Source organism: Pararge aegeria, chromosome 27, assembly GCF_905163445.1.
Source record: "Pararge aegeria chromosome 27, ilParAegt1.1, whole genome shotgun sequence".
Lineage (NCBI taxonomy): Eukaryota > Metazoa > Arthropoda > Insecta > Lepidoptera > Nymphalidae > Pararge > Pararge aegeria.
In genome coordinates this window covers 6,388,210-6,667,386 of record NC_053206.1, presented here as the reverse complement: position 1 = coordinate 6,667,386, position 279,177 = coordinate 6,388,210, and the positions used below count along the sequence as shown (strand labels likewise).

General features: G+C 36.9%; 8 protein-coding genes and 1 non-coding gene across 14 annotated transcripts; 3 read left to right on the top strand and 6 right to left on the bottom strand.

Moving 5' to 3' along the window:
• Nucleotides 1–9,726: 9,726 nt before the first annotated feature.
• Nucleotides 9,727–35,307, bottom strand: LOC120635749 (heart- and neural crest derivatives-expressed protein 2). Of its 2 annotated transcripts, XM_039906888.1 has the most exons (8): nucleotides 35,058–35,307; nucleotides 27,740–27,827; nucleotides 27,100–27,210; nucleotides 25,972–26,058; nucleotides 23,068–23,252; nucleotides 21,506–21,598; nucleotides 20,109–20,246; nucleotides 9,727–10,236 (listed from the first exon to the last, which is right to left on the bottom strand). In XM_039906888.1, the coding sequence occupies exons 2-8, from the start codon at nucleotides 27,822–27,824 to the stop codon at nucleotides 10,141–10,143; spliced, it is 795 nt and encodes a 264-aa protein (XP_039762822.1). In that variant the 5' UTR covers nucleotides 27,825–27,827; nucleotides 35,058–35,307; the 3' UTR covers nucleotides 9,727–10,140. The 2 variants fall into 2 exon arrangements, with proteins under 2 accessions (XP_039762822.1, XP_039762823.1); XM_039906889.1 differs by lacking the exon at nucleotides 21,506–21,598.
• Nucleotides 35,308–41,122: 5,815 nt separating this feature from the next.
• LOC120635668 lies at nucleotides 41,123–48,268 on the bottom strand. The gene is made up of 3 exons (XM_039906755.1): nucleotides 48,169–48,268; nucleotides 43,673–46,342; nucleotides 41,123–41,266 (listed from the first exon to the last, which is right to left on the bottom strand). Exon 2 carries the CDS (start codon nucleotides 45,960–45,962, stop codon nucleotides 43,674–43,676), a length of 2,289 nt encoding a protein of 762 aa, XP_039762689.1. The 5' UTR covers nucleotides 45,963–46,342; nucleotides 48,169–48,268; the 3' UTR covers nucleotides 41,123–41,266; nucleotide 43,673.
• Nucleotides 48,269–52,074: 3,806 nt separating this feature from the next.
• Nucleotides 52,075–55,301, top strand: LOC120635697 (protein suppressor of hairy wing-like). The gene has a single exon (XM_039906810.1). The coding sequence runs from the start codon at nucleotides 52,278–52,280 to the stop codon at nucleotides 55,131–55,133; it is 2,856 nt and encodes a 951-aa protein (XP_039762744.1). The 5' UTR covers nucleotides 52,075–52,277; the 3' UTR covers nucleotides 55,134–55,301.
• Nucleotides 55,302–57,874: 2,573 nt separating this feature from the next.
• LOC120635599 (nuclear pore complex protein Nup98-Nup96) lies at nucleotides 57,875–130,012 on the bottom strand. Its single transcript, XM_039906611.1, has 48 exons — nucleotides 129,880–130,012; nucleotides 127,596–127,713; nucleotides 122,974–123,102; nucleotides 115,533–115,721; nucleotides 113,410–113,544; nucleotides 112,087–112,220; nucleotides 111,195–111,327; nucleotides 110,041–110,121; nucleotides 108,956–109,051; nucleotides 107,857–107,948; nucleotides 106,770–106,917; nucleotides 105,282–105,401; nucleotides 104,389–104,511; nucleotides 102,855–102,963; nucleotides 101,483–101,595; nucleotides 100,813–100,961; nucleotides 98,773–98,915; nucleotides 97,879–98,027; nucleotides 96,955–96,988; nucleotides 95,752–95,831; nucleotides 94,597–94,639; nucleotides 93,013–93,134; nucleotides 90,777–90,884; nucleotides 90,108–90,227; nucleotides 88,778–88,928; nucleotides 88,311–88,413; nucleotides 86,868–86,982; nucleotides 85,039–85,245; nucleotides 84,637–84,699; nucleotides 84,007–84,105; nucleotides 83,258–83,413; nucleotides 81,621–81,710; nucleotides 80,649–80,777; nucleotides 79,987–80,099; nucleotides 78,756–78,932; nucleotides 78,176–78,254; nucleotides 75,991–76,119; nucleotides 75,165–75,287; nucleotides 74,334–74,508; nucleotides 73,318–73,480; nucleotides 72,703–72,824; nucleotides 72,105–72,233; nucleotides 71,248–71,398; nucleotides 69,054–69,156; nucleotides 68,287–68,408; nucleotides 63,247–63,374; nucleotides 61,264–61,411; nucleotides 57,875–59,572 (listed from the first exon to the last, which is right to left on the bottom strand). Exons 2-48 carry the CDS (start codon nucleotides 127,636–127,638, stop codon nucleotides 59,474–59,476), a joined length of 5,667 nt encoding a protein of 1,888 aa, XP_039762545.1. The 5' UTR covers nucleotides 127,639–127,713; nucleotides 129,880–130,012; the 3' UTR covers nucleotides 57,875–59,473.
• A 1,955-nt stretch (nucleotides 130,013–131,967) lies between these two features.
• Nucleotides 131,968–143,649, bottom strand: LOC120635653 (uncharacterized threonine-rich GPI-anchored glycoprotein PJ4664.02-like). Of its 4 annotated transcripts, none has more exons than XM_039906706.1 (6): nucleotides 143,457–143,649; nucleotides 139,682–139,774; nucleotides 138,487–138,605; nucleotides 137,274–137,400; nucleotides 136,527–137,063; nucleotides 131,968–136,075 (listed from the first exon to the last, which is right to left on the bottom strand). In XM_039906706.1, the coding sequence occupies exons 2-6, from the start codon at nucleotides 139,707–139,709 to the stop codon at nucleotides 132,996–132,998; spliced, it is 3,891 nt and encodes a 1,296-aa protein (XP_039762640.1). In that variant the 5' UTR covers nucleotides 139,710–139,774; nucleotides 143,457–143,649; the 3' UTR covers nucleotides 131,968–132,995. The 4 variants fall into 4 exon arrangements, with proteins under 4 accessions (XP_039762640.1, XP_039762643.1, XP_039762641.1 ...); XM_039906709.1 differs by having other exon boundaries at nucleotides 138,487–138,599; XM_039906707.1 differs by having other exon boundaries at nucleotides 139,682–139,765.
• A 3,027-nt stretch (nucleotides 143,650–146,676) lies between these two features.
• LOC120635762 lies at nucleotides 146,677–170,044 on the top strand. 2 transcript variants are annotated; one of them, XM_039906904.1, is made up of 12 exons: nucleotides 146,677–146,918; nucleotides 149,796–149,948; nucleotides 150,560–150,709; nucleotides 151,832–151,864; nucleotides 154,207–154,374; nucleotides 155,690–155,755; nucleotides 156,624–156,697; nucleotides 159,062–159,220; nucleotides 160,648–160,778; nucleotides 164,724–164,807; nucleotides 166,442–166,557; nucleotides 167,626–170,044. In XM_039906904.1, the coding sequence occupies exons 1-12, from the start codon at nucleotides 146,742–146,744 to the stop codon at nucleotides 168,721–168,723; spliced, it is 2,409 nt and encodes an 802-aa protein (XP_039762838.1). In that variant the 5' UTR covers nucleotides 146,677–146,741; the 3' UTR covers nucleotides 168,724–170,044. The 2 variants fall into 2 exon arrangements, with proteins under 2 accessions (XP_039762838.1, XP_039762837.1); XM_039906903.1 differs by having other exon boundaries at nucleotides 151,829–151,864.
• Nucleotides 152,639–152,720, top strand: Trnas-aga. The gene has a single exon. It is a non-coding gene; the product is annotated as a tRNA-Ser (tRNA).
• A 10,128-nt stretch (nucleotides 170,045–180,172) lies between the features above and the next one.
• On the bottom strand, nucleotides 180,173–200,702 carry LOC120635723. Its single transcript, XM_039906849.1, has 9 exons — nucleotides 200,541–200,702; nucleotides 190,447–190,594; nucleotides 189,603–189,740; nucleotides 187,532–188,446; nucleotides 184,980–185,101; nucleotides 183,371–183,502; nucleotides 181,867–182,130; nucleotides 181,617–181,730; nucleotides 180,173–180,587 (listed from the first exon to the last, which is right to left on the bottom strand). Exons 2-9 carry the CDS (start codon nucleotides 190,585–190,587, stop codon nucleotides 180,500–180,502), a joined length of 1,914 nt encoding a protein of 637 aa, XP_039762783.1. The 5' UTR covers nucleotides 190,588–190,594; nucleotides 200,541–200,702; the 3' UTR covers nucleotides 180,173–180,499.
• A 4,903-nt stretch (nucleotides 200,703–205,605) lies between these two features.
• Nucleotides 205,606–241,402, bottom strand: LOC120635818. Its single transcript, XM_039906982.1, has 27 exons — nucleotides 241,318–241,402; nucleotides 240,306–240,395; nucleotides 236,203–236,241; nucleotides 233,544–233,724; nucleotides 232,485–232,652; nucleotides 231,507–231,661; nucleotides 230,123–230,249; nucleotides 226,732–226,740; nucleotides 223,917–224,047; nucleotides 222,277–222,303; nucleotides 221,673–221,847; nucleotides 219,962–220,142; nucleotides 218,994–219,005; nucleotides 218,392–218,510; nucleotides 217,892–217,897; nucleotides 217,010–217,015; nucleotides 215,398–215,403; nucleotides 215,000–215,005; nucleotides 213,536–213,716; nucleotides 211,744–211,829; nucleotides 211,302–211,307; nucleotides 210,562–210,567; nucleotides 210,140–210,240; nucleotides 208,727–208,798; nucleotides 207,231–207,349; nucleotides 206,427–206,470; nucleotides 205,606–205,690 (listed from the first exon to the last, which is right to left on the bottom strand). Exons 1-27 carry the CDS (start codon nucleotides 241,378–241,380, stop codon nucleotides 205,623–205,625), a joined length of 2,184 nt encoding a protein of 727 aa, XP_039762916.1. The 5' UTR covers nucleotides 241,381–241,402; the 3' UTR covers nucleotides 205,606–205,622.
• Between the last annotated feature and the right edge of the window lie 37,775 nt (nucleotides 241,403–279,177).

The window sequence follows — 279,177 nt, the reverse complement described above, 5'->3', positions numbered from 1 at the left end:
AGATCCGCTTCAGGCATTCCTGCCGGAATCAACAGAAATAGCAACCCAAGCAACTTCGTTTTTGACGTCCAAAGCAATAGTAACTCAAACAGCTGCGCTTCTAACTTAAATGGTCGAAGCGTTGCTGGAATCCACAAATATAATAATCTAAGCAGATCCGCTTCAGGCATTCCTACCGGAATCAACAGAAATAGCAACGCAATCAACTTCGTTTTCGACGTCCAAAGCCACAGCAATAGTAACTCGAACAGCTTCGCTTCTAATTTAAACGGTCGAAGCATTGCTGGAATCAAAAGAAATAGTCATTTAAGCAGACCCGCTTCAAGCATTTTTACTGGAATCAACAGAAATAGTAACGCAATCAACTTCGTTTCCGACGTCCAAAGCCACAGCAATAGTAATTAGTAACTCGAACAGCTGCGCTTCTAACTTAAATGGTCGAAGCGTTGCTGGAATCTACAGATATAATAATCTAAGCAGATCCGCTTCAGGCATTCCTACCGGAATCAACAGAAATAGCAACGCAATCAACTTCGTTTCCGACGTCCAAAGCCACAGCAATAGTAATTAGTAACTCGAACAGCGTCGCTTCTAACTTAAACGGTCGAAGCATTGCTGGAATCAGAAATAGTCATTTAAAAAGATCCGCTTCGGGTTATTGAAGGGTATCTACATAAGTATATTTCATTAAATCAAAAGAAGCATATGTATTTATTTTTCCATACAAACTAATTCAAAACATTCTCAGTGTTTACTTATTACAAACCTATTGAAGATAAAAGACCGACACGCGCATAGTATTAGGTACGCGTCGGTTAATTTTGCATGTGGTTTTTGGGCTGTATCTGATTTCTTTCAGTAAAAACTTTTGCAGTTGTTTACTCAAAAACTATTAGCGTTTTGGTTTCACAGATAAGTCTCAGAGACATTAAAAAATGTACCTTTGAAGTAATATTTCGGTTTTCATTTACACGTTTAGTTGTACATAAATAAATGACTGAAGAGATAGGATAGCTTAGATCTTTAATTATAGTCGCAATTTTATTTTATTGCAAATTATTTGTCTATAATTAATTGACAGTCACATGTTATATACATACTACTATACTCATTTAAGGCTTAGCGATACTGAATATTTTAAATACAATATCAAACGCAGACGAAGCCGCGGGCAACAGCTAGTGCAATATAAAATTCAACGTCGAGGTATTTCGGCCCGGTAACTTTTTTAAGGAGTTTTACTGTGTTTACACTGAACAATTGTATGTTTAGTAGCTTTTTTTTTTTTATAAAATCCACCTATTTTTAGTGCGCAGGTTGTTAGTTTATCGCCAGTTTCCGCTGTAGGGCCATGTGTTTTAGAACGTGCGCTCGCTGAGGTAACCATAAAGTTGGATGAGTGAAGGACAGTCTATTTATTAGTTTTCGTATTTAATTGATATGATAAATAATTCACGCGCCTTGGCAGTACAATCTTCCTGTATGACGTCACGGGAGAAGACATGACGCTCTGTTACGCCGTCATATACCATCTACGCCACTTGAACATTATGTAGAACTCTCAGGCATGCAGGTTTCCTCACGATGTTTTCCTTCACCATTGGGACGTGTTCCTTGCAAGCCCTGCGAAGTGTTCCTGGTACTCTACTTATCGTTCGTCAATTATTAATAATCTATGAAATTCTGCACTACAGAGCACGGGTCTCCTCCCACTATGAGAAGGGGTTAAGGCCGTAGTCCACCACGCTGGCCTAGTGCGGATCGGTCGACTCCACATACTTTTGATAACATTATGTAGAACTCTCAGGCATGCGGGTTTCCTAACGATGTCTTCCTTCACCGTTGAAGCAAGTGATATTTTAATTACTTTAAACGTACTTGCGTGCTGGGATTCGAACTCGAAAGTGAAGTCGAGCTCATGCCCAATGCGCTATCACCATTTTTATGTAGTGTGCAATAATAGTGTATCCATTCGTTAATTCATTCACCAATATACTTATAACAGTACAGTGCTGGAATATAGGGCTAAAGGCTCATAACCAGCGGCGTGCATAGAGGGTATGCACAGGGTAAGCAGATGATATAAAATGAAGAAAATCGCAAATACGAGTTATAAATACTTAAGGGTAGGCTTTTTATAGCTCTTACAATGCCTATCCTTAAGTTTTTTACAACTCGTACTGGAGATTTTCTACAGTTTATATCATCTGCATACCCTGTGCATACACTCTATGCACGCCACTGCTCATAACCAATACACTGGGCTGGCAGGTGGGTAATCGCAGTAGTGGCTCAGAGAACGCTACTGCCAGTTAACCGTTATACTCCCTTAGTCACCTCGTACGACAGTCGTGGAAATTGTATGGGTGGTGACAACTGTACTCCGATCTAACGACACCACACACTTATCTTAATTTATATTATACTAGCTACAACCCGCAGTGAGCTCAAAGTCACTCACCGGGCGATTAAAAGAGCTATGCTAGGAGTATTTCTACGTGATCAAATCAGAAATGAGGAGATCCGTAGAAGAACTAGAGTTACCGACATAGCTCAGCGAGTCGCGAAGTTGAAGTGGCAATGGGCAGGGACTCGTAGAACCGATGGACGTTGGGGTCTTAAGGTGCTGGAATGGCGACCCCGCACCGGTATACGCAGCGTAGGTCGGCGCCCAACGAGGTGGACAGATGACCTCGGGCGAGTTGCTGGGAGCCACTGGAGGCAAGCGGCCCAGGACCGTGTAATGTGGAACTCCCTACAAAAGATCTATGTCCAGCAGTGGACGTCATTTGGTTAAAATGATGACGATGGTAATGATGACCCCGCGGTGTAATTAAGTCATTAGTTTGCTTTTTAGAACGATATTTGGTTTGAAAAAACGATTGTCCCTGCAAACCACTCTTCAAAATTTACTTTTTCCAAGACCAAAAGTAGCCAATATTACTCCCCGTCTTTTCAAATTACTCTATTCCAAAAATCAAGACGATCAGTTGCTTATCTAGGTCGTGAAAGAAGGGCAAACGACCAAAAAAACTTTTGCATTTATAATACTAGTAAGGATTATATGCGCTATAATGCCTAAGCATGACAAGTATGACAGTTAAAAGTTTATCCTTACTAATATTAGAAATGTGAAATAAGTTTGTTTGTCCTTCTTTTACGCCCCAACAAAGCAACTAATTAACTTGATTTTTGACATAAAGTTGTAAGAATGGAGAGTAACATAGGATATTTTTAATCCCAGGGAAACAAATGGTTCCCACGGGATTTATAAAAAACCGTAAACCGTAGCGAAAAAAACGGGCAACAGCTGGTTTTTAGTAAAAAGGAATTTCAAGTTTGAATTACACAACTATTTAAACATAAAATGCGCTGTATCTATGGGACAGATCGCTTTACGCTAAAGCCATGGTCGCCGTAGTCAGTGTAAAAATACCAGCGTAATTTGTTTTATAGGCCAATTTCAGAGACGATACACCCACCTTTGATGTTTACAGACAATCAATACATAATCAGCATTTAGATACACTGATTTATTTACTTTTTTAAATTCCCTAAGGGAGCATAGTGGGTCATGCTTCGGCTTCCCTTCTGGCGGGACCGAGTTTGATCCCTAACTATTAATAAGAGCAACTGCTTGACACGGTACAATCTGCCTTTCGAACCGTTGGTAGAGTCACAACAAATAGACAGAATTTATTTATTTATTGTTATTAGGTAATAACTAAAGGTAGATCTAAAGTCAAATGACAAGGTTGCTTGGAAGCATCCGGCTCCGCTTTCATCTCTCACAAGATAGAAAAATGAATTTTGAAATGTAAAATGTAAATTGTTAATGTTGGAAAAGAGCAAATGCTGAGTTTCTTGCCGGCTTCTTCTCGGTAGAATCTGCCTTCCGAACCGGTGGTAGAGTTAATACACACAGACAGACTTGACGTTTCAAAAGTGCTTATATTAGGCCTACTTGAAATAAATGAATTTTGAATTTTGAAAGTCAATGATCTATGAGTCAATCGAGAAGCTAGAATAGATTTGATGCTAACATAATAATCATCGTGACTAGCTTGTATACTGAGTTAGTAAGCTGTCATTATATTAGTTGATACATACATACATACATCCATCTTCACAAACTTTCTCATTTTTATTATTAGTAGGACGGTATGAATGCATTCATCGTTTTCCCACATGCCTTGCGATTTGCCAACTAAAACGATTTTATGCAGACGAAGTTGCGCGGGTCAGCTGGTTACACATATATTAATTGGATATTATGTAGACCCGTGCGCCAATGCTCGGAGAGTTTATAAGTGTGGGAGAAGACATAATTTTCTTCTGCGTCCTTTCTTCTGGGTGACCTGCCCTTGCTAGCTCTGCAGTTTACCTATTTTAGTGGAAGAGATTTTAGTGGAAGGGATTTTAGTGGTACCCTTTCAAAGCCGACAAAAACTACCTAAAAGAAACCTACTATCAGTAATTGAGAAGAAATTTCAGAAGTCGTAGACAGACTGGCTGAGTAAGATTCTTCAATAAACTACCAGTTGATATCTTGTAGATGTCTCTGAAGAAGTTCAAAGTTTGTGTGAAACGTAAGCTTATAGAAAAGTCCTATATAGTATTAAACCACAAAGATTCTTCTGCTTTTTGCTGCGTTGCGTTGTCCTTTAAGTCCGTAGATTTTATAGGCGTCTGTTGATATGTTTATAGGCGAAGGTTCTCCACATACCATCAGCTTGAATACAATTGAATTTTATTGTTTACTGTTTACACTTAGAAAGGCAGTTGGATAGTATGAAAATTAAGCTTAATTTGCTATACTTTGCGAACAGCAGGAGAATCTGTATGGTGTAATTTATAATTACTTCAATCCGTATACTCCAAACCAAACAGATCCTCGGCAATGTACCCTCTACGCACGTTTCGCTCCGAAACCGGAGCATCCTCAGGAGATGTTGACTTTACAATGATTTTAAGTTATTCATAAGCATTATTCATTAGTATAGCAAATTCGTAGGCCAACCTGTTGAGAAGCTCTGCTGAGGCCATCGAGCATTGTATTTAGGTCTCCCAGAGTCTCTGCCATTATGACTACATCGTCGGCAAACCGAAGTTGAGTGATGTACTCGCCGTTAATGTTGATGCCAAGTCCGTTCCATTCCAGAAGCTTAAAGACGTCCTCCAACGCAGCGGTAAATAGTTTCGGGGAGATAACATCTCCCTGTCGCACGCCTCGCTGCAATTGGATTGGTCTCGTAGTCTGATCCTGTATACGAACTGACATAGTGGCGTTTTTGTACAAACACTGCAACACTTGGATATACCGGTAGTCAATTCGGCATCTCTGCAGTGACCTAAACACAGCCCAAGTTTCCACCGAATCAAAGGCTTTTTCATAGTCCACAAACGCTAAGCAAAGTGGCCGGTTATACTCTTCAGTCTTCTGTATAACCTGCCGCAGCGTATGAATGTGGTCTATGGTACTAAAGCCCTTACGGAAACCGGCTTGTTCGGGAGGCTGGAAGTCATCAAACCTACGAGCGAGACGATTCGTAATGACTCTCGAAAACAGCTTGTAGATATGACTCAGCAGCGAGATGGGTCTGTAATTCTTCAACAAGGTATTATCACCTTTTTTGAAGAACAGAACCACCACACTCCTGTGCCATGCCTCTGGCGTTGTGCCTTGGTGAATAACGGAATCAAACAATCGCTGAAGGACTTTCAGCATCGGTTTTCCACCTGCCTTCAGGAGTTCTGCCGTTATTCCGTCATCACCCGGCGCCTTGCCATTTTTAAGCTGCTTGAGAGCCACACTAATCTCGTATAGGCTGACGTCTGGGATATCTTCGGTATAGTGTCGAGTTAATTTGGCTCTAGGATCCTTAGCCAAGTCTTCAACAGGCGTCTGTACTGTGGTGTACAACTGTCCATAAAAGTTCTCAACCTCACCCAAGATCTCAGGTTTGGAAGAGACAAGACTACCATTATTGGTCTTTCAGTCGCATCAACTGGCTCTGACCGATAGACAGATCTCTAGCGAACACTTTAGAGCCTCTGTTTTGCTCGATGGCATTTTTAATACGCTCTGTATTGAAGTGCCGCATATCACGAGTCTGTGATTTAGAGATCTGCCTATTAATCCGCCGGTAAGCGGACGCGTCTGCTATAGACTGTAGTCTCATCTCTTGCCTCTCCGTCATAAGCTTGAGTGTATTGGTTGAGAACCTATTGGCCTTGTTTCTACGGTGGGCCTTGTAGAATTTGGACCCGACTGTTTGGACAGTTTCCACCAGCCTGTTGTTCAAATCGTCCACAGTGTCGCAATCTGCTAGGCAACCGAACCGGTTCTGTAGTTCTAGTTGAAAGCTCTCGGGGTTTTGAATATGGGCACGAGTAGGCCGGAGTGTAGACTTCACCAGTCTGACTCTTTCAAGTTGAACGTTTATACTCAATGTGCCTCTTACCATACGGTGATCACTTCCGGTTTTAACCCTGTTGATCACAGAGACATCATTGAATACATGCCGTTTGGTCGACATGATGAAGTCGATCTCGTTTCTCGTGGAACCATCGGGGCTTATCCAGGTCCATTTCCTGTGTGGCCGCTTCTTGAAGAAGGAGTTCATCATATAAAGGCCCTCCTTCTCCATGAAGTCAGCCAACATTTGACCCCTGTGGTTCCGTTGCCCATACCCAAATTGCCCCACCCTCAACTCTGAACCAGTTCGCTCGCCAAGCTTCGCGTTGAAATCCCCCATCACAATATTGTAGTAGGTGTTCGAGGCATGTATGGCTTTTGAAATGTCCTCATACAAAACCTCTACATCCTCGTCTGGGTGTGCCGAAGTCGGCGCGTATACCTGTATGACCTTCAACGAATACCGTTTGGTAATTCTGAGTATAAGGTATGCTACCCTGCTCGACACACTTTCGACTTTTACAACATTGTTGACGAGAGACTTGTGGACGATAAACCCGACACCACCCTGTGACTGTTGGTCACCCTCCCGGTAGTAAAACAAGTTGCCGGATTCCAAGATTATCGAGTCCTCCCCCTCTCGCCGGACTTCAGACAATCCTATAATATCCCAGCGCAACTTGCTCACCACTTCTTCCAGCTCAATCACCTTTCCATCGGTCCTCAACGTGCGTACGTTGTATGTTGCCAGGTCAAGTCGTCGGGGTTGGCAGCGGAATCTCTGCCGGAGATTCTTAACACCCCTTGCCCCGCCGTTACCATAACCGCTGCCAGAGCCAGGAATAGCGGGGCCGCCAGGAACTAGGGGCTGTGGTTTTTTTCTCCTTCCCATTAAAGATATGCCCGATAATGACCACGCTGGGCAGGCGGGTTGGTCATCGCAGGGCTAGACTGATCGCCCCGGCGTCGCTGCTGCCCGACACCGGTCTGTGCCATTTGTTCAGCCTAGCCAATTCGAAGTGGTTATACCGCCACTTGTCGGTCGCCAGAGCCTCGTCGGTTAAACGGCAGGGTGCACCACGTGCAGGTGAGGTTGGCAATTTGGGAGGCTGACTGGTACTAGCCACACCCACTTACACCCCGACGATGACGATGAGCAAGACGAAGATTATGTCTAATGCTCATGTTCCGCTTCAACCAGTAATCGTTGAGAACACTGCACTCGAAATTGTTGACGAATACGTATACCTAGGACACACGATCCAGTTAGGTAGGTCCAATTTCGAGAAGGAGGTGAACCGCCGAATCCAACTCGGATGGGCAGCGTTCGGGAAACTCCGTGCCATCTTTTCGTCAGAAATCCCTCAGTGCCTGAAGACGAAAGTCTTCGAACAGTGCGTGTTGCCAGTGATGACCTATGGCTCTGAAACATGGTCGTTAACTATGGGCCTCATAAGAAGGCTTAGAGTCACTCAGCGGGCGATGGAGAGAGCTATGCTCGGAGTATCTCTACGCGATCGAATCAGAAATGTGGAGATTCGTAGAAGAACCAAAGTTACCGACATAGCTCAACGAGTCGCGAAGCTTAAGTGGCAATGGGCCGGGCACATAGTTCGGAGAAAGGATGGACGTTGGGGTCCCAAGGTGCTGGAATGGCAGCCCCGTACTGGTAAGCGCAGCGTTGGTCGACCCCCAACGAGGTGGACAGACGACATTAAGCGCGTCGCAGGTAGCCGTTGGATCCAAGCGGCTCAGAATCGTGGAACTTGGAACTCCCTACAAAAGACCTATGTCCAGCAGTGGACGTCTATCGGTTGATGTGATGATGATGATGATGATGATAGCAAATTAAGCTTAATTTTCATAATATATATGTGTAATAATAAACGGGTGTAAACTTCTCCTATTCCATGTTTCGTGCTTCAGCAGGTGGACACCTTAATTATATTCCTTGATATAATCGGGGGATATAATTTTTGTCTCCTGCCCGTTCTGGCTCTACAGGGGATATAATTTTTATCTCTTGCCTAAGCTACCCGTACTGGGGATTCAAAGATTAGTCCAACTTTTGAAATCTACTGTCAGATTAATATTTTTTTAATAAGTAGGTAAAAAAAAAACACTCTTCACGTTCAATCGTTTTATTCTTTGGCATAGATTTTTTGGCATTCGTTTAATTATATTTACATTTATATAATGATAATGATAATATCCTTATTCTTAACTACTTAATATAGTACAAAATTTCATATTTTTATTCAAGTGTTTCTACTTAGACTAGGATGAAAATCAAATTTGTAATTTAAAATGCATACAAAAATATCGGAACTGGCAGGATTAGAATCTGCGACTCTCCGGCAATCGCGGCCTGAGCGGTTTGCCATCTAAGCTACGGTTTTTTATCAGTCTTATTGCAGTCCCTGTATCAGTCTTGTAGTGACTAAGAGCATTCGCTACAGTCGATATTATCGGGACTAAAAAAAGGCATACTAAATTCATTTAGGCATCGGTGGTGTGGGAACCGTAGCTTAGTTAGCAAAGCGCTCAGGATGCAATAGCCAGAGAGATTCTGCTTTTAATCCTGACAGTTCCGAAATATATGCATTTTAAATTTATACATTTGATATTACAAAATATATTTTAATTTACCCAGTTAATCAATGATGTTACAAATCATATGATTATAGTTAGCAAGCGTTACTTTGCGGAATTCCATGATTTATGATGAAGTCTACAAATCCGCACGTGGTCAGCGTGGTAGCGTTGCAAGAATGTTAATTTTGTACCATTTTACATTACTTTGGACTCTTTCGTGTTAACTCCATGTTACACGTCACAGAATATTATTTAATAGGAAAATTGTTATGAAACGGACACTACTTATGCCCGTCTTCACTAACGTCCTATAAAGCAATGCCTTAGTAGGTTAAGTGAAAACGGGCATTGATCCCTGTGATTTACTACTACTGTTACTTTTTGAGCTGTCATATGTTTTATTTGATTATTTGCCACTGGCGACACTGCAGCGTGGTGCACTACGGCCTATGGCAATGGATGATGATGATGACTTCAAGGCCATGATAGCAAGTGATGATGCAATCTAAGATAGCCACGGGCTAACCTATATAAGGATAATAAACCCCTATTACAAATAATAAATATACTACGACAATACACACATCCCCATCTAGCCCCAAAGTAAGCGTAGCTTGTGTTTCGGGTACTAAGCTGACTGATGAATAATATGTTATGAATTATATACATAAATACTTATAATATACAGATAAACACCCAATCACTGAAGAACATTCATGTTCATCACACAAACATTTTCCAGTTGTGATAATCTAACCCACACTTAGAAAGAAGGGTAGCTGCCCACTACGTCAGTCGATCGTCAAAGTATTTACTTTACTTTCGGCACTCACCTGCAACTTTTCTAAGCTATTAGCGGTTTAAGAATTAAATATCACTTGCTTTAAGGAAAGTATCGTGGGGAAACCTGCCTACGAATTCTCAATAACGTTCTCACAGTCGCGTGATATCCACCAAACTTTTCTCACAAGAGACCAATGCCCTGTAGTGAACCGGTTATGGGTTAATGGTGATGATGATAGATATTATATTAAACCCAAACAGAACGGGTCGTATCTAGACACGGCTGAAGTCTTCTAGACCATCAATGAATCACTTAAGTTTATGTCCACATGGTATAATACAAGTTAAGTCTGTAGGTTTTGCTCGCTCTTGAGTTCTAAAGCCCAGACGTGTTGCGGCCAGCCTGTTCGACCTTTGCCCTTCTTCTCGGACGCGTTGTTCTGTAAAAAAAAAATGCCCGTTATCACTTTACCTAGGAAACGCTTATATCGGATGCCTAATGGTGATGAGTAAGGAAAACAAAGTTTCACAAGCTCTTAGATGCTGATACTTACACTAGGATTCAAATTTGTAATTTAAAATGCATATAATATCGGACGTGTGTTATCGTCCGAGAGTTTCTCAACAGGTGGGCCTTCGTATGAACATGAGCAAGACGAAAATTATGTCTGACGCTCATGTTCCACTCCACCCAATAATTGTTGGGAGCTCTGCACTAGAAATTGTAGAAGAGTACATATATCTAGGACACACGATCCAGTTAGGTAGGTCCGATTTCGAGAAAGAGGTGAACCGCCGAATCCAACTCGGATCATCGGCAGCGTTCGGGAAACTTCGTGAAATCTTCTCGTCTAAAATCCCCCAGCGCCTGAAGACTAAAGTCTTCGAACAGTGCGTGTTGCCAGTGATGACTTACGGATCACTTGATATGGTCGCTAACTATGGGCCTCATAAGAAATCACTCAGTGCGCGATTGAGATAGCTATGTTAGGTTAGGTTAGGTTAGTTCTCTACGTGATCAAATCAGAAATGAGGAGATCCATAGAAGAGCTAGAGTTACCGACATAGCTCAGCGAGTCGCGAAGCTGGAGTGGCCGCTGGAGGCAAGCGGCCCAGGACCGTGTATTGTGGAACTCCCTACAAAAGACCTTTGCCCAGCAGTGGACGTCGATTGGTTGAGGTGATGATGATGATGATGATAATATCGGAAATGGCAGGATTTGAAGCTGCGACTCTCCGACAATCGCGGCCTGAGCGGTTTGCCATCTGAGCTACGGTTCTCATACTAACGACGTTAGGCGCCACCTACAGATACGACACCGATTCGGCGGTGCGTAATATTAAGGGAACTCGTAAACTGACACTCACGAGTAACAGATGAAAATGAAAATAAATTCAGTTTTTTTAATAGCTAAATTAGGTGTTTACTGGGATACAGAATCGGCCTGCCTAATTTACACAAGCGACCCGCCCCGGCTCCGCACGGTTACAATATACTACGAATATATACTACGACAATACACACACCGCCATCTAGTCCCAAAGTAAGCGTAGCTTGTGTTATGGGTACTAAGATAACTGATGAATATTTTACAATGTTACAAATTGGGTTAACTTGCTATACTCGACGAAAAGCAGGAGAATCTGTTTAGTGTAATTTATAATTTCTACAATCCTTGTACCCCACACCAAACAGATCTTCGGCAATGCACGCACTCTCTCCCTCTACGCACGTTTCGCTCCGAAACCGGAGCATCCTCAGGGGATGTTGTCTCTACAATGAATAATAGTTAAGTCCTACTTCGTTAGGCAACATCTCCTGAGGATGCTAACTACTTTAAGTAAAAACTATGGCAATGGTTTACTCAAAAACTATTAGCGATTCGGTTTCACAGATAAGTCTCAGAGACAGTAACTAATGTACCTCTAAAGCCTCTGAACTATTATTTCGGATTTAATTTACACGTTGTATATATATGACGGCCGATTGGCGCAGTTTGCAGCGACCCTGCTTTCTGAGTCCAAGGTTGTGGGTTCGATTCCCACAACTGGAAAGTATTTATGTATATTATTTATAAAAATATTCATCAGTCATCTTAGTACCCATAACACAAGCTACGCTTACTTTGGCTAGATGGCGATGTGTGCGTAAAAAAAAAATATATATGTTTATTTTTATATATCTTTATATACATATTTCAGTATGTCACTGAACTCCTCCTAAACGGCTGGATCGATTTGAATAATTTTTTTGGTATGCGTTTGGGTGGTACCCTGGATGGTTCAGATTCACTAATCAGCCCTACAGATGGCGCTGGGGTCCGCTAGTATATATACATACGCATATATATGTGCGCATCCAGGGTACCACCCAAATATATGCATATACCCAAACCATATATAATTTCTGATTCATTAATATCCGTTGCGTAGTTTAAAACATATAAATGTAGGTACCAAGGGTGGGAGGGACTTTGTTATATATGCATTATGTACTATGTAAAGTAGTATAAATTCTCAGTTCATAAAATTGTAAGCAAACCTACGTCGCTAAACTAGCTTCAATAAACGGTTCACAAAAAACTTGTAACAATTTTACAACCACAGAATGCAGCAAAAAGTTTCAAAAAAAAAGCATTTTTTGTGTCAATTTCACGTATCGTTTACAAACGCGATTGGGAACAGATGAAGCGAGACGGTTTGAAAAAAAAGTTTAAAAAAAACGGCTTCTGTCTTCTTTATGAATAGACGTATTGATGTCCATTAAAACACCATTCTATTTTTAAACTATAGCTTTTTCCATGACGGAATTTCGGAATACTCATAATTAATATTTAATACATTTTGGTGTATTTAAACAACTTAATTCAATTCGAAATTCATTTATTTCAAGTAGGCCTAATTTAAGCACTTTTGAAACGTCAAGTCTCTATGTTTGTAGTGACTCTAACACCGGTTCGGAAGGCAGATTCTACCGAGAAGAAGCCGGCAAGAAACTCAGCAGTTGCTCTTTTCCAAAATCAACAATTTACATTTTAACATTAATTTTTCAATTGTGAGAGATAAAACCTTGTCATTAAGAAATTCATCCTAATAAAAGTGTTTAAATAACCTCGCTGTAATAAATGTGTTATAACATATTTAAACTTACGCATTGGTAGGTCCATAATGAAATTCAATTCAATTTTATTTATTTGCTGATACAGGTAAATAATATGTAGGTCTTATCTGTACCACGCCATATTGGCATGGAAATTGTTGCCATGGTAGTATTTAAATTTTAATTGATGTTACTACTAGGTACAATTAAGATATTGGCAATTATATACAATACTTTTAATTACAATTATGAAATATGTTTTTTTTTATATATTATTGCGATAAAAATACCTGACGAAATGAAGTCACTAATAAGTGACATAAAATGTTTAAAAGATAAGTTATTTCAATATTTAAATAGACATTATTTTTTATACTATTGATGGATATTTAAAATGAGATTCTTTAGTAATTATTAATTTATTTGTATTATTTATTTATTAATTTATTTATTAGCTTTTCAAGGGAAACAAACAGTATAATTATTCATAAAAGTAATGCCGTATTTTGTATCACATAAACCAATGAAGTTTCCACAACTTGGTTATACATATAACACGATAACATTAACCACAATTGCTTAGGAGTAAGTACCTAGCAAGCAATTATTATACAAAAAAAAGAAAAAATAATAATAATGTAATTAAAACAAAAATGAAAAACAAAAACTTTAAAGCTATAGTACTTATTTTGTCATAATAAATTTTCTAAACGTGCCAATTTTGACATGAAAAATGTCCGTCTCACAAAATTTGTTGTTAAAAGCATTGCACGCACGAGATAAAAAGTTATTTGCCAAATACCTTGTCTTCCATCTAGCCCACGCAAAGGGAGGTTTACGCCTTGCATTTAACCTACGACATGCAAAATCGATATTACTTAGAAGAAGTGGGGAGTCAACTAAATTATGTATTATTTTATATATTCTTTGACATGTGCCCATATAAACTTAATTGTATTTTATTTTTTACAATACAATTAAAAAAATAATAAATTACAAATATCTTGGATAGAAGCAGGCGTTACTTTGCCGTAATTTCATGATATATATTTATTTATGTATTTATACTCTTTATTTTTACACCACTCAGAAAAACAAGAAAAAAAAGAACAAACACATAAAGAATGAAGCAAGATACAAAAGGCGGCCTTATCGCTAAGTTGCGATCTCTGCCAGGCAACCTTAGGATTAGGAAAACTAAAAAGAAAAACGAATAGGTCGAGTACACTATTTAAACATACATACGAATATCTACATACTAATACATAAACCAACTACACAAATACATATACTAATACATATTTTAACATACCATAAATACTTAAATGTGAGTTTGAGTAGATAAATAAATAATAATAGTCGTCTTTACTGAGCGAGATAATGAGCCTTAACAGCATTTTCAAATATGCCCAGTTACTTCGACTGTCTTACGTTTAATTCGACTGCCGATTGGCGCAGTTTGCAGAGACCCTGCTTTCTAAGTCTAAGGCCGTGGGTTCGATTCCCACTACTGGAAAATGTGTGTGTGATGTTTTTCAGTGTCTGGGTGTTCACATTTATATTCTAAGTATTTATGTATATTATTCATATAAATATTCATCAGTCATCTTAGTACCCATAACACAAGCTACGCTTACTTTGGGGCTAGATGGCGATGTGTGTATTGTCGTTGTAAATTTATATTTAAAAAAAAAATGCGAGTGCATTCCACAATTCAGTAGCTTTGACAGTGAAAAAATGCTTATAAAACTTCGTTTTGTGGAACGGCATGCTCAAAGTCAGCGCACGACTCGATCTAAGTTCGGACTGCACTCAGAAATATAAAAACTAATATTATGAAAACTAAGCTTAATTTTCTATACTACGCGAAAAGCAGGAGAATCTGTATGGTGTACATTGGCATATATGAGTGCCAAAGATCTGTTTGGTGTGGAGTATAAAGATTGAAGAAATTATAAATTACACCGTAATATAGATATATAGATATACCGTACTCTCGTGCTTTTCGCGGAGTATGGCAATAGAGCAATAATTCACACCCGAGATTTTTTTATCCCCAATTAATAAACCCCATTCCGACAACCAAAAAAAACAGCAAATCCGTCTATAAATGACGGAGAATATATAAAAAAAACAACCGAATCGTAAATCTATTTCAAGGAATTCCGTTCAAAATAAACGGTTTCTGCAATTTAACGATAACCCCAGAAGGAAGCGTTTGTTTACATGCGTTTTAAACTGAGATAATTTTTTACCTGCCTGCTTACGTTTTGTATCTGCAATCGTTCAACAGTCTTGCAGTTTATAGTACGAGTCTGGTTTTACTTTTTCTAAATTTATCACGATTTTTGAAGTGAAAACTCCTTTACTTGAGAGAGAGTTGAGAACTTTTTGGTGGAACAAATATATCGGAACACACATTGAATTATTTAGTCAAAATAAATAAATAATAAATAAATATACTACGACAATACACACATCGCCATCTAGCCCCAAAGTAAGCGTAGCTTGTGTTATGGGTACTAAGATAGCAGATGAATATTTTTTTTTATGAATAAATACACATAAATACTTTTAATATACAGATAAACACCCAGACACTGAAAAACATTCATGTTCATCACACAAACACTCTCAGGCAGGCAGTGCTTTTGTGCATTTATGAAGTGCACGCCACCGCCCGTGCCCTGCATTGGGCCGGTAATCATCGTCATCACCAGCTTGTTATGATGATGGTGACTAAACAACCAGTATAAAAAACAATAAAAGCAGTGTTATTTATAGTTGTGTTTGGATAATAAAAGCAGTTAACTTTTATCTTACCACAAACCAGATGCTCAGATAATCTTTTCTTAGTGCTAATTTAATAACGGTGAAACACATGGCCGGTATAAAATGGCGGCGGTGTTTGTTAGAGCGGAAAACTTCGGGAGAAATGGTTTTACATTTCCGAGAGGGTGAGGTTTATATACCTGCTTTATACGTCTAGTGGTTACCATGTTAAACTAAAGAACGTTCGTGATTGTGTATTTGATGTGAAACATCTACACAATTCAAAATTAATTTATTTCAAGTTGGCCTAATATAACCACTGTACTACTTAATAATGAGGAACTGAAACTGGAGGATACGACAGTTTTTCTAGGAATAACGTTAGATTCTAAACTTCAATGGGGCCCTCATGTAAATAATTTATCGAACAGGCTTAGTTCTGCTGCCTATGCGGTAAAGAAGATACGCCATATGACCGACGTAGAAACTGCGAGACTGGTATATTTTAGTTACTTTCACAGCATTATGTCATATGGAATTTTACTTTGGGGTAATGCTGCTGATATTAGCACTATTTTCGTGCTGCAGAAGAGGGCTGTTCGTTCTATCTACAAAATGGGTCCGAGAGAGTCATTGAGAGATAAATTTAAAGATTTTAAAATAATGACAGTGTATAGTCAGTACATATTTGAAAATTTAATGTACGTTCATAAAAACATTTCTAAATTTAAGAAAAAATGTGACTGCAATAATTTAAACATTAGAAGTAAGAATAAACTTACAGTGCAATATACTAGGTTACATAAAATTCATAATTCGTTTAAAGGAAATTGCATACAATTCTACAATAAACTACCAATTGTCATCTTGGAGATGTCTCTTAAAAAGTTCAAAGTTTGTATTAAACGTAAGCTTATAGAAAAGTCCTATTATAGTATAAAGGACTACGTAAACGATAAAAAAGCTTGGGTGTAAATTATTGCTCTAACCAGGTTGCTCTTCTAATAATTTAAAATGACATTGTGAGATGGTGATAACAAAAAAAAAAAAACACCCGGCTAAGTTTGTTGTGGGCTTCTTCTTAGACCAGGACGCGTTTGGAACCCTCGTAGCTTTAGTTTTAAGTTTACGAATGTGGTTATCGCCATCATCTCACTACCGTGTGGTTCTTATGTACGCATCAAAAGTGCCACCTGTGGGCCTACTTGAATAAAGATATTTTTGACTTTGACTTTGACTTTGCACTTTTGAAACGTCAAGTCTGTCTGTCTGTAGTGCCTCTACTACCGGTTCGGAAGGCAGATTCTACCGAGAAGAAGTCGGCAAGAAACTCAGCAGTTGCTCTTTTACAATTTACATTTTAACATTCATTTTTCTATCTTGTGAGAGATGAAAGCGGAGACGGATGCTTCCAAGAAACCTTGGCATTAATAAATTCATCATTTGTACAGTAACCTCGCTGTAATAAATGTGTTTTAACATATTCTTTAAACTTATGCATTGGTATGTCCAAAAGCGTATACTTAATCCCACAAATGACTTCTGTTCCTTTCGCATACTATATGCAGATGTCACTAATTCATGACCGTTTCTTGTAAGTCCACAGTTTATGTCCTCTTTTTGTTTATATAGACTAATATGTTGTCTTATTAATACTATATTATTATAAATATATTATGAAGCTACAGCCTACACGCTAGCATGGGCAGGTGACAATTTTATCCCCGGGAAAGGATAAAAAATTATCTTCCCCCACAGCTTTATCAACTCTCAGCAGAGCTCAGCAGAGAATCGGCGCACAAGTGGAAATAATATCCGAATAATATATGTGTTATAATAAACGGGGGTAAACTTCTCCTATTCCAAGTTGAAGCGGGCTAACCTGTTAGGGAGTATGGTAGTCATACCCCTAATTTTTTTCTACGCGACATCGCACCGGAACACTTAGCTTAGCGGCACGTCATTGTGGTAACTAGCCACGGCCAAAGCCTCCAATCAGACCAGATCAGAGAAACTTCAGAAAATATAAATTCCCAAGCCGTTTATTACTTAAAACGCACATTACTTAGGAAAGTTAGAGGTTCGTGCTGGGATTCGAACTCGGCCAACGGAAAGTGAAGACGAGCTCCCTCCCACTGGGCTATCGCCGCATCGTCGATAAACTAGTATATCTACAGTAGTTACTTCACTGGCGCCACGAAATAACTTGACGACTTTCCCTTGAGAACATCTCAAGTGGCATGCATGGATACAGACATACTGTGTCTGTGAACTGAAGTGCTGTGAATGGGGATTACGCGTTTCATTGGAATATGATTCCACGTTTTACGGCCGATTGGCGCAGTAGGCTGTGACCCTGATACTGAGACCAATGCCGTAGGTTCGATTCCCAAAACTGGGAACGACAGATCTACTGTGCATGTGAACTGAGGTGCTGTGAATGGGGAATACGCGTTTCATTGGAATATGATTCAAATTTTTTACGGCCGATTGGCGCAGTAGGCTGTGACCCTGATACTGAGACCAAGGCCGTAGGTTCGATTCCCACAACTGGGAAAGATAGAAATACTGTGTCTGTGAACTGAAGTGCAGTGAAAGGGGAATACGCGATTTAAATTTACGACGGCTGATTGGTGCAGTGGGCAGCAAACGTGGTACTGAGACCAAGGCCGTGGGTTCGATTCCCACAACTGGGAAATGTTTGTGTGATGACATTAATTTTTTTCAGTGTCACATAATTATGAGTATTTATATACATCATTTTACTGGTGGGAGGCTTTGGCCGTGACTAGTTACCATCCTACTGGCAAAGACGTGCCGCTAAGCGATTTAGTGTTCCGGTGCGATGTCGCGTAGAAACCGATTAGGGTTATGACTACCTTACTCCCTAACAGATTAGCCCGCTACCATCTACCCAGGTGAGATGAATTTATTCGATCAATTCAATTGCATTCGATTCAAATTTTTGAAGATCGATTGGCGCAGTGAGCAGCGACCCTGCTACTGAGTCCAAGGCCGTGGGTTCGATTCCCACAACTGGAAAATGTTTGTGTGATGACCATGAATGTTTTTCAGTGTCTGGGTGTTTATATGTATATTGCTTTTATTTATGTATATTATTTATCAAAATATTCATCAGTCATCTTAGTACCCATAACACAAGCTACGCTTACTTTGGGGCTAGATGGCGATGTGTGTATTGTCGTAGTAAATTTATTTATTTATTTAAATTTTTTATCTAAGTACTTATTTTTATTCTACATTTAACTATAAATTTTTGTTAAGTACTTAAGTTAAGATCATTAGTTAGTTTAGTTTAGCATAAATGTAATTTTAGAATTTCGCGTGTTGTATTCACGACCAATGATTGTCGAGGGCGCAGGGTGTAACGGTAAAACTCTTAAGAGTTTATGTTTTCCACCTTTTAAATGTAATAATTTTTTTTCGTATTTTTCGATGAAATAAATAAATAAATAAAAATAATTGTCTTAAAACGCAAATAACTTAGAAAATCGCTTCCATCTCTCACAAGATAGAAAAACGAATAGAATAGAATAGAATAGAATAGAAAAACTTTATTGCAACACAACACAATAGGAAAAATACAAGGAAAACAGTAATAGTACTTAGTGCTAGGGTGCAAAGGCGAAGAGGCAAATGAATTATAAAATGTAAAATGTAAATTGTTGATATTGGAAAAGAACAACTGCTGAGTTTCTTGCCGGCTTCTTCTCGGTAGAATCTGCCTTCTGAACCGGTGGTAGAGTCACTACAGACAGACAGACTTGACGTTTCAAAAGTGCTTATATTAGGCCTACTTGAAATAAATGAATTTTGAAATTTTTTGAAAAGTCTGTAGTACTGGAATTCGAATTCGGTCCCCCGAAAGTGAAGTCGAGCTCCTACGCATTGGGCTATCACGGCTTCTCCGCAGTAATGTAGGTACTATTTTTGACGTACAGTAAAAGAAGAAAATGAAAGGTGTAAGACATAAACTCCTAAGAGTACATATTATAAATGCAATATTTTTTTTTGTATTTTTCGATGAAATAAAATAAATAAATAAAAATCATTTGCTTAAAACGCACATAACTTGGAAAAGTCAGAGGTGCCGGGAATCGAATTCGGTCCCCCGAAAGTGAAGTCGGTAATGTAGGTACTATTTTTAACGTACCTACACCTTACGGCAAGGTAGAAGGCACTAGAGCACGCGGTAGGTCACCCATGCGATGGACCGATCAAATCAAATCTTCATTGGGAGGTCCCTTGCATGAGTGTACCAGACTATCTGCAAACAGGGAGAAGTGGCGATTGATCGTGAGGCGAGTAACAACTGCCACAAACAATGTCCCACCGTGATGACCACGACCGTGATGGCAAGAGTGTTACGACAAAGAAGAGAAACACCTTGCGGTCGTAGTACTTAATATGCCGACGTACCTGCGATTGGTCAGCGTTGCGTCTTCTGGGGGGAGTGTGGTGTAGTTCAGCTCGGAACCCCCCAGCGGGTTCACCATCTGTCTCCAGCACCTTCAGCAGGTATGATATGTAGGAGGTCGCGAGACGCAAGGTTTTAATCTGAGGACAAGGTGATTTCTTTCAGTATTAACTTTGACTTTAGGATATAATAGGTCTTTATTTGCGTAATACACGCGTTTACATAAATTCCATTCAAATATTTAATGTAAAGTCAAAGTTGCTTTGAAAAGTTAGAAGTTCGTGCTGGAATTCGAACTTGTGGCCACGAAAGCGAAGTCAAGCTCCTACCAACTGGGGTATCAAGACTTGGTACTAAGATCAATGATTTGTGTTAATAATATACATAAATACTTATAATATACAGATAAACACCCAGACACTGATATACATTCATGTTCTTCACAAAAACATTTTGCAGTTGTGGGATTCATAATATATTGGAATAAAACATGAAATTGTTCAATACTTGAACAATAAAACATTTAAGTATCGTTCCAGTTACTGATAACATATTTGTTCATAGTCAAAGTTGGTGTAAAGGTCTAAGGCGTTTTATCAGTTTTACTTATTTTGTTTTGTCTATGTTTTTGCTCTCTTGTCTACGGCATTAAAAAAGTAATGTAGCAAAAATGGTGTTTGTTGTGACAATTAAAATTTGGCTGTATAAGTTATTTCAATATATCCACAGCCTAACAAAATATTTAAAGAAATATATATTTTTTTCAATTAAATACATGATGGCTCACGTTAGGTTTTTTTATGTAGAAAAGGATATACTTAGTTGATAAACCTACCACGCCATTTTGACGCGGGTTGACGGACTCGACGAAGTCACATAGTTAACGATTAGTTTTATCACAGTAAGTTTCAACCGTATCTGGCTTAACGTGATCTACGAGGCAAGCACGAAAGTTAAAAGCGATTTGCCGAATTCCAAACTTGCCCACACAGGCAGGAAACAACAATTATATCCCCCGATTAAATCCCCTGACAGGGGAACATGGAATGGATTTTTACCCCCGTTTATTAATACACATATTATTATTTAGATACTATTTCCACTTGTGCACTAGTGCTCTGAGAGTTGATAAAGCTGTGGGATAAGATAATTTTTTATCCTTTCCCCAGGGATATAATTGTCTCCTATCCATGCTAGCCTTGCTGATCATATAAGAAGGTCCACAACAATTAACAAACTCAGTTGAGTAAGTTAAAAGCAACTGAAAATAGAATTTCATGGTAGAGCAAGTATTATTAATTGTATGCAAAATAAACTCTTGTTTTAAGCAACTATAAATTATAAAACAATGAAACTAATATCAAACTACCAGTCATTTAAATAAATGAAAAAATCTAACCTTTGTCATCTTAGTGTCGGGCAGAACGCTTGGTATGCGATCTCTGAGTTTAGAGAACGCGATATTGATGCTCTGCGATCTCGCTCGCACCATCTGACAAGCGTATAAGTTAGAATGAGACAGGTATAGCAAAAAATGTGTTCACGCCGGAGTAAGTGACTTGAGTTGCTTAAAACAAGGGCATTCCATATTACTTGGTTATCTCACACGCAACATTTTATAAGTGCATAATTAAGATTTACAAGTATAAGTATTTTGTTCATATTAAAGCAAGTTGTAAATTAAGGTTATTTCATCATCATCATCATTACATCAACCAATTACCAGCCCACTACAGAGCACGGGTCTCCTCCCACAATGAGAAGGGGTTAAGGCCGTAGTCCACCACGCTGGCCCAGTGCGGATTGGTGGACTCCACACACCTTTGAGAACATTTTTAGGACTCTCAGGCATGCAGGTTTCCTCACGATGTTTTCCTTCACCGTTGAAGCAAGTGATATTTTAATTACTTAAAACGCACGTAACGTAGACAAGTTAGAAGTGCGTGCTAAGATTCGAACTCGGCCCCGCGAAAGGGAAGTCGAGCGTCTGCCCAATGCGCTATCACCGCTTTCAGTAATCAATAATTTCAAACTCATATATTAATATAATAAAAGGACAAACATGGCGGCCGACCAAAAAACTCAAAAAACGACACTTCAAAAATACTCTTAATTTTGTCGTCAAAGATCTCGCCATATAATAACAACAACAAACTCGCCTAGGACCTAAAAGCCTTATCGCTACTAAGCGATAAGGCTGCCCTTTGTATTTTACTTCTATTTTTATGTTTCTTTTTTTTCTTGTATAATTCTTCATTTGGTGTACAAATAAAGAGTTATTATAATAAATGCTTTATCATCGCTTCAAACAAGGTTTACCATTGTTTTAGGTTACTTAAAACAATTAAATTTTTGAGTATTGTTCGCGCCATCTGACAAACGAATATCTTTGTTTCTGCTAGAGTAATTGGAAGACCTCAGTTGCTTAAAACACTAGCTTGGTGATTCCACTCGCACCATGCTTATACCTACTAGACTGGGATAAGTATTAGAATGGGATAGCAAAACATTTTGGTACATACTAGAGTAAGTAATTAATTTCAGTTGTTCATTACAAGTTTATATTTTGTAAAAGACCTAATTCTCAAGTGTCAAATACTTGCTCTATGGTGAAATAATCTTATTAACACATGCTCTGTTTTGGGAAATTATAATAATATAATTACCAGTAACTTAACTAATTCTTAAGGGTAAAACACTTGCTCTATGGTGAAAAAAATCTTATTAACACGTGCTCTGTTTTGGCAAATTATAAGACTATAATTACCAGTAACTTAACTAATTCTTCAGTGTAAAATACTAGCTCAATGGTGAAAAAAATCTTATTTACACGTGCTCCTTCTTGGGAAAATATAACGAGTGCGAAAAATCCATCTTTCCGCACGATATATAGCTATAGAAATGACTACTTTTTGAACATTTCAGTTGATTTGATTGCATAACCAAGTTTAAATGATTTACCTTAGACAGTTTAGTGTCGGGGGGCACGTTCGGTATACACTCTCGCAAGTCGGTGAAGGCGGTATTTATACTCTGCGTTCTTCTTCTCTCTTTCTTATTCGCAGTTGTCCTTCTCTTGACAACGCGCACGAACGACTGGGGCGGTCGGTCGAAACGCGGCAGCGTCTGCATGTCACAGTCCAGACCTGGTGAGGAAGTTCAGTCTTAAGCCGAGTGCTAAATGGGTTTTAATGAAGTTGAACTAATAAAAATCTATGTAATTTTGTTTATAATATTTTTGGTATTGATATTTCCTACAAGCAGTGGCGTGCACTTCATACAAGTACAAAAGCACTGCCTAATCTGAAATTTTTGTACGAAGAGTTTTACTTTCCTTATGCATACCGTGGACCCACCCTGTGCACGCCACTACCTACAAGTGTAGATCAAATCACTTTAATAATCTTTATAAAATATATATATACATATATATTTCTTGTGTGCGTGCCTAGACGGCTAGACCGATATGAATGAATTTGTCGGTATGCGTTTGGGTGGCACCCTCGATGGTTTAGATTCACAAATTAGCCCGACAGATGGCGCTGGGGTCAACTAGTAATTATATAAAAGCAAGGCCACACGTTTTTTTTAATAATTTTATATCTTGTTTCAAAAGTATCGCATCATCTGTAACATGGGTGGGTACATTTGAAAAGTATACGGAGACTGCAATGTTTCCTACTAGATGGCGCTACAGTCGCTATAAGAATGCTAAAAGTTACCACCCTACCGACAAAGACGTGCCGCTAAGCGATTTAGTGTTCTGGTGCGATGTCGCGTAGAAACCGATTAGGGGTATGACTACCATACTCCCTGACAGGTTAGCCCGTTAATATATTAGACGGCATCATCAATAACCACCAGGTTAGATTGCAGTGAAGTGTTAACGTGTAGTGGAATTTAAAAAAATACAAATTTCGGTGTGAGAGTCGTAGCTCAGTGTTGAAGCGCTCAGGCCGCTTATGCCAGAGTCACAAGTTCAAGTCCTATCGCTTCCGAAACTAATTTCAGCATTTTTAAATTAAAAAAAAAACTGTTTCCTCCATGTATAGGTAAGAACACTTTAATGAAATTCATAAAACTATATTGCTGAGTATAATTTAATAACGATAACTAAAAATTGTAACTAAAACTTGTAGCATTTTGAAATGTGCAAAAAGCAATTATTTTTTGACGAGTCGTCGGATCCTGTATATTGTATACAGGATCAAACAGTACAGTAACAATATCAATTAGTGATAAAAAAAAACAACAAGCAAAATACTGAGTAAAATGTCTTATTACTTATATATATATATATATATATAAGTAATAAGACATTTTATATATATATATATATATGTTTATATAGTATTTTATTCCATCCCAGATAGATAGCTAACAAAAACGTAGGTATTTAAATTTCCGTTTTTTTTTCTGTAGAAAACATTCTCAATTCAATTCTTGTTTATGGCTTTTGTCTGTGCCAACTGGGCACAAGGTACTTCACCAATCTCTTGTAGATGAAGAAGGCACGAAGGAGATTGATCGGCGAAACTAATGAAAGAGAACATTTTAAGGAATCCTGTAATGAAGATATTCATTGTGTCAAATATGGTCAAGAATAAAAAAAAAACTTTTTTTATCTGTGAAAAACTACACAGATTATATTAATAGTGAGAGTTCTTTGAAACTCTTTTCGAACTTAGCTTAATTTGATAATTACGGACGAATCGCAATTCTTTAACATGTTAAGATTATAAGAAACTCTGTAAATTATTAGTTCAAAATAATAAATTACCCCATAATTCCCTAAATTGTAATAATATAGTATTTATTTGAATATCAATACAGGTAATAGTAGATATCAAACACGTGTACTATTTTTAAATTATTAAAATATATTTGAATGGTTATGTAAAAGTGATTTTCAATAGATAAGATTAATGAAATGATTTATGAACAGTTATTATTTACACAATAACGACATACTTTTGATGATTTGAAATTTAATTCAAAAATATGAAAAAGGAATACTTACTTAAGTTTAAAAAAAATATAGTTCTATATTTATAATATAATGTTTATTTTTTGACAATCTCCTTTGTGGATCTTCCTAGTATACGTGACATTGGCGATATACAACGTGCTGAGGCACACCTAAAAACCAAAAGAAGCAAAAGAAGAAGAAAAAAAAAAAGGCGGAGCTCGAAAATAAGGGGATTACTGTATTTTGAATTTTGGAGTAAACTAAACGTCTACTGTTAGCGTATTTATTCTCTTGTTTTCCTGACCAAATAATAAGATTATAACGATGATGTTCATTTCTTGGTGCTATCTCAATTCTTTCACTTACTCTCCGTTCTGAGTGACAATAAGCTGGAAGTGCCAATCAGCCGTACGCACTGTTACAATGAGTCATTTACTATCAAGGCAGCTAAATTGTGGAATGATCTTCCACGTGACATTCGTTACGCTAAATCACACAGTATTTTTAAGACTCGTCTAAAGAATTATTATTTAACACTGTAAGTTTGATTATTATATTCCACATTTACTTTCTGTCCCGATAACATTATTATATATAGTTTTAATATTGGTTATTTTACCATATAGTATTTTATTTTATTTTATATATGTACTGTTTTTGTAATTTTTGTAATTATTAATATGTATGTATATTCTTAGAGTTTTGCGCATCGCTATAAGGATTCATATGTGAGCCAATTCCTCATAACGGTTGCCTGGGAGAAATCACTATAAGTGATAAGGCCGCCCTTGTTACACAAATTTAATTGTACCTTTGTTGTTTTTGTCTCTTTTATTTATTTATTTTTCTTGTGTGCACTAAAGTATTTTTGATTGATTGATTGATGTTATATATACCTGCGGTATTCTGTGTGTATGTGTGGTGAATCATGCTGCTGTAGGCTTCGTAGGGATCGTTGCACGATATCTGCATCTCTTCGTAACCTGAACAAAAAATAATACACGTGATTTGAGCCACAATTTTTTTTGACATGTTTTTTGAAGTTATACTTCTTTAGCGCCATTAGGAAAAAATCAATAGAGTGAATTTATATGATGTAACGAAATGCGCGCGTACATGGTTACACGATTTCAACAGGATGAAGGTAGTTGCGAAACCGAGTGAGAGGGGAATACATCGTCCGCCTGCTCACTTTTTACACGCGCGCACACAACGTCACTAAAAACCGGCAACCTGAAGTCAGCTATAAGGTTTGACAGTGTACACTTTCAATTGTCAGTCTGCGGGCTCATTCCGGTGTTTTAATTGATTCAATTGTACAAAAATCTCAAATTTTAATGTTCAGTGAAACTTGGTGGTCCGATAATGCGTTATAATAAAACTTTTCAATGTATTAAATACATTTTTTCTATTGCTAGTGTCGTTTTCTCTACAAACGTAGAAAAAGGTGTATGATAAATTTTTTATCTTGTTACGCCAAAGAAGTATAACTTCTAAGCGTGTATAAGTACGTGTGAATAAGTGGCGCCAAAGCCAATGAATAGTTGTTAATAATTCTTAACAATTATTCATTGTAAAGTCAACATCTCCTGAGGATGCTCCGGTTTCGGAGCGAAACGTGCGTAGAGGGTACATTGCCGAGGAACTGTTTGGTGTGGAGTATACGGATTGAAGAAATTATAAATAACACCATACAGATTCTCCTGCTGTTCGCGGAGTATAGCAAATTAAGCTTAATTTTCATAATATATTATGGACTTCCGCAAAGTAACGCCTGCTTCTATCCAATAGGAGACGTGATGACAACTGTATTCTGAACTGCCGTCACTGCACCGAAAATTCAGGTCAACTATTAGATGCCACTTTTTATCCGCTTATTTCCGCCAGCATTGCTGTGTTCCGGTGTGAAGGACGAGGCTGCTGGTGTCATTCAAATTCAAATTCAAAAAATTACTAATACGTGGCTCATTTGGTAGGTCAAGAAGGTATAACTATTAAAAAAAAAAAAAGTAGTGTATACTCACCATAATTCCGTCCTATGTAATTGCTGGTGTCGTGATAGATGTCCTGGGCATCGAACTCGTGCCCCTCCCCACTCACAGCCGGCCAGTAAACCCCGCCGTCCATTGGGCTACCTGGTACAATGAAATAATACAATAAAAACCTCCTGCTTACTCATACGACCCTGGTATCAACGAGAAGTATTGACGACCGCCCTAGTGCAGTGGTGAGCATTGTGCTCCCGGGTTCAATTCCCGGCAGGGGGGATTTGGGAATGTCTGAAGGGAGGCTTCTTGTTCAGACATAAATATGTATATCTTTATATATATATTTCTTGTGTGCGTGTGTATGTCACTGAACTCCTCCTAAACGGCTGGACCGATTTGAATGAATTTTTTTGTATGCGTTTGGGTGGCACCCTGGGTGGTTTAGATTGACAAATCAGCCCGACAGATGGCGCTGGGGTCCGCTAGTAAATACATATATAAAATAATAGCGGTCCCTCGCGACTTCGTCAGCGCATAAGTCTACCAGTAGTTCCTGAGATTATAACATTTAAGTAAATAAACAAACTTTGCTCGTTTAAAAGTACAGATTGCAACCAAGGGCAAACTTATAGCGTAATAAAAAATAAATTATGACAGCTAAATAATTATGACATACCCTGATGTGACGGTTGGCAGTAGAACGGCAGTTCGTATCTGTCAAAACCCTCGTCTGAAGGCGACGTGCTCCCGTAACTTGACATTGCCTGTAACAAATGGAAAAACATTAAAACACCTGACGTTAAAGCCGTGATTTTTTTTTATATATACAACGTGTAACAGAATCACGAAATAATATTGAAGCATGCATAAGTATATTTCATAAGAAATCACCCTGTAAAAATATTAAATCAAAATAGCATGTTTATTTTTCCATATAAACTAATTCAAAATATTCTAAGTGTTTACTTATGACAACCCTAACGAAGATAAAAGACCGACCCGCGCACAGTACCTACGCTACGCGTACCAAGTAAAAAGAAGGTCCATGATTTTAATATTGCATGCGATGTTAGGAATGTATCAGATTTCTTTCAGTAAAAACTATTGCAGTGGTTTACTCAAAAACTATTAGGTTTTCGGTTTCACAGATAAGTCTCAGAGACAGTACATAATGTACCTGCTACAGCCTGTAAAGCATTATTTCGGTTTTCAGTTACACGTCGTATACTTAGTCTACATTCAGATAACTACATACGAATACATGAACAAAAATTACACAAATAAAAAAAACGTGTGAGCCGTCACGGGACGCCTGGCCGATGTGAAACAATGAAGTTGTTTTCCAGAAGTTATTGCAGATATTACATAATGGAAAGATATACATTACAAATTTGTTCCACAAATGAAAAACAATGCAGCCAAATGGATAACCACTCCTTTTTGTAAGACGGTTAATAATGACTGTTTTATTACTAAATTAATATTCATTTTTATTGTTACATACGAAATACAAAAATTCAATCAATCATACGCCACGCCAAAATCTGGTTTACCCTCCGCCTATAGATGTTTCACACAAAAAATCAAGCTGTGTCACGTAATTTACGCGGGCGAAGCCGCGGGGCACATCTAGTAAAAATTATAAAATGACATCCCTACTAATATTATAAATGTGAATGTATGATTTGTTTGTTACGATTTCACGCAAAAACTGCTTAACCGATCCTCATGAAACTTTGTACACATATTCTTGGAAGTGCTAGAAGTAATATAGGATACTTGTTATCCCGACACTAGGCTCGGTTCCTTTGGGAGAGGGGATGAAAGTTTGATGATTTTACACCGTAACTAGTGTTGCCCAAATTCAGTCTTGGTCTTGCAGTCTTGGTCTTGTTCTTGCGTTTTTGCAAGACCAAGACCAAGAACAAGACCGCGTATTTTTAGCAAGACCAAGACCAAGACTGACCGTGCAAGACTTGAGCAAGAACAAGACATAGCCTGCAAGACTCTTGCGTCTTGCAGCTAGGACTTAGCGCTATTTCACGGAGTAGTTAGGTGTAACAGTTCGGTGTATAGGTAGGTAGGTACGCTTAGGAATTCTATGAGACGCAAAAAACTATATCAAAGAATATGAAAAACTGGACCTATGCGCATTACGACTAATACCATAAACATAGCGAATAAAAAAATATCTATTAAAATCAAACTGAGTGCATGCATAGTTATGTTTTAACCATCGGCACTTTGATAATGCGGCATCAAAGGTTTTGTACTTACTTCTCAAAGAAATTTGCCGCTTTTCGGAAGTACATGGTTATGATACACGCGCCGGCGGCTTCTTTTGAAATCTAAAACAATCGTTGCCGCCGCGCCGAAATCATAACATTTGACACTATTCATGCAAAATAATTTCGAATTTTAAGAGTACCTACAGGTGTTCCAAAGAATAAATAAGTTTCAGATTGGTGATTTTAGATTGGTGGAGGACGCATGAGACAGAGTATCCGATTTTATCGAAAATGGCCCGTGATTTTCTCTCAATACCTGCAACTTCAGTACCTGCTGAGAGGTTATTTTCTAAAGCATCATTAGTAATTAGAAAACATAGAAATAGGTTAAGTGATGAGTCAGCCAGATGGTTATTTTGTATTAATTCTTGGTCAAAAGAATTGATATAAAGTATCATAACCTAATGATAAAGCTGTTGATTTGTGTTGTATTTTATTTTTTATTCAAATAAATGATAAATCGTAAAACTCTTTTATTAAATTTCTTATAAGTTGAGGGTTCAATCTCTTTCTAGACAGATAAGTATTGTTCTTTAAAATACAGTCAAGTTATTGTAATTAATTTGTTTTTTTACATGTTTTAGCAAATGTAAGCTTATAAATCATAAATGTTTATTAAGAAACAGTTACTTCCATGGAAAACGACATTATTACATTTCTTATCAAATCTTCAGTTATTTATTAATCTGCTTGATCTTTACTATGGCTATGTTAATTCAAGCTCACAATGTTCCAATTCTAATACGTTTTTCTAAGATTTAAAGTAAACTTTAATAAATAGTAATAGACTAATAGGTAATTGCAAGACTTGCAAGACTCTTGCTGCAAGACCAAGACCAAGACCAAGACTGGGAGCGCAAGACCAAGACCAAGACCAAGACCAGGTGTATTGGCGCAAGACCAAGACCAAGACTGGCTAAGTCTCGTCTTGTTCTTGCATTTGGGCAACACTAACCGTAACTCCGAAAAATTATAACCGATTTAAATAATTATGTTTTTAATATAGATATATTTAGACATATGTGTTTAATTTTGCCCAAACTGTGGTTGGAGATAGAGGACAGAACTCCACAGCGGACAGCAGCAAATCACTTATTTAAGGCTTAGCGATGCTGAATGCTTAAATTTTTTTTAGAACTACAACTAAATTTAATGTCACATCAAAAAACAAACGCAGACGAAGTCGCGGGCAACAGCTAGTAATACATATAGGTAAGGGCTTGTTAAAAAATCCAGCCAATCTGGCATCAGTGCACTCAGGTACTTGACTCGCTGTATCTTGTGGTTATTTCGAGCCAATGAATTAGCCTTTATCTCGTCCACTCGAGTCTCAATTGCTTGCTCATGCGCATGAGCAACTGATTTCATTTTATTTTAGTTCAAAGCTTCGGAAGTGAGCATACTGATTTTGGTGTACCTACCTTCTTTTGATCGCAGGCAAATTCAGATAACGAAAATACATTTTAGTGGTTCAGACGGATTCTATTTTGAGAATGAGCGTGCTTAAACAGTTTAATAATTACAAATATGTTAATTCTATTGATAATAACTAATAATAATATTGTCTGTTAATTAAAAAGATTTATGACTTAGGTACTATATTCTTAATGACAAGTTTGCTTGGAAGCATCCGGCTCCGCTTTCATCTCTCACAAGATAGAAAAATTAATGTTAATAAACTCTTACCAGGTATTAAAAAAAAAGCTTACTGCTTACCTATCGGGGAGCTTTCCCTTAAGATAGATATTACATACAGAACACCTATTCCTTCCTATTTTTATGATTATTTTTGCTGTGTTTACATGTCATTATTATTTTTTGTGAATGTCACGGTCACTTGTTACCGATGTAAATATAAGTGAATGTGTAGAATATTGTACAAGTTTATTACTGTATATTGTAAATATGTATATTGTTAGTGTCCTTAATAAATAAAAAAATGTTAAATTGTAAAATGTAAATTGTTGATGTTGGAAAAGAGCAACTGCTGAGTTTTTGCCGGCTTCTTCTCGGTAGAATCTGCCTTCCGAACCGGTGGTAGAGTCACAAACAGACAGACTTGACGTTTGAAAAGTGCTTATTTGAGGCCTACTTGAAATAAATGAATTTTGAATTTTGAAAAAAAACGTTTTACGAACACTTAATGTCAAAGTCAAACTTAACGATAAAACTTACAACTGTGTTAACGAATTTTTAAATGACAATTTGATCTTAAATTTTAACTTGAAATATTTTCATTTTTTCTTGATTCATTTCTTTTTTATTTTTCAAATCAAGTTTATTTGCTTAATTTGGTACAGTTTAGGTGTTCGTTCATTTTAAGATGCTCTCATTTTGCCATAGGAATATAGCGTGCAAATATTTATAATAATATTTATTACAATTTAATTAAATTAAAAGAAAAATAAAAAACTATTAAAAATTTATAAAAAAATAAAAAGAAAACCACTTCTCCGCTTGCGGGGCTTTTGAGTACCCAAGCAACCGGCCTTCAGGGCTCCAGAGTGAGGAACCTCCTCACAATACGCGCCGTTTCAAGGACTACTGCCTTCTGTATCTGAACCCTTGATCCAACAACCAAGCGAAAGCTTCTTGAGTTGTTGGTCGAAGCTTTTCGCGAGAAGAACATTGACTGAAACGACTATCGGAACAATAACGGTCGACTCAACACTCAACATGGCGGTAATCTCGTGAGCAAGGTCCAAGTATTTAGATACTTTTTCCTTTTCAGCTTTCACCAGATTTTCGTCATGTGGAATAGTAATATCAACAATTATTGCACGGCGAACTGATCGATCGACTAGCACTATATCAGGTCTATTAGCTGTAATATACCTGTCAGTGATAATTGTTCGATCCCAGTAGAGCAATGCACTGCTATTTATTTTCTATTTGCTATTGTACTATCATTATTAAAAATATCTTTATTCAAGTAGGCCCATGGCACTTTTGATGCGTACATTACATGAGAATTACACGGTAGTGAAATGATGGCGATAACCATAATAAACGCCTGGTCTAAGAAGAAGCCCACAACAAACTTAGCCGGGTTCTTTATTGTTATCACCATACCAAAGTGTTATTTAAAATTATTAGAAGAGCAACCTGGTTACAGCAGTATTTAATACCCAAACTTTTTTTATCGATTACGTAGTCCTTTATACTATGTGTAGTCTAACGAAGTTAGGCGCCGTCTAAAGTTACGACACCGATTCGTCGGAACGTTAAGTTTGGGGGGCTCGTAAACTAACACTTAAAAGGGGAAAAATGTAAATTCCGTTTTTTTTTAAATAAGATTATTCATTGTAAAATCACATCTCCTGAGGACGCTCCGGTTTCGGAGCGAAACGTGGTTAGAGGGTACATTGCCGAAGATCTGTTTGGTGTGGAGTATAAGGATTGCAGAAATTATAAATAACACCGTACAGACTCTCCTGCTTTTCGCTGAGTACCTCCGAGTATAGCAAATTAAGCTTAATTTTCATAATATATTATGGCATAGAGTTTTTTGAAAGGAAATTGAAAAGTATAGGCATTCTTTTTATCCCAGGGAAAAACGCAAACGCACACAGCCTCTGAGAATACCTACATATATCTACTTACAAGTTTTAAGCTTCGACTTGAGACAGTGTGTACACATACATGTTTTGTTATACTTTTCTTCTTTTATGGACTTTTTGTGGGGTGCAATAAAAGTATATTCACTCATTCATTCATTCATTGACGGCCGATTGGCGCAGTGGGCAGCGACCCTGCTTTCTGTGTCTAAAGCCGTGGGTTCGATTCCAACAACTGGAAAATGTTTCTGTGATGAACATGAGTGTTATTCGTTGCCCGGGTGTCTATATGTATATTATAAGTATTTATGTATTTTATTTATAAAAATATTCATCAGTCTTCTTAGTACCCATAACACAAGCTACGCTACAGTGTATTGTCGTAGTATATTTATTTATTTTATTTATTCATTAATTCAATTACGCCTTTGTCTTATCTGCGACTGAAACATTATTTAAATATATCCGAGAATACAGTATGTACACATACAGGTTTTTACACGCTTTATTTTGTTTCAAACTTCGACGCCCACTAGCTGTCAATTACGCTTATCAGTCACATGTAAATCGTTCAAAATGTCCACACATGGGTGCCACGTTCATCCAAACTCGTGATTTGTTTATATTACAAACGACGGAAGATAAAACAGTGGATATTTTGAATTTGTTACACAATCAAATAATCTTTGTTATTTCGGGGAATTAAAGTGTTATTTTGCAAAAATATTTTTAGTAGTACTATAAGGAATCATCATAACATCAACCCTAACAGGGCACGGGTCTCCCACAACTGGAAAATGTATTTTCGATGAACATGAATGTTTTTCAGTGCCTGGGTGTTTATATGTATTTTATAAGTATTTATGTAGATCTCTCAGGCATGCAGGTATCCTTAATGAATGAATGAATGAATACACTTTTATTGTACACAAAAGAAAAAAATGTAGTTACAGAGACATAAATACATATAAAGAGAGTACAATTTGGTGGCCTTATCGCTACATAGCGATTTCTTCCAGGCAACCAATGGCGTAAAAGGAAAAAACATAGAAAAGATGCGTGGTGGTGCGATAAATAATATTTAAAATTATTCAAATATATAAATAAAATATATATATTATATATATATATATATCTATATAAATAAAACTATATAATACTTAATATGTTTTCTTTAAAAGGAAAAGGGTCGTTATTTCATGACTCCAACAATGAGAAGGGGTTAAGGCCGTAGTCCACCACGCTGGCCCAGCGCGGATTGGTGGACTCCACACACCTTTGAGAACATTATGTAGATCTCTCAGACATGCAGGTTTCCTAACGATGTTTGCCTTCACCGTTGAAGCAAGTGATATTTAAATTTCTAAAATTAAAAACGCACATAACTCCGAAAAGTCAGTGGTGCGAGCCGGGGCTCAAACTCGGTCTCCAGGACAGGAAAGCCGAAGCCTTACGCACTAGGCTATCGCCGCTTCAGGTCTAGTGTTAAGCATCGTCTGAAATTTCAGTAGGTACACCCCCGAGTTAGAAAATTGGCAGTGGCAACCCCCGGACAGCAAGTTAAACAATCGGTCTCGGTTTTTCTCATTACTTGTGACGGCCGACTGGCGCAGTGGGAAGCTAACCTGCTTTCTTAGTCGTGGACGTGGTTTTGATTCCCACAACAGGAAAATGTTTGTGTATAAGTATCTACTTATGTATATTATGCATATGAATTATTCATCAGTCAGTACTTAGTACTACACAAGCTACGCTTACTTTGGGGCTACGTGGCGATGTGTGTAATGTCGTAGTATATTTATTTATTTAATAGTCCTTAAGCCCACCAAGCCGCATTGTAGCAGCGTGGTGGGTTTGTTTTCAAACCGTCCATATGAAAGAGGAGGCCTTTGCCATGCATTGCGGCATTAAAGCTGCGTATGATCTGATAACAGTGTTCGTTGCGTTTATAAATCTTATTGTATCTGAGAATTTACCAACGCTATAAAAACTTCATTAAAAAAGATTCAGTTTTCAGTTTTAAGATGTTAAAAGGCAACTTTATTTTCAAGGGCATGTAAGTACAAAACAAATAACGACAAGTTAAAAACGCTAGAACAGCAAAATTAAAGATTAAAAAAAAAGAAATCAGTCTTTAAAGACAACTTACCCAAATTTGGAAAATGCAAATGTGACAGAACTTAATAGGTTGATATGCACCTATTTGACGCACTTCACTCTTAATTGAATAATATCACGAAATATTCATTTTCCTACGTTATTTTATCACAAGAACTTAAATTGTTTCACAAGAAAAAAAAACTTATTCACTGCCACCCGAAGCACAAACGAAACCACTTAAGATAAAATCAAAACGTCAGTTTTACATTTATTCTTTTTTTTAAATAAAGGCGCGAACGCGTCGCTTTAGTTCGGTAACAAATTAAACACTGTCGAAAGTGCCAAGAGCGATCGTCCCTGTTGGGTCTTTGGGAATAAGCCACACCTTTTTCAGGAAGGGGCGGTTCTTAGAGATATATGCTAATGTCTATAGACCGGCAATTGATGGAAAAGATGGAAAAGATATTGCATCTTTCTTTCCTTCGTCCTTTCTTGGGAACCTAAAGGACCAACCAACATATTATGTTATTATATAACTGCCATACCCTTAAAATGTAAGCCCGGGCCCATCTAAGACTGCATCATCACTTACCACAAAGTGAGATTGCAGTCAAGAGCTAACATGTATTTGAATAAAAAAATATTTAGAAAAACTTACGGGAAAGGTCTGTGTGTGAGGTATCCTTTTGGAAAATATAACATTAAAATATTGTTTTATATATATTATATATTCCTATCCCTATTATTATATATGACAATGTAAGTTTGTTTGTTACGCTTTCACGCAAAAATTACTAAACCGATCCTTATGAAACTTTGTACACATATTCTTGGAAGTGTTAGAAGTAATATAGGATACTTTTTATCCCGACATTAAGCTCGGTTCCTTTGGGAGAGGGGATGAAAGTGTTTGACGATTTTACACCATAACTTCGACAAATTATAACCGATTCGAATAATTATTTTTGTATTATAGAGGTTGTAATATGTGTTTAATATTGCCCAATCTTTGTGTAGATTTGATGAATGCGGTTGGAGATAGAGGACAGAACTCCTCAGCGTACAGCAGCAAACCCTTCATTTAAGGATACTGAATAATTTTTTTTTTTAGAACTACAACTAAATTTAATGCCACATAAAAAAACAAAATCAAACGCTGACGAAGGTGCGGGCAATAGCTATTTATATATATTTACTTAAGTAATGAAATATTTATTTTAAGGCTATATGTATATATGCACCACCAAACTATTTTCTGTATTTGTTTTCTTCGCCATTGGTTGCGTGGAAGGAATCGCTGTGAAGCGAGTATTCTGCTAATTTGTATACGTTGTTTTGTTATAAGTACTTTCTTTTTTTATGTACCTTTTGTGGTGAGCAATAAAAGTATTTTCATTCATTCATTCAACATTAGGTTACGCCTTTCTCCTATCTGCGACTAAAATTTTATTTAAATATATCCGAGACGGTACTTAGGTGGCGGAGTTTAGCGGGGACACCCCACCCATAATCTCATTAAGATAACAGACCGCAGAGTAATGACACATTTATGTAATTATCGTGATGAAATTTGACAATCGAGTTATTATATCTTATCGCGGGGGGCGAATTTAATGGTGTTGTGACACATTAACTGTATTGTTATCCGCGGATTACGGTTCATCAAACCTAATTATGCTAAAAGTATAGACAGCGAAAGAAAGATGGAGAGAGAAATAAATGCCACAGTTGGCAGATTATTTATCTCTCCATGACATGACATAGCATATATATACATGTAGTTTCCAAGTTTACAATAAATTATTGCTCTAACCAGGTTGCTCTTCTAATAATTTAAAATGACATTGTGAGATGGTGATAACAAAAAAAAAACCCCGGCTAAGTTTGTTGTGGGCTACTTCTTAGACCAGGACGCGTTTGGAACCCTCGTAGCTTTAGTTTTAAGTTTACGAATGTGGTTATCGCCATCATCTCACTACCGTGTAATTCTTATGTACCTACGCATCAAAAGTGCCACCTATGGGCCTACTTGAATAAAGTTCTTTGACTTTGACTTTACATTATATTAGGTTGGGGAAAAAGTTTCTTCGCATTTTTTAAGAAAATTCAAAACATTTTTTTATATAGTTTATTTACATTTAGTAGTGAAAACGCTTAAACCAAATTTGTGCTACTCTCACAGACGCTGCACTAATATATAATGCAACTAAATAAAGTAATCAAGTAGGTATAACCAATTACAAGTTTTCCCAGATAGAGTTAGTTTTTATTATTACATACAAAATTATAAACATAACCTAAAATAAACTATTTAAAAACTAAATAAAATCTAAAACGTCCTCGAAACCACCGCAGTGAGGCACAGTTCCCAAGAGCTGGCAGCATTGCCCCTTTGGATGGCCAAACTAATTCGTTGGCCAAGGTAACTGCCCGCTCTAGGATCACCGGTAGACTCGATAACCCTTCAAGATAGAGTTCATTCCAGTTTAACCCCTTCTCATTGTGGGAGGGGTGGGAAATGGGTTGATATGACGATGACAAATCTTTAACACAGGCGAAACTACATAGTCTCCAGCACCGACGCAATGTTGCCTGTTTATTGACGGCCGATTGGCGCAGTTTGCAGCGACCCTGCTTTCTGAGTCCAAGGCCGTGGGTTCGTTTCCCACAACTGGAAAATGTTTGTGTGATGAGCATGAATGTTTTTCAGTGTCTGGGTGTTTATATGAATATTTAGTCATCTTAGTACCCATAACACAAGCTACGCTTACTTTGGGGCTGGATGGCGATGTGTGTATCGTCGTAGTGTATTTATTTATTTATTTATTTTTTATTTATCGGTTTTTTACACTTCTGTGAGTGTGCTCAGGAACTTCACAATCTTGTTCCTCCTTCCCCGTTCTACCACAGAACAGCGAGATACCGTGAGCGGTGGCATCCTTATGTGGTTGATATTCCATCAACACGCGCGAAACGTTCTTTATCCACGTTTCTGATACGTGCCGCTAAGATGTGGAACGCCCTCCCGGCAACTGTGTTTCCTGCCACGTATAATTTGAGTACCTTCAAGGCTAGAGTGAATAGGCTATTTCTAGGCCATCGTGCTCCAGCCTAGACTTCATCATTGCTTTCTAACGGGCATGATTGTCGTCAAGCGCTGGCCTATCGTTAATAAAAAAAAAAAAAAAGATAAGTCGTCACACGTCTTCCTTTGATTACGACATGTCGAATGTCTAAAGAAAGCATAACCGAGTTGGAATTTTCTCTTGTCAGGTCTGGTGGGAGGCTTTGGCCGTTGCTAGTTACCGACCTACCAGCAAAGACGTGCCGCTAAGCGATTTAGTGTTCCGGTGCGATGTCGCGTAGAAATTTCTGAGAGATTTATAACTATACTAGCTGTTGCCCGCGACTTCGTCTGCGTTTGATTTTGTTTTTAAAGTATTCAGTATCGCTAAGCCTTAAATGAGTATAGTAGTATATATATAACATGTGACTGTCAATTAATTATAGACAAAAAGTTTGCAATAAAATAAAATTGCGACTTTACTTAAAGATCTAAGCTATCCTATCTCTTAAGTTGGACCAGACTGCTCACGGTGTGCCAATTTAATTTAAAATCGGTTCAGTAGTTTAGGAGTCCATCGCGGACAAACATCGTGACAGGAGATTTATATATATTAAGATATTTAGGTACCATACCTACGCCCTAACAAAAAAACGAATGTAAGTAAAAATAACTGTTTGGTACGTACTTAGTACCTACTTGCACACTCGATAAGTCAATTATTTACTGACGTAAACGTAGTACGTCGTTCCGGAAGTTGCTGCTTTTGGTTGAATCCCTCGACCAATCAGCGCGCGACATTCAGTGGGCGGAGTCTATCGCGAACCTTCCTCGCGATAATGCATTCCTATTTGACTGTACGATGACATACCTTTGCCTTTAAGAATAAAGAAAATAAAAGATTACTAACGCCTTATAGAGTTATATATGCTGTAGGTATTTATTATTTCTGCTTGGATCTCGTAGAGATACTTCAAGTATGAAAACAACTTTAGTAACGAAAATATAATTTAAACAGCCTATTTTTCTTACATGCCTTATAATGTAACTACACAATATTTTCCTTACTTTCAGTGCCCAAAGTTCATTTTAATATTATCAAGAAAATAAGAAAAGCAAACCTAGGTACTCACAAGAAAATTTTATTAATATTTTTTTTGGTTTTATTTATTTTATCGCACTATGTAAGTATTTCTATTTTTTTAAACCATCCAATACGATATTAAAGCTGTAACTGATCCTACGGAAAATTCAGTATTTCACAAATCCGTCATAAACCTGTGTTAATCCAGGGTAGATTTATTTCATTTTATTTATTAGCTTTTCAAGGGAATCAAACAGTACTTACTATTACACATAAAAGTAATGCCTTTACAAACAGTCAATTTGGTTGACTAGTGTCGGCGTGAAGGAGTTACAAACATACAGACTTTAGAATTCTTAATATTAGAATGACAGACAAAAATATTTTCTGTCTGTTCTGTCCCTGCTGTTTTCATTAGCAATGTTACTAAACTGCAGAATTGCAGTACCGGTTGAGTAAGGCGGCAGATTGGCGCAGTGGGCGATTCCTACAACTGGAAATGTTTGTGTGATGAACATTAATGTTTTTCATTATCCAGGTGTTTATATATATATTATAAGTATTCATCAGTTATCATAGTACCCACAAAACAAGATACGCTTACTTTTGGGCTAAATGGCGATGAGTGTACAGTCGTAATACATTTATTTATTATATTTTAGTATCGGTATAGCCTTCAGTAAGCCAAGATAACCCTCATTTACATCCCAATGCTCGACTGGTGTCATCTTATACTAAAGAGTTTTTAGTCAGTTGACCCACTACACAGCTCCAATGTAATATGGTGAGTTTTAATGTCTATTATCTCATTTATTTCTTTATTTTACTCTTCGTGCTTTAAACTAAGTATATGCCAAAAAGCAGGTTGCTTAGTTAATAATAATAAAAAATAAAATCTTCTATTTGGGAAAAAAAACAACGCAGCAATTAACATATAAAGTACGAGTTACACAAAAAAACTTGTCATTGACAACTTAAACTAAATATAAAAAAAAAGAAAGGATTAGGAAAAAAAAAAAAAGGATTAATACAAACAAACACACATTCGCATTTATAATTCGTAAGGATTGACGTACTAAGCAGACGGCCCACCTGAATCGCCTATAAAGAAAACACACAACTACGCAGGGCATGTAGGAAACTTCCTGCTAAATGCCGCCCTCTGTCCAGTGCAGGCGTGCACTTCATACATGCACAAAAGCATTGCATACCCTAAAATTGAAATATAGCCCGTATTAGAGGAGCGATTCCATTCTATGCGATTTTCCTGCTGTATGCATACCCTGGTAAGAAGACCAGTGCACGCCATCTGGCTCTGTCCATCAATCTAGAGTCGTAGGTGTTAAGCATCATGTACCCGTAGGGATCCGGACGAAGATTCATCGGTCCTGAACCATGTATAGCGCTTGCACCATGTGTGGTGAACATGGCGCTATCAACATATGCCAAGAAAAATCTGCGGCAAAGTGGGACAAATTAGAAGGTCTAAGGCACTCCAAGAAATTCTTGGGCGCAATTGGAGCTTGTTTTCCAAACAAGATCAGACTGACTAGGAGACAGGCAAAATACGCCATAGCGGCCATAACAGGACACTCTGGCACAGGGTCCATGCTGCTCAAAATGGGCATAATTGATGACCCTACATGTAGGGCCTGCAACGAGGACGTCGAGTCCATGGAGCATTTTCTTTGTGAATGCGACGGATTGACTGGAAAGCGGTTGGACCTCTTGGGAGTGGCCTATCCACAACCAGAGGATTACTTGGCCTCCAACCTAAAAGTTTCAATCAAACTCTTAGAGTGGATATTTGAAGCTATTTAGGGTGACGAGCTGACACAAGAAGTTCTGCTACTAATCGTCAATCACCTCAGTATCTCTTTCAAGAAATCAGGTACACTTTTTAAGATTCACCTGTCACTGTAACGTCAACACAGAAAAGGGTATGGGTTAAAATAAAACGAGTATAAAATTAAAAAATTACTTATTTCATTTAATAAAACTTTACTCATATTTTGTAAAACGTTCGGCCAACACTTATACATAGTTATATGGAAAGGCAACGATATAGCACGCGGGCGCAGCCGCCTCGATGGCCAACTTGCATTCATAACTGGAAATAAAGAAATGAACAATTGTTAAAAATTTGATGAAAAATTAGGCATTATGGCGTAGCGACCTTTGCCTTTGTGGCCGGTTTAAAAATTAGACATAGACTATAGAGTTCTTCCCGCCAATTTATAAAACGTCTTAAAATGCAATCGTCCTCTGTGTGTAGTTTTCGCGCCAATTTATAAAAATGTTTTAAAACTGCACTGATGGTAATAGCCTCTGTGCCTATTTAAAAAAGTGGACAAAGACTGAGTCTTCGCGTCAATTATTAATTATTGTTTTATCTACAGGAAAGGGACATAATTTTAGCCTTGTCCCACAATTTTACCAACATTTTTCCGAGCATGCAACTCGTACAAAGCGTTTTGCTTCCTCGTTCCTAATACACACCGCAAAGGTCTGGAATACCCTACCTGCTTCCGTCTATCCAGATACCTATAGGCTAGATGCTAGGCCGCATCATCACTTTTTTTCGGGTGTGATTACGGTCAAGCGCGAGTCTAATGATTAAAAAAAAAATGGGTGCAAGTAAGTCCAAAGAGTATCCAAACAATATAAGAGTAATATTAAACTGAGATAAACTCCTCCTTTTTCCTGGTAATGTGCTTTGGCCAGTGAATAAGTAAATTGTATGCCTAGTCAGTCTAAAATAGCCTTTATCGAGAATTGGGTAATTAAATGAAATGAATAACATGAATCAGACTCAACTACCAGCTATAAGCGCGTTCAAAAAAAAAAACGGGCATTTTATTACATTCATAACTACTGGTTCTTTAACCTGGGACTTCAGAGGCACTAAAATCAAGCAATTAAATATCACTTGCTCCATTAAGAAAACATTGTGAGGAAACCTACAATCACAAGTTCTCCATAACGTTATCAAAGGGAGCGTGAACCCTTCTCATTGTAGAAGGAGACCCAAGCCCTGTAGTGATCCCTGATAATGATGATTATGTTTGGAAGGTTTTGAAGGTTGTAAGTACCTTTAATATAAAATGATTACCCATTAATTGTTTTGTTAATCATTATTGACCAACCAAGCAGATTCCACATTCATGTTCTCTACCGTTAATATTATTTATTAGTTTATTTCACAGTAGCGAAATATGTATTCGTTTATTTATTTTATATTATATATACTATTTTTGTAATTATTAATGTCTATGTATATTTTTAGTACTTTGCACACTGCCAAAACAAGTCATATGAGTCAATTCATCCCAATGGTTGCATGGAAGAATTCACTATAAATGATGAGGCCACCTTTGTTGCACAAATCATAATAACTTGTACCTTTATTATTGTTTGTTTATTTCGATTTTGTTCTTGTATGCAATGAAGTATTTTTGATTGATTTATTGATTCATAATCTACCGCACTTGGCCAGTCAGGTGGACTTATGGCCCAAAACCTTTTTCGTTCTAAGAGGAGACCTATACCCCATGATCCATGTAGATAAAGGTATAGTCGTAAAAAAGTAATAGGCCCGTTTTGACATTTGTCATCGCGACGTAACTAGTTATGGAACCATAAGACTCGGTACTCGATACTCACGATAAATCAATTCAAGTTTGTCAAATCAGTACTTGATTGATATGATTATGTATTGTAAAGTGTTCGTTCGTTCAAAGTATTCCTTTAACTTCACAACCAATTCGCGTGACTGACTGATTATACCTCCACTTTTCAACATGTTGAAACAGAGTTCGTAGTATATAATAACAAACACAAAATCGAGTAAAATTACTATGTTTAAATCAATGTCCAAAGTAGAAGAGCCAAAGTTAACGTAATAGTAAACAATATATATCAAACTTAAACGAGCGCACAGTCAACTTTACAAGATGGGGAACTAAAAAAACTACGCAGTGCGCGCGGGGACGCTTCAGTCATGTGCCACTTGGTCAGATACATCAACTCAGACTCATTATTTAGAACCCAGTGTCGTCAATTCAAAATTTTATTTGCGGCTTTGCAGTAAAGATTACTTACTACACAATATTTAATTTCGATATTCAGTAAAAAAAATGGTTACAACTCTAGAATATAAAAAAAAGACTGAGAACGTAACTGTTTTTGAAACGTTTCGCAACAATTATAAATTGCATGCTATTATAAAGTAAGAGCAAAAAGAATACTCGCGATATATTCTTTCATATTATTTAACGTCCCAAAAAAATTTACGTATTTTTTAAAACACTGTATGTAATTTATTTTTAGTTTATTGTTTCTTTCAGTTTTGTTCCAAGTTACATTCTATGGTCTTGCACAAATGTCAAAACGGGCCTATTAAATTTTGACGACTATAGTTTAAACGCTAAGTTTAAATATAAATAAAAATGAAAATAAATAAAATTGATAATAAATAAAAATTTTAAATAAATAAAAATATAGTAAAAACTCTCACCTCACTCAACAGCAGATGCATCCAGACTAACATTAACATAACTGGCCCCCATGTTTTCCCTGTGGCGCGCGGAAACCACGTGACGCTTAGCATTCTCCCCCTCTTCTAGATCAGCATCACAAACCCCGCATTTCAACACTCCGAACTGGTAATAATCATATTTATTCCTCGCCAACATATTAACATTGTGCTTCATCTCTAAGTAAAACCTGAACACGTTCTCAGCGGAAGGTTTGTAGTCGAAATGCTCCGCGTAAACCAAGTGGGCGAGCAAAGCTCTTATGGAATTAAAAACACTATCGCAAGGAACACATTTGAATGTAGCACCATCGTTGTGAAGCACGTAATTCCCTTTCATATAAACGCTTATCACATCACCTTTGTTAGCCTTCGTTTTGCTTTCGACAATCGAATTCTGATGGTTTATATTTGTGAGAACATGTTTGACAGCTTCGGCGATTTCCGGGAATGATTCCTCGCATATTACGCATTTTATCTCATCGGAAATCGTAATCTTGCTGGATTCCAAAAGCTTGGTATCTGTGTCCGGGTATAAAGCAGTGCGGATCAGTTTGGACACGCTCTCAATGTGCTGTGGACTGTCGAAGTGATCAACGATCGCCGCGAAAGATGGCAAAGCGATGTAGCTGGGGCACAAAGAGCACACGTAGAAGTTTCCGAAGCTGGCGAAGTATTCGGCTGGGCGACAGTAGTTTTTGTATAGAAGAGACAGTTTGTGAGGTGCAGCGTTCCTCAAATGCTTCTTCTGGCGTATGTGGTTGAACAAAACTTGTCTGGGGCCCTTCAAGGTCATATCGCAACACGAGCAGTAATTCGCTATCTTACTGGAAGGACGAACGAAGTTTTCTATGACAACGTGATCGCGACTATTTAAAGGCTTGCCAACGCTTGCTAAAAACCTGGCCCAATCTAAGCTTTTGGGACCCCATTCATCAGGTACTAGGCCATCAGGATTGTTAGCCTTCATTTTACGGTACAGTTTATCGGATAACCGCCCGAGATGGTTTTCGTCAAGTATATGCATAATTATATTGTCGCTTGACTCGATAAAGCTCTTGCATAAATTGCAGTCTATCCCATTTCTCTCAGTTATACCATGGTTTAGTAGGAATTTATGGTTCATTTCCTTAATTTTCTGCATTGGAGATGCCTCTTCGGTGAAGGGAATGTGCTTATCCGATTGCAGGATACAGGAGAGGTTGTGTATATGCGATTCGCTGAACACGTGATTCAGAACACTGTCATAACGAAATCTCAAGGTGTAGTATTCACAAGACATGCAGAAAAACGCCAGTTTCCCAGTACGATCGTCAACTAAGGTAAGTAGCTTGTGATTGGTCAGCAATTTAACAATCAAATTCTCAATCGGTCCATAATATCTAAATTTCTTCACTTGGCTTTTAATAGGTCTGTCCACAGATTGCTCGCTTTCGTCGTTTTCGAAATTCTTGTTGGCGTCAACCGAAAAGTTTTGGTTCACGTTGTCTTTTATGCTCATTATTATTGGTGCGACAGAGCTGGTTAAAGCAGAGAAATCAACTGCGGAAATCTCTTGGCATAGCTTATGGTAAGACTGCTGGTAGAAGCGTATCGCTGCGTCAATGCTCGCCTCGGAGTTATCAGGCAAATGCTTTATCAAACACGTTTCTAGTTTCCCAATGAACATTTTATCAAGCTTCTCCATAGGTCTCACGAGCTGGATGATTTGGTCCAGATTTCCGGCGCTCTCGCCACTTTCCATTGCCGAGAGGCGTCTGGACATCTTCGGGAGAACCACGGGCTCCGCTACATCAATACTAACGCGTTTTAACTTGGGCATATGCACTTCTAAGCTGAAATGTTTCTGCAGAGACTCCATTAGTGGTTCCTCGTCATTCAACTCGATTTCGACGTTACAATCCGTGCAGATGTGCACTTGTTTTGCATTCTCGGAAGTAAGTAACTCACTCTTCAGAAGCTCGGGCACTTCGCTCACTGGCAGACTGTTGAAGCGTTGTCTTTGAAGGTTGGATTTCTTCTCCGTTGTAAAAATGAACTCCACTTCGACAAGCTCGCGTTGCTGCAGGAAAATCTTCCGGTGGGTATCGTCTAAATTCTTCATGTAGCGCAGAACGACTTTGTTCTGCTGCGTTATGGGGTGGTTCATCACATAGCGGAAATGGTTAGCTAGCCGCTTAACTTCGTCCAGCTTTCTGAACGACAAAACCGACAGTTCAGCAACCCCTCGACATATTTCCTCCATACCATCTGATTCCTTTGTTTCAGACATTATTGGAGATTTTGTTTAAAAATAAAATGTATAAAATAATATTTATATACAGTGATTCTTGTAGTCTTATTTCAAAGAAAGGACCTATCTCGGTGGTTTGACCGAGAATAACAGTCGCCTCACGACACAACTTCAGTATGTGACGTAGAATTTATGACGTCACAACTACAGTATGTGTGACGTTGAATTTATGACGTTGCACAACTAGTTTATGACTTGTTGATGTGGATGTCTAAAAATTTATGATGGATGGATGCCCGTACGGTGGTTTCCAAAAATGTGCGTTTTCAAAACTTGTCCGGAAGAGGTTGAATTTTCGAAAAAAATTTTAGGAGCTAAAAATTACTTTTGATCTGAAGACTATCACCGCATGTCAAGATCTGAAATCAAAGAAAAATTTTACATTAGTGGATAGTTTTATTTATGTACTGTCGCTTTGGTCTGCAAATGCCTATTTTGGTCCAGTGATGATCAAGTTCAACGGCAAATCGGAATCAAAAAGGCTGGTTTTAATTATCGGGGTGGGGAAAAACTTTATTGGATTCTGTAAAAAAAACTCTAAGTACCAGCTTCGATGCAGGAGGCACAGGGATGGAAACAGCCACTGTCCCTGTCAATAACATAAAAGGTTGTACTTGGAGCATTGTTGCGGGTTCATGCTTAAAAGTGTCTCGATTGGAGAAAGGAGACTTTTGCCCAGAAGTGGTCAATAATAAACTGAGGATATTATAAGAAAGTTTCAACTTGCTACCTTTTAAAGCTGAAACTGTTTATCCCTGATAGTACAGACAAACAGATCTACAGCTTAAAAATAGGTAAGGTTTAACATCATGTGAGTTGGGAACCCTAAAAAAGATAAACCAAGATACTAATTATAATCCTGACTTTAATTAATTACGCAAATATCATTATAGGTTAATGACCTATGATAATGAATAACAAGTAATGAAAATACATAACAACATTACAACGTTACATTTGCTTAAGTTTCCTTGTTCAACATCAATGGGAAGTGAAAGAGTGGTGAGCACTTTTTCTGATCTCCCATCGTTACATAGTAATAGCATATTGATTTAAATTGTTAAACTTTAGTTAATTTATATGACATAGCAATCCCTGTTCCTGTAGAAAGGAATGAAAAGTATATAAAACAAAATTTAAAGAAATGCAGTATTGCAGTGGCTAGTACCGTACCATAGACATGATTAATATAATTGTTGAAAAAGAAGAAGAAAAAAATAGACTGTATTTTGCGGGACAAATAAAACAAGAAGCTGGGCTCTGGACTCCCATAAAGGTAAAAAGAAAGGGTCATAGATAAAGATGGTTGGGAAAAGCAAGACTCTTAAGTAAAAGAAGAATGAGTATTGCATAATATTAAAGATAAAAAATTAAATCTAGTTCCAGAATGAGATGAAAGTAATGTATCTTGCGACTCTTAACCAAATAAATATTCATTTACACCAAGGTGCATATTCAATGACTTTCCAGCACAGCGGGGAACGGTGTGATCTAATATAAGTGGGACAAATTGCCCATTACAACTTAGGTATTTATAAATTCAGAATTTTCTGTTGCAAGTCTTTGGCTGTGGCTAGTTACACGTAAACCAACAAAAACGTGCCGCCAAACGTAGTTTTAATTTAAAAAACTCGGACTAGCTCACTAACATCTTAGAGTATATCTTCACTTACGTACATATATACATATTCAGTCAAGGACTTACTTGTAAAAGAATAAAAGAAACAATATATCAATATCATTCAGAAATACATCCAAAAATTTAAGGATCAATTATTAAAGAAACTTTTCTTCACTTCATATTTGTGTTTAATAAATTTATAAATCGTTCATTACAACCTTGATAACAATTCGAATCATCTAGTACGAAAACCGAGTAAACAAGTCATATATATTTTATTAGGTATATGATAACCATCTAATGTATTAACTAAAAGTAAGAAAGTTTTCTCCTGTACGGATATTAAATGAAGGTATCGTAAATATTTCAATAGCTTCATCGTGAAATATGTATAATTAATAACGCAATTTAAAAAAAAATACGTGGTATTTATTGAGTTTGATGACAAAAGAATACATTGAAAAGTTAGGTTATAATGATGATGCACTTTAATAAATAAATGATGTATCATGTTATTTTTGTACCAAGATTGTTGGTAACTTAATTTATATGGATAATTATTACCTGTAGATCCTGATTTTGTGCATGGCAGGTAAAAACCGCCTATATATTTTGTACGGGCCCTCGGTGACAGTCCTGTGATGACATGATAGAAGATGCTATAGATTATAGAGCGTAACAAAAACAACAAACTAAAGGCAAAAAAAATATATCTTTGTATAATTGAAAGGATATAAAATGTATATTCTTTTTTGCACTATGTATATTTAAATAAATAAGCATTAAAAAAATTTATATAACTACAATTGTGAAATTATAATATGGTGTAGCGTATTTGTCTTATTAAGTTAATATCAAATAAAAATTAAACAAAGCACTAAACCACTCACCTCGTTTTCCATCAACTATACATCACACAAATGGAATGTCGCTGTACTAAATATACGTAAGTAAGCATGCAATAGAAATCAACATTTATTTAAATAGTGCCACCTTGAGTCAGTTTATTTAATCAGTTTGCCTTTCGCATGTATAATGTATTGTTTACTCATCTTTTCCACGCTTCAGTCAACGTGTAATAATATATTTCAAAATATGTCATTGTAAATGCCAGGTGCAAGAAATTGGTACAAGAACAAAACCATAAAATTCAATTGCGCTTGGGTTGCACTACGCAGGATCTTTGCGATCGTCATTATGGGATTCGATTTTATGCAATGAACATAAGTAAATATTTTGATGCAACGATACAATTTGCAATAATTTATTCAGTCATTGGGCTCAGAATCAAAGTAAAGTGCTTTTAATCTCAATTTAGACTCAGTACCTTAAACAACACAAGTTGGCAACATAGCAAGTAACAAACTCGCATTAGTGAATTTATCATAATTTGAAATAACGTAAAATTTCATAAACAGATTGTTTCAGAAAAATTTATTTGTAATTACTTTAAATCCTATTACACGTGCACGTGTGTGCGTAGACTAGGATTTAAAGTGCGTGCGTGAATTATTGTTTGCATATCATTAAACCAGAGTCCTCTTTCTCAGTTGATTTTAAATATACAAAAGAAGCTATAGCTGCCACGGCTTAATTTTTTATGACCAGTTTGTACAGTTATGTCTCTAAAAGTAATGATGTCATGAAAAAGATGTAGAAATCCATTGTTAAAATACTGTATTAATGAGAGTTATTCATTAATGTAAGGTTTCTGCTTCACCGTTCTTAAGAGAAAGATAGAAATGGCGGATATTGTGTGTCGATTAGTTCTTATTTTGGATAAAAGATAGATAAGTGTAAATATCTAATATTTTAATTAAAAAAATATCTATATCTCATATATATCTTTTTTAAGCTATTCTATGTATAAATCCAGATTTTCTTGCTTTTGTGCTTTCTTATATCGATATACGATATTATCGATACGGTTCCACCCCTAGTTCCTCCATTATTATTTGTTCCCAATGTTTACACGTAAAATGTTTGCGTAAATAATTAGTTTGCAAATAGTTTTTAATATTATTATAAATTGCCAACTAATATCATTGCGAACACAAAGAGTTTATTAAGAACATTTTGTTTTCTGTATGCCGTAGCATGATTCACTTTAAATATGGAGAGTTTTGTACTGTGGACGTTTTGCAATAACTATGCAAGAATGGCGAAAAATATTGTTCAAAAGTAGTTTACAGTGAGCTTACAAAGATAGTGACATTTTAAAATTAAAGATTTAATTGGCCCTACGTTAATACAAGCAAATCCAAAGAGAATATAAACTCTGATCAAGAAGGATCAACACTACAAAACCAATGAAGAAAAAAAAAGTGTGAGCCATCGAAGTTTTGTGTATAATTGTTATATGCATAATAACAGATTACGATAGGAATCAGATATGGCATAATGAAAAGACAAAGCATTACAAATTTGTTCCATAAGATAATGACTATTTATTTCATTAATATGCCTTTTTATTAAATACATAAATCTAAATTTAAAAAATTATTTGAAATCGCGATAACTTAACTACGTTTAGTACAAACATTCCATCATATATCGTGGCATTTCTCCGATGTTTCCCCCGCCCCCGCCAAGTCGAGCGCGAAGCAAACACTGCCGTACCATCCTTTACTGGACCCATTTCGCCGCATTTTCAGGGTCCTATTTGAGAACCTCTGGAAAACGAAAAACGAGAACGCAGAAATTTTCGTCATCCAGTAAGCTATAACCACATGCTTAAAAGCCAAAATGTTAAGTCTGTAGGTCGTTCAGTTCCGAAGTTAAGCGAAGGTAAAGTTTCGCTTTTATGACACTCACTCACTCATTCATGATCATCAAAATAGAACTAGTACTTCCCATATAAACTAAGAGAGCTGAAATATGGTACCGAGTTAGGATTTAATGACCACACAAAGGGAAAACTATAAAAACTAGGATAATCTAGAGTAGGTACCTGGTGACCCTGATTAGAAAACACAAAATCCCAACCAAACTATTAGAAATCGACATACCGCTTACACAAAAAATATTCAACTCGGCAGGCCGCTTTATTTGATGTCAAAAATCGAAGGTCTGAAGTATCTGATGAAGAACCCTCCGCTGGTCTCAGCTAGACTTACTTAGAGATATAGTAGGTAATGTACAAAAATCCAGCGTAGTTCCCACTACGCTGGATTTTTGTAGAAGATCACATCACATCTTCTAATCTAATTTAATCTAGCCTATAGCGTCCCATTGCTGGGAGAATGCCTCCTCTTCTGTTTTTAATACGCATATAAATAAAATGAAAGGAAATCTCTGGATAAGAATAAACTGGCTTTTATACTTACACTTACAAGTTTACAAGAAGAAATAGTTGAACGATTAACTTTATTCTATTCGAATATTAGTTCCCACTACGCTGGATTTTTGTAGAAGATCACATCACATCTTCTAATCTAATTTAATCTAGCCTATAGCGTCCCCTTGCTGGGAGAATGCCTCCTCTTCTGTTTTTAATACGCATATAAATAAAATGAAAGGAAATCTCTGGATAAGAATAAACTGGCTTTTATACTTACACTTACAAGTTTACAAGAAGAAATAGTTGAACGATTAAATTTATTCTATTCGAACATTACACAAATTAAATGAAAAAAATACACTAAAATATTAATTTCACTCAAAATTGGGTCAAAATATAACGTATTGGACTAAGAGTGGCGATGATACCCGCACACGTCGCTAGATAGCGCTAATAAATCAATATGCCCACGTTTCTACAAAAATAAATGAAATCCCACCAAAAACTTTCTGTAAAAAACTAGCCAAGTCTTGATGGAGCTGCTTGTTTATCTCTAAAAAGTAATGAAATCTAGACAAAGTCGTGCCAAGTTCAAGTTTAAATGTTGTGTGACTTGGCCTTTGACCATTCTTCATACGTTAGAGGCTTAGAGGGTACAAGTCAATTTTGTGTGAGCTAACAAAATTCCGCGAGTGTGAAGTCACGTCACGAAGAATTACGTGCGCAGGGCGTTTTACTGTTTTTCGACACAATACACTGCATTCAATGATGACTGAACGAAGTTTCTCTATGTTCTTTATTCTGTGCTCATTGCATAGCGATATTATGTGGTCAACGCTTAGCAATAAAATATATAGGAAAAATTATTCTCCTTCTTCTTTTGCTTTTTTGGCTTATAGCTGTGTAAAATAAACACATAGTATTTCGGCAATGTCACGTATACTTGGAAGATCCACAAAGGTGATTGTCAAAAAATAAACATTAAATAAATTAGAAAAAAACCTACTGCTTAATTTAAATGCATGGATTATGGCTGTCTATATTTATTTATTTACTGGTATGTGATTTAGACATTTTTTTTTTAATTTGAAAATCAGTAAACAATCTCCCTTTAACTTGCCAATACTAATTACTACAGAGTTTTAGGAAGAAACACTGTTTTAGTCTTTGGTACCTAACTATACTAGGGAGCAGTGATCTGGGATGGTACCTGCCATAGCCCATAGATAGCTTCGCTTTGTTTTGACTTATACTAGGTGTTCGAAATCAAATAAGTGGAAAATGGAAATTAGTGCTACGATGCATGTTGCCTGCCTGGAGAGTTCTATTTCTGAAACCTTATTAGTGTCGTAAAGATTCGCAGCGAATCACAACACCCTGTATATTTACCAACATGGATATTGAGATGGGATCAATAGATTTGCTTGATGATGAGTTATTGTGCACGATTTGCTATGCCGAATTCCTCGATAAGGAAGACTTGGACATCCATGTGAACCAATTACACCTGACTGAAGCCCGCAAGAATCGGTTTTGTAGTATATGCACAGTAATTTTTCCCGATATCAATGAATACGCTTTGCACCTAAGAAACCATCACATCCTTAGCTTAAAATGCTGTAAGTACTGTTTTAGGTTGTTTAAAACAGCCATAGAACTGCAAGAGCACGAAAATAAACATAACTCAACGGTTTTGTACCCGAAAATATCATGTTCGCATTGCAAATTCATTTTTGATACGAAGAAAGACTTAAGGAATCATGAGTTAAAAGAGCATGTGAATTCTGATGATGGATTCATCTTAAAAAACTGTTTGCCCCTACTGTCTTTGGGACTGTGTATGAACGCCAATGATTTTCTCGCTGCAGCATACTGTAACCTGCCCTATGTATGCGGGGTGTGTAATTTAACAACAATGGACATAAATATATATTTACAGCACTTGTTTGATAATAAATGTCAAGGTAGGGTATGCAATGAATGCAGTAATGTATATAAAAATAAATCTGTACTTATAGGTCATATGCAGGAACATTTTTATAAAGACAGTTTAAAGCAATTGGAAGTGTCCAAGCAGTGTCCAAAATGCAAGCAGCCCTTTAATACCAATTCACTTAAGTCACACTTAAAAAACTGTGCAGGATTGACTTGTGTGCTTTGTGACTTACCTTTTAGTTCAGTAAATGATTTCACAACTCATAGACTTGCTGAGCATGGATCCTGGACGCTGTCGTTAAAAGTCTGTATTTATTGCCGACGAACAATGGCGGGTGCAAAAGCCATGGAGAAACATATAGAAAGAGTTCATAAAAATGACAAACACTTATATAAATATCACTGTACGGACTGTAATAGATTGTTTAAGCATCCTAAATTGTTGTTTGCCCATTTCTACTCTAAACATAAGGATTTGAATCCATACACTTGTAAGATTTGTGATCAAAAATTTAGATTACGAAAGAACTTCACATTGCATATCAAATTGACCCACAAAAGTGTAGGCTTTGTTGAATTTGATGAAAATTTCCAAGTATTTTTCACGGATAAGAAATCTGATAAGCAATCTAATAACAGTCATAAAGTACTTGAGAAGTCTGTGGATGAAAATAATGAAGAAGATGAAACAGATTATGAAATCAACCAAAAATGTGAAGACTCAGATAGTTTATGTGAAGATAGATGTAAAATTGAAATTGAAAATTTAAATAACAAGTGTAATGAATATACAGCAGAAAAACCAAAAGAAGAATCATGTGTACTTTCAGTTGAGGTTAAGACAGAACATTTGGATGATGAAAAAACAAAGAACAAACAATTTAGAATTGTAGAAGTTAATGTTAATGAGACAGATAATGTAGCGAATGATAATTTTACCAAAGAAGAAACTGGTGATTTTACAACTGATTGTGAAGGAATAGAAAAACCTATAGAGAATCCAGTAAAGAAACCAGTGCTAAAACGTAAAAGAAAGGCCTCTGTAAAAGCTAAAATTCAATATGCAAATGATGATGTATCATCTGATGATTCTGATATACCATTAAAATTAATACGTGCAAAAACATTGCAAAAGACTAAAAAGAGAAAGTTTAGTAGAATGCCTTTAAATAAGCCTTCCAAAACCAAAAATTTCATCTGCAATACGTGCAACCGAAATTGCTTTACATTTCAGAATTATCACAGGCATATAGCATTTCACATTAAAAGGGGGACAAAAACCTGCATCAAATGTTACGCTAAATTTGATTCAATAAAGAAACTTAATGAACACATAAAAAAAGAACATTCCACATCAAAACTAACCGAGACATTAAAGAAATTGTTAGAAAAACGTAAAACTACTGATGCAAATACAAAAGAAACATTGGACGAAGAAGCTACTCTCTCATCAGCTCAAAAATTTCGTAATACAATCAAAAAGGTTAAGGTTGAAAGAAGTACAAGTAAAGTTACAATGACACTTGTGGATAAAGACAAAATATCTGTGAAAAAGTACTTAGAAAACTTTACACCGGATAGTAATGAAGTTAAAATAAATATGCTGAATAATATTCCTTCAGATAAAACTAGTGTAAGAAGATTAAGACAATTGATAAAACTAACTAAATTCACTCCAGAACCAACCACCAATAAATCAGAAGTTGTGTCTTTAAAAATGCCAGTAAAATTTACTGATGATTTGAACGAAAAATGTCAAGTGAGCATTAAACTAGTATCAGATTATGTCGCTCCAACTATGAGATTTGATAATCAAATTGAGTGTTTAACAGGTGACAATTACATAAATGCTTACGACAATTGTGATACATATGACAGCTTTGAAGCTGAAACTGGAGCCGAGAATAAGGAAGTAATTCCAGAGATGGCTCAAGAAGTTATGCTGGTTGGCACCGAAGAGCTTAATAATGTGCATACTATGGATTTGCAGAACCTACCTGCATGGCATGATGTGAGAATTGCACATCTAGCACCCGAGGCGCCGTACTTCAAGATAACAAATGTTAATACTCTTGGACCCAAAACAGAGGAAGATATTGCACCTCCAGATAATATAACTTTACCGAACGGTAAAAAGTTAGTCAGTGTCAATCCATTTGCTCATTTACTTGACAAAAACAAGATAGATGAGCTCAAAAAAGGTAAGAAAAAGAAATGCGGATACAAACCTAAATTAAAAAATGTGGCTGAAGCAATCACAAAGGCAATGGAGAAACTAGATAAAACACCTGTAAGAGACAAGAAGAGATTTTAAAGAAGTTTTTAATGTCGTGTAGTGCCAAAATATTGTAACTCATTGCTGGCTTGATGTGAGCATTTTGTAAGCTAAGTCTAAAATTTAAAGTGTACACTAACTTGTGTGTGGTTGATAAATATATTACTGCTTAATATGAGTGTGAAAATAAACTTAACTTTAGACATCTCATCTTGTAAGTTTATTCTCAAGATGATAAGGAGGCAAATGCTGAAGGAGGCCTTTGTCGTCCGTTCCAATCTTCTCTATTTATTACTCGTCTTGTTAGAGTTCTTTCTGCCATAGCCGCCATTTCATCTTCCTATCTTTTGAAATGCCGTACTCTTTCCCTCTCTGTCTTTCCCTCTCTGTGGTGCCACATACTATATTTGCTCTATTTTTGCTCACCCCTAATCAGCACATCACGTTACATATCTGTGGCAAATGTAAAAAAAGATCTTATTATCGTTGTTATAACAATCCTAACCGAGAAGGAAAATCTATTATTTAATAATGATAAATTTATTAATATGTAAATAAATATACAAATTAAATATTTTTGTGTTTTTTTTTTATAACTAGATGACTATTGAAGGTCAGCTGTTCTTTGGGGCATTCCAAATTTTCTTTTTTTTTTAAACCAGTATTTTTAATATCGTTTATATTATTCTACAAGACCTTTCATTTGATACCCATATTGAATTGTGAAAAAATAGTCCGCCATTTTTTGGCGCAGGCCATCTTGGACAGACTTTCATCAAACATAGCTATAAACACTCCAGCCTAATCCACATTTTAAAGTCAAAATCGGTTCATCCGTTCGGGAGCTACGATGGCAGACACACAAACAAGTCAAACTTGTAACACACCATCGTTTTTTAATCGGGTGAATTCGATTACAAGTGTCTTTCGATTTAGTAGTATGTATTTTTGTTCATGTTTTAAAATTTATATATATATATATTTCTTGTGTGCGCGTAAATGTCACTGAACTCCTCCTAAACGGCTGGAGCGATTTGAATGAATTTTTTGGTATGCGTTTGGGTGGCACCCCAGGTGGTTTCAATCAGACCAACAGATGGCGCTGGGATCCGCTAGTATTAGTATAGAATTTTATTTTAAAGATGAGAAGTGATTAAATAAAACAGAAAACACTTAAACTTAAAAATTATATTTTGGGGATCACATTAGTTTATTAAAAATAAATTTTACAATTATTATTACAATATAAACTTCATCAACTGGATTTTATTGAACGAGTGCTAATAGAAATTTTCAAATTTCTAAACTTACAATAGGTACTTATTATCCAAGACAATGCAATAAACCATTGAGGCGCGTTAAGACGAGTTCTTCTTAATATTTAAGTTGCTCCTTAAATTTTCCATTGTTCAATTCCAGATAAGAGTGCCAAACAGTTTATCCGTTATAGTCTTTAGAACATGAGAGGTAAAATAGTTACTTTTAAATATAGTCACTACAAACAGACTTGACGCTTCAAAAGTGTTTATACTAAAATAGTTGGGCCTACTTGAAATAAATTAATTTTGAAATATAAATATACAGTTTCTGTACGTTTTGAATTCTTTCAAGTAAAGCCTTGATTAAAGCAGTGTATTAATTGAAATCACACTAGCAAAATATACTATGACTATCTCGAAAATAATAACGTAAAACCTTTTGGCAAAACCTGGAAACCGAAGCCTGGACTTTATGATCCTTGATAGAGTCTGAACTACATCACATTATAAAACTACAAATACATTTGAACAATAATATCACTATAAAAATTTACGACATAAAACAAGCCCAAAGGAGTTTGTATCCTCACAGGTATAAACAGGTTGCTTGTGATAACGTCTTAACAGCTCGTGTGAACGCGCCTTTACAATTAAAAAAAAATACAGTTATATTTACATAAATAGAAAGGAAAACTGCCCTGAGTTAATAAACCATCGCGTAGAGCAGTTTTATTTTAATTAATTATTAATTGACTTTGAGATGGTGATAACAAAAAGAATGCTTCATAAGTGCCCGCATAGGCCTTCCTTCATGCATAAAGAACTTTTGAATTTTAATTTATGTTTGTCTTTGCTTCAGAAATATAATCCTAATTTTAAGAGACGTAAAGGTTAACACCTATTAAGACTTATTAAATGAAATAATAATCATTTAAGCGATTGTATTCTCGACTCCTTGAGTAGGAGACATTTTGTCCACAGGGGATAAGACAAACTTTTTATCTTATACTTATAATGTCTGTTGCCCTGCTTTGGCAGGTTTAAATTTACATTTTATCACTTGTGAGTGGATATCACCGGGGATAAAAAAAATGTCTCCTGCCTATGCTGTACTAAAGTTTATTTTTTTTTTCTTAACAGGGTTCAATAAAAAATACTGTATTTTTTACATTAAAACGAACAATTTTTGTTTTTTGGACTTTTTTTTTAAAATTTAATAACTCGTGAAATACTCTTCATAGCTCAACATTAACTGGACTGTGAGATGGTGATAACAAAAAAAATCTGGCTAAGTTTGTTGTGGGCCCTTAAGACTTAGACCAGGGCGCGTTTGGAAGTCTCCTTGCTTTGAATGCAGTTATTATCACCATCACTAACATTAGTGTAACATGTTAAATGTATGAACGCTTCATAAGTGCCTGTGATAAGGTCTAAATGAATAAAACATTTTTGAATTTGAATTTCGAATTATACTTACAGAAATAACATGATTTGAATTTTTAAAAGTTGAATAACAAAAGTTGTTAGTTATAATGATTGGAACTACAAGGCCGAGAGCTTTCCAGTATTGTTTTTTATTTAACTAATAGATATTTAATGAACATTCCTAATTTACTAATTAATTCTATACACAAGATTTTCAAGAGCCCATGTCACGTGATCTCAAACGCTATTGATTGGTTGAATCTCTGTTTACAGTCTTTTGACGTCACGAGACCAACACCACGATTCTAGGAACGTTCTTCAAACACTTTTAGAACATTCCTTATACATTCAAAAATAAATTTTTAAACCATGCTTTTTCCTCAATAAACTCTGAAAACTAGATTTTAACGAGCGACACCGCAGATTAATATCAGTTTTTACATTATTATAGACTTGTGAAGCCATTGCAGTCACGTTGATATCTAACCGAGGTAATTTCTTTACACAATTTTATTTAAAATGTCGAAAAGTATTAAAATTTTTGGTTCGAATACTTAAGAGGAATAAGGAAGTGAAATTATTAAATGACACATTAGATTAACAGGGATTCACAAAAAGTTGTTTTTTAAATCATTTAACTCTAAACTAAACTAAGATCCAGAGCTTGGAAATAATTTAATTGTCTAATAGTAACATAACAATTCGGTTTCTTCTTCATAGTTTGTAAAGTATGTTTTACAAAAAAAAAAGAAACAAAGGAGATATTTTTGCAGTGCAAACTTATTTGGCCACGCAGAGCGATTTTCGGTAGAGTAAATTCTCCGCGTCACCGTGGTATTGCGACAGACTAGCGACGTGTATGTGAACATGCGCATATAGTAACTAATACATTGTATATACACGAGTGAGTCTGACTGCATCTGTATGCATGTTTAACTCTTTTGGATGGGTAAAAAACAATTAATTTGTATTATATGTTCGTGATTTATTCTTTGATTTGATTAATTTTTAAATCATAACAGTGAGGTCTTAATACTCTTATATGTATATGTAGAAAAATAAAATATCAAGTACTATCGAAACGCAGTTATTTAATAGTTTCGAGTTTCAATTTCTGTCAGCATTCACGAATGCCTGTGTTTATAAGTATTTATTTAAACATGTTTAAAAAAAATGGTTTACCATATTTTCACATTATTTTTTATGAAATGTCTCGATTTTTAAGCTCATATAAATAACATAACCTACATAAACAAATTTTCATCCGGTTAGGGAAAGGAAAATATATATTATAATTATTTAGGAAAACTATTAAGCACTAAACACACGGAAATCGTTGCAGGAAATGTTATTTTTTTTGTTGTATGTTTATTTGCATTGGCCACCTTGTCGATGTTAAAAATTAATTAATTTATACTTTATTTTCTAGTCTAGTGAAATGAAATAATATTGAAAAATCTTTAAGCTACAAGCTACACAAAACAAGATGTATGTTTATTACAGTCAAATAACCTATTTCAATTTCAAAAATATGATTGGTTTTAAAAAATGACTTGGTCTGCTCTCTTCCCGACTTCAGTGTGCTTATGCCATTAGTCTATTTTTTTAAATTCATAATTGAATATTAAAATACTTCGCAGAGCATTTTGCATGTGAATTTTGCAGTGAAATGTACGGAAATATTGCGTTCTCTTTTTAACTTCGGATTGCTGGCCTATGGTGCGAGGAGAGAGGGGAACTCTGCGTTGAATCGATACATAGTTCCGATGCCTTTTCTGCTAAGTCTGTTGTTATCTGAAAATAATGAATAAATTTAACATATGCGACTCTTTTATATATAAACATCTTTTATATATGCGCATCTTTTATATATGCGACTCTTTTATATATGCGCCTCTTTTATATATGCGACTCTTGCGGAAGCGTTGATTGCCTAGTGGGTAGGGTTTCAAATTCACTTTCGGGGAGCCGAGTTCGAATCCCAGCACGTACCTCAAATGTGCGTTTTTGAGCAATTAAAATATCACTTGCTTGAACGGTGAAGGAAAACATTGTGAGAAAACCTGCAAACCTGCATGGCTGAGAGTTCCATATAATGTTCTCAGAGGCATGTGGAGTCCACCAATCCGCACTGGGCCAGCGTGGTGGACTACGGCATTAACCCCTTCTCATTGTGGGAGGAGACCCGTGCCCTGTAGTGGGCCTATAATGGGTTTATATGATGATGCGACTCTTAATTGCCGTGAAATGGCCGAATCCGATGTTAGTATGCGACCTAAGTATATTTTTGCACCGCTTGCGCAGCGCAATCGGGCGGTAGGCGCAGGTGTCGCATCGGGTTACAGTGGAGGTGTACCAAACGCTTGCGCGAGTTGTACCAATCCTAGCTTTACACACAGACCATTTACAACGACACCACGTTAGTGCGACCGTACCTTGTGCACCGCTTGCGCAGCGCAATCGGGCGGTAGGCGCAGGTGTCGCAGCAGGTTACAGTGGAAGTGTACATTTACAACGTCACCACGTTAGTGCGACCGTACCTTGTGCACCGCTTGCGCAGCGCAGTCGGGCGGTAGGCGCAGGTGTCGCAGCAGGTTACAGTGGAAGTGTACATTTACAACGTCACCACGTTAGTGCGACCGTACCTTGTGCACCGCTTGCGCAGCGCAGTCGGGCGGTAGGCGCAGGTGTCGCAGCAGGTTACAGTGGAAGTGTACATTTACAACGTCACCACGTTACTGCGACCGTACCTTGTGCACCGCTTGCGCAGCGCAGTCGGGCGGTAGGCGCAGGTGTCGCAGCAGGTTACAGTGGAAGTGTACATTTACAACGTCACCACGTTAGTGCGACCGTACCTTGTGCACCGCTTGCGCAGCGCAATCGGGCGGTAGGCGCAGGTGTCGCAGCAGGTTACAGTGGAAATGTACATTTACAACGTCACCACGTTAGTGCGACCGTACCTTGTGCACCGCTTGCGCAGCGCAATCGGGCGGTAGGCGCAGGTGTCGCAGCAGGTTACAGTGGAAATGTACATTTACAACGTCACCACGTTAGTGCGACCGTACCTTGTGCACCGCTTGCGCAGCGCAGTCGGGCGGTAGGCGCAGGTGTCGCAGCAGGTTACAGTGGAAGTGTACATTTACAACGTCACCACGTTAGTGCGACCGTACCTTGTGCACCGCTTGCGCAGCGCAGTCGGGCGGTAGGCGCAGGTGTCGCAGCAGGTTACAGTGGAAATGTACATTTACAACGTCACCACGTTAGTGCGACCGTACCTTGTGCACCGCTTGCGCAGCGCAGTCGGGCGGTAGGCGCAGGTGTCGCAGCAGGTTACAGTGGAAATGTACATTTACAACGTCACCACGTTAGTGCGACCGTACCTTGTGCACCGCTTGCGCAGCGCAGTCGGGCGGTAGGCGCAGGTGTCGCAGCAGGTTACAGTGGAAGTGTACATTTACAACGTCACCACGTTAGTGCGACGGTACCTTGTGCACCGCTTGCGCAGCGGAGTCGGGCGGCAGGCGTAACTGTTGCAGTAGGGCTGCTAGGTGCGGCGGGGGCTCGCCGGCCGCCAGCGCGAGTTGCACCAACCGGGCGCCCATCTCCGCACGGGCCGCCGCGTGTCGCGCAGTCCTGAAAAATATAAGACATGTTATAGTGATGCTATCAGTGAATATGATGAATTTATTTATACACTTTTTGACGTGACACTTCAAGAAACTGCGTTACGCTCCGCTCACGTTATGCGCTCACAATGAGAGCGAGTGAGAGGCACGCGCCCGCCTAAGAGCGAGAGAGACAGACATAAAAAGTGAAAGGCACGCGTCCCTTTGTAGTAAACGCTGTTTCATTGTACGCAAATGTATTGCAAGTTATTGTATGTATATTTGTATATAAATACGTATGTATGTGTAAAGGTAAAAATAAAATTTTGTTAATATGAAATTCAGTGCGAGATTCTTTGAATAAATTAATGTTTTAAATATAATTCTTTGTATAAATAAATGTTTTAAATTGTTACTATTATTTCATCCTTCTTCCTACTATACGAATGAATATTCACATTAAAATTATTTTACCACTCAAAGTCGTTGTCACGTAAAACTTTCGCCCGTATACCGACTTTACAGGCAACCAATTTTTTTTTTTTTTTTTTAATTCTTTATTTATTCGGGACTTTTCTTAACAATAAGAATGTCAGCCCCATCGTTCCCTTTACAAAAATTGATACTTCCTTTCTCTTATGTTAACTTAAAATCTAAAAGCATTCTGGCTACCTCTGAATAAGGTGCCGGGATACTTTGCCAAATCCCCACATCATGAAGATTTATTTTAAATTTACATATTAATTGGTCCCTCATTGGCCTATTCCGAACACACTCCCCCAACAAATGCAAGACATCTTCGTCTATATTACAAATTTCACACTTAGGTGAACTGACCCTTTTCATAAGATATCAAAATTTGTTTAGAGGAACATGTCCAGCACGCAGTCTCAATGCCATCGCAACTTGTTGGCGCTTCAATCTTACCTCGTAGAACCACGGGACACGAGGTGGCTTTATACACTTTATTTGTACATCACAAATAGGAAAAAAAAACAATGGACACAACAAAAATAAACTTACAAAGTAGGATACAAAGGCGGCCTTATCGCTTAGTAGCGATCTCATCCAGGCAACCTTAGGATTAGGAAACCAAGGGAAACCGATAGGTGGGCTGTATTATTATTATATACATACTTACGAACAATTACACACTAATACTTATCAAGATTACACACATAAAATACTTATATAATAATAAATTTAAAAATAATAAACTAATATATACTATGACATACAATACATACTTAAATGTGAGTAAGAGTTAATCACTGTTGTCTTTATTGCTCAAGATAATGGGCTTTAACAGCACGTTTGAATATGTTTAGTGACCTGAATGATTATAAAAAAACTAATAATAATAATAATATATATATTTCGAAAAAAAACGGGTTTCATAACTCAAATTGTCAAAAAAAAAATTTTTTTATTTAACATAACAAATTTGCAAAAGCTTATATTCTTATCTATTTTTATATTTATTGTTTTCTTTTTGTTTATATTTTGAATCGAGGAATAGTAAAAGGTTTTTTATTTTTATTTTTTATTTTATTTATTTTATATTTCGAAAAAAAAAACCATCATCAACATCATGATTTTGAAGGCCGATTGGCGCAGTGGACAGTGACCCTGCTTTCTGAGTCCTAGGCCGTGGGTTCGAGTCCCACAACTGGAAAATGTTTCTGTGATTAACATATATGTTTTTCAGTGTCTGGGTGTTTATCTGTATATTATAAGTGTTTCTGTATATTGTTCATAAAAATATTCATCAGTCATCTTAGTACCCATAACACAAGCTACGCTTACTTTTGCGCTAGATGGCGCTGTGTGTATTGCTTTGTAACTTAGGGCTTATATACTCACTTAGGGCTGAGCCCTTTGAGCGCTCGGCATGCAGCGGCCAACGCTGGGCGAAGCGCCTCAAGGCGAGCCGTGACCCCCCCACTGGCGGAAGGGGGGCTGGCCTCCACCGCGTTGACCAAACCGCGGATCTGTAAAATATGTTAACTATTATGATGGTGGTGATATGAAGAATACGCTATACTGACTGACTGAGCGGACGTTTTGTACGACCATTGGACAACTTAATAATGAGGAGTTGGATTTGGTTTGGAATCTTTTTAGGAATAACTTTAGATGCTAAGCTTCAATGGGGCCCACATATAAATAATTTAGCGAACAGACTTAGTTCTGCAGTATACGCGGTAAAAAAGATTCGTCATATGACAAACATAGAAACTGCTAGGCTTGTTTATTTTAGTTATGGGGTACTGCTGCTGATATAGATTCTATTTTCGTCCTGCAGAAAACGGCTGTTCGTGCGATATATACAATGGGCCCAAGAGAGTCATTAAGGGATAAATTTAAAGAAGTTAAAATAATGACGGTTTATAGTCAGTACATATATGAAAATTTAATTTATGTCCATAAAAATATATCAAAATATAAAAAGAAAATGCACTGTAACATAAATATTAGAAGCAAAAATAAACTCGTTGTGCAGTTTACTAGGCTACACAAAATTACAAATTCATTCAAGGGCAATTGTATATTATTTTATAACAAATTACCAAATGAAATCTTTGAGATGTCTCTCTATAAGTTCAAAGTTTATATAAAAAGTAAGCTTACAGAAACATCCTATTATAATATTAAGGATTATTTAAACGATAAAAAAGCTTGGGTGTGAATTGCTCTAGCTTCATAGCTTAATTTAAATTTACTGGAAGATGGTGATAACAAAAAATTAAATTTACCCGGCTAAGTCTGTTGTGGGCTCTTCTTAGACCAGGGCGCGTTTGGAACCCTCGTAGCTTTAGATTTAAGTTGGCGAACGAAGTTATCACCATCCCGTTACAATTATGTAAACAAATATGTATGAACGCTTCATAAGTGCCTGTGATAGGCCTACATGAATAAAGAAATTTTGAATTTGAATTTGAATTTGAATTTTGTATTTTGTAATTCAAAATTCATTTATTTCAAGTAGGCCTAGGTAGTAGGTTATAAGCACTTTTGAAACGTCAAGTCTGTCTGTTTGTAGTGACTCTACCACCGGTTCGGAAGGCAGATTCTACCGAGAAGAAGCCGGCTAGAAACTCAGCAGTTGCTCTTTTCCAATATCAACAATTTACATTTTACCATTCATTTTTCTATCTTGTGAGAGATGAAAGCGGAGCCGAATGCTTCCAAGCAACCTTGTCATTAAAAAAACCAAAACTGTTGATGTCATTTTTTAAGATTAGCATGTTGCATGTATCCCTTTTGATCATTGTTTTTTTTTTTACCTTATTATATTTTAATTAATCATCATATATATCAGGATCAAATTATATATATATATAAGTTGAAATTAATATTTTTGAATGTATTTAGATTTCTTGATAAATATCCAGTGAACAGTGGTAAATTTTAAGTTTTGGAGGGGGGCGTGATCACTGTTACGCGATTTCATACTTTTACAGTGAGCATCGTTTGCGTACACAAATAAATAAATAAAAAAAATCTTCACAAATAAATAAATAAAAAAAATCTTCCTAATTTTTTTTTTATTTTAACTTTCAATTTACTTGGAAGTATATATTGTTTTCTCTTTCAACTTTGTGTATGTAAAAAAATAGGGCTTAGCATTGGTATTCAATTTCTTATTAGAGTCGTGGCCTACCATAATAATGGCCGATACGAGGTAATTATTAATACTATGAATCCGAACACCCATATTCAGAAGAGAAGATAATGGTGCGTGCTGGGACTCGAACACGGTCCCCCGAAAGTGAAGTCGAGCTCCCACCCAATGCGCTATTAACGTTTATTATTAATATAGAAAAAAAAAAAGTTGTAGAAACAACCCTCAAAAGTAGCCGAGAAAAAGGCGATCTCATTGAAACTTATAAAATATTAAATAAGTATTACAACATTCCAAATTTTGAGGAAATATTTTCAAAAAAGAGTAATCCCAGATTAAGGGGCTATGGTCTCAAACTTGGCTTGTTACAGCTCCCTTGGGCACTTCTGGGCACTTCTGATCACTGTTTGGTTAGGTCAGTGTCAAACTATCACCCCCTGGACTCCGGTTCTACTGGAATCAGACGGGTGTGGCTGACTTGTCAGCAGATTGGGACGAGATGCGGCATTTTTTTGCATCGTTTCCTTGGCGGCAAGTATGCTTCTCGTCTAATGATCCGTCGAGCAGTGAAAAAGCTTTATCGGAGGTCATAATGCAAGCCATGGAATACTTTATTCCATTCGGTGACGTATCCCTCGATGGCAGGGTTCCACGGTGGTATAACGCTGAGTGTGCCCAAGCCGAGGCGCATAAAGATACAGCGTTTGCAGCGTGGGCTGAAGCCCGTTCAAAAAAAGCTCCGGATATCACCGCCAAGAAGAGAGCTTTTAACTTAGCCGCCAAGTCCTACAAGAAGGTACTAAAAAGAGCTCGTTTTAGTCGCACCATACGTATCGGGGCAAAATTAGCTGCTTATCCACGTGGTAGTAAAGCTTTTTGGTCCCTTTCGAAGGTCCATCGAAACGAATTTTTGCCGTCCTTCGCTGCCACCCCTTTTGAAACCTGACGGGTCTCTGGCTTTTACTGCAACAGATAAAGCTAACCTCTTAGGATCTCTGTTTGCAGCTAATTCACAGCTAGATTCAGGAAGTGCCTCACCACCAACCATACCTTTTTGTGACTCTGTCATGCCAGAGATACGCATTCGACAGTGTGAGGTTTTAAAAGTGCTCCGCAATCTGGATGTGAATAAAGCCAGTGGTCCAGACGGAATTCCAGCAGTGGTTCTTAAAACCTGTGCTCCCGAATTGTCTCCTATTCTAACACGTTTATACCGCCTCTCCCTTAAAACCACTCAGGTCCCGAAAGCTTGGAAGATTGCCAACGTGCAACCTGTTCCAAAAAAGGGTAGCCGTGCCGACCCATCTAACTACAGACCAATTGCTATCACCTCTTTATTATGTAAAAGTCTGGAGCGTGTACTTAATAACAGACTTCTGGCATACCTAGAAAACAACGAACTCCTGTCAGACCGTCAGTACGGTTTTCGACGAAATCGGTCAACAGGGGATCTTTTAGTGTATGCCACGCACATCTGGGGTGAAGCCATGGATAAGCACGGTGGAGCGCTCGCCGTTTCACTCGATGTATCGAAAGCTTTTGACCGTGTCTGGCATGAAAGTCTTCTGCACAAGCTTCCAGCCTACGGGTTACCCATTAGTTTTTGCAACTGGATTGCTGATTTCTTGAGTGGACGATTTTTTCGGGTTGTCGTCGATGGGTCCTCGTCTGACCTAATGGCCATCAACGCTGGTGTCCCTCAGGGATCGGTTCTTTCCGCTACGCTCTTCCTGCTGCATATAAATGATCTGTTAAAACCCGGCATCTTTGGGTATGCAGATGACAGCACTGTGACGGTTAGATACATGTCCAGTCCACGAGCTAGTGGAGACGAAACTCTTGTTCTCAGAGAGGCCTTGGTGGAACGCGTTAATCTGGCCTTAAGCGAGGTGCCCGATTGGGGTGACACTAATCTGGTACAGTTTAATGCTTCCAAAACCCAAGCGTGTTTGTTTTCCGCCAAACGGAGTCCGTTCCCCCTAACTCCGACTTTCCGAAATGTATCTGTGCCAATCACGAATAGTATTGAGCTCCTAGGTATCAGCATTTCGTCCAATCTAAGCTTTGGACAATGCATCGAGTCCAAAGCTAAAACTGCTGGCAAAAAACTTGGCATCCTCAACAAAGTTAAGCGCTACTTCACGCCAGAACAGCTTCTAACCCTGTACCAAGCTCAGGTTCGGTCGTGCATGGAGTACTGCAGCCATTTATGGGATGGCTCTGCCAAGTACCAGCTCGATGCTTTGGATTCGGTGGATCGTCGTGCTAGGAGACTCATTGGCAACGACCTTGTAGTCAGTAGATTTCAAAGCCTTGAACACCGGCTCAAGGTTGCTTGTCTGGCTGTTTTCTACAAGATACATTTCGGAGAGTGTGCTCAGGAGCTATTCGATTTGGTCAAACCATCTCCTTTCTACCATCGAACTGCGAGGCACCGAAAGAATCTGCACCGTTACGTGGTTGAAATACCATCAACACGTACGAAGCGTTTTGCTTCTTCCTTTCTGATCCGCACCGCAAAGGCCTGGAATGCCCTCCCATCTTCCGTCTTCCATGATACCTATAATCTGGGTACCTTCAAATCAAGAATGAATAGGCATCTTCTAGGCAAGCGCGCTTCATCTTAGGCTGCATCAATCAGGTGTGATTGCAGTCAAGCACTTGTCTATATACTTATAAAAAAAAAAAAAAAATCAGCAGGCATCATCTAATCCTTCCAAGCACTTTATCAGAAATAGAGTTATACAAATGTGGTATGCCTTGCCTGAAGATGTAGTGACTGCAGAGTCACTGAATCAGTTTAAGAATAGACTGGAATCTGGATAAACATCAAAAAGACAAATAGCATAAGAAATGATATAGACGCATTAGCGAAAGCTGCATAATGGAATGTGGAAATGAGCGCCATGAAATGTTACGCCATGTGGAATGTTGAGTCGACCGTTGTTGTTCCGATCGTCGTTTCAGTCAATGGTCTTCTCGCGTAAAGCTTCGACCAACATCTTAAGAAGCTTTCGCTTGTTTGTTGGATCAAGGATGTCGGATTCAGAAGGCAGTAGTCCTTGAAACGGGGCGTTTTGTGAGGAGGTTCCTCACTCAGGTGCCCTGACCGCCGGTTGCTTGGGCATTCAAAAGCCCCGAAAGCGGAGGGTGGATGTTTTTTCTTTTAAATTTTTAATAGTGTTTTATATTTCTTTTAAGCAATGTTAAGAATTTGAAGAAAAAAAAAAAGGAAAATCAATAAATTAATACAATAATAATAATAAACTTATACGCACCTCCTCACAAACTTTGAGGTAGTGATACAATGCCTGACCGCCGGTCTCCCATCCGCTCACCTCGTGTCTCGCGGCAGCTGCGCTCATCTTCTCCAGTAAAACCTTGATGCTTTGGAGGTTATCTGTGGATTTTATATACATTAATATAAATTCAAATTCAAATATTTCAAGTAGGCCTACTTTATAAGCACTTTTGAAACGTCACGTATGTATGTTTGTAGAGACGCTACCACCGGTTCGGAAGGCAGATTCTACCGAGAAGAAGTCGGCAAGAAACTCAGTAGTTGCTCTTTTCCAACATCAACATTTACAATCATTTTTCTATCTTGCGGAAGATGAGAGCGAGGCTGGCTGCTTCCAATCTACCTTGTCATTGAGGAATTCATCAAATGTATAGTAACCTGGCTGTATTAGATGTGTAGTGTTGTTTTAAACCATTTGTTGTTTTCTCTTTACAATAACAATCCAACGCGTTTATGAAAGAAACCCACATTTTGAAAAATCTCAAGTGAGATTGGGGGTTGGGGGAGGGAGTTGAATAAAATCTCACGACATCTTACCTGGGGGGGAGAGAGCCACAGAAAATTTATAAAAACACCTCACGTAATTTATGGACGCCCCCTAACCACTTGTTCGCCAGTGCTCTCAGAGGTGATACAGCTATTGGATAAGTTAAATTTTTATCCTTTCCCCGGGAGATGATCGTCTCCTGCCGATGCTGCCCGTGCAGTAGTGGACTGTTATAGGCTATCGATTGATAGACTCACCGGCCAGCACGGCTTCCGGCAGCAATTCCTCCAGCAACAGCCGGTGTGCGGAATGCCACTCCTCCGCACCCACGAGGCACTCCACCTCTAAAGACGGCTTGCGCTGAAAAAAAAAACTGTCAAGTAAACATGCACGCTCACGATGACGGCCGCGGCTATTTCACCAGCGCCCCATAGTTGGGTTACCTTGTATGAACGTTGACCGGGTTGAATGACCGCTCGTGTTCGATCTACACAGTTCGACTCCTGCATGAATGTTTTTTTAGGGACCTGTGTTACGTTCTTACACATTATTGATGGTCATTAGTCATAACTACATTCGTAAAATTTAAAACTAAAGCAACGAGCGTTCCAAACGCTACTTGGCCTAAGAAAACGACGAAAATAATCTTAAGTTAGATATATTTTCTTTATAATCATCACACGAATCCCATTTCTGACAACTCGGAAATATACACCGAGGATAGTTCTCTCCATCGCCCGATGAGTGACCCATGAGCTTCAATGTAGCTTTAATTCGACCCTTACAAATGTGTACGCATCTGTACGTTAAAACTGTTGCTGTAGCAAAGGAAAACTACGGAGAAACTTCTTGTTCCTTTATTAAGGTACCGCTACCGCTCGCCGTTGGGTACTGACCCGTCTTACAATCGGGTGCGGTATTTATTTCAAATTCGTCACAAATGTTGGTGCCCTCTGATTGGTTCTATTCTCTCAGCTCTGATTGGCTGCGTTAGTAGGGCGTTATTTCGACTAATCACATAGATGTTACAATTTAGGTAATTATTTCTAAATATATCTCTAAGTGCTATAACAAATACTTAATGCTATTACAACTGTTAAACAAATCTATTTTCTTATTAATACTATTTTATTTATTTATTTATACACTTTATTTGTAAACCACAAATAGTAAAAAAAAAAAAAAAAACAATGGACACAACAAAAATAAACTTAAAAAGTAGGATACAAAGGGCGGCCTTATCGCTTAGTAGCGATCTCTTCCAGGCAACCTTAGGATTAGGAAAACCAAGGGAAACCGATTGGTGGGGTGTATTATTATTATATACATACTTACGAACAATTACACACTAATACTTATCAAGATTACACACATAAAATACTAATAATAATAAATATAAAAAATAATAAACTAATATATACTAAAACATACTTAAATATGAGTAAGAGTTAATCACTGTCGTCTTTATTGTTCAAGATAATGGGCTTTAACAGAATTTTTGAATATGTCCAGTGCCCTTGACTGTCGTATGCTTATTGGGAGTGCAATCCACAGTTCAGTAGCTTGAACAATGAATGAATGCTTATAAAACTTAGTTTTATGAAACGGCATGCTCAAAGTCAGCGTACGACAAGAACGTATATCTGACTGCACTCCAAGAAAATTAAATTTCTCCTTTAGTTAAGAGGGAGTTTTAGGGTTAAATAACACACAGTACAGAAGCGACAGAACATGAAGATCCCGGCGACGACGAATAGGGAGCCACTTAAGCTTTAGTCTAAATTCAGATACATGATCATATTTGCGTAAGCCAAATATGAACCGAATAGCGAGATTTTGAAGACGCTCAAGTTTGTTAAGTTGGTCCTCGGTCAGGTTAAGATAGCTTGCGTCCGCATAATCAAGAATAAAGAGAATAAGAGAATGTGCCAACATAACTTTGGTCGGAATTGGAAGAACAGAACGCAGGCGACGCAATGACCTAATAGTCGCAAACAACTACTCAATACGTTGACATGCACAGACCATGATAGTTGTTTATCAAGATGTAAGCCTAGATCTTTAACAGTGTCACAGTAGGGAATAGTGACACCGTTGTATACAACAGGAGGGAGATTCTGCCAATCAACTCTAACACCCAATCCCGGGCTGCCAATAATGATAGCCTGAGATTTTACAGGGTCAACCTTAAGTCCATACTGCCTGCTCTACTCAGAAATGTTAGATAAATCACTATTAACTGCAGAAACAGTAGGACCAAGATTTCCAAGGGTAGAGTGACCTCAATTTAAACACACGAAAATACTTTTCTTATAATTATACTTTTTTTTATAATTTGTTAAAGAAACAAATCACTCTGTGGGCGGCGTCCTGTCTCTTTCCAACCCACGCGCCGCTCAATACCTTTGTCCTGCTTACGCCTTTATCGTCCCGCACAAAATGTTTTCTCACCTCATATTTCGCTCTATAAGCCTGAGCCAGCAGCAGCCATTTCTCCGGGACCCCTAGCTTCTTTATCAGCTCCAAACGACTCTTCAGTTCCGGGGTGTCAGCCTTGGATGGTGCGTGGCGTGATATTACACCTCGTATGAGATAACTGCGCCTGTGAGAGGAAAAGATTTCAACTATCAAAACTATGACGAGAAAGGATTTAATGATTATCTGTTTTTTTTTTGTTCCACTATAAGTTAGCCCTTGACTGCAATCTCACCTGGTGGTAAGTGATAATGCAGTCTAAGCTGGTAGCGGGCTTACCTGTTAGGGAGTACTGTAGTCATACCCCTAATCGGTTTGTACGCGACATCGCACCGGAACGCTAAATCACTTAGCGGCACTTCTTTGTCGGTAGGGTGGTAACTAGCCACGGCCATACCACCCCGACCAGACCAGAGAATATTCAGAAATCAAAAATACCCAAATTCAGTGGCGTGCATTCCATACATGCACAAAAGCGCTGCATACCCAAATTATTTTATATAAGTCGTATTGGAGGGGAATTTTTCCATTTTATGCCATGCACCGGTTTTATGCATATCCTGGTCAAAAAACCTGTGCACGCCACTGCCACTGAGTGCGACAAGTTTACTTGTCGCACGCAAATTATTCTTGGCACACGCAAATTTAGATAAAGTTGCTAAAATAAAAAAAAATAATAACAAAAAAAAAAACACAATCGACATATTAAAACTGAATTGTGGTTGACGCGTCTGACAGTTTAATTTAATAATATACTATTGTGGTATTAGCCTGTAAGTTCTTTCATTGAGAGAGAAAAATGTTTTTTTCCGAAATTAGTGTAGTGTACTCACGCGACATCGTCTGGATGGTAAGCCAAGACCTGCACCGCGAGATGCCAGTAACCCTGGACCTCCAGCTGTTCCGCCGCGCCAGCGATGGTGACCACTGACGGGCTGCCGAACCAGGCGCCCAGGAGAAAACTGGCGAAAAAAAAAATTTTTTTTATTCCATACAAGTTAGTATTCCCTTCCGCTAGACGTCTCCAGTGCTTCGTTAACTAGCCACGGCCGTAGTCTCACACCTGAAAAGACCAATCGAGACAATTCAGAAATTAAAACTCCGAAATTGCCTCTCGAAATCACTCAAAGAATATTCGACGGATATTTAAATCATATCTTAAAAAAGATTTATTCATACACAGGTCCATCATTAGTTAACTCGAAGAAAGAAGTCTGTAAACGAGAGAGGATGTCCGTAAAAAAAAATCTGACCGTTTAAAGTGGGTCAAAATAGCATCCAAAGTAGTCGGTTACAAACGTACAAACATACATACAAACATACAAGTGAAGCTAATATAAAGCGTGTAAAATAGAGGCTACAAATAGGTAAACAGAAAGGGACGAAGTCCGTAAAAATTTAAAAGATGGAGAAAAGTAAAGAAGCCGTTACCTCAGACTGTAGTCAAAGGGATCAGGTGTGTATGTGGCGGTGCTCAGTTTGGGGCGGACGTTGAAGGCGCGCGCACGTATCAACTCGTAGCGGAGGTCGAGAACGCGTCGAGTGCTGCCGTTCTGTAAATTATTAGTAACAATGGCTTAATTATTAATAACAAAGTATTATAATGTTAAATAACGCATTAAACATTATTTTGTCCATCATGCTTGAAAATTTGAGCATTATTTTGTCGACCTTCTTCCAAATTAAATCTAAATTGTTATACTGGACATATAAGTGAGACAAGCGGCCGGCAAAAGTTGTATGAAAATCGATTTCGTGGTTTAGCGGCCGGATAGATTACACAGTAAACTCGCATCTGTCGGGTAATTTAAATACAGAACGACCTCTAACTCCGAACATGGCAACCGAGGAGGTAACATTGCGGGGAAAACTTGCATGGAAGAGATTTCTCCAATCCGCATTGGGCCAGCGTGGTGGACTGCAGCTTTAACCCCTTCTCATTGTTGGAGGAGACCCGTTGCCTGTTTCGGGCCGGTTATAGGTTGATATGATGATGAGGATGATAAACATTACCGAAGCAGTCGGGTTCAATAATGAAGCACTCACACTCGTAGTTAGGGTATACACATCGTCGTACGGAGGCGTCGGGAAACTCATGCCCATTTCATCCTCCGGCAGGCTGCTCAGGTCAACGTCCTCGGAACTGCTGAAGTAGCTCTCGTATGTGCGCACTATCTGCTCCAGAGTCGGGATTTGGGGGCAGAGGTACCTGAAATGAATCACCCGTTTATTATGACTGTTAAGACCGTAATAAGCGCGGACGAAGAACGCGGGCAACAAATAGTTTACATACACACAAAAAAACACCCCCACCCACTCATACACACACACGACACATACACGCACGCACGCACTCACGCACGCACTATCTTTAGTTTTTCATTCCTTTAGAAGTTAGCCCTTGACTGCAATCTCACCTGGTAGGTAGTGTTTTTTTTTTATTTTTTATTTTCCGTTACAATTGCTACAGTAAGATATTTTGCAAAAATTTGGTCAAACTGTAGGAACAGTGTGTTGACGGCATCGGCTCTCTCATAATAAATGGAAAACTAAATCGCTTAGCGGCACGTCTTTGTCGGTAGGGTGGTAACTTGCGACGGCCAAAGCCACCCAAAAGACAAGACCGGAGAAAATTCAGAAATTATAAATCCCCGAATTGACCCGCCGCACAGCGATCACCGTTGCGCCAGGGAGGTCGTCAAAATAAGCACAAACAAGCACACACACACAAACAGAGAGACGTCAACTTATAGCAATCTGCTAGCGAGCTGAGTTTCTTGCCGGCTTCTTCTCGGTAGAATCTGCCTTCCGAACCGGTGGTAGAATCACTACAAACAGACAGACTTGACGTTTCAAAAGTGCTTATATTAGGCCTACTTGAAATAAATGAATTTTGAATTTTGAATTTGAATCGTTTTAGCAGCGGGGGTGTAATATTAAAACTGAATCTACGTACATATACACAAGTATACATTTAGCACATGGGAAGCGTGCGGTGATGACTACACCAGTTCTATTATTTAACTTGCTGGCATCTGCAGCTTGTAGTACTATGTCCTCACCGAGCAGTGGCCCTCAAGGCGCGTATCCAGTCCAAGGTCTCCAGGTGACTCGAAGGGCGGAGCCCTGCGACAAGGTGCAGCGTGGCGCGGCGACTGTCGGCGATCAGGGTGTCCGCCCCGCACTCCTGCCAAGTGTTCAGCTGGCGCGCTATCAGCGACTTGAAGGCTGGATCTCCTGTACGAAGACAAGAAGTCAAAGTCAAATATTTCATTACTGTGCTTTGTCTTAGAGGTAATTGCTGGGAATCGAACTTGGCCCCCGAACGTGCAAAAGCCATTACCACTAGGATATCACCGCTTCATAATAATTTAAAACCCACTTATTCATTGTTAGAACATTTCTATAATAACATTTAAATTTCCATGTCTACGCAAATCAGCAAATTTTTATTAGTGTCTTTACCTACACTTGGGAGGAATTATCAATTTTATATATTTAATATGCATATAAAAAAAAATCGGAACCGACAGGATTTGAACCTGTGACTCTGGCAATCGCGGCCTGAGCGCTTTTTCCAATTAAGCTACGGCTATCGTACCATCGATGCCGAAAATTAGTATATGCCTTTTACATCAGTCTTATAGCGACTGTAGCGTCATCTAGTACGAAACGTTAAAGATTCGATCTACTTTTTTATATGCATATTAAATTTATAAAAATCAGCAAATGTTTAGAAAGTAAGATCTATTTGTACACTGCGTGAGAGTATTTTTGACCTGTAGCTTGAGCAACGAGATACCCGAGCGCCACCATTCAAGTTTCAGATTTACCCGAATCTACATATGTTTAGAAAGTAAGACCTCATTATTTGTACAGAATAACGTTTTCACCTGTAGCCTGAGCGATGAGTGTCGCCATGTTGAGATCTCCACAGTCCTTTGATAGTTTGCAGGCCTCCAACACCCTCCCACCTAGAAGTAGGGTCCATACTCTCGCGCTGTGACCGTCCAACTCTGGAACAAGAAGTATTATCAAAACGAAGACTAAAACGTAATAATTGACAGACCAACTAAACACCATCGCCAAATAAAAAAAAAAAATCTTGATTTAAAATTTAATTGATATAGAAGTAAAGATGCGGGGCCGCGGGGCATGACGACACAAGAGGGCGGCATGCCGTTTGCCGTGACGGCACACGCTAGTAAATGTCGCACATAGAAAACTTAATTACGAATTCCCACGATAAGAACATCAGTATGCAGAACCGCAGGGGGGGCATGACGACCCAAGAGGGCGTCATGCCGTTTACCGTGACGGCACACGCTAGTAGATGTCGCACATAGAAAACTTAATTACGAATTCCCACGATAAGTACATCAATATGCAGAACCGCAAGGCGTCATGCCTGTGTCCGTGACGGCATACGCTTACAGATGTTGAACATCGAATAAAATATAAAATCCTTTGATACGGACGTTTATATGCGGGGCCACAGAGGCATCAGAGGATGTCATGCCGTCCGTCCACCGTGACAGCCCACGGATCAATTACAATAGCGCGCAAATAGATGTTCAACATAAAAAACATAGGTATAAGAGGCCGCAGGGGCATGACGGCATAAGAAGGCGTCATATGTCCGTGACGGCACACTAAAAATTTTTAAGTTTCCGTTTAATATGAAGCAACGCACGGCTTTGTCCCGGAGAGTGAACTCACCGTCTTCCGGTTCCCCTTGTCTGGTCTCGCTGAGTTCTTTATCCGTGACGTCAGCGACAGCTTCCTTCAGCCACTGCAGCAGGCATTTATGCCGGTGCACTTTCGACTGGATGTCCGTACCGGGAACACCTAAACCATTGATGGGTCAGTTAAGTATGGTCAGAGTACCGGATTTCTTTGAGATCATGAGATCGCGAATCGCAACATTTTGGAGTCGTTTGCGAGCCTCCGATAATGAAATCCTAAGCACGTTGGTAGAGGGTCTGGACTTGCCGATTTTCAAGCACTGGCTTTCGGTGCACCATGAGGCGAATAGAAAATAAACTGTAGTGATTTTGTAAAGGTTAGGCATAAGATAACCCATAAACTATGACGAACTATGTAATTATGATGGACGTGAGTTTGCAATATTTTTATATTTCAATACTGTTACTTATGTTTATTATATTGTTTTTTAATTTATCTTTTAATAACTGGGTTTATACCTTTCAATAAAGATTATTATTATTAAATACTGTATTGCTTTTTAATGGTTAAAATATGATATTGCATTATATATCTAAACTTATTAGATTTTAGAGGAATGTGCAGTCCAAATAAACTCATGCGAGTTTCAGGATACGAGGAATACTAATTGTAATAGTTTGTGTAATAAAAAATAAATCAATAAATATATATATGACGTAGTAGATACGTAATATCTCTTATCTCTCCACAAGCTATTCTTGTATAGAACGTGTAAATGAAAACCGATATAACACATTATATTATTAACTAATAGTTTTTGAGTAAACCACTGCCATAGTTTGTACTGAAAGAAATCAGATATAGCCCTAGCACCACATTATGGAGGGTAGAGGTAAGGAGAGTCATCTTATATGGGAGAAAAGTTGAAAAAGTGTCCAGTTGTTGCGCTAAATAACAGTTCAAAAATCCTCCACAATGGCGCTGGTGGATGCACAGGGTATGGTATGAATGTAGCAATCGTAGATGAATTGAAGTATGCCGAGTTAAAAAATTTAATGTCATTATCGACTAAAGTAGTTAATTATTGAGAATTTCAACAACTTACGTTGTACAAAATATTGTGGTAAATATAACCTTACTTCCTTGTATCTCCATACTTCCTTGTTTATTTTTCAAGCCTACTCTAACAATATTTATATTTGGCGCTTCTTTTAAGAGTTACCCTGATGCAAATGTGGCGCCATCCTAATTTAATACATTTTGACGACACTTTTTCATATACACAGATGGCTCTCCTTACCTCTACCCTCCATACACCACATGCAAAATGAAAATCATGTGACTCCTGTCACTTAATTAGGTACGCGTCGCGTAGCGTAGGTACTATGCGCGTTGCGGTCTTTTATCTTCAATAGGGTTGACACAAGTAAAAACTTGTTGTATGTATGGAAAAATAAATAGGAAATATACTTATGCATCCTTCAATATTATTTGGTAATTACGTTACACGTTGTATGTATGTACCTATACAGTGTTAAATAAAAAATAGCTCTCGGCCTGGCATTGCTGTGGATATAATAGAGTATTTGACTGTATTAAAAAAAAAGAAAAAAAAAAAGAAAAAAAAAGGGCACGAAGGTCCTCTCAGAATGAGAAGGGTGTAGAGGTATTTGTCTGTGATTGATATCTGTCACCCCGAAGAGAGGCCAAAGCGGTATACACTAGGCTTCCACAGTTTTCAAACTTCGCTTTCTTGAACCACATTGCTTAAAATCTTGTGACGTCACAAGATGGTAAACAGAGTCAACCAATAGCGTTTGTGAAGTTAAGAGGTATTTGTCTGTGATTGATATCGGTCCCCCGAAAGATAGGCCGAATTCGTATGCACTAGGCTACCACCATTTTCTAACTTCGCTTTCTTAAACCACATTGTGACGTCACAAGATGGTAAACAGAGTCGACCAATGTCGTTTGTGAAGTTAGGAGGTATTGGTCTGAGATTGATATTGGTCCCCCCGAAGAAAGGCCAAAACGGTATACACTAGGCTACTACCGTTTTCTAACTTCGCTTTCTTAAACCATATTGTGACGTCACAAGATGGTAAACAGACTCAACCAATGCCTTTTTTAAAGTTAAGAGGTGCACGTGTCTGTGATCAAACGCGGTCCTCATAAATAAGAGTTAGAAGCCACTACCGACATTTCTCATAAAACGCACCATCGTTATCCAAGTCAGCGCCCCAAAGAGCTTCGCACAGCTTCCACACTTGCAGACAGTAATTTCTTGATACGCCGAACTGAAAATCAATAGAAAAACTGTTTTTCAACTTTCCCTCATTATTTAGTACCATAACTTTGATAGGGTTTGGGCATTGTATCGTGGGAGTCTTCGGCCTTCGCAAGTTACTAACCTGGCGACTAAAACGTGTCTTCAAGCGACTTTACTACACACATCGCCATCTAGCCCCAAAGTAAGCGTAGCTTGTGTTATGGGTACATACTGAATTAAGATTTATGAATATTATAAATAAATACTTATAATAATGAAAAATATTACGACAATACACACATCGCCACCTAGCCCCAAAGTAAGCGTAGCTTGTGCTTTGGGTACACACTGAATTTAGTTTTATGAATAATATAAATAAATACTTATAATATACAGATAAACACCCAGACACTGAAAAACACTCATGTTCATCACACAAAGATTTCACAGTCGTGGGAATCAAACTCATGACCTTGAGCTCAGAAAGCAAGGTCGCTGCCCACTGCGACAATCGGTCTTATATACTTACATTAGAACTGTATTCCCTGGCCTTGCTCGCGTCATTGAGGAGTCTCTTCAGCAGCTCGCGTCTGTCTTGAGGCGATTGCCGTACGACTAGTCGTGGACACACGTTCGGTCGGTTCGGATCCGCGTCGGACACTGTCGACAGCTCTAACAGACTCGCCAGTTGACGTGACAGCGTTTCCTGCGATGAGAAATGTTTAACAATAATATTTAAAGTAGTTTACGGTGATGAAATAAATAAAAGAAAAATAATCATTTTATTTCAGCTTGGGGAAACCATATAAAAATGAATCTCAAAATAAAGAGATCAAAAATAATAATAAATGTAACTAAGCTCGTACAAAATAAATCAAATAATTTTTTTTTAAATTACAATTAAAAAGATATCTATTTTATATTATGTTAGGTACGGAATCTGTTGCACACTTAGGCAGTGTTTGAAATAACATCCCTACTATATAATAAATGTCAACGTAAGTTTGTTCGTAACGCTTTCACGCAAAAACTACTTAACCGATCCTCATGAAACTTCGTACACATATTCTTGGAAGTGTTAGAAGTAATATAGTATACTTTTTATCCCGACATTAGACAGCAGCAAACCCCTCATTTAAGACTCAGCGATACTGAATACTTTAATTTATTTTTAGAGACAACTAAATTTACCCAATGCCACAACAAAAAACAAACTTAAACGCAGACGAAGTCGCGGGCAACAGCTAGTGCTGCATAAAGGATAACAGATTATTTTGGCTTAAGCAAAAAAAAAATATTTTTTATTTTTTATTCTACTACAAGTTAGCCCTTGAATGTAATCTCTGGTGGGTAGTGATGATGCAGTCTAAGATGGTAGCGGGCCAACCTTTTAGGGAGTATGGTAGTCATACCCATACATGTTTCTACGGGACATCGCACCGGAACACTAAATCGCTTCGCGGGACGTCTTTGTCGGTAGGGTGGTAACTAGCCACGGCCAAAGCCTCCCACCAGAGCGGACCAGAGAAAATTCAGAAATAGTAAATTCCCAAATTGCCCCTGGCGGGAATCGAACCGGGGACCTCCTACTTAAATTCATAGCGTTCACCGTAGCGCCAAGGAGGTCGCCAGATAAATGTAAAAGTGCACAATATTAGGTCGGATTTCAGTTTTCAATTACACGTCAAAATCAGCGCATTAGTAATACTGGTTACCCCATTTCAAATGACATTACATAATATTTTCAAATTTATACTAACCGCAACAACTTCGGATTGTGCCCGCCCCACGGCCAATCTCGCGACGGTGGGCTCGCTCCAATCATCTACGCCGCGCCCCGTCACATAGTTGCCGATATCACTGAGTTCTGCACCTACAGGCAAAAACAAAATGAAGGAATTATAATAAAATGGGAGAATACAGCAGAGTTTGTTTGGCGTTTCTTAAAGAGCATTTGGGAAATTAGCAGCTTTTTTTTTTAATTTCTTATTCCACCACAGATTAGCCCTCGACTACAATATCACCTGGTACAAAGTGATGATGTTACATGTTAGGGGTGAAAAATAAATAAATAAATAACACGGCCGACAGGCACAGTGGGCAGCGACCCTGCTCTTCGAGTCCAAGGCAGTGAACATGAATGTATTTCAGTGGTTGGATGTTTATCTGTATATAACAAGTATTTATGTGTAGTATATTCTTTAAAAAAATATTCATCAGCTAACTTAGTACCCATAACACATAAATACTTGTTATATACAGATAAACATCCAGCCACTGAAAAACATTCATGTTCATCACACAATCATTTTTTTCCAGTTGTGGGAATCGAACCCACGGCCTTGGACGCAGAAAGCGGGGTCGCTGCCAACTGCGCCAAACGGCTGTCCTAACTATGAAAATTATTTGACACGTAACTTACTTTTGGGCAAGTCGTTGAGAGTATCGTACGAGGACACGTAAGCGAGGGTGCCGGCTGGACCGAAACCGATGCGACTGTGGCGGGAGCGGCACACGGACATGTCCGCGAAGTATGCAGCGTCCACGCGACCTGGAACATGTTTGTGAAAAAAATATTAATTTTTTATTTTTATTCTACTACAAGTTAGCCCTTGACTGCAATCTCACCTGGTGGTGGGTAAAGATGCAGTCTAAGATGATAGCGGGCTATCCTGTTAGGGAGTATAACAGTCATAACCGTAATCGGTTTCCACGCGACATGCACCGGTACACTAAATCACTTAGCGGCACGTCTTTGTCGGTAGGGTGGTAACTAGCCACGGCCAAACCTTACCGTGTATTATTTAGGGAATCGAACCTGGGACCTCCTACATGAATTCATGGCGCTCATCGTTGCGCCAGGAAGGTCATCAAAAGGTGGTTTGGTAATAAGCAAAAATAAATCTAACAACGGCACCCTTCAAATAACATCTTTACATATTATGAAACAAAGTCACCTGCCGCATCCTTCTGTCTGTCTTGGCGCATATAACTGTAAAACTACTGAACGACTTTTCATACGGTTTTCACTAATGAACAGAGTGACAAGACACACTTCAAAATTATTCATTGTAAAGTCAACATCTCCTGAGGATGCTCCGGTTTCGGAGCGAAACGTGCGTAGAGGGTATGTCGAAGATCTGTTTGGTGTGGATTATACGGATTAAATAAATTATAAATTACACCATACAGATTCTCCTGCTTTTCGCGTAGTATAGCAAATTAAAGCTCAATTACCATGAACAGAGTGACTCATTCTATTTCAGTTGCCTATTTAAACACAATCGTTTTTTTTCCTTTTATTGAAACAAAATGGTCACTTGGAAAGAGGTCATCAAATAAAGAATGGGTTGATATAATAACATATTTTATAAAAAATAGAGTATATACAAACCCGCGATTGTTTGCTTGAAAGGCGGCACTTTCCTGTGGTAGTTGAGAACGATAGTGTGCGGATGTACTAAAAGCGGGCGCATTATTATATCTGCAACAATTATCAGGCAAATATATATATATATATAATATAGTAGCTATTTATGCAACTATTACGTAATGAGTGATAGCGTTAGTTTGCGTAAAAAATATCTTCGACTAGAAAACATTTTAATATAATAGTTAACCTACGGGTGTAAGTGAATATGAATATTTGCATCACAGAATTAATACAATACAGAAACCGTGTACACGACTAATATTAAAAAAATAAAAAAGCAAATATACTACGACAATACACACATCGCCATCTAGCCCCAAAGTAAGCGTAGCTTGTGTTATGGGTACTAAGATGACTGATGAATATTTTAATGAATAATATACATAAAATACTTATAATATACAGATAAACACACAGACAGTGAAAAATATGCATGTTCAATACACAAACATTTTCCAGTCGTGGGAATCGACACACGGCCTTTGACTCATAAAGCAGGGTAGATGCAAACTGCGCCAATGGGCCGCAAAATATTGTAGCATCAAAAACCACTCGACTTTAGTAGTGTTTCTCGAACAGGCGAGAAACTTGGTATCCTTAACAAGGTTAAGCGGTGTTTCACGCCGAGACAACTTCTCACACTTCACCAGGCTTAAATCCGAACCAGCATGGAATACTGTAGTCACCTTAGACTCGGTGGGTCATCGGCAACGCATCCCTTACTCAACCATTGCCCGGCGGATTTTTACAGGATATCCTTTGGCGAGTGTGCCAAATAATTTAAAATTACATTGTGAGATGGTGATAACAAAAAAAAACACCCGGCTAAGTTTGTTGTGGGCTTCTTCTTAGACCAGGACGCGTTTGGAACCCTCGTAGCTTTAGTTTTAAGTTTACGAATGTGGTTATCGCCATCATCTCACTACCGTGTAATTCTTATGTACGCATCAAAAGAGCCATCTATGACATTGACATAATCTTGTTCCTACGGCACCATTCTTCCACAGGCCAGCGAGACGCCGTGAATGGTGGCATCCTTATGTGGTTGACATACAGGCAACACGCACGTTTCTGATACGGGCCGCTAAAGTTTGGAACGCTCTTCCGGCTTCGGTGTCTCCTGATACATTTGTATGTATTGTTGAATGCCTTCAAGGCAACAGTGAATAGGCATTTGCTAGGCAAGTGAGTCAATTCATACAATTTTCCAGTTGACAGTAATTATTCCACTCTAATGTTCTGAACGTTTTACCATAAAAAAAAAGTTTGTGAGCTAGCAACATTCCGCGGGTGTGAAATGAGTCGTGTGCGGACCGTTTTTACTGTTTTTGACACAATGCGCTCCATGCAATTATGGCCGAATGAGGGTTCCGTACGTTCTTAATTCTGTTGTTTTTTTTTACCAAAATTTAAAATTATTTATTAAATTACATATTATACAGTTTCCATGGTAACTAAAACAAATGTGTAATACATTAATGTGTTTGTTTCCTTATCGTGAAACATTCTCGTTTTATCGAGTTCTACATCACAACGATTTAAAAAAAAAATCCTCTTTATAATATTTGTATTGAGTAAGCAGGATTACTCGTTCTTACCTTCACTCTGTGGAAGTAAAGTGGGGGAAACGTCCTCATAGCTTTTCTCGTGTACTATGGTGGGCGCGGATTGTTTTATTGTCGACCTTATGTCGCTGGTCCTAGAGTGCGGAACCAATTGCTCGCCCGTCGATACGGACGTGTCGTCCTCCATTTCTGTGGAACAGAAAATAGATATTTATGCAACTATTACGTTACCAGTGATTACGTTAATTTGCGTAAAGTATGCTGAAAATTGCTGGGATTCCAACTCCAACCCCTGGAAGCATCATAATTATAAAAAAAGTGTAAGCCGGCCGTCACTGGACGCCTGGCACATGTGAAACATCATTTCTGTAAGTTATTGCAGATATTGCATAATGAAATTCAAAATTCATTTATTTCAAGTAGGCCTAATACAAGCACTTTTGAAACGTCAAGTCTGTCAGTGTGTAGTGACTCTACCGAAAAGCGAAAAGACAAAGCATTAGCAAATTTGTTCCACAAATAAAAAAAAACAACACAGCCAGATGGATAACCATCCTTTTTTGTACGACGGTTAATAATGACTGTTTTATTACAAAATTAATATTCATTTTTATTATTACATACGAAATGCAAAAATTCAATCATACAGCGTGGCGATGCGTCGCCACGCCGACACATTATCATGAAACATCTATAGGCGGAGATCGCAGGTTTACCGAGTTTACCCTCCGCCTATAGATGTTTCACATCAATAACCGATAAATAAGAAAGCTTGTTTGTACCCGTATCCGCGTACAGCGACGCCTTCATCAGTTGCACGTGGTGACTCTGCCGGTGTTCCAAGCGCGCGAGCTCTGTCGTGGGACTTTTTACACCGAACGCTGGAACGTAAACAGTTTTCGTATATAGCAAGATCACCATGTATATGTTTTCTTTTTCAAAATTCAAAATTCATTTATTTCAAGTAGGCCTAATATGAGCAATTTTGAAAACGTCCAGTCTGTATGTTTGTAGTGACTCTAACACACGTTCGGAAGGCGAGATTCCACCGAGAAGAAACTCAGCAGTTGCTCTTTTCCAATATCAACAATTAAATAAATAAAATAAATAAATATACTACGACAATACACATGTCGCCATCTAGCCCCAAAGTAAGCGTAGCTTGTGTTATGGGTACTAAGATTTCTGATGAATATTTTTAATGAATAATATAAATAAATACTTATAATATACAGATAAACACCCAGACACTGAAAAACATTCATGTTCATCACACAAACATTTGTGGGAATCGAACACACGGCCATGGACTCAGGGGGTCACTGCCCAATGCGCAACTCAGCCGTCAATTATTTTTTTACTGAAATTGTGTTTTAATCAAGGATCCACAGCCAGTGGGAGTGTACACTTACCTCTATTGTCATCGTAAAGACTTTGCGCCTCATTGTTGTCTTCAACCGCCTCAACGTCGAAAGCTGTAAGAAATATTTTAGATCGTCAACAAATCAAAGTATTACTCGCTCGAGCAAAAAAACTAAACTTTATAATGATGTTGGAAAAGAGCAATCTGCTGAGTTTCTAAACGAGGCACGAACCTATAATATCGTTGACACAAACTTAATACACTGTCGTGGCGGGTGAGTAGCTACATAATTTAGCCCGTGAAGTAGTTGGCTTACCTGAGCTTTTGAAAGAAATCATCAACTATTGATTTTTTTTAACTTAAAATGTTATTAGTTAATAACATTTTAAGTTAAAAAAAATCCAAAACACCGGTTTACCTGGTCACCTGGTATATATTAAGAACTGGTTACCTTTCGAAGTGCCGTCCATCAGATTGAGGGAAGTTTGCTGCATCGCGAAGAATTCATCAGACGGTGCGAGCCCGCTCGCGCCGTTAAGCGCGCCCAGATTAGCGAGACCCCCGAAACCACCTATGCCCCCTAAATCGCCGATACCCCCCAAACCACCGAGACCAACGTTGGGGGCCCCTGTGGAGGTCGCGACTGGTGGTTTTGGAGCTGCAACAGAATAATTTTATTTAAAACTATGGTATAGACTATTAAGACAAGTAGGCCTATTATAAGCACTTTTGAAACTACAATTATGACATGAGTTATATAACGTTTAACGGCCGACTGGCGCAGTGGGCAGCGACCCTGCATTCTGAGTCCAAGGCCGTGGGTTCGATTCCCACAACTGGAAAATACTTGTGGGATGAGATTAATGTATAAGTATTTATGTTCATTTAGCAAGTATTTATGTTTTTATACAATTGATGAATTTCTTAATGACAAGGTTGCTTGGAAGCATCCGCTTTCATCTCTCATAAGATAGAAAAATGAATGTTAAAATGTAAAATGTTGATGTTGGAAAAGAGCAACTGCTGAGTTTCTTGCCGGCTTCTTCTCAGTAGAATCTGCCTTCCGAACCGGTGGTAGAGTCACTACACACAGACAGACTTGACGTTTCAAAAGTGCATATATTAGGCCTACTTGAAATAAACACATTTTGAATTTTGATTTTTATTATTAATAAAAATATTCATCAGTCATCTTAGTACCCATAACACAAGCTACGCTTACTTTGGGGCTAGATGGCGATGTGTGTATTGTCTTACTATAGTATATATTTATTTATTTACTTTATCGTCCGTAAACCGACTTCACAGACCATTTTTTTAGTAGAAGTTGAGTTTTTTGTGACAGCTTGTCCGGGAGAGTACTAACGCCATCATTATATCAGCCGCAAAACATTGCTCTGTTCCGGTCTAAAGGACGTGATTGCCGTTGTCCCCAAAGTAGGCGTAGCTTGTGTTATGGGTACTAAGATGACTGATAAATATTTTTATGAATAACTAGCGGTTGCCCGCGACTTTGTCTGCGTTTGATTTTGTTTCTAAAGTATTCAGTATATATATATAGATATATATTCATTTAAGGCTTTGCGACTTACTTATAATGTGACTGTCAATTAATTATAGACAAAAAGTTTGCAATAAAATAAAATACTATAATTAAAGATCTAAGCTATCCTGTCTCTTAAGTTTGACCAGACTGCTCACAGTGTGCCAATTTAATTTAAAACCGGTTAAGTAGTTTAGGAGTCCATCGCGGACAAACATCGTGACAGGAGATATAAACATACATTTTGATTGATTGATTTATAGATTTATATAGACGTTAAAAAAAAAAAAATCATGTTCAATGCCCGTTGTGCTAATCGGCCGTCAAAATATACTTCACTAGCCGAACGCTTTCTCATCTACCGCAAGATAGAAAAATGATTGTAAATGTTGAAGTTCGAAAAGAGCAACTGCTGAGTTTCTTGCCGGCTCTTCTCGGTAGAATCTGCTTTCCGTACCGGTGGTAGAGTCACTACAAACATACATACTTCACGTTTCAAAAGTGCTTATAACGTAGGCCTACTTGAAATAAATGAATTTGAATTTGCTTTCGCCGATCGTGCCTCTCTGTCGCTCGTCCCGCGCTCTCGCTCGCTCGGCTCGGGCGGAACGTGACAATGAGTCATGCTTTTTCTTGCGTGCAGTGGGCGTTCATCGACTTATAAGACATTATTATAGAAAATTTTGACTTTGGCTTTGACTTTCAACGGCCATAGGTGACAAGTGCGGTCTACTCACCGGGCGCGGCGGACTTCTGCAAGCTCTGGTTGACGATTTGACGCTTCAGCACATCTGGTGTTATGTCGTCTTCTTCATCGGAGTCGGTGAGGCCGTATTTGCTGAAATGCTCGACCTGCAATAGTGCATTAACATTGAAACATTGTTTATTTTTCGATACTAAAGGTGACAATTGTTTTCGTATGGGGAATAGGCCCACCAAAAATTGTAACGTATATTAATAAAACAAATATACTACGACAATACACACATTAATGAATAGCATTTTGATTTTTCCTTATGATTACATCACAATGGTATGATTACCCTTACCTCGTCTTCAAACCAGGTATCTTACCAGGGTATGCACACGGCAGAAGATTGGCATAAAATGGCAAAAATCCTCCTTCTATGCGAGTTATATATCAATTGTACGGTAGGCAGTGCTTTTGTGCATGTATGAAGTGCCCACCACTCCTCGTCTTAACAGAGTACTGAGAAATCAACACGAAACAATGTGAACCTAAAAACATCCCTGGCTTGAAGACTGAGTACAATTTCAAAACAAACATGCAGTGACAGGAAAGTGGATTTACGACATTCCGTTTCACGATTAATTTAATCTTTGTCATTATATTAAATTTTAATAAATAAAGATTAAAAAACAATCTTGTATATTTTATGGCATCCCCTTCTACATATTATATTATATATATATATATATTTCTTGTGTGCGTGTGTATGTCAATGAACTCCTCCCAGACGGCAGGACCGATTTTAATGAATTTTTCGGTATGCGTTGGGTGGCACCCTGGATGGTTTAGATTAACAAATCAGCCCGACGGATGGCGCTGGGTTCAGCGATTTGAATTTTAAATTTTATTTATTTATTTTTTCAACTACACGTCCATTACAATGTCATATTACATAATTATTTTATTTTCAAAAAAGAATGTCAATCTAATGTTTACATTTGTTTGGTGGGTGCTTTTTAAAATATTTTGTTAAATTTGATTTTTTCATAAGTAAATGTAAGTTGCTTATGTATTATGTGTATATAAAAGAGAAAGTGTGTGGGTATGTTCCGTATAGGCTCCGAAACGGCAGGACCGATTTCAAATAAACTTTCAGGGAATCTCCGGATTGACCTGGCGAGTAATCTTGTGAAGTTTGGTGATGATCGGAGCACTCCTATTTTTGAACTGTCAAACTGTCAAATACAGCTTTTATTTACTATGATGATATTCTATTGTTGGGTGTACATGGGTGTAGATAATGATCTTCACCCGCTCTAGAAGAGAACAGAAGAGAATGAATACGGAGAGAAATAAATTATTTAATATATTATGAGACTTAAATTAAAAATTTAATGATGTAAGTTTATTGTTCCAATAAAATAAAGCAAAATCTAGCCCGGCGAAGCGGGCTGGATTACCTATACGTGTTGTAAGGATATCCACTCACCCTGAACACCCAGCTGCCGGTTTGTGGGCGATATTCAACGAATTTAGTGTCATGCTTGTCGCACACGCGGCGGAGTTTGCCCTCGTAGTCCATCTTCCATAACCTAGAGGAACAGTCATAGTTATTTATGCAACTGTTACGTAATGAGGGTAATTTACTTCCTGACTTTACAATGAATAATTGTTCTGTGGATGCTTCGGTTTCCGGAGCAAAACGTGCGTAGAGGGTCAATTGCCGAGGATCTGTTTGGTGTGGAGTATACGGATTGAAGAAATTATAAATTACGCCATACAGATTCTCCTGCTGTTCGCGGAAGCTTAATTTTCATAATATATTATGGATTTCCGCAAAGTAACGCCTGCTTCTATCCAATATAGGGAATAGGGTGAAATAGTCCTTACAGAGGACTGGCAAATGCCAGTTGCCTCCTTACTAAATATATATAACCTAAAAACCACATGTCCAACCTGTCGGGTTCGGTGATGGGTCGCTTCTCAGTCTTGTCCCGCGGCCACACGCGCTCTAGAGTCACGATGGCGCGGCGGTTCAGACCCTCGCCCACCGGCGGCTTCTCTTCGTCCTCCGGGTAGATGATGATCTCCTTATTCAGGAAATGGACTGTGAAAACGAATAACATGTTAAAACGGACTGTGAAAACGAATAACATGTTAAAATGGACTGTCAAAACGAATAACATGTTAAAATGGACTGTCAAAACGAATAACATGTTAAAATGGACTGTCAAAACGAATATCATATTAAAATGGACCGTACAAATGAATATCATGTTAAAATGCACTGTCAAAACGAATATCATGTTGACATGGTCTGTCCAATCTAATATCATGCAAAAATGGACGGTCCAAACGAATATCATGTCACAATGGACTGTCCAAATGAATATCATGTTAACATGGACTTTCCGAACCAATATCATGTTAAAATGCACTGTCAAAACGAATATCATGTTAACATGGTCTGTCCAATCTAATATCATGCAAAAATGGACGGTCCAAACGAATATCATGTCACAATGGACTGTCCAAATGAATATCATGTTAACATGGACTTTCCGAACCAATATCATGTTAAAATGCACTGTCAAAACGAATATCATGTTAACATGGTCTGTCCAATCTAATATCATGCTAAAATGGACGGCCCAAAGGAATATCATGTCACAATGGACTGTCCAAACGAATATCATGTTAAAATGGAGTTTCCGAACGAATATTTTTATATATTTAACATTCTATCATCAGGCTTATCTCTATATCATCGTTATTATCCCATTTCCAGCCTACAACATAGCACATTTCTAATCTGTTGAGATTAGGCCATCATGGTGAACTAGGGCTGCCTAACGCGTACTAATACGGACAGATGGATGGCTGGATAGATGGTTGGATAGATGGATTGCTGGGTGGCTGGATCGCTGAGTTGCTGGAAGGATGGATGGCTGGGTGGATGGGTGGGTTAGTGGCTGGGTGGATGGATGGATGGATGGATAGATGGATGGATGGATGGATAGATGTGTTTACTACTGAACGGATTTTGAGAAAAGTTAACAGTAATAAAGTTTAATACATCAGAAAAAAGCATAGGTACATACAGAATTCGTATAAATTGTCAAAAATAAAAATAAAAAAAAAAGAGTAGGAGGGAGAAAAACATGCTATCTTGACTTGATCGCTTAGCGGCACGTCTTTATCGTAAGGAAGTTAACTGGCCCAGCCATGGACTCCCCACCACCTCCATAAAAAAAAAAGGAAAAAAAAAATAATGTATTGCACTCACCCAAAGAATCGATATCCAATCCGGCAACGTCGATTTCACAGTCGTAGTAAACGTTGCCGTAGTTCTTACGGCCGATGGTCAGATGTGGGACAACACACGACCCGTCTGGCCGGATGTAATCTAGAAAATTTCAAATATATATTTGTTATTATTTTATATAAGTTTGACGTTTCTATATTGTGTGTGTGCGTGTGTGCTTGTGTGTGTGCGTGCGTGTTTTAGTGTGCGTGTGTGTTAGTGTGCGCGTGCGTGTGCGTGTATGTGAGCGTGTGTGTGTGCGCGTTTGTATGTATGCGAGTGTGTGCGTGCGTGTGTTGTGGCGTCGTAGCTGCACACTATCATAGATATCAAATCCAAAATGGCGAACTATAATTTGTTTCAAACTCAACATGGGTATAAAATGAAAGATTGACTATATTGGGTTCTTTTAATTTTAATAAATATTACATGTATTTTTATTTTTAATTTGTGACCGGAGATAACAACGATAATGCTATGTACACCTATAATTGATTAATGTAATGGCACTAGACAGAATTTATAATTCAAACACATTTTTTTTTTTTTTTTTATGAATTAATCAATGAATTGCTGGTGTGAATAAATAAATAAATAAACTATGGGCAGCTACATACATAAACGCGGTGTCATGTTGGTGAAGACACTTACTGATCATCTCTTCTAGTGTCGGTATGGTGTAGTAGCCAGCCCTGGTGAGTTTCACCCCGGCTGGGTGGGGGGGTGCATCCCGGGTGGGCACGTGCTCCCCTTCGGACACTGTAACAAAGATTAAGAACATTAAATCCTCAGTAGAAATTATGATGATGTATTTTGTAGCGTACCTTCTATAGTTTACGCTCACAACATATTATAGTTTTAAGTTTAATGTTTTCTCTGCCAAGCAAATTTTTTGAATTCTTTTGAGAAATAGCGATCTTAAACCACATTTTTGTATATATACCTATTTACCGATTGTAAAAGTTGCAAATAAAGATTTATTATAGTAAGTTATAAAAATCTTAAATTATAATAAACAAGCGTAGTCGGTGGCCACATATTTGCAACTGAGCTCTAACGATTTTGTACTTTAAACTCGGTAACAATTGGCAGTGATTAGCAGCCACAGTTTAATCACAAGAACTACGGTGGCCACCGACTACGCCTTTTTGTAAAATGTAGGAACCTACCTACATGTTTCAGCTTTATTGTACCCAAGTTTTGGATGTCTATAAAAAGACGTGTGAGTACTTGTAGACGCGTTAGAAGTTATACTTCCAACTACTACAAAAATGACGAAATTCCAAAAATGACATCTTTCGCCAATAGAAAAAAGGTACTTAATACATTGAAAGTTTTATTATAACGTATTATCTAGTTGTCTCATTATCGGACCACTAAGTCTTACTCAACATTAAAATTCGAGATTTTTCTACAGTAGAATAAATTTAATCCCCGGAATGAGCCCGCTTTGACAATTGAAAATGTACACTTTCTAAGCTTTTTTTTAAAAACCAAAATGTTGACTATAGCTAACTTCATGGTGTCGGTTTTTCGTGACGGCTCATCGTAAAAAAAAAAAATACACTCATAATTTTTCCCTAACACACCAAAAGAAGTATAACTTCAAAAATGATTTCCCGTAGTGGAGTTTCAGTTTTTGAACTAAATTATTTTGGTACCTGTTAGATTCTTGTACTGCTTCTACTTCTTGTAGTGCTAATATCCTCAACACGAGAATATGATGTCTACCCATCTTGTCTATGGTATATATTTATATATTTTTTTTTAAATTAATTGCATTAGTAACCCTGGTAGCCGCGAACGTGGTGCGAAACCTTCTGGCACTTTGCCGAAAGAGACATCTGACCGGTCCAGTGGCAGCAGAACATCAGGTCTCCACTCACGCCGGACTGACCTTGGGGAGGGAAAGGTTGAATCCAGGATGAGGAATGGTACAGGTATGGGACAAAGAATTAAGAACATCCAGAAACCGTGTACACGACTAATATTGAGGCATCAAAACCGCTCCACTTTAGTAGTGTTTCACGAACAGGCGTTTAGTCATTTCATTCATTTAGCAGTTGACAGTAATTATTATACCTCTAATGTTCTAAACATGTTTTTTCCTTTTAAGCCTTCGGTTGCCTGGAAGAAATCGCTATGTAGCGATAAGGCCACCATATTATACTCTCTTGCTCTGTATTTATATCTCTGTAACTACTGTTTCTTTGGTGTACAATAATAAATAATAATTTATCTACCGTGTATTCATTCATTAATTCATTCATGATCATCATATCGACCCATCACCGGCCCACTACAGGTTACGGGTGAAAGTGTCCTCCCAAAGTGAGAAGTGTGTGAGTGAGTTAAGGCCGTAGTCCACCACGCTGGCCAAGTGCGGATTGGTGAAGTCCACCGATTCCAATCAACATTTACCATACAATGGGGAAAATGGGAAATGGACTATATTTAAGAAATGTTGATTAACCACGTAAATAAAGTAATCTAAGTTTAAAATAGGAAAAGTTTGTGAGCTAGCAACATTCCGCAGGTGTAATGAGAGACGTGCTCAGGGCGTTTTTTGTTTTAGGACACGACGCACAGCATGCAATAATGGCTGAATGAGGATTCTGTATATTCTTAGTTCTGCGGTATAGGAATGAAAGAACATTGGATAGAAGCAGGCGTTATGGCGTATGAATAATTGTTAAATAACAATTATACATTGTAAAGTCAACATCTCCTGAGGATGCTCCGGTGTCGGAGCGAAACGTGCGTAGAGGGTACATCGCCGAAGATCTGTTTGGTGTGGAGTATAAGGATTGAAGAAATTATAAATTACACCATACAGATTCTCCTGCTTTTCGCGGAGTATAGCGTGGCTATAAAGGAGTATACTCACCGGAGAAGGTGTCAACGTTCTCCTCCATGCTTCTCTCGGAGCGCAGTCCTAACTCCCGCGCTGAGTTCTCAGCGGAGTCTGGGTTCATAGCCGGCGGTTTCCGGAGGGTTTTGGTTGTTAACCTTGAACATAATTACACATATTTAATATTAAAGTAGTAAGTAGAGCTTTTGTGACAGAGATCATCGGGGGAAGGATTTTTTTGATTCTTCAGTCTAAGATGGCAGCGGTCTAACCTGTTAGGTTAGGTAAGGTTTGCAAAGGATAGGTTTTTAAAGCCGGCAACGCATCCGTGGCTCCTCTGGTGCCGCAGATGTTTATGGGCGGCGGTGATCACTTATCATCAGGTGGCCCACTCGCTCGTTTGCCCGCTATTAATATTTAAAAAAAATCGTAATATAACGAAAGCCACAAAGATCCGGCTTGTTAAAGCACTGATTATTCCTGGGTATTACTGGGTATTCCCCATATTTTTCTACGCTTCGGAGACGTGGACTCTGAGGGAGACTAAGAAGAAAAGAATAGATGTTCTTGAGATGTGGTGCTGGAGGAGAATGTTGGGAGTGACCTGGAACATGTTCCGTACTAATGAATCAATTCTTGACGAACTCAGTATCTTCTGCAGTTCGAATCCTTAGTTTCTTCGGTCACGTGTCTATTGAGCGTCTTGCGGTTCAAGGGAAAGTAGAATGTACCAGAGCAAGCGATAGATCACCGGATGAGATGGACGGACCAAGTGAAGGCCACATTGAGGCTCCTCTCCGTGAATGCGCAAGAAAGGCGACCGTTAGAGAAGACTGGCGAAGGATTGTCAAGCGAGCCACAACACCCAAATGACGACCACGGACAGTCTGTCATGACTGTAACGAGTAGGGGTATGGCAGTTATATTAAAACCAGACCACTAATCACTTGGCAGCATGTCTTTGTCGTTATTGTGGTAACTAGCCACAGCCGAAGCCTCCCACCAGAGCAATTTCAGAACTTATTCATATCCAAATTGTTTCCGTTGGAAATCAAACCCGGGACCTCTTACTTAAATTCACAGCGCTCACCGTTGCGCCAGGGAGTTCGTCAAAATACGCACACACAAGCGCACACACACAAATAGATCTCTTCCTTAAGGCTATGGAGGGTAGAGGTAATGAGAGTCATCTTATATGGGAGAAAAGTTGAAAAAGTGTCCAGTGTATGCGCTAAATAACAGTTCAAAAATCCTCCACAATGGCGCTGGTGGATGCACAGGGTATGGTATGAATGTAGCAATCGTAGATGAATTGAAGTATGCCGAGTTAAAAAATTTAATGTCATTATCGACTAAAGTAGTTAATTATTGAGAATTTCAACAACTTACGTTGTACAAAATATTGTGGTAAATATAACCCTACTTCCTTGTTTATTTTTCAAGCCTACTCTAACAATATTTATATTTGGCGCTTCTTTTAAGAGTTACCTTGATGCAAATGTGGCGCCATCCTAATTTAATACATTTTGACGACACTTTTTCATATACACAGATGATCCTCCTTACCTCTACACTCCATACTTAAGGCGACAGCAATTAGTTAATTATAGAACTACTCACCAACTGGCGCGTCTCTCAGATATTTGTAATGGCAACTCCTTGTCTGAAATACAAATATATTATTATTTATTTATTATTTAACTCTTTATTTGTACACCACAATGAAGGTAGGAAAAAAAAAACAATAGAAATACAAAGACAAAAGTAGAATAAAATATACGTTTATCAATCAATCAATTTTTTTTTATTTTGCTTGAATATGGTATATGCAACATGTTTACATAGGTGTTAATTAAATTATATACGTATCACATGTCCTGCCGAGATTGGGTTGGGTTTAAATAACAAGTCACATTTAAATAAATTAATTAAAAGTAAAAACACAAAAAAAAGTAAATGAAAATATCAGATTAAATGAAAATTAATAAATAAATAAATATACTACGACGATACACACATCGCCATCTAGCCCCAAAGTAAGCATAGCTTGTGTTATGGGTACTAAGATGACTGATGAATAATTCATATGAATAACATACATAAATACTTATAATATATAGATAAACACCCAGCCATTGAAAAACATTCATGTTCATCACACAAACATTGTCCAGTTGTGGGAATCGAACCCACGGCCTTGGCTAGCAGGGTAAAGCAGGGTAGCTGCCCACTGCGCCAATCGGCCGTCAAACTTACTGTGCGGGACGATAGGCGTAAGCGGGGAAGAGACAGGACGTCACTGAGTCAACTGAGTTCGTTAAAGTCAATATTTCGTGTGCTTTAATTTTAATCTAACAAGTAACTAGTTTTATTTGATAGTTAATAATAGAATTTAATATGTAATAGCATTTTAGAAATTAGCATATTTAACAATAATTGCCTAAATGTAACCCTTATGTAATTGGATCGAAATAACGCCCTCTGATTGGCCGAGAAACAGAACCAATCAGAGTGCCTGTATTTTTGTGGCAAAATTAGTATAAATACCGCACCCGTTTGTACGCCGAGTCAGTTTCCAACGGCACGCGGTAGCGGTAACACAAGAAAGAAGAACTACTAATAAAGAAACAAGAAGAAATCCCTGGAGTTTTCCTTTTCCAACCAGCCCAGCAAAAGTTTATGTACAGAAGCATACACGTACGTAATACTTAATAAATAAAATCAATTAATGAACGTTTTAACATTTAAATGATTAATAATAATGCACGTAATCACCTAAATTGGGATACAATCTGGGCGTCGGTTCGATCTCTGCTGGCATATCCTTCTCGCTCCAACCTTGTTTCGGACCCAACCTAAAACAAACAATGTATTAATTCCTTGAAGTGAAACCATGCTTTGTCTAATTAACGATGTTAATTTTGGGAGCTTGAAAGTTGTGATGAGGTATTGTAAAATCATAAATGCACCCATTCGATTATCGATTATTCTTTTCATAGAACTTGGAATCGATATATATTTTTTTTAATTTATGATACAAAACCTCTTTACATATTTCATTTATTTTTTGATGAAATTATTCCAATCTATGATTTTACATGCTATACGACACAACTGGTTCTAATCATTTTTGTATTGATAGAATAGAATAGAAAAAACATTATTGCAAGACAAAGAAACCACTAATATTACTTATACTTAATAGTTTTAAATGACTATGTGAGATGGTGATAACGAAAAAAAACCGTCTTAGTTTGCTGTGGGCTTCTTCTTAGACCAGGGCGCGTCCGGAACCCTCGTTGCTTTAGTTTTAAGTTGACGAATTTATTTATCGCCATCAACACACTTCTATGTCATAATTTACATGTAATGTATGCTTCAAAAGTGCCATCTAACATTTCTTTATTCAAATAGGTACATTTGAATAAAGAAATGTTTGACTTTGACTTTATACAATGTTTTCTGTGTGTTTTGTTCCAATAACGTTTTTTAATAATAATTATAATTAAGTTAAGTGATAAGGCCGCCTTTGCAACTAAGCACTAAGGTGCAAGGTTGCAAAGGCAGCTTTGGCTTCAGTATCGATTACAGAGGGCCCTCTACTCCAAAGTAAGCGTAGCTCGTGTTATGGCCACTAAGATAACGTGAATAATATAGATACTTATAATATACAAATAAACACCAAGATACTGAAGGACATTCATGTTCATCAACAAACATTTTTCCAGTTGTGGGAATCGAACCCAAGGCCTTGGACTCGGAATGCACGGTCTCGCTGTCTACTTCGCCAGTCGGCCGCAGAATTTGTTATTATAGTGCCAACAGTAATACATCATCTGTGAACATTTCAACTATAACAGTTCATGAGATACAATGTCAAATGCCTGGTGATAGACGGGCGGACAGACGGACGGACAGGAGTGTCTTAGTAAAAGGTTAAATTTTACCCTTTGGGTATGGATTTGTTTTGAAACTTACCAACTGCTGTGTCTGTCGAAAGCCCCCTCGGAATCTGAAATAGAAAATTGCATTGAAGTACTGTCCTTTGGTCAAGTGGTAAGCATGTTCAACTACAGACAGTGAGATCGTGGGTTCAAATCCCTAGAAGCACCATAGAACCATATTTTATATAAAGTACCTTTTTATTGGCACAACACAGTAGACATAAGTCAATCATATTATAAATTACTCCGTATGCAGGTCTGTGTTGTTCTGGTAAATAAACATATTCTATTCTATTTTATATTTTCTGTGAAAATACCTCCCTGGCGCAACGGTGAGCGCTGTGAATTTAAGCAGCGGGTCACGGATTAGATACCCGGCAGGGGATATCTGGGAATTTGTAATTTCTGTATTTTCTCTGGTCCGGTTTTGGCCGTCGCAGTCCTTCACCGTTGAAGCAATTGATATTTTAATTACTTAAAACGCACATAGCTTAGAAAACTTAGAGGTGCGTGCTGGGATTCGAACTTTGTCCCCCGAAAGGAAAGTCGAGCTTCTGGCCAAGCTATCGCCGCTTCGCTCGTACGACAAAAGAAGCATATTTATTTATCCATACAAACAAATTCAAAACATTCTAAGTGTTTACTTGTGACAATCCTATTGAAGATAAAAGACCGACACGCGCATAGTATCTACGCGACGCGTAAGTAATAAAGTGGCAGGAGTCTCATGATTTTAATTTGGCACGTGATGCTAAAAGAAATCAGATACAGCACTAATGCTGTATCTGATTTCTTTCAGTAAAACTATGGCAGCGGTTCATTTACACATTCTATAACTTATGAAATATAGCAAGAGTAGACAAAAATTTAAATAGTTTTGGACTATTTTGGTCCGTCTAACCCCTCCGCTGCAATATAATCTATAACTTATGAAATATCTCAAGAGTAATTAACGTACTGTTATTATCAGCGTTGTTTTCCGCCCCGCGCTCCTTCTCAGCGCGTATAAACTCCTGCTTGCTTCCCGTCGAGTCCTGCTGTGTCGAAGCGACCGGTTGGCCCTGCTCTTGGGAATCGTTTGCTTCCCGCCTCGGTTCCTCCAACGATCTGAAACGGAAATTTGTACAACATGTTAAAGCGGTGATAGCTTCAATATGAGCAGGAGCTCGACTTACCTTTCGGGGGGCCGAGTTCGAATCCCGGCACGCACCTCTAACTTTTCTGAGTTATGTGCGTTTTAAGTAATTACTCGCTTCAACCGTGAAGGAAGACATCAAATTCAAAATTCATTTATTTCAAGTAGGCCTAATATAAGCACTTTTGAAACGTCAAGTCTGTCTGTTTGTAGTGATTCTCATTCATCGTAAGGAAACCTGCATGCCTGAGAAGTTCTACATAATGTTCTCGAAGGTGTGCGGAGTCCACCAATCCGCACTGGGCCAGCGTGGTGGACTATGGCCTTAACCCATTCTCATTGTGGGAGGAGACCAGTGTTCTGTAGTGGGCAGTGATGGGTTAATGTGATGATGATGATTGGTAGCGAAGCGGCGTTGGTAGTGAATTTTAAAGAGGATCTCTTACTTTTGTAAATTGCTTGCGTTTTAAGCAATTAAAAAGTCACTCGCTTCAATGGTGAAAAAACATAGTGAGGGAACCTGCATGCCTGAGAGTTCTCCATAACGTTCTCAGTCTTATAAAGTCCATCCGCACTCGACCTTCTCATTCTGAGAGGTGACTGAAACGTGGTGACAAAAAGAAGTGCCAGTCACATTCGCTGACATGTCCAGCTATTAGACTGCTCCGTCCTTGACTTGACTGACACGTCAAGGACGCTCATACTATTCTCTCTTACCTATCATTGTCGGCATGCTCTATCGACTCGTTGTCTTCGGTCCGGGGCTTAGGGCGTAGAACGAGTCGCTTCCTGCTCGGCTTCAAGGTCAACTTGTCTTCTATACTGGGATCGGATTCCTCGAGGCCGTCGAAGAGTGACTTCTGGAATAAACAGTTAAAATAAAAATAAGCATACTACACACATCGCCATCTAGCCCCAAAATAAGCGTAGCTTATTGGTACTAAAATGACTCATGTGTATTTTTATTAATGTACATATTAACATTTCTCGGGCAGCTGACTACCCGCTTTCGTGTTCTGTGTGCCCGTGACATCAAACTGACTGGGTCGAAATATCGATAAATCCAAAATTCAAAAAATTCAAAATTCATTTATTTCAAGTTGGCCTAATATAAGCACTTTTGAAACGTCACGTCTGTCTTTGTGTAGTGACTCTACCACCGGTTCGGAAGGCAGATTCTACCGAGAAGAAGCCGGCAAGAAACTCAGCAGTTGCTCTTTACCGTGAAAATATTACCGTGGTATGTACCCATTGAACTATATTTAAGAAATGTTGATTAACCACGAAAATTTTAGTTCAAATTCTTTAAATACATATAACATACAGATAAACTCCCAGACACTGAAAGTATTCATGTTCATCACACAATCATTTTCCAGTTGTTGGAATCGAAATCACAGCCTTGTATTTAGAAACCAGGGTCACTGCCCACTGCGCCAAACAGCCGTCCATTTTTTTTTTTACTTAGCCTTACAGTTACAGTTACAGTGTGGCAACACTGCCCTCTATGGCCTTCTTTCTTGTAGCAAAAATGCAATCACTGTAGACAATACATGCAAGTAAATTTATTTATTTTTATTTCAATCAGTACTCAGTACGGTTAACCAATCAATTACACTAATAATATACACAGTAAATTAAATTACCCAAATTGAGTAGAGAACAAGAGGAAGGAAAAGGAGAAATAAAACAAAAAACATAAATATAACATGATCATAAAAAAAAATCCTGTGCAATTTATTCACACACGGCAGAAGTGTAACTTCTGAAATGTAGCCTACGAGAGATTGAGGTGGATGTGAGGTGGAGTATCAGAACTATTCGGATAAATGTAAGCTTTATTATTTAGCTTCCATGGTAACTAGAATAGGTAAAAAAAACGTATAATGTTTTCTGTCTCACTCTTGTCCTGTACATTTTAGTGTTTGTGTCTCAAAGGACTTATTTTTTCGTTTCATCGAGTATGCCAATCACAACGATTCTGAAGAAGTTTCACTTCAATAACGTTACAATCGTTACCATAAACTTTATAACAATCTAAATATCTTGCACCATGGAATTATCGATGTCAGACAGTTTTTCTATACAATAGCAACACAGCTTCAAACGGCTGTCATGCAAGTCGTTCTCGTCGGAAGTTGGAGATGTGCGACTCAAAAGTGACACCGGCTGTCATTCGCACTTAAAAAATCTACCGTTGCAACGAACGTGCCGCCCGGGAACGAATCGCAAAAAAAGTTATCGTATTCTAACTAAAACTCCCTGTATCTGGTGGAAGAGCAAAGAGTGCAAGCAGCAGACCGAGGTACGTACGTGCATTGTATTGCTGCCTATATCAAGTGTTTAACATCGTCATCGTCAGACCCAAAATTAGGTGTCTGAATTCCCACTGTAGCACGGACCACTAGGTGCGAGTTGCTACAAATAGTGATACCAACTAGTAATTGTGCTATGTTCTCACACAATCAAGTTAGGTTAAAAACATGGTGCAATTACATTTCTCACAGTCACAGTACTGTAGGACAGTTGCGTGCACACAGTCCTAGGCCAGGGTATGCATAAAGCAGATACATGGCCTCTAATACGAGCTATATAAAATAATGTGGGTAGGCTGTGCTTTTGTGCATGTATGAAGTGCACGCCACTGCTGTAGGCAATGGTTAACAACGGTGTTCAAAGGATAAAGTGGGTGGATGTGGTTTTTTTAATAACTATCCCATAAAAATAATACACAATATTCAATTGCGGTGTTCTTACCTTATCTCTCGCGCAGGCGATGGGTCGTGGGAACACTTTTAGCCGCGACGCCGACGGTGGCGGAGAGGTGACTCTGTACGCCGCACCGTCTAATACAGCCTTCACCGCCCGTGGATTGGTGGGTTTAAGCACATCCTCCGCTGTTGATGCTGTTGAACATTTGTTTTCAATTAGTTGACTAATCTCTACAGGGAAAAAAAAGTGGGTGCTACACGCACCCACTTTTATTCACGCCCACCTTTACGCGCGATAATAATGAAACTTTTATTATTATTTATTGATGAAAGACTCTTAGTATTGATTGACGGCCGATTGGCGCATTTGCAGCGACCCTGCTTTCTGAATCCAATGCCGTGGGTTCGATACCCAAAACTAGAAAATGTTTGTGTGATCATGAATGTTTTTCAGTGTCTGGGTCTATTCTAAGTATTTGTGTATATTATTCATAAAAATATTCATCAGTCATCTTAGTACCCATAACACAAGCTACACTTTCTTTGGGGCTAGATGGCGATGTGTGTGTTGTCGTACTATATTTATTTCACTTGTTGTAAATACGATTCTTTTGATTTATTATTATTACAGGGTGATGATTCCTTTTGAAATATACTTATGCGCCCTTCAAAGGTATTTCGTAATTAGTTTACTCGTTGTATATGAAGTAACTCACATGCATCGGGCAGGAGGTCTTTAAACAGTCCCGTGTCGCCGTAAGGTCTCGCCGCTAAAGCTAGCATGTGTTCGTGAACGTTACCCGCAGTAGACACTCCCGAGAGGGTTCCGCTGAAACATTAAATAATAGCACATTAATGACGAAATCGGTGGACGAAAGTTTTGCAACGAACAGCCTGTTGGATAGAAGCAGGCGATACTTTGCGGAATTCCATGATATATTATGAAAATGAAGCTTTATTTGCTATACTCCGCGAAAAGCAGGCGAATCATGTTGTTATTTATAATTTCTTCAATCTTTATACTGCACGCCAAACAAATCTTCGGCAGTGTAACCTCATTGACGGCCGACTAGCGCAGTAGGCAGCGACCCTGCTTTGTGAGTCCATGGTCGTGGGTTCGATTCCCACAATTGGAAGATGTTTGTGTGATGAACATTAACGTTTTTCAGTGCTGGGTGTTTATCTGTATATTAAAAGTATTTATGTATATTATTCATAAAAATATTCAACAGTCATCTTAGTACCCATAACACGAGCTACGCTTACTTTAGGGCTAGATGGCGATGTGTGTCCTCAGGAGATGTTGACATTACAATGAATAATTGTTAAGTAACACACCTAAACAACTATATATTTTATCACCTTTATAAAATACTATTCTTATATTATAAATATGAAAGTGAGTGTCACTAGAGAGTGTCAAGAGAGTATCACTGAGTGGGCGTGCTCACGGTTTTTGACCAGGGTATGCATAAAGAAGGGAGATGCCATAAAATGGAGAAAAATCCTTAGCATTTATAAGTTATACCAAAGTTTTTGGGTAGGCAGAGCTTTTGTGCATGTATGAAGTGCACGCCACTGAGTCGAAGAGTAACGTAGGCTACTTTTTATCCCAGGACAAGAAGCGCTTCGCACAAGGTTCGTATAAAAACGCAATATACTCTGACAACAATAAGTCATTCTATATTTCACAAAGCTTGACAGTGACTGTGACAGTTGACAGTGGGCCTCATAAGAAGGCTCAGAGTCACTCAGCGGGCGATGGAGAGAGCTATGCTCGGAGTATCTCTGCGCGATCAAATCAGAAATGAGGAGATCCGTAGAAGAACTAGAGTTATCGACATAGCTCAACGAGTCGCGAAGCTGAAGTGGCAATGGGCGGTGCACATAGTTCGGAGAAAGGATGGACGTTGGGTTCCCAAGGTGCTGGAATGGCAGCCCCGAACTGGTCGACCCCCAACGAGGTGGACAGACGCCGCTGGATCCAAGCGGCACAGAACAGTGGACTTTGGAACTCCCTACAAAAGACCTATGTCCAGCAGTGGACGTCTATCGGTTGATATGATGATGATGATGACGGTGACTCACCCAGTTAAACCATTGTTCATGTTCATCTGTCCCATGCCCCCAAGGCCGGTGCCGCCCAGCGACGACGTGTTGCCGAACAGACTTCCACCGCCCAAACCAGAGTCGAGACCTGCGGGAAAAACAATGATTAGCATCAACCCACTACGGACGCACACTTCATACGTGCACAAAAGCACTGCCTACCCTAAAATTTATAATACAACGGACGTTTTATATAATTTTCCTGCTGTATGTAACACGTACACTGGTTAGAAACTCAGTGCACGCCACTGACTAAAGGCCGACCGTTTGAGGCCGACTGGCGCAGTTTGCAGCGACCCTGCTTTCTGAGTTAAACCGTAGGTTCGATTCCCACAGCTGGAAAATGTTTGTGTGATGAGCATAAATATTTTCTCTCGTCTGCATGCAAATATGCATATTAGCGGACCACCCGACTTCGTCCGCGAATGAGTCGACTTAAAAAAATAGTCGTATGCCCAATATAAATGATTCCGAGATTCCAATATAAATGAATCCTAGCTAGATCGATTTATCGCCCCCAAAAACCCCTGTACCATTACCAAAGTTCATGAAAATCGTTGGAGCAGATTCCGAGATTCCAATTATATATATGTATTTTTACATATATACATATATATATATTGCTACACTAGTCGTCTTAGTACCCATAACACAAGCTTCGCTTACTTTGGGGCTAGATGGCGATGTGTGCGTTGTCGTAGTTTATGAATTATTTATTTATTATTACTTTATTTATTTACAGGGCGCGGTGTCTCCTCTCGGAATGAGAAGGGTTTAGGTCGTAGTCCACCACGCTGGCCCAGTGCGGATTGATGGTAATTTTCCGTTTTTTTCAGGACTTTATATAGCTTATGTTACTCTTCTTCCTTCCGAATAACTCTACGCCAGAAATAAAGTCGATCGGTTTCTACGTTAGGGAGTGCGGGAAGGACAAACAGACAAGCAGACTTCCGTCTTAAAAATTTCACCTATTAAAAAAATTTCACTTTTGTTTAATTACTGTATGGAAAAGTGACGTTTGACAGCAGCGATTGCTATATTTACGCCTGTCGCGAGATACGTAATCACGCGTAGTAATCGATTAGTGGTATGACTACCATACTCCCTGACAGGTTAGCCCGATGCATCATCACTTACCACAGGGTGAGATCGCGGTCAAGGTCTAATTTGTAGTGTAATAAAAAAAAATAACAATAAAATAAATAAATAAATATACTACGACAATACACACATCGCCATCTAGCCCCAAAGTAAGCGTAGCTTGTGTTATTGGTACTAAGGTGACTGATGAATAATTTTATGAATAAAATACATAAATACTTATAATATAAATATAAACACCCAGACACTGAAAAACATTCATGTTCATCACACAAACATTTTCCAGTTGTGTGATTCGAACCCACGGCCTTGGGACTCAGAAAGCTGAGTCGCTGCCCACTGCGCCAATCAGCCGACAAACAAGTCTGTTGAAAAAAAAATTTTGTCGCGTTGATGTGGCCTCTTGGAGTACCTGTCCTGAAGGTGTTGGCGGGTGCCGCGTTCGGCTGCGAGAACAGGGAGCCCCCTCCTAGAGCTCCGAACGCGGGCGCGGCCGGCTTGTTCTGGAAGGACGTTCCGAGTCCTGTTCCGAGACCTGTAAACGATGAATAAATAACATTAACAAGTAAATCTTGAAAACTCTCCTGAGGATGCTCCGGTTTCGGAGCGAAGCGTGCGTAGAGGGTACATACGGATTGAAGAAATTATAAATTACACCATACAGATTCTCCTACTTTTCGCGGAGCATAGCAAATTAAGCTTAATTGCACGCCTCATAAGCGAAGTCTTGCTGTCAGTTTACGCACACCGAGTGATTCTCCAACTTAAAATGTCACTTTTTTTATTCTTTATTGCTTTTATGAATGAATATAAATAGAGAAAAGTTGAAAAAACACTATTTTTAACACTCATGATATTTATAAATCTCTTTTCATTATTTAAACTAATTAAAAAATTGTTTAAAAAAGATCTGCCTTGGACGTCCGTGTCTGTTTGTGCGGATCCCGTATCTTGTGGTCACGATAACGAGCGAAATACTTATCGAGTATTTTTTTTTTATACAATTTGTTAATCATAATACTCCGTCCGACCTTTTTGTTAATCATATGATATTTGTTATTTAATTAGAGTTTTTATGGCTACCTACTTGTATTACGTAGCCTATTTTTGCATTTGTAATCAGTGTAATGAATTTCACTGTTGTCTTGTTTCAATTTTTTTACGAAGTTTAAATTAATCATTCCAAAGCAAGCAATCTAGCTGTTGTGGTCAACATTTTTAAACGCTAACCATCGTTAACCCCCCCCCCCCCCCCACCTTTCCTTTCTCTTCCAGACACCCACGTTGCCGTGAAACTTGACTTACCCATTGTTGGTTGGTTGAACCCGAAGGATGGTTGCGTGGTCGCCGGCTTCCCGAACGTGTTGCCCCCGAACAGTCCCGATCCGGTCGTGTTGGTGCCGAAGCCCGTTGATGTACCGAAAGCTGTGTAAAAAAAGAACCGCTAAGTGCTAGTCGGACTTGCACGCAAGGGGTTCCGCAACCTAGTGACGGAGTAGCAGTTAGTAGCGGTACAGCATCATATTACATCATCATATTGGAACACCGTTGTTGACCATTGCCTACAGCAGTGGCGTGCACTTCATACATGCGCAAAAGCACTGCCTACCCACATTATATTATATAGCTCGTATTGGAGGGGATTTTTTCCATTTTATGCCATGTATCTGATTTATGCATACCCTGGCCAAAGACCGTGTGCACGCCACCGGCCTACAGTAAAACTACTGTAATTGCACCATGTTTTTGGCTTAACATGATTGCGTAAGAAGATAGCATAAATACTGGTAGGTAAAACTATTGTAAAGTTATTTGAATCGTTATATTAATGTTTTTTTGCTTTTTTATATTTTTTCTTTTTTTGTCCGCGTTTTAATCTGTATAATTTAATCTACTGTGTATTGATTGGTGTTAACCGTACTAATTTAATTAAAATAAATAAATAAAATCCTCAACATCATCATAAACGGTCACACATCCTCCTACAATGAGAAGGGGGTTGGAAGACGGGAGGGGGAGGGGGATCTATATGGTGACATTATACAATAAAATGGGCGGACCAAGCAGATTTGATGGTAAATGGCCTTAAACAGAACAATCACATCCACTGATTTATCATCATCACATTACCGGCCCACTGCAGAGTACGGGTCTCCTCCCACAATGAGGAGGGGTTAAGGCCGTAGTCCACCACGCTGGCCCAGTGCGGATTGGTGGACTCCACGCACCTTTGAGAACATTATGTCAAACTCTCAGGCAAGCCGGTTTCCTCGCGATGTTTTCCTTCACTGTTCAGGCAAGTGATATTTAATTTACTTAAAACGCACATAACTCAGAAAAGCTCGCCTCCCCCGAAAGTAAAGTCGAGCTCCTACACACTGGGCCATCATCGCTTCCCACTTTCTAATATTATACATTACTTGTAATATACTGATAACACCGAGACACTGAAAAACATTCGTGTTCATCACACAAACATTTTCCAGTTGTGGGAATCGAACCCACGGCCTTGGACTCTTACAGCGGGGTCGCTACCCAATGCGCCAATCGGCCGTCAAATATTGTATAGTATAAAACTATAAGTAATTAAAATATCACTTGGTCTTCGGAAGGAAAACATCGCGAGGCATTTTACATAATGTTCTCAAAGGTGTGCTGAGTCCACCAATCCGCACTGGGCCAGCGTGGTGGACTACTGCCTTAATCCTTCTCATTGTGGGACCGTGTCCTGTAGTGGGCCAGTAGTAAAGGGGTGATATGATGATGATGATAACATAAAGCTGATGTTCTCACCAGGTGCCGTGGAGCCGAAGGTTGGAGCTGTGGTCTGCTGAGGCTTCGCACCGAACAGGCCTCCGCCGCCGAAGCCGCCGAATCCCGTACTCGCGGGCGTAGCACCGAAGCCAGTGGTAGCGGGCTTGGCTCCGAAGAGACCCCCGCTCTGTGAGAAGACAAAGTCCATTAACACTGGTATTCATAGTCGAGGGGTGTACAGTCCCCCAAAATATAGCACTACAGACCTGACGTTCCTTATGTATGCCTAATTGAAATAAAAAAAAAATGGACCTAATGCCACTTTAGGTTCAGATGATGTGGCTGTCATCGCGTAATAAGAAAATCTTAAACAGTTATATCGCGACGTTCTTTATGTATGCCTAATTGAAATAAAAATATGGACCTAATGCCACTCGGTTCAGATGATGTGGTTGTCACCGCGTAATAACAAAATCTTATACAGTTGTATCGCGACTCTATGAGCTATGTCGGTAATTGTAATAGCTGGTTCACACGGTTCGATTTTAGTTGACAAACTGCTAAATGTGTAACAGTAAATTTATAAAGGGGGTAAATAAATAAACTTTTGATAACTATGAATTCATATTTGCCAGATATTTTTTTTAATTGATTAGGGTTTTTTACAAATTTGATTAAAAACAAATGTTCATGACATTGAGTTGGTGGGTATTTTGATATCTTCTTCTTCTTCTTCTGTTCCTGGGCCTTTTCCGCACTTGGTTGGTCTGGGACCGTCCGTTGTACGTATGGCCACTGATGCGGCTACCCGCTGGATCACTCCAGCCAGCCGAGCTCGCTCCAAAAGCTTAGCAGGCCGCCCAGGTCGCCGAGTGCTGGGTATTTTGATATAAATACGACTGCATTATCGATACACTTCAGTCCTTCATAGACTCGAACGATGCAAAGATACCTCCCGGTGTCTTAGTCGTTTATCACATGTTTGTATGAACCGCCAGAACATGTTTATTCGAGTTCGGTTTGAATATTTAGTTTGACCACCAAATGTTGGTCAAAATCAAACTGTGTGAAACCGCTATAAGATTCTTCTACAGATCTCCTCAGTACTAGCATATGGATTTCTTACCTGATTAGGCGCAGTACTCCCAAAGCCGAAAGTCGATGTGTTAGTACCGAAGGCGGGCGCTTGAGTCGTTGTAGCTCCGAAAAGACTGGTACCTGAAATGTATTTATTTTTAATTATATTACAAGTTAGCCCTTGACTACTATCTCATCTGAAGCCTTTTGACGGCCGACTGGCGCAGTGGGCAGCGACCCTGCTTTCTGAGTCCTTGGCTGTGGGTTCGATTCCCACAACTGGAAAATGTTTGTGTGAAGAACATGATTGTTTTTCAGTATCTGGATAATGTCAGTATTTATGTGTATTAAATTCATTAAAATATTCAACAGCTATCTTAGTACCCATAAAACAAGCTACGCTTACTTTGGGGCTAGATGGCGATGTGATTATTATCGTAGTATATTTTATTTAGCCTTAGTACAAAATTTGCTCGGAGCTTCGTATCGGAGTAAAATGTATATTATTTGCATTGCGTGTAAGCTCAAATTTGTTCGGGCTTTTGGCAGGTTTGTAAAACAAAAGTAAGCCTTATAGGATTCGCGACGCATAGATCATATACCCATCACGCTGCTCCAATGCGAGTTGGTGGGCTGTGAACACTGTTACACTTAGTGAGTGATAAGTTTTCTGAAGTGAAAACTTCTTTTGGCGCACCGCACCGCACACTGATTTTTCCGTGGGTAGTAGGTTAGGCTCTGAGGTGAAAGAATCGATCGGGTGAACTCGGGACCGCCGAGTGTGCCCGAGCGAGAAAGATACAGTCAGCTGCTGCTCTTCGCTGTTCTGTCGCTGTTTGTATATTCAATTCTATAACTTATAATTTTCATTGTTAATTTAATAGTTATTATTGGTACGAACGTACGGCAGCGACCGTGCTCTCTGAGTCCAAGGTCGCGGGTTCGAACCCCACAACCGGAAAATGTTTGTGTGATGAACATGAATGTTTTTCGGTGTTTGTCTGTATATTATAAGTATTTTTGTGTATTGTATTCATAAAAAAATATTCATCAGCTATCTTAGTACCCATAACACAAGCTACGCTTACTTTGGGCGTAGATGGCGATTTGTGTATTGTCGTAGTATATTTATTATTATAGCGACTCACCTGGCGCGGGGGTGGCGCCGAAAGCAGGTTTGTTCGCACCGAACAACCCCGTTGTGCTTGTATTCGACTGCGCGTTACTGCCGAATGAGAACGTGCCTGCAACAACATTACGCGATTGATCCTGCTCCCTGAGTCCAAGACTGTGGGTTAGATTTCCACAGCTAAAAGGTTGATGAAAGTACGGCGAAATGTTGCTCTGTTCGTAAGTGACAGTTTTCCACTGTTCGTGAGATGGACAGTCAAATTAATTCAAAATTCAAAATTCATTCACATATCATATTGTCTGCGAAAGGTGCAGAACTCCTTTGTGGGGTTGAGTATACGCTTTTACAACATGATTCCTAAAGAAATTCTGAACCTACCAATGCATACATTTAAAAAATGTGTAAAAACGCATCTAGTACAGCGAGGTTACTATACATTTGATGAATTCCTCAATGACAAGGTAGAATGGAAGCAGCCAGCCTCGCTCTCATCTCCCGCAAGATAGCAAAATGATTGTAAATGTTGATGTTGGAAAAGAGCAACTACTGAGTTTCTTGCCGGCTCTTCTCGGTAGAATCTGCTTTCCGAACCGGTGGTAGAGTCACACAAACATGCATACTTGACGTTCAAAAGTGCCTATAAAGTAGGCCTACTTGAAATAAATGAATTTGAATTTGAATTTGAACATTTATTTCAAGTAGGCCTAATATAAGCACTTTTGAAACGTCAAGTCTGTCTGTGTTTAGTGACTCTACCACCGGTTCGGAAGGCAAATTCTACCGAAATAGAGCCGCCAAAAACTCAGCAGTTTCTAAAATTCATTTTTCTATCTTGTGAGAGATGACAGCGGAGCCGGATGCTTCCAAGCAACCTTGTCATTAAGAAATTCATCAATTGTATAATAACGTCGATGTAATAAATGTGTTTTAACACATTCTTTAAACTTATGCATTGGTAGGTCCAAAATTACATTGGGAATCATATTATAAAAGCGTAGCCTGAATCCCACAAATGACTTATGCACCTTTCGCAGACGATATGCAGATGTCACTAATTTATGACCATTTCTAATTTAATTATAAGTATTAAAACAAACTCACTGGTCTGGCCGAAGCCGGAGGTGGATCCGATGCCTCCACCGAAGAGACTGGGCGCGCTGGTGGTAGCCGGTTGACCGAATGCTGAAACAATAGTACAAATATAATACCTACCCTTGCACAAAGTCAATGAGTTCAAAGCTTATACAACGTGTAACCGAATTACGAAATACAGTTAGTTGAAGGGTGCATGAGTATATTTCATAAGGAATATATTCCCTGTAAAAATATTAAATAAAAAGACGCATATTTATTTTTGTGTTTACAACCATATTGAAGATAAAAGACCGACACGTGCATAGTACCTTCAACACGCGACGCGCGCCTAATAAAATGGCAGGAGACACATGATTTTAATTCTGCATGATGATGTATCTGATTTCTTTCAGTAAAAACTATGGCAGTGGTTTCCTCAGAAACTATTAGGTAGACAATACATAATGTACCTTGAAAGCAACAACAACAACAACTAGAATTTTTTTTCCTACAACAATTTTGAGGCCGTTACAATACAGTCTAAAGATGTAGGAAATAATTATTTCTTGCTTTTCCATCATCATCATAAATTCTACCAATTAACCAATTTGTCCAATGCTAGCCATAGGTCTTTTGTAGCGAGATCCACACTCCACGGTCCCGGTATTGCCTCCAGCGACTCGCCTGAAGTCGCCTGCCTACCTCGTTTACCGGTGCGTTACTGATCTGTTAATGGTTGGAGTGTTCTCCCACAGCATCAGCATCAGCCATCGAACCATGAACCAACCAATCTCCAGTCAATCCTATCCAACCATCCAGCCAACCATTAGCTCCTGTATTATAACGAGCGTGAAATGCATAACGACCATATACCAATATTGAATCGCAACACCTATAATACTTCTTATTACTAACTGTGCTACTTTGACATACACGTTAAAACGTGTGTGTGTATGCGTATGAACTAGCGGTTCCAGGGAAGCTGACTCACTGGATCCCCCGAACAGGGGTTTGTTCTCCATCTGCTGACAGACTCCAAACATGCCGCCCGGGACTCACTTGTGGCCACTAAAAAGGTATTCTTGAACAAATCACTGCCAGCACGCAACTATTCGTGCGGCGTTGACGTACACGTCAACACGTGTGCGTGTGAACATGCGGTTTTAGGAAAGCTCACTCACTGGATCCCCCGAAGAGGGGTTTGTTCTCAGTCTGCTGGCCGAACCCGCCACCGAACATGCCCCCGGAGGCTCCCTTGCGGCCCGCGGCGTAGTCCTCGAAGCGGAGCTCCTCCAGCGACTTGGACTCGTACTCCTGAAACGAAAAGTAGCAAACAGCTAAGAGTAAGTTGGACTTGCATACGGAGGGTTTTGAACCAAGGTACACAACACTGCATAGCATTTAAATAAATAAATATACTACGACAATACACACATCGCCGTCTAGCCCCAAGCAGTGGCGTGCACTTCATACATGCACAAAAGCACTGCCAACCCTAAAAAGTTAGTATCCCTACTAATATTATAAATGTGAATGTAAGTTTGTTTGTTACGCTTTCACGGAAAAAGTACTACACCGATCATCATGAAACTTTGTACACATATTCCTGAAGTTACAAGAAGTATTATAGGGTAATTTTTATCCCAAAATTAAGCTCAGTTTTTTTGGGAGAGGGGACGAAATTTTTTGACGATTTTACACCATAACGCCGTCCAATGGTAACCGATTTAAATTCGCGTAATAAATTAAGCGTAGGTCGGCCCCCAACGAGGTGGACAGATGACATCAGGCGAGTCGCTGGGAGCCGTTGGAGGCAAGCGGCCCAGGACCGTGTATTGTGAAACTCCGTACAAAAGACCTATGTCCAGCAGTATGTTGGTGAACATGATAATGACGATGATGACAGTAAATAATGTACTTCTAAAGCCTGTGTGTGATTTCGGTTTTCATTTACACGTTGTATACAAAAAAAGTGAAGTTTGCCCTTATTAAGTTTTTAAGAAATATTATATATAGAAATTTATATATAGAAAATGAATATTATTATAAAGAAAATTAGCGTGCGTATGTTACCTTCATGCAAGTTATACAGTGGTGCTTGATGCTGACATTCTGGGAGGAGCCCGATTTGACCACCACGTCGGTGCCCCCCACCGGGTTATACTTGACGTGGGCGGTGCCCGTGGGGGCCTGCTGGCCGAATCCGCCTTTAAATCAATAAAATAAATAAATAATAAAAAAAAAATTATACGACAATACACACGTCGCCATCTAGCCCCAAAGTAAGCGTAGCTTGTGTTATGGGTACTAAGATGACTGATGAATATTTTTATGAATAATATACACGTAAATACTTTTAATATACTGATAAACACCCAGACACTGAAAAACATTCATGTTTATCAAACTAACATTTTCCAGTTGTGGGAATCGAACCCACGGCCTTGGATCAGAGAGCAGGGTCGCTGCCCACTGCGCCAGTCGGCCGTCGAAAATGAGGAAAAATGAAAATATAAATGGAATGGAACTGTGAGATGGAGGGAATATAGAGTGCACCTGTGTTTGTATCACTTGTGTACTATATATATAATATAGCCAAACTAGATGATTTTTGACACACTTAATAATCAAAAAAATATAATTTTAAGTTAAACATTAATATTATGAAACTAGCTGTTGCCCACGACTTCGTCTGCGTTTGATTTAGTTTTTTTGTGGTGCGTTAAATTAAGTTGTAGTTCTAAAAAAAATTAAAGTATTCAGTATCGCTAAGCCTTAAATGAAGGGTTTGCTGCTGTCCGCTGGAGTTCTGTCCTCTATCTCAAACCACATTCAGATCTACACAAAGTTTGGACAATATTAAACACATATTATAACCTCTATAGTACAAAAATAATTATTTAAATCGGTTATAGATTGTCGGAGTTATGGTGTCAAATCATCAAACACATTCATCCCCTCTCCCAAAGGAACCCAGCTTAATGTCTGGCTAAAAAGTATCCGACTAAAATATTACGCTTTCACGCAAAAATTACTTAACCGACCCTCATGAAACTTTGTACACATGTTCTTGGAAGTTTTAGAACTAATGTAGGATACTTATTATCACGACATTAAGCTCCGTTCCTTTGGGAGAGGGGATGAAAGTGTTGACGATTTTACACCATAACTCCGACAAGTTATAACCGATTTAAATAATTATTTTTGTACTATAGAGGTTATATGGGTTTAATTTTGCCCAAACTGTGGTTGGAGATAGAGGACAGAACTCCTCAGCGGTCAGCAGCAGACCCCTCATTTAAGGCTTAGCGGCCTTAGCGGCGGAATGCCACATCAGACGACTAGAAATATTCAGCTAGTCTGTGATATTTTTTTTTTATAGACCGTTGATCTCACCGGTTGTATTTCCGAATAGTCCAGTGCCGCCAAGAGGGGTGCTCTGTTGGCCAAAAAGTCCCGTTGATGTGGATGGCGCAGAACCGAACAATCCCCCCGTAGTGCCAGTAGTCGTGGTACCTCCAAAGCCGAAACCTGCACAAAGAAAAAAATTGCAAGTTTACTACGCAGCTTATACAGGTAACAACTTTCAGAAGAGCCTTTTATGCAAGTTTAGTACGTCTCGCATACAGGAAGCAAGGCTCGTTTATGCAAGTTTAGTACCTACGTCTCGTAAACCGGTAGCCAGTGTCTTTTATGCCAGTTTCGTACGTATCGTATACAGGTCGAAAATGTCTTTTATGCAAGTTTAGTACGTATCGCATACAGGTCGCAAGTGTCTTTTATGCCAGTTTAGTACGTATCGTATACAGAAAACAATTGTCGTTTATACAAGTTTGGTCCATCTCGTATACAAAAAGAATGCGTCGTTTATGCAAGTTTGGTACGTATCGCATACAAGTCGCAAGTGTCTTTTATGCCAGTTTAGTACGTATCGCATACAAGTCGCAAGTGTCTTTTATGCCAGTTTAGTACGTATCGTATACAAAAAGAAAGCGTCGTTTATGCAAGTTTAGTACGTATCGCATACAGGTCGCAAGTGTCTTTTATGCAAGTTTAGTACGTATCGCATACAGGTCGCAAGTGTCTTTTATGCCAGTTTAGTAGGTATCGTATACAGAAAACAAGTGTCGTTTATACAAGTTTGGTCCATCTCGTATACAAAAAGAAAGCGTCGTTTATGCAAGTTTAGTACGTATCGCATACAGGTCGCAAGTGTCTTTTATGCCAGTTTAGTAGGTATCGTATACAGAAAACAAGTGTCGTTTATACAAGTTTGGTCCGTCTCGTATACAGAAAGCAAGTGTCGTTTATGCAAGTTTAGTACGTCTCATACACGGATCGCAAGCGTCTTTTATGCAAGTTCAGTACGCCTCCTATGCAGGAAGCAAGTGTCGTTTATGCAAGTTTAGTACGACTCATACACGGGTCGCAAGCGTCTTTTAAGCAAGTTCAGTACGCCTCCTATACAGGAAGCAAGTGTTGTTTATGCAAGTTTAGTACGTTTCATACACGGGTCGCAAAAGCGTCTTTTATGCAAGTTCAGTACGCCTCCTATACAGGAAGCAAGTGTCGTTTATGCAAGTTTAGTACGTCTCATACACGGGTCGCAAGCGTCTTTTATGCAAGTTCAGTACGCCTCCTATACAGGAAGCAAGTTTCGTTTATGCAAGTTTAGTACGTTTCATACACGGGTCGCAAGTGTTTTAATGCAAGTTCAGTAAGCCTCCCATACAGTAAGTAAGTGTCGATATTGCAAGTCAAGTAAGTGTCGTTTATGCAAGTTTGTTACGTATCTTATAAAGAAATCAAACGTCTAATTGCGGGGAAACCTGCAATCCTGCGAATTCTCCATAACGTTCGTAAGGCAAGTAAAAACTACCAATCGACAGGGTGATCACGTGTCTCGCGACAGGCGTAAATCTTGCAATCACTTCTGTCGAACGTCACTTTTGTTTATTTATTGTATGAAAAGTGACGTTTGACAGCAGTGATTGCAAGTTTGAATCCTGTCGCAAGTCTGTCGCGAGATACGTTATCACCCTGCAGCATTCTGAGAGTAGATGCATATCGGACCGGTATTGGGATGATAATACTGGCCTATTACAAGTGATGATGATATGGGCCTCATAAGATGGCTCAGAGTCACTCAGCAGGCGACGGAGAGAGCTATGCTAGGAGTATCACTGCTTGATCAAATCAGAAATGAGGAGATCCGTAGGAGAACTAGAGTTACCAACAGAAGTTGAAGTGGCAGTGGGCAGGGCATATAGCTCGGAGAAACGATAGACGTTGGGGCTCAAGGTGCTGGAATGGCGACCCCGCACCGGTAAACGCAGCGTAGGTCGGCCCCCAACGAGGTGGACAGATGACATCAGGCGAGTCGCTGGGTGCCGCTGGAGGCAAGCGGCCCAGGACTGTGTATTGCGGAACTCCCTACAATAGACCTATGTCCAGCAGTGGACGTCGATTGGATGAAATGATGATGATGACGATGATATGATGATGAAAAAACCACTCACCGGCTGGCTTAGCTCCAAAACCGCTAGTATTCTGGTTACCAGCGAACAGTCCAGTGCCAGCATTGTTGCTGAACAGTCCTCCACCGGACGTGTTGGCACCGAACCCAAAGCCGCTGCTCTGACCAAAGGAGGACGGTGTTGTTGTGTTGCCGAAAAGTCCACCCGTATTGTTGGTTGCACCGAATAAACCTAAAAAAAGGTAAATGTTTTGTAGGCAATTGTGGTATCGCCATCTTCTTACTTATCTTATGTTATGTCAAGCTGTTAACGTCATTTAATTAATTAACATCGATTTTCGGATGGACTCTTGCGTATAACCACCTGAGGGGTTGCTCCGGCGTCACCGGGGGAGTGGGGCGAGCGTGAAAGCTCGCCATGAGAAGAGCCCCAGGGCTCGACGACATCTGGGGGGAGAGTGGGAGACGTCGACCCGAGGGTGCCTCCTGCGAGGGCCCGGACCTCGGCTTGATTCGACGTTAATCTGAGTGTTGTTGGACTTTTGGACTAATCATTATTTAGTCCGAACGCCCCCGTGACCGTGGTAGGGATCCACGTCCGGGTGACGTCAGAAATCGGGGCGCTTTAATTAACATGTCACACTAGACTGACACATATCACGTCAACCTGTTGCCGGCCACCTACAGAGCACAGGTCTCCCTCCCACAATCTTGGTAGAGTCACTACAAACAGACTGACTTGACGTTTCAAAAGTGCTTATTATTTTTTTTCTATTACCCTATACATTAGTCTGTATTCATAATGTAATACTAATATATAACAACATGCAAACAATTAGTATTAAAAGATCCTATGAATAATTATTGTAACTGCAAGGCATGTTTGCAAGGTGCAACAGTGTGTGGTCTCTGAAATATTATTGACGTGACAACGTCTTATAATTCGATGGAGCCGGCTGCACGCACGAAAAAAACATGACGTATGCGGCGTTACCTCGCTGAGGCGTTCTATTCAAGGCTTGAAGTGCAAGCGAGAGCGCGGAACGAGCGACAAAGAGGCACAGTGGGCCTCCGCGTTCGACATCTGTCTCTCTCCTAATTGAGTGAGCGATGCGTCCGCGTGGACAGCTTCTATACAATAATACATTTACATGTTTTCGGCAAGGATGAAGTGCAGTGAAAAGTGAATGTGGTGTCAATTGTTTATAGCAACAATAATATCTATCAAACGAATAAAATTAAAATTTTCTTTTGAAAAATGCAACCATTCCATCAGTTTTTATCTACGACGTTGTCACGTTCAACTATCGTCAGTAAAGCCGACTTTACAGACAACCAATTTTTTGTTTTTTTTTTTTTACACGTTATATAATGAATGATCTGGGCATCGGAACAAAGATGTGCGCATACATTTACAATTGGTCAAACGAATGGTCACTTATGACGTATACTTCTTCGCCTCTGAAGGTTTTGGTTTTTTTTTTACACGTTATATAATGACTTTTACAATTTTCTTAAAGAACGTAATACTTTAATTATTGCTGAGGATGGAATCATTTGTGGAACCACTAGACGAAGATTAGCACAGGGAGATCCTCTTACCCCAATCATATTTAATGTTGGTAAAATTATGCCGGAATATCAACAATGTATCAATTTCTCAGTATTCAGACGATTTTACACGCCTCATAAACGGATCGTGAAGTGATGGCTCTAGTCTCGACATGTCAAAAAACCCAGTCTTTCAAAACTTAAATGATGTTTTTTTTATTAGTATGTAGGATCGGGCGGATTTTAACTTGATCCGTCCGACATCGTGTGGGCAATTTTCAGGTATCGTGCAATAAGAACACCTTTAAATTTGACTCGCTTTGTTCGAACACTGAATTTAACTTCTTACACTGAATTTAACTAATATCGTAATAGCAAACTTTTAAAATAATAACCACTAAGAGAAACGTAGGACAGTTCCGTGACGACGTCTTTCTGCCTTGCGTCCCAACTAATTAATAATCCCAATCTAGTTAGTAGACCCCGTCACGACTCTGTCGAAGCGCGCCAAAACTGTTGATGCGTGCTAGCCGCTAGTTGGCGCGTTTGCGTTTCATTTTAGTGTCCGTACTCATTTCCGGCTGCGACACTGCCATCCTGCATGACACACGCCCTCGTGTGTTAATCTGAAATATAATGTGATAACAAAACACACCAGCACTGTTATCGTTCGGCTCATCCTATTTCTAACAACCTCGCTTCAGAAAATAAAACTATGGTCTTTAGTTTGCTTATTTTTACTAACAACAATTTGTTGACAAATTTAACCATCATCCCAAACAAAACCTTTACAGCTTACCCTCTAAATTAACCCTCAAATATAAACCAAAGTTTAAATTAACAATGTTTCTTTCACTAGTTAGACAAAATTATTACAAAAACTCCAAAGATTACTGAGTCCATGTACCATAGAGCATTGTTAATCGAAAAGAGCACAAATCCTCTTAAAAACAATCAAAATAATTTGATCAAGCACCAGGTTACACATTCGCGGTCCACACATAGCTCTAGCAACCACATTTGCTAAGCCCTTCCCCACGGGAAGCCAGAGTCTACCCTCGACTCTATGATCTTTGCTACAAGGCAAGATCCGACTGTACTACCCAGAACTACCGCCTACCGCTTACCCACGGACTACTCAAAGAGCAGACACCGATTTCTACTAGGCTACGGCTACAGCATTCTGGTACAGTCTCTGACCCAACGAATCGCGAACCTGTGCATTTAATTAACTAGATTCTTCATAATCATCTATCTCGTCTTTATCTACAATCTCAATGGTACTTGGCCCTCAGGCATCTTCCTAATACGATCATGCGCATACTTGTAAATACGCTTATTAATCAATGACTTCAGAACATATCGGTCTCCATCTAAGACTTCTAAGATTTGAAACAGACCTCTAAATTTAGCATCTAGTTTTGTTTGATTGCGTTCTTCATTTTCAATCAAAACGAATTCACCGACTGAAAATCTACTCACGCTGACTCTTGACTCTCACTGCTTGACGGTACAGTTTAAACGAGCTGCAAGTCCCCTAAAGAATCTTGCCATGACCTATCCTTGTCAGATTCAACTGTTAACATGGATATAAGTACACTCATGATCCTCTCTACTTGCCCATTTGCACGACATGACCCCGTAGCAATAAGATGAAGATGGATGTTCTTACTGTCACAAAAGTCACGGAACTCTTTGCTGGCAAAACAACGACCTTGGTCCGTGAGTACTGGAGCACCGAATAATGCCACACTATCCTCCACTGCACCTGGTGTCTATATTTTTAGTGTGAAAGAGTAATACGTACTTGGTAAACGCGTCGATCATCACGAATCTCAGCTTACCGGTAGCATCAATATGCACAGTATGCCATGGGATAGCAATTTTAGGAATGGGGTAAAGTTCGGCCTGTACCTTACCTGAATGAGGCTTAGTTATTTTACAGGTCACGCAGCTATCCACGAACTTACGTACATACCGGCTCATGCTCTCGAACTTGGTAGAGATCGGAAATTATTTTTTAAATTTCCTCATCTCGCTGCTGCTCTGCGAGAATCCAATTACTGGATAAATCAGCTACATTCACCCGGTTTTGTTCCACCTTGTCAATTTTTAATTTTTAGGAGCTAATGGTAGCAAGTTCCGTGAAAAGAAATCAGCATGCGCCATTTGCTTACCGATTCTGTATTTAACGAACGACTGTAAATAGGTCCACCACCAATGAACTCGCGGCGTCAAGTCGATTTTATTGCGTGATAACTTTAGCGAGTTACAGTCTGTTAGAACTGTAAACTTCCTACCCTGTAGGTATTGCCTAAAATGTCTTACCGAATTGACGACGGCGAGCGTTTCTAATTCATATGAGTGGTATCTCGACTCAGCCGGCGTCGTACGTTTGCTAAAATAAGCCACTGGCCGACGCTTGTCTGCTACAATTTGAAATAATATTGCTCCGTAGCCATCTGCACTGGCGTCCGTATGAAGTTCTGCCGGGTGCTTTGGGTCAAAAATCATAAGTACTGGTTCATTAGTCAATATGTCAATTACCTTTTGTCGTACTTCCTCGCATTTGGGCGTCCATTCGAATAGGCACTTACCTGAGGTGAGCTTATAGATCGGACCCATGAGGCGCGAAAAGTTTGGCACGAACTGGCGAAAGTAAGAAGCCAAACCTACAAATTGTCTCACCTGCGTAATAGTTTGGGGCGAAGGTAATGACGACAGAGCTTCTATTTTACGCTTATTAGGCTTAACCTCACCTGCTTCTACACCTCATACCCTAAGAATTCTACTCGCGTCTTGAGGAAAGAACATTTTTTAAGGTTCAGCGAGAACCCAGCTTTTGAGAGCTTATCGAGCACAACATGCAGCCTCTCTATCCCTTGGGAAATTGAGTCTGATACAAGTAAAATATCATCGACGTATACTACCACGTATTATTTAGCGATATCACCGTGAGCATTAATGGTTGCGCGCTGGAAAACAGAGATTGCGTTACGGAGACCAAAGGGCATATGTCAAACTCATACTGTCCGTCAGGAGTGATGAAGGTGGTGCGTTCAATTGATTCAGCCTGAACAGGAATTAAATGGAAACGACTTACGCAATCTAGTTTTGTAAAGAAATTGGCACCGTGTTGCCTTAAAATCTAATCCGAAATCAATGGGAGTGGATAACGATCTGGTACTGTGTTCATTTTCAACTCCCTGTAGTCTATACACATCCGGTCAGACCCGTCAGACTTTTTCACTAAAAGGGCAGGGCTAGCAAAAGGCGAATCACTAGGCTAAATTATTTTGGCTTGCAATCATTCATTTACCCCGCATAATTTGACGTTCATCCGGAGATAACCTGTAAGGTCGTCTCTGTACTGTACGACTGGGGTCTATCAGCCTAATCGCTAACTCTCCAGTATTCACGCGGGTAGTTGGAAAACCGTTAATGAAATATTCGGAATATAGTTCTAAAATATTCACCAGCTTGCTTAGCCTGTCGGTTAAAACATCAGTGTCAAAACGGTCAAAATTATTGTAAGGCACACAAACATCAGTTGCGTTACACGCGTTTACATTTTTCTCTCGCCAAAGTAAGTTTCGTTGCAGTCACGCTAACGCAAAACCCATTTTTTAAAATTTCACGGCCAATCATAATGTAACTACGTAAATTAGCATCTGGCAAGACGTGACATAAAATTTCAGTCGCGAAGTTATTAATTTCTACCTGACTTAATATTTGCAAAGTACTGTGTACATTTTTACATTTCCAATACCAACTAATGAAATCAAATTATTAATTCGTTTGCCTCTTAATTTACACCCAACAGTCTGTCACTAATGAGCACTCAGCTCCTGAGTCAAAGTCAAATTTAAAACACTCACCAAAGTGATTTAGCACTCCGGATGTGGACTTGACCTCGCAAATGTCAACACGTTTCTCCACCGGGGTTCGGACACTGGGTCCGCTGGCTGTGCAGCGGCTGGCGATGTGGCCCTGGGTTCCGCACTTATAGCAGACTACAGAGCTACCATTGAGTTTCACTGTTTTCGGTGTGATTCTCATTTGCACGATGCGATACCACTTCTGATGTAGGATCGGGCGGATTTTAACTTGATCCGTCCGACATCGTGTGGGCAATTTTCAGGTATCGTGCAATAAGAACACCTTTAAATTTGACTCGCTTTGTTCGAACACTGAATTTAACTTCTTACACTGAATTTAACTAATATCGTAATAGCAAACTTTTAAAATAATAACCACTAAGAGAAACGTAGGACAGTTCCGTGACGACGTCTTTCTGCCTTGCGTCCCAACTAATTAATAATCCCAATCTAGTTAGTAGACCCCGTCACGACTCTGTCGAAGCGCGCCAAAACTGTTGATGCGTGCTAGCCGCTAGTTGGCGCGTTTGCGTTTCATTTTAGTGTCCGTACTCATTTCCGGCTGCGACAAGTATAACACTTACAGGATAATATGAGTGCACTAACATCAAGTTAAATAATCTGTCTAGCACATGTGATATATATTTTATAAGCAACTAATCTTGTTCAATATAAAGATTTACCTATTAATAAATTTTAAAAATTACATTTTTAACAAACTAAATAATGAAAACTTATATAACATTAATGATTATTTTGAAATAAAATTTGACTAATAAATAGACATTTTCTAAATGTGACATTTTTGAGTTGACCAAGAAGTTGACATCTACCTAATTTTACTATTAAAACTGTAACTAATTGGAAAAATCGAGGCATAACTTTCAACACTAAGAGCCGCTTGGTCCGTGCCTTGATTTTCCCTATATTCATGTATAGCATGTTGAGAATACCCTGGACAGCCAAGCGCACAAATGTGTCTATCCTGGCGCAGCTAGGAGTTAGTGTTCGACTTTCGTCTATATGTTACCAACGTTTGATTTCTTATTTCAAGCACATAAATCATAATGCGACGGGGGAATGATAGCCTGGAAAAAATTATAGTTACGGGCAACACCGAAGGCAAAAGACCTAGAGGCCGGTCCCCAACAAGATGGGCAGACCAGCTGAATAAATCAAATTCAGACCGCTTCTATCAAATCGCAAAAATGGCCCCCAACAGAAGTCGATGGAGACAGTTTACCGACGCGAAGTTGAGATCTCACCAGGACCACGATCTTCAGTCATAAAGGAACGACCATAGAGAGAGAGAAATGGATTAATCTTAAATACAAATAAATATCCTAATTAAATAGATTTGTATACTTAAAAAATTTTGCACGCCTTTATGGCAAAACATGTTTGGATCCATTTTATTTTGTATCTATTTACCATATTATGTAACCCATGTTTAATGCAAATAAATGAAATTATTATTATAGTAAATAATAAAACTAATCATTCTTGGACGTCTGGGTGTCTGTTTTTACGGATCCGTGTATGTGGCAGAGAAATTGGACGAAAAAATTATCTTACCGGAACATTTTTTTTTTTATTATATAAAGTAATGCACTGTCCTAGTTAATATTAGCGTTCAAAGTACTGTCGTTTAATTATAATTTATCAAAAAAAAAAATCAAATTTCGTCTCATAAAATCGCGTGAGACATAAAGATATTAATTTTATTTGATATTTCATTTTAAAAAACTTGAGTTTTTGTTTTAGGTTTTTTTTTAAATGTGAATAACCACTATGAGGCGTGTACTTTTGGATTTTTTCTGCATTATTCTGTACCTGTAAGCATATAACTGAGGAAACGAGAAGATTGCGAGTAGCATTAAATAATATGTTATCTGATTTGCTTGGCCTTGAAATATCTTCGACGAACAGTAAAGTTTGTGTTTTTAGACCGGGCATCATATGGCGTGGCGATACGTCGCCACGGCATTTATCGCCACGCCAACAATCAGGTTTACCCTGTAGATGTTTCACATCAAAAAACCTCATTGGACTCACCACCACCGGCGGCTGGTTGCGGTGTCGTGCTAGCGCCGAACGCAGGCGGAGCTCCGAACGCACTAGTACTCGCCGCGGGCTTGAAGCCGCTGAACGGCGACGCGGCGTTTGCGCTCGCGTTGAACGAACCTGTGCGTTACAACATTCATGTTATATATATATAATAGCATAGCTGTGTTCCGGTCTGAAGGGCATGTGTAAGCATATAACCGAGGGAAAGAGAAGATTACAAGTAGCATTAAATAATATGTTATCTGATTCGCTTGGCCTTGAAATATCTTCGACGAACAGTAAAGTTTGTGTTTTACAACAACATTCATGAACAAATGTCAATCTATTTTTATAATTTTTATTAGTGTTCTTACCTACACTTGGAGGAATTATAAATTTAAAATGCATATAAAAATTTTCGGTATCGACAGGATTTGAAACTGCGACTCTCGGGCAATCGCGGCATGAGCGCTTTCACCAATTAAGCTACGGCGCTCCTACCGTCGATGCCGAAATTAGTATATGCCTTTCACTTATGGAGGGTAGAGGTAAGGAGAGTCATCTTATATGGGAGAAAAGTTGAAAAAGTGTCCAGTGTATGCGCTAAATAACAGTTCAAAAATCCTCCACAATGGCGCTGGTGAATGCACAGGGTATGGTATGAATGTAGCAATCGTAGATGAATTGAAGTATGCCGAGTTAAAAAATTTCATGTCATTATCGACTTAAGTAGTTAATTATTGAGAATTTCAACAACTTACGTTGTACAAAATATTGTGGTAAATATAACCTTACTTCCTTGTTTATTTTTCAAGCCTACTCTAACAATATTTATATTTGGCGCTTCTTTTAAGAGTCACCCTGATGCAAATGTGGCGCCATCCTAATTTAACACGTTGACTGCTGCCTAACATTAACAAATACGGTACACGAGTGCGGCAGGATTACACGCTAGGCGTGTTTTCAGCACTGGTGAAGCGTATTCGAAACAGGCGCTACGAGCATGCGGCCCCACACGCCTGGCGTGTTTAAACTTATCGCGACAGCTATGCGGCCTTTACGCAACAGGTGTGTTATTACATCACTCGTATTTTCTCATTTATTTATTGAACAACACCCAACCCATGAACCCAACACTTGTCGCATTTGAATAGCAATTTGTATTTTTTTGTTGGATAAAATAGAATAAAACTTTAATGTAGTCAACACAGATTTTCTTTTTTTCAAAAATAATCATTTTCTAAAGAGCTTTAAATATAGTGGCTTTACATCTGGTAGGTACACTATTTTACTATATTCAAAATCGCGGCAACGTCAACCTGTGTGTAACTTGTGAATGTCATTTACGAATCATGATAAATAAATAAGTAAAAAAACAGTATTAAATACCTACTTACATACGAATGCGGATTGCCGACAAAGAAGCAAATTTTAAAATAATATGAATTTTAAATATAATAATCCTTCCAGTAAATATACAGAACCATTGTTAAATTTACTTTTAAATTCGAAACAATAGTAACTCATTCCTGAGTAGTTTATTGGTACCGCTGGCCGCACCGATAACGTTTATTTAAGACGATAAGAAAAAATAAGGATGCGGATGCATCGTTTTGTAATTCTGTCGGTATAATGGAATGCAAACCGATATTTATAAAATAAATTATTGACGATACCGATACCAATGAAAATAGTGCAGGCGAACTCAGGCGTACAAATATTAGAAAATATACAAATAGACGTCAAACTTATGGTGCGGATACCTTTATTGCAGAAAAACATTGTAGAGTATGCTAAAATATAGGACGACGATCCTATATCGATATCAATATCTATTTCGCGTCCCTATAAAATATTTTAAAACAATGCAATTATCTAGGTGGGTATTATTTAGTGATCGATGGTATTATACTATTGTTGCAAATATTTGGTCGAAAACATGTTTTTTATATGAACTTGTTAGTTATACGTGTGATGGTCGATTCTCTCGATGGCATGGGAATTATTAGGAAAAACACTCATGTATAATGATTAGATAACTCACAAAACAACGAATTTTAAGTAGGTATACTGTCTAATATATAATAAAACGTAATTGCGTTAACGTTTAACTAATATTTAATAAAACGTACTTGCGGTAACGTATAACACCCTTGTTGCGTAAAGGCCGCTCTAACAGTATATTTAAACAACACAGCGTTTGTGTTTGCCGCACTCGCAGAACGCCGAAAAAACACGCCCAGCGTGTTCGGCCGCATCCTTGTAGGTACATTTTTTTTAACACGCCTAGCGTGTTCGAGCCGCACACGCGTTACGTAGTTATCAAACACAAACGTTGTGTTTTCAGCAGCCAACGTGTTAATACATTTTGACGACACTTTTTCATATACACAGATGACTCTCCTTACCTCTACCCTCCATACTTTCACTATCAGTCTTATAGCGACTGTAGCGTCATCTAGTAGGAAGCGTTGCAGTTGGTAGGAGAGCCGTAGCTTTAGTTTTTATATGCATTTTAAATTTATAAAATGTCATGCTGATTTCTGCCGCCAAGTAGTATTGTTGCATAGCTGTGTTCCGGTGTGAAGGGCATGTTTGTCAGAGTAAACATAGGCACATGAGACAATAGCCCAGTGGGCAGGGGACAATTATATCACCGGGGAAAGGATATGAATTTATCTTCTCACACAGCTTTATCAACTCTCAGAGCACTGGCGCACAAGTGGAAATAATATCCAAATAATATATCCTTCCGGTAGCCTCACAATATATTTACAACAATATAGTATTTGTAAGACAACATATTAGTCTTTATAAACAAAAAGTGGATATAAACATTCGACTTACAAGAAATGGTCATAAATTAGTGACATCTGCGTATCGTCTGCGAAAGGTGCAGAAGTCATTTGTGGGATTGAGTATACGCTTTTATAATATGATTCCCAATGTAATTTTGGACCTACCAATGCATAAGTTTAAAGAATGTGTTAAAACACATTTATTACAGCGAGGTTATTATACAATTGATGAATTTTTTAATGACAAGGTTGCTTGGAAGCATCCGGCTCCGCTTTAATCTCTTACAAAATAAAAAAATGAATTTTAAAATGTATAATGTAAATTGTTGATATTGGAAAAGAGCAACTGCTAAGTTTCTTGCCGGCTTCTTCTCGGTAGAGTCCTTCCGAACCGGTGGTAGAGTCACTACACACAGACAGACTTGACGTTTCAAAAGTGCTTATATTAGGCCTACTTGAAATAAATGAATTTTGAATTATGAATTATTTGAATTTTGAATATACAAATAATATATGTTGCCCGCTGTTACCCGCGACTTCGTCTGCGTTTTTTTTTTTTTTTTCGAAAGACATGTGGCATTCGATTTAGGTGTAATATTCTACGCACTTTATGTATTCAGGATGGCTAAGCCTTAAATGACGGGTTGGCTGCCGTCCGCTGAGGTGTTGTGTCCTCTATCTCCAATCACATTCATCATATCTACACGAAATTTGGGCACAATCAAACGGACATTATAAACTCTAAAGTAAAAAAAATATTATTCAAATCGGTTATCATTTGACGGCGTTATGGTATAAAATAGTCAAACACCTTCTACACCTCTCTCAAAAGAACTGAGCTTAATTTCGGGATAAAAAAGCATCCTATATTAATTCTGATACCTTCAGAAATATGTGTATCGATTTAGTAGTTTTTGCGTGAAAGCGTAACAAACAAACTTACATTCACATTTATAATATTAGTAGGGATAGGGATAGGGATAATAAACGGGGGTAAACTTCTCTTATTACATGTTCCAGTGATTTAGCAGGTGGGCACATTAATTCTATCCCTTGTCGGGGGATATAATCTGCCCGTGCTAGGACAAGTAGTAGCGCCCCCTGCAGGGCTAGCACGGGCGGGAGAAAAAAATTATATCCCCTGACAAGGCATGTAATTAACGTGCCCACCTGCTAAATCACTGGAACATGGAATAAGAGAAGTTTGCCCTCGTTTATTAATACACATATATTATTTGGATATTATTTCCACTTGTGCGCCAGTACTCAGATAGTTGATAAAGCTGTGGGAGAAGATGAATTTATATCCTTTCCCCGTAGATATAATTGTCTCCTGCCCATGCTAGCCGTGCTGCAGGGGGCAGAGTACGAATCAAAGCACACACCTTTTCAAGTAATGTGCGTTTGGAGCAATTGAAATATCACTTGCTTCAACAGTGAAGGAAAACATCGTGAGGAAACCTGCATGCCTCAAAGTTTGCAGCGACCCTGCTTTCTGAGCCCAAGGCCGTGGGTTCGATTTACTCTACTGGAAAATGTTTGTGTGACGAACATGAATATTTTTCAGTGTCTGGGTGTTTATATGTATTTTCTAAGTATTTATGTATAAATTTTATAAAAATATTCATCAGGCATCTTAGTAGCCATAACACAAGCTACGCTTACTTTGGGGCTAGATGGCGATGTTTCTATTGTTGTACTACATTTATATCTGTTGCTCAGTAGTTTGTTTTATGTCCCAAAATGACTTCAATGACAAAGTGCTCTTTATAGATTTCATCCCACCAACAAGAAATAAAGCAAGAAACATATGAAAAAAACGCTCAAACTCACCGAATCCAGTACTCGTGCCTCCAAAAGTCTGTTTTTGAAACATGATGAAGCTCTGCCCTTGTTCTTATATATTTGAATTTGGATGCCTGTTTCTTTGTATTTCAGAGTACCATGGTGTCTGAAACAATATTCATCATTACATCAACTTTACTGGCCCACTACAAAGTTGCTGAGTTTATAGGGAAACTATCCCTACTAATATTATAAATGTCAATGTAAGTTTGTTTGTTACGCTTTCACGCAAAAACTACTTAACCGATCCTCATGAAAGTTTGTACACGTATTTTTGGAAGTGTTAGAAGTAATATAGAATACTTTATATACCAACATTAAGCTTGGTTCCTTTGGCAAAGGGGATGAAAGTGTTTAACGATTTTACACCATAACTCCAACAAATTATAACCGATAAATTATAACCTATTTAAATAATTATATTTGTACTATAGAGGTTATAATATGTGTTTAATTTTGCCCAAACTTTGTGTAGAATGTGGTTGGAGATAGAGGACAGAACTGCTCAGCGGACAACAGCAAACCCCTCATTAAGGTTGAGCGATACAAAAAACAAAACCAAACAGCAGATGGAGTGGCGGGCAACAGCTAGTCACTTATTAACACAGCAACTGCATGCAAGAAATCCTGCAACATGCTGCACTGTGTCTATAAACCTGAGGCGTAGGCGTTAAGTCTGATCATATCAACCCATTACTGGCCCACTACACAGCACAGGAGTCCTCCCACAATGGGAAGGCTGTAGTCCACTGACTGGCCCAGTGCGGATTGGTGGACTCCACATACCATTGAGAACATTATGTAGAACTTGCATGCAGTTTTCATCACTATGTTTTCCTTCACCATTGAAGCAAGTGATATTTGATGGAACAATATTAGATATTGCAGTATAATCTCACTGATCCGGCACTTCGATAGATCGGCACGTCCAATAATCCGGCACCCTCCGCCCATGCCTCCCTATCCCCTCTATACCTGTGCGCTTTGGTCGATGCGTCATCGACTAGCAGTATAACCTCAAAACTTATCTAACGTGCTAACGTATTGTTTCTTTCAAGTGTGACTAGTTTATAGTTAAAAATGTCAAATAAACGGATTACATACATTTATTCTCTCTATGAAATGCTTTATTTTATTTATTACCGATGACTTTTTCAGTATAACCCTGTAATCCGAACATTCCAATAATCCGGTACCCTCTGGTTTTTAATAGTGCCGGATTAGTGAGATTACACTGTATTTATTTTAAAAACATTTTATATATCAATCCTACCTTCTATATAAGCATTTGGGAAACAGCCAAGTCTGTCTGTTTGTATTGAGTATACTGTGGGAACAATCCATTAGGAACAGGCAAGAAAATTCACCAATAACTTTTTCCATCAATATTCTCAATTGTACGACTAAACCAATTGAGCTAACTTACTTCTTAATGTGCAATAGAGTAAAGTTTCTTTCTTTTCTTTCAATAATTATGATTGTTAAATTGTAAAATGATGTTTGAAAAGATCACAGCTAAGATTTCCGTCGCCTTCTACTTGACAGAATTTGCCTTATAAACTGGTGGTAGTCACTACGAACAGCATACATGATGTTTCAAAAGTGCTTATATAAGGCCTAAGTATGAATGAATGAACGCACTTTTATTGTAAAGTTGTAAAATACAAATATAATAGTGTTAAGTAAGAAGGTATTTGGTGGCCTTATTGCTATATAGAGTTCTCTTCTAAAGGCGTAGAAAAAAATTCTATAGATGCTTGGTAGGTGGTACAACATATATTATGTATATATGGTGGTATAACATTTATGTGTAAGTAAGTACTTGATATGATCGCTTTCAATTCAATTCTTATTTATGGCTTTATCTGTGCCAAGTGGGCACAAAGTACTAATAAAATAGTAATGAGTAATAATAATAAAACTGTATCGTATCAATAAACTGTCGAGGTACCAAACTGGAATGACGAACTACAAACCAAACGAAAGTACAAATTTTAGTTGACGACTCATTTTTGTAACATTTTGAAGGAGGTATTTAGTAAATTAATAAATTTAATAACGAATATAAATGAATTTCTTATTCATACGTTGCAATAACACCATGTGCTTATTGCGCTGATCTATATTATTTCGCAAGTTTAAAGAATTTACCAAATAAGTAAAGCTTGAAAACGGCGGTTATTCAAGATGAGGTTAAACATAACTCGCATAAGTTTTAAGGTGATATTAGATACCAAAAAAAGAACAATTGTGACCAAAAATAAAAACTCACTTTAATGATGGTGATAGAAATCATTAAATCACTGTAATGTTGAAAATAATTGTTCGTAATTCCACAATAACAAGCCCACAACTATTTCTGCCTGCGACATAAACATAGACTAATAGACTAGGACAAAGAGCATAGATAGGCACATAGCGTATAGAGTATGGAGGGTAGAGGTAAGGAGAGTCATCTTATATGGGAGAAAAGTTGAAAAAGTGTCCAGTTGTTGCGCTAAATAACAGTTCAAAAATCCTCCACAATGGCGCTGGTGGATGTACAGGGTATGGTATGAATGTAGCAATCGTAGATGAATTGAAGTATGCCGAGTTAAAAAATTTAATGTCATTATCGACTAAAGTAGTTAATTATTGAGAATTTCAACAACTTACATTGTACAAAATATTGTGGTAAATATAACCTTACTTCCTTGTATCTCCATACTTCCTTGTTTATTTTTCAAGCCTACTCTAACAATATTTAACCTAGAGGTTATGGAGGGTAGAGGTAAGGAGAGTCATCTGTGTATATGAAAAAGTGTCGTCAAACTGTATTAAATTAGGATGGCGCCACATTTGCATCAGGGTAACTCTTAAAAGAAGCACCAAATATAAATATTGTTAGAGTAGGCTTGAAAAATAAACAAGGAAGTATGGTTATATTTACCACAATATTTTGTACAACGTAAGTTGTTGAAATTCTCAATAATTAACTACTTTGGACACTTTTTCAACTTTTCTCCCATATAAGATGACTCTCCTTACCTCTACCCTCCATAATAGAGGTATATTCAGATTTTTTTTCGTAAAATTATGGAGGGTAGAGGTAAGGAGAGTCATCTGTGTATATGAAAAAGTGTCGTCAAAATGTATTAAATTAGGATGGCGCAACATTTGCATTAGGGTAACTCTTAAAAGAAGCGCCAAATATAAATATTGTTAGAGTAGGCTCACCAAATATAAATTTCAACAGGACAGGCCACAGTAAAATTAATAAATATTCACTCTATTAATTTATTGTCTTTATAGGGAAATTATAATAATTATTTATTGTAATATTTATATTTTCAAGTTAGGCTATAAAGACTGTATAAAGGCCATTAAACAAATTAAAATAATATAATGCATAGACGTACAACAACCCTTTGGTCTAAAATAAGAATGTCTATCCACACTTTTAGTAAAACTGACGGGACGATGCCAGTTAATTAAAAAGATATAAAATTTTAATTAAGGCAAACATAAATATTGATGTGGGTTCTGCCAAAACAATATTCATGTTTAACTGTCGTCTGTTCGCACATCACCCGAAAACTTTTGAACGGATCTATAATATATTATAGGTATGCTATTTAAACTGAGTTATAGCAGATACTTCGGGCTAATATTAAGACCCGAAAAACAAAAGGTTCTTTCCGAATAGGGACTTAATAAAATTATCGATTTTACACCTCTTTCATATCTAAAACATATGTTTTTTTATTTATTTAAATTTTTTTTTGTACACCACTACACAGTTAGGAAAATAAAGGACGAATAGAGAGGAACACAAAGGCTGGAGTAGAATACAAAAGGCAGCCTTATCGCTTGAGCTGTTTATATCTGCCTAAATTTTGGAAAGGCCAGGCGAATATCATTACTGACGGACAGAACTCCTCAGCAGACAGCAGCAAACCTCGTGCCACATAATATGAGGGCGTGACCTCATACTAAAATTGTTGGTGTTCACTCGGTTTATTAACGCTTTTGTTAATAAACCGAGCTTTTGTACAATTTGTAGATATATGCCATTTACAGAATTGACATGATAGGTTGTCTAGATTTTTTTTAAGGAACAAAGTCTATCACCCATCCATTTGCTGACTTTAGTCAACGTTACAGAATCGGCTATTTAATTTTAATTTTTATAATTTGCCACGATAGCTTGCATCCAGGGTTCAAGCTATTTCTGACGGACGGGCATAGGAAAATAAATAAATACGCAATAATTGTGAATGTGTTTGATTAGTCTATAACAAACACCAAACCAAAGATAAAAGAGGATTCCAATCAGCATAATATAGTAGAGGATTTGTGATACAAACACTTAAAAGGCACATTCATAATAACAGCTCCATAAACCTTTTTATTTATTTAAAAAAATAATGTAACATAAAATTTATGTTTAACATAATTATAAAAATTTATATTCTATTAAAAATAAACTTTATACTTAATCTATCATAGGTAGGTACCACCAGAGGACCACTATTCATTAAATTATTCATCAGTTATCTTAGTACCCATTACGCAAGCTACGCTTACTTTGAGACTAGATGGCAATGTGTGTATTGTCTTAGTATATTTATTTATTATTATTATTACTATTTATTATATTAAATCAATGATCGCCATCAGTGACTATACATACAAGAGTGGTATTCTTTTCAAACGATTGTCAAAAACACGTAACCATATGCGAGTTCTAAAGACGTAGCTACGAAACAGACGAAGCCAAAGTAAACTATTCTTGTCTCTTTTCATATCCCATCAAACAAATTACGCCAAATTAAGAGACAAAATTTTGATAATAGAATACATGCTTGTCAAAAATAGAGTTGGCAGTAGTGAGGAAAAATTTACCCAAAAATAATTATGGCAACATATTAAACCAATAATCGCCATGCCTATACATAACATACATCAACACTTGTATAGCATATCGATAATAATAATAAGAATCAAACAAACAAAATAAACAATGTTATTAACAATGTTATAAATTTGACATCATTGATCAGTTTTGCCTGAACCCCATTCTGCAGTACATCATAAATTCCCAGAATAAAGATCTTTCTGTATTCTGGGAATTTATGTAACTATGATATTAATTAAACATTTAAAAACAATACCATAAAATATTATGAGTATACACAATAACAATTTAATATCACTATTAATTATAACTAATAGGGGTTTTTGTTAAAAAATATAAATAGCACCGCCCACCAATCTGCAATGAAATTCTCCAAATCCCACTGTTTCCTTTACCGAGTATAGATAAAGGGGGTGATGCGACCTTTTTTAATAGTTTTATTTAACTCCACTGTTAGCCTGTCCCATTATTAGGAGCCGTATATTTAGAATTTAATTCAAGTCTTCAGCAGATTTACTACAAGTATCTTTACCACCAGTATGTCCAGAATTAGAATCACCTTTATTCTTGGAATTGATATCTCCCCATTTAAACTTACCTGAATGACTTTGATACTTTAGATTCGTATCTTTAGAAAGAAGGGCGTCAAAATTAATCTTAAGGCTGGCATTTGTAGTAGTTTCATCTTTAGCAGTCTTAGGACTTGCCTCTTCAGAATTAGGGTCACCAGTACCTTCAGAATTGGGGCTGCCTACTTGCTTAAGATTTACATTCCCAATTATAAGCTCGCCTGAATGATTATTCAGTTTCGTATCAATGCAATTATGGGTATCTGACGCAATCTTAATACCAGCATCTGCAGAATTAGTATCATCGTTAGCAGGATTTCCATCTTCAGCATTGCGACCACCAGTAACCTCAGAACTAGGGTCACCTATATTCTTGAGACTTATATTTCCAAATTTAAGCTCACTTGTATGATACTTAAGGTTCTTATCTTTATAATTTAGGACATCAGAAGAAATCTTAAGGCCAACATCTACAGCAGAAGTCTCATCTTTAGCAGAGTTAGGACTCGCGTCTTCGGCATTATGCCTACCAGTATCTCCAGAATTAGGACCATCTATTTGCTTAAAATTAATATCTTCGGATTTAAGCCCATCTGCATCATACCTATTTGTCGTATCTTTACAATTAAGGCCATCGGACGCAATTTTAAGACCAGTATCTGCAGAATCAGTTTCACCTTTGGTAGTCATAGGAATTTTTGATTGAGCATGGCGTCCACCGGCATCTCCAGAATTATTACCGACTTTATCATGGCTAAAATTGGTATCTCCCGAATTAGGGCAATCTTGATTTATCTTGACAATGTTTCTAGGATTACAAACGAATTGATTAATCGTCAAGTCCGTATCTCCATTATTAGGAGCAATTTTATCATTTATAAAATTAATTTCTCTAAAATTTGGATCTTTTTTATCTATCTCAAGTGCTGTGTCTCCTGATATATGACGAACTTTATCAATATCAATACTATCATCCGCCGTATTACAGCCACTTTCGTTAATCTTTAGACTGATATTTTCAGAATTAGGGTCATCTTTACTAATCTTAAGACTAAGAAATACAGTATTCAGTCCATTTAAATCACCCTTAAGACTAATTTCTCCAGATATAGGGTATCCTTTATCAAAGTTCAAACTGTTATGTCTAGAATTTAAGCTTTGTTGATCAGTGTCACGACGAATATGATGAGAATAAGGGGCAATAGTATTTTGATTCATATTTCTTACTACACCACCAGAATTGTTAGAGAAGTCGGCTTTCACGTCAAATTCGGGTAGCCCCAAAGCAATGCCGGTATTTGTAAAACTAGTTCGGTCAGTTTTAATGTTGTATGTACTAGCATTATTTACTGTACTAGTATTGATACCAATCGGAATGGTTGGTTTAGTACCAAACGAAAGAGTTGGATTTGTACCAATACTTGGATCGCTATTTGTCTTGGCACTGGTATTAATCACTGTACTAGTATTCATACCAAAGGGGCCGCTTGGCTTAGTACCAAATGAAAGAGTTGGATTTGTACCAATAGTTGGATCGCTATTTGTCTTGGCACTGGTATTAATCACTGTACTAGTATTCATACCAAACGGAAGAGTTGGATTTGTACTAGAAGTTTGATCGCTATTTGTCTTGGCACTGGTATTAATCACTGTACTAGTATTCATACCAAAGGGGCCGCTTGGCTTAGTACCAAATGAAAGAGTTGGATTTGTACCAATAGTTGGATCGCTATTTGTCTTGGCACTGGTATTATTCACTGTACCAGTATTTATACCAAACGAAAAAGTTGGATTTGTACCAGAAGTTTGATCGCTATTTGTCTTGGAACTGGTATTATTTACTGTACTGGTATTCATACCAAACGGAATGCTTGGTTTAGTACCAAACGAAAGATTTTGATTTGTACCAATACTTGGATCGCAATTTGTCTTGGCACTGGTATTATTCCCTGTACTAGTATTCATACCAAACGGAACGGTTGGTTTAGAACCAAACGAAAGAGTTGGGTTTGTACCAAACGTTGGATCGCTGGGTATCTCGGGACCGGTTTTATTTGGTGTACCAAATAGAAAACTAGGTTTAGGACCAAACATACTTTTAGTCTTTGCACCTGTTTCAGAGCAATTAGGCGCTGAACCAAAACTCAAATAGGGATTAATAGAACTACCCGACACATTACCGAAAGTAAATCTGTCTTTCGCCGCGTATGTCTCAAATGGGAAAAGTTCAGCGAGATGTCGACGAGCCATTTCAATCGCATGGTTAGCGTATGCAATGGCATTTTTGGCTGAATAGAAAGCACCACTGTCCGTTATGGTAGAAATATAGTAAACGCTAGACATGGTTGTATTGCTTGTTGTTTTTATGAAAGCGTCAGTTTTTGCGAACTTATTACCCGCATTTTTCAAATAACTGATTGCGTTTCTAAACGTTTGTATATTGCTGACATTAATATTATTGATGCAGACAAAATCATAAGCGTTCGATGCCAGCGCAAACTCCCTTACGGATTGATCGAACGCATCCTTCGAGGCATTGAATTCGGTTATCACGATCGTGCGCCCGAGTGGTAATAGGTAATCAATACGAATATTCTCGATCATTTTGGTAGCGTCGTCAAACCTCGCTAACGCATGTTCGAAAGCCATTCTCGCGTTGCCGAAAATGTTATAAACTATACCTAAAATTTCTTTGGGAAAATTTCTGGAATATATTTGATTTGAGTTGAACATGCACGTGTGTATTTTAGTGCCACTAGTCAGACAGTTTTCCGTTTCCTCCCAAGTTTGGTTTCTGCATGGGAATACACAGACGTGCATGCTCCCTGCATGCATGCATGCATTGAATAGGCTTCCGACCTGTGGCATGCATGGTGTGCAGGTTTGAGCATTCACGCGCATATTTCGGCATGGAAACTGACTGGTCCGCCCGAAGCATGAGGTAGATCCGAAGCCTCCACCGAAGGCACAAGACGTGTTAGCCTTCGCGGGTTGACCGAACGCTGAAACAAACTTACAAGATGAGTCGAATGATGGCACGCCCAAATGACGTGATATTTAACTTAGGTCCACTGATGGCGACTCCCATGTATGTCGGGGCAATAAACCGGAGTTAAGTTAAACTAAATGCTATGATGGTATGGTTAAATATAACTGCTGCTGCATACTCCCTAACAGGTTAGCCCGCTACAGTCTTAGACTGCATCATCACGTACCACCAGGTGAGATTGCAGTCAAGGGCAAACTTGTAGTGTAATAAAATTAAAAAAAAACACGGGGCGCTGTGGCCTATATGGTGTGGCCATAAGCTTAGGATAAGGGGAGGATCGATGGACGCTGTAGGCTTAAGGTACTGCGCTGGATGACGGCGAATCGGAGGGAGTCTTCACTGAAAATCCATACAGATCTGTAAAATTAACATCATGATGACGGTGTTTGTGCCTAGATACTAACAGGTCTGTCCGAAGCTGGAGGTGGTTCCGATGCCTCCACCGAAGACATTAGTCGCGGGTTGATTGAAGACACTAGGCGCACAAGTAATCGCGGATTGACCGAAGACACTAGGCGCACGAGTAGTCGCTTGTTGACCGAAGGCACTAGGCGCACTGGTAGTCGTGGGTTGACCGAAGACACTAGACGCACTGGTAATCGTAGGTTGACCGAAGGCATTAGGCGCACTGGTAGTCGTGGGTTGACCGAAGACACTAGACGCGTAAGACGTCGCTTGTTGACCGAAGGCACTAGGTGCACTAGTAGTTGAGGGTTGACCGAACACATTAGACGCGTAAGTCATCGGTTGCTGACTGAAGGCACTAGGCGCGCTGGTAGTCGAGGGTTGACCGAATACACTAGGCGCACAAGTAGTCGCATGTTGACCGATTGCACTAGCCGAACTAGTAGTCGTGAGTTGACCGAAGACGCTAGACGCGCAAGTCGTCACTTGTTGACCGAAGGCACCAGGCTCGCTGGTAGTCGCGTCTTGACCGAATGCTGGAACATACATACTAATAAATCTAAGCTACAGCGCGGGTTGGGGATCTGCGGGGGTGGAGAGACAGGTAGAGAAAGTGGGCAGATGGATGGAGGGAGAGGGAAGAGTAAGGGGGTGTGAAAGAGAGAAAGGGAAAAAGGGAGAAGAGAGAAAGGGAGGTGTGGGGGGTTGGAGAGAATGGGAGATGTGAGTTTTAGAAATTAACTCACGGGATCCTCCGAATATCGGTTTGTCCTTAGTCTGCTGGAATACTCCGGACTTTATCCAGGGGAGTCCCCCTCGGCCCGCTAGGCAGTCTTCCAAGCGAAGTTCTTCGAACGATTTAGACTCGTACTCCTAAAACATTTAGAAAAAGTGCAGGAGGACTTAAATGGTTTTTTTCATCAAATGATTAGTAGAATTCTATACAATAAAAAAAATTCAATTCCAAGATTCCACACAAAATGGCACTGTGAATGGCTGTGGGTGTGGCAGTGGGTATGGCTGTGGTACTGGGCGGGGCTGTGGCTTTGGCAGTGGGTGTGGCTTTGGATGCGGCAGTGGGTGTGCCTTAAATTGTAGCAGTGTCTGTGGGTGTGGTAGAGGAGGTTGCACTGGGAGTGGCTGTTTGTGTGCCTGTGGGAGAGGGTTGTGGCAGTGGAAGTGGCTGTGGGAGTGGCAGTGGTTGTGGCTGTGGGAGCAGCAGTGGGTGTGGCTTTGGAAGCGGCAGAGGGTGTGCCTTAAGATTGTAGCAGTGTCTGTGGGTGACTGTTTGTGTACCTGTGAGAGAGGGTTGTGGCAGTGGAAGTGGCTGTGAGAGTGGCAGTGGTTGTGGCTGTGGGACCAGCAGTGGGTGTGGCTTTGGAAGCGGCATTAGGTGTGCCTTAGATTGTAGCAGTGTCTGTGGGTGTGGTAGGGGGGTTGCACTCGGAGTGGCTGTTATGTGCACTGGGCGGGGCTGTGGCTTTGGCAGTGGTAGTGGCTGCGTAAGTGGCAGTGATTGTGGCTGTGGAAGCGGCGGTGGGTGTGCTTAAGATTGTAGCAGTGTCTGTGGGTGTGGTAGGGGAGGTTGCACTGGGAGTGGCTGTTTGTGTGACTGTGGGAGAGGGTTGTGGCAGTGGAAGTGGCTGTGGGTGTGGGAGCATCAGAGGGTGTGGCTTTGGAAGCGGCAGTGGGTGTGCCTTTGATTGTAGCAGTGTCTGTGGGTGTGGTAGGGGAGGTTGCACTGGGAGTGGCTGTTTGTGTGCCTGTAGGAGAGGGTTGTGGCAGTGGAAGTGGCTGTGGGTGCGCCAGTGGGTGTATAGTAAATTTGCCACTAAAAAATAAAAGTGCTCGAATAATTGCTTTAAACTATGACAAATTTTAAATCCATGATACCTCTTGGTCTGTCAATTATTACGAAAAAGAAACTTGAAGGGTTGGTAAAAAAAGAGTAACTGATACCTTCATACAAGTAATACTTTGTAAGACGATCTTGGTAGAACCATTGGTGCTGCCATATATATTGTAGATCTCTTCGTCACTAAATACAGGTTCATACTCAAATTTCGCAGTACCTGTAGCTGAAAAGATCACACTGACATTTAACAAGATATATTTTTTTTTTTTTATCAAAACAAAAACAGACTATTGACATAAAATCATATAATCCCTACTTCCCTACTAATATTATAAATGTCAATGTAAGTTAGTATGTTACGCTTTCACGCAAAAACTACTTAACCGATAATCATGAAACTTTGTACACATATTTCTGAATGTATCAGAATTAATATAGGATGCTTTTTATCCCGAAATTAAGCTCGGTTCCTTCGGGAGAGGGGATGAAATTGTTTGACGATTTTACACCATAGCTCGGACAATAATAAACGATTTAAATAATTATTTTTGTACTATAGAGGTTATAATATGTATCCAAACTTTGTGTAGATATGAATGTGGTTGGAGATAGATGACAAAACTCCTTCAACTTACTTAGTTGCTACTATGAAAAGTACGGTCAAATGACAGATTGTTCACCTAGTGAATCAATCAATTTTTTTTTGCTTGAATATGGTACATGCAGCAAGGGTGTCACATATCCCAAGATTATAGTATCACATATGCCAAGATTGGCGTTCAAACATTTGTTGTTAATCATTTTAACAATTTTCAACATTAAATAACAATAGAAGTTACATTTAAATTAATAAAATATAAATAAAAGCAATAATTACGCTTTCACGCAAAAACTACTTAACCTATCATCACGAAACTTTGTACACATATTCCTGAAGGTATTAGAAGTAATATAGGATGCTTTTTATCCCGAAATTAAGCTCAGTTCTCCGGGGAGAGGGGATGAAAGTGTTTGACGATTTTACACCAGGCTTAGCTATCCGAAATACATAAAGTGCTGCCACATTTATGAGGCACATGTCTTTCGAAAAACAAAAACAAAAGTAGACGAAATCGCGGGCAACAGCTAGTATTTATATATAAATATAATATAGGACAGAAAAAAGTGCTAAAGTGAAGCTGTAGTCCCAACAACTAATCTATAACAACTGAAAAGTTATGACAACATAGACAATATAATAATAAGCAGAGAACATAATGGAAAATTAAAAATAACCAGTTAGCATGATTCATAACTTACCAACTAAACTTGTGATAGGTCCAAACATAATGTCCTATTATTATACAGTTCTTGTACTATTGTTTTTGTTTTAGCAGCTATCATCTGAAACAACTAAATGAATTTTGAATTTGAATTTTGATATCAGACATGCAGTGGCATAAATAGAGGGTATTCACAGGGTATGCAGATGATATAAAATGAAGTGAACTATTATAGTACAAAGGACTACATAATCGATAAAAAAGCTGTAAATTATTGCTCTAACCAGGTTGCTCTTCTAATAATTTTAAATGACATTGTAAGATGGTGATAACAAAAAAAAAATAAACACCCGGCTAAGTTTGTTGTGGGCTTCTTCTTAGACCAGGACGCATTTGGAACCCGCGAACCTTTAGTTTTAAGTTTACGAATGTGGTTATCGCCATCTTCTCTCTACCGTGTAATTCTTATGCACACATCAAAAGTGCCACCTTTGGGCCTACTTGAATAAAGATATTTTTGACTTTGACTTTGAAGAAAATCCCCAGTATATAAAAAACTTAAGGACAGGCATTGTATGTGTTATAACAGTATCAATCAATACATAGTATAAAACAAAGTCGCCTTTTCTGTCCCTATATCCCTATGTGCGCTTAAATCTTTAAAACTACGCAACGGATTTTGATGCGGTTTTTTCCAATAGATAGACTGATTCAAGAGGAAGGTTTATATGTATAATACATGCATCATATACTAAGGCAACAATGCTAATTTTAGAGGTTTCTAACGTGATGTCGTAAATTAACCTAATTTTTTGGGCTTATTTAGCAATTTAGCAAAAACGCTGCCTAAACCCTACGAGTTAGATCAAATTAATGTACTACAGTAATGTACACCATAAAAAGGTCTACAAAAAAGTCCGCGATGGTATATGTTTATATTTTAGGGATAACCCACATTAACCATTTGTATTGTTTACTTTTTACGTGAAAAAATGGCTTATTTACGAAGCTATTTTAAGCAATACGGCATTAATCCTTATCGAATTAAGTACCTTAAATACAGTGTGCAATTAATATATATCAATATGGTTCCTTACAGCATGTAAATTAAACAAATATTTTCGGAGATATTACAAATTTAAAATTTGCGTTTGCGGCGGGCGGTACCGGTCGGACAGGGCAGTGCCGGAGCTCTCTAGCGAGGAAAATAACAGTACTTGATAAAAACGTGCTTTTCAGCGCGACAACGTATCAGTTAATAATTATAAGATACGATAAATAATAATCAATTAATTTAATAATAAGGAAATTATTTTCAAAAAAAACTTAATAGAATATAGCTATCTTTTGTTCTTGATGATTGTAGATTATCTTTTGTTTTTAGTCACACGCATGGCAAATTATTTTTTAGGTGTTTTTAATTTAATTAAAATCGTATTTTAAGTTGATTTCATTAAAATCGTAGTTTAAGTTATTTCAGTAAAAAAAAAAGAAAAGAATAGAATAAATATCATCTTTTGCAATGACCATTAATAAATCGCAAGGTCAAACCTTCAACGTTGCAGGCTTAGATTTGAGCGTTGACTGTTTTTCACATGGCCAACTGTATGTCGCTCTTTCAAGAGTAACCTCAAGAGAAAACATGTTTGTATTGTCTAATGAAAAGAAAGCTGTGAACGTTGTGTATAAAGACATCCTGTAATATATTAATTGTTGTAAAAATAAAATAAATACCTAGGTAAAAATGTAAAAAGTGAATAAGTAAAAGTGTGTAATGTAATAAAAATTGTATGAATTTAGATATTCCAAAGATAGCAGGAAATCTTCATAGTAAGTATAGGGAAAGAGGAATTGTTTTACTCCAAATTTAATGCGTGCAGGCCAAGGGCAGTAATGAATGAATCAAAAATACTGGATCGATTTTAATCATGTTTTCATTGAGTGACATAGGCATATATATTTTATGCCCGTGCAAAGTCGGAGCGGGCCGCTATGTTTTTATATACAACGTTCATAGTTTTTCTGTAGTGTATTTAATTTAGTATCAGCATTGCACCCGTGCGAAGCCGGGGCGGGTCGCTAGTTATGTATAAATAATACGATATTGGATAGTAACACGTTTATTAAGCTAGTAGCAAAACTTGACAGTCTATACATGTGATAATTAAACTACCCACTTGGTTTTACTTTTGTTAAGAAAAGGTAAACAAATGATGTAGATACTTATATGTGACATACAGCCTACCCTTTAGTATTTTTAACTTGTACTGGAGATTTTCTTCATTCTGTATCATCTGCATACCCTATGCATACCCTCTATGCACACTACTGCAGACACGGTAGTCTATCTTTGGTATTTTCCCACTATTGGGGAGATATTATAGTGCAAAGTGTATGTGTTATAATCCTATTCCCTCACTCTCACAGTCCAATTGGACGTCAGCTCCAACACAACTGATGCATTAATCTGTCAGACTGACAGCTTAATGCTCACCTTGAATAACCGCCATCAACTTTGGACTAGTATTAAAAAAAATTAATAAGCCCAATACTTTTTATTGGTCTGACCCAGGGATCTGCTGCATACTTCTTACTACTAGAATAAAGAGGCAGTTACAAGTTTTAATATTGTGCAATGTGGTGATAGCCCTCTGCACCCACCCTAATTTTCTGCATCTGGGTGTTTATCTGTATTTTACAAGTATTTATGTATATTTTTTCATAACTTTATTCAGTAATCTTAGTACCCATAACAAAAGCTACGCTTAAAGTCAAAGTCAATATCAAAAATATCTTTATTCAAGTAGGTGGCACTTTGATGTGTACATAAGAATTACACAGTACTGAGATTATGGCGATAACCACTTTCGTAAACTTGAAACTAAACCTACGAGGGTTCCAAACGCATCCTGATCTAAGAAGAAGCCCACAACAAACTTAGCCGGGTGTTTTTTTTTGTTAACACCATCTCACAATGTCATTTAAAATTATTAGAAGAGCAACCTGGTTGGAGCAATAATTCACACCCAAGCTTTTTTATCGATTATGTAGTCCTTTATACTATAATAGGACTTTTTTATAAGCTTACGCTTAATACAAACTTTGAATTTTTTAAGAGACATCTCCTTTGGGGCTAAACAGCAATGTCTGTATTGTCGTAGTATATTTATAAATTGATTTATTTTATTTATTAAGCCTGCGGCGCACTTAAAAGTTAACGAATCTGCTGCGGCGCCCGCGCTCTGACCTAGCTAGTGAAAATAAATAGGTACTTGAACGTTAGCTAGTTGTTGGTAGTTGTAATAGATAATAAATTTTAACAAAGAATTAAGTTAAATAAATCTACATCAACAATGGAATGGCTGATTGGTGACCACGCAATTTTTCAAAGTGTGGGACAACATTGCAGAACTATAAAAAAAAATTCTTCATTTTTTGAAGTATAGAAGGAGCGACTAGCAACGCACGTTTATACTTTCTACGGCGCCCAGGTTTAGAAGTTCTGGTCTAGTGGTCAAATTAGAGGTATTCAGCCTTTTTATGATACTTGAAAATTCGTTGTGTGTGTGTTCGTTGTTCACAATAATTAACATTGACTCATAAGGAAAATTCAAAGGGATTATGAAGAATTTGTTAAATCAAGAGATACGCTAAATTAGAATTGCGCTGTAGTTGTTTCCTCATTTCCTGTGGTTCTCCCTATACTGTATCAAAGCCCCATATGATAAACTGATAAACCGACCCCACCGGCTAGTCTAACAAAAACACTTCAAAAACACGTCTAACTGATAAATATAGCAAAATTAACTTACTTAGTGTTTGCAAAATAACAATGTAGACAGTAGGCATAACTACCTAGCTAATAATTTCAATCTTTCAGGCTTTAATAATTACAATCTTTCTTCACCTTTTTTAGAGCCAAACTGATACAAAATTGTAAACAACATTTACAAATCAAATGCGTATTACGTGTGAATATTACAAGCAGTGAGTACAGATTTTGGTCCATAGATATAGACGGCATGAGCATGACCTAAAAAAGCAATGCAATGCATTATTTTGTACTCTTTTGACTTATGGGTTTGATATGTTGCCAGAAATAGACACTAGCACAATGTTGTTTTCGTAATTATGTAGGTTTTCATAAGGTTCGATGTTGCTAGGGATGGGTGGGAGTCGATGAGGTTTGTCAAATGAAATCTAAACACGGTCGATGGGTAGTTTGCTGTATTTTTGACGTGACAACGTCTTATAAATTGGTTTGCCGGGTGACACTTCAAGAAACTGCGTTACGCTCCGCTCACGTTATGCGCTCACAATGAGAGCGAGTGAGAGGCACGCGTCCCTTCCACTCGGGCATGGTTAGCCCGCCTAAGAGCGAGAGAGACAGACATAAAAAGTGAAAGGCACGCGTCCCTTTGTAGTAAACGCTGTTTCATTGTACGCAAATGTATTGCAAGTTATTGTATGTATATTTGTATATAAATACGTATGTATGTGTAAAGGTAAAAATAAAATTTTGTTAATATGAAATTCAGTGCGAGATTCTTTGTATAAATTAATGTTTTAAATATAATTCTTTGTATAAATAAATGTTTTAAATTGTTACTATTATTTCATCCTTCTTCCTACTATACGAATGAATATTCACATTAAAATTATTTTACCACTCAAAGTCGTTGTCACGTAAAACTTTCGCCCGTATACCGACTTTACAGGCAACCAATTTTTTCTGTAGGGATTAATCTCGAAACATTCTCTTCTGTTTACTCTTCATCACATAATTCCTAAGAAACCTGCATGATCATCTACATTAACAAACCAAAAGCGGCCCGCTATAGATAGGTACATGTCACCCTTAGAAGGGCTTAGGCCGTAGTCCATCACGCTGGCCATGTGCGGATTGGTAGACTTCACATACTTTTGAGGATATTGTGAAGAACTCAGAGGCACGCCGGTTTTCACACGATCTAATCCGTTGTTTATAACAGCTATTCTTTTAATTCTTAAAAAGGTTATAAGTAACAAAAACCATCCATTTGTTATAATCGATAGTGCTGATAACAAAACAGCAAATAACACAATGGCCTTTCAAAACATATTAGACATTTTAAAATAAAAACTTAACTAAACCTGAAAACAGTAAAGAATGGACTGAAATTCATAGAGAACTTGAAGAATGGAACGGTGGCCACCGTGCGGACTTAAATATTTTTGAAACTATAATAAAACAATTGAAAACGACACTGTGTGAAATGGATCCAGAAACTGCGCAAAAATTAAAAAAAAAAAATAACTATAATTTTATCCTCAATAGGATAAATCATAATCTTTTTTTCATTTTTGTACCTTTTAACGAAAAAGCGCGGAAATTTCCCACACTTGTAGTTTATATGGAGGATTGCAGAATGCTAATATTTTGTTTAAATTATTAATAAAATATGCATTGAACTGATAAAAAAACATTACACACACTACCATGTATTTGATACATACATAATATATACACACATATACTCTTTTTAAACCATTTTTTGGATTATAGTTTGTATGAAAAAATGAGATAAACAGTGTAGCCTTAGCAGAATCTGTGATTTAAAGAAGAAATAATGTTTAAAAATAGAACCTAATGTTCAAACTTATAAGTTAAATTAATTATAGATGAATTTTGACTGATGGGTCAATAGGTGGACCACTTGTATAAATAAAAATGAATCTGCAAAATATATATACGCGTATAACTTCCGAACGACTGGAATAAATTTTTTAATTCTTTTATTTATATCCAGTATTTATTGTCATTACAAGGTTTATATAAAAGAAACATGAGCAAGTGGATAAGACAGAACTATGATAATTGTGTTCATCCATGCTAATATGTTTAATGCACTAATATGTCTCTTTGTTTGTTTGTAACCTATGTTGGGTATACCATTTTGCATACATGTAGCATGTTGCATGCTGGAGATATCTTTAATATTTATTACTTTAAAATCTAAAGATTTTAAACTAATTTCATGTAACGATTTTATGAATTCCCACGTTAAAATGGATTTCACTCGCATCAACTTACATCATAAGGGTCTACTTTACCCGTCTTTGTGGGTTGGTAGGGTAAGGTACTAAAGAGCTGATCTTATATTGCAACTAGGAACTTGTAAACTGTTTAAAAAATACACACAATATTTTTGTCTTAGAAAAACACAACATACACAACAACAAATTAGTTCAGCCGAATAAATATAGTTTTTATATCCACTTTGAGCGTCTACGTTATATTAATCTGGCAACATAGTTATTTGGAGGCAAAAAGTTTTCCAACAATGTGGCATTTGGAATAGGGATTCGAATCTGTCTGGAAAGTAAAATTTGAAATCGATTCAAATTGATCTTTTCGAGTTTTATTTCGAATTTAAATAACAAAGTAAACCACAAAAGATACTATAATAATCTATTTAATCATTTGCAACTTAATAATGTATTACATTTACAGTATCTCTTTCTGTACAATTTACTTTGATTTACACTGCAATATGTAGTTTACTTCATTATACGGTTCCTTTTTTTGTATTTCCTTTATTTATACTTTATTACATAGATATTGACAACTTTAATTTTTGCTATGAACATAAAATTATACAATTGCTTGCATTTTTTTCCGACCGACACGCTTGCTTGATTATAAGAAAATATATAAGTCAATCTATCAAGATATATATGTCTGGCATCGCATGAAACACAAATTGAATGGTGAAACAATATCAACGAGTGCAATACTTCGCAGAAGATTAGCAGGAACTAGACATCCTCCACAAGGAAAAAGCCCAATTTTCGCAGCCACTACGGGACACTTTTTATATTTCTGATCGTATCAGAATCGTATCTCTATTTTATAGGTGTATCATAAATGATCGATGAATTCACTGAATCCAAATTTTTCGTCTCTTTCAAGAAGCCGATTCTTCGATTAATCTTCATCCCTATTTTGTGATTTATCCTATGTTAGAAATTTAGTTTGCAAAATGGCAACATTGTTTATGGCGTCTAAGCGGCAACTTGTTCTATGTTTGTGATAATTTACTTTAGTTAATGAGAAAATGGATGGTTTCACCAATTCCAAAATAGAGAAACAGACGATATACGAGATATACCGAGCATGTCGGCTTTGCGGCGCGGGTGCTGGCTACAAAATGCCAATAATACAAAATGTCGTGGACTTGGATAGCGGGGAAGTGGAGTTGAAGCAAAAAGTCCGTGAGTGTGTTCAAATCGAGGTGATTATCACGTTTTAAACTAAATATTACCGGCTCAAGTGCTTCAAGGGTTTTGAATAACATTACGTTTACAACTTGGTTCATAGCGAAAACTACCAAAGCAATATTTGTTTTGGTACGCTGCGAGTGTCTTACTTTTAACCTCATCTCCTTGTTTTCCGAAAATCCACATCCGGGATTACAGAGCAGTGTGTGGTGAAATAAGATTCTTGGTTCCCGGTTTGTAATTACTTAAAAAAAAATTCCAATAGGTTATCGGGGTAAGATTGTGATGGAGGTTCATCGTCATTATTATCAACCCATTATCGGACCACTGCAGGGCATGGTTCTCTCAGAATGGCTTGCCTGTAGTCCATTACGCCGGCCAGGTGCAGATTGGTATTCACACTCCCTTGATAACGTTACGGAAATATCTTAGGCATTTCCTCGCGATGTTATCCTTCTTATATATACATCTAAAAATTACAGAATTAGAGAAGAAAATGAAATAATTAACACTAGACAATATCAAATTAAAATGCAATATAATTGAGATGGCATGTCATAAATATTAAGAAAATAAATACAATAAATAATGGTGATAGCAGGACTTCGACTTCACTTTCGAAGGGCCCAGCCTCAGCACGCACCTCTAACTTTTCTTAGTTACGTGCGTTTTCAGTAAAAATATCACTTGATTCAACAGGGAACGAATAAATTGTGGGGAAACCTTCATACCTGAGAGTTAGCCATAACTCTTGAAAGTGTGCGTAGTCCACCAATCCACACTGGGCCAGCGTGGTGGACTACAGCCTGAACTCCTTCTCATTGTGGGTGGAGACCCGTGCCCCGTGACCCGTCACCCGGTAATCGGATGATATCATGATGACTTTTCGCTTTATGGTTGTATATGTAAAACCACTTGGTGTTTCCAAAATGGGTTATTTAACTTCCTAGCAATTGTTTGCAAAACACTGTTGCTGCTGTAGCACATCCTGCACATCGAAGATCTACCTTATTATACCATAAAAGTCATTTACTTGAGCATGCAAACCTATGTGATGCACTGCACCAGCCTAGCAGATTAACAAATGTGTTAAAGAAACTTTACAGTAATATAAGTAAAATTAAATATACTACGACAATGCTCACATCTGGACCTAAAGTAAGCATATCTTGTGTTATAAATACTAAGGTGAGTAAATGGATAAACACCCAGGCATTGAAAAACTTTCATGTTCATCACACAAACATTTTCCAGTTGTGGGAATCGTACCCACGACCATGGACTCAGAAAGCAGGGTTGCTGTGCACTTTTCCAACTGCCGTCAATATGTACAATATAACATGTTTATTAAATTCATAATCTGTGATATTTATGGCCGGTTAACAGGTTTGATTGATGTGCCCCTGCTAATAAAACTGTAACATAAACCTTATAAAATATTAACCCACACTACCTGTACCCACACTCCCGAACAAGCCGGTTTCCGTAAGGGCTTTAGTACCATAGACCACATTCATACGCTGCGGCAGGTTATACAGAAGACTGAAGAGTATAACCAGCCACTTTGCTTAGCGTTTGTGGACTATGAAAAAGCCTTTGATTCGGTGGAAACTTGGGCTGTGTTTAGGTCACTGCAGAGATGCCGAATTGACTACCGGTATATCCAAGTGTTGCAGTGTTTGTACAAAAACGCCACTATGTCAGTTCGTATACAGGATCAGACTACGAGACCAATCCAATTGCAGCGAGGCGTGCGACAGGGAGATGTTATCTCCCCGAAACTATTTACCGCTGTGTTGGAGGACGTCTTTAAGCTTCTGGATTGGAACGGACTTGGCATCAACATTAGCGGCGAGTACATCACTCAACTTCGGTTTGCCGACGATGTAGTCATAATGGCAGAGACTCTGGGAGACCTAAATACGATGCTCGATGGCCTCAGCAGAGCTTCTCAACAGGTTGGCCTACGAATGAACATGAGCAAGACGAAGATTATGTCTAATGCTCATGTTCCGCTTCAACCAGTAATCGTTGAGAACACTGCACTCGAAATTGTTGACGAATACGTATACCTAGGACACACGATCCAGTTAGGTAGGTCCAATTTCGAGAAGGAGGTGAACCGCCGAATCCAACTCGGATGGGCAGCGTTCGGGAAACTTCGTGCCATCTTTTCGTCAAAAATCCCTCAGTGCCTGAAGACGAAAGTCTTCGAACAGTGCGTGTTGCCAGTGATGACCTATGGCTCTGAAACATGGTCGTTAACTATGGGCCTCATAAGAAGGCTTAGAGTCACTCAGCGGGCGATGGAGAGAGCTATGCTCGGAGTATCTCTACGCGATCGAATCAGAAATGTGGAGATTCGTAGAAGAACCAAAGTTACCGACATAGCTCAACGAGTCGCGAAGCTTAAGTGGCAATGGGCCGGGCACATAGTTCGGAGAAAGGATGGACGTTGGGGTCCCAAGGTGCTGGAATGGCAGCCCCGTACTGGTAAGGGCAGCGTTTGTCGACCCCCAACGAGGTGGACAGACGACATTAAGCGCGTCGCAGGTAGCCGTTGGATCCAAGCGGCTCAGAATCGTGGAACTTGGAACTCCCTACAAAAGACCTATGTCCAGCAGTGGACGTCTATCGGTTGATGTGATGATGATGATGATGACCTGTATTTGTGTTCTTGTTGTTGTAGCTATAGCTAACAAAGGAAAAGTCTCTCCAAAATGTTATAAAAGTAATACAAAGCGCAGCCGAACCAACACCACACTGTTTTTTCTACTACTCGGACACTGGCAGAATTACTGTGGTCAAACCCACAGTGCAAAGAGCCATAAAAATAGAAGAAGAAGGGTGGTTGTCAAAAGCGATAGTAGATTTTTTTTTCATCTTTTCAGGTGCATCAAGATGACAAAATGCCTCCGCTAATATGCGAGCTTTGCGTGGACAAGGTCAATGACTTCTACGAGTTTCTGGAGATGTGCCGACAAACTAACAAAAGGACTAGGCTCCGTCTCGGCTTGCCACCCCAGACATTGCCTAGAGGCGCGGTAAGATTTTTTTGATCAGGTATCCATAATTCAAATCCAAATATTCTTAATTCACAGGTGCATAGATAGTTCCATAGTTCTATGACAGATGAGAAGCAGGTTTATCATTTCGATAATATCTTAATAAGAACCCAATGCTTAATGTTTGTTTTCTCATTTTTTTATAAAGTTTATATATATATATATATATATATATTATTTTTTTTTTTTTTTTTTTTATTGTTTTTATATGTGATTTCATAATTGGACTTCCCTCAACTAAATAGGTACTGACAGAATACCAGCGTTGTGGGTACATTAGTATCCGGAGCATTAAGCTGAGTCAGAACCTTTTTATTGGCACGACACATCATAGACTTAAGCTATTTATAATTAAGTACAAAATTTTTAAGTTACTCCGTATGTAAGTCTGTTTGTGTTGTTCTGGTAAATAAACAAATTCTATTCTATTCTATTCTATTTTCACTATTATTCATTTCTATTGATTAGAATTTTTTATGTTTGATTTTCTACAAAAGCGTGTTTTTTTAGTTTTTTTTAACTATTATTTATATTTACTTATTGCAGTCAAGGGCTAACTTTCTATTTAAACTTTATCCTGCACTTTCCAGCCTGATGCAGGTGACTGCATATTAGGAGTTACTGAGCCAATCTTCGTAGACAACGAGGACTCCAATGAGCCTATTCTGAGGTCCAAAAGTAAATCTGTGAAGAGTGTCAAAGTCAAGAAGGAACCAGAGAGCCGAGAATCCCGAAATAAGGTACTATTTTGGACGCCCAATTAGTGCAACGTTCAGCGACCCTGCTTTCTAACTCCAAGGCTGTGGGTGCGATTGCCCACAACTAGAAAGTGTTTTTGCGATAAACATGAACGTTTTCCATTCTCTGGGTGTTTATATACAATGTGTAATTGAAAACCGAAATAGTACTTCAGAGACTTTGGAGGTACATTATTTACTGCCTCTGAGACTTATATGTGAAACCGAAATGTTAATAGTTTTTGAGTAAACCATTGCCATCGTTTTTACTGGTAGAAATCAGATACAGCCTGAACATCACATGCATAAGTAATATCAAGTGACTCCTGACAATTTGTTAGGTACGCGTCGCGTAGCGTAGGTACAATGGCCCTGTCGGTCGATTATTTTCAATACTTGGGGTTGTCACTTAAAATAATAATAAATATACTACGACAATACACACGTCACCATCTAGCCCCAAAGTAAGCGTAGCTTGTGTTATGGGTACCAAGATAGCTGATGAATATTTTTATTTTATTTTTTATTTTTTCTTATTTTATTTTTTCTAAAGGCCAAAAGACCTTTGTCCAGATTCTACCGAGAAGAAGCCGGCAAGAAACTCAGCAGTTGCTCTTTTCCAACATTAACATAACTATATCAGGAGGTCCTAGGATCAAAACCGGGTAGCAATTTTGGGAATTTATTAATTCTGAAATTTCCCTGGTCTGGTCTGGTGGGAGGGCCGTGGCTGGTTATCACCCTAGCGACAAACATACTCCCTAACAGGTTAGCCCGCTACCATCTTAGACTGCATCATCACTACCCACCAGATGAGATTGCTGTCAAGGGCTAACCTGTAGTGGAATAAAAAAAAAAAAAACAATGTCTGTTGGCAGCTTTGTCGATGCTCCTAAACTATCTCCCATGAGGCATGCTTTAAAACTGGTTGGCGAAGATGATAAGCGGCGTGAACGTATATGCGCGAAAGCATTGCCTACCCAAATTTTTTATGTTACTCGTATAGTAGGAGGAATCTTCAGTTTTATGTCATATTCCTGCTCTATGCGTATGCGTTATGCGACATTAAGTTCTTTTTTTTATTGTATGATATTTCTTCTTTCTTTTCATGTTTTGCGGAAGAAGGATGGTAAAGAGCATAAGAGTGAGAAGGAAAAGGTGAGCGATTTTTTATATTTACACATTAGTCATTATGAGAAAGAAAGAGAAAGGGTTTATTTAAAAACCACATAGACTTTATAAATTTAAAATGCATATAAAAATTTTCGGAACCGACAGGATTTGAACCTGCGATTCTCTAGCAATCGCGACCTGACCGCTTTCTCCAATTAAGCTACGGCGCATGACCGTCGATGCCGAAATTAGTATATGCCTTTCACATCAGTCTTATACCGACTGTAGCGTCATCTAGTAGGAAACGTTTCAGTTTCGATCTAATTTTTCAAAGGTCCATATTACAATGAGACACGTTTGAAACAAGAGATGACGCATTGCTTTTTTTTTTTTTTGTAGTGTAGGTAAAAACACTAATAAAAATTTTAAAAACCACATAGACATTACCAGATGGCCGATTGGCGCAGTGGACAGCGACCCTGCCTTCTGAGTCGAAAGGCCGTGGGTTCGATTCCCAGTGCTGGAAAATGTTTGTTTGATGAACAGGAATTTTGTACAGTGCCTGGGTGTTTTATGTATTTTATAGGTATTTATATATAATATACATGAATATTATTCATTAAAAAAAAAATTCATCAGCTATCTTAGTACCCATAACACAAGCTACGCTTACTTTGGGGCCAGATGGCGGTGTGTGTCTTAGAACATTTATTTATTTTTACAAAAAGGAAACGTAGATTAGTAATTGCGTGTATGGTCCCAAAATGGTATACACTCAGCATTTACTACACCTGTGTTATTTCAAGCTTCCACCAAGAAGCAGTCGTGGCCGAGCGGTTAAGGCGTCTGACTAGAAATCAGATTCCCTCTGGGAGCGTAGGTTCGAATCCTACCGACTGCGTTTTTTTTTTTCAATTTATTCTGTAACGGGAAAAAAATTTAATAAAGTATACTACACGACTAGCATGGGGCAGGAGACAATTATCTCTCCGGGGAAAGGATAAAAAATTATCTTCTCCCACAGCTTTATCAATTCTCTGAGCACTGTGGAAATAAAATCCAAATAATATATGTGTAGTAAATAATAAACGGGGGTAAACTTCTCCTATAACAAATAAATAAAAAAAAGAAACATAAGTCGCATCCCTTCTCCTTTTTTTTTAGGTCGGTTAGAATGTATGTTACGGACACGGTGCACTTTTTTTTACTCCCAGGTTTTTTTTTTTTTGTATTACACTACAAGTTAACCCGTGACTGCAATTTCACCTGGCGTTAAGTGATGATGCGGTCTAAGATGGTAGCGGGCTAACCTGTTAGGGAGTATGGTAGTGACCAATCGGTGGACCGACCAAATAGTGACAAATCGGCCCAATCGGTCTCTACACGACATCGCACCGGAACACTAAATCGCTTAGCGCGTCTTTGTAGGTCCCTGGTTTTCCCACTTCCTGGATTTTTACATCATTAACAATGACACTGTTTCTTTTTATGCGCTCTGGAAGGAGAGAGATGAACGTAGGAGTGAAAGAGACAAGGTTAGTAGTTAAATGAAATACACTTATGCCAGTTTTGACTAAACCTAGGAATCGTCTAAATCGAATGCCCAATGATTAAGGCGATGCCTATCCCTACTAATATTATAAATGTGAATGTAAGTTTGTTTGTTACGCTTTCACGCAAAAACTACTTAACCAATCCTCATGAAACTTTGTACACATATTCTTGGAAGTGTTAGAAGTAATATAGGATACTTTTTATACCGACTTTTAGCTCGGTTCCTTTGGGAGATTTTACCCCACAACTCCGACAAATTATAACCGATTTAAATAATTATTTTTGTACTATAGAGTTTAAAATGTGTTTAATTTTGCCCAAACTTTGTGCACATCTGATGAATGTGGTTGGAGATAGAGGACAAAACTCCTCAGCGGACAGCAGCAAACCCCTCATTTAAGGCTTAGCGATACTGAATACTTTAATTTTTTTTAGAACTACAACTAAATTGAATGCCACATCAAAAAACGAAATCAAACGCAGACGAAGTCGCGGGCAACAGCTAGTACTATATATAAGTAGATTTTAATACATAATTTACAAGCAATAATAAAGAAGCTACTTCAAATGCCATCACTCAAAGACAGGTAGTAGTCCTTCAGACAACTCTTTAATTTCGGAAGGGAATTACTAACAAGGATTTCAGCAGGCGGATTGTTCCAGAGCATAATTGTCTTAAAGGTGAAAGAAATACCGAAGAACTTCGTTTGTCGTAGAAATAAGTTAGATCAATTCATACTGATAAACTGATTTTATGTTGTTTTTAATGAGTCGGGAGTTTTCATTCGCAAGTGTACTTCGGAAATTATCTGGTGTAACTGTTTCTTTTACAGTTCCATAGTAGAGTCATAAAGAAGGAGGGTGGTCATGACAGCATAGAGCCCCGGACCCTTCGCCGCAGGGCCGCGAGTCCGCCTTCCAGCCCACCAGACAGTCCCGCGCGTTTGCTGAGAGGCACAAAGCGACATCACGATGATGACGTTTCACTTAGCAGCATACAGGTTTGTTAAATACAAAAACTCAGTTTGGGACCTACGATGACACAGACAAACACACACTTTTGTTTTAATTTCACTACAAGTTAAACCTTGACTGCAATCTAACGCACTAATTCGCTTCACACGCTCGCACGCACGCACGCACGCACGCACGCACGCACGCACGCGCGCACTTCCATTGTAAGAAATCCGGAGGTATCTTTGCATCTCATACAAGATTGAGGTGATATTCATGACATAGTAGTTCGATACACCTCAATCTTTTTGCTGTGAATCAAATATAATTCTAATTATTTCTAGAAAATCATTTATTAATTAACTAAGAATAATTTGCATATGCGTTAAAATGCTGATAAATTTAATTAATTATCTTGAACATATGAAGTCATAGTCAAAAGTTTAATTATTATTTACCCACGTTATAAAATTACTGTAACACTTATTTTTATCCCAGTAGCCTTAGTACAATATTTGCTCGCTTCCAATCGAGGAGGTTTTCGAGTGCGGAAGTACTTAAAAATCAGAGGAAAATGGATCTTATAAGCATTGCATTGAAGCTCAAATTTAAAAATTTGCCTACAATACTTTAGCTCGAGCTTTTGACAGAACGTTTGTTAAATAAAAATCAGAAGTACAGGATTTGCGACTCTAAAACGAGTGGCATTAGGTCCATTTTACTTTGACGCTGCAGAGTTTAATACTCAAAAATGACCCATCGTTTCATCACATCAACCCATTACACCGGCCCAATACAGAAGGTATCCTCCTACAATGAGAAGGCGTTAAGGCCGTCGTCCACCACGCTGGACTCCACGCTCCTTTGAGGACATTATGTAGAACTCTCAGGCATGCAGGATTCCTCACGATGTTTCCCTTCACCATTGAAGCATGTGATATTTGAATTACTTAAAACGCACATTTGGGGGATCGCCCAAATCCCCCAAAAGTGAAGTCGAGCACCTACCCAATGCGCTATCATCGCTTTGCTCCTCGTTTGCGAGCAGGCAAATATTGTACTAAGGCTGCAGGAAAGAAAAGAGTTCCGACGGGATTCGTAAAACAACCGTAACAAACGCGGACGAAAACCGCGGGCGGCAACTAGTTGATAACAATTCACAATTCAAAAATTAATTTATTTCAAGTAGGCCTAGGTTTTATAAGCACTTTCGAAACGTCAAGTCAGTCTGTTTGTTGTGACTCTACCACCGGTTCGGAAGGCAGATTCCACTGAGAAGAGCCGGCAAGAAACTCAGCAGATTGCTCTTTTCCAACACACTGTCATTAAAATTGTTTTTTTTTTTCATTTTTCTTTTTACAGAAATCTAAAAGATCCGATGAAACAACTCCCAGGTCCATATTGAAGCGAGACAGAGAATCTGTTAAGGTAATTTTTTTATTTACTATTGGTCCAGTCCAGTCCAGTCCAGTCCAGTCCAGTCCAGTCCAGTCCAGTCCAGTCCAGTCCAGCCCATTCCAGTCCAGTCCAGTCCAGTCCAGTCTTAGTACAAGAGTAACTCGCGCAAACGATGATTCGTTTTCGAGTTTGGAATTACTTAAACATGGGAGTAAAATGGATCTTACGTGGTACAGTCCACGGGTGTGAAGTGACACTTGCGCGGGGCGTTTTCAATGTTCTTGGGACACAATGCACTGCTTGCCTCCCTCATTGCTGAATGAGGGTTCTGTATGTTTCGAATTCTGTGGTGTATTGTATTTAAGCTTTAATTTGCCTAAAATTCGTTACCTCGGATTTATTATAGAACGTTTGTAAAACAAAAATCTAAAGTACAGGATTTGCGACTCTAAAGCGAGTGGCATTAGGTCCATTTTTCTTTGACGATGAAAAGTTTGATATGCGAAAACGACTCTACGATTGCGACGGTACAAATCTTTTGATAATGGTTTTGCCGAGTGGCGCAGATGGTAGCGACCCTGCTTTCTGAGTCCAAGGCCGTGGGTTCGATTCCCACAACTGGACAATATTTGTGTGATGAACATGAATGTTTTTCAGTGTCTGGGTGTTTATCTATATATTAAAAGTATTTATGTATATTATCCAAATTAAAATTATTCATCAGTCAACTTAGTACTCATAACACAAGCTACGCTTACTTTGGGGCTAGATGGCGATGTGTGCGTTGCCGTGGTATATATATTTATTTATTTATTTATTTAATGGTACTGTAATGAGCCGGTTATCGGTTCATATGATGATGAAGATCTGATTGATGGTGTCCATTTATTTGTTACAGTCCGTAGACTCAACAAAAGTGACAAGGTCGCGCGAGAAAGAAAACGAGAAATTGTTCAACAGCAAGAAAGTCAAGTGAGCTGCCATATTTCTTTTACCCTTATTTATTTATTTAGTACGATGAATTTTTTAATGACAAGGTTGCTTGGAAGCATCCAGCTCCGCTTTCAGCTCTCACAAGATAGAAAAATGAATGTTAAAATGCAAAATGTAAATTGTTGATGTTGGAAAAGAGCAACTGCTGAGTTTCTTGCCGGCTTCTTCTCGGTAGAATCTGCCTTCCGAACCGGTGGTAGAATCACTACAAACAGACAGACTTGACGTTTCAAAAGTGCTTATATTAGGCCTACTTGAAATAAATGAATTTTGAATTTGAATTTGAATTTGAAATTTGAAAAATTTACAATTAACCCACAAAGGACAGGACGTGCACAAAGACAACTTATCTCTAAATAAATTTCTTCAAGACATCCTCTATTGAGAGCAAAAAATTAAAAGCTGAGTAGGTACTTAAAGAAACGACTGATACGAATAGAATACATAGATACAATGCATACTATATGTATGAAATACAGAATGAAAAAAATTCTAATGAACCAACAGAGAGAGATAGCCGGTGGTAGAGTCACTACAAACATACATACTTGCCGTTTCAAAAGTGCTTATAAAGTAGGCCTACTTTATATAAATGTTTTTTTTTTTATTTTGAATTATACAACGTGTAACCGAATTGCGAAATACCGTTGAAGTGTGCATAAGTATATCTCATAAGGAATCACCCTGTAATAATATTAAATCAAAAGAAGCATTGTTATTTTTCCATACAATCGAATTCAAAACATACTTGTGACAACCCTAATAAAGATAGAAGTCCGACACGCGCATAGTATCTACGCTCAGTGGCGTGCATAGAGGGTATGCACAGGGTATGCAGATGATATAAAATGAAGAAAATCTCCGATAAGAGTTATAAAGTACTCAAGGATAGGCATTGTAAGAGTTATAAAAACCCTACCCTTAAGTATTTATCGCTCCTACTGGGGATTTTCTTCATTTTATATCATCTGCATACCCTGTGCATACCCTGTGTGCACGCCACTGTCTACGCTACGCGTCGCGTACCTATTAAAGTGACATGTGTCTCTTGATTTAATTTTTTCATGTGATTGTTTCATGTGCTGGCTGTAACTGATTTATTTCAGATAAAACTATGGCAGTGGTTTACTCAAAAACAAAACTTAAATTAAATTTCCTTAGGCATCATGTTGTTATAACATGATTCCTAAGGAAATTCTAGACTGATGCATAATTTTAAAAATGTGTAAAAACACATCTAATACAGTAATATTACTATACATTTGATGAATTTCTTATTAAAATAAAATAAATAAAAACAATTTGCTTTAATCGAAGCATGTCCAAAATTAAATGACCGAATTTATGATATAACAACATGCTGATACTGTCAACACTGACCCGACGGCCGATTGGCGCAGTTTGCAGCGACCCTGCTTTCTGAGTCCATGGCCGTGGGTTCGATTCCCACAACTGGAAAATGTTTGTGTGATGAGCATGAATGTTTTTCAGTGTCTGGTTGTTTTCAGTGTCCATCTGAAATTTTTATTTGTCAATTTGTCCCGATTAACAAAATGATCCGCAATTTTTTGAATTTATTAGTTACAAAAAATTTGATAAATGATGAACGGCTCAACCGATTTTGTGCAAACTTCACACAAACCATCTATTTAATAGTCCGAACAAAGCCTAAACATTTATTTAGATTGGAGGGGCGTGTAAATAACTCCTCCAGGGGGAATTGTATTCGGAAGACAAATTTGAATATGGCGGAGTGATGACGAACGCAATAGAAAGATTCCCAAGTATTTATCTATACAAATTACACACGATTCACGACTCACCTTATTTACTCGTTCTCAGGGGTGATCTTTCTTCAGAGCGAATCAGTCTCACAGCACTAACACCTTCAAAGATTGTCGCGGCGCGGGGTTGTTCTCCTTAATTAGAGAGGGCAGCAATATCGTCTTGCTCAGAGCGGAGTTCAAAGACAACTGAATCACCTAAAACGGCGATGCGTAGACGCATAGATCACGGGCATAGTGATGACCCGTAATTAGCGAAAATGAGTCTTATAAAGTACGCAGTAAGCGTTTACGTGTAAATTGCATACAAACAAAATACGAGGGAAACTCGCTGTAACATAGATTTTTATATTTATAGATTAGCATTCGACACTACTTCTCTTTATAAACTATGCAACTATAAGGGATACAAAGTTTTTGCTTCACGTATTCATATACAGATAATATTCATAAAAATTTTCGTCAGCTTTCTTAGTAACCGTAGCGCAAGCTACGCTTACTTTGGGGCTAGATGGCGTTATCTGTATTGTCGTAGTATATTTATTTACTTAATTAACAGGATCGTGATAAACAAGATGAGCTTATTGCCCAAACCGCCGAGCCCCAAACCCCAACCGAAACCGTCGCCACACAGTTTGCTAAAGTGTAAGGTGTGCAAAAGTACCTTCGATAACAGCAGGTCGCTCAGCAATCACATGAAGTCGCATCCACACAGCAAGTGAGTATACCTTTGCCTTGACCTGCCGAGGTCACACCCCATATGCTTTGATATATAGTGAGTATTCATTGACCTGCCACCTTGGTCTGTGGCTGTAGCTGTGGCTGCGGCTGTGAGGTCACAGTGTGACCCCATGTGATTTGTCTTGTGGTGTCAGATCACATGGGGTCCCACTGTGACCTCACAACCCCAGCCACAGCCACAGACCAAGGTGGCAGGTCAATGAATACTCACTATACATCAAACCATATGAAGTTGCATGCAATCTTTTAGTGAGTATATGTTGACCTGCCAAGGTTACTGTATACGAAACCACATGGAGACACACCGTGACCCCACAGCCACAGTCAGAGTCACAGCCACAGATCAAGGTGGCAGGTCAATGAATACTCACCTCAAGTATATATCAAAGCATATGAAGTTTCAACCAACCAATTAGTAAGTATATACAGACCTGCCAAGGTTACTGTATATGAAACCACATGGAGACACACTGTGACCCCACAGCCACAGTCAGAGTCACAGCCACAGATCAAGGTGGCAGGTCAATGAATACTCACCTCAAGTATATATCAAAGCATATGAAGTTTCAACCAACCAATTAGTAAGTATATACAGACCTGCCAAGGTTACTGTATATGAAACCACATGGAGACACACTGTGACCACACAGCCACAGTCAGAGTCACAGCCACAGGTGTACACACATCAAGGTGGGGCAGGTGGCAATGAAATAGAAAGTGCATTTAATAATGCATTTAATAAAGTATTTAATATTAAATACATAGAATTTAATAAAAAAATGAGGTTTAGTGATTGGGCGACTATAGGCATTTACAAAAGCAGGGATAAGTTGTATGGTTGTCGATTCCCACAACTGGAAAATATTTGTGTCGAACATAAAAGTTTTTCAGTGTCTGGGTGTTTATCTGTATATTATAAGTATTTTTTTTTTTTTTTTTTTTTTTAAATAAATAAATAAATAAATAAATAAATATACTACGACAATACACACACCGCCATCTAGTCCCAAAGTAAGCGTGATATGGGTACTAAGATAACTGATGAATATTTTTATGAATAATATAAATACTTATAATTTACATATAAACACCCAGACACTGAAAAACATTCATGTTATTCACACAAACATTTTCCAGTTGTGGGAATCGAACCCACGGCCTTGAACTCAGAAAGCAGGGTCGCTGCCCACTGCGCCAATCGGCCGTCAAATTATTTATGTATATTATTCGTATTTATGTATATTATTCATATAAATATTCATCAGTCATCTTAGTACCCATAACACAAGCTACGCTTACTTTGGGGCTAGACGGCGATGTGTGCGTTGTCGTAGTATATATATATATATATATTTATTTATTTAACTAGGAAAAATAAGTTTAAAATCGTTCTTTTTTTTCCAGGCCAGTCGAACGTAAAGCCTCCCCGCCACCGCCGCCCAGAAAGGAATTAAAAAAAATCGAATGCAAGCAATGCAAACGGGAGTTCAACGCCAGGAGCCTTATGAAAATTCACAGGTGCAATGCAAATGCTGGTGAGTTCATAGAAGCTTCTTCAAGGTCTGCACTTGACTATAATTCTAATAAATGAATTTATTTCAGACTACAAAAGTCCGTGTTTTAGTAATCTATATATATAAAAGAGAAATTGTGTGGGTGTATGCGCCAAGTTATAATTAAGTTATTTAAGGTTTATATTTCGAATGAGTGGACTGTATTTTTTGCGGTAAATTGGTGTACAAAAGAAAGATACAAAGGAATCAGAGCACAAGGAAGACAGCACTTACTTGACCTTATTTTTCATGGGTAGGAGCACGCCGTCCGTTGATCCAAATATTCCTCACGAAGTCCTCTCTTCTCGAACACCACCACTTATGTTATATTTCGGCACACACATAAATATAGGAATTATGCTTAAAATATAGCGTATAGGCTCCGTAACGGCTGGACCGATTTCTTTATTTATTTATTTATTTATTCACAAGAATGTAGGTACATGCAGTTTTTAAAATGTATGCGTGCCTCACAAATTATATTGGTGCGTATGTAATAAATGTATGTAATGGTGCCATTTAAAATCTACTGTCCCTGATTTAGGTAAAAACCTGTATTACAGGCGACAGTGCTCTCCTTAAATTGTTGTTTCGATGATTGAGTGTATGATTGTGCGTATGTGAGTTTGCGTCGCATAGGTAATTGTGGTCGCGTATATGTTTGCTTATACAAGATAGTTATTATGTATGTATTATATTTGTGTGTGTTTGTATGTGCGTGTGTGTGGTTGGATTTCAATGAACATTTCAGGGAATCTCCGGATTGACCTGGCGAGTAATCCTGTAAAGTTTGGTGACGATCGGAGCACTCCTATTTTCGAACTGTCAAACTGTCAAATACAGCTTTTATTTACTATGATGATATTCTACTGTTTGGTGTACATGGGTGTAGATAATGATCTTCACCCGCTCGAGAAGAGAATAGAAGAGAATGAATACGGAGAGAAATAAATGATTTAAAATATTACGAGACTTAAATTAAAAATTTATTGATGTAAGTTTATTGTTTAAATCAAAATAAAGCAAAATCTAGCCCGGCGATGCGGGCTGGGTACGCTAGTTCACAATAAACTTAATATCTATCTTAGTTAATTTTATAAATTTAAAATGCATATAAATTTTTTCCGAACTGACAGGATTTGAACCTGCGACTCTCTGGCAATCGCGGCCTGAGCGCTTTCTCCAACTAAGCTACGACTCTCCTACCGTCGATGCCGAAATTAGTATATGCCTTTCACATCAGTCTTATAGCGACTGTAGCGTCATCTAGTAGGAAACGTTGCAGTTTCGATTTACTTTTTCAAAGGTCCATATTACAATGTTGTTAGATGTCAGATATTTTATGGGTATATATATGTACAGATATGTACAGATATATATGTACCACCTAACTATTTTCTGTAACTGTTTTTTATCTTCGCCATTGGTTGGCTGGAATAAATCGCTATGTAGCGATAAGGCAGCCAAATTGTATACGTACAGTAATTTTATAAAGTGGGGAAATAACCAAAGTTTTGATAACTATTCCTACCTTGGACCTACCAATGCATAAGTTTAAAGAATGTGTTTTAACACATTAAACTTCTTTAATGAATTTCTTAATGACAAGGTTGCTTGGAAGCATCCGGCTCCGCTTTCATCTCTCACAAGATAGAAAAATGAATTTTGAAATGTAAAATGTAAATTGTTAATGTTGGAAAAGAGCAACTGCTGAGTTTCTTGCCGGCTTGTTCTCTGTAGAATCTGCCTTTCGAACCGGTGGTAGAGTCACTACACACAGACAGACTTGACGTTTCAAAAGTGCTTATATTAGGCCTATTTGAAATAAATTAATTTAGTTTTTTTTTTTTTTTTATAAATTAATATTTGCCAGATTGTCATTGAGTTGGTGGGTCATCATCATCATCATCATCACCCCAACCAATAGACGTCCACAGCTGGACATAGGTCTTTTGTAGGGAGTTCCACAATACACGGTCCTGGGCCGCTTGCCTCCAGCGGCTCCCAGCGGCGCCTGATGTCATCTGTCCACCTCGTTGGGGGCCGACCTACGCTGCGTTTACCGGTGCGGGGTCGCCATTCCAGCACCTTGAGCCCCCAACATCCATCGGTTCTCGGAGCTATGTGCCCTGCCCATTGCCACTTCAGCTTCGCAACTCGCTGAGCTATGTCGGTAACTCTAGTTCTTCTACGGATCTCCTCATTTCTGATTTGATCACGTAGAGATACTCCTAACATAGCTCTCTCCATCGCCCGCTGAGTGACTCTGAGCCTTCTTATGAGGCCCATAGTTAGCGGCCATGTCTCTGATCCGTAAGTCATCACTGGCAACACGCACTGTTCGAAGACTTTAGTCTTCAGGCACTGGAGGATTATTGGTGGGTATTTTGATATAAATACGACTGCATTATCGATGCACCTCAGTCCTACATGGACTCGAACGATGCATAGATACTTCCCTGTGTCTTAGTAGTTTATCAGTTGTTTTGTTATACTTTTCTTTTTGTTTTTGTGGTTTGCAATAAAAGTATATTCATTCATTCATTTATTTATTGGCACGTATGGCACTTCGCTAGAAGGTGACTCGTAATCTGATAATTAGGTACCCCAACTTTGTTTTCTAAGTTCCTTAAATATTAACATTGGTAATGTAAGTTTCTATTTCAAATTCAAATTCAAAATTTCTTTATTCATGTAGGCCTATCACAGGCACTTATGAAGCTTTCTGTTTAAATTTTATTATTATAAATATACATATCTTTTTAAATGCTTGTATAAAAGTGAGTTATCGTAACTAACCAGTGCATGCTGTGACCACCTATAAGTGAAATTATGTGTCACCTAAGGCTAGCTTCATTCATAACTATAATACATGTAATTTTGTTGGTAGTCCTAATAAAAATTAATAAATAAAATAAAATAAAATTCATTCATACGGCCTAAGTTTATAATGTGACACGTGTATTACTGACTTAAATTGCTAAATTATCTACTGAACATTCAAAAATCTGGCACTATCATACAATAATAACTACTAAAAACTAAAAACTATTATCTGACTAACATACTTTTCCACTACTACTTAAATAAAAACGAATTTTCATCTCCTTTCCATTATTAAGTTTACTTTCTTTTATAAAGTTTATACTTTTTGTTTTTATATGTGATTTCATAACTGGACTTCCCTCAACACTATTATATATTATACAAGCTGTTGCCCGCGACTTCGTCTGCGTTTGATTTTGTTTTTGATGTGGCATTAAATTTAGTTGTAGATCTAAAAAAAATAAAGTATTCAGTATCGCTAAGCCTAAAATGAGGGGTTTGCTGCTGTCTGCTGAGGAGTTCTGTCCTCTATCTCTTACCACAGTTTGGGCAAAATTAAACACATATTATCACCTCTATAGTACAAAAATAATTTGTCGGAGTTATGGTGTAAAATCGTCAAACACTCATCCCCTCTCCCAAAGGTTAATGTCGGGATAAAAAGTATCCTATATTACTTCTAACACTTCCAAGAATATGTGTACAAGTAAGTTTCTTGAGGATGGGTTAAGTAGTTTTTGCGTGAAATAGTAACGAACAAACTTACATTCACATTTATAATATTAGTAGGGATACTGTTGTGGGTACATTAGTATCCGGAACATTAAGCTTAGTCAGCACCTTTTTATCGGCAAGACACATCATAGCTATTTATAATTAAGTACAAAATTTTAAGTTACTCCGTATGTAAGTCTGTTTGTGTTGTTCTGGTAAATAAAAAAATTCTATTCTATTCTAAATTCTGCCGCTCCAATCCATTTGAAATATCACAGCAGTGACTCACATACCCGCAGTCCAACCTGCCAACCTTCGCACCAGGCAATATGTTGGCTTCCATCCAAAATTTCGAATGTGTTACTAATAATCTGTTTTTATTTGCAGTTAAAACCGCAGCCAAGGCCGAGCTATTGCAGAGGCCTGTGTCGAAACCCGTGCGTATTTCCACGCCCAAGAGAAGAAGTCAAGGTATTTATATAAAGAACAAAAAAAAAAAGAAAAAAAAAACCCGGCCATGTTTGTTGTGTGCTTCTTCTTAGAGCAGGGCGCGTTTGGAACCCTCGTAGCTTTAGTTTTAAGTTGACGGATTTAGTTATCGCCATCAACTCACTTCTATGTCATATTTTACATGTAATGTACGCAACAAAAGTGCAAATACAAATTCAAATTCAAATGTTTTATTCATGCAGACCTTGTCACAGGCACTTATAAAGCGTTCATACATTTAACATGTTTCACTAATGTTAGTGATGGTGATAGCACTTCCGAGAACTTAGTAGAAGACTTCCGACTAATTCACTTTTCAACAAATAAAATCAAAATCGTTCGGGAAATACGATGCCACAGACAGACACACACACCCGTTAACCCCTGACGTTTCTGCATCAGAGGTTAAATCGTAGTACTGTAGGTGGGTAGGACTTTGACGTCACTTTCGGGGGCCCGAGTCGCAATCCCAGCACCAGTGGCGTGCACTTCATACATGCACAAAAGCACTGCATACCCTAAAATTGATATATAACTCGTATAAAAGGAGGATTTTTGCCGTTTTATGCAATTTTCCTGCTGTATGCATACCCTGGTAAGAAACCCAGTGCACGCCACTGCCCAGCACGCCTCTAACTTTTCGTGAGTTATGAGCGTTTTAAGCAATCATCAGCACCATTGAAGCAAGTGATGATTTACATAACTTTCTTCAACGGTGAAGGAAAACGTCGTGAGGAAACCTGCATGCCTGAGAGTTCTCCATAATGTTCTCAAAGGTGTGTGGAGTCCACCAATCGCACTACGTCCTTCACCCCTTCTCGTCATTGCAGGAGACCAGGGCACGCTGTAGGGCACGTTAATGGGCTGTTATGATGAAATATTCCATTATTATATATCCTAATATATATATCTTTAATGACGGCCGATTGGCGCAGTGGGCAGCGACCCTGCTTTCTAAGCCAAGGCCGTGGGTACGATTCCCACAACTGGACAATATTTGTGTGATGAACATGAATGTTTTTCAGTGTCTGGGTGTTTATCTATATATTAAAAGTATTTATGTATATTATCCAAATTAAAATTATTCATCAGTCAACTTAGTACTCATAACACAAGCTACGCTTACTTTGGGGCTAGATGGCGATGTGTGTATTGTCGTAGTATATTTATTTAATTATTTATTTTGACGGCCGATTGGCGCAGTTTGCAGCGACCCTGCTTTCTGAGTCCAAGGCCGTGGGTTCGATTCCCACAACTGGACAATATTTGTGTGATGAACATGAATGTTTTTCAGTGTCTGGGTGTTTATCTATATATTAAAAGTATTTATGTATATTATTCATATTATAATTATGTTTTTTCCTTTTACGCCATTGGTTGCCTGGAAGAAATCGCTATGTAGCGATAAGGCCACCAAATTGTACTCTCTTGATAATATGTATTTATATCTCTGTAACTACTTTTTTTTCTTTGGTGTACAATAAAAGTGTATTCATTCATTCGTTCAATTATTCATCAGTCATCTTAGTACCCATAACACAAGCTACGCTTACTTTGGGGCTAGATGGCGATGTGTGTATTGTCGTAGTATATTTATTTATATCTATTACTTACAGAAATAGATCCGAAACTACTGAAGCAATTGCGGCCATTACAAGTGAGAATCTCGAAATGCGACCCGCTGCTTGAGAACAAGATCGGAGACCACTACGACGCGGCAGATGTAGACTATGTGAGTACATATACCTATCACTAACAAGTTACACAGAAAAAACAGTCTTAAGTGCAGAAGGAAAGACATATCTGACAATAATAAAGCCGTTTGGTTACTTTGTAGAAACGTGAAGGAATGAAGGAGGATTCGATTTTTTTTCCAAAACCAAAATTAGCTCGTGTTATGTATGGGGCTGACTAGGCATTGCGCGGTAGCTAAGTCAGGCCGCGTACTGGGTAGCCAGTCAAGCCTACCAACCGGCCGTCAAGCGAACACGCGCTTGTTGAATAAACTGTGGTCAAAAGGTTCGAAGAGTTTCCGCCCTCTCCTACGTTGGGTAGTTGACTCAACTGTTTGTTTTTCAAGTTATATTTCTTTTGGCGCGTTAGGGAAAAATGATGAGGGTTAACGATGCACGCGTACACCGTCACGAAAAACCGAAAAAAATAAGCTGTAAGGTTTGACAGTGTACACATTAAATTGTCAAAGTGTAAGGTGTGCGGTGCGGCTCATTCCGGTGATTTAATTGTACAAAAATCTCAAATTCAAAGTCTATTAGTATTCCAAGTTTAACTATGTTTATTATAATTTTTTTGTGATATCTATATAAATTTTATATATTTAGAAATGCGTTATAATAAAACTTTCGATGTATTAAATACCTTTTTTTCTATTTTTAGTGTCGTGTTTTTCTATAAATGTAGAATAGCGCGTGAGATAAAATTTTTGAAAAGATTTTTATCTTGTTTAACGCCAAAGAAGTATTCTTATTACTTCTTACGCGTGTACATAAGTACACACTCGTTTTTTTTTTCGTCAGGACAAAACGGAAGCGTAAGCGTATCTTCCCACATTTTGCATTTTTTTATAAACTATCTCTATGCAAAAAATCACCTCCATCCGTTGCTCTGTTGCTGCGTTATTGACGCATAAACAGACATACTTTCGCATATTTTATAATATTAGTATGGACCATGGGAGCATGGATATAGTACATTTAATCTAGTAAAAGCAAAAGAAAGTATAGACCCAGTACCCTAGCAGTAGTAGCACATAATTTGATAGTTTTTTTTTTTTAATTCACAGGACTATGGACTGGACAAAAGCTGCGTCTACCCATATATCTACACTTTCAGACATCTACGCATCAAGTCTGAGCCCAGCTACATGGTCAACATACAGGACGAAATCAAAAAAGCGTGTGACTTGGACGAGAGCTACGTCCACTGGGATTCGGACGAGACTGACAGCGATCTAGACCTTTCCGATGCGAAAAAAGTCGATACACTAACGTCGCTATCGATAAAAACTCTATTCTCACCAAAACTAATTGGAAAAGTACCTAAAAGACGCAAAAAGGTGAAAGTCGATAAAGCATTTGATTCAATACTGAATTCCACTAGTGATTTCGATACGGACATGCGTTTAGGTATCGATAACATTATCAACAGTTTAGGAGACGAAAAAGACAAAAGTGTTTTAGACACTGACAATAGTGCTGCGTCGAATAAAGTCGATAGAACAGACAACGATTCATTGTTCGGTGACGATAACTCCCCGGCCATAACCAACGATGATTTTGATTCACTTTTCAGTAAAGATGCTAGTAAAACGTGCAATGATTCCACAGCTGATAATAAAAGTGAAGACAGTGTAGACATTACAAGTTATGCATCGAAATTACCATTAGACTCGGACGATAAAGTGGAGAAAAGCGATATAGTATCAAGTAAAGAACAATGTTCTAAAACATTAGAGAATAAGGATATTAATGAATCTGTTAGTGTTAGTGAAACCAATAAAACAAAAGATTCAGACGAATCAGGTGTATGTGAGGGAAGTGAAAATTGTGTAAATGATGTTAATAAAGCAACAAAAGATGTAAGAAAATCAAGCGATTTGAATTTAGATAATAATATAGATTTAAAAGTTAGTGTAGATTTTAACGCTGAAGAAGTTAATAGAGATAAAGTTGTTAAAGATGATCATACTACAGATATCGGTGATGCAGAAAAAGATAGTAAAGACGAGACAGCGGAAGCAAATAATGGTAAAACTCGCGTAAACGGACAGTCTGACTTAACAGAAGCGTTCAGTATGGACGATTTAGAGGATGTGAGTGATACCGAAATAGAAGACAGTAGGTTAATGGCAGCCCTGGATAAACAAATAGATGAAAATTAAACGAATTAATGTGATGTACAAAATTATATCAAACACAGTTTTCGCGACAGTGAAATCTACATTAACGAAAGTGCTATTATTATCTACGTTCAAATAAACATTAAAAATTGTGGATTAATAGTATAAATTCGATGGGATATTGCAGTATTTGTAGCAATAGAAACACATCAATGCCTTAACACATATAATTGAAGCGAATGAAAAATTACGCAATGACAACCACAACATCGGCTGATCATATTTAAGTTCAATAGGATCACAGATGGCTAGGGCAAAATGGTCATAAGTTTTATAGAAACAAGTTAATACCATGTCGCCGCCCGCGGCTTTGCCTAAGTTTGACAATTCTATAAACCATTAGCATCTTATATTGAATCCTTAAGAGCCATTGTGTCAGTATGAAATATGTACAAATTTGAACCTTAAAATAATGTAAATAAGTTGTATTTCACTCTGACCACGGATCTATTGAGTTGAAATCATGTTAATTGCAGAATAATAGCTTGAAAATTCCTATTTCCAAGACCTGTTACTTAATGGTTAAAGTACATAATTGCATGCATAGCGAGTTGTAATGTTGTGCTGAAATCCATTATCAATATGTTGTAATGTTATTTTAATTAGGGAACATCCCGCTTCTGAAGAAAATTGTGTTTATTCTTATATTGCTATCTCGCTCGATTTGAATGCGCGCTGTCCCTTTCGCCAGAGCCTGTTATCCAGAAATCAGATTGGATTAGATTTTATTGTATGTGAAGTGTGAAAAAGATTATAAAATACAGGGGTAATGCTTTATTTGTTTTGGGCGCCCCTAAACCTTTTGCTGCACTCCCGATTTGAGATGCAAAACCCTCGCTAGATGACCTCCCTCTCACTAGAGCCCTTTAAACGCTATGCACGTTTAAACCATAGAGTACATATTTTACTGATGCCAGGTGTGAAAGAAGAGTATGGGCACCTCTTAACCTCTCGATATGCTATAGCCGGATTTTAGATGCAAAACATTCGCTGCTCTAGGATGTTTTTTTTTTTTTAAATATATACGCTCAGGATTTATCCCGGCGCCCATAAAACAAGGCATTACCGTTGTGTTGAATTATACGCTATTATGTAATTTATGATTAAAGAGTTTATTAGAAATGTTTTGTTTGAAAAACCTGTTTAAAACGCTGTGCGTAGTAATCTTATCGAAATTGTCGGTTTATATAAAACGTTTTTTAAAATATTTTATGTCATACACACATCTTATACACATATGTTATGGGCACTAAGATGAAAAATTGTTTTGAACAATAAACATATAACACAACTTATAATATACAAATAAACACCCAGACACTGAAACACATTCATGTTTATCACAAATCCCAGTTGTGGGAATCGAACCCACAGACTTGCACTCAGAAAGCAAGGTCGCCCACTGCGCCAATCGGCCTTCAAAATAATACAACGTGTAACGGAATTAAGAAGGGCATTGAATGTTCGACTCAAAAAAAATCACTGGGTATATAAATGTATGCATATTGTTTTTTTTTGTTTGATTGCAATATAAGGATGCATTTTTATTGGTCGATAGGAAAGTGTGAACACATCGATTCGTGATTTTTATTGGTCGCTACCTAATCATGAAAATTAAGCTTATTTGCTTTTTTTTCTTATTCTATTATTTATTTATAATTAAGAGGGGAAAATCCTCATGGACATGGATTGTGTCGGACTTCTACCGGCTAAAAATCCATCCTGCCTTCTACAGGTTAGTGTACCTGCCTTTTGGCCTACCACTTACGTCATTGTCCATTTACCTCCCCCCCTCTTTCGTCACTTTCCTTTACTTTTATTATCTCTTCCATGTATATTTTTATACATTACCATTTCTCTGACGCCTCCAGCTTTATGGAGGTTAGTTTTTCTGTCTTTATTTCTTGCCGGCTCTTCTCAGTGGAATCTGCCTTCCGAACCGGTGGTAGAGTCACTACATACAGACTGGACGTTTCATAAGTGCTTATTAATTAGGCCTACTTGAAATAAATGAATTTTGAATTTTATTTCACTTCCTATTTACTTCTTCACATTCTCCCTTTCTTTTTTAAATCGTGGCCAGTGAAAATCAGTCGGACATCTGCCTGGTCAGATTTTGGTGGTTTTATTACCAGCTGTCAGAAAATTTTTCTGGTAATCATCATAACTGCGGGGAAGTCTGTCAATTGTTATATCCAGCGGCCAGCTTGTCACTGTCATAACTGCGGGGATTTCCCGTAGGTGGAACGACCAATAAGATTGCGTCCTTTTATTTTGTTAGGTAAGTTATGTTTTTTTTTAAAAAGGATGTGCATTTCGAGACAGTTTTACTGATACTATAATATCTATTTATCTAGATAAAAAATATACATAGGGTAGAAAAAAAAACAAATCAAGGTCCCGGCCTTGCAGTTCCCATCATTAAAACTAACAACTTTTGTTTTGCGCCTTTACAAAATTTAGTATTCATTTATTACATACAAAAGAAATTATCATCATATCAACCCTTTACCGGCCCACTAAAGGGCACGGGTCTATTCCCACAATGAGAAGAGCTTACTTACTAGTGGAATTAAAAAAAAAAGGCATAGTTTTATGAGCTACATGGGCTACTTTTTATCCAAGCTACTAAAAATGCAAGCAAGCGAGCAAGCGAGAGCGTAAGCGTATCTTCTCACAGGAGCTTCGCATTTTTCCGTGATAAAAAGTAGCCCATACCACTCTCCGGCCCATAAACTATCTCTATGCAGAAATTCACTTACATCCGTTGCTCTGTTGCTGCGTTTATGATGGACGGACAAACACACTTTCGCATTTATAATATAAGTGAAAAGTAAGTTGTTTATTTGTCATGCCTTCACGCCCCAACTATGTAATCAATCGATTTGATTTATGGTATAGAGTTAGTTGAAAGAACGGAGAGTAACAAAGACTATTATTTATACGAGGACAATAGACGGTACCTAAGGGATTTGTAAAGAACGTAATAAACGCGGGCAACTGCTGTTATCTTTTATATATATTCTGATATTATTATATACAACAATACAACGTGTAACGGAATTACGAAATAATATTGAAGAATACATAAGTATATTTCACAAGGAATCACCCTGTAAAAATATTCAATCAAAAGGAACATGTTTATTTTTCCATACACACGAATTCTAAACATTACTTGTTGTTGACAACCCTATTGAAGATAAAAGCCCAAAACGCGCATAGTACCTACGCTATGCGACGCGTACCTAATAAAGTGAGGAACACATGATTTTAATTTGGCATGTGATGTTAGGACTGTATCAGATTTCTTTCAGTAAAAACTATGGCAGTGTTTACTCAAAAACTATTAGGTTTTCACAGATATGTCACAGAGACGGTACATAATGTAACTCTACAGCCTGTAAAGTATTATTTTGGTTTTCACGTTACACGTTGTATATTAGACATATATATTCTGATGCTATATGTATATGTATATGAATATATAAATAAATAAAGTGAATACAAAAATTTAACGGGCAATCTTTCGGATTGCCCGTTTTGAATCGAGCCGTAATGGATAACGGTATTATGTTATATATGGGAGCCGTCAGTCATAAAATTGCGGTGAACTAACTAGTCTTCAATAAACTTACATTTCCTTGTAGTTGTATAGTAGAAAAGTATCGGAGATTTCAATCGTAGATATTCGTTTGAGAACATTATGGAACACTTAGGCATGCAGGTTTCCTCACGACGTTTTCTCTTTCGCAGCTGTGTGCGTTCACTATGGAGGGTAGAGGTAAGGAGAGTCATCTGTGTATATGAAAAAGTGTCGTCAAAATGTATTAAATTAGGATGGCGTCACATTTGCATCAGGGTAACTCTTAAAAGAAGCGCCAAATATAAATATTGTTAGAGTAGGCTTGAAAAATAAACAAGGAAGTATGGAGATACAAGGAAGTAAGGTTATATTTACCACAATATGTTGTACAACGTAAGTTGTTGAAATTCTCAATAATTAACTACTTTAGTCGATAATGACATTAAATTTTTTAACTCGGCATACTTCAATTCATCTACGATTGCTACATTCATACCATACCCTGTGCATCCACCAGCGCCATTGTGGAGGATTTTTGAACTGTTATTTAGCGCAACAACTGAACACTTTTTCAACTTTTCTCCCATATAAGATGACTCTCCTTACCTCTACCCTCCATAGCGTTTACATATAAGAAATTAAAAAATAAATTGCCTTATCTGTGGAGGTGAACATAGATATCAGTGCATATCTACAATTTTTTTTTTTATCTGTTATATAATTCGCAGTTTCGTATTGACGGTGCACAATATATTATTTAGTTCTAGTATTTTAAGATTTAAGATCGACGTGTTATAGAAAACATATTAGTTTTAGTTAAATAATAGTTAAATTTTTATTTAAGATTAGCGGAACTACATTATGTTATAATAAATTGTAAATACAAAAATTATTATACTTTACTATTTTGGATGTGTGTGTTTTATTTCTACTTCGTTTCCTGAGTTCTGAGTGTGAGAATTTCTACTTGCGTTTACTTATTCGAGAAACTGCTATCTATATGGTGTCGATAGAGCGACATCTAGTGACAGTACGGTTACCGAGTATAGGATTTAATTGTAATTAAATTACACGCTATTGTATAAGTAAATCTTATACTAATATGTAAAGCTAAAGAGTTTGTTTGTCTGTTTACTTGAACGCGATAATCTCCTAATTATATTCCGATTTGAAAAATTATTTCAGTGTTGGAAAGCCCATTTATCGAAGAAGGCTATAGGCTAAATGTCATCACGCTAAAACCATTAGGACCATAGCATCAATGAAGATTTTTTTCTTTAGAGAGCTTCGCTGCGTGCGCTGCGTAAACGGTTACAGTTTCGATAAAATAATTTATGAAAAAGTAGTTCCCTTTAACCTCTGGTATGCCTGAACGTGGATCAGCGCAAAGCAGTTATCTGCCGGAACGTGGATCCACGCTCTCCGACCAGCAGACAATTTTTTATAATTTTCTCTCATAAAAACGATGCAGAAGTGTCAAAATCGCTTGCGTCCTTGAATGAATGAATGTACCAAATTCTCTTATACCTGTCTTTAGTTCAGAAACTTGTTCATTCGTGTCACTGAATACTCGACTTCGTTGAGAACTAAGTGTTTGATTTTTTGTAATTACTGGACACAGTGAGTATATTTTTGTGTTATTTCAATAATTTCTTTCATTTAGAATAGTTTTCAATAAAATCTTATGAGAAATTTATGCAATTACTAAAATAATTAGAAGTAAACGATTTGTCGGTTAGTTTTTTTTTTCAAATTTATTCATAACTATTGTATTTCTTTCATTCTGAGTGCGTGTTATATATAGTTTTGAAGACTTTTTTGTCAAGATCTTCAATTTGCAAAGTGTTTTCGTCCATAATTCATAGTTTATTCAGAATCTTTGTTTTTCGATAGTCTTACCGCATATTGAGCGCGGATCCGCGTTCCGGCTAAGACGTACAGGGTGTTCAAATTTATACCACGCACTTTACTTGTTTATTTACTTTATTGAGTTGTCCAGAAAATATTTTGAGATATCTTGCATTGAACCTAACAATATTTTATTAATTTAATTTCAAGGTTATAAAATAATGGTGGTGTACCTAGATGTTGATAAGTATCTCAACAAAGGAGATTATTGCCTATGTCTTCGTGAAGCTATATGGCCTTGGAAAGAGACTCATTTTATAAAATTAAGTGCTTGTTTCATATGTAAAAAACGCACGAATTCTAAAATGCCTCGACATTTATGTCTTCGGACTGACAAAAAAAGTACTTTTAAAATGATATTACACGCTAAACATTTTTGGTGTCGAAACTGTATGTTTGCCATATATGAACATTACACAAATGACGAATGTAACATTTGTGCTGATTTCTAAATAACAAAAATTTAATTAAGTATTACAATGAGAAGGTTACTGTTATTTGTTTAAAACTAATAAAAAAATTCACATATAATTAGTTTTATTCTTTGACAAAGCAAGACTATACAAAATGTTGTAGAGGTAATTTATTTACATTTCGACTTCATGTCTTACATTATAATTTTGCGCGCGGACCAATGATATTTTTCAAGTCCGTATTTTTCTAAGAAAAATTACCACTGACTTTAAACGGTGAAGGAAAACATCGTGAGGAAACCAGCAAGTCGAAGAACCTAGCAAGTTTGAGGACTTGTGATATCCACCAACACGCACTGGGTCAGCGCGGTGGATTATGATCCTGATTGGGTAGGCCATGCTCCTGCAGTGGAGTCGTTTAGAACGAAGGCTGATGATGATAGACATGCATTCATGAATATGAAAATAACTTTATCGATTCGAGTCGATTTGAATTTATGTAGCATTTTTTGTTTTTGTAATAAAACCATTCCACTATACCTACTTAGTTCACATTGTTTTATTTCTAAACTAAAATAGTTACAGTAGGTGATACAATAATAAAGTACAAAATAAAATTTAAAAATTAAAAAAAATGGAACATCCTTTGTACAAATATACATGGCTTTGCCGGAACGCGGATCCGCGCGTTCGTATCACTCTGTTTTTCGCGGCAGATAGCGTAATTGTCAAATGGCTGCGTCCGGCATACCAAAGGTTAATAAACAACGACCAAAACGGAGATTTTTTTCATTTTATATCATCTGCATACCCCGTGCATACCCTCTTTGCACGCCACTGCGCAGTGGGCAGCAAGACTGCAGGTTCGATTCCCACAACAGGGAAATGTTTGTGTGATGAGCATCACTGTTTTTCAGTGTCTGGGTGTTTATCTGTTTATTATAAGTATTTGTGTATATTATTCATAAAAATATTCATCAGTCATCTTAGTACCCATAACACAAGCTACGCTTACTTTGGGGCTAGATGGCGATGTGTGCCGTATTATTATTTACTATATTAATACAGTAACAGAATGTCTGTCTGTAACACCAGACAGAAAGGGTGTACAGCTCAGCATTTGCCTTTGTAAATGAAATAGGAAAAAAAAATTAAATAAAGATGAATGAGGCATTTTCTCGCGTAATTAATCGGTATAGCGATGGATTGCACGTGAATAGGACTTAAAAAAACTAAATGGATATTAGTTAACCGATAGTAGGTATTTACCATAGAATTATTTCATTAAAATCGGTTTCTAATTGGCGGGGTAATCGAGTAAGAAATATACAAAAAAAAACATACAGAATTGAATTTCAAATAGGATTTATTTGCTACACGTTCGAAATAATTGAAATCATGTTCTTGCTAATTTCCCATGTTCGTGTGCAAATTAGTTTTTGCATTTCATCACTAAATTAGTTTGAGTTGGAAAATTGGCTTTTCATTCGGAGTTTTCGTGTGTTTAGATGTGACCATGTTGTTGAAATTAATTTTGGTTTTTTGTAAGTATATTATATTAGCTATATATTATAAGTATTTATGTATATTATTCAAATAATTATTCATCAGTCATCTTAGCACCCCTAACACAAGCTACGCTTATTGTCCTAGTATATTTATTTTATTTATTTATTTATTTATTACGTGTCGATTACTAGCGTTCCCAGAAGCCGAGTTGACGAAACTTAGTTCCGAAAATATTGATTATCATTATCGAATTATTACCAGTTTACTACAGGGTACGGTTCTCCTCTGAGAATGAAAAGTTTTAGGCCGCAGTCCACCACGCTGGCCATGGGGGAAATGCAGGTTCCGTAACGATGTTTTCCTTCACTGTTAAAGCAAACGTCGAAGCCCTAACCATAGCGGCTAGGACTTCGACTATGTATGCTCATATTCATTAAATAAACGTATTTCTATTTCATTATGACAGCCAAGAGATTTGTCTCGCTCGGCGCGGCGTGCTCAGAATGTGAATGATTGTATTATAGTCATACGAAGGAGCCCTGGATCTTATCGGCGAAATTATCTATTGAAGCTTTTATCGCAGCTTGTGTATTAAACTAGATATTGCCTGTAACTTGGGTCCGATTATATCGTTGAAACTAAACGCGATTAAGTATGCTAAACTCAGTTTACTGGGTTCAAGGCTGCAGTTCAATTATATGAACGTATAGAAAAAGATGGTTTTATTTAACTGGGTGTCTAAAGCATACGTTAGAATCAGACTTTAGTCTGCGTGAATTTGCTATTTTAAAATAGTTCAATAATTAATAAATATCACGTTAGCACTTTTGAAATGTCCAGTATGTCTGTAGTGACTCTACCACCAGTTCAGAATATGATGTTTAAAAAATTGCAACACCTAACTTTTATTGTTAGGTGTATATTTTGTTCATGTATTCGTATGTAGTTATTTGAATGTAGGTTTATAATAATTTTACACCACCTATTTGTTCTCGCTCTTGTTGTCTCCTAATCCTAATCGCTTTTAAGCGATAAGGCCGCCTTTTGTATTCTACCCCAGTTTTTTGAGTTTCTCTCTATTCGTCCTTTATTTTCCTAACTGTGTAGTGGTGTACAAATAAAGAGTTTAAATAAATAAATAAAATTGTTGATGTTGGAATAGAGGAACTTCTGAGTTTCTTGCCGGCTTCTTCTCGGTTGGATCTACCTTCTTCACCGGTGGTAGAGATACAAATGGACGGACTTGATCTTTCAAAAGTGCTAGAGTAAGCCAATTTTAAATAAATGTTTTTTGAATGTAATACTAATCAACTTTTACAGGTTTCATACAAAATGCAACTTCCATTCCACATAAACACAATAAAGAATTCCAACTAAGACGTTACAATAAAAATAGTGTCAAATTAAACTATGATAAACATGAAAAACCATTTCTAGAATACATAAAAGACGATTCCTCGGCTCTTAGTAGCGAATCTAGACGGTTGTTTGATTGGCTAAAGAATGTGCTTAACAGAAATGCTACTATTGCAACCAAAAATCATAAATTACCTTCTTATGAAGAAGCACTGAACGAAAGAATAAGGTTCAGAAAAATAGAGACGAACTTAACTGAAACTTTAACTAAACTGTCAGATGTCCTAACACAAATACTAAACATAATTAAATATACTCGATACCACCATTTTGATGACATTCGTGAACTCTTACACGCGAAACACGAGGCAAAGAATGTAATAACAGACAGATTTAAGAGAGATTTGAATAGTTCTAGTATTAAATCTACAGAATTAGACAATGTTGCTAAAACTCCAAGTAACACAACTAAAAAAGATACAGGTAAATCAAATAATGTTACACATAACTTTGTAGAACCTGATGATTTGAATAAGCAAGACAACATAACTAAAATAGAGACAAATAATAATATGCCGATAAAATATGAAAATAAATCCATGGGTAACTTTAATAATTCTCATTCAAATTTTAAAACACAGGATAATTTAACTAATGTAAATGACTTCGCAACAACAAAAATAGATAGCAATCAATTGAATATTAACAAAAATAGTACGAAGAAAAATAAATTTGTTTATTCCACGTCTCACTTAGATAATCGAAATGTTCAAGAAACCAGAGTAAAAAGAGATACTGCACAAGTAAATAAAATAGACGCTAAAGCGACTGCAGAATCTAAAAATAAAACAGTTGAAGTTAAAAAGGATAACTCTAGTGTTACAGTAGAAAGCGATAGTACGACTGAAGCAGATATCGCAATAAGTGGCAGAAGGTCTATGATATCAATAAAACCGACAACCGACGAAGTTAAGAATCATTTATTCGGGTACATAAACGAAGCGTTCTCGGATATAACCAAAAAGATCGATTCCCTAAAACAGATTAAGCAAATGTTTTACAATGACATCAGATACCAAATTGGTTATATAATATCGAGTATCGATACTCTACAAGTTAATATGGGCAATATGAAAAGGGATATGAATAAAAACAAATACGTTTGGGACGATAAAAAGATTTTAAATTTGTACGATACAGTTAAAATTTCCAATAACGCTGTAACTGATTTGCTCGAGATATTGAAGAGTTACGTTGAAAGAAGTTTAAATTAGATTTTTGTTATAATAAATGTTACTTTACAACAATTATAACAATAATCATAATAATAACACAAGTATTTATTTCGCACATGATGTGTGGCACATCCATACTAATTTTATACGTAGTTTGAAAGAGTGCTTGTTTGTTTGCTTGCTTGTTTCCTATTTTCAGCTCTATCGATATTAATGAAATTTGGCACAGAGGATCCGACAGAGGATATGGGATTCATAATATTTCTTTCGTAAAATACTAAAACTCATAAAAAATTTCGAAATTCATTTATTTCAGTCAGTCTGTTTGTAGTGACTCTATCACCAATCGCAGTAGGTATATTAAACTTATGTTTGGCTGTAGTAATTAAGTACATCCCGAAGATTGACAATACTTGCACGCCGCAACTCTCCATGAGTATACGAAGATGGTGATAAAGACAAGCTGTTTATGTACAAACCACATATGTGGTATGGATAAAATGAAACAACGAAACTCAAGTAAAAGCTTTTCATAGTGTTTTATTTTTTATCAGTCTGTAAGTATAAGATAATCGTATCAATATAATAGCTTAAAATAATGCGATGACCAAGAACTAACTTTTATTTATTATAATATATTTAACTATGCATTTCTGAACAAACTACGCAGTTATTAATATCAATCCACTATGTTTTATACACGTCAAGAAACGAAACAAAAGAACTGTTTGGTCATTTTAAATTATATAATCTGTACAAAAAACGTTAAAATTCATATTTTTGCACCTCGTCATATTTTAATAGTATATGTATTGCGTAAAAACAATTTGTTTTTTTTAATTTTCGTACTATCTACGAACTTAAATGTATCCAACCCTTTTCCCTTTCGGAGGACAGAGTTCGAATTCCGGCACGAACCTCTAATTTTTCGGAGTTATTTGCATTTTTAATTTAAGGAATAAATTTTCACATGCCTTTACGGTAAACATCGGGATGAGGCCTGCGACTCCATAATGTTCTCAAAGGCGTATGAATACTACCAACGCGCAATTGCACAGCGTGGTGGAATACGGCCCTTCTCATTGTAAGAGAAGACTAGTGTCGTAGTGGGTTAGACGGGTATAGAATATTATCTTCTTTGGAGCATTTGGGAATTTTAACGCCTTTTATATACTTATAAATACTTAAAATTATAGGCTTTTAACAGTCAGGTTTTAAAACAGGCTCTACTCATTGTACTTATTACTAAATAACAATAGTTACAGGCTCGAGAAGGCAAGAGCCCAGAGCCGTAGAGAAAGCCATTTAAAATAAATAAAAAAAACAGTAACACACATAAAAATAAAGTTTTACCTTTATTTAACACTGGTTCTAAATTTAAATCCACCGGTCGTTATAATAATCAAAGTATTTTGGTAGTTTCTACCTAATTTGTAGAGATTTTCTACCATTCAAGTAGCTTTTTAGACATACCTAGTCTAACCTAGTAAACTCGTGCGCTTTTGTCTTTTTTAATCACTGACCTAAAAATGGCCCTTTGAACTAAGGATGTTAGTTTTTACTATTAAAACTTGTGCAGCAGTTGTTTATACTTTAAAACGTTTTATAGAGAAGTTGGGTGTAACTGTAGAAACTTTTCATCTTTTCTTTAAATTGACCTATTACTTCATGAATATTACTATGAGTAGCACTGTACTACTAAAAACAGAACAGTGCTACTTTTAGTAGTTTTTGTCCTTCTAACATTTTTACTATAACCTATTAGAAGTATTTTGTGATTTTCTCAATGGCTGAAGAATTGAGTCAAGTACCACTGTCGCTGGATTTGCTTTGCTGCATCTGTAGACAAATAAAATAATTTTGATGTGAGTAAATAAATAAATAAATATATAACGACCATCTAACTCCAAAGAAAGCGTAGCTTGTATTACGAGTACAAAGATGACTGATGAATATTTTTATGAATAATATACATAAATACTTATAAAATACAGATAAGAAAATCAACGAAAACCATTGAAACATTTTGGGAATCGAAACCACAGCCTTGAATCCAGAAAGAAGGGTTGCTGCCCAATCGGCTGTGAAACCCGGCGACCGCTTTCATGTTTTTATTACTGCGAGTTACGACATTAATAAAGCAACCTGACATCCAATTCCAATAACGATCGTCATTTTTACATACAATTACGACGCTGTCGCTCTAACGTCGCGTCGTGACAAGTTGTTTGGAAACAGCATCAGGTTTATTAGTCATCATGTCGTAAAATGCGTGTGAATTCTACCTATCCGCACTTCGCCAGAGTGGTGTAATAAAGTCTAAATCCTTCTCAGTTCTTAAAGAACGCCGGTGCCCTTTACTGTCCCGATAATGTAAAAAAAATAATAATTTTGTCAAAGTCAAAGTCAAAAATATCTTTATTCAAGTAGACACTTTTGATGCGTACATTACATGAGAATTACACGGTAGTGAGATGATGGCGATAACCAGATTCGTAAACTATATGTAGCGGTCTCCACATTACAGAACTAGATGGCGATGGGATATATCTTTGCCTTTTCCCTACAGGGAAGACGGGAGTTTAAAAAAAAATTACAATGACACATTGTACTAACTTAGATCAAGCACTTTGTACGTCCTGCGAAGTTTTGCGATGGTTTCCACTTACCATCAAGGGCATTTGATTGGTCCGACGATAACTTTAAAAAAATACAATTCCGGAATTTGTGAATACTGAATTTTCTCTAGTCTGGTCTGGTGGGATCGCGGGAAGCGGAGGTGTGGTGACTCTGTATTCTGATCTTTCGTCACCACACGGCAGTTACATTATATTCAGGTGAGGTTTTGCAAACGAAAAAAGTCCTTACCTCGGAAACATGTCTGTACATTTCAGTTCTGTCCATCCTGTTAATACTTCGTACATCATGATATCTATGGCCCGGTCAGCTGGCACCTCACCCGTCAGCATACGCAGCGCAAGCCTAGGAACATAAAGAAAAAGTAAATCCTGTGTGCAATTCACAGACGACAAAAGTGTAACTTCTGAAAAGTAGCCTACGAGTACTATCTAAGTGTGTCATCCCATACAATAATATAAATAAATAAATAAACACTCACCCATTAATCCTAGCCATTGTACCGTACGGTGCGTTCAACTTCGCCGTAGCCACCAAATTCTTGCAATACAACAACCAAACACAATCTAAATCGGTATAAATTGCATTCGTAGAGTTGGCAACACTGGAACTCGTACTGTCATTCTTATTGAATGACGTTTGGAGATGATTCAGCGCGTGTGTGTGGGCATCAATGTTGCGCGAAAGTTGATTTTGAATGTTGGCATTTAACGCTTCTCGATTTGACAGCTGGTTCAAAACCATCCTGAAAATAAAAACTTATTTTAAGATTATAATTTTTTATTTAAATTTATGTTCAATTTTTGATAGCTCTACAATATTATAATATCGTATATGTGTATTTGGCATCTACACATTATATTTGGCTCAATATTGTTTTTGATTCCAATATAGTGGATATTGAATTTATCATTAAGAACTAGTCCACTGACATGGCTGTACGGTGATATTTAGTGGTTGAAATTTATTAATTATTTTACCTCTAATGTTCTTACCATAAATTGGGAAATGTTCTTCAACGTTTACCATAAAATGGGAAATATGGGAAAACTTTGTGAGCTAGCAACATTACGCGAGTGCGTAGGTCAGACGGGCGCGGGGCGTTGCACTGCACGTGATCATGCCAAAACGGGGGTTCTGTATGTTCCTTATTCTGTACCGGTCCTTTACCAACGGTCAACCCTACGAGATAGAGTACTGCGGAATTGTACGATTAATCTATCCAAACTGCCCCATATTAGTATATAGATAGCGCCCGTGCGCCGCACCGGGTCGATAGTATCTATAAACTATTTTCGTTCGTGTGATCTATAAAATGGGTCCGAGAGAGTCATTGAGAGATAAATTTAAAGATGTTAAAATAATGACAGTTTTTAGCCTATACATATTTGAAAATTTTATGTATGTTCACAAAAATATATCTAAACTTAAGAGCAAATGTGACTGCAATCATTTGAACATTAGAAGCAAAAATAAACTTGCAGTGCAATATACTAGACTACATAAAATAGGTAATTCATTTAAAGGAATTTTTATACAATTTTACAATAAACTACCAGTTGATATCTTGGAGATGTCTCTTAAAAAGTTCAAAGTTTGTATTTAACGTAAGCTTATAGAAAATTCCTATTATAGTATTAAGGACTACGTCAACGATAAAAATGCTTGGGTGTAAATTATTTCTCTAACCAGGTTGCTTGTTTAATAGTTTTAAATGACAATGTGAGATGGTGATAACACAAAAAAAACAACCGGCTAAGTTTGTTGTGGGATTCTTAGACCAGAGTGCGTTTGGAACCCTCGTAGCTTTAGTTTTAAGTTGACGAATTTAGATATCGCCATCAACTCACTTCTATGTCATATTTTACATGTAATGTACGTATCAAAAGTGCCCTCTATGTGCCTATTGGAATAAAGAAATATTTTACTTTGACTTTGACTTTGATTTTAAGCTGTAGAAATCTCAGGTGGTAATATAAACTTACTTGGTGTTCTTGAAAGCTCTCCCGAGGTGTATAGCGGCGCGTGCAGTACTCATACCTATTTCCAGTACATTTTCTAGAAGATTCATTCCGAAGTCAGATTCCTCTGCCTCTTGGCGAAGGTTTTGTCTTCTTCTGAAACAACGCATCCATGAGTAGAGAAGCTTATACAATGAAGATGGAGTCTAAGGAACCAACCAATTGTCTAATAAAATTCATAATCGTATAACACGCAGTGGGACTTCGATTTCACACTCGTGGGGCCGAGTTATTCTCTTACTTTTAAACAATTAAAATCATTCAAAGGTAGAAAACATTGTAAGGAACCCTGCATGCCGTAGAGTTCTCCATAATATTCTTAAAGGTGTGTGGAGTCCACCAATCCGCACTGGGCAAGCGTGGTGGACTACGACCTTAATCCTTTCTCATTGTGAGAGACAACGGGTTATAACGTATCTCGCAGGCATGCGACATGCGTTAAACTAAATAAATAAACTACGACAATACACACATCGCCATCTAGCCCCAAAGTAAGCGTAGCTTGTGTTATGGGTAGATGACTGATGAATATTTTTATGAATAATATACATAATCGTCATCATCACATCAACCGATAGACGTCCACTGCTGGACATAGGTCTTTTGTAGGGAGTTCCAAATTCCACTGTTCTGTGCCGCTTGGATCCAGCGGCTACTTGCGACGCGCTTAATGTCGTCTGTCCACCTCGTTGGGGGCCGACCAACGCTGCGCTTACCAGTTCGGGGCTGCCATTGCAGCACCTTGGGACCCCAACGTCCATCCTTTCTCCTATGTGCTATGTGCCCGGCCTATTGCCACTTCAGCTTCGCGACTCGTTGAGCTATGTCGGTAACTCTGGTTCTTCTACGAATCTCCACATTTCTGATTCGATCGCGTAGAGATACTCCGAGCATAGCTCTCTCCATCGTCCGCTGGGGGACTCGTAGCCTTCTTATGAGGCAATAATATACATAAATATTTATAATACACAGATAAACACCCAGACACTGAACAACTTTAATGTAACACAAACATTTTCCAGTTTTAGGAATCAAACTCACGGCCTTGGACTTAGAAAGTTGTCCACTGCGCCAGTCGTCCGGCAAATCTTTGACGGCCGATTGGCGCAGTTTGCAGCGATCCTGCTTTCTGAGCCCCAGGCCGTGGGTTCGATTCCCACTACTGGAAAATGTCTGTGTGATGAGCATGTATATTTTTCAGTGTCTGGCCGTGTTTATATGTATATTTTAAGTATTTATTTATGTTATTCATAAAAATATTCGTCAGTTGTCTTAGTACCCATAACACAAGCTACGCTTACTTTGGGGCTAGATGGCGATGTGTGTATTGTCCTAGTATAGAAAAAAAAAAAAAAAAAACTTGAGATCACTGCTGTCAAAAGTCACCTACAATAAATATACAAGAGTGATATACAAGGGTTGATATAATGATGCTGATGATGATGATAATGGGGCACAGCAGTGGCGTGCATTTCATACATGCACAAAAGCACTGCCTGCCCCATATTTTTTTATAACTCGTGTTAGAGGAGGAAAGGATGCCCTGGTAAGAAACTCTAGAAAGGATACTCACGAAAAACTGTCATATTGGTGATATATTTCGTTCCTCTTCACCTCAACCTTTGATGGCTCCATGAACAGTGCGTTGAATGCGAACACATCTGGATCTTTGAGCATTTTGTTACGAATTGATTCCTGGAAAGATTCACCTTTGGATTTAATAAATAATAATCACTCAGTGACTGAAGACCAAAGTCTTCGAAGTGCGCGTTGCGTAAGCTACAGTGGGGTGCCCATATAGATTCACTAGCGAGTAAACTAAGCTCGGCTGCCTACACAGTCAGAAAAATTCGACAGATTACTGACGTTGAAATAGCTGGGCTTGTTTATTTTGCGTACTTTTATAGTGTTATGTCCTATGGAATCTTGTTATGGGGTAAAGCAGCTGATATCGAAACTTTATTTATATTGCAGAAAAGAGCTGTACGGTCAATATATAAACTTAAATCACGCGAATCCCTCCGTGAGAAGTTTAAAGAAATAGGCATACTTACTGTAGCTTCACAATATATTTATAACAATATAGTATTTGTAACACAACATATTAGTCTTTATAAACAAAAAGTGGACATAAACAGTCGACTTACAAGAAATGGTCATAAATTAGTGTCATCTGCATATCGTCTGCGAAAGGTACAGATAACAGAGGTCATTTGTGGGATTGAGTATACGCTTTTATAATATGATTCCTAAGGTGATTTCGGACCTGCCAATGCATAAGTTTAAGGAATTTGTTAAAACGCATTTATTACAGCGAGGTTACTATACAATTGATGAATTTCTTAGTGACAAGGTGGCTTGGAAGCATCCGGCTCCCCTTTCAGCTCTCACAAGATAGAAAAATGAATGTTAAAATGTAAAATGTAAATTGTTGATGTAGGAAAAGAGCAACTGCTGAGTTTCTTGCCGGCTACTTCTCGGTAGAATCTGCCTTCCGAACCGGTTAGTCAATACAAACAGACAGACTTGACGTTTCAAAAGTGTGCTTATATTAGGCCTACTTGAAATAAATGAATTTTGAATTTTGAATTTGAACTATGGGCCTCATAAGAAGGTTCAGAGTCACTCAGCGGGCGATGGAAATAGCTATGTTCTCTGATGTAGCTGAAGTATCTCTATGTGATCAAATCATAAATGAGGAGATCCGTAGAAGAACTAGAGTCACCGACATAGCTCAATGAGTCGCGAAGCTGAAGTGGCAATGGGCAGGGCACATAGCTCGGAGAACCGATGGACGTTGGGGTTCCAATGTGTTGGAGCGGCAACCCCGCACCGGTAAACGCAGCGTTGGTCGTCCCCCAACCAGGTAGACAGACAACATCAAACGAGTCGCGGGGAGCCGCTGGATAAAAGCGGCCCAGAATCGTGGAGTTTGCAACAACCTACAAAAGACCTATGTCCAGCAGTGGACGTCAGTCGGTACATATGATGATGATGATCGATTTTGCATGTCGTAGGTTAAATGCAATACGTAAACTGCCCTTTGCGTGGGCTAGAAGGAAGATAATGTATTCGGAAAATAACTTTTTATCTCGCGCGTGCTTCCAACAGCTAATATTGTGAGACAGACATGTCTCACGATAAAATTGGCACTTTCAGGATAATAAAAATTATAAGCGTTTAAAGTATTATAAGTTTTTTCTGATATATGATTCATGTATTATGAAAAACGTATTTTAAGTTATATTGTTGGTGAGATTGGTATTTATTTCCAATAAATAAAACTGCAAAATTTAGCTATCCGCCATTAAATCTCATCCGACGTCATCCGCCGAATGACGTCACGTCTATATAAACATTAATTTTGTACCACTTGTACCGCTGTTTTGTGATTACAAACTATCAGTTGCTCAGTTTTGTGTTATACCAAAAGCAATAATCTTTAGTTATAGAACAAGGACTTTCTATATAGCTCTAATTTGCCTGTGACGTCACGAGTGCGGCCATGACATTGCGAGCGTTTCGCGGGAACTATTAATTTCCTTTCGACCCTGCTTTCTGAGTCCAAGGTGTGGTGTTGTCAGTTGTGTGATGAACATGAATGTTTTTCAGTGCCTGGGTGTTTATCTGTCTGTATATTATAAGTATTTATAAAAATATTCATAAGTCATCTTAGTACCCATAACACAAGCTACGCTTACTTTTGGACGAGATGACTCAATCCTAACCGTATCACAGCGACTGTTTCGGATTCCGGCTGAGAGCGCCGCTGGTGAGAACTTAGATGACTCGCATAACCTGATTTTGTGCTAAACGTGCGGCTGCATTCGCTACACGTCAACACACCGGCAATGTAGTTATATGATACGGCCGCTGGTTGTCGGGCCTTTAGCTCATCGCGTTTAGCATCAAGCTCCTTAAGTCGTCTCAACTCAATATCAACCTATGTCAAAATTATCAACTCAACTGTATTGTCACAGTATATTTATTTATTTAATTATATCCGCAAAACCTTTAATTTATGCAAAATAAGAAATTTCTTGGATATACTGCCGAAAATCATGGGACATTTTTGGAAATCCCAAAGGCCAAAGTATCAAGTTATCAAATGTTAATGTTACCAACCTGGTTTTCCCACGCCATCAGCTGTATGTTATGTAGAAGCATAACATCTAGCGTTAAAATACCAAATGAGAGCAGATTCGTGCTGTTACTCAAAATGACTTTTCTACTTTGGTTCACGCTTGTGAAATTCTCTCCGTAATACAGCTCCCTGAGTTTGCTCATCACTATAGTCACATTTCCCTCAACCAGACTCTCGTTTAACGCTTGTAGTAACTGTCCAAATTCGTTATTGTTTGTTGAGTTACTGGAGTCCCTTTTATCAGTAGGTTTTCCTTCAAGGTCAGCGTCTGAGATAATCCAGTCGTGCAGCTCTTGAACCTTTTCTATTAAATAACTGGTCATTGAATTGCTTTGTATATAATCGTCATAAAGATTATCATCGTCGAAGTACTCTTCATAATTGCTATCCAGATCTTTCAGTCCAGCTATATAGCCATCAGATAACTTGATATTGCTGTCACGGATGAAAACATCTGGCAGTGTCGGTTTGAATTCGGGTACGCGATTTAAATCGTTACTCTGTTCAGCTTGATTTATATTTGGATTATTGCTGTTAACTTTATTATTTGGATTTATATGACGCGGTGGCGTTATACCACCATTTTTATTTATTTTGTAATGAGGATTAATAAAGTCATGGCTGTTTGTGTCAGATAGTTTCGCTTTATCTTTCTTTTCGATTCTTCTCTCAGGATGGTGTATTACATCGTGGATTGGATGTATTTGTGGTTTCGACACCAGATTTTTTCCGTCTGGTTTCTTTTTGTCTCGATTCGCTACCCTGTTGTTGAAGATGGACAGTTTCTCGAGAATCGGGTATTGGATATCGTTTTCGTTTTCTTGGGCTGTTGCGGTATCACCTTCAGTGGTTGTAAGTAGCCTTGGTTGTGGATAGGCCATTGGATATAATGGTTCCTGAAAAAAAGTGGTATTGTTATAATTTCTGTACAAATATCAAGTTGTGCAATCTGTACGGTGTAATTTATAATTTCTCCAATCCTTATACTCCACACAAAACAGATCTTCGGCAATGTACCCTACATGCACGTTTCGCTCCGAAACCGGAGATGTTGACTTTACAATTAATAATTGTTGTCACTGACAACCTTGCCAACTACCATGCTCCCTAACAGGTTAGCCCGCTACCATCTTAGATTGCATCAGCATTTACCACCAGGTGAGATTACAGTCACTTGTAGAGGAATAAAAAAAAAATCTGTCGGGCCAAGCAGTTATAATATAATATTATTTTTGGGAATGTCATCTAATTATATTAACACACCAGCCGGTTTGTACGTGGTTTTTGGTTTTACACGAATCCTGATTGAACCGTAGATTTTACCTGAATAAAAAACAGCCTATATGTTAATGTAGGGTATAATCTATCTCCACACCAGAATTCAGTTAAATTGGTTCAGTAGTTTTTGCGGAAAAGAGTAACAAACATCCATCCATTATTATGGATGTTCACCACTAACATGGATGGTCGAGCACGGCTGGACATTGGTATTTTGTAAGGATTTCTACATTCCACGGTCTTGTGCAGCTTGCGTCTTGCTTGTGTCTGCGGCTTTCAGCGATTCTGATGTCATCTGCGCGCTAACACTGCGTTTACCGGTGTGGGGACACCACTATCTATCAGTTTTGTAAATCAGCGTCTATCAATTCAGTATATCAGCATATCATATATTTGAACCTGCGCCTGATCTCTTTCGGAGCTGCCGTCCGTGGGACAATGAGAGTGAGAGAATGGAGAGTGCACCACATACTTGTGGACTCTAATATCTTTCGCGTAGTTGCGTAGTGGCCCCCAAAGAGGTGGACAGACGACATCAAACGAGTCGTCCAGGACCCAGGACCGTGGATTTTGGAACTCCCTACAAAATACCTATGTCCAGCTGTGGACATCAATCGGTTGACGATGATGATGAAGAAGAAGGTGACGACGACGATGATGATGAGTTGCAAAAATCTCTCTGGAGATTGACCATCAAAATCTGTCGGGAAACAGTTTGTAAAGTATTGCATTGTAAAAGTGTAAAAAAGTAAAAGTGGTTTGCGGGACTCTCACCCTCGCTTCGGAATATAGCTGTCTTGGGGTGTAGCTTTCGCTGGCAGCTGTTCTGGTGATAACGATGGTCGCCAGCACCAGCGCCCCGCACACGGCGAAACACGAGGCGCTCGCTATCACCCAAACTTTCAGGGGCACCTGCATTTGGGACAAATGAAGCAAAATTATAAACGTCACGCATTTGGGGACATACGTACAACGGACGTTTTCATACCAACCAAGTGCGGAAACGGCACAGGAACAGAAGAAGAATGTCTTCTTATAGAATCTGAACCAAAATAACTAAAGTAACCTAAATGCATTTGGGGTATTGATATGAAACAGAATTCTGAACCAAATTATATACGTAATTTAAGAGCAGCATTTTGGGAATTTGTAACGTGAACTTCAATCAAATGCATTTGAGGCATATGAATCAAAATAATAAACGAGCAAAATACATTGATATGAAACAAAATTCTGAACCAAATTATATGTGTAATCTAAGAGCATTTGGGGAATTTGTAACAATTTGTGAACGTCACTCAAATGCATTTAAGGCAAATGAATCAAAATTATAAACGAGCACAAAAGGATTTGGGGCATCTGAACCAGAATTATATATGAGCACAAATGCATTAGGGGCACTTGCATTTTGACCTTGCACATATAACATTTCGGAGTTATGTGCGTTTTAAGCAATTAAATAAAGTTCTTCATAGTGTCCTCCAAGGGGTACTCTACACACCCTTCTCATCCTGAGAGGAAGACCCGTATCCTTAGTGGGCCGGTATAATAAATAATAAATATAAATAATAACGGATATCTCATAGAAGTGAAGCGAAGTGTCTCATAGAGTACTTACACTAGTTTTAGTAGGCAATCTGTCTTCAGGCCTCGGCGGCAACGGCCGCGAGTGCCAGTCGCGTACTGTAACGCGACTGTCGCGCACTGCCGTACGGCTGTCGCGCTGCTGTGTATCTTTCTCATACTCGTATTGGAACATATTCTATCTGTAAATAAAAAAGAAAATGTAGTAGACCAATTCTTAATTCACTAAAAAAAAAAAAACAAGTGGAAGAGCTGTAACAATCGTTGTTTCAATATAATGTAATTTTATAAATCTCACAACAGAAACAGTGTCGATGTGCACTATCGACAAAGTACCTACTCGGTACAACCCTATTAACCGTAATACTCTTTCTCATCAGCGCTTCAAATCGGCACAAATTTTAGTTGTCATTTTCGAAGATAAAGCGGTACAAAGATGTGTTTATATCACTGACCATAGAGGTCAGAAGGTACGTATATATACTAAGGACAAAATTCAATGTTTGACAATTGTTGAACATTTGGTAAGATAAATTCGACTTTGATTTGTTTTGCATTTCAAAGTTAGTTGTATACTGTAATGTAAACCAGTGCGAAAAATGCGACATAGCACTGTTAACATCGTCAAAATTATCTTTACTCCTGTCACAATGAGCGAGGGAGGGATACACAATGAGTGGTGATAGCCCAGTGTCCAGTGGGTAGGAGCTCAACTTCTCTTTCGGGGGGGGCGAGTTCGAAGCCTAAAGTTTTCTAAGTTATGTGCGTATTAAATAATTAAAATATCACTTGCTTCACAAGCGAAGAAAATCATCGTGAGGAAACCTGCACGCCTGAGAGTTTTACATTAAGCTCTCAGAGGTGTGTGGACTGTTCTGTCAAGATCTGTTCGAGGGATCCTGGAGAAATTGAGGGAACTCTTCAAATATACTATATAATTACACCTATAACAATTTGAGTTATTTTTAAACAACTACAAAGCAAGAAATAAATATTTTCTTCAACATCTATATATGTCGATGCCAAGTAGGTAAAATGTAGAAAAAAAATCAGTATTAATTTTTGTCGCTTCTATACCGTCGTCTTAAACATAGCTAGTTGTTATAATGATAGTAATAACGTTAATGGAATGTTGAGTCGACAGTTATTGTTCCGATCGTTGTTCCAGTCAATGGTCTTCTCGCGAAAAGCTTCGACCAACATCTTAAGAAGCTTTCGCTTGGTTGGATCAAGGGTCGGATACAGAAGGCAGTAGTCCTTGAAACGGCGCGTGTTGTGAGGAGGTTCCTCACTGTGGAGCCCTGACCGGTTGCTTGGGCATTGAAAAGCCCCGCAAGCGGAGGGTGGAGTTTTTTTTCTTATAAATTTTTATTTGTGTTTTTTGTTTTTGTAAGCATTGTTAGGAATAGAAAAAAAAACTGAAAATCAATAAATGATAGAGTAATAAAAACGTTTAATTCAGATAAAAATCCATAGCTACAACAATAACAATTATCTTATTAACTTTATTATAAATTAAAATTGACCAAACCTATAAATCCGTACTAATGTACAAATATCAACGTAAGTTTGTTTTTTACGCTTTCATGCAAAAACTACTTAACTGATCCTCATGAAACTTTGTACACATATTCTTCGAAGTGTTAGAAGTGATATTGGATACTTTTTATCACGACATTAAGCTCGGTTTGATTAGAGCGGATGAAAGTGTTTGACAATTTTACACCATAACTCCGACAAATTATAACCGAATTTAAATAATTATTTTTGTACTATGAGGTTATAATATGTATTTAATTTTGCCAAAACATTGTGTAGATCTGATGAATTGGGTTGGAGATAGAGGACAGATCTCCACAGCGGACAGCAGCAAAGCCCTCTAGGCTTAGCGATACTGAATAATTAACTTTTTTTTAGAACTAATTCTAAATTGAATGCCACATCAAAAAACAAAATCAAACGCAGACGAAGTCGCGGGCAACAGCTAGTAATAAATAATTAGGAATCTACTAACTAAGGTTAACCCTCTTGAGCAATTGGTGTGTGAGTGTGTACCAACCCGGTGCTCCATAAAGGGATTTTCCCATTTATTGGTTAATATTTTCAAAATACTGTTGGAGCTTCCGTGAATTCTGCTCATCATTGATGCAGATCTTTTTCTCATGATTGCGTAGACAAGTCATCAACGTCTCCGTAAACATTTTTGATGCACTGCAGTAGCGCGGCAGCCCCAACTATGCAGCCATTATTGTATTGCAAACGTACGTCGTATAAGCCCTCTGTGTATTTGACACCCACAGGCTGGCCGTATAAAATGTTTGACAATATGAATGAATGAATGAATATATACTTTTATTGTACACCAAAGAAAAGAAGTAGTTTAGAGATATAAATACATAGCAAGAGAGTACAATTTCGTGGCCTTATCGCTACATAGCGATTTCTTCCAGGCAACCAATGGCGTAAAAGGAAAAAAACATAGAAAAGAGGTAGGTGGTGCAATAAATAAGATTTAATAATTATACAAATATATAAATAACCTGGATAGCAGCTTCATTTTTGTGCCTTTTGGAGTAGAGACTTTGGGACCGTGGGGTCCGGAGGCAAGACCCCTTTTCAAAGAATTATCGAAAAGGGTTATCGAGTCTACCGGTGATCCTAGAGCGGGCAGTTACTTTGGCCAACGAATTAGTTTGGCCATCCAAAGGGGCAATGCTGCCAGCATCTTAGGAACTGTGCCTCGCTGCGGTGGTTTCGAAGACGTTTTAGATTTTATTTAGTTTTAAATAGTTTATTTTAGGTTATATTTATAAAACAATTATTTTAAAGAATAAATAATATTTATATTATTACATATAAATACAAATATGCTCTGAAAAGATCAAGCTTCTCTTCCCTTGTACACCGTGCAAACGTACGCCCTACGCTCCCTCTAAATATCTCTCTTGTCATTCAAGTCCTCAGTTATCAAATGTCCCAGATACCTAAACTCCGTCACTGTATTCTAATTACTTATCGGAGCGTTAAACCACGTTAGCCTGCGTGGGAAGTGGGTTGGTTAGTACGTTTACACAGCACTTTAGTTTTACTGCACTCCTTCGTGGGGTTGAGTATAAGCATTTACTCGTACAACATGATTCCTAAGGAAATTCTTGACCTACCTATGTGGCAATGTATACATTTAAAAAATGTTTACAAACGCATCTAATACAGCGAGGTTACTATACATTTGATGAATTCCTCAATGACAAGGTAGATTGAAAGCAGCCAGCCTCGCTCTCATCTCCCGCAACATAGAAAAATGATTGTAAATGTTGATGTTGGAAAAGAGCAACTGCTGAGTTTCTTGCCGGCTCTTCTCGGTGGAATCTGCTTTCCGAACCGGTGGTAGAGTCACTACAAACATACATACTTGACGTTTCAAAAGTGCTTATAAAGTAGGCCTACTTGAAATAAATGAATTTGAATTTGAATTTCAGGCGTGCAGGTTTCCTCACGATGATTTTCTTCACTGGTGAAGTAAGTGATAACCCACCCAACCCACTAAAGGGAGAAGGGGTTGAGGCCGTAGTCCACCACGCTGGCCCAGTACGGATCAGTGGACTCCACACACCTCTGAGAGCATTCTTTAGAACTCTCAGGCATGCAGGTTTCCTCAAGATGTTTTCCTTTACCGTTGGAGCAAGTGAGTGATATTATAAACTTAGAAAAGTTTTTGCACCGCTTTTTGATATTTTAATAGTGTCTAATTATTCTCACATATATTTATATATGGGCGCGGAGCCAAACGCAAACGCCGCGAAAAGAAATTACTTGAAATTATAATTTAATTAGTAAATAAATAAATAAAAAATAACAAATTATTACTTTTCACACCTTTTAGTACTTTTATATAATTTTTCCTTTATTTCACATTAAAGACACTCACATTACATTTAATTTATGATTTTAGATATTTAGTTATTTTTTTTAGTTTTTCATGTTTATTAATTTCATAATTTTTTATTTTGTTTATTGTTTACCTCTTTGATGATTTTGTATTTCTCGATGTAAATAAGCTTGTGTTAATGTAAAAAATATCTTTTGTTTGTTTATATATTATATTCTATGTTATTGTCCTTTTTTATGATTAAGTATTTTGTTATTGTTTAGTCGCGAGGATTCAGTGACGAAGAAGATAATGGAGCTGGCTGAAAACTAGTGCCGCGCGTTTTAGTATGCAGCTATACTGAGCCAGCTCCTTTGTCACACATTTTTTTTTATTTTTATACTTTAACAATTTTATTACACAAATGTAACATTTTACACAAATGTGTGACAATAAATACAATTTTTTCTTTCTTTCTTTCTTTGAAATAAATACTTAAATGTTTATTTAATTTTATTTGTTAAGATAAAAACGTCGCCATATTTAAATGCATCCGTATCCGGATATAAGCGCATATAAAACGGCAAATCAGAGCGTGACTTGTCTCTTATAGACGTCTCATGTTCACGGAAAATAGCTCGTGACCCACCACGCATGTCCGCGGAGAGTCTGCGAGTCGCGGCTACTAAACCGATGTTATTAAAATTTTCTTTATTCATTTAGGCCTACCACAGGCACTTATGAAGCGTTCATACATTTATGTATACATAATTGTAATGGTGATAACTTCGTTCGCCAATTTAAAACTAAAGCTACGAGGGTTCCAAACCCGCCCTGGTCTAAGAAGAACCCGCAACAAACTTAGCCGGGTATTTTTTTTTTGTTGTCACTAGTTATATGCGTTTTAAGTAATTAAAATATCACTATTATCAAAATTAAGCTTAATTTGCTATACTCCGCCAAAAGCAGGATAATCTGTGTGGTGTAATTTATAATTTCTTCAATCCTTATACTCCACACCAAACAGATCCTCGGCAATACACCCTCTACGCACGTTTCGCTCCGAAACCGGAGCATCATCAGGAGATGTTGACTTTACAATGATTAATTGTTTCTTAACAATTATTCATTGATCAGGAGATGTTGACTTTACAATGATTAATTGTTTCTTAACAATATAAATATAAAATATCACTTGCTTCAACGGTGAAGGAAAATATTGTGAGGAAACCTGCATGCTTGAGAATTCTCCATAATGTTTGCAACGGCGTGTGAAGTCCTCCAATCCGCACTTGGGCAGCGTGGTGGACCCAAACTTTTCTCATTCTGAAAGGAGCGGGTCTCCTTTCAGAATGAGAAAAGTTTGGGTTTAAAAATTAAATGCGTTAATGATGACGAACATGAATGTTTTTCAGTGCCTGGGTGTTTATCTGTATATTATAAGTATTTATGGATAATTTAACACAAAAATTATTCATCAGTTATCTTAGTATACGGCCAGTGGCGTGCACTTCATATATGCACAAAAGCACTGCATACCCTAAAATTTATATATTACTCGTATAGGAGGCGGATTTGCGCCGTTTTTGCAATTTTCCTGCTGTATGCATACCCTGGTATGAAACCCAGTGCACGCCACTGAGTATACCTACATATAACACAAGCTATATACATATACTTTGGGGCTATATGGCAATGTGTGTATTGTCATAGTACATTTATTTATTTTATTAACGTGGCAACCGGCCAAAGCTCAGGCGATAGGAATTCACCCCCGTTATTATTATACGCTTTTTATTAGCTTCACCTGTATGTTTGTTTGTATGTTGGTAACCGACTCCTTTGGACTAGGTTTTGACCCTAACAGGGGGTATAATTATTGCACAATTGGAACCTCCCGGTTTGTTCAGGGATGATGGCAAGAGACCAGACGGTATGACTATAGTACCGTGGTGGTTGGGGCGTGCGCTGGTGTGGGATGCGACTTGCGTTGATACGTTGGCAGCTTCTCACTTGCTGAGTACGTCCCAAAAAGCGGAAGCAGCTGCCGAATCTGCTCACATGCTTAAGCGCCGTAAATACTCCGTTATTTGTAATGACGTAAAGTTTTTGCGGCGCTTGCGTTTGAGGCTCTGGGCCCACGGTCTTCGGACAAGAAAAATTGGTCTTGACGTCTGGTGACCCAACAGTTGGCGCTTATTTAGCCCAACGGCCAAGTCTAGCAATTCAAAGGGGCAATAGCGCCAGCATTTTGGGTACCATGCCCATAAGTGAACAGTTAGACGGCTTATATAAATAAATAAATATACTACGACAATACACACATCGCCACCTAGCCCAAAAGTAAGCGTAGCTTGTGTTATGGGTACTAAGATGACTGATGAATATCTTTATGAATAATATACATAAATAATTAGAATATACATATAAACACCCAGACACTGGCAAACATTCATGCTCATCACACAAACATTTTCCAGTTGTGGGAATCGAACCCACGGCCTTCGGCTCAGAAAGCAAGGTCGCTGGAAACTGCGCCAATCGGCCGTCTATATTTATTGTAAATATTAATTTTAGTTTGTAATTATTTTTTCCCTAGAAAAATGAATTATTCGTTGGTTTATTAATAAAATAAAAATTGCAAAATACTTTAATGATAAGTACATTCCATGAGTGTACTTGATAATTTCGTACAATCTCATATATAATATATATATGTCATACATATGTCTACGATTTTGTTATATGTACTAATAGATAAATATAGATTTAAACTCTTTATTTGTAAACTGACAAAAAAAGCCAGACATAAATAAAAAAACGTGTGTCTGCTTATGTACACGCGTTAGAAGTTATACTTCTTTGGCGTAACAAGATAAAAATCTTTTCAAAAATGTTATCTTACGCTTTATTCTACGTTTGTAGAAAAAACGACACTAATAATAGAAGAATGGTATTGTTTGAATTATTGAAAGTCAACTGTCGAATCTTTTTTAGAAAAACTAAAATGTTGACTATAGCTAACTTCAGGGTGTCGGTTTTTTCTGACGTAGTGCGCGCGCATCTTAAAAATTTACTCTCACCATTTTTCCCTAACGCGCCAAAAGAAGTATAACTTCAATAAACAGAAGTTTCGGTATCGTCATTTGAACGATCAAAATCAATGCAAACTCAAAGCGTGAAAACTGTCCGAATAATGTTACCTGGTTACTGGATACTATTTCAAAGTCGATTATAATTACAAATATCAAGTAATTAATATGCGACCGAGCTACGACCGCCATTGTTTACTTTCGTGTTATTTAGGTTATTTATAAAATCGCCATCGAATGTGTTAAATATTGGCGATAAATTTATCACAAATATAATTGAGAAAGAATATAGGTAAAAAATTTCGAAAATCCAAAAGTGCACGACTTATAATGCTCATTTAATTATCAAATATTGAAAAAAAAAAAGAATTTTTTTTTTAAAACAGCTGTACTAGGAAAGTGATGCACAGGCGCCCCTGGTGGAATAAAATATACATAATATGTATGGATATAAATATATCACCATTCATGTTAATTTTACATAGATAAATATAGATATACAGTCTTGCAGTTTTCGTTTTTTATTAATTGCAATTTAACTACACTGAATTAATTAATCATTCGCATTCAGTGACCTACAATCGTCGATTAGAATTTAAAAAAAAAATTAACTCAAATAATGGATTTTTTCACAAGTTAGAGCGTTTTCGGGTTTCACACATGACGTACAGGAAAATTTTTTGACCTATTTTGGTGTTTTTTTCCAATTCTATTGCAGTAAATCAATTTTTTAAAAGTATGGAATTAATCTCCATTAAATTATCTCGACAATAGTATGCAAAATATCTTGATTCCGTGAACTAACAAGGCTATAATAATAAAAATAGCCGCCGAAATGAGGCGAAGAAAATGTTTCGATCGTAAAGCACTCTGATGCTTCGCATCATGAGTCGTGCAATAATGGAGGGAGACTGGATTTTTTTTGGAAAAATAAAACAAAATAATAAATAGAAATATTATTTTTATAATTTTATTGAATTGCTAATAAAATAGTTCCGCAGTTTGTACGTTTAGATCTTTTTTTAATGTCATTTTAAACAATAGATTTTTAGATTCAAGAGGTAGATTTATATGTACGACCCCGGTGGCGCAACGGTGCGCGCTGTGAATTTAAACACGAGGTCCCTGGTTCGATTCCCGGCAGGGGCATTGGGAATTTGTAACTTCTGAATTTTCTCTGGTCTGCTCTGGTGGGAGGCTTTGGCCGTGGCCAGAGGAAATTCAGAAATTATAAATTCTCAACATGGGGAAATTTGGGTAAGGCTTGTGGAGTCCACCACTGGGCCAGCATGGTGGACTACGGCCTTAACCCCTTCTCGTTGTGTTAGGAGACGCGTGCCCTGTAGTGGGTCGGTAATGGGTTGATATGATGTTGATGATAGGCAGTTGCCCGCGACTTTGCCTGCGTTTATTGTGGGGTTTTAAAATACCGCGAGAACGCTTTATTTTCCTAATAGCAATGGGTATAACCTACAGCCGTCTCTGGGATGCAAACTATTTCTTCATGAAATTCCATACCACGGGACTAAACCAGAGAAAATTCAGAATATCCGTTCCTTACAAAAACTACTATCGCCAAAGGTTGTCTGGGAGAGATCATTTTAGCGATAAGACCGCCTTTGCACACCTAAACTAGTTTTTTTTATATGTGTTTCTTTGTATTTTGTTTTTGTGTGTGCAATAAAGAATTTAATAATAATAATACTATACTAGCGGACCCCAGCGCCATCTGTCGGGGCTGATTTGTGATTCTGAACCATCCAGGGTGCCACCCAAACGCATACCGAAAAATTCATTCAAATCGGTCCAGCCGTTTAGGAGGAGTTCAGTGACATGTGTGTATATATGAATTGAATCGAAATTTATAGATATTATTTTGTATTATGTATTATATTTATTAAGGACTACGTCAACGATATAAATGCTTGGGTGTTAATTATTGCTCTAACCAGGTTGCTTCTTTAATATTTTTAAATGACAATGTGAGATGGTGATAACAAAAAAAAACCGGCTAAGTTTGTTGTGGGCTTCTTCTTAGATATGGACGCGTTTGGAACCTTCGTAGCTTTAGTTTTAAGTTGACAAATTTAGTTATCGCCATTAAACTCACTTCTATGTTATATTGCTTGGAAGCATCCGGCTCCGCTTTCAGCTCTCACAAGATAGAAAAATGAATGTTAAAATGCAAAATGTAAATTGTTGATGTTGGAAAAGAGCAACTGCTGAGTTTCTTGCCGGCTTCTTCTCGGTAGAATCTGCCTTCCGAACCGGTGGTAGAATCACTACAAACAGACAGACTTGACGTTTCAAAAGTGCTTATATTAGGCCTACTTTAAATAAATGAATTTTGAATTTTGAATTTGAATTTTATTTTACATGAAATGTGAAGCATCAAAAGTACCATCTATCATGCCATTACCGTAGTAAGTTAGGTTTTATTTTATTTATTATTTTTAAGTCATCAATATTAATTATTTTAATCCGATTTGTTTATTTTGTGATTAATATTTTGTTTTGTTTCCTAATAATGAATTAAATTAAAATCATTGTTACTTAGCATTAAATAATTTTACGTTTATACCTACTCTCGAAGGTTTATAAATAATGTAGGAACGACTTATGTGAAATATATCGTTCAAAACATTGGTACGAAAATTTACCATTGTTTGGATTAAAGATAGGATATACCTAGGCATATAGTTACAAGTACACCTACTTACGTCAAGGTTCTATCTATTTTGTTCTATTTCTTATATATATACAAGAAATATATAGGTATAAGATATAAATTCTTAAATTGTCGCTGGCGAGTATCAAACCTACTACCTCAAATTTATAAGACAGCGCTGGCCACTGCGCCAGCGCCAGAGTTAAAATTTTTTTTAATAACTATATGATAGTGGTTTCCTATATAACAAAATTACGCTAACTATTTCAAACCAAAGCTTTTTTGATGCATATACCTATTTAGGTTAAAAAAATACAATTTTATATTTGTTAAAAAAATTAGCATGTAGAAAAAAACAACTGTATTTATTTTTTTGGATTAAAAAACGATATAAGTATTAATACCTGCATTTTTTGATTCATAAGCAGTGGTAACATAAAAAATCGATGTTAAAAACCAATAAATAAAAAAAAATAAGTAAAAACCGATGTAAAACTTACCGAAATCGAAAAAGAATAAAAGTAAACTTTTAGCACAATCACTTTTTAAACAACTTTTCAATGTCACATCCCTAATTAAGGAGTTTTTTTTTTTTATAAAACTCGAATCTTTTCTTTTTAAGCTAACTTATCTTCTGTTGTCTTTTGTAAACGCGGTAATACGGTGTAACGCGGTTTATCTTTTATCTTTTTTTGCGTCTGTGAAGATAAAACGCGTGCATCCGCGATGCGGTTTTTACTCGACTAAATAACGAAATGTACAGTTTTAAAGTTTGCTTGGCGACCATTGCTTTTATTGTAACTAGGTTTGCGCGTGGTTTTATTTCCAACAAATTTTTAAAGCCCAACCAGCACGGCTAGCTTGGGTGGCGACAATTATCTCCCCGGGGAAAGGATACAAATTTATCTTCTCCCAAAGCTTTATCAACTCTCAGAGCACTGGCGCACAAGTGGAAATAATATCCAAATAATATATGTGTATTAATAAACGGAGGTAAAGTTTTCCCTCCATGTTTCCGAGATTTAGCACGTAGACATGTTAATTATATCCCCTGATAGATAGGGGATATAATAAATAAAATAAATAAAAAAGCCATTTATTCTACTACCAATAAATATAGAAAAACATATTACATTCATTCACATAATTAAACTACATAACATAATTAAATTTATACATATTTTAACAAATTACATATTTAATTTCATTACATTTATTTAATAGCTAGTCTCCAATTCTTATTTGTGTTGTGGTAGAAGTCGCCTCTCTGGCGTATGCCTCCCCCAGCTCTCTCCATCCCCTTCTTTCCTTAGCGTTTCTCATCCACAAAGGTCCACATACTCGAGTAAAAACGTCCGCCCAGCGTTTCCTTGGTCTTCCTCTTTTCCTTTTCTCATTCCGTAGGGGATATAATAGGGGCATATCATTTGTGTCTCCTGTCTGTGCTGGTCCTGCAAGATGATAAAAACGTAGTATGGAGGCGCCACATTTCCATTCCAATACATTTGACGATGTATAGAAAAGCGCTTTGCATCTTTGTTTCTGATTCGCACCGCAAGGATCTGGAATGCCCTTCCAGTTTCCATTTTCCCCAGTACCTATATGAGTACCTACATTCAAATCAAGAGTGAATAGACATCTTATAGGCAAGCGCGCTCCACCTTAGGCTGCATCATCACTTACCAACAGGTGTGATTTCATTCAAGCGCTCGTCTAATAACATTAAAAAAAAAAGCTTTTTATTTACCTGATGAGGCTATGATCTACAATTCTAAAAAATATGTTGGTTTCAATCTACTTCGTTTAAATGAAACTAACTTAAACGTGCTAGCTCCAAAGTAGCAAAAACAACGTGTGAGCCGTCACGGGACGCCTGGCAGATGTGAAACATCGAAATAGTTTTCTGTAAGTTATTGCAGATATTGCATAATGAAAGATAAAGCGTTACAAATTTGTTTCACAAATAAAAAAAAAATACCACCAAATGGATAACCACTCGTTTATGTAAGTTGGTTAATAATGACTGTTTTATCACAAAATTTTTATTGTTACATACGAAATACAAAAATTCAATCATACAGCGTGGCGATGCGTCGCCACGGCAAAATCAGGTTTACCCTCGGCCTATAGATGTTTCACATCAAAAAGTCTCACCTAGAAATCAAAATATTAAAAAAGTCCAACTGCAAAATGACACAAGACCGTGGAATATGGAAATCTCCACAAAATACCTATATGTCAAGCAGACATCACTCGGATAAATATAAAATAATGATGACGGTGTACGGAACGACGTAATCTTTTCCCAAATATAGTTCAACGGGTACATACTATATAATATTTTTGGATTTGTCGATATTTCAACAGGATAATATTATATATTTCGACCCAGTTTCGTGGATCGTGGTCACGACGGGACTCAACGTTGAACTATATTTAAGAAATGTTTTAACCACGTTGTTAAAATCTTTAGGAACGACGTAATGTTCGATATTGCGCGGTCCAAGTTATACCTACGCCAGGAGGACTTATTCGTGAAAGTTGACATAGTAGAAGCAGGTTCAACATAGTAAGTGAAATAACATAGTTTATGTTAATTATATGTTTACTCAGCTTATTTACTATGCCTTACTTCCTTCTATTAGTATTTGTTTTTGTATTCTTTAATATAAAAGTACATTACTCAATTTTTTTTTTAATTTGACGACCTACTTGGCGCTGCGGTAATTTAAATATAAAAATATATTACACCATTTTTTTTTTTAAATTTTGTCGACCTACTTGGCGCAGAGTTAAGCACTTTGGTTTTTCGGCAGGGGCAGGACAGCTCGCTATGGTTTCAGAGTTTTGAAGGTTAGTGATCCCACTTCTGATGCAAGATAAAATAAAACACACGGCGACCGCTAATAGAATCGCCATCTAGCCCCAAAGTAAGCGTAGCTTGTGTTATGGGTACTAAGATGACTGATGAATATTTTTATGAATAATAAATACTTAGAATATACAGATAAACACCCAGACACTGAAAAACATTCATGTTCATCACACAAACATTTCCCAGTCGTGGGAATCGAACCCACGGCCTTGGACTCAGAAAGCAGGGTCGCTGCCCACTGCGCCAATCGGCCGTCAGAATATTATAATACTTACCGAGCAGCATTTTGATGACCTCCCTGACGCAACGGTGAGCGCTGTGAATTTGAGTAGGAGGACCCGGGTTCGATTCCCGACAGTGGCAATTCGGAATTTACACTTTCCGTATTTTCCGTGGTCTAATCTGGTGGGAGGCTTCGGCCGTGGCTCGTTACCACCCTAACGACAATGACGAAAGCGATGAGCGAAGCGAAGAAAAGCGATTTAACGTTCCGGTACGATGTCGCGTGGAAACTGATCAGAGGTGTGGTTAATATAACTGCTAAGTGTAGCGGGCTATCAGGGAGTGCCCTAACAGGATAGCCCGCTGCCATCTTAGACTGCATCATCACTAACAATTATTAATTATAGTTATATTTATATAGCGAAGCGAAGCAAAGCGATTTAACGTTCCGGTACGATGTCGCGCTGAAACTGATCAGAGGTGTGGTTAATATAACTGCTACACTAGCCCGCTGCCATCTTAGACTGCATCGTCACTAACAATATTATTATAGTTATATATATATATTTTATTTATTTATTTATTTGTATAATTTTAAATCTTATTTATTGCACCACCTACCTCTTTTCTATGTTTTTTCCTTTTACGCCATTGGTTGCCTGGAAGAAATCGCTATGTAGCGATAAGGCCACCAAGTTGTACTCTCTTTATATGTATTTACATCTCTGTAACTACTTTTTCTCTTTGGTGTACAATAAAAGTGTACACCAAAGAAAAAAAGTAGTTATGTAGTAGATGGATTTTCTTATATAATATTAAGGATTACATGTATGATAAGAAAGCTTGGGTATGAATTGCTTTAACTTCATAGCTCAACATTAACTAGACTGTGAGATGGTGATAACAAAAAAAAAACTGACTAAGTTTGTTGTCGGCTCTTCTTAGACCAGGGCGCGTTTGGAACCCTAGTAGCTTTAGTTTTAAGTTAACGAATGCAGTTATCACCATCACTAACATTAGTGTTAACATGTTAAATGTATGAACGCTTCGTAAGTGCCAGTGATAAGGTCTACATGAATAAAACAGTTTTGAATTTAGAATTTTTGAATTTTGGAATTAAAAGAAAATCTTTCTTTCAGTGCCCAAGCACTCGAAATGCCACACGACAGTACTCACCCACTTCACATCTCGAATGTAGGTTACGCAGATTATCAGTAACACGCTAACAGACATACCGTTACGCGTGAAACGAAATTCGCAGGTCGAGTTCTACTTATTAAATGATAGCGGTGATATCCTAGTAGTTAATACTTCGGCATTCAAAGGGACCGAATTCGATTCCCGGCCTGAATCAACAGCCTATAACAATATGATTTAATATTCACACACATATAACCCATTACCGACTCGGTTCTCCTCCGACAATGAGAAGGGGTTAAGGCCGTAGTCCACCACGCTGGCCCAGTGTGGATTGGTGGACTTCACACACCTTTGAGAACATTATGGAGAACTCTCAGGTATGTAGGTTACCTCACGATGTTTTCCTTCACCGTTTAAGCAAGTGATATTGAAATTTCTTAAAATGCATTAACTTATAGAAGTTAGAGGTGCGTGCTGGGATTCGAACTCCCTCCCCCGAAAGTGAAATCCAAGTCCTACTCACTGGGCTATGACCGCTTCAACATTAATTGGTCACAATATTACACACAAAGTATTACTTAATATTATAACTGGTTAGGTTAGTAAAGTTTGCTTGTGTTTAAGTTTTCAAAGTTTTATCACGGTGAAGGAAAAATCGTGAGGAAACCTGCATGCCTAAGAGTTCTCCATAAAGCTATCAAAGGCGACTGGTTTGACGCCCGACTGGCGCAGTGGGCAGCGACCCTGCTTTCTGAGTCCTAGGCCGTGGGTTTGATTCCCACAACTGGAAAATGTTTGTGTGATGAACATGATTGTCTGTCAGTGTCTGGGTGTTTATCTGTATATTATTAGTATTTATGTGGATTATATTTAACAGCTATCTCAGTACCCATAACACAAGCTACGCTTTCTTTGGGGCTAGATGGCGATGTGTGTATTGTCGTAGTATATTTATTTATTCATTTAAAGGTGTATGAAGTCCACCAATCTGCACTGGGCCAGCGTGGTGGACTACGGCCTTAACCCCTTCTCATTGTGGAAGACTTTTGCCCTGTAGTGGGTCAATAATAGGTTGATATGATGATGAAGATGGTGATAACAAAATATTCACTAAAACCTTCCACATGAGTCACTCTGTTCATAAATGAAAACCGTATGGAAACCCGTTTGGTGGTTTTGCAGTTTTCGGCGCCCAAAAAGACAGGCAGACGCGGCGGGGACCTTGTTTGACAATATGTCAAGATGTAAAGATTTGACTTACGTGGTATAAACTGGTAATGGTAGCGACGTTTTGGTATTAAGAATTGAAAAGAAAAACCATGTTTTTGGAATGTTTAAATTTTTATTATTTGCTCATGGCCGTAGTAACTTCTACTGTGATTTCTTCAGTTGTTGTATCTGGAGCTTGCGTAACTGTCGAAATAAGGTTTTATGAAATATAATACACCTAAATATACTACGATAATATACACATCGCCGTCTAGCCCCAATATAAGTGTAGCTTGTGTTATGGGTACTAAGATGACTGATGAATATCTTTATGAATAACTAGGTGTCCTGCGAACTTCGTACAGTGGATCTGAATCATTTTTTTTATGAATGTTATATTTTAATACTTATTATCCTAATCCAGTATAAGAGTTAAGTTAGGTTAAGTCTAAGTTCCAAAAAATCAAATACCATAAGCATTCGTTCAGCCTTTCTTGAGTTATAAATGGTGTAACTAACACAACTTTCTATTATACATACATACATTATATATACCATGATATTATAATGACGGCCGATTGGCGCAGTTTCCAGCGACCCTGCTTTCTGAGCCCAAGGCCGTGGGTTCGATTCCCACTACTGGAAAATGTTTGAGTGATGAGCATGAATGTTTTTCAGTGTCTGGGTGTTTATATGTATATTCTAAGTATTTATGTATGTTATTCAGAAAAATATTCATCAGTCATCTGAGTACCCATAACACAAGCTACGCTTAATTTGGGGCTACATGGCGACGTGTGTATTGGCGCAGTATATTTATTTATTTATAAAAAAAAAAATACTTCCAGCTGTGGGTTCGATGAATCATGTTTGTGTGATGAACATCAATGCTTTCTAGTGTCTATCTATATATATACCTACTACATATTATGTTACTTACCTGGTGGTGCAGTAGTAGTTAAGTTTTCTGGTTTGTCTGCAGTACTAGAAACACAAAATTAATTATTTGAATAATCAAAGTACCAGCGCCATTAAAGAATAGGTTTATGAAAGGATGGCAAAATCTCTTTTGCATTTTCGTGTGGTTAGTAGTAGTAGCACAGAGGACGCTACTACCTGCCCTCCGTTATTTTCCCTTAGTCGCCTCGTACGAGACCCGTGAGAAGAGTAGGGACGGCGAATATAATATATATATATATATATATATATATAGTGGCGTGCAATTCATATAGGCACAAATGCACTGCCTAACCTAAAAATTTAAATATCAAAAAACTTTTATAGTAGTATTTTTCGATTTTATGCGATCTTCCTGCTTTACTCCGACCTTTACGTTAAAACCTATATGCACTGTAAATATACATTATATATTTTTTGGCCAGGGTATGCATAAAGAAGATGCAATAAAATGCAGAAATCCCTCGCATTTATGATTTATACAAAAAAAAATTTGGTTGGTAAAAGTCCGGGAAGTATAAAACGGGTTCCCCGGTCGTCTAGTAAAGCCAACGTGGCGTGCCGTAGTGGTTTTTAGTTTGGGTATACCACATAACCTATGTCTTTGTATTTGTATTAGCTATTTATTTATTATATATATATATATATATATATATATATAATGAAAAATACAAATAATACACGTTAATAACGATATTTGTTCAAATTACTTCACTCAAAGAATGTCATGTATGTGTCACGACCTCCAGACATGAGGATCACGACTGATGGAGGACGTGCGTCTTACCGAATCTCGAAGATATTTTTGGTGACGTACTCCCCCTCGGAGACGAATTTCGCCTGATACACGCCTTCGTAGGTTGAAGAGTACTCCGTAAAGCGGACGTTGATGCTGGAAGGGGTGGCCTATAAAGAAATGAATTAGTCAAAAAAAAAAAAGTGTGAGCATGTAACCTTTACGCGCGATTGTAAAACTCTTTATTGAAAGAGTAAAATGTTCCTGGGACTCCGCTGTTACATTTAATATTCACTACTTCACTTTATCAAATACTAGCTGACCCGTGCAACTTGCACGCATCAAATCGCTTATTACAGGAAAACACGAATAAAATGACATTTTCTAAAAAAGAATCCAAGCTAGATCAATTATCGCCCCCGAAACCCCCTGTGTACTAAATTTCATGAAAATCGTTGGAGCCGATTGCGATATTCCAATTACATATAAGTATACAAGAATTGCTCTTTTAAAGATATAAGATTCTAATTAAAATTCATTATCATCACATTTTATAAATATTTTCATTTGGTTAATAGAATAATTGAGAGTAGAAAATTGAAGGTTAGATCAGCACATGTAAATATAACCTTGTCATTGAATATTATAGAATGTCCCAATCGTCCGATAATTTATTTATAAAGTAATAAATAAACAAACCTTTTTAGAGATTTTCAAAGAACTTTGCAATTTCAATTTTTTTTTTTTAAACTGTGAATTTTTATTCACGTTTAGTCACAATCGATCCGGAAAATTGGAAACAAATAATCCTAATTGATTATGATATTTGGTGAAGGGAAACATCGTGAGGAAACCGGCATGCTTGAGAGTTCTCTATTATGTTTTTAAAGGTGTGTGGAGTCCACCAATCCGCACATGGCCAGCGTGGTGGACTACGGCCTAAACCCTTCTCATTGTGGGAGAGACCCGTGCCCTGTAGTGGGCCGTTTATGAGTCGATGACGATGATAATAACGTAGAAAAGTTCGAATTGCGTGCTGGAAATCTAACTTCGCCCCACGAGAGTAAAGCCGAAATCCTCTAGGCTATCTCTGTTTTATTTTATACTAGCTATTGCCTGCGACTTCGTCTGCGTTTGATTTTATTTTTAAAGTATTCAGTATCGCTAAGCCATAAATGAGGGGTTTGCTGCTGTCCGCTGATGAGTTCTGTCCTCTATCTCCAACCACATTCATCGGATCTACACAAAGTTTGGGCATAATTAAACACATACTATAACCTCTATAGTACAGAAATAATTATTTAAATCGGTTATGATTTGTCGGAGTTATGGTGTAAAATCGTCAAACACTTTCGTCCCCTCTCCCGAAGGAACCGAGCTTAATGTCGAGATAAAAAGTATCTTATATTACTTCTAACACTTCCAAGAATATGTGTACAAAGTTTCATGAGGATCGGTTAAGTAGTTTTAGCGTGAAAGCGTAACAAACAAACTTACATTCACATCTATAATATTAGTTGGGATAGGGATGTAAGATATAGACTTACAATATAAAAGGCTACAGAGCCAACGGTGTTCCTACGAAGCGTTGCTTCCAGTTGTATCCCGTTGACAAATACCTGTTAATTTATTTACTATTAAATCTCTGCACTTTGCTGTTATAATATAGTGACATGGCATATGGTGAAGGTTAAAAAAAAACGTAGTTAAAGTACTTCTTTGGAGTAACAAGATAACATTGGATTTTTCGCCTTATTCTAACGTTTGTTGTATTTAATACATTGAAAGTTTATAATGTCGCATTATCAAGTTATCCCATTATCGTACAACTAAGTTTAACTCACATTCAAATTTGAGATTTTGGAATGAGCCCGCAGACTTTGACAAAGTGTAGGTACACATTTTAGTTTTTCAAAACTTTTTTTGAAAAACTAAAATGTTAACTATAGCTAACTTCAGGGTGTCGGTTTTTCGTGACGGTGTGCGCGCGCATCGTAAAAATTTACTCTTATAAATTTTACCTAACGCGCCAAAAGAAGTATAACTTCAACAGTCAACATTAAAATTTGAGTGAGATTTTTTTAGTTCAGATCGTCCGCGGTTGTTTTGTCATACGGACTACGAAATATTGTTTATGTAAAGAAGTGTTACTTTTTATAAACCTATTTTATACCTTCCTACACTGGATACAATTTCCTACGATTTCTAGACTAAAAAGAGTTCTCTGTGACCGAAACCTAAGCATTGCTCTTTGAACACATGGCGCGGTGTTATGTGTTCTCTGTACTCCTATATGGCGTAGAAGCTTGGACTCTAACAGAGACCATGTCCAGGAAACTCGAAGCGTTCGAGATGTGGGTGTACAGACGTATGTTAAAAATATCTTGGACAGATCGTGTACGGAATAGCACTGTATTGCAGAGAATGGATAAGGTTCCAGAGGTACTCTTAACAATTAAAAAAAGAAAGTTAGAATATTTTGGTCATGTGATGCGGAACACCAAAAAGTATGAACTTCTTCAGCTTATCGTACAAGGTAAAGTGGCAGGCAGAAGAAGGCCTGGCCGAAGAAGAATATCATGGCTCAAAAATCTACAACAATGGTTTGGAAAGAGCACCAAATCATTATTTAGAGCAGCGGTGGCCAAGGTAGAGATAGCCCTAATGATTGCCAACCTTCGTAAGGAGACGGCACCCTAAGAAGAAGACACTGGATACACTTCCATCTTGTTTGTGTATTTGTAAGCTAGTTTAACACTATTTATTGCTTGCGGTGTTTACCTGTAAGTAGATTTACATTTTGTCTTCATACAGTATAAGCTAGTTTAAATTGTTTTTTTGAAATGTGAGTGTAGGACAAACAGCCGCAAATGACTCGGCTTTTAGCCTATCTATACTTACAATAAAACTGTAACAGGTCGTATTATGTACATTGAAGTTTTTTTTTAATTTTTTGGTACCTGTTCGACTGCGCAGGCGTCGCAGCTGAAGGAGACTTCGTGCTGGAACGCCTGGGCTTCCTTGGGCGGAGGCAGTACCTCCACCTGGTTTATGTTAACCGCTGCGTAAAAAGATTCAAAATTCAAAAAATTCAAAATTCATTTATTTCAAGGAGGCCTAATATAAGCACTTTTGAAACGTCCAGTCTGTATGTTTGTAGTGACTCTACCACCGGTTCGGAAGGCAGATTCTACCGAAAAGAAGCCGGCAGAAAACTCAGCAGTTGCTCTTTTCCAACATCAACAATTTACATTTTACATTTTAACATTCGTTTTTCTATCTTGTGAGAAATGAAAGCGGAGCCGGATGCTTCCAAGCAACCTTGTCATTAAGAAACTCATCAGGTAGCGATGTCGTAAAAAAAAAAAATGTAATAAATTACCGGGTGCTGAAAATAATTTAAAAAGTATTTAATGTCAAATATTTTATAATTCAAATTCTGTATTTACCTACACTTATTAAAACTGGTTCAAATGTCGGTCGGTTCCGTAAAATTTTTATATGCATTTTAAATTTATAAAATTTATGTTTTGTCAAAATGTAGGTAAGAACACTATAAAAATTATAAAATTAAAAAGCAATGTGTTATCTCTTGTTTCCGAAAATTTATCTTTTGTGTCGATTCTGAAAATTTTTGTATGCATTTTAAAATTTATAAAAATTGATATTTCCTCAAGTGTAGTTAAAAACACTAATAAAATTATAAAATGTCAAATAAATAAAAAAAGACGTTATGATCTTTGTAAATATTCGTTTAAGCGAGCCTTAGTCAGTCCAAAAAAAAACCGATAATTTATAGTTGGTACGTTTATAGTGAGATATATATATATATATTTACTTTGTTTTCTTTATTTGTATGGATTTAAATAATTATAATAATAACAGAAAAAAACAGTGAGAAAATGATTTTAACTAAATTTGTAAATTAAATCTACGAGAGTTCCAGTCCAGTTGAATGAATACTTTCTCATCTTATCTCATAGAAGGGGTACGAGATCTCGTGGAGCGCATGTCAGTATTACTGGAGTAGAAGTTCAAAACAAACCAAGCCGGGTACAAATTCGTTAACAGAAATAAGAGCATACAGAAACCATGTAAATTAAATAAATTGGTATAACTTACAATTATCTGAAAAAAGAAAATAAATCTTTCAACATTTTATTAAAGTTTTATTTATTTATTCTTTAAAATATTTGTTTTATAAATATAACCTAAAATAAACTATTTAAAACTAAATAAAATCTAAAACGTCCCCCATTAGATGGCCAAACTAATTGGTTGGCCAAGGTAACTGCCCGCTCTAGGATCACCGGTAGACTCTATAACCCTTTTCGATAATTCTTTAAAAAGAGCTCGTGCTTCCGGACCCCACGGTTCCAAAGTCTCTACTCCAAAAGGCACAAAAATGAAGCTGCTATCCAGGTTTCCATATTTACGCCTCTTGGCCTGCTCGGCACTGGTAGCAGCCGCACCCACCATTGACGAGGTGACCTGGATGTGAGATGCAGCTAGAGTATCGACACAAAATTAAATCAAGTTATATTAAAGTCTTCCTTAAACTCACTTTCGATGACAGCCAATATCTTGCTGTATGTCCGTTTGTTCCTCTCGAACACTCCCACGTATACGCAAGAGAACTGATCCTCGAATCTGCGGGATATTGTAAAATGATATTATCCTATATTTCCTCGATATTTCCTCTGGGGAAGAGTTCTACATGCGCTGCTTCCGGAGCCTCACAAATATGTCCAAAGGCTGGCCACCTAGGGAGTTTTTGTGGGTAAAATTTCCACATAACCCGATATTTCCTTAGATCGGGTATATTTGAAGATTCCCCCCACACCGCCCCCCCGAACTTAAATTCCAACTATGACTGTTTAGGGGGAATTAGCAGAAAACCCCGAGAAAGGGGGATAAGAGCTAGAATCTTTCGCCCGTCGGAAGGATGACGATTTCTGAGATGGGTACTAATAATTGTGGGGAAGACAGGAGAAAAAGAGCTAGTGTTAAATTTAAGAGGTTAAAAGTGGAGTTTGAGTGATGGGGGGAGAGGATACGAGGGTTTCTTTTCATCTCCCCTGTACTCCCCCTCAAAAATCTTTATCTTTTCGACGGGCGAAAGATTCTATCTCTTATCCCCCGTTTGACCGCGGGGCCAACTAATGGGTAGGTTGGTTTACAGTTGGGTGTACCCGAGAAAAGATTGAGGGGTTTTGAAACAATTTCGAGACGAACATTAATGGCTCCTTTAGGGTGTGTCCAAATGAGTTTATTGTTTATTGTTATTAGGTACACAAAACAGGTAATAACTAAAAGTAGATCTAAATATAAGTAATAACAACTTTTGTTCTAAGCTACAACCCAAAGTATGTGTACACAACTTGGAATTAAATTAAACAGAAAGTAAAGATAAAATTAAAGTTGAAACAAAAGTAATTTTAAGTTACTAAGAAAAGTGAAGTCTTTTTGGTTTTGGCATAAAAACCAAATTTACGACTGAGAAGAAAGGTTAGGGGATGCTGGGATGGGCATTACGATGCTAGATAAAGGGGGGTTTTCGTTTTGGGTTTTAGGACTAATTATGACGTGGGCATCAAAGGTTTAAGGTGTGGAATGTTGTTAACTTTAAGTGACCTGGAAAGGTTGAAGTTCAGCATCTTGGTCTGCGGTTATATGGCCAGTCTTCTCTACGGGAGTTCCTGTCTACACAACAGTATCAGAAAGCGTGTAGTCCAAGCAAGAGAAGTACAGCGCCTATTCGGAAATGGCCTTCCCATCCATTTCGTCACGTCACGTCACGTCGCGTAACTTTAATACTCTCATATTGTGTTTATTTCATTATTTTTGAACACTAAAGCGGCGGGGAGTTCAGTCAGGAGTGAAATATAAAATTGGCTTTGAATGGGGTAGATTTTGTGAAAGTCAAAGTCAAAAATATCTTTATTCAAGTAGGCTCATAGGTGGCACTTTTGATGCGTACATAAAAATTACACGGTAGTGAGATGATGGCGATAACCACATTCGTAAACTTAAAACTAAAGCTACGAGGGTTCCAAACGCGTCCTGGTCTAAGAAGAAGCCCACAACAAACTTAGCCAGCTGTTTTTTTTTTGTTATCACCATCCCACATTGTCATTTTAAATTATTAGTAATTTAAAGTGATTTATGTAGAGCCAATCAATTTAAATGGATAAACAGGCGAGATTGGGAAAGGTTAAAAGTTACTGCCGTGGGTTTATAGGGGTGTGTTCGAGACACAGTTGTGTGTGTTCGAGTGGGGTCTGTGGGGTTTTTGGGGCAATTTTGAGGAGACATAAAGCTAGTTAAGGATGTAGAAATGGATAATTGTAAGTGACCTGGGAAAGTTGAAGTTGAGCATTTTGGTCTGCGGGATTATGGCCAGTCCCCCCCACGGGAGGGCGCTCTCCCCGCGGCATCGCACGTCATTGAGCGTACACTCTGAGCAGGAGAAGTTCAGTGTCTGTTCAAAACCAGCCCCCACGTCCACCGCAGCAGTCAGCCGACTGGTTTTTATTACTGAAAAACGACATTGCTTATTTAATTTTTATTTATTTATACTCTTTTTTTTTGTACACCACATTATTCAGAAAAACAAAAAAAAATAAGAAACACTTCAAAAAGGTAGGTAGGTAACAAAAGGCGGCCTTATCGCTAAGTATCGATCTCTGCCAGGCAACCTTAGGATTAGGAAAACTAAAAAGAAAACAGATAGGTGGGGTACACTATTTAGTACATACATACGAATATCTACATACTAATACATAAACCAGACTACACAAATAAAAAAAATACTATTGATAAATATAAAAAATAAATATACTAATACATATTTTAACATACCATAAATATGCTTATGTTATTCAGTCTTTTTTTTATTAAACTGCAAGATTGTTCTTGACTGCAATGTCAACTGGCAGAAAGTGATGATGCAGTTTGAGATGGTAATGAGCTAACCTGCTAAGACGTATGATATCCCCAGCCAGAGCATCGAACCCTGTGGGCCTGTGGGACTTTCCATAAAATACATCACTCACCGCTAAGCCAGTGAGGTCATCAAAGTCTAGAGTCGCATTTATTATTAAGTCTTAATCAAAAGCAATTTTGTGTTTATTATTATACTAACTGTGCCGGAAAAGTATTCTACATCGGTTCCGAAAATTTTTATATGCATTTTAAATTTATAAAATTGAAGTATCCTACATGCCCGTTAACGGGATGCGAGCTATCTTTGTGCCAAGAACCGAACACAGATAAAAAACAAACAGACTCATTTTTCCATTTAAATTATTTATATTGGCCGCAAGATACAGTTAAAAACATGTTTATATTACTAATTTGTTATTGCAGGCCTCATACGCGAAGAGTTGAGGTGGGTATTGTCAGTTTACGCACACCGAGAGAATCTCCAACTTAAAATGTCACTTTTTTATTCTTTATTGCTTTTATAAGTGAACATAAATAGACAAATTATGAGAAAAGACACTAATTTTAACACTCATGTTATTTTTAAATCTTTTTTTATTATTTAAACTGATTAAAAAATTGTTTAAAATATTCTGTCTGTATGTGTGAATCCCGTATCTTGTGGTCACGATAACGAGCAAAATACTTCACTTATCGAGTTGTTTTTTTTATATAGGCTTCAGTATCTTGAGGAATATAAACCTATTACTTTTCACGGTATAATTAGATGAAAGTAGTTTAATTATTATTTACATATAATCTCAATTTTATTGTAATGAATGAGATTATGAGGCGTGCACTTTCGGATTTTCCAATTATTTAATTTTATAACTCACCGTTATCTGGAATAAATAAATAATTATTTTTAAGTTTTCAATACTGGATTTTAAATATCTATCAATAGCCTATCACAGTCCACTGCTGGACTAAAGGCTTCTTCGAACGGGAGGGTTTGTCCATAATCAGCATCTGTTATTTTTCCTTAGTCGCTTCGTACGACACCCGTGGGAAGGTGTGGCGACAACTCTATTGTATGTATTAATGTAAGTGTCTTTAGTGTACATAAAGGGAAAAAATTATATAAAATGTGCTTAAAGGTGTGAAAAGTAATAATTTGTTTATTTTTTTATTTACTTTAGTTGTGGTCATTGAGATTTAAGTACAATCATTTGAAGTGTTTTTTAACTCTATTACGTCTACAGACATCGCGGGTTAAAAAGTATTCTATACTTACCATTATCTGTAAGGAATACAAGTTGAAATATATTATTAATCTTGGATAAAATTTTCCAGCGATTGTAGCGATTGTTTTAAATTTTATAAATTTGTTTTTATTATCCATTTTAATTTTTCTAAAGAACTTAGGACGATTATCTTTATTATGTGCCTGTAATAACACCGACACCGTCGCCCTTCTCAACGGAACACAGCAATGCTACAATGCGGCTTAGCGGCAGAAATAAGCATGGTGGTACTTCCCCGGACGAGCTCTGCCACAAAAGCTCTCCTAATCCTAAATCATCGTACCGTAACGCTGCTGCTGAGCGGCAAATCTTCAGAGCATGCCAGTAACACGTACTACAAATTGCCGTTCTATGACCTGAGGCGTAGGTGTTAAACCTCATGTGCGTGTAATTACACCGGCAACAGCGGCCTTAAGACCGGAACCCACAATGCGGCTTGGCGGCAGAAATAAGCATGGCGGGTACGGATACTTTCCCGGATGAGCTCTGACATAGATAGCTCTACTTATAATTCTAATAATAATAGTAATATAACTTATTAACTGTCAGAAAATTATGTATCTTAAACTCTATTTTGAAAATGCATAAAACAACAAAGTTTGATACTAGTCGACTAAGTGGGAATAGAAGAATATGCAATGTTTTACTCAGTCATAGAACAAGGACTGCTTTTGCTCGTCGACAATACATCACGCAAGCCACCACTCTTTACAATAAAATAAGCAAAGAATTTGCTATATACCAAAAACGTTTTTTGAATGTAACAAAACATTGACAGCCTGGCTGAAGACACTAACCTATGAAGAAACTGAGGCGCTTCTTCAGTTTATTTCTATTTAATATGTAATGGATATAGACGCACTTAATAACATGTACACACAAACTTACACACAAACACACACACACGCGCGCACGCACACAAACATAAACACACCATACACACCAAGACACACTACTCAATCGTTTTATTTTTATTTTATCTTGTTTTTGCTATGGAAGAGTAAGGCCTCCTGACACATGTATTTTGATGCTTACTAGAAGGTCTTCACAACATGTATCATTTACAATGTAAGAAACGAAATAAACGATTTTTATTGACGTGACAACGTCTTATAATTCGATGGAGCCGGCTGCACGCACGAAAAAACATGACGTATGCGGCGTTACCTCACTCTGAGGCGTTCCATTCAAGGCTTGAAGTGCAAGCGAGAGCGCGGAACGAGCGACAAAGAGGCACAGTCGGCCTCCGCGTTCGACATCTATCTCTCTACTACTTGAGTGAGCGATGCGTCCGCGTGGACAGCTTCTATACAATAATACATTTACATGTTTTCGGCAAGGATGAAGTGCAGTGAAAAGTGAATGTGGTGTGAATTGTTTATAGCAACAATAATATCTATCAAACGAATAAAATTAAAATTTTCTTTTGAAAAATGCAACCATTCCATCAGTATTTTCTTACGACGTTGTCACGTTCAACTATCGTCAGTAAGCCGACTTTACAGACAACCAATTTTTTTTTATTTTTAATAAAAACATAACAAAATCATATTAGATCTTATAATATTTTACACCGACAAAATACGAGGAAAATAGAATTACCTTGTTCTGTAAATAAAGATTTAAAAAAATTTTATTATCTGGATTACATTGCATTCCACCGAGAAGGAAAACTTAAAATATTTTATTTATTTATATCTATTATAACTCTTTTAATTTTTTTATTTTTTAGATTACAAGTTTGCCCTTAATTACAATGGGCAGCGACCCTGCTTTCTGAGTCCAAGGTAGAGGAAAATGTTTTTGATGAACATGAATCTTTTTCAGTGTCTGGGTGTTTATAAAATAAAATAAATAAATATACTACGACAATTCACACACCGCCATCTTGCCCCAAAGTAAGCGTAGCTTGTGTTATGGGTACTAAGACGACTGATGTAAATTTTTATGAATAATATACATAAATACTTAGAATATACAAATAAACACCCAGACACTGACAAACATTCATGCTCATCACACAAATATTTTCCAGTTGTGGGAATCGAACCCACGGCCCTGGGCTCAGAAAGCAGGGTAGGTGCAAACTGCGCCAATCGGCCGTCAGAGAGCCGTTTATCTGTATATTATAAGTATTTATGTATATTATTCATATAAATATTCATCCGTCGTTTGAGTACCCATAACAAAAGCTACGCTTACTTTGGGGCTAGATGTGTACTACTGTGATGTGTGTATTGTCTTATAAATAACCATTAAACTGGCCCAAATTTCAAAAGTGACTGTTTTATTGCATTTGAATTTAACAGTTCATGAAGCTCATTCAAATTTTACGCATTTTGACCTGACAGATTTTTTTATACTATCTATATTTTTTTTTAATTGCTACAATATGTGATCTGCATACTGTAACGTTTTACTAAATTTAGTTTTTCCAATCTTCTACAATCATGGTGGCCTTAATATTCTTATCATAAAAATTACCTGGGGCTGAAAAGAAAGATGAGTTTTAGTATCATAAATATTAAGAAGCGGAAATGGCGTAGTGTTTAATACTTCGGCCTCAAGACCGAGTTCGATCCCCAGCACGCACCAATAACTTTTCGGAGTTACGTGCATTTTAAGACTTCGGATATCATCTGCTTTAACAGCATTGGAAAACATTGTTAAAGAACCTGCACGCATGAGAGTTCTACACAATATTCTGAACGGGTGTGAAGTCCACCAATCCGCACTTGGCCAGCGTGGTGGACGCCCTTAACCCCTTTCTCATTGTGGGAGGAGACCCGTGCTCTGTAGTGGACACGAGTACATAATGATCTGAAATAATTCTTCAATCCGCACTGGGCCAATGGGTGGACGGCCTTAACTCCTCTTTCATTGTGGGAGGTGACCCGTGCTCTGTAGTGGACCGGTAATGGATTGATGTGATGATTGACATAGTATATTACTAAAGGGGGTTGAACATTATGACTCATACTCACAAAGAACAGTTAACATTTTAACTCTTTCTTCAATGCCATCCTTGTTCTGTATTATAGCGAAGTAATCGCCGAAGTCTTGAGGCTTCGTGCCCTCAACTTCTAACTCTAGGTACTGCTGGCTGGAAACACTAATACGTTACTTCCAAGTTATAGTTAAAATGTGTTCTAAATTCAAATTCAAAAATTATATTTTTGTAGACCTATCACAGGCACTTATATTACAGCGCGTTCATAATTTTGTCGGCCGATTGGCGCAGTTTGCAGCGACCCTGTTTTCTGAGTCCAAGGCCGTAGGTTCGATTCCCACTACTGGAAAATGTTTGTGTGACGAGCGTGAATATTTTTCAGTTTCTGGGTGTTTATATAAAACTCATAAAAATATTCATCAGCCATCTTAGTTCCCATAACACATGCTAAGCTTACTTTGGGGCTAGATGGCGATGTGTGTATTGTCGTAGTATATTTATTGATTTTATTTATTTAGCTGTGTGGAGTCCAACAATCCGCACGGGGCCAGTGTGAACTACGACCTTAATCCCTTCTCCGAGACCCGTGCCATGCAGTAGGCCGGTATTGAGTTTATATGATGATTCATGACTCACCGTTTACCGCCTCTGAAATTAACAATTAACAGTATTACAATTTAGTAAAAATAAATCAAAATTTATTTATTTTTAGCTGCCCAAAATGTTAATAAACCCAAAATCAGCGCGGAAGAAGTCACGGGCAACAGATAGTATATTATAATATCCATATGCTTCTTGCCCTTATTCAAAATTCATTAAAAAACATATTTATTAAAAAATATATATATATAAACAATAGAATTACTGACGGACTTAAATTGGTCATAATATCAGCATGTTGTCTAAGAAAAGTGCAGAAAACCTTTGTGGGGCCGAGTATATATTCAAAGTCAAAGTCAAAGTCAAAAATATCTTTATTCAAGTAGGCCCATAGGTGGCACTTTTGATGCGTACATAAGAATCACACGGTAGTGAGATGATGGCGATAACCACATTCGTAAACTTAAAACTAAAGCTACGAGGGTTCCAAACGCGTCCTGGTCTAAGAAGAAGCCCACAACAAACTTAGCCGGGTGTTTTTTTTTTTTTTTGTTATCACCATCTCACAATGTAATTTTAAATTATTAGAAGAGCAACCTGGTTAGAGCAATAATTCACACCCAAGCTTTTTTATCGTAGTCCTTTATACCATAATAGGACTTTTCTATAAGCTTACGTTTAATACAAACTTTGAACTTTTTAAGAGACATCTCCAAGATGTCAATTGGTAGTTTATTGTAGATTATTCATAATGACATGATACCGAAGGTTATATTAGATTTATCTTTACATAGATTAAACGACTTTTTCTCGGTACAATCGGTGGTAGAGAGACAAACAGACATACTCTACATTTTATAAGTGCTTATATTAGGCCAATTTGAAATAAGAACTTGACTTGTTTTCATTCATTTAAAGTAGGCCTAATATAAGAACTATTTAAACGGTTCGATTCCCAATTTTTGGATTTTTATGTTCGGAATTCATACTAAAAAAAATCTTACCTATCAGCCTCCCTTATTCGATATCTGGATGTGTCCAAGTTGTATATGTTGTTGTCTGCCATGCGTACCATAACGCTGAGCAGCCGGCACCTGTCGCAACGGTACGCTAAGCTTGTCGTGTTCTTCTTCTGACCGGGTACGATCTCTAGAGAACGGATCGACAGCGACGCTTTGCTTCTTGCTAAATAAGGAAAACCAATCGAAATTGTAGACGAGTATATATACCTAGGACACACGATCCAGTTAGGTAGGTCCAATTCGGATGGGCAGCGTTCGGTAAACTTCGTGACATCTTCTCGTCCAAAATTGAGGGATTTTGGACGAGAAGATGTCACGAAGTTTACCGAACGCTGCCCATCCGAATTGGGCCTGAAGACTAAAGTCTTCGAACAGTGCGTGTTGCCAGTGATGACTTACGGAACTGAGACATGGCCGCTAACTATGGGCCTCATAAGAAGCCTCAGAGTCACTCAGCGGGCGATGGAGTATCTCTACGTGATCAAATCAGAAATGAGGAGATCGTAGAAGAACTAGATTTACCGACATAGATCAGCGAGTCGCGAAGCTGAAGTGGCAATGGGCAGGGCACATAGCTCCGAGAACCGATGGACGTTGGGGTCTTAAGGTGCTGGAATGGCGACCCCGCACCGGTAAACGCAGCGTAGGTTGGCCCCCAACGAGGTGGACAGATGACGTCAGGCGAGTCGCTGGGAGCCGCTGGAGACAAGCGGCCCGGGACCGTGTATTGTGGAACTCCCTACAAAAGACCTATGTCGAGCATTGGACGTCGATTGGTTGACATGATGATGGTGACGATATCGACAGTGAAATCAACCGGTATGCCGTCACGGAAAACGGCATGACGTTCTCATATGCCAGTGTATAATTAAAATTAATATCAGAGCGTATTGTAACGAGACAGTTTTTTTAAGCCGGAAAGCCGGCTGTTTTGTGATTTTTTTTATACATCGCTCTACTTCAGAATTCGCCGGCCGATAGACTGGCTTCAGCATCAAGTATACATAATTTGATTTTGAAGCTAAAAATGTATTTTTTTGTTTTGTCTGCCTGTCTGTATCTTGGTCGCCATACATTTTTAAGAGAGTTCATACATTTTTTTCTACGAGATATCCAGGGGACATCACTTATTAGCCCCAAAGTAAGCGTAGCTTGTGTTATGGGTACTAAAATGACAGTACCCATACAGATAAACACCCAGACACTGAAAAACATTCACGAACATTTTCCAGTTGCGGGAATCGAACCCACGGCCTTGGACTCAGTAAGCAGGGTCGCTGCCAACTGCGCCAATCGTTTTTGTTATTAACCTAAGTTACTTATGATGATGATGGGATGATGGGGCTGGCATATCCCCAAATAATTAAAGATTAAAAAAAAAATCTAATAGGCACCCTAATATTGTATGTACGATCGGACTAGGTCCCAAAGGATTTATCGATAGAGGTTTTGCTAGGGATGGTTCAATACGATTTTCTACTTCAAAAAAAGTTTTTAACGAAAAAAATATACATCAAACTCAACCCAAACAAAATATGAAAAATCAAACTAAAAGGTAGAAATAAGTTAATTTTTTTTTACCAAGCGTGTTTTTGAGTATTTTTATGAATTATTATTTTTTTGTTAAAAAAAAATTTGCCCATAGTGCCAGTCGGATGTCAAATTACATAGGAATTATAAAGACATTACTAACATAACTTCCAAGAATATAAGTTCTCCCATGAATCAGTCTCGTTTCTCTTCTGTATCCTCACTACATATATTCCATAGTGTTCATTGCCCCATTTCGGAAAGGTTAAAGTGATGGTAACGAATCTACCATTGGTAGTCCATTTGGTGATATAATTGCTCTCATCTACTTTAGTGCCCTGTAAGAAAAAAGTATATGGATATAAAAACTTTTTACCAACTAAGAAACAATACAGTACTACTTTTTGACGATATCCCTGGGGCAAAGTAAAAAATTTAAGTGTCAGGTAGTATAGTGAGCTTTCTGAGTCCAAGGCCGTGTTCCAACAAATGTTTGTGTGATGAACATAAATGTTTTTCAGTGTTTATCTATATATTGTAAGTCACACCCTATATCGAGTGCAAACGGCGCGGTGCAAGGGCGGTATTAATATAAATAATCAATTGCAGGCGTTTTAATGAAAAATGACCAGCTGCCGCCAAATTTCAACGTGCAGTAATTAATTGGTGGAGTGAACTTCAATTAATTTTGAATATAGTATTTCTCATCCACTGCTGTCAATTTTCTATGAAAAAAAATCAGTGTCGAATAAAAAAACAACAAATACCTGTTCTTTCTCTGGATTTCTGTACATCTAGAAATAAGAAAACGGAAATCAATTTATAGAATAGAATTAAAACATGATTTAATTGTAGTAGTACAGCTTTGGTGGCAGAGCGCGGCATCTATCCGACATCCCAACCCTCTCATAGTTGCGGCTTCATTTTACTCACCCAACCTTAGCGCCACTAACAAGAGGAGGCCTAAACATATCCTTCACGACCCTGACGATCAGATAATCCTGACAATGCTCCCTATCAGAACACACAATCAACCTATGCACAGCGTCTTCGCCGGCGAAGACGAGGTCCTCGACTTCTAACGTCAACCGGACGTGGGCTCGCACCACGTTCTCGGAAGCGTGCGGATTAATCACCGTCCGTAACCGTGAACCGTAACCTTTCACTCCAATCGTCGCCTGAGCCGAGGTTTGGCCTCACATGAGGCGCCCCCAGGCCGACGATCTCTTCGCTTCTTCGAGCCCTAGGGTTCAAACTCTTCCTGGCAGAGCCCCATTCCGAGGCTCGCCAACAAGCCCGCGTTACGCTGTTGAAATCATTAGGGTTAATCAGCTACACAAAATCCGAAAAAAAAAAAAAAGAGCGCGGCAGTAGAACTACTGCCGCGGCCGCCATGCTTATTTCTGCCGCAAACGTGTTCTGCGAAGTGTTGCTTCTGCTATCTAGGCTACTACGGATTTCTTACCACCATGTCCATCGAAGCGGTGATAGCGCATTAGGTATTAAATTAATAAATAAATAAATATACTACGACAATACACACACCGCCATCTAGTCCCAAAGTAGCGTAGCTTGTGTTATGGGTACTGAGATAACTGATGAATATTTATATTCTTTTTATATGAATAATATAAATAAATACTTATAATATACATATAAACACGCAGACATTGAAAAACACTCATGTTCATCACAGAAACATTTTCCAGTTGTGGGAATCGAACCCACGGCCTTGAACTCAGTTAGCCGGGTCGCTGCCCACTGCGCCAGTCGGCCGTCAATTAAATTAGGTAGGCGCTCGAGTTCGAAAAAAGAAGCACCTCTAACCTTTCTAAGTTATGTGCGTTTTAAGTAATTGAAATATCACTTGCTTCAACGGAAAACATCGTTAGGAAACCTGTCTGAGGGATCTACGTACGTTGACCACCAAACCGCACTGGGCCACCATCGTGGTAGAAATGCTTTATGGCTACCTACGCCGTTATGGGCAGAGCAGAGGTACTTTACTAAAAGCACGGGGAACCTGTTGAACTTCTGCCCTTTAGTGCCCCTAGACATTAGGGGAACTAGTATAGTGACGAGTAGCTAACATAAGGCAATAAATAGATTCTATCATCAACGTCATTTCAATCGATTATCGTCCCCTGGACATAGGTCTAGCGGCTCCCAGCGACTCGTTTGATGTCGTCTGTCCACCTCGTTGGGGGCCGACCAACGCGGCTTTTACCAGTGCAGGGTCCCCATTGCAGCAACTCGGGACCCCAACGTCCATCGGTTCTCCGAGCTATGGGCCCCGCCCATTGCCACTTCAGCTATAGACCGTATAGACCGGACCGGACCGTATAGACCGTAACTCTAGCTCATTTACGCTCCATCGCCCGCTGAGTTCCTTAGTACGTCTACTAACAATTTGTTTGTCCTCCGTCAGGCCAAAGTACTCCAGGTGGGTGAAGTTATACCCCTCGGGTATCGCCAGGCGTCGCGAGCTGCTAGTGTAGTTGCCAACAGATGGCGGGACAAACTCCTCGTTGCAGTCCTCTGGAAGTGAAATAGTATTTCGGGCGACTGGTAAAAAGATCCAAATTTCAAAAATTCAAATTTCAAAAAATTCAACTTTCAAAAAGTTCAAATTTCAAAAATCATTGAGTATTTGGCCAACCTGATGGTCAAAGGAATCCCATAGTCTATGAACAAAAAAACACTTCACAGGATATATAAAGTATACACTAAAACCTTCCGCATGAGTCACCTTGTTCGTTAGTGAAAACCGTATGAAAAACAGTTAGGTAGTTTTTCAGTTTTTCTCGCCCAGACAGACAGACGCGGTGGGGGACTTTGTTTTATAATATGTAAAGATAAGAGTCCGATGATACTCACTTGGTATTGCTTTAAAGCAAAAATAAATGCAAATGTAATCAAACAGCCAAAAATAAAACAATTTTTTTAATGAATCCTTTTTAAATTACCATTCAATATATCAAAATACAAAAAAAAGTACTTACGAGGTATAATTTCTGAAATAAAAAAAACAAAATAATTGACATCAGTAAATAACAGAGTTGAAACATGGCAACATTGATCAACATAACGTAATTTTAAAGCTGTAATTTTAAACATCGCTGGCATAGACTTATTAATAGCAGATTTTTTAACAAGAGTGTAAATCCCAAGCAAATGAGGGAACATAGAGTCTAGAGCATCTAGAATCCTGAGTGTTTCGAGGGTTTTAAAGTGCCTAAAACGAATACCTTTAAGACCGTAATGAATAGGCATTTTCTAGGCAAGCACCAGACCTACAATTCATGTTTGCTTTCATCAGGCATCGACACCTCCAGCGCAAAATTGTTACACACAAATGAAGAATATAAAAAAACATAGTAAAAACTTATTTTAACTTACCATCACCTAAAAATAAATAAAAAAAACGTTAATCTTAAATATTAAACACAGAGGATACAAACTTGAACAAGACTCGAAAAAAAAACTGAGATAGCCATAGAGGATACAAAAAAGCTAGGAGATAATCTTGTAGACTTTCAGAAGTAACAAAATATACTTACGTTCATATTCTAAAATAAAAAAAAAAATTTAAAGAATAAAATAAAAATAAATATACTTTTATACTAATATTATGAAGCTCAAGAGTTTGTTTGTACGCACTTATCTAAGGAACTAGTGGTTCGAATTGGAAAAATCTTTTTGTGTTGAATAGTCCAAATATCGAGAAAATAATAAATTACGTCACGCTACGACCAATAGGATCATCAATGCAAAATGTTGAAAAAAAAGAAAAGACATTTTACTTATTTTTCTGAGAAACAGGAGCGAAAATCCCTTATATTCAGTCTGTAGTCAGTAAAGACAGCAAAAAAATGGTTGTTATAAGTTAATAGAGTGTATTTGTATTTATATATTTTTGTGAACATACAAAAAATTTTCAACTAATTAGATACTGGATTTTCCAGTAATATCTTACCATCATCCCCTGAAAATACAAAACACAAATTAGTATGGCATTTAGTGTCGCAGAATAGGTTAAACAGCATACACCGACTAGTTGGCATCTTGCTCTTTGGAATTATTAACCCACCAATCTCCCTTGGATTCAATGTGGTGGTCTTTGTTATAAAAATTTCTTGTAACCACACAAAACGCGTCGAGCTCTAATGCTCAAACTATCACGCACGCACATACGAACAAAACACATAGGCACACACACGCATGTGAATATGTTTGTGTCAGGGTACGCGTGAGCTAGTGTGTATATGTGTATGTGTATAGCAGGCACATACACACATATACGCAAACACACAAAGAAATACACATGTAACCAACATGCACACACACACACACACCATCCGTTCCCGATCCGTTCCCGATCCGTCCGTAAATTTACCATGGCTCATGCCGAAAATCAGCGCTGCAGTCGACTATGACCATAAACCTAAGCCATTTCAGACAACTTACAATTTTAAGTTAGACGTAGGTAAAAGTCTAATATCCGAAAGAAAAAAACAAAATTATTTCAAAAAAACCCTTACGTTCAACTGTAACAAATAAAAACAAATAAATGTTTGAAATTCGAACCCTCGCTCGGTTTGTTCAGGTAGGCAAGAGACCAAAGACACTCGTTTTTTTGTTAAAGAACTATCAAAAGTTGTATAATATACTTCCGTGGTGTTAATCACAATTTATTTTTTAGACAATCAAACTACTTCGTAAGCTAAAGGATTAGTACGAATAAGAAAACCCCAAGACACCCTCGCATTGTCATTTTACAATTTGTGTCATAAAACTTTAAGAATTATAACACAATCTGTCTGAGGACAATTTTATAACTCAAATCCACTTGGCAATTCCTTTGAGTCTGGCATTCTTTTAAATGTCAATTTAAAAATATCAAATGTCAATTTATAAAAATATCAATGTCATTAAACATTCTTTCAAAATCCAAATGGCAATGCCTTTGAGTTTGACATCACAATGGTGTATTGACAGAGGTAGAGTTGACACGTTGAGTTGTTGAGTTGCAACCAGGTTATTTTTTCTTAATCATGGCGTGCGGTACATTCGGGAATAATCGTTATTTATTCGTGAACTGTAGTTCCATAACTCCCTAATAAACATCTAATTCCTATTTCAAAAATACCGGTGTCATCAAGATTAGGCTTGACTCCAAAAACCAAAAGTACTTTTTAAATATTTAAGCCCGTAACTCTTACCGTAATCATCTGTAACATAAAAAAGTAACATTAAAATCGTAGCAATATCTTAATTAGTGGTCGACCGAGTACTCTATGTCATGTACTCGGTCCATTACTAATTAAGAATCGCAGTTTTTTTTATAACTCGCACTCTGCCAACTAACTCTGCTAAAAGCTGAGTTATTCGGCTAAGCACTCTGACAGAATGGTACTGGATAGTACAAAGCTACCAGTTTAATTAAGGTAGGTACTCAAAACGAATCATTTTTTATTATTTAATTTACAGAAATTCATTCTCACTGCCAGGTATCTTTTTAGGAAATAGTTTTTTTTGCATTATTTCTACAATAAACCCTATGGACGTCATTATTGAAACGCGACCAAGACACCTGCGACCTGTATACGAGACGTACTAATCTTGCATAAAATACACTTTCGACCTGTATACGAGACGTACTAAACTTGCATAAACGACACTTTCGATCTGCATACGAGACGTACTAAACTTGCATAAAAGACACTTTCGATCTGCATACGAGACGTACTAAACTTGCATAAAATACACTTTCGATCTGTATACGAGACGTACTAAACTTGCATAAAAGACACTTTCGATCTGCATACGAGACGTACTAAACTTGCATAAAATACACTTTCGATCTGTATACGACACGTACTAAACTTGCATAAAAGACACTTTCGATCTGCATACGAGACGTACTAAACTTGCATAAAAGACACTTTCGATCTGCATACGAGACGTACTAAACTTGCATAAAAGACACTTTCGATCTGCATACGAGACGTACTAAACTTGCATAAAATACACTTTCGATCTGTATACGAGACGTACTAAACTTGCATAAAAGACACTTTCGATCTGTATACGAGACGTACTAAACTTGCATAAAAGACACTTTCGTCCTGTATACGTGACGTACTAAACTTGCATAAAAGACACTTTCGATCTGCATACGAGACGTACTAAACTTGCATAAAATACACTCTCGACCTGTATACGAGACGTACTAAACTTGCATAAACGACACTTTCGATCTGCATACGAGACGTACTAAACTTGCATAAAAGACACTTTCGATCTGCATACGAGACGTACTAAACTTGCATAAAATACACTTTCGATCTGTATACGAGACGTACTAAACTTGCATAAAATACAGTTTCGATCTGTATACGAGACGTACTAAACTTGCATAAAAGACACTTTCGCCCTGTATACGTGACGTACTAAACTTGCATAAAAGACACTTTCGATCTGCATAAGAGACGTACTAAACTTGCATAAAATACTCTTTCGATCTGCATACGAGACGTACTAAACTTGCATAAAATACACTTTCGATCTGCATACGAGACGTCCTAAACTTGCATAAAAGACACTTTCGATCTGCATACGAGACGTACTAAACTTGCATAAAAGACACTTTCGATCTGCATACGAGACGTACTAAACTTGCATAAAATACACTTACGATCTGTATACGAGACGTACTAAACTTGCATAAAATACAGTTTCGATCTGTATACGAGACGTACTAAACTTGCATAAAAGACACTTTCGCCCTGTATACGTGACGTACTAAACTTGCATAAAAGACACTTTCGATCTGCATAAGAGACGTACTAAACTTGCATAAAATACTCTTTCGATCTGCATACGAGACGTACTAAACTTGCATAAAATACACTTTCGATCTGCATATGAGACGTCCTAAACTTGCATAAAAGACACTTTCGATCTGCATACGAGACGTACTAAACTTGCATAAAATACACATTCGATCTGCATACGAAAGTACTAAACTTGCATAAGAGACTCTTTCGATCTGCATACGAGACGTACTAAACTTACATAAAAGACACTTTCGATCTGCATACGAGACGTACTAAACTTGCATAAAAGACACTTTCGATCTGCATACGAGACGTACTAAACTTGCATAAAAGACACTTTCGATCTGCATACGAGACGTACTAAACTTGCATAAAATACACTTTCGATCTGCATACGAGACGTACTAAACTTGCATAAAAGACACTTTCGATCTGCATACGAGACGTACTAAACTTGCATAAAATACACTTTCGATCTGTATACGAGACGTACTAAACTTGCATAAAAGACACTTTCGATCTGCATACGAGACGTACTAAACTTGCATAAAATAAACTTCGATCTGTATTCGAGACGTACTAAACTTGCATAGAAGACAATTTCGATCTGCATACGAGACGTACTAAACTTGCATAAAATACACTTTCGATCTGTATACGAGACGTACTAAACTTGCATAAAAGACATTTTCGTTCTAAATTTTCCTAAAAAAAACACTTAAAACGAGCACAAAGTGGCTGTGTAACTGTTTTCGCTTCCTATTTAAAAATTCAAATTCAAATTTTTTTTTTTAAGTAGGCCTAATTAATGAACTCTTTTGAAACGTCAATTCAGTCTGTTTCTAGTGACTCTACCACCGGTTCGGAAGGCAGATTCTACCGAGAAGGAGCCGAGCCGAACGAGAATCTGTGAAGTTGCTCTTTTCCAACATCGTTTTACAATTTAATAATCACTGTTCTATCTTGTGTGAGATGTAAGCGGAGCGGCTTGCTTCCAGACAAACTTGTCATTAATAAATTTATCAATAGTATTTAAGCCTCGATGTATTAAATGTAGTTTTATAGATTCTTTAAACTTATGTAATGGTAAATCTACACTAAAATCTACAGTCTACTTTTCTTATATGTGACAGCCTAAACCGAGTTTCTTATTGCTCTTTTAGTTTGCGGTCTCGAATAACCTACCTGTAAGGATCTAGCGAAAATGACAAGGCTACTTGGAAGCAGGCGACTCCGCTCTCATCTCTCACAATACAGATTTTTTTTAAAGATTGTTAAACTTTAAAATGCTGTTGGAAAAGCTGCTGAGTTTCTTGCCGGCTCTTCTCAGTGGAATCTGCCGTTCGGAAGGCAGATGGTAGAGTCACTACAAACAGACTGACTTGACGTTTCAAAAGTGCTTATTAATTAAGGCCTACTTGAAATAAATGAATTTTGAATTTGAATTTGAATGAATAGCAATGGCGTGTCAGTTTGCTACTTTTATAGAGTACTAGCGTACACAGCCCGCTTCGCCAGGCTAGATTTTGCTTTATTTTATTTAAACAATAAACATACATCACTAAATTTTTAATAAAAGCTGTATTTGACAGTTTGACGGTTCAAAAATAGGAGTGCTCCGATCGTCACCAAACTTTACAGGATTACTCGCCAGGTCAATCCGGAGATTCCCTGAAAATTTCATTCAAATCGGTCTAGCCGTTTCGCAGTTTATACGGACCATACCCACATACTTTCTCTTTTATATATATAGAAGATTACTAGTGCTACTCACGCCACAGTTCGTTAGCCGTTACAGCTTGGTCAGGAGAGGGTAAGCTGAAGATGTAGCCGATTTGACACGGGTTCCAGTGGTCGCAGACCTCCCTGTCGGGGTCCAACTCCGTTACGAACTTGTAGGTCTAAACAGACAAAATACTTTTGAAAAGACATGTTCAGACACGTCTCGTAGCTTAGCAATCCGCTCCGTTTGTTTTTTTTTATTCCACTACAAGTTAGCCCGTGATTTCAATCTTAACTGTGGCAAGTGCTTATGTAGTCTAAGTTGGTGGCGGGCTAACTTGTAACGCAGTATAGCAGTTATATTGAACCAATGCCCTAATCGTTGTCTACGAGACATCGCGGAACGCTAAATCGCTTAGCGGCACGTCTTTTTCGGTTTCGGCACGACTACCCCCGAAGCCTCCCACCAGACCAGACTGGAGAAAATTCAGCAATAATAAATACCCAAATTGGGATTTTAAACTAATATTTTCGTGGTTAATCAGTATTTCTTAAATATAGTTCAACGGGTACATACCACGATAATATTTTGCATTTGTCGATATTTCGAGCCAGTTGCGTAGGTACGAGATGTCAAGTTAGATGTCACAGGGTGAACCTGACTACCCGCTTTCGTGTTATTTTTGTCGGTATTTCACGAACTGTTCGACACACTACACTGACAACGTCGCTTTTAAATTGAGAAGCTGTACGATGCTTTCTTGGTTTGCATAATTCTACCACTGGATTCCACACACTTGCTAATTTAAAACCGTCCTCACAATTGAAGTTTTTGTGATTTCGAATTTCAATCGCTTCACGAACTAGCCTTGGAATACAACGACGGTCGGTGGAGAGAACTTTAAGGTCATGTAGCTCTATCCAGTGCTGGGTGCCCCCTTGTAGAATTCCCAAATTGGGTATCCTGGAGACCTAGGTGCCGGGTCGAAGTCCACAGTAAAATATACAACGTGTAACGGAAATACGAAATAATATAGAATGATGCATAAGTATATTTCATAAGGAATCACCCTGTGAAAATATTAAATCAAAAGAAACATATATATTTTTCCATACAAACGAATTCCAAACATTCTAAGTGTTAACTAAAAATACCGACACGCGCATAGTACTTACACTACGCGACGCGTACCTAATAAAGTGACAGGAGTCACGAGATTTTAATTTTGCATGTGATGTTAGGTCTGTATCCGATTTCTTTCAGTAAAAACTATGGCAGTGGTTTACTCAAAAACTATTAGGTTCTCGGTTTCACAGATATGTGTCGGAGACACACATAATGTACCCCTGAAGCCTATGAAGTCTTATTTCGGTTTTAATTTACACGTTGTATATATAGAAAGCAAAAAAAAACAGGTTAAACAGTAGTTGCGTACCCTGTCAGGATAATATCGGTAGTGGACAACCACGTCATCCGTATCCTCTAAGGCGCATTTATTGGCCGTGTAGTTAAGCGAAGTACGTTCGATGGGTGCACAACCAATCACCGTGGTGCCATTCCGGGGCAGATCCGGACCCTCGACTTTGTGACCTGCAATCAATGGCCTTGGCATTAAAAAAAAACTAAACTTACAAGTTCTTTCAAATAAATTCAACACACAGAGGTACACTTCAGCACTAAGACACGAGTTGTTACACGAATCACATGAGTGACAGTGTTTGAACTCACATGAGTGTGAGTGTGAGTGACAGCTGGAAACACGCACGGTTATAGAAGAAGTATCTGGTCTCTTCCACATACGTACAGATCCTTGTCTTCTAAGCGAAGACACGATTGACGAGTTGCTCACGCATCACTTGGTGGGTTCTATCTCCTAACACGTAAGACAACTGATAACACTCTCGGTTACAGAAAAAGCTTCTGTTCTCAGCCTCGTACTTGCATTGTCCTCGGCGCTGAGACACGAGTCGTACATCACTTAGTCGACTCCACCTCAACACACGTAAGTGAGATTGAGACAACTTACACGAAATCACATGTGTGACTGTGATACAACTCATATGAGTGAGAGTGAGAAAACTGAAAACACTCACGTTTACAGAAGATCTGTTATATGTCAAATTCAACTCATTGTCACTTAGTCGGCTCTACCTCCATACACGTAAGTGAGATTGAGAAAACTCACACGAACTCACATGAGTGACAGTGATACAACTCATATGAGAGAGCGAGAAAACTAAAAACACTCACGGTTACAGAAGAAGTATCTGTTCTCTGCCACGTTCAGCTCATTGTCACTTAGTCGGCTCTACCTCCATACACGTAAGTGAGATTGAGAAAACTCACACGAACTCACATGAGTGACAGTGATACAACTCATATGAGTGAGAGCGAGAAAACTAAAAACACTCACGGTTACAGAAGAAGTATCTGTTCTCTGCCACGTACAGCTCCTTGTCCTCTGCGCTGAGACACGAGTCGTACATCACTTGACTCGGTTCAACTTCTTCCTCGCACATCAGTGTGCCTGAACCGTCAGGCTCTTTGGGCGCACGGTTTGCTGGACAGCGGTAGAACAGTCCTACGAACAAAGCGTGTCAAGCCAATGAGATCTCAATGACGGAATCTGGTCGGGTACCATTCTCAGCCCTAATGTCTTACAGCTGGCCATCTCGTCTCCCCTCAATTAAATTTGTTATTATGGGAAAATGGCCCAATAAGGTCCTAGTAAATTCCAGCAGTAATAATTAACAGCAAACTGCTATCTGCTGCTATTCGGACGGCCGAGTGGCGCAGTGGGCAGCGACCCTGCTTTCTGAGTCCAAGGTCGTGGGTTCGATTCCCACAACTGGAAAATGTTTGTGTGATGAACATGAATGTTTTCAGTGTCTGGGTGTTTATCTGTATATTATAAGTATTTATGTGTATTATATTCATAAAAAAATATTTATCAGCTAACTTAGTACCCATAACACAAGCTACGCTTACTTTGGGGCTAGATGGCGATGTGTGTATTGTCGTAGTATATTTATTTATTCGTAGTATATTTATTCGAAAGATCGCTGTGTGATGGATAGGAAAGTGTGGAAAGCTCTAGGGGAGGCCTTTGCGGAAAGGCAAAACAATCCCGAAACCGGTGTCAATTAGATTATGTGTTTAATATTTAAGTTTATTATTAAGTAACTTTAGACAACTGGCATCCCTCCGATTGGAAAAGAAGGTAGGCCATCGAAAAGATGGGAGGACGACATCGCGAAAATTGCGGGTAAGACTAAAACTCTACTCTAGCACAAGAAGAAAAAGATAAAAACATAAAACATAAATATATAACAATTCAAATAACTTTACAATCGTTTTACCCACTAGTAATTATGCTATGTTCTTACACAATCGAGTTAAGCCGAAAACATCGTGCTATTACATTTCTCACAGTACTGCCACATGAAAGTGGCCACATGAAAGTAGATCGCACCTTTCCTTATAATGACAGGTGGCTTCCCCCTAATTTCCGCGACAGTCACCCCCTTTTCTCCGTTCTGTATCGCCGTCATGATCCTCTTATAGAGAGTGGTTCGGCGCTCCTGCTCAGCTATTATGTAAGGCAGCAACTCCTCAGATAGCACGTCCACCTTCTTCTTTGCTTCTGCGTTCATCTGGAATGAGTGTTCATCAACAGAAGAATCAGCAACCTACTTATTGTAAGTATTGTTTATACAGCGTGTAACGGAATAACGAAATACTATTGAAGGGTACATAAGTATATTTCATAAGGAAACACCCTGTAGAAATATTAAATCGAAAGAACCATATTTATTTTTCCATACAAACTAATTCATAAAATTCTAAGTGTTAATTAGGACAACCCTATTGCAGATAGAAAACCGACACGCCTGTAGTTACGCTACGCGACGCGTACCTTCTTAATAAAGTGACAGGAGTCACATAATTTTAATTTTGTATGTGACGTTAGGGCTGCATCTGATTTCTTTCAGTACAACCTAGGGCACTGGTTTACACAAAATCTGTTAGCGTTTTCATTTGCACACATGCACACACACACACACTCACACACACTTACACATACACACACACACACACACACACACACACACACACACACCACAATTCCACAAAAAAAAAAAAAAAACAATCACATCATTGTAATTAATTTATTATGTATTGCGATGTTTGCATCTGCCTAATTTCACGTTGTTGTAATGGGTCCGAAGGAAGGTGGCGACACTCGTAACACAAGTTACCTTAGTGCGAGTGTTTAAGCACTCCTTTGTGCACAAATAAATAGAGTATCACTGTGTCCATTAGGAGATTTCTGCTGTATACACTTTTATATATGAAATAAATAAATTATTATTATCTTATTATTATTATTATTTCACAGATAATTCTCATTAAATAATGTACCTCTAAAGCATCTGAAGTATTATATCGGTTTTCATTTACACGTTGTATATCTCTAGTCGGTCAGTTTTGGCACGTATAATATTTATTTTTCCATACAAACTAATTCAAAACATTCTAAGTGTAAACTTATCACAACCCTATTGAAGATAAAAGAACGATAATAATAATAATAATAATAATCATTTATTGGCAAGAACGTTTGTACAATATAAAGATGTTGGTAAACAATATACAGTGGACCCCCGGTAGTCCGGCCCCTGTCTAATCCGGCGCCCCCTGTAATCCGTTAAACTGTTAAACAAAAAAAAATTATGAATATTTGCATGCTTCTTAAACTACATAATTGATTCATAGTTTTTGATTATTATTTGACATACATAATGAAGTGTAATTAGTATTTCAGAGTACATATATGTACATATGTATGTATAAAGAATCTTATCTTTGGATCTGTAATTTGTCGAATTACAAGGTACTCTTTTGTAAAAAAATCCGGACTATAGGGGGTCTTAGGCAGTACTCTATAATCCGACGAATTCGATAGTTCGACACTGCCGTGCAAAATGTTTGTCGGACTACCGGGGGTCCACTATAGTTATTTTAGAGAGCATAACATTCTACTAAATTAATAGTGTGCAAATTTGGTTCATTGGATATTAAAAAGGTCAACCTTAATTAAATGTCAAATTAAATTAAAATAAACACTACAAACACATGATAAAACTAAAAATGACAGTAAGTAAATAAATAAATAAATAACCAAATCGAAATAATGATCCATAATTCATATTTAAAATGGTTTAGTTTATAAAAAATATTCTTTTACATCATAATAACATTTTTCGAGTAGCATTTTACTTAATTTATTCTTAAACATATTAAAATTCATGTTTTCGAAATCAGTTTGTAGTTTATTATATATTTTTACAGCCATACCGCAAGCACATTTCATATATGTACTATTGCATCGTTTTGCAATACAGAGCTTGTTGGGATATCTGACGACTTTATACGTATTATATTCACAATTTCTTTGAAACAATCTGGATATCTTTTAACAAATATACACATATCTCTTATATACATACAAGGCAGTGGTAGAATACCTAATTTCCTAAAAAAAATTCCCGATACGTGCATAGTTCCTATGCTACGCGACGCGTACCTCATAAAGTCATTTTATTTTACTTTTGCATGTGATGTTACGGCTGTATCTAATTTCGTTCAGTAAGAACGATGGCAATGGTTTACACAAAAACTGTTAGTTTTTTCATTTCACAGATAATTCTCATTAAATAATGTACCTCTAAAGCCTCTGAAGTATTATTTCGGTGTTCATTTACACGTTGTATATCTCTAGTCGGTCAGTTTTGGCACGTATAATATTTATTTTTCCATACAAACTAATTCAAAACATTTTTTACTTATGACAACCCTATTGAAGATAAAAGACCGATACGTGCATAGTACCTACGCTGCGCGACGCGTACCTAATAAAGTGTCAGGAGTCATTTGATTTTACTTTTGCATGTCATGTTAGGGCTGTATCTAATTTCTTTCAGTAAGAACGATGGCAATGGTTTACACAAAAACTGTTAGCGTTTCGGTTTCACACATAAGTCTCATTTCACTTCTAAAGCCTCTGAAGTATTATTTCGGTTTTTATTTACATGTATTAATAATACAATGATTTCCAAAAGAGCACTTACCCTGTCTGCATCTTTGTTGAATTTTATTCTTGTTCCGTCCTATGAAAAAAAAAGTTATTTAACGAATAATTTTCTTAGTGCTCTCGAAATTACATATATTTTTTACTATCATTATACCGCCAAAAATACAATCCCTATCCCTACTAATATTATAAATGTCAATGTAAGTTTTTGTTACGCTTTCACGCAAAAACTACTTAACCGATCCTCATGAAACTTTGTATACATCTTGGAAGTATTCAAATTCAAAATTTCTTTATTCATGTAGGCCTATCACAGGCACTTATGAAGCGTTCATACATATTTGTTTACATAATTGTAACGGGATGGTGATAACTTCGTTCGCCAACTTAAATCTAAAGCTACGAGGGTTCCAAACGCGCCCTGGTCTAAGAAGAGCCCACAACAAACTTAGCCGGGTAAATTTATTTTTTTGTTATCACCATCTTCCAGTAAATTTAAATTAAGCTATGAAGCTAGAGCAATTCAAGCAAAATATTAAAATTAATATAGGATATTTTTTATCACGACATTAAGCTCGGTTCCTTTGGGAGAGGGGATGAGTGTTTGACGAATTTACACCATAACTCCGACAAATTATAACCGATTTCAATAATTATTTTCTGTACTATAGAGGTTATAATATGTGTTTAATTTTGCCCAAACCGTGGTTGGAGATAGAGGACAGAACTCCTCAGCGGACAGCAGCAAACCCCTCATTTAAGGCTAAAGCTATACTGAATACTTTAATTTTTATAATAATAATAATAAACTTTATTTAGGCCAAAAATAGTTTGTACGCAGAGTTCTAGATTAAGTATATAAAAAAAAACATTGCGTTTATGATTTATAAAGAAACAATACTTCTTAAAACATAAGATTTGGTTGCTGGTGCCTTCATCAGATTTCACAGTTTTATAAGTACCAGCGACCTGTAAACCAAAAATAATACCTGCTTACATAATAAATGAGGTTAGTAATTGAAAATATATAGGAATGTACAAAATGTTTGTAAGACCAGGTTCCAGTTACGCCAACTCCTGTACTAGTTAAAACTGTATCACAGTGAGTTGCCATTCCTCGTGCCCAAGTACTTTCTATAAGTCTATACGTTTTATTCTATATTATGAATAGGTAAACAATATGTGTGCAGTTTTAAGATAATATAATAATAGTAATAGCGGGTAGGTGGCTAAAATCTTATGAGACACGTTTAACCATCCACCCGCCACTTCACTATTGCTTTGGCAGTATATGGCAAAGTTTAAGAATGTAAGTATTGGTTAGTATGTAATTGGTTTATTTGATAACTAGCCGTTTCCAGCCCGCTTCGCTGGGCGAATTGAAAAAGGAAATAAATTACATTTTATGTTTCATTTTTTTTATTTTTTTCATATTTTTATTATTCTTCTTTTTTTTATTTTTGTATGAACATAAATAGGCCCCGCGGATAGAACTGTAAGCATCGATATTGTTTAGACTTACTCAAATTCCAAATTCCATCGATTTAGCCTCTATCTTTCATCCAGGTGATTTTTCTCACTAATATTCATTGTAACTTTCAATGTGCAATCATTATAACATTTCCGTGCCTTTCTTCCAAAAATTAATAATAATTGACATGAAGAAAAAATTTTAAACTGAGCATTGAAAGTTTTAGTTAAAGTCTCATATGTGAAGTTGAAATCTGTCTAGGTTCAAGTGCGACGAATTTTCTGTCAACTAAAATTTTCTCCGTGACATCAATTTTTTATAGAAAATTAATTGTGCATGTTTTTTATGAATTCTATTGGAATAAGTAACTAAATTTCTTTTCCACATCTCATGTGCTTGGAAAATGCATTCATTTTAATCTGTTACATTTCCGCAATCCCGCAATAAAAGAATTCGTCGGTTATGTAGTCTGCAAAAGTAAAATGAATGTAAAATTCTTAGTCCGTTGATTGGATAGCTACATGTAAAGTTAAGTTTTTGAAACCTCTCAATGACTTTTTCTCCGCTGCCAAAAAGACGATTGTTGTAAGGAAATACACGAATATCCCTACATACACGAAGATCCCCACCAAATTTGGAGTCTGTAGAAGTTACAGGTTAGAAATAAAATTTTTAGATTTTAACACCCACCCCCGCAATTCCTGTCGGAAGTAGACTTTATTGAAATCCATTTTGAGATGTTCTTTATGTGAATAATAAAAGATTCCTACCATATTTAGAATTTTTAGAAGCTATATTTCGAAATTGAAATTTTTTATTGTTAACACCCACCCCCGCGAACCTTATTGGAGGTGATTCATTGTAAAATCCGCTCGAAGATCATTTTTATATTACATATAGAATACTCTCACTAAATTTAGAGTCTATAGGAGCTATCGCTTGGAAATTGAAAATTTTCATTGTTAACGCCCCCGCAATCTTCTTTGGGGTGGGATATCGTAAAATTTGTTCATAAATCATTTTTACATCACTTATAGAAAATTCCTACAAAATTTGGAGCTTGTAGGAGCTTTAGCTGGAAAATTAAAAATATTAATTGTTAATACCCACCCCCGCAACCCCCTGTGGGGTGAGCTATCGTAAAATTCGTTCATAGCCTATTTCTACACCTCTTACAGAAGATTCCTACCAAATTTGAAGTCTATAGGAGCTATAGTTTAAAATGGGAATTGTTCATTGTTAACTCCCCCGCAATCCCCTTTGGGGAATGAATTTCTTAAAATCTATTCATAGCTGACCTCTACATAGCAAAAGTAATATTCCTACCAAGTTTCACGTTTCTAAGTCTTATGGTTCCCGAGATTTCGTGGTGAGTGACTATATAGATGGGAATTCTTCGATTATCATCGAAATTTTTAACTTTTTATTGGACTTTTTTAAAATTTTCTTACATACAAAACTTTCTCCTGACAATTCTGAAGATAAAAAAAAGCCCAATTGGTCCAGCCGTTCTCCACTACCGTGAGTAGATTCTTAGCTGAATGTAAAAAACCATAATCCGTTTAATACACTCTGTTGAAATCCATGAAAACAAAAGAATCAAGAGAAAATGCTTATCTTTTGTTTTTATTAGCGGGATAAATGTTCATAAAAGTAAAAGCAATAAAAAAATGAAGGAATGTTGGAATTCAAAAAATAGATAGCCATAAACCATCTAGGAAAAATTTCGCATCGAATGGTGGTAGTTTCATGTCGATACGATCAGTGGTTTAGGCGTGATTGAGCCTCAAACGAAGACCATTTTCATTATATATATATAGATTAGTAATTAATGTGATATTTTACAAGTATCAAAGTATTATCATACTACGATAGTTTGTTACAGTTTTTAATAAAAATGAAGTGCATCTAATTATGATATATTATGGATGGTTTTTTTTTTTTTTTTTTGTGAGAGTGAGTGCTAGTGCGTGTATTATGTGTGTTTAAATGTGTCTGTGTGTTAAAAATTATTATGAGTGATGGTGCGTGTAGTATGTGTGTTTAAATGTGTCAGTGTGTTAAAAATTATATAATTTTTTTCAGAAGATCTTCTACTTCGTTATAATTTTGGGTAATAAGGTATTTAATCAGCTCTGTTTTACATTTACAAGTAGTATAATTTTTTAACATTAAATTTCTGCTGAGTGCATTATATAATTTAGGACCAAGGTAATAAGCAAATTTTTGCGCAAATACTGTTTTTAACTTGGGTAAGTTAAAAACTAAATCTTTTCTACGTCTCGTCATGAACGAAGGTCGTTTTTTATGTTGCGCAATAACAACTTGTTTTATAAATAATTTCCTGACTGAGAGTACGGCTAGTTCGGAGTATAACTGCTTTGTAGGGTAAGAGTATGTCTTGAATGCCATTACTTTAAGTATAGAGAGTTTTATAGATCTACAACTAAATTTAATGCCACATCAAAAAACAAAATCAAACGCAGACGAAGTCGCGGGCAACAGCTAGTATTTTATATAAGAGTAAACAGTTAGTTTTCAGTTTTGAGAACTAAAAAAAAATTTTACAATAATAATGTACTAGGCGTAATGTATGTGTGTTTGTACTATCTGTATGTACCAACATTCTTGTGAATAAATTTATTATGAAGATCGTGATATCCACTCACCACAGCTTGCCTTCGGATGATATTGGCAATATACCTTCCTCGCCTCGTAGCTGGTAGAAGGACGCCGCCTGCCTGGACTTCATCGCCAGTCTAAAAGAAAAAAACTTAGCAAGAATTAGCAGTGCTTGTATATCTGACGAAAGCTATTTTATGTTATCCTCGGGAACGATACCAGGGGATTTTGCCGCCATCTTAGTGTACGTTAGGTCGTTAAGGGCGGGCGGACAGACAAACAAACACAAGACCCTGTTTTCTGAGCGCAAGGCCGTGAGTTTGATTCCCCACGGAAAATGTTTGTTTGATGAACATGAATGTTTTTCAGTCTCTGGGTGTTTATATGTATATTATAAGTATTTATGTATATTATTAAGAGAAATATTCATCAGCCATCTAAGTACCCATAGCACAAGCTACGCTTACTTTGGGGCTAGATGGCGATGTGTGTATTGTCGTAGTGTATTTATTTATTTATATTATTAACCCCTCCTCATTGTGGGAGGACATCCGTGCCCTATAGTGGGCCGGTAATGAATGGATACGATTTAACCCTTAATGTTCTAAACGTTTACCATCAAATGGGATAACGGGAAAGTGTGTGAGCTAGCGCATAGCATGCAATAATCTCTAAATAAGAGCAATTCTGTATCTTCTTAACTCTGTAGTATTTAAATTTTATTTAACAGAATATTTGTAAAGATTTTTACAATTTTTTAATTGTATGTCACAGTAAATTTATAAAGTGGGTAAATAATTAAACTTTTGATAACTATAATTTCATATTTGACAGATATTTATGTTCATTACGTATTGAGTTGGTGGTTATTTTGACATAAATACGACTGCATTATCGATGCACGGCTGTCCTACATGGACTCGAACGATGCATATATACCTCCCGGTGTCTTAGTCTTTTATCATGTAATTCCTAAAAGTTGTGTTTTGTCGAATACGTAATCCAAGATGGCGGCAACGGCTTAATTAAATAATTATTAATTTGAACTAATTTACTTACCGGTTGATATCCACATAAAACGGCGTCAAAAATAACAAAAAATATTAAAACCCTCCACTCCATGTTTCCTACATAGGATTATCGAATGAAATAAAATACGAAATCATAAAAACAAACTAATTGGTTAGTTAAAAGAGTTACTCTCAATTTATTGTTAACGAGTTTTTTTTTATTAGATTCTGTTATTTTAATGCCGTTTGCCCACTAGTTTAGCATGTAGGTTGCTCTTAAAGATCCTAGGTTGGACTCTTTGATACACGCACGAGCGCACGTTTTTTTTTTTAATAATATAATATACTACGAGAACACACATATCGCTATCTAGCCCCAAAGTAAGCGTAGCTTGTGTTATGGGTACTGAGATGACTGATGAATATTTTCTTATGAATATTATACATAAATCTCATATTTAAGTATTTATGGTATGTTATGATATGTATTAGTATATTTATTTTTTATATTTATCAATAGTATTTTTGTATTTGTGTAGTCTGGTTTATGTATTATTATGTATATATTCGTATGAATGTACTAAATAGTGTACCCCGCCTAATCGTTTTTTTTTTTAGTTTTCCTAATCCTAAGGTTGCCTGGCAGAGATCGCTACTTAGCGATAAGGCCGCCTTTTGTATCCTGCTTCATTCTTCATGTGTTTGTCCTTTTTTTTGGTCTCGTTTTTCTGAGTGGTGTACAAATAAAGAGTATAAATAAATACTTATAAAGATATAGCACCCAGACAGGGTGACAGACCCATTATCATTCTTATAATCCCTATCCCTACTTCCCTACTAATATTATAAATGTCAATGTAAGTTTTTTGTTACGCTTTCACGCAAAAACTACTTAACCGATCCTCATGAAACTTTGTACACATATTCTTGGAAGTATTAGAAGTAATATAGGCTATTTTGTTATCCCGACATTAAGCTCGGTTTCTTTGGGAGAGGGGAAGAGTGTTTGACGATTTTACACTATAACTCCGACAAATTATAACCGATTTCAATAATTATTTTTGTACTAGTTGTAGAGGTATAATATATGTTTAATTTTGCCCAAACTGTGGTTGGAGGTAGAGGACAGAACTCCTCAGCGGACAGCAGCAAACCCCTCATTTAAGGCTTAGCGACACTAAATACTCTAAATTTTAATTTTAAAACTAAATTTGATGCCACATCAAAAAACAAAATCAAAAGCAGACGAAGTCGCGGGCAACAGCTAGTATTACATATATGTGAAAGTGTAGACGTTTGTTACTCAATCACGCAAAAACGGCCGAACGGATTTGGATGAAAATTGGCATGCATGTAGCCTTTGATGTGGAAAAGAACACAGGCTACCTTTAATCCCTATTCCTTAAATATTGATATATTGATATATTATAGATTCATAATGATCCAAAAATAATTTTTTCGTACATGAAATCCTTAAGAAATAATACAGACGGATACCCTACTAAACTAACACTAGGTCAAACAACTTACACAGATAAAATTTCCGCTAGTAATGGTTTCAGTAAATATTTTGAGAGTGTCTTTGAAAAACCTGCAACATCGTATTATGCCCTAAATCCTTTAAGCACAACACAAAACGAATCGATTTGTAAAATTGTCATTGATGAAAATGAAGTACTAAAGCTGTTGAAAGCTCTAAAAACTAATAAGGGAGCAGGAAGTGATGGCATTCCCCCAATATTTCTATACAAGTGTGCTTCTACTTTGGCTAAGCCTCTCTCATTAATTTTTAATTTATCTATTAACTCTTTTTCCTCCTTTCCCGATAGATGGAAAGAGGCTTTAATCGTTCCCATTCACAAGAGTGGATCAAAAACTCAAATAGAGAACTACCGGCCCATATCCATCCTTAACGTGATGAGTAAGGTATTCGAGACTATTGTATATAGGCGCATTAGCTCAATTATTTCAAAGTCAATTCCTTACCAGCAACACGGTTTTATGAGGAATCGCTCTACCGTAACAAATTTGGCTGTATTCACAGATTACGTCTTAAGAAGCATGGATGAGAGATATCAAGTAGACGTGATCTACACAGATTTCGAAAAAGCCTTCGACCGTGTAGATCATGTAATCTTACTTCAAAAGCTGAGCACTTTGGGTATACCGGTGCTTATACCGGTGGTTCACCTCTTATATAAAGAATCGCATGCAAGCGGTAGTAATGGGTAGCGCCAGGAGCAACTTTATATCAATACCTTCTGGAGTACCCCAAGGATCGATTCAAGGGCCTCTTTTGTACAACGCCTACTTATTTGATATAGGCAACAGCTTTAGTCACGCCCAATACTTAATGTTTGCAGATGACAAAAAAATCTTTCTTAGAATACGCAACCTGGATGATTGTCACAAGTTGCAACAAGATCTTAATGCTTTAACTAAATATTACGCACAAAATAGAATTAAAGTAAATGTTAATAAATGCCATCATATCACTTTAAGCCGTAAAATAAAGTCAATAGCATTCGATTACAAGATTAACGGCATAGATATAGTAAAGGTAAATGCCGTGAGAGACTTGGGTATCAAAATTGACACTAAGCTTTCATTGAATGACCATATAGGTGTAGTAGAGGACAAGGCATTTAAACAACTCGGCTTTATCAAGCGAGTAACACGTAACTTTAGGAATATTGAATGCATAAAAAAACTTTATTACACGTACGTCCGTAGCGCCCTAGAGTACGCTTGCAACATTTGGTCTCCCCACTATATTATATACATACAGAGGCTAGAATCCATTCAAAGACAGTTCCTTAAATACTTAGCTTTTAAAGATTTTAAGAAATTTAATAGTTATGAGGAAGCTTGCGTATACTATAAAATAGACACTCTAGAAATGCGCAGAAATTTGAGTGATATGTTGTTACTGCAGGCAATCTTAACCGGTAAACTAGACTGTCCTTCCTTATTGTCAAGCTATTCGATCAACGCTTCTTCCTTTATACCTCGACATAGACGGCTATTGATTGTTCCCAAATCAAACACAAATTATGCACAAAATTCTGTTGTACTACGTCTGGCACGAACATATAACAAAGTTTATTATAATTTAGATATTTTTCAGTTATCCAAATCACAATTAAAAAGAGAAATAATACGTTTACATAGAACGTCATGACTCAGGCGCTTACATGGAGCATTTACGCGCGCACACACGCACACACACACACAGACACACATAGACACACACGCACGCACGCATGCAAGCACGCACGCACACACAAATATGTGCTTTTTCAAATGCTGCGACGAATACATTTTTATTAGTTTATTATTAGATTAGTCTTAATAGCTTTCCTTGTTTCTTTACGTCTTGTGTTCACACTTTTATGTTATTAACTTTTTTAAATATTTATAATTAAAAACTTAATTATTTTTATGTTAAATCCGAGACTATTTCGAAATGCTATGTTTATGTAATCTTTGTGGCCTTAGATTTAAGTAAAAGTATTTATAAATATATTTTTATTGTAACGCTGTTGATTACGAATAAATAAATAAAATAAAAATAAAATAAACAGATCCCGAGGGAAACTGTTTACGAGCTAAGCCGCGGGCAGACGGCTTTGAAATTTGGTATGCATGATTTTATAATTTTTATTAGTGTTTTTAACTACACTTGGAGGAATTTAACAATTTTGTAAATTGAATATTATAAATTATAAATTATATAATCATCCGACGTTCTCTAGCTACCGCTCACGTACCAGCTGTATTAGAACCTATTGGTTTGGCGCGGAGCGATGGCAAGAGACCTGATGGTATGACGCTCATACCTTGGAGGCTTGGAAGGTCACTTCTGTGGGATGCAACTTGTGTTGATACCCTAGCTGCATCACACATCCAGGCCACTTCGTCAATGGTAGGTGCGGCTGCTTCCAGTGCCGAGCAGGCCAAGAGGCGTAAATATGAAAACCTGGATAGCAGCTTCATTTTTGTGCCTTTTGGTGTAGAGACTTTGGGACCGTGGGGTCCGGAGGCAAGAGCCCTTTTCAAAGAATTATCGAAAAGGGTTATCGAGTCTACCGGTGATCCTAGAGCGGGCAGTTACCTTGGCCAACGAATTAGTTTGGCCATCCAGAGGGGAAATGCTGCCAGCATCTTAGGAACTGTGCCTCGCTGCGGTGGTTTCGAGGACGTTTTAGATTTTATTTAGTTTTTAAATAGTTTATTTTAGGTTATAGTTATGTATTAATAAAAATTATAAATAAATTGTAAATAATAAACTAAGCAAAAGTTATATACATATATAAATTTTGCTTAGTTTAACAAAAGTCAATCTATAATAATGATGATAATATGGGATAATATATGGTATTTGTCAACCAACCATAAATAAAAAAAAAAAAAAAATTATAAATTGAATATTATAAATTATAAATTTAATATTATAAAATTTGGTATGCATGTCACCTTTGCTATGGAAAAGGGCATGTGCTTTCTATACCGATCTCAAATAGTTTCCGTGGTAGGGGATTAAAAAGTAATAACGAGTGAAGTTTAAGTAGTCCCGGGCAGAAACTACAATATTACAACAATTAACTAACTACAATATTTGACGTCCGATTGGCGCAGTTTGCAGCGACCCTACTTTCTGAGTCCAAGGCCGTGGGTTCAATTCCCATAACTGGAAAATGTTTGTGTGATGAGCATTAATGTTTTTCAGTGTCTGGGTGTTTATATGTATATTATAAGTATTTATGTATATTATTAATAAAATATTATATAAATAAATAATGTACGTCATATATTCATAAATAACGAACGTAAGTAAATAATGTGCTTAAGTAAATAGTATATTTAAGTAAATAATGTACTTAAGTAGATAATGTACGTTAGTAAATAATTTATTTTAATAATTCATTATGTACTTTAGTAAGTTAGTAATAATGTACTTAAATGTAAGTAATTAATGTACCTAAGAAAATAATGTAAACAAGTAAATAATGTATTTATGTATGTATTTTAGTATACGATGACGTTTTCATATTCATATACGATTAACGTATTCGTATTCGTATACGTATACAATGACGTATTCGTTTACGTATACGATGACGTTTTTATTTTTGAATACGATGACGTTATTGTTTTCGTTTTCGTATTCGAAGACGATTACGTTTTCGTTTTCGTACACGATGACGTTTTTGTTTTCGTTTACGTATTCGAAGACGTTTACGTTTTCGTTTTCGTACACGATGACGTTTTCATTTTCGTATACGATAACGTTTTCGTTTTTATTTTTGTATACGATGACGTTTTTGTTTTCGTTTACGTATTCGATGATGTTTTCGTTTTTGTATACGATAACTTTTTCGTTTTCGTATTCGAAGACGTTTACGTTTTCGTTTTCGTATACGATGACGTTTTCCTTTTCGTTTTCGTTTACGATGACGTTTTCGTTTTTATTTTCGTATTCGATAGCGTTTTCGTTTTTATCTTCGTATACGATGACGTTTTCCTTTTCGTTTTCGTTTTTATTTTCGTATTCGATAGCGTTTTCGTTTTTATTTTCGTATACGATGACGTTTTCGTTGCCGTATACGATAACGTTTTCGTTTTCGTATTCCATTACGTTTTAGTTTTCGTTTTCGTTTTCGTATAGGATGACGTTTTCGTTGCCGTATACGATAACGTTTTCGTTTTCGTATTCCATAACGTTTTCGTTTTCGTTTTTGTATACGATAACGATTTCGTTGCGTTCGTTCCGTTTTTTTTTCGTTTATGTTTTCGATGATGTTTTCGTTTTTGTATACGATAACTTTTTCGTTTTCGTATTCGAAGACGTTTACGTTTTCGTTTTCGTATACGATGACGTTTTCCTTTTCGTTTTCGTTTACGTATACGGTGACGTTTTCGTTTTAATTTTCGTATTCGATAGCGTTTTCATTTTTATTTTTGTATACGATGACGTTTTTGTTTTCATTTACGTAATCGATGATGTTTTCGTTTTTGTATACGATGACGTTTTCTTTTTCGTTTTCGTTTACGTATACGATGACGTTTTCGTTTACGTATACGATGACGTTTTCGTTTTTATTTTTATATACGATGACGTTTTTGTTTTCGTTTACGTATTCGATGATGTTTTCGTTTTTGTATACGATGACGTTTTTGTTTTCGTTTACGTATTCGATGATGTTTTCGTTTTTGTATACGATAACTTTTTCGTTTTCGTATTCCGAAGACGTTTACGTTTTCGTTTTCGTATACGATGACGTTTTCCTTTTCGTTTTCGTTTACGTATACGGTGACGTTTTCGTTTTAATTTTCGTATTCGATAGCGTTTTCATTTTTATTTTTGTATACGATGACGTTTTCGTTGCCGTATACGATAACGTTTTCGTTTTCGTATTCCATAACGTTTTCGTTTTCGTTTTCGTATACGATAACGTTTTCGTTGCGTTCGTTCCGTTTTTTTTCGTTTATGTTTTCGATGATGTTTTCGTTTTTGTATACGATAACTTTTTCGTTTTCGTATTCGAAGACGTTTACGTTTTCGTTTTCGTATACGATGACGTTTTCCTTTTCGTTTTCGTTTACGTATACGGTGACGTTTTCGTTTAAATTTTCGTATTCGATAGCGTTTTCGTTTTTATTTTTGTATACGATGACGTTTTTGTTTTCGTTTACGTAATCGATGATGTTTTGGTTTTTGTATACGATGACGTTTTCTTTTTCGTTTTCGTTTACGTATACGATGACGTTTTCGTTTACGTATACGATGACGTTTTCGTTTTTATTTTTATAGACGATGACGTTTTTGTTTTCGTTTACGTATTCGATGATGTTTTCGTTTTTGTATACGATAACTTTTCGTTTTCGTATTCGAAGACGTTTAAATTTTCGTTTTCGTATACGATGACGTTTTCCTTTTCGTTTTCGTATTTATTTTCGTATTCGATAGCGTATTCGTTTTTATTTTCGTATACGATGACGTTTTCGTTGCCGTATACGATGACGTTTTCCTTTTCGTTTTCGTTTACGTATACGATGACGTTTTCGTTTTTATTTTCGTATTCGATAGCGTTTTCGTTTTTATTTTTGTATACGATGACGTTTTTGTTTTCGTTTACGTATTCGATGATGTTTTCGTTTTTGTATACCATAACGTTTTCGTTTTCGTATTCGAAGACGTTTACGTTTTCATTTTCGTATACGATGACGTTTTCGTTTTTATTTTCGTATTCGAAGACGTTTACGTTTTCGTTTTCGTATACGATAACGTTTTCCTTTTCGTTTTTATTTTTGTATACGATGACGTTTTTGTTTTCGTTTTCGTAATCGATGATGTTTTCGTTTTTGTATACGATGACGTTTTTGTTTTCGTTTACGTAATCGATGATGTTTTCGTTTTTGTATACGATGACGTTTTCTTTTTCGTTTTCGTTTACGTATACGATGACGTTTTCGTTTACGTATACGATGACGTTTTCTTTTTCGTATTCGAAGACGTTTAAATTTTCGTTTTCGTATACGATGACGTTTTCCTTTTCGTTTTCGTTTTTATTTTCTTATACGATGACGTTTTCCTTTTCGTTTTCGTTTTTATTTTCTTATACGATGACGTTTTCGTTGCCGTATACGATGACGTTTTCCTTTTCGTTTTCGTTTACGTATACGATGACGTTTTCGTATTCGAAGACGTTTACGTTTTCGTTTTCGTATACGAAGACGTTTTCCTTTTCGTTTTCGTTTACGTATACGATGTCGTTTTCGTTTTTATTTTCGTATTCGAGAGCGTTTTGTTTTCGTTTTCGTATTCGAAGACGTTTACGTTTTCATTTTCGTATACGATGACGTTTTCGTTTTCGTTGACGTATACGATGACGTTTTCGTTTTTATTTTTGTATTCGAGAGCGTTTTTGTTTTCGTTTTCGTATTCAAAGACGTTTACGTTTTCGTTTTCGTATACGATGCTGTTTTCGTTTTCGTATACGATAACGTTTTCGTTTTCGTATTCGATGACGTTTTCGTTTTCTAATACGATGACGTTTTCCTTTTCGTTTTAGTTTTCATATTCGAAGACGTTTACGTTTTCGTTTTCTTATACGATGACGTTTTTGTTTTCGTTTACGTATTCGAAGACGTTTACGTTTTCGTTTTCGTATACGATGCTGTTTTTGTTTTCGTATACGATGACGTTTTCGTTTTCGTATTCGATGACGTTTTCGTATTCGATGACGTTTTCGTTTTCTAATACGATGACGTTTTCCTTTTCGTTTTCATTTTCATTTTCGAAGACGTTTACGTTTTCGTTATCGTATACGATGACGTTTTTCTTTTCGTTTTCGTTTACGAATACGATGACGTTTTCGTTTTTATTTTCGTATGCGATAGCGTTTTTGTAAGTAGTAACTGGCGAGAACTGGTTAAAACTGGTAAAAACTTGTAAAAACTGGTTAAAATTGGTGAAAACTTGTAAAAACTGGTAAAAAACTGGTGAAAACTAGTAAAAACTGGTAAAAACTAGTGAAAACTGGTAAAAACTTGCGAAAACTGGTAAAAACTGGTGAAAACTGGTGAACTTGAAAGTATCGCACGTTTTAAATCATTCGGCCTTTGACATAATAGATCAATATTGTTATTTACCTATTTTTACCTATAGGTTTTGGTTTAAAGACATTTATTCTCAAAAGAAACAGTTTCACTTAATGAGAAATTAAAAATTAACATAAAGAAGTGGTAATATATTATCTAGTTTAGTGTGATACAAAAACAAAAATACTAAAGGTGGCAAGTTTATAAAAAATTTAAACAATGCTTGTATAACTTGTTTTTAAATGATTTAAAAGATTTCTCGCAAAAAATCTCTTTGGGTATATAGTTTAACTGCCATACTTACTTCTAGTCTTGGGTAATCTTAATTTATGCCTATTTCGTGTATTTAGATGTAATTTAGTTTTAAAAGTAATTTGTGTATGTATGTATGGCCTTGGACTCAGAAAGCAATCTCGCTGCCCACTGCGCCAATCGGCCGTCAAAGTAGTTTAACTATTAAGTTGATTTCATCGTTATAATAATCGGGAAGACTTTTATGTGATACATACGTACGAGTGTGTACTTAAAACGCACATATGTTTTTTAATGGGTTGTAATGTGGTGTTCAATATAGTGCATTTGATTTGAACCTTACAACCGTATGAAAATAAACAAGGTCATATTTGACTTAAATTGGTGAAGTAGTAACTGGCGAGAACTGGTTAAAACTGGTAAAAACTTGTAAAAACTGGTAAAAACTGGTAAAAACTGGTAAAAACTTGTAAAAACTGGTAAAAACTGGTTAAAACTGGTGAAAACTTGTAAAAACTGGTGTAAACTGGTGAACTTGAAAGTATCGCACGTTTTAAATCATTCGGCCTTTGACATAATAGATCAATATTGTTATTTACCTATTTTTACCTATAGGTTTTGGTTTAAAGACATTTATTCTCAAAAGAAACAGTTTCACTTAATGAGAAATTAAAAATTAACATAAAGAAGTGGTAATATATTATCTAGTTTAGTGTGATACAAAAACAAAAATACAAAAGGTGGCAAGTTTATAAAAAATGTAAACAATGCTTGTATAACTTGTTTTTAAATGATTTAAAAGATTTCTCGCAAAAAATCTCTTTGGGTATATAGTTTAACTGCCATACTTACTTCTAGTCTTGGGTAATCTTAATTTATGCCTATTTCGTGTATTTAGATGTAATTTAGTTTTAAAAGTAATTTGTGTATGTATGTATGGCCTTGGACTCAGAAAGCAATCTCGCTGCCCACTGCGCCAATCGGCCGTCAAAGTAGTTTAACTATTAAGTTGATTTCATCGTTATAATAATCGGGAAGACTTTTATGTGATACATACGTACGAGTGTGTACTTAAAACGCACATATGTTTTTTAATGGGTTGTAATGTGGTGTTCAATATAGTGCATTTGATTTGAACCTTACAACCGTATGAAAATAAACAAGGTCATATTTGACTTAAATTGGTGAAGTAGTAACTGGCGAGAACTGGTTAAAACTGGTAAAAACTTGTAAAAACTGGTAAAAACTGGTAAAAACTGGTAAAAACTGGTAAAAACTTGTAAAAACTGGTAAAAACTGGTTAAAACTGGTGAAAACTTGTAAAAACTGGTGTAAACTGGTGAACTTGAAAGTATCGCACGTTTTAAATCATTCGGCCTTTGACATAATAGATCAATATTGTTATTTACCTATTTTTACCTATAGGTTTTGGTTTAAAGACATTTATTCTCAAAAGAAACAGTTTCACTTAATGAGAAATTAAAAATTAACATAAAGAAGTGGTAATATATTATCTAGTTTAGTGTGATACAAAAACAAAAATACAAAAGGTGGCAAGTTTATAAAAAATTTAAACAATGCTTGTATAACTTGTTTTTAAATGATTTAAAAGATTTACGTATACGATAGCGTTTTTGTTTTTATTTTTGTATTCAAAGACGTTTACGTTTTCGTTTTCGTATACGAAGACGTTTTCCTTTTCGTTTTCGTTTACGTATACGATGACGTTTTCGTTTTTATTTTCGTATTCGAGAGCGTTTTGTTTTCGTTTTCGTATTCGAAGACGTTTACGTTTTCGTTTTCGTATACGATGACGTTTTCGTTTTCGCTGACGTATACGATGACGTTTTCGTTTTTATTTTTGTATTCGAGAGCGTTTTTGTTTTCGTTTTCGTATTCGAAGACGTTAACGTTTTCGTTTTCGTATACGATGACGTTTTCGTTTACGTATACGATGACGTTTTCGTTTTCGTTTCGTTTACGTATGTGATGACGTTTTTGTTTTTATTTTTGTATACGATGACGTTTTTGTTTTTGTTTACGAATAAGATGACGTTTATGTTTTTGTTTACGTATACGATGACGTTTTCGTTTTTATTTTCGTATTCGATAGCGTTTACGTTTTTATTTTTGTATACGATAACTTTTTCGTTTTCGTATACGAAAACAATAACGTAAACGTCATCGTATACGTAAACGAAAAATAAAAACGAAAACGTCATCGTATACGTAAACGAAACAGAAAAGGAAAACGTCATCGTATACGTAAACGAAAACGAAAACGAAAACGTCATCGTATACGTAAACGAAAACTAAAAGGAAAACGTCATCGTATACGAAAACGAAAACGTAAACGTCTTCGAATACGAAAACGAAAAAGTTTTCGTATACAAAAACGAAAACATCATCGAATACGTAAACGAAAACGAAAACGAAAAGGAAAACTTCATCCCATACGAAAACGAAAACGAAAAAGTTATCGAATACGTAAATAAAAACGTAAACGTCATCGTATACGTAAACGAAAAATAAAAAACGAAAACGTCATCGTATACGTTAACGTAACAGAAAAGGAAAACGTCATCGTATACGTAAACGAAAACGAAAAGGAAAACGTCATCGTATACGAAAACGAAAACGTAAACGTCTTCGAATATTAAAATAAAAACGAAAACGTCATCGTATACGTAAACGAAAACGAAAAGGAAAACGTCATCGTATACAAAAACGGAAACGTAAACATCTTCGAATACAAAAACGAAAACGTCATCGTATACGAAAACGAAAACGTAAAGTCTTCGAATACAAAACGAAAACAAAAACGGCATCGTATACAAAAAAAAAAACGAAAACGCTCTCGAATACGAAAATAAAAACGAAAACATCATCGTATACGTAAACGAAAACGAAAACGAAATCGTTATGGAATAACGTATATATGGAATAAGTAAACGATGACGTTTACGTTTTTATTTACGTATACGATAGCGTTTTAATTTTTATTTTTGTATACGATGACGTTTTTTTTTCGTTTACGTATTCGATGATGTTTTCGTTTTTGTATACGATAACTTTTTCGTTTTCGTATTCGAAGACGTTTACGTTTTCCTTTTCGTTTTCGTTTACGTATACGATGACGTTTTCGTTTTAATTTTCGTATTCGATAGCGTTTTCGTTTTTATTTTTGTATTCGATGACGTTTTCGTTTTTATTTACGTATTCGATAGCGTTTTAATTTTTATTTTTGTATACGATGACGTTTTTTTTTCGTTTAGGTATTCGATGATGTTTTCGTTTTTGTATACGATAACTTTTTCGTTTTCGTATTCGAAGACGTTAACGTTTTCCTTTTCGTTTTCGTTTACGTCTACGATGACGTTTTTGTTTTTATTTTCGTATTCGATAGCGTTTTCGTTTTTATTTTTGTATTCGATGACGTTTTCGTTTTCGTTTACGTATACGATGACGTTTTCGTTTTTATTTACGTATTCGATAACGTTTACCTTTTTGTTTTCGTTTACGTATACGATAGCGTTTTTGTTTTTATTTTAGTAAACGATGACGTTTTTGTTTTCGTTTACGTATTCGATGCGACACGGGGTCGCTCAACAATCGACGCAGGTGTTGAGCTAATACAAAACATATTTGAAGCCTGGGAGGAGTCACGTGATGCACTTGGTGTGTTCTGTGACTTATCTAAGGCGTTTGATTGTGTTCAACACGAAACGTTAGTTAGGAAACTACACCACTATGGAATTCAGGGTGTAGCTCTAGACTTAATGAGTAACTATCTACGCGATAGAATTCAGAAAGTCGACGTGAATGGAAAACGGTCTAATGGATCAGTTATGAAAATAGGTGTCCCACAGGGGTCTATATTAGGACCATTTCTGTTCCTTATTTACATTAATGACCTTCCTTACCTTGCCAAGGATAAACACGGGATAGTTCTGTTTGCCGATGATACATCACTGACTTTTAAAATAAATCGACGTGAACTAGCTTTTGACGACGTAAACAACTCTCTCGCTAAAGTGGTACAGTGGTTTGAAGCTAATAATTTGGTTCTTAACGGAAAAAAAACCAAGTGTATAAAATTCACTTTACCTAATGTTAAACACGTGAAAACCACTGTACTACTTAATAATGAGGAACTGAAACTGGAGGATACGACAGTTTTTCTAGGAATAACGTTAGATTCTAAACTTCAATGGGGCCCTCATGTAAATAATTTATCGAACAGGCTTAGTTCTGCTGCCTATGCGGTAAAGAAGATACGCCATATGACCGACGTAGAAACTGCTAGACTGGTATATTTTAGTTACTTTCACAGCATTATGTCATATGGAATTTTACTTTGGGGTAATGCTGCTGATATTAGCACTATTTTCGTGCTGCAGAAGAGGGCTGTTCGTTCTATCTACAAAATGGGTCCGAGAGAGTCATTGAGAGATAAATTTAAAGATTTTAAAATAATGACAGTGTATAGTCAGTACATATTTGAAAATTTAATGTACGTCCATAAAAACATTTCTAAATTTAAGAAAAAATGTGACTGCAATAATTTAAACATTAGAAGTAAGAATAAACTTACAGTGCAATATACTAGGTTACATAAAATTCATAATTCGTTTAAAGGAAATTGCATACAATTCTACAATAAACTACCAATTGACATCTTGGAGATGTCTCTTAAAAAGTTCAAAGTTTGTATTAAACGTAAGCTTATAGAAAAGTCCTATTATAGTATAAAGGACTACGTAAACGATAAAAAAGCTTGGGTGTAAATTATTGCTCTAACCAGGTTGCTCTTCTAATAATTTAAAATTACATTGTGAGATGGCGATAACAAAAAAAAAAAAAAAAACACCCGGCTAAGTTTGTTGTGGGCTTCTTCTTAGACCGGGACGCGTTTGGAACCCTCGTAGCTTTAGTTTTAAGTTTACGAATGTGGTTATCGCCATCATCTCACTACCGTGTAATTCTTATGTACGCATCAAAAGGGCCACCTGTGGGCCTACTTGAATAAAGATATTTTTGACTTTGATTTTGACTTTGACTTTGATGATGTTTTCGTTTTCGTATACGATAACGTTTTCGTTTTCGTATGTAAACGAAATGTATTCGATGAAGTTTTCGTTTTCTAATACGATGACGTTTTCCTTTTCGTTTTCGTTTTCATGTTCGAAGACGTTTACGTTTTCGTTTTCGTATACGATGACGTTTTTGTTTTCGTTTACGTATTCGATGATGTTTTCGTTTTTGTATACGATAACTTTTTCGTTTTCGTATTCGAAGACGTTAAAGTTTTCGTTTTCGTATACGATGACGCTTTCCTTTTCGTTTTCGTTTACGAATACGATGACGTTTCCGTTTTCGTTTTCGTATTCGATAACGTTTTCGTTTTTATTTTTGTATACGATAGCGTTTTCGTTTTTATTTTTGTATTCGAAGACGTTTACGTTTTCGTTTTCGTTTACGTTAACGATGACGTTTACGTTTTTATTTACGTATTCGATAACGTTTTCCTTTTTGTTTTCGATTACGTATACGATGACGTTTTCGTTTTTATTTTCATATTCGATAGCGTTTTCGTTTTTATTTTTGTATACGATGACGTTTACGTTTTTATTTACGTATTCGATGATGTTTTCGTTTTTGTTTACGATAACTTTTTCGTTTTCGTATTCGAAGACGTTTACGTTTTCCTTTTCGTTTTCGTTTACGTCTACGATGACGTTTTCGTTTTTATTTTCGTATTCGATAGCGTTTTCGTTTTTATTTTTGTATTCGATGACGTTTACGTTTTCGTTTTCGTATACGATGACGTTTTCGTTTTCGTTTATGTATACGATGACGTTTTCGTTTTTATTTACGTATTCGATAACGTTTTCCTTTTTGTTTTCGATTACGTATACGTCAACGTTTTCGTTTTTATTTTTGTATACGATTGCGTTTTCGTTTTTATTTTTGTATACGGTGACGTTTTTGTTTTCGTTTTCGTTTTCGAAGTCGTTAACGTTTTCGTTTTCGCATACGATGACGTTTTCGTTTACGTATACGATGACGTTTTCGTTTTCGTTTTTGTATTCGATAGCGTTTTCGTTTTTATTTTTGTATACGATGACGTTTTTATTTTCGTATTCGATGACGTTTTCGTTTTCGTTTCGTTTAAGTATACGATGACGTTTTTGTTTTTATTTTTGTATACGATGACGTTTTTGTTTTTGTTTACGAATACGATGACGTTTATGTTTTTGATTACGTATACGATGACGTTTTCGTTTTTATTTTCGTATTCGATAGCGTTTTCGTTTTTATTTGTGTATACGATGACGTTTTTGTTTTCGTTTCCGTAGTCGGAGACGTTTACGAATTCATTTTCGTATACGATTTCGTTTTCGTTTTCGTATACGATGACGTTTTTTTTTCGTTTACGTATTCGAAGACGTTTACGTTTTCGTTTTCGTACACGATGACGTTTTCATTTTCGTATACGATAACGTTTTCGTTTTTATTTTTGTATACGATGACGTTTTTGTTTTTGTTTACGTATTCGAAGACGTTAACGTTTTCGTTTTCGCATACGATGACGTTTTCGTTTTCGTATACGATGACGTTTTTTTTTCGTTTACGTATTCGAAGACGTTTACGTTTTCGTTTTCGTACACGATGACGTTTTCATTTTCGTATACGATAACGTTTTCGTTTTTATTTTTGTATACGATGACGTTTTTGTTTTTGTTTACGTATTCGAAGACGTTAACGTTTTCGTTTTCGCATACGATGACGTTTTCGTTTACGTATACGATGACGTTTTCTTTTTCGTTTTGTTTTCGATAGCGTTTTCGTTTTTATTTTTGTATACGATGACGTTTTTATTTTCGTATTCGATGACGTTTTCGTTTTCGTTTCGTTTACGTATACGATGACGTTTTTGTTTTTATTTTTGTATACGATGGCGTTTTTGTTTTTGTCTACGAATACGATGACGTTTATGTTTTTGTTTACGTATACGATGACGTTTTCGTTTTTATTTTCGTATTAGATGACGTTTACGTTTTCGTTTTCGTATACGATGACGTTTTCGTTTTCGTTTACGTATACGATGACGTTTTCGTTTTTATTTACGTATTCGATAACGTTTTCCTTTTTGTTTTCGATTACGTATACGTTCACGTTTTCGTTTTTATTTTTGTATACGATTGCGTTTTCGTTTTTATTTTTGTACACGGTGACGTTTTTGTTTTCGTTTTCGTTTTCGAAGTCGTTAACGTTTTCGTTTTCGCATACGATGACGTTTTCGTTTACGAATACGATGACGTTTCCGTTTTCGTTTTCGTATTCGATAACGTTTTCGTTTTTATTTTTGTATACGATAGCGTTTTCGTTTTTATTTTTGTATTCGAAGACGTTTACGTTTTCGTTTTCGTTTACGTTAACGATGACGTTTACGTTTTTATTTACGTATTCGATAACGTTTTCCTTTTTGTTTTCGATTACGTATACGATGACGTTTTCGTTTTTATTTTCATATTCGATAGCGTTTTCGTTTTTATTTTTGTATACGATGACGTTTACGTTTTTATTTACGTATTCGATGATGTTTTCGTTTTTGTTTACGATAACTTTTTCGTTTTCGTATTCGAAGACGTTTACGTTTTCCTTTTCGTTTTCGTTTACGTCTACGATGACGTTTTCGTTTTTATTTTCGTATTCGATAGCGTTTTCGTTTTTATTTTTGTATTCGATGACGTTTACGTTTTCGTTTTCGTATACGATGACGTTTTCGTTTTCGTTTACGTATACGATGACGTTTTCGTTTTTATTTACGTATTCGATAACGTTTTCCTTTTTGTTTTCGATTACGTATACGTTCACGTTTTCGTTTTTATTTTTGTATACGATTGCGTTTTCGTTTTTATTTTTGTATACGGTGACGTTTTTGTTTTTGTTTACGAATACGATGACGTTTATGTTTTTGATTACATATACGATGACGTTTTCGTTTTTATTTTCGTATTCGATAGCGTTTTCGTTTTTATTTGTGTATACGATGACGTTTTTGTTTTCGTTTCCGTAGTCGGAGACGTTTACGAATTCATTTTCGTATACGATTTCGTTTTCGTTTTCGTATACGATGACGTTTTTTTTTCGTTTACGTATTCGAAGACGTTTACGTTTTCGTTTTCGTACACGATGACGTTTTCATTTTCGTATACGATAACGTTTTCGTTTTTATTTTTGTATACGATGACGTTTTTGTTTTTGTTTACGTATTCGAAGACGTTAACGTTTTCGTTTTCGCATACGATGACGTTTTCGTTTACGTATACGATGACGTTTTCTTTTTCGTTTTGTTTTCGATAGCGTTTTCGTTTTTATTTTTGTATACGATGACGTTTTTATTTTCATATTCGATGACGTTTTCGTTTTCGTTTCGTTTACGTATACGATGACGTTTTTGTTTTTATTTTTGTATACGATGGCGTTTTTGTTTTTGTCTACGAATACGATGACGTTTATGTTTTTGTTTACGTATACGATGACGTTTTCGTTTTTATTTTCGTATTAGATGACGTTTACGTTTTCGTTTTCGTATACGATGACGTTTTCGTTTTCGTTTACGTATACGATGACGTTTTCGCTTTTATTTTTATATACGATGACGTTTTTATTTTCGTTTACGTATTCGATGATGTTTTCGTTTTTGTATACGATAACTTTTTCGTTTTCGTATTCGAAGACGTTTAAATTTTCGTTTTCGTATACGATGACGTTTTCCTTTTCGTTTTCGTTTTTATTTTCGTATTCGATAGCGTTTTCGTTTTTATTTTCGTATACGATGACGTTTTCGTTGCCGTATACGATGACGTTTTCCTTTTCGTTTTCGTTTACGTATACGATGACGTTTTCGTTTTTATTTTCGTATTCGATAGCGTTTTCGTTTTTATTTTTTTATACGATGACGTTTTGGTTTTCGTTTACGTAATCGATGATGTTTTCGTTTTTGTATACGATGACGTTTTCTTTTTCGTTTTCGTTAACGTATACAATGACGTTTTCGTTTACGTATACGATGACGTTTTCGTTTTTATTTTTGTATACGATGACGTTTTTGTTTTCGTTTACGTATTCGATGATGTTTTCGTTTTCGTTTTCGTAATCGATGATGTTTTCGTTTTTGTATACGATGACGTTTTTGTTTTTATTTTTGTATACGATGACGTTTTTGTTGTGAAGTAGTAACTGGAGAGAACTGGTTAAAACTGGTAAAAACTTGTAAAAACTGGTAAAAACTTGTAAAAACTGGTTAAAACTGGTTAAAACTGGTGAAAACTTGTAAAAACTGGTAAAAACTGGTTAAAACTGGTGAAAACTTGTAAAAACTGGTAAAAAACTGGTTACAACTAGTAAAAACTTGTAAAAACTGGTAAAAACTGGTTAAAACTGGTGAAAACTTGTAAAAACTGGTGTAAACTGGTGAACTTGAAAGTATCGCACGTTTTAAATCATTCGGCCTTTGACATAATAGATCAATATTGTTATTTACCTATTTTTACCTATAGGTTTTGGTTTAAAGACATTTATTCTCAAAAGAAACAGTTTCACTTAATGAGAAATTAAAAATTAACATAAAGAAGTGGTAATATATTATCTAGTTTAGTGTGATACAAAAACAAAAATACAAAAGGTGGCAAGTTTATAAAAAATTTAAACAATGCTTGTATAACTTGTTTTTAAATGATTTAAAAGATTTCTCGCAAAAAATCTCTTTGGGTATATAGTTTAACTGCCATACTTACTTCTAGTCTTGGGTAATCTTAATTTATGCCTATTTCGTGTATTTAGATGTGATTTAGTTTTAAAAGTAATTTGTGTATGTATGTATGGCCTTGGACTCAGAAAGCAATCTCGCTGCCCACTGCGTAGTTTAACTATTAAGTTGATTTCATCGTTATAATAATCGGGAAGACTTCTATGTGATACATACGTACGAGTGTGTACTTAAAACGCACATATGTTTTTTAATGGGTTGTAATGTGGTGTTCAATATAGTGCATTTGATTTGAACCTTACAACCGTATGAAAATAAACAAGGTCATATTTGACTTAAATTGGTGAAGTAGTAACTGGCGAGAACTGGTTAAAACTGGTAAAAACTTGTAAAAACTGGTAAAAACTGGTAAAAACTTGTAAAAACTGGTAAAAACTGGTTAAAACTGGTGAAAACTTGTAAAAACTGGTGTAAACTGGTGAACTTGAAAGTATCGCACGTTTGAAATCATTCGGCCTTTCACATAATAGATCAATATTGTTATTTACCCATTTTTTACCTATAGGTTTAGGTTTAAAGAATTTATTCTCAAAAGAAACAGTTTCACTTAATGAGAAATTAAAAATTAACATAAAGAAGTGGTAATATATTATCTAGTTTAGTGTGATACAAAAACAAAAATACAAAAGGTGGCAAGTTTATAAAAAATTTAAACAATGCTTGTATAACTTGTTTTTAAATGATTTAAAAGATTTACGTATACGATAGCGTTTTTGTTTTTATTTTTGTATTCAAAGACGTTTACGTTTTCGTTTTCGTTTACGTATACGGTGACGTTTTCGTTTTAATTTTCGTATTCGATAGCGTTTTCGTTTTTATTTTTGTATACGATGACGTTTTTGTTTTCGTTTACGTAATCGATGATGTTTTCGTTTTTGTATACGATGACGTTTTCTTTTTCGTTTTCGTTTACGTATACGATGACGTTTTCGTTTACGTATACGATGACGTTTTCGTTTTTATTTTTATATACGATGACGTTTTTGTTTTCGTTTACGTATTCGATGATGTTTTCGTTTTTGTATACGATAACGTTTTCGTTTTCGTATTCGAGACGTTTTCGTTTTCTAATACGATGACGTTTTCCTTTTCGTTTTCGTTTTCATATTCAAAGACGTTTACGTTTTCGTTTTCTTATACGATGACGTTTTTGTTTTCGTTTACGTATTCGAAGACGTCTACGTTTTCGTTTTCGTATACGATGCTGTTTTCGTTTTCGTATACGATGACGTTTTCGTTTTCGTTTACGTAAACGATGACGTTTTCGTTTTTATTTACGTTTTCGATAGCGTTTACGTTTTTATTTTTGTAGACGATAACTTTTTCGTTTTCGTATTCGAAGACGTTTACGTTTTTGTTTTCGTATATGATGACGTTTTCATTTTCGTATACGATAACGTTTTCGTTTTTATTTTTGTATACGATGACGTTTTTGTTTTCGTTTACGTATTCGAAGACGTTAACGTTTTCGTTTTCGCATACGATGACGTTTTCGTTTACGTATACGATGACGTTTTCTTTTTCGTTTTGTATTCGATAGCGTTTTCGTTTTTATTTTTGTATACGATGACGTTTTTATTTTCGTATTCGATGACGTTTTCCTTTTCGTTTTCGTTAACGTATACGGTGACGTTTTCGTTTTAATTTTCGTATTCGATAGCGTTTTCGTTTTTATTTTTGTATACGATGACGTTTTTGTTTTCGTTTACGTAATCGATGATGTTTTCGTTTTTGTATACGATGACGTTTTCTTTTTCGTTTTCGTTTACGTATACGATGACGTTTTCGTTTACGTATACGATGACGTTTTCGTTTTTATTTTTATATACGATGACGTTTTTGTTTTCGTTTACGTATTCGATGATGTTTTCGTTTTTGTATACGATAACTTTTTCGTTTTCGTATTCGAAGACGTTTAAATTTTCGTTTTCGTATACGATGACGTTTTCCTTTTCGTTTTCGTTTTTATTTTCGTATTCGATAGCGTTTTCGTTTTTATTTTCGTATACGATGACGTTTTCGTTGCCGTATACGATGACGTTTTCCTTTTCGTTTTCGTTTACGTATACGATGACGTTTTCGTTTTTATTTTCGTATTCGATAGCGTTTTCGTTTTTATTTTTTTATACGATGACGTTTTGGTTTTCGTTTACGTAATCGATGATGTTTTCGTTTAAGTATACGATGACGTTTTCTTTTTCGTTTTCGTTAACGTATACAATGACGTTTTCGTTTACGTATTCGATGACGTTTTCGTTTTTATTTTTGTATACGATGACGTTTTTGTTTTCGTTTACGTATTCGATGATGTTTTCGTTTTTGTATACGATGACGTTTTCGTTTTCGTTTACGTATACGATGATATTTTCGTATTTGAAAGCGTTTTTGTTTTCGTTTTCGTATTCGAAGACGTTTACGTTTTCGTTTTCGTATACGATGCTGTTTTCTTTTTCGTATTCGAAGACGTTTTCGTTTTCTAATACGATGACGTTTTCCTTTTCGTTTTCGTTTTCATATTCGAAGACGTTTACGTTCTCGCTTTCGTATACGATGAGGTTTTTTTTTTTGTTTACGTATTCGATGATGTTTTCGTTTTTGTATACGATAACTTTTTCGTTTTCGTATTCCAAGACGTTTACGTTTTCGTTTTCGTATTCGATGACGTTTTCGTTTTCTAATACGATGACGTTTTCCTTTTTGTTTTCGTTTTCGTATTCGATAGCGTTTTCGTTTTTATTTTTGTATACGATGACGTTTTTGTTTTCGTTTTCCTATTCAAAGACGTTAACGTTTTCGTTTTCGTATACAATGACTATTCGAAGACGTTTACGTTTTCGTTTTCGTATACGATGACGTTTTCCTTTTCGTTTCCGTTTTTATTTTCGTATACGATGACGTTTTCGTTGCCGTATACGATAACGAAAACGTCATCGTATACCAAACGTTTTCGTATTCGATAGCGTTGTCGTTTTTATTTTTGTATACGATGACGTTTTTGTTTTCGTTTACGTAATCGATGAGTTTTTCGTTTTTGTATACGATAACTTTTTCGTTTTCGTATTCGAAGACGTTTACGTTTTCGTTTTCGTATACGATAACGTTTTCGTTTTTATTTTTGTATACGATGACGTTTTTGTTTTCGTTTACGTATTCGAAGACGTTAACGTTTTCGTTTTCGCATACGATGACGTTTTCGTTTACGTATACGATGACGTTTTCTTTTTCGTTTTGTATTCGATAGCGTTTTCGTTTTTATTTTTGTATACGATGACGTTTTTATTTTCGTATTCGATGACGTTTTCCTTTTCGTTTTCGTTTACGTATACGGTGACGTTTTCGTTTTAATTTTCGTATTCGATAGCGTTTTCGTTTTTATTTTTGTATACGATGACGTTTTTGTTTTCGTTTACGTAATCGATGATGTTTTCGTTTTGTATACGATGACGTTTTCTTTTTCGTTTTCGTTTACGTATACGATGACGTTTTCGTTTACGTATACGATGACGTTTTCGTTTTTATTTTTATATACGATGACGTTTTTGTTTTCGTTTACGTATTCGATGATGTTTTCGTTTTTGTATACGATAACTTTTTCGTTTTCGTATTCGAAGACGTTTAAATTTTCGTTTTCGTATACGATGACGTTTTCCTTTTCGTTTTCGTTTTTATTTTCGTATTCGATAGCGTTTTCGTTTTTATTTTCGTATACGATGACGTTTTCGTTGCCGTATACGATGACGTTTTCCTTTTCGTTTTCGTTTACGTATACGATGACGTTTTCGTTTTTATTTTCGTATTCGATAGCGTTTTCGTTTTTATTTTTTTATACGATGACGTTTTGGTTTTCGTTTACGTAATCGATGATGTTTTCGTTTAAGTATACGATGACGTTTTCTTTTTCGTTTTCGTTAACGTATACAATGACGTTTTCGTTTACGTATTCGATGACGTTTTCGTTTTTATTTTTGTATACGATGACGTTTTTGTTTTCGTTTACGTATTCGATGATGTTTTCGTTTTTGTATACGATGACATTTTCGTTTTCGTTTACGTATACGATGATATTTTCGTATTTGAAAGCGTTTTTGTTTTCGTTTTCGTATTCGAAGACGTTTACGTTTTCGTTTTCGTATACGATGCTGTTTTCTTTTTCGTATTCGAAGACGTTTTCGTTTTCTAATACGATGACGTTTTCCTTTTCGTTTTCGTTTTCATATTCGAAGACGTTTACGTTCTCGCTTTCGTATACGATGAGGTTTTTGTTTTTGTTTACGTATTCGATGATGTTTTCGTTTTTGTATACGATAACTTTTTCGTTTTCGTATTCCAAGACGTTTACGTTTTCGTTTTCGTATTCGATGACGTTTTCGTTTTGTAATACGATGACGTTTTCCTTTTTGTTTTCGTTTTCGTATTCGATAGCGTTTTCGTTTTTATTTTTGTATACGATGACGTTTTTGTTTTCGTTTTCCTATTCAAAGACGTTAACGTTTTCGTTTTTGTATACAATGACGTTTTCGTTTACGTATACGATGACGTTTTCGTTTTCGTTTACGTAATCGATGATGTTTTCGTTTTTGTATACGATGACGTTTTCTTTTTCGTTTTCGTTTACGTATACAATGACGTTTTCGTTTACGTATACGATGACGTTTTCGTTTTTATTTTTGTATACGATGACGTTTTCGTTTTTATTTTGTATACGATGACGTTTTTGTTTTCGTTTACGTATTCGATGAGTTTTTCGTTTTTGTATACGATAACTTTTTCGTTTTCGTATTCGAAGACGTTTACGTTATCGTTTTCGTATACGATGACGTTTTCCTTTTCGTTTCCGTTTTTATTTTCGTATACGATGACGTTTTCGTTGCCGTATACGATAACGAAAACGTCATCGTATACCAAACGTTTTCGTATTCGATAGCGTTGTCGTTTTTATTTTTGTATACGATGACGTTTTTGTTTTCGTTTACGTAATCGATGAGTTTTTCGTTTTTGTATACGATAACTTTTTCGTTTTCGTATTCGAAGACGTTTACGTTTTCGTTTTCGTATACGATGACGTTTTCCTTTTCGTTTCCGTTTTTATTTTCGTATACGATGACGTTTTCGTTGCCGTATACGATAACGTTTTCGTTTTCGTATTCCATAACGTTTTCGTTTTCGTTTTGGTATACGATGACGTTTTCGTTGCCGTATACGATAACGTTTTCGTTTTCGTATTCCATAACGTTTTCGTTTTTATTTTCGTATACGATGACGTTTTCGTTGCCGTATACGATGACGTTTTCGTTGCCGTATACGATAACGTTTTCGTTTTCGTATTCCATAACGTTTTCGTTTTCGTTTTGGTATACGATGACGTTTTCGTTGCCGTATACGATAACGTTTTCGTTTTCGTATTCCATAACGTTTTCGTTTTCGTTTTCGTATACGATAACGTTTTCGTTGCGTTCGTTCCGTTTTTTTTTCGTTTATGTTTTCGATGATGTTTTCGTTTTTGTATACGATAACTTTTTCGTTTTCGTATTCGAAGACGTTTACGTTTTCGTTTTCGTATACGATGACGTTTTCCTTTTCGTTTTCGTTTACGTATACGGTGACGTTTTCGTTTTAATTTTCGTATTCGATAGCGTTTTCGTTTTTATTTTTGTATACGATGACGTTTTTGTTTTCGTTTACGTAATCGATGATGTTTTCGTTTTTGTATACGATGACGTTTTCTTTTTCGTTTTCGTTTACGTATACGATGACGTTTTCGTTTTTATTTTTATATACGATGACGTTTTTGTTTTCGTTTACGTATTCGATGATGTTTTCGTTTACGTATACGATGACGTTTTCGTTTTTATTTTTGTATACGATGACGTTTTTGTTTTCGTTTACGTATTCGATGATGTTTTCGTTTTTGTATACGATAACTTTTTCGTTTTCGTATTCGAAGACGTTTAAATTTTCGTTTTCGTATACGATGACGTTTTCCTTTTCGTTTTCGTTTTTATTTTCGTATTCGATAGCGTTTTCGTTTTTATTTTCGTATACGATGACGTTTTCGTTGCCGTATACGATGACGTTTTCTTTTTCGTTTTCGTTTACGTATACGATGACGTTTTCGTTTTTATTTTCGCATTCGATAGCGTTTTCGTTTTTATTTTTGTATACGATGACGTTTTTGTTTTCGTTTACGTATTCGATGATGTTTTCGTTTTTGTATACCATAACTTTTTCCTTTTCGTATTCGAAGACGTTTACGTTTTCATTTTCGTATACGATGACGTTTTCGTTTTTATTTTCGTATTCGATAACGTTTTCGTTTTTATTTTTGTATACGTTGACGTTTTTGTTTTCGTTTACGTATTCGATGATGTTTTCGTTTTTGTATACGATAACTTTTCGTTTTCGTATTCGAAGACGTTTACGTTTTCGTTTTCGTATACGATAATGTTTTTCTTTTCGTTTTTAATTTTGTATACGATGACGTTTTTGTTTTCGTTTTCGTAATCGATGATGTTTTCGTTTTTGTATACGATGACGTTTTTCTTTTCGTTTTCGTTTACGTATACGATGACGTTTTCGTTTTTATTTTTGTATACGATGACGTTTTTGTTGTGAAGTAGTAACTGGAGAGAACTGGTTAAAACTGGTAAAAACTTGTAAAAACTGGTAAAAACCGGTAAAAACTTGTAAAAACTGGTAAAAACTGGTAAAAACTGGTTAAAACTGGTGAAAACTTGTAAAAACTGGTAAAAAAACTGGTGACAACTAGTAAAAACTGGTAAAAACTAGTGAAAACTGGTAAAAACTTGCGAAAACTGGTAAAAACTGGTGAAAACTGGTGAACTTGAAAGTATCGCACGTTTTAAATCATTCGGCCTTTGACATAATAGATCAATATTGTTATTTACCTATTTTTACCTATAGGTTTTGGTTTAAAGACATTTATTCTCAAAAGAAACAATTTCACTTAATGAGAAATTAAAAATTAACATAAAGAAGTGGTAATATATTATCTAGTTTAGTGTGATACAAAAACAAAAATACAAAAGGTGGCAAGTTTATAAAAAATTTAAACAATGCTTGTATAACTTGTTTTTAAATGATTTAAAAGATTTCTCGCAAAAAATCTCTTTGGGTATATAGTTTAACTGCCATACTTACTTCTAGTCTTGGGTAATCTTAATTTATGCCTATTTCGTGTATTTAGATGTGATTTAGTTTTAAAAGTAATTTGTGTATGTATGTATGGCCTTGGACTCAGAAAGCAATCTCGCTGCCCACTGCGCCAATCGGCCGTCAAAGTAGTTTAACTATTAAGTTGATTTCATCGTTATAATAATCGGGAAGACTTCTATGTGATACATACGTACGAGTGTGTACTTAAAACGCACATATGTTTTTTAATGGGTTGTAATGTGGTGTTCAATATAGTGCATTTGATTTGAACCTTACAACCGTATGAAAATAAACAAGGTCATATTTGACTTAAATTGGTGAAGTAGTAACTGGCGAGAACTGGTTAAAACTGGTAAAAACTTGTAAAAACTGGTAAAAACTGGTAAAAACTGGTAAAAACTTGTAAAAACTGGTAAAAACTGGTTAAAACTGGTGAAAACTTGTAAAAACTGGTGTAAACTGGTGAACTTGAAAGTATCGCACGTTTGAAATCATTCGGCCTTTCACATAATAGATCAATATTGTTATTTACCCATTTTTTACCTATAGGTTTAGGTTTAAAGACATTTATTCTCAAAAGAAACAGTTTCACTTAATGAGAAATTAAAAATTAACATAAAGAAGTGGTAATATATTATCTAGTTTAGTGTGATACAAAAACATAAATACAAAAGGTGGCAAGTTTATAAAAAATTTAAACAATGCTTGTATAACTTGTTTTTAAATGATTTAAAAGATTTACGTATACGATAGCGTTTTTGTTTTTATTTTTGTATTCAAAGACGTTTACGTTTTCGTATACGAAGACGTTTTCCTTTTCGTTTTCGTTTACGTATACGATGACGTTTTCGTTTTTATTTTCGTATTCGAGAGCGTTTGGTTTTCGTTTTCGTATTCGAAGACGTTTACGTTTTCGTTTTCGTATACGATGACGTTTTCGTTTTCGCTGACGTATACGATGACGTTTTCGTTTTTATTTTTGTATTCGAGAGCGTTTTTGTTTTCGTTTTCGTATTCGAAGACGTTTACGTTTTCGTTTTCGTATACGATGCTGTTTTCGTTTTCGTATACGATAACGTTTTCGTTTTCGTATTCGAGACGTTTTCGTTTTCTAATACGATGACGTTTTCCTTTTCGTTTTCGTTTTCATATTCGAAGACGTTTACGTTTTCGTTTTCTTATACGATGACGTTTTTGTTTTCGTTTACGTATTCGAAGACGTCTACGTTTTCGTTTTCGTATACGATGCTGTTTTCGTTTTCGTATACGATGACGTTTTCGTTTTCGTTTACGTAAACGATGACGTTTTCGTTTTTATTTTCGTATTCGATATCGTTTACGTTTTTATTTTTGTAGACGATAACTTTTTCGTTTTCGTATTCGAAGACGTTTACGTTTTTGTTTTCGTATATAATGACGTTTTCCTTTTCGTTTTCGTTTTCGTATACGATAAAGTTTTCGTTTTCGTTTACGTATACGATGACGTTTTCGTTTATATTTTCGTATTCGAATGCGTTTTTGTTTTCGTTTTCGTATTCGAAGACGTTTTCGTTTCTAATACGATGACGTTTTCCTTTTCGTTTTCGTTCTCATATTCGAAGACGTTTACGTTTTCGTTTTCGTATACGATGACGTTTTCGTTTTCGTTTACGTATACGATGACGTTTTAGTTTTTATTTTCGTATTCGATAGCGTTTACGTTTTTATTTTTGTAGACGATAACTTTTTCGTTTTCGTATTGGAAGACGTTTACGTTTTTGTTTTCGTATATGATGACGTTTTCCTTTTCCTTTTCGTTTTCGTATACGATGAAGTTTTCGTTTTCGTTAACGTATACGATGACGTTTTCGTTTTTATTTTCGTATTCGAATGCGTTTTTGTTTTCGTTTTCGTATTCGAAGACGTTTATGTTTTCGTTTTCGTATACGATGCTGTTTTCGTTTTCGTATACGATAAGGTTTTCGTTTTCGTATTCGATGACGTTTTCGTTTTCTAATAAGATGACGTTTTCCTTTTCGTTTTCGCTTTCATATTCGAAGACGTTTACGTTTTCGTTTTCGTATACGTTGACGTTTTCGTTTTCGTTTACGTACACGATGACGTTTTCGTTTTTATTTTCGTATTCGAGAGCGTTTATGTTTTTATTTTTGTAGACGATAACTTTTCGTTTTCGTATTCGAAGACGTTTACGTCTTTGTTTTCGTATTCGGTGACGTTTACGTTTTCGTATACGATAAGGTTTTCGTTTTCGTATTCGATGACGTTTTCGTTTTCTAATAAGATGACGTTTTCCTTTTCGTTTTCGCTTTCATATTCGAAGACGTTTACGTTTTCGTTTTCGTATACGTTGACGTTTTTGTTTTCGTTTTCGTTTACGTATACGATGACGTTTTCGTTTTTATTTTCGTATTCGAGAGCGTTTTCGTTTTATTTTGTATACGATGACGTTTTTGTTTTTGTTTACGAATACGATGACGTTTTCGTTTTTATTTACGTATTCGATAACGTTTTCCTTTTTGTTTTCGTTTACGTATACGATAGCGTTTTTGTTTTTATTTTTGTATTAGAATGCGTTTTTGTTTTTGTTTTCGTATTCGAAGACGTTTATGTTTTCGTTTTCGTATACGATGCTGTTTTCGTTTTCGTATACGATAAGGTTTTCGTTTTCGTATTCGATGACGTTTTCGTTTTCTAATAAGATGACGTTTTCCTTTTCGTTTTCGCTTTCATATTCGAAGACGTTTACGTTTTCGTTTTCGTATACGTTGACGTTTTCGTTTTCGTTTACGTACACGATGACGTTTTCGTTTTTATTTTCGTATTCGAGAGCGTTTATGTTTTTATTTTTGTAGACGATAACTTTTCGTTTTCGTATTCGAAGACGTTTACGTCTTTGTTTTCGTATTCGGTGACGTTTTCGTTTTCGTTTCGTTTACGTATGTGAGACGTTTTTGTTTTTACTTTTGTATACGATGACGTTTTTGTTTTTGTTTACGAATACGATGACGTTTATGTTTTTGTTTACGTATTCGAGAGCGTTTTTGTTTTCGTTTCCGTATTCGAAGACGTGTTTTCGTTTTCGTATACGATGATGTTTTCGTTTTTGTATACAATAACTTTTTCGTTTTCGTATTCGAAGACGTTTACGTTTTCGTTTTCGTATACGATGACGTTTTCCTTTTCGTTTTCGTTTACGTATACGATGACGTTTTCGTTTTTATTTTCGTATTCGAGAGCGTTTTTGTTTTCGTTTCCGTATTCGAAGACGTGTTTTTGTTTACGTATACGATGACGTTTTCGTTTTTATTTTCGTATTCGATAGCGTTTACGTTTTTATTTTTGTATACGATAACTTTTTCGTTTTCGTATTCGAAGACGTTTACGTTTTTGTTTTCGTATATGATAACGTTTTCCTTTTCGTTTTCGTTTTCGTATACGATGAAGTTTTCGTTTTCGTTTACGTATACGATGACGTTTTCGTTTTTATTTTCGTATTCGAAGACGTTTATGTTTTCGTATACGATGCTGTTTTCGTTTTCGTATACGATAACGTTTTCGTTTTCGTATTCGATGACGTTTTCGTTTTTTAATACGATGACGTTTTCCTTTTCGTTTTCCTTTTCGTATACGATAACGTTTTTGTTTTTGTATATGATGACGTTTTCCTTTTCGTTTTCGTTTTCGTATACGATGAAGTTTTCGTTTTCGTTTACGTATACGACGACGTTTTCGTTTTTATTTTCGTATTCGAATGCGTTTTTGTTTTCGTTTTCGTATTCGAAGTCGTTTATGTTTTCGTTTTCGTATACGATGCTGTTTTCGTTTTCGTATACGATAGCGTTTTCGTTTTCGTATTCGATGACGTTTTTGTTTTCTAATACGATGACGTTTTCCTTTTCGTTTTCGTTTTCATATTCGAAGACGTTTACGTTTTCGTTTTCGTATACGATGACTTTTTTGTTTTCGTTTACGCATTCGATGAAGTTTTCATTTTCGTTTACGTACACGATGACGTTTTCGTTTTTATTTTCGTATTCGAGAGCGTTTTTGTTTTCGTTTTCGTATTCGAAGACGTTTATGTTTTCGTTTTCGTTTACGATTTCTTTTTTCCTTTTCGTATACGATGACGTTTTCGTTGCCGTATACGATAACGTTTTCGTTTTCGTATTCCATAACGTTTTCGTTTTTATTTTCGTATACGATGACGTTTTCGTTGCCGTATACGATGACGTTTTCGTTTTCGTTTTCGTATTCGATAGCGTTGTCGTTTTTATTTTTGTATACGATGACGTTTTTGTTTTCGTTTACGTAATCGATGATGTTTTCGTTTTTGTATACGATGACGTTTTCTTTTTCGTTTTCGTTTACGTATACAATGACGTTTTCGTTTACGTATACGATGACGTTTTCGTTTTTATTTTTGTATACGATGACGTTTTCGTTTTTATTTTGTATACGATGACGTTTTTGTTTTCGTTTACGTATTCGATGAGTTTTTCGTTTTCGTATTCGAAGACGTTTACGTTTTCGTTTTCGTATACGATGACGTTTTCCTTTTTGTTTCCGTTTTTATTTTCGTATACGATGACGTTTTCGTTGCCGTATACGATAACGTTTTCGTTTTCGTATTCCATAACGTTTTCGTTTTCGTTTTGGTATACGATGACGTTTTCGTTGCCGTATACGATAACGTTTTCGTTTTCGTATTCCATAACGTTTTCGTTTTCGTTTTCGTATACGATAACGTTTTCGTTGCGTTCGTTCCGTTTATGTTTTCGATGATGTTTTCGTTTTTGTATACGATAACTTTTTCGTTTTCGTATTCGAAGACGTTTACGTTTTCGTTTTCGTATACGATGACGTTTTCCTTTTCGTTTTCGTTTACGTATACGGTGACGTTTTCGTTTTAATTTTCGTATTCGATAGCGTTTTCGTTTTTATTTTTGTATACGATGACGTTTTTGTTTTCGTTTACGTAATCGATGATGTTTTCGTTTTTGTATACGATGACGTTTTCTTTTTCGTTTTCGTTTACGTATACGATGACGTTTTCGTTTACGTATACGATGACGTTTTCGTTTTTATTTTTATATACGATGACGTTTTTGTTTTCGTTTACGTATTCGATGATGTTTTCGTTTTTGTATACGATAACTTTTTCGTTTTCGTATTCGAAGACGTTTAAATTTTCGTTTTCGTATACGATGACGTTTTCCTTTTCGTTTTCGTTTTTATTTTCGTATTCGATAGCGTTTTCGTTTTTATTTTCGTATACGATGACGTTTTCGTTGCCGTATACGATGACGTTTTCCTTTTCGTTTTCGTTTACGTATACGATGACGTTTTCGTTTTTATTTTCGTATTCGATAGCGTTTTCGGTTTTATTTTTTTATACGATGACGTTTTTGTTTTCGTTTACGTAATCGATGATGTTTTCGTTTTTGTATACGATGACGTTTTCTTTTTCGTTTTCGTTAACGTATACAATGACGTTTTCGTTTACGTATACGATGACGTTTTCGTTTTTATTTTTGTATACGATGACGTTTTTGTTTTCGTTTACGTATTCGATGATGTTTTCGTTTTTGTATACGATAACTTTTTCGTTTTCGTATTCGAAGACGTTAAAATTTTCGTTTTCGTATACGATGACGTTTTCCTTTTCGTTTTCGTTTTTATTTTCGTATTCGATAGCGTTTTCGTTTTTATTTTCGTATACGATGACGTTTTCGTTGCCGTATACGATGACGTTTTCTTTTTCGTTTTCGTTTACGTATACGATGACGTTTTCGTTTTTATTTTCGTATTCGATAGCGTTTTCGTTTTTATTTTTGTATACGATGACGTTTTTGTTTTCGTTTACGTATTCGATGATGTTTCCATTTTGTATACCATAACTTTTTCGTTTTCGTATTCGAAGACGTTTACGTTTTCATTTTCGTATACGATGACGTTTTCGTTTTTATTTTCGTATTCGATAACGTTTTCGTTTTTATTTTTGTATACGTTGACGTTTTTGTTTTCGTTTACGTATTCGATGATGTTTTCGTTTTTGTATACGATAACTTTTCGTTTTCGTATTCGAAGACGTTTACGTTTTCGTTTTCGTATACGATAATGTTTTTCTTTTCGTTTTTATTTTTGTATACGATGACGTTTTTGTTTTCGTTTTCGTAATCGATGATGTTTTCGTTTTTGTATACGATGACGTTTTTCTTTTCGTTTTCGTTTACGAATACGATGACGTTTTCGTTTTTATTTTCGTATGCGATAGCGTTTTCGTTTTTATTTTCGTATTCGATAACGTTTTCGTTTTTATTTTTGTATACGTTGACGTTTTTGTTTTCGTTTACGTATGCGATGATGTTTTCGTTTTTGTATACGATAACTTTTCGTTTTCGTATTCGAAGACGTTTACGTTTTCGTTTTCGTATACGATAATGTTTTTCTTTTCGTTTTTATTTTTGTATACGATGACGTTTTTGTTTTCGTTTACGTATTCGATGATGTTTTCGTTTTTGTATACCATAACTTTTTCGTTTTCGTATTCGAAGACGTTTACGTTTTCATTTTCGTATACGATGACGTTTACGTTTTTATTTTCGTATTCGATAACGTTTTCGTTTTTATTTTTGTATACGTTGACGTTTTTGTTTTCGTTTACGTATTCGATGATGTTTTCGTTTTTGTATACGATAACTTTTCGTTTTCGTATTCGAAGACGTTTACGTTTTCGTTTTCGTATACGATAATGTTTTTCTTTTCGTTTTTATTTTTGTATACGATGACGTTTTTGTTTTCGTTTTCGTAATCGATGATGTTTTCGTTTTTGTATACGATGACGTTTTTCTTTTCGTTTTCGCTTACGAATACGATGACGTTTTCGTTTTTATTTTCGTATGCGATAGCGTTTTAGTTTTCGTATACGATGACGTTCTCCTTTTCGTTTTCGTTTACGTATACGATGACGTTTTCGTTTTTATTTTTGTATACGATGACGTTTTTGTTGTGAAGTAGTAACTGGAGAGAACTGGTTAAAACTGGTAAAAACTTGTAAAAACTGGTAAAAACCGGTAAAAACTTGTAAAAACTGGTAAAAACTGGTAAAAACTGGTTAAAACTGGTGAAAACTTGTAAAAACTGGTAAAAAACTGGTGACAACTAGTAAAAACTGGTAAAAACTAGTGAAAACTGGTAAAAACTTGCGAAAACTGGTAAAAACTGGTGAAAACTGGTGAACTTGAAAGTATCGCACGTTTTAAATCATTCGGCCTTTGACATAATAGATCAATATTGTTATTTACCTATTTTTACCTATAGGTTTTGGTTTAAAGACATTTATTCTCAAAAGAAACAATTTCACTTAATGAGAAATTAAAAATTAACATAAAGAAGTGGTAATATATTATCTAGTTTAGTGTGATACAAAAACAAAAATACAAAAGGTGGCAAGTTTATAAAAAATTTAAACAATGCTTGTATAACTTGTTTTTAAATGATTTAAAAGATTTCTCGCAAAAAATCTCTTTGGGTATATAGTTTAACTGCCATACTTACTTCTAGTCTTGGGTAATCTTAATTTATGCCTATTTCGTGTATTTAGATGTGATTTAGTTTTAAAAGTAATTTGTGTATGTATGTATGGCCTTGGACTCAGAAAGCAATCTTGCTGCCCACTGCGCCAATCGGCCGTCAAAGTAGTTTAACTATTAAGTTGATTTCATTGTTATAATAATCGGGAAGACTTTTATGTGATACATACGTACGAGTGTGTACTTAAAACGCACATATGTTTTTTAATGGGTTGTAATGTGGTGTTCAATATAGTGCATTTGATTTAAACCTTATAACCGTATGAAAATAAACAAGGTCATATTTGACTTAAATTGGTGAAGTAGTAACTGGCGAGAACTGGTTAAAACTGGTAAAAACTTGTAAAAACTGGTAAAAACTGGTAAAAACTGGTAAAAACTTGTAAAAACTGGTAAAAACTGGTTAAAACTGGTGAAAACTTGTAAAAACTGGTGTAAACTGGTGAACTTGAAAGTATCGCACGTTTGAAATCATTCGGCCTTTCACATAATAGATCAATTGTTATTTACCCATTTTTTACCTATAGGTTTAGGTTTAAAGACATTTATTATCAAAAGAAACAGTTTCACTTAATGAGAAATTAAAAATTAACATAAAGAAGTGGTAATATATTATCTAGTTTAGTGTGATACAAAAACAAAAATACAAAAGGTGGCAAGTTTATAAAAAATTTAAACAATGCTTGTATAACTTGTTTTTAAATGATTTAAAAGATTTACGTATACGATAGCGTTTTTGTTTTTATTTTTGTATTCAAAGACGTTTACGTTTTCGTTTTCGTATACGAAGACGTTTTCCTTTTCGTTTTCGTTTACGTATACGATGACGTTTTCCTTTTCTGTTTCGTTTACGTATACGATGACGTTTTCGTTTTTATTTTTCGTTTACGTATACGATGACGTTTACGTTTTTATTTACGTATACGATAGCGTTTTAATTTTTATTTTTCGTTTACGTATACGATGACGTTTACGTTTTTATTTACGTATACGATAGCGTTTTCGTTTTTGTATACGATAACTTTTTCGTTTTCGTATTCGAAGACGTTTACGTTTTCCTTTTCGTTTTCGTTTACGTATACGATGACGTTTTCGTTTTTATTTTCGTATTCGATGACGTTTTCGTTTTCGTTTACGAATACGATGACGTTTTCGTTTTTATTTACGTATTCGATAACGTTTTCCTTTTTGTTTTCGTTTACGTATACGATAGCGTTTTTGTTTTTATTTTAGTATACGATGACGTTTTTGTTTTCGTTTACGTATTCGATGATGTTTTCGTTTTTGTATACGATAACTTATTCGTTTTCGTATTCGAAGACGTTTACGTTTTCGTTTTCGTATACGATGACGTTTTCCTTTTCGTTTTCGTTTACGTATACGATGACGTTTTCGTTTTTATTTTCGTATTCGAGAGCGTTTTTGTTTTCGTTTTCGTATTCGAAGACGTTTACGTTTTCGTTTTCGTATACGATGACGTTTTCGTTTTCGTTTACGTATACGATGACGTTTTCGTTTTTATTTTCGTATTCGAGAACGTTTTTGTTTTCGTTTTCGTATTCGAAGAGTTTATGTTTTCGTTTTCGTATACGATGCTGTTTTCGTTTTCGTATACGATAACGTTTTCGTTTTAGTATTCGATGACGTTTTCGTTTTCTAATACGATGACGTTTTCCTTTTCGTTTTCGTTTTCGTATTCGAAGACGTTTACGTATTCGTTTACGTATACGATGACGTTTTCGTTTTCGTATTCGAAGACGTTTTCGTTTTCTAATACGATGACGTTTTCCGTATTCGAAGACGTTTACGTTTTTGTTTTCGTATATGATGACATTTTCCTTTTCGTTTTGGTTTTCGTATACGATGAAGTTTTCGTTTTCGTTTACGTAAACGATGACGTTTTCGTTTTTATTTTCGTATTCGAGAGCGTTTTTGTTTTCTGTTTCGTATTCGAAGACGTTTATGTTTTCGTTTTCGTATACGATGCTGTTTTCGTATACGATGACGTTTTCGTTTTCGTATTCGATGACGTTTTCGTTTTCTAATACGATGACGTTTTCCTTTTCGTTTTCATATTCGAAGACGTTTACGTTTACGTCATCGTATTAGAAAACGAAAACGTCATCGAATACTAAAACAAAAACGCTCTCGAATACGAAAATAAAAACGAAAACGTCATCGTTTACGTAAACGAAAACGAAAACTTCATCGTATACGAAAACCAAAACGAAAAGGAAAATGTCATCATATACGAAAACAAAAACGTAAACGTCTTCGAATACGGAAAACGTCATCGTATTAGAAAACGAAAACGTCTTCGAATACGAAAACGAAAACGTCATCGTATACGTAAACGAATACGTAAACGTCTTCGAATACGAAAACGAAAACGAAAAGGAAAACGTCATCGTATTAGAAAACGAAAACGTCATCGAATACTAAAACGAAAACGTTATCGTATACGAAAACGAAAACAGCATCGTATACGAAAACGAAAACATAAACTCTTCGAATACGAAAACGAAAACAAAAACGCTCTCGAATACGAAAATAAAAACGAAAACGTCATCGTATACGTAAACGAAAACGAAAACGTCATCGTATACGAAAACGAAAACGTAAACGTCTTCGAATACGAAAACGAAAACAAAAACGCTCTCGAATTCGAAAATAAAAACGAAAACGTCATCGTATACGTAAACGAAAACGAAAAGGAAAACGTCATCGTATACGAAAACGAAAACGTAAACGTCTTCGAATACGAAAACGAATAAGTTATCGTATACAAAAACGAAAACATCATCGAATACGTAAACGAAAACAAAAACGTCATCGTATACTAAAATAAAAACAAAAACGCTATCGTATACGTAAACGAAAACAAAAAGGAAAACGTTATCGAATACGTAAATAAAAACGAAAACGTCATCGTATTCGTAAACGAAAACGAAAACGTCATCGTATACGTAAACGAAAACGAAAAGGAAAACGTAAACGTCTTCGAATACGAAAACGAAAAAGTTATCGTATACAAAAACGAAAACGCTATCGTATACGTAAATAAAAACGTAAACGTCATCGTATACGTAAACGAAAAATAAAAATTAAAACGCTATCGTATACGTAAATAAAAACGTAAACGTCATCGTATACGTAAACGAAAAATAAAAACGAAAACGTCATCGTATACGTAAACGAAACAGAAAAGGAAAACGTCATCGTATACGTAAACGAAAACGAAAACGAAAACGTCATCGTATACGTAAACGAAAACTAAAAGGAAAACGTCATCGTATACGAAAACGAAAACGTAAACGTCTTCGAATACGAAAACGAAAAGGAAATCGTCATCCCATACGAAAACGAAAACGAAAAAGTTATCGAATACGTAAATAAAAACGTAAACGTCATCGTATACGTCAACGAAAAATAAAAACTAAAACGTCATCGTATACGTTAACGAAACAGAAAAGGAAAACGTCATCGTATACGTAAACGAAAACGAAAAGGAAAACGTCATCGTATACGAAAACGTAAACGTCTTCGAATACTAAAATAAAAACGAAAACGTCATCGTATACGTAAACGAAAACGAAAACGAAAACGTCATCGTATACGAAAACAAAAACGTAAACGTCTTCGAATACGAAAACGAAAACAAAAACGTCATCGTATACAAAAAAAAAACGAAAACGCTCTCGAATACGAAAATAAAAACGAAAACATCATCGTATACGTAAACGAAAACGAAAACGAAATCGTTATGGAATACGAAAACGAAAACGTTATCGTATACGGCAACGAAAACGTCATCGTATACGAAAATAAAAACGAAAACGCTATCAAATACGAAAATAAAAAAGAAAACGTCATCGTATACGAACACGAAAACGAAAAGGAAAACGTCATCGTATACAAAAATAAAAACGAATACGCTATCGAATACGAAAATAATAATGAAAACGTCATCTGACTGATGATAAATTGACTCTGTACAATTTATGTACATATAATAATAAAATTAAGGTTATTGACTTTAGCAAGTGTGCTAATGCTTATTATAATTTGTACAAAGATAGGTATCACCTATCAAATTATTTTAAACGACAGATAGCTGTTTCGCTATCATATTTTTTTACAATATCAGCCAAGAACTTGGCTAAACAAACTGCTTTTATTGAGCAGTGTCCCAATTATTCTGACATTAACATCTTGGAAATTATTCCAAGTAAATATACTTTAAACTAGTTAAGGAGACAACAGAGGTTTTCTCTTGCTTAGACAAAAAGACAATGGAGATATCCTCTTGCCTAAATAAAACAAATTATAGTTAGGAATTAAATACAATAAATTATTCTCATATCAACTTGGTGCACCAAAATATTCAATGTATTAAAGGAAAAGAATTAGAGATTGAATTATTTTTAAATCAGTTTAATATTAATATTTT

Bases quoted from the DNA above. Each gene is read 5' to 3' on its own strand.
- LOC120635762 (XM_039906903.1), top strand. From the start codon at position 146,742: ATGGATGGTTTCACCAATTCCAAAATAGAGAAACAGACGATATACGAG. The intron at 156,698-159,061 runs GTGAGCTGCCAT...CTTAATTAACAG, and splicing joins TTCAACAGCAAGAAAGTCAA to GATCGTGATAAACAAGATGA. The intron at 164,808-166,441 runs GTATTTATATAA...TATTACTTACAG, and splicing joins GCCCAAGAGAAGAAGTCAAG to AAATAGATCCGAAACTACTG.
- LOC120635668 (XM_039906755.1), bottom strand. From the start codon at position 45,962: ATGTCTGAAACAAAGGAATCAGATGGTATGGAGGAAATATGTCGAGGG.
- LOC120635723 (XM_039906849.1), bottom strand. From the start codon at position 190,587: ATGTTCCAATACGAGTATGAGAAAGATACACAGCAGCGCGACAGCCGT. The intron at 189,741-190,446 runs GTAAGTACTCTA...TCCCAAATGCAG, and splicing joins GATTGCCTACTAAAACTAGT to GTGCCCCTGAAAGTTTGGGT. The intron at 188,447-189,602 runs GTGAGAGTCCCG...ACTTTTTTTCAG, and splicing joins AGCTATATTCCGAAGCGAGG to GAACCATTATATCCAATGGC.
- LOC120635697 (XM_039906810.1), top strand. From the start codon at position 52,278: ATGGATATTGAGATGGGATCAATAGATTTGCTTGATGATGAGTTATTG.
- LOC120635818 (XM_039906982.1), bottom strand. From the start codon at position 241,380: ATGGAGTGGAGGGTTTTAATATTTTTTGTTATTTTTGACGCCGTTTTA. The intron at 230,250-231,506 runs GTACGCAACTAC...TTGTCTGTTTAG, and splicing joins ACCGATATTATCCTGACAGG to ACCTACAAGTTCGTAACGGA. The intron at 211,830-213,535 runs GTCACTTACAAT...AATATCCCGCAG, and splicing joins CTCAACTTCAACTTTCCCAG to ATTCGAGGATCAGTTCTCTT.
- LOC120635749 (XM_039906888.1), bottom strand. From the start codon at position 27,824: ATGTCAAGTTACGGGAGCACGTCGCCTTCAGACGAGGGTTTTGACAGA. The intron at 21,599-23,067 runs GTAAATCATTTA...TACGCTTGTCAG, and splicing joins CCGACACTAAACTGTCTAAG to ATGGTGCGAGCGAGATCGCA. The intron at 10,237-20,108 runs GTACGTCGGCAT...TTTTTTTTACAG, and splicing joins GCAACGCTGACCAATCGCAG to AACAACGCGTCCGAGAAGAA.
- LOC120635653 (XM_039906706.1), bottom strand. From the start codon at position 139,709: ATGTTTGGACCTATCACAAGTTTAGTTG. The intron at 137,401-138,486 runs GTATCAGTTACT...TAAATGTTTTAG, and splicing joins AAAGTATTACTTGTATGAAG to GAGTACGAGTCTAAATCGTT. The intron at 136,076-136,526 runs GTTAGTATCTAG...AGTTTGTTTCAG, and splicing joins CTCCAGCTTCGGACAGACCT to CGTTCGGTCAACCCGCGAAG.
- LOC120635599 (XM_039906611.1), bottom strand. From the start codon at position 127,638: ATGTTTCAAAAACAGACTTTTGGAGGCACGAGTACTGGATTCG. The intron at 90,228-90,776 runs GTAAGTGTCTTC...GAAATTTTCTAG, and splicing joins GACACTAGAAGAGATGATCA to ATTACATCCGGCCAGACGGG. The intron at 71,399-72,104 runs GTGAGTACACTA...TTCCTCTCACAG, and splicing joins TACCATCCAGACGATGTCGC to GCGCAGTTATCTCATACGAG.